Source organism: Camelus bactrianus, chromosome 24 (assembly GCF_048773025.1).
Source record: "Camelus bactrianus isolate YW-2024 breed Bactrian camel chromosome 24, ASM4877302v1, whole genome shotgun sequence".
In the NCBI taxonomy this organism is placed as follows: Eukaryota; Metazoa; Chordata; class Mammalia; order Artiodactyla; family Camelidae; genus Camelus; species Camelus bactrianus.
The window spans coordinates 13,681,849-13,970,206 of record NC_133562.1 but is presented as its reverse complement, the minus strand read 5'-3'; the positions used below and the strand labels follow the sequence as shown (position 1 = coordinate 13,970,206).

At 35.3% G+C, this 288,358-nt stretch overlaps 1 long non-coding RNA gene across 1 annotated transcript; it reads right to left on the bottom strand.

The window, feature by feature from the left end:
• Positions 1-49,858: 49,858 nt before the first annotated feature.
• LOC123614461 (uncharacterized) lies at positions 49,859-268,017 on the bottom strand. The gene is made up of 4 exons (XR_012502062.1): positions 267,873-268,017; positions 209,318-209,451; positions 130,943-131,056; positions 49,859-51,666 (listed from the first exon to the last, which is right to left on the bottom strand). It is a non-coding gene; the product is annotated as an uncharacterized LOC123614461 (long non-coding RNA).
• Positions 268,018-288,358: the final 20,341 nt, after the last annotated feature.

Here is a 288,358-nt window from a genome sequence, read left to right as displayed (position 1 = left end):
TTGAAAGATAGAAGTTTTAAAAATAGGAATTTTGTTTTTTCATCTCCCGCTAAATGTTAGTGAGCCATACATAGACTCTGAGTTGATGAGGAAAAGAAATTAGATTTAACTTTCTTTCTAGCTACAGAAGAGGCTATTATACCTGAAAACACATTCTAGTCTCATAATATAAGCATATCCTGCCTGTTAACATGAAATTGCCCCTACAACTTGTGAATCAACAACCCTGCCGTTGCTGGGTTAAGGACTTCAGAAGCCTGGCTTAAGTCATAGAGTCACTCGATTAACAGTGAATGGTTTTGTCTTAGTCATTGAGGATGGACAGCACCAGGCTCCAGGTAGAATCTTTCTGATTCCAAATCTCTCTTCTAATTGGAAGGGATGAGTGTTAACAATTAACTACAAAATAATATATGAAAGTTACTTGTTCTCAGGTCATGAGAATTTCTACTTTACACTTCTAAAAAGGTTTTCATTCATTTTCCATCATTATCATATTTGCTATTTACATAGAGTTTGCTATGTGTCAGCCACTGTTCTAAATGCTTTATATATGTTCATTCATTTGGTAGTTGTTTAAAATGATCCTATACTTAGAAATATATATTCTTTTGCAGCTAAGTAAATTTCCACCTATAAGTCACAACAGCTTAATTGTTATCTTTGCAGTTAACATATATTAACTGTGTATTAGTTATCTATTGCTGCAGAGCAGATTACTGCAAAACATAGCCACTTAAGGCAACACAGCTTTTAATCTCACACAGTTTCCAAGGGTCAAGCACCTAGGAGCGGTTTAGCTGTGTGATTCCAGCTCATGGTCTCTCATGAGGCTGTAGTCAAATGTCAACTGGAACTAGAGTTATCTTGGCTGAGGCTGGAGGTATCTGCCTCCAAGATCACTCACTCACATGGCCTCAGTTCCCCGCTCAGTGGACTTCTCCTTTGTACTGCCAATGACAGGGCAGCTGGCTTTCCCTACAGCAAGTGATGTGAGAGAGAAAGGGAGAGAATTGAGAGAGAGAGAGAGAATGATCAAGACAGAAGCCACAGTGACTTACACAACTTAATCTTGGGAGTGATGTATCATCACTTCTACCATATTCTATTAGTCACACATACCAGTGCTGGCAACAGTGTGTGAAGGGACTGCAGAGGGAAGCAAATACCGCTGGAAGATGGGGATCTTGAAGGGTTATCTTGGAAGCTGGCTACCACATCATAACTGGTAAAATGCCTGCTTATAACTGATAGAAGCTTTGCCTGAAAGTTAACGTGGTATTGCATTTCATAGAATGTACCTGCTCAGTATTGTTCTTAACTTTATTACCTATTGATGTTTCATCAGTGATTGTTAAATGCATCTTTTATAATAAATGGAAGTAAATATGTTTTCACATACTTTATAATAAATAGAATTATAAATATTTTCAAGAGTATATAGAAACAGCGGGAATAAAGCTTTTGGGAGACACACAGAGACACACACACATTAAATTTTGCTGTTTGTATCAGTCATCAAATGAGAACAATACAAGATGCTAGAGTGAAACAGGACTGCTGTAAATCTAGGGCACCACTTACACAACAGGGAATATAAGCTTCAGTTTTAATTAGACAGTTCTGGAAACTTGTGGTTGAGATCTGTTTTTCTCTCCTCACTGGTTTGTTTTTGCAACAATAATAAAAAGGACTATTTTAAATTGCTGACTTCCTATGTTATTGCTATTGGAGCAAGTGAGAAGATGAAAACAATAATATAGAAAAAGGCAGTGAGTGAAGGTGATACAGGAAGAGGGCAGGGCACAGCCATTCAAGGAATGCTACAGCAATTAACATCAAAATGGTGGAAGATTCAACCCCCAGGAGGCCTTGAGGCTCAAGATGCTGGGAGATTTGACTTCTAGCAGAATTTGAGCTTCATTATAAGCCCACTGTAATATATTAACATGGTGAATAACACGCCCACAGGCACCATGGCAGCCCCAAGGCTAGCCACAAAAGGTCAAAGAGTGGGAAATGGCCAACTTCCTGGGAATCCCAGCCCCTTCCCCAGACTAGTTAGACTGGTCCTTCTACTTATTAGCGTATGAAGCCACTGAGCCCATAAAAACTGGCAACTCAGTGCCTCGCGGCCGCCGCCCCCTCTTTCTCCCTCTTCGGAGACAGCCCACATTCTGTCTATGGAGTGTGCCCCTACTTTTAATCTGAGCACCCAACCCCCACACCTCATGGCCTTCCTCTTGCCTTTCAGTGTATCTCTCTGAATAAATCTACCTTCACTCAACTGTGGCTCGCTCTTGAATTCTTTCCTGCGGGAAGCCAAGGACCCACACTTGGCGGGGCACGTCCCAGGGGCTCAGCCGAAGCCTGGGACAAGGCCCTCCTCATGCCCCACATCCGCTTTTCTTGCATCAAAGGTAATACAATAAATGGATTAACAATTAGACTTGTTTCACTTAATTATGTCCATTATAATAAACTATTCTAGCCCCAAAGATTTTTTTTCATAGTTACAAAAAGGTTTTTTGAAATTCAGGTGACTAACAGCCATTACTTCCTGTGTTCATCATACTTCCAGTTGGCTTTGAATGATCCTAAATGATTTTTATCATTGGGCGGGGCTAATCTGGTCTTTTGTATAAAGGCGATTTTGTAGATTAATCTATTTCCAAGTATGAATACTAAGACCCTTATTACTTTAAAATGAATTTAATATTTCATCAGTAAAAGTGACTGCTATGGCATAAATTAACAAATTCTTCAGTCTATTCGACACACACCACTGATCGCCTCCTCCTTCATTAGCTGTATATTATCCCTTAGACTTCTTCTGCAAACACAAATTCAAGCAAGAATGAGAGACACCATGGGAAGTCAGATGTAGATTCACTCACCAGTCCCTTTCCACTGTTTCCTTGCTGGCTGGAAATAAATGAAGACCAGCTGAATGAGAGCATGCAGGAGCTATTTACTGTAGAGAGCTTCCTACAGCAGGGGAATCAGCCGCTGTCACCAGCGGTTTGTAGAAACTCAAAGGCAGGTAGGAAAGTAGGAGAGCTTTATAGTGGAAAAAAGGAAGGCTTCAAGCACGTTCCGATTAGACAGGAGAGAAAACAGAGCAGCTGGCAGTCAGTGACCAAGTCAGTCCTCACTGTTTCGAGCTGGCTGCCATAGAAGTTGTGGCTCAGAGCTCTATTGTCATATGTGGTCTACCACTGTTCCTTTGTCTGCTCAGTGTCTCACTGGAATCTTAGAGTTGGGGCAACAAAGACCCATTTATCCATCAGACACTTGGGCATAAGTTTAAGGCCCAAGAGGATTCAGGGGCCTCTGAAAATATCTTGGGCTAGAAGGGAAATGTGGGGTGCAAAACATAAACAGAGTCTAAACAAATAAAACAAGTGCTGTTTAATTAAGCATCCACAAGTTGTGATACTATGTCCTCTTTGTAATTTGAAAACAATTTGTGGATTAAATTTTTCTCAATTGGCAACAATTGCAGAGAAGTAGTAGTCAATTATAATTAAATGATGGGCTCATAGGCAAAGAATTTTAAAAGCAAATTTATAACACTCTTTGTAAAAACTTTTAAAGCAAATTGAATGTGGTTCATGGGGACGTCTGATGGGTTTGATATGTTGAGAGGTGAGGCCAGAGGGTACCCTGCCTGTAGGGAAACCCACCAGCACCATCTATTGGCAGCAGTGAGACATTGCAATGGGGGTTCAGTTAACAGTAAGCATAATGGTGAAGGTTTTCCATGTTGCCCGGACAGATTCACTTAACTCTAGTTGAACTGAAAATTCTACTATCATCAGACATCATTATAATTTAAATTGTGGAGGAGGAGCCTTCTGGGATGCTTCAGGTGCATCACAGAGGCAAAGACGTATCGTGCAGTTAATTAACCTCACAGAAAGATGAAAGAAAACTACCCAGCCGCACAAACCTGACTTATGTTTATTTTTGCATTTGTGCTTTTGTCCTCATTTGGTTTTCTTCTCCCCAGCCCACCTCCATATGCTGCTGGGACTCTGCTGTAATTATCCTACCCGCAGACGAAACGCGAAGTGAAATATAAAGCAAATAGAAACTTTCCCACTGCAATTTGGAGCTCTGCTTTAAGGAAAGTGGCTGCATTTAACGAGACCAGAACAAAGGAAAAAGGATACTGAGAATTTTTCATGCAAACCTATAGGTGTGGCCACAACTACTCCACGACTCAGAATTCTGAGCCTGTACTGAAACCCATAGTGATAAATTAAAAAAAAGAGAATTCTGTCCACCACAACTGCATGTAATAGTACTTAAAAAAATAATCCATCCCTCAACTCCTGCAGAACCAAGTAAATCAGAGATTCTGAGGGTATTTTTCACCCGTTCCCTCTGCCTGTACATAAGTGATTCAAATATGCCACCATATTGAAAGCTACTGAATTATACTGTATATCTGAGTTAATAATATAGCTGTGTCTATTTTCTATGTATGTTCTCATTTGAGGTAGTTTTGCTAATAAGTAATTCATTAGTGATCATTTTTTTGTGGAATAGTGAAGATAAACCATCCAGTTGGTTTTCAGATCTAAACAACCGCGGGCTGTAGAATTCAAGCATTATTAAGTGAAACTTCAGAAACTTTTTCTTTTTTTGTATTGGTACAGGAGACTCCCAGAAGTTGAATTTCATTGTTCTAACTGAAGGGGTCAGTTTGGCCAAATGGAGAAAATAGTTTCGTATTTTCAGTGGAGTGATTCAGTAGGTTTACTCTGCTTTAAAATAAGCCAGTAGAAGTTACTTAGCAAATAGATTAGAAGGTGGTAATTTACAGCTATGCAAAGATCCAATTTGGAAGCCAATAACCAGGAATTTCAGTTTTTCTTAAGTATTGATAACGAATAATCATGTATGTTTAATAGTGTACTTTTTACTTACTGCAGATCCAGAGAAACTTTAACAAAATTTATTGTCTAATAAACAGAGAATGATTGTATTAAGTTTTGGTTAAATACAGTCAGTGACTGTTATGAAGAAAGGAAGGTCACATCTTACAGAAAATTGTAAAGTAAAACCTTATGCTACCTCACCAGAGAAGATGTACAGAGGGCAAATAAGCATATGAAAAGGTATACCACCTACATGTCATCAGGGAATTGCAAATTAAAAAACAATGAGATATCACTACACATTTATTAGAATGGCAAAAATCTGGAACACTGGCAACATCAAATAATAGTGCGGATGTGAAGCAACAGGAACTCTCATTCATTGCCGATGAGAATGCGAAGTGGTACAGTCACATTGGAAGATAGTTTGGTGGTTTCTTATAAAACTAAACATGTTCTTTATCAGACAATCAAGCAATTGTAGATTGTACACCAACACTCCTTGGTGTTTACCCAAAAGTGTCGAAAATGTATATCCACATGAAAATCTGCACACAAATGTGTATAGCAACTTTATTCATAACTGCCCAAACTTGGATGCAAACAAGATGTCCTTCAGGAAGTGAATGGATAAATAAATCCATCCAGGCAATGGATTATTATTCAGTTCTAAAAGGAAATGAGCTACCAAACCATGAAAAGACATAGAGGAAATTTGAATGTATATTACTAATTGAAAGAAGCCAATCTGAAAATACTGTATACTGTATGATTCCAACTATATGACATTCTGGAAAAGGCAAAACTATGGAGATGATAAAAAATCAGTGGTTGCCAGGGGCAGAGAAGGGAAATGATGAATAGGAGGAGCACAAAGGATTTTTAGGGCAGTGAGATGATATCTATATGATATTATAATGACGGATATATGTTGTTATACATTTGTCCAAACCCACAGAATGTACAACACCAGGGGCAAACCCTAAGGTAAACTATGAACTTTGGGTAATGATGGTGTCTCAATGTAGGCTCCTCTTTGGTAACAAATGTATCATTATGATGAATAATGTTGATAATGGATAATGCATGTTTGGGAGCAGGGGGTATATGAGAAATCTCTGTACCTTTCTCTCACGTTTTTTTGTGATCCTAAAACTTCTCTAAGAAAATAAAATCTTAAAAAAACCCCAACCCATTGCTCACTGTGGAATAGGCCATAAGGCAGCTAATTCCTGCTAATTCTTTATGCTTTTGTTTGGTTTTATTTTGCTTTTTAGACCAGGAAAATTGATTCCAATTTTAATGTATCTAAAACCTCTCCAAATCATGGAACTAGTTTTAAAAATGAGCTTATTCCACTGTTGGCTGTAACTTTGTCAGCAGTAGTTAAAGGGAATAAAAAGGAGACCTTAAGATGAAGGTCTAAATTCCTTTTTAAAACAATTTCTTGTGGAATTCTACCTCCTAACTCTGACATTACAATCTACAACAACAAAAGATTGCATCTAATTTATGAAATTGCAATAATATATACTTGCTTTCATTTCTTAGAAAGTGAAATACATCTATACACTTTGGCCGAAACCGTGTAGAGCTAAAGCTGAACGGGGCTGTCTGCTTTCTAGGACAGGAAAGAAACTTACAGGAAAGATATTTTTCCCACTTAGAGAATGTATACATTTTTTTTTCGCTCTCTTTTTTTTTTTTTCATTTTGGCCTAAGGGGCCTTGGCATCATCAAGGTTTATATTTGATCAAGACATCTATTGTGAGAGTCTTTGTTCTAAGCTAGGGTCCTCTTTTTTTTTTTTTTTTAAAGGAAATGCCCAAAGAGTCTGTATCTCAAAGTCAAAAATAAAGTTACTAAACTATTTCAGGTTGTAAGTCGGCTTGGGCTGTGACCTAAAAATAAAACGATGACTATCATGACTTCTCTGACAGAAGGAAGATGGAAACTGAACTCAGAATGAAAACTTGGTGAGCATTAATGTCATAAAAAAAAAAACCATAAAGAACTGACTAGCCTGAAACACAGAAGGCAAGTGCTTTTTGCAATCTTAACAAAAGGTTGAGATGCAAAAAGTGTGTGCTCAATTGTTTGGGTTCAGGCACTAAAATCCAACTTCCACAGACAAGACCGGCTACAAAAGTTGCAGGATCCACTGCAAACTGAAAATGTGGGGCCTTTTATTGAATACATTATTAAATTTTCAAGACAGTGACAGGAGAGCATGGAACTTGAGTGCAAGGGTGTTCTATGCATGGGTCCCTCTGTGACGGCAGAGGGTGAGGTGGCAGGTTGATGAAGCCAGTTGTGCCCACAGAAGATGTAACCTGGAAGGACTATGCATGAACAGTTTTGGCTGAGCTGGAGAGCTTCTGTTGCTGAATGATATAAGCAATTAGGGAACAGATACCCAATTGTGCTGGCCTATGAATCTTTAGGATTTTTGCAGAATGAGCAACTATTGGTTAATCTCCTTGGATAGTAGATAACTGTTGAGAGTTTGGTGGGGTAGGACAGTGATATTTGCTTAGTAATGTTCAGGATGAAACTGATGTTAATGGGATTTGGAGATGAATTGAAAGAGATGAAAGACTGAGGACAGATAGAGTGAAAAAGAAAGGCTCCTTCAATAGTCCAGGAAGAAGGTGAAAAAGATTTGAACCAGTACCCAGACTGTCAGAGAAAACAAAAGTCATACACATGATGTGGAAAACTGAGACCATCATACATTGCTGCTGAGAGTGTAAAATGGTGCAGCTGCATTTCTGCAAATGTTAAATACTGAGTTACCGTGACCCAGTAATTCCATTCCCGGGGTGGCCCCAAGAGAAATGAAAACGTATGTCTACATGTACAAAATCTCATACGTGAATCTTCATAGCCATGCTATTCAAAATAGCCAGAAAATGGAAACAAGCCGAATGTTCAGCACTGTTGAATTGAAAAAAAAAATGCGGTATAGCCAAGCGATGGAATATTATTCAGCATGACAAGGCCATGATTCATTTGTATGAAATGTCCAGAATAGGTAAATTCATAGACAGAGAAAGTAAACTGGTGCTTTCTAGGGGCTGGGAGGAGTAGGGAATGGGGAGTGATTGCTAAGCTATGGCCTTTCTCTGCCTGGTGATCTAATTGTGAAATCAGATAATGGTGATGGTTGTACAATTCTGAATATACTAACCACCACTGAATTGGTTGCTTTAAAAGGGTGACTTCTATGACATGTGAATTATATCTCAATAAACTGTTATTAAAAAAACTAATATATAAGTCAAAGATGATCATATTTTACATTTAAAACATGTGCAATTTATTATATTTCTATTATGTCTTAATAAAACTGTTTTTAAAAAGTCCTTAAAAAATAATGCCTCTTTGGACATGCAAAGTGAAAAAAAGTAAGATTAAGTTTTGAAATACAAAATATTTTCAACTCTTTATAAACATTTGTATATGGATATTGAGGATTTGAAGTGATATAAAGCTGAGATTAATAATTAGAAGATGCTTTTTTTCCAATATAAATTTGTTCTGCTTGATAATGTGAAGTCCTGAGATAAAGAGGAATCAAAGCACTTGCTGGCTGAGTGAGTTGCAGTAGGTAACAGAGAATAAACCTGACCAGGCTGCTGTGAAAACAGAGAAGGTCACCATCAGCAGATGTAGGGGAAATTCTTTTAAAATTTTAGATTGTTGAGGGCAAGGAGCTTGTTTCCCTTGGTCAGTGCTGAAACTCCAGTATGTACTACAAGGTTGGTAAACTGTGGCCCGTGGGTCCAGTCCAGTCTGCCTCTGGTTTTCCTGTGGCTTATGAGCTAAGAATGGCTGACAAAAATCAAAACAAGAAAAGAATTTCATGGCATGTTAAAATGAGGTGAAATTAAAATTTCAGCATCCACGGGTGCTTTTGTCATAATACAACCATTCTCACATTGCACAGTCTCACCTTTGTGTGACAATGACAGACCTGAATAATCACAACAGAGACATACAGCCTGCAAAGCCTAACATTCACTGTCTGGATTATACGGGAAAAGTTTGTCGATCCCTGATCTAGAAGAAAGGCAGCAGCACGTGGTAGGTATTCAAAGATGATTTGTTGCATGAAGAAATAAAGGGAAAGGGAACTGGGCCCTGGGAGGGTAACACATGTTGATTGTGATGCAGTTAGTTAGAGGTTCCAGCAGATCATTTGTTGACAAATATCTCTCAGGCATTGGGAGAGGGAACATTGGAACAGGATGGAAGGGGATGGGATGGGGATATTGAGTTGGGGGTCATTCCCATACAATGAAAGCTATGATGTCACTAAAAAAATAATTTCAAGAAAAAAAGAGTACAGAAGTGGAGGACTGGAATGTGGGGAGCACACTGTTTAATGGAGTGGGAAGAGAGAAAGGAGTAGGTAAGAGGTAAAAATGGATCGGTTCGGTCAGGAGAAAATGTTTGACAAAAACAGTCACACACAAGCCCAGAGGAGGAAAGAGATATTTCAGGAGGGTCAGTTTTACTTAGTGCCGATGCTGCGATTATGAAGTTATTAGTGACCTGGAGAATAAAGTTGTTTTACAGAGAAGGAGGCAGCTATAGTGCTTGGATGAAAAACTCATCAAATGATTTTACTGAACATTATATTGGCTAAAGCATTGAGAGTTAAAACCCCTTTTTCAAATAGTTATTATGTAGGAAGTTATTATGTAGGAAATCACGCTGTGTTCAGTCTGTAGAGATGTTTTGATCACCCAAGCACAAAGACACACAGGAGAGCAATGCATCATTAAAAATAGTTAAATTAATTTCTTCATAACTTAGGCCAAGAAATCCAACATGAAACACTTGACCATTGGCTTTTTTTTTTTTCCTAGCTCAGGATGGCAGAAAAAAACGTATACGTCTTGTGCATTCTTGAAAAGAGAAAGATAAATACTTTAATTCAAACAACAGACATTTTCCCCCATTTAATCTTTGCTGCTATTTTATGATTTACAATAAATGGCTCAATAAAAATGAAATATGATTTTCGCCATCATGCTGTGGTTTTCTTCTGATCTTCAGTGAGCATTGGGTTGCATACAAGTCATTTAACTTTCCCCTAAGGTCTATTGGCAGTAGGTAGAGATCTTGATTGATAACTGTTTCTATGCGACACTAAACCTTCTTGTGCTTTGCTTATTTCTAGTAAATGAAAGCAAGTCCCTCTAGACCTTGAGGTGAAATTTAAATCAGTGTTTTACCTCATGCTGTATAATCTCTCCTTTCACCGATCCAATCCTGTTGCAGCAAAGGCTCTTTTTCTATCCCAGCCCAAGTGATCAGGCAAGTTTAATTGCTTAAAAGTAATGCAGTTGAATTTACACTTTTATTGGCTAATTTCCAGTTCTAGTAGCGGACGGTCAAACCTGGTAGCTGAAGCACTTGTTAGATGTAAGTTATATCTGTCACCTTCATCCAGGGGCTTATATGTGGTCTTGTAGTTTTGTTCTTTAAAGGACAAAACTCTTAACTGTGTCACCAAATAAAAAGTGTAAGGCTCTTTCATTTCTTTTGATTATATTCTGTCTTACATTTTTTGATTTCAGACCCATTAAGAGCAGTAGAACACAGTTCAAAAGATTGGGTTATAAAAACACTACACCTTTTTCATAGAACCATCTTGTTCAACATGATGTTTGAAAGATTATTATTTCAAAAATTATGTTTCAATAGAAATCAATAAGTGTGTCAAATACGGTAAACGTAGGAAAGAAAATAGCATTTATAAAAAGAATGTTTATAAACCAGAAGGTAATGAATGAATACATCGACTTACTAGTAATTGTTAGATAATCTGTTTTTAATATTAATAGTGTTGACTTTTCATTTTATCAGTTGCTCCCTCTTTTGAGCTCCACAGTGTTCCCACTGTTGGTCTGGTGTGATATTATTGTTTGATTTCTATAAAAGAATGTACTTGACTTGCTGGCTCCAAACTGAGACTTGACAGTTCAGTTTCTAAAAGCTTAAATGGCAGGAATCTGTAAAGCCACCTGTACAAAGGGAATTCGCTTTCTTTTGCCTTTTTCCTAGATCTGAACATTTATTTCTAGCCATAGAGTTGGTAGATGTTTTCTTCTTTTAATAACTACTGAGAAAAAGGGAAGTACAAGGTACTTGGAGTTAGACTTGCGGCTAGAACTTGGCCTTGAGAGTTTTGAAATCATAAGAAGGTGGGCTTGAGGCGAAGAGATACCCAAAACATTCTTATCTGAAAGCTACTTGCAGTTTTCTATCTCAGAAGCAGAGCTCTGAGCACAACTTTCTTGCTAGTGGTTTTTTATAATGGACAGACCAAAGCAATAGACTGTTTCCTTAAGCAAAGATACATTTAAAAAGTCTAAAAGCAGCGTGAATTAAAGGGTTAACTCAGGAGGCCTAGATTGTCCAAACTGCACATTCTGAAGGTCTTCCGACTGGCCCTTGTCTGGCTCCTGGGAGATGTACTCAGAGTCCTTGGAATAGACAGCCTAATAATAGTAGCTTCGTGTACCTGGCACCTTGAGCCAGCTTGTTTTTGCTAACAGTGTGATTTACCGTGAATGCCTGTTTTCCTTGCCTGGGATACAAGGCTGTGTTGTATCAGTTTGACCTCTGGGGATGCTGGAGATTGAATAGCCAAGGTCAGTTTTGCAGGTGCTACACGTCTCCGTGATTGAGCCCCAATAAAAAAAAAAAAACAAAAAACCCAGACTCAAGACTTGATGAGCTTCCCTGGATGGTAACATTTTGAATGTCTTGTCAGATACACTATTGGGAGAATTCAGCTGTCTGTGTGACTTGACTGAGAAAGGACAACTGGAATCTTGAGTCTGGCTTCTCCTGGACTCTATTGTATGTATCTTTTCCCTTTGCTGATTTTAATCTGCATCTTCTTGTGTAATACACTCTCACCTTGAGTAAAACAGCTTTCCTGAATTCTGTGAATCCTAGTATGTCATCAGACCTGAGGGCGGTCTCGTGGACCCCCGACACAAGCAGAAATTGAGATGTGTGAGAAGTTGTGACTCTGAATAGTTGTTACCCTGGGTAACAATGTATAATATTTTTGTGTTGTAAGCAAAATTGCATCTCTATGTTATGTTTCCTCTTGAGAAAAGTATCTTTTTCAAAATAGATTTTAATTATAGTGTGATTGCAAATTGTTGCTTGTTTTTTGGAGATACACACACATATATATTTTAAGATGCAGCTTGGAACAGCCTTGAACTGAGACTTGACAAACTGCAGGAAGGATATGAGTTATGTTCTTTATCTTATTTTTAGCGAGAAACCCCAGCTCTGTCTTTGTGAGGCTCTGGCAGGACTGTAGTGTTGATGAGGACATCTGCAGTCATTAAAGTTAAATAACCCAAATATTGAGAAATCTAAGAGGAAACAGTTGTCTTTTCTATTGATAATTCAGAAGGGTGAACTATGATAAAATCACCCCTCTGCTACTACACCTCTTGTACAGATACCAGTCTATTTCAATCATAAATTATTCTCCCAGGGCCATAGGTTGAAATCAGAGGTACACACACCCAGGTATCTGCTGAAGTTAAGTGTACATTCCAATTTCAACATGGTGGAAAAAGGCAAGTCCTATGACAGTAAATATGCCATGGATCCACTGATTTTCCTTTGTTAGGTCTGGACTCCGGAGAATCTGGATGTGCTTGGAACTGTCCTTGGTGCTGGGGAAAGATGGCGTACCTCTGCTGCAGAAAGCAAGGTGGGACAGGGCAGGAGGAGAACCCTGCCTGAGGTAGAGCAGCAAGTGTTTACGCAACCCATGCGGATGGTCAGCATTTTTCACCTCTGGGAAAATGTTTCTAAGAGCCAGCTGTGAGAGATTCTAAGGGTAATTTTCTTTGCTGGAATCCTCAAGGGCTTTGTAGAGTATTTAAAATGATAGAGTCCGCTTTTCTCGGTGCTGTGGGAAGTTGAAGAATGGAGCTGGGTATCTGCTGTTTGCCCCTCCAGATCTACTCTCCATTCTTCCCCTCTGTTCTTGCTCCAGGAAGCAGAGCTATGAACAGCAGCAATGCTTGCTTGCTGGCTTCCACTGGCTTGCACCCATGAAAGACATTATTAGGAGATCAGAGGCTGGGAAGAAATGAAGGCCAAGATGTTTATTACCCTGGCTCCTTCCCTGCTTGGATGCAACAGGTTGGCAGTGTCTCTCTGCCAAAGGTCCTGGCTCCTTTCAGAGCCTTTCAGAGCCTTTCAGAGCTGATTTTCTCCAGGTTCAGATAATGATTCCCTCCCATTGTTCCTTTATGCCCAAGGGTTGTAACAATGGGAGCTGTTACTAGTCTTGGTATGCACTTATTGCCTTAGGTCAGTTTCCCTTAACCCTGTGCATACTTTTGTAATAGTCAATTGTCCTCCTTGAATGTGCTATGTTCTGCCAGGTCCCTGCAAGTCTTAGTAATGACCTGTGTAAACTGGGTATTCTCCAGTAATTATGCAAATATAGACGGAAGAATCAATATAAAAGATATTGAAAATGAAAAAAAGTTAAAATGTAGTAACTTAATCAAAATACCTGGTAAGTTAATGGGACAAAAAGCAGTTAAAGATCTAGGTAAAATGATGGTGTCATATCATACTTTTTCAATCAAATGCAATACTAGCAAGATGTCATTGTGAATGCAAATAGAAAATCTCCTGTCCAAATTAGAGAGTCAATCTTTAATTGCTGATTTAATAAGATTATATTAATTAACAGTATATTAAGTACAGTTACTATATTAATAGATTAAATTAATAGTATTTATTAAGCTGTACATAGTAATACTGAGAAGAAGTTGAAAAGAAATGTTAAGACACAGATACTGACTTCTAGGAGTTATAATGTCATTATTAACATGACCAATAGATGAAGAAAGCAGCTGAATAATTATGTTGCCAGAACACAATCAAATGGATTGATAAAGTGCAATAAGATTTTAGAAATGGGAGACTACTATGTACTAGAAAGGATGGAAAAAGCAAAGCAAATGAACTTGGACTTCAGCTGAATATGGATAATTGAAATTGAGGGGAAGGGCACTCTAGGTAGGAGAAACAACCTAATACAGACTAGTGTATGATCTGGCTGAATGACAGGGATCTTATGGGGGAGGGGTAAAGGCATGGATTGTAAAGAGAAATAAGTTTAGAAATAATGCCTTAACTAAATGCATAAAACTGGAATACTTGAATAAGCAGTTTGGACTTCCATTTTTGAGTGGATGATCGAAGTGACAGAAAAGGTGTTTTAAGAAGATTGATTTGGTTATGGTGTAGTGTATAAAATCAATTTGAATAGAAAGATGCTAGAGGCTAACCAGTCAGACAGGAAACTGATACAGCAATTAAGCTGTGAGGTGGTGAGCACCAAATATGGTTGGTGTCAGTGGAATGAAGATGAAATCACAGATGTGACAGATACGGAGGAAGAAAAAGGGAAAGTGTTTTAGATGACACCTATTTGGATTTAAATTTTCTCTCTGATGCTTAACAGTTGTTTGAGTCTTTCAGTGATAAACAATGCTAAGCTTGAGTTTTCTCAACAGAATCACAGCAGCCACTTGAAAGATTGAGATAATCTAAAGTAAATTACTATCTCGCTCTGCTTTTATCATTGCTGCACCCTGAGTTCTTGAGGGAAGACCCTGACACATGGTAAGTTCTCAATCAATAATATTTGTTGAATAAATAAATGAGTGAATGGGTAGCAGATACAACGATTCTCATTGCGCTCATTAACTATTATAAATGAAAGACTGTGATAATTGATTAGAATACATGGATGGCATATATTCCCGAAGTCAAGAATAAGATTTGTAAAGTCATGTTCATCTATTTGTGATCTCTTTGGATGTGTTTAAGATTCAGGTCTGAACCCTCTGAAACAATCTGCAAAATTTGCATAAGGAAGGGAGCATATGGAAGCATCAGTCACTCTTTCTGATAATGATGAGCCCATTTTCCTATTGGCCTTCCATCCCCATATTTCTGTTAAGCTTCCCTTCAAGACACAATAAGAGGGTGTGTAATGTCGAGAATACATGCACTGAAAACAGAAGATTTTATTCTTGTCCCAACTCTAACACTTATTAGCTCTGTGACCCAAGACAAAATAGCTGAACATTGGTTTCATTAATTGATAAAACTAGGCCAATATTATCTATACCACAAGTGGTAAGTATGAAAAGTTGTGTTTTATAAAAAATAAAAATGCATAAATAAAAACTCATCATTATAACGAAACCGCAGATAATATAATTATTATTCTGAGTGGAAGAGGTAAATTACATCAAAAGGGTTATGTTTAAATGAGAATAAGGTCATAAAATTGGGTTATACAAAATCAAGTACTAACCTGAAGAATCAGAAGTGACTTAAATGGCAGTAATAAGGCAATATTTTGGTTTTTTCCCTAGAAGGGTTTTCAATCTTGAGATTTAATTGGAATTATTAATTTTCCTGGTTTTCCATATGATACAGTCTTTATCATAGGGGTGATATTAAGCTATTTAGAAATTATTCAGTACTCTTCTTGATACAAATGATTGCTAATGTTATAATGAGGTGTTTCATTATGAGACAAGTCCTCAGTGTAATAAGTAAGGATTTCCTGACAAAATAAACATTCAACATCAGCGCTCTCTGTCAGAAAGTCATGACTCAATGTGCCAAAGCTGTAAGTATGTCAAATTATCCTTTAATTAGATTACAAAATGCAGCTATTACATGTCAAATATCTATTGATCCCAGGAAGAAAATGGCTTGAGGTTTCTTAAGTATACAACACCAAAATTCATTTGCCATGCAATTAACTGCAAATTACTTCCTTGGGAAATTGATATTAGAAAGAATGTTTAGGGATGTAAAAGCATATAATTGACATTTAGTAAAAATCTTAGTGATGAATAGTCGAGAGTTTTTAAGACATTTGTTGCCAGTGTGTACACAGTTTAGTATTCTGCTCACTAATACATGGTTTTAATGTACATTTACTTAAGAATTTGTGTGTTGGATTGTAAACGTAAAATTGTTTGAGCTCTGGGAAGAAGAGAGTTCTTCTTCCAGCTATATAAGCCAGTATACAGCGTTTGAGCACCAACTGAAGTTGACTCATGATTCATGACTCTGGTCACATTGTACCCATCCCAGGGCCAAGTGAGGCAATCCTATGGGAGGAGGAGTAGGTGACAATGATTTGGGCAGGATCGGGGGTGGGGTAAGCACCAAAAGACAGGGGATATATACAGGCTGACAGTCTTCTGGATAACTTACCATCCTCTTGATGGGTTTTGGCCATTTGGTGTAAGAGCTAGACTTTACTGCAAAAGATGACTGGACCAGTTGCTGAACACAGAACTGCCTGCTAAGGAGAGATGGGGACAGCACTGGTTTCTTGGGAATGGCCAAGAGCAGCTTTAGGAAACAAAATGGAGGCAAGGACATGAAAGTTAACTAAACCTGCAAAGATGTGAGAGTAGGTGACAATACTCTGGAAATCACCAATGTGGCTACCCTTACTCCCAGGAAGCAGCACTAGAGGGACAGCAAGGCACAGAAGCAGGTCCCTGGGTTTACAGCGGGAGGCTGGGGCTGAAGATATTTCATCCCTGCATTTAGTATGAGACTCAGAAGTCACAGGACAGATACCCATTTTATTTGTATGGTTTTTCTCTAGGGCTCATAATTGATACTGAGAAATACTTATTATATGACACTTTGGGCTCCTTAGCAGCTATTTCCTAATTTGTTGTTGATTCTATCTTCTGAAAAACATCTCTAATACCATGTGAATTTACTAGCATGGTAGGTATTGGATTGCCCAGTAGACAAATTATCTAATTCTGGGTTGGAGGTGACAGTGACACTCCAAAAGAGAATCCTTCTTAATACTATAAGTGGTTGCTAATGAATTAATTAAACATTTACACTGTTACCTACAAATACATGTGGCACACTTCACAAAATCCATACAGTTGCATTAAGATAAAAGAGAGAGAAAATAAATATACTTTATACTACCTATGAACACAAACAAGGTCACCAAATTTCTTGGGAGGCTCTGTAAGCATGAATCCTGGAAACTCTGAGCATCAGTATTTAAATGCTCTCAAAGCCAAATACCCCAAGGAGATGAAGGACAGGATAAGTGATAAAAGAGAAACTAGGATGATGAATAAAAAATGAACAAGAAACAAAGGAGAGGATGGGAAGACAGAAAATATTCTTGGCAGTGGTTTGCATGTATTATCCTTGCAGAATCATTTCCCAGAGAAGATCTGGTCAATTTACTTACAAGGTTTAGGAAGTGACAGTGGAAGAAGAAGAAAAACAGTAATTAAACAAAAAACTCAGACGTATGTGCATTTCTTATTCTTGGAATACGTTTCAGATATTCATGCAACAAATAAGTAATGCAAATTCCTTTTTTTTTTAAGAAAATAAAGCAAGAAAAATAAGTACAAATTTAGGAAGAGAGGAACAGGAATGAGGAGAAAGAAGGAAGACGTCATTTAAAATAGTGTTACACGCTAACATTGAGAACCCCGTGTGGAGCTGGTTCAATTTCTGTTAACTGTTAATCAAGTGCACATACCTGGAGACCAGCAATGCTGAAAATTAAAAGCTTCAGAACTGCTGTGAGGGAGGTGATTCATGGCAATATTTTGCTTCCCTCTCTAGGCAAATCTCTATTTATCTCCTACAGAGTTAGATAGTTTGGGGTTGACTTCTGAGACACACTGTCTTTCCCAATAGATATCTAATCTTTCTGAGACTCCAGCGCACAGTTTTTTAAAAAGACGGCGTTTATGTTTGAGGGTGGGATTTATATTAGGCTTTGGATAGTTCTATGCGGTTTTGTGTTTTGTTTTGTTTTTTTAAGCAGAAACTTAAAAAAAAAAAAAAACTTTTGTAGTCTATAATTATATCAGTACAGTTCCTGACAAAAATCTGAAAATTCTAATTAAAAAAATCCGTGAGAAGAACAAATGGAATTTGAATTGGAATTTTTGTAATAGTCATTAAAATTATTTCCTAAACCTAAAGACAGCTATATAATAAGCCAGGGGATTTTGACATAAATCTAAAGTCATATGTTATAGGGTGACATGTGTCTAATCCTTACTAAACTTACAGTTTTAAATATGTATTTGGTGTAACTATTGTGATTTATTACTGACATCTGCTGGAAGCGGGCTCTGGAGTTGGACAGTTTAGTCCTGGCCCCGTATTCATCATTTTTATTCATTTGTCACTTTTCCTAGCCATGGAACTTAACTCTGCAGAATCTGTTTACTCACTTACAAAGTAGAATAATAGTACTCAACCTCATAAAGCTGTTTTGAGAATTAACATAAAACCTTCTGCACAGAGCTTGGCACTGAGTAAACATCTGATTAGCTATCTGATTATCTCCTTGGCATCTATATTTCCATCTATGTAAATGTGTGTATAACATATGACACCACTTAGAAAACGTTCACATTTACATTATTTTCCAAAAGGTGTTATTTGAAAATTAAAGGGGCAAAACAAAGGATAATTAATATTTATTCCAAATGTCTATTGTGTTATAAATAGCTTCACTTATGAAAATAAAACATTGTCTCATTTAGTTCTCAAAACAATCTTCTATCCTTCGTGTTGCTGTGCCTCTGAAATCAAGATGGGTCACCACCAGTTCTACTGGAACCACCCGTGAAAATGCAGCTGAGTTCCTACTCTTTCCAAGTCTGCTCAGGTGGCATGGTCTGATCTTGGAAGTACAGCCCCAGTAATTGCTGCCAGTGCCTCCATCACTATGCAAAGGATACAGGCTCCCTCAGGTTGGACTAACCCACCTTTCTTGAATCCTAGACAATGCTTGCTCTTTGGACATAACTTGTAAAACCAAGCAACCCTTCACAGTCCTTTGAAGTAGATGTGTTTGATTCAGTTATGCAGTGGAAGCAGTAAGCAAAGAGACAGTAAATCATTTCCCAAAAGGAAGGGTTGGAAAAACCTGATATTGGGATTTGAACCAACTTTTGCAGCCTGTTAGTCCACACTCTTTCCATTTCATCATCCTGCATCTCCTAGACAGAATTCAGAGGGATTTCGTGTATACAGAATAAATAGACTTACTATTAGAAATAGATGTGGTCAACATACATGCATTATTCCTATCTTAGTTACTCCTGTTGAGTACCTAATGTGATTAAACATCTGTTCTTTTGTTTTCATGGAGAAAATGAATGATATGATGAATATAAATAGAATGGTAAATTAATAATATAGGGGGAATATTTCCTGCATTTTTCTGTTTTCCTTTTGAAATGCAATGAATAGAAATTAAATTCAAAAATGATGCAAAATCATTGTTATATAATTGTACACGTTAAAGCTTAAAAGCATTTGGACTCAGTTTAAATACAAAAACAGTCATGTGGTTCAGGATTAAGGGGCTCAGAAAGTAATATCCTTGAGCTATCTATGAGAGACGCATTTCAAGCTATTCAGATGACAGTAATACTTCATTTGGACCAAGCACAAAAACAAGATTTAGATGTGGATCCAACACAGTGGATCTTTATAAGAGGATTTAGATGTTAAATTCAAAAGAACCGTAATTTAGTTATTCCTATGAAATCATGCTACTCATTGTCTTTTTTTGAGCTTGTCTTCCTTCTATCTACAGCTACTAACAGACGCTATTATAAGCACCCAAAGGAAAACCTGAAAATGTGCTGAATTTTGTATATACTGAAGCTTAAGCTTTAGACATGCTACACTTTTAAAAAATACTTACAGCATGTGGTGGAATTAAAATCTGTAGCTCAGGGGCACTGTAGAAGTTGCTAAGGAAACACTGTGGGATATGGTACAACACCTCTAAGAAGAGCTTTTAAAATAAAGGCAGTGTAGAAAATGTATGGTAGAAAATGGGTAAGATCAAGATTTTGTTTAGGTCAATTCATAGGCTCACTTTCGGGTCTAAGAATTAATCATGGAAACTTGGCTGTAAGATAAGCTTATTCTGGCTGCGAATGTTAAAAATCTAAAGAAAGGTTATGTACAAACTAAGGGACCGTAACAAAAACATGATGAATAGTTGAGACAATTAGATGGATAATACAGGCAATAGAATTGTGGGCTTTAGGCTTTATCTCAGAAGATCATTTTAAAAAATTGAAGTATAGTTGATTTACAATATTGTGTTAGTTTCTGGCATACAGCATAGTGATTCAGCTATACATATATTCTTTTTCGTATTCTTTTTTCTTTTTTTTCCAAAAAATCCAAAGCAAAGAAAAAATTATATGTGATACTACATATAAAATGTATATATTATGTCATATATAATATACATACATAATAAAAATATTACTTTTCATATTTTTTTGATTATAGATTCTTATAAGATATTGAATATAGTTTCCTGTGCTATACAAGAGGTCCTTGTTGTTTATCTATTTTGTATATGGTAGTTTGTATTTGCTAATCCCAAACTCCTAGTTTATTGCCCTCTTCCCCTTTGGTAACCATAAGTTTGTTTTCTGTGTCAGAGTATCATTTTAATGTTCGCCTTCGTACTCAAATGTAATATATCTAGATTGAGTTTTTCAAGTTCTCTCCCTCTCTCTTCCTCTCTCTCTCCCTCTCTCTTTCTCTTTCTCTCCCTCTCTCTTTCTCTCTCTCTCTCTTTCTCTCTCCCTGAATAAAGAGCATTTGTACAGCTCTGCTTTGGATGCAGTATTCAGAGTTCAGGCCCTAAGATGAAGCATTTTTATTGTGGTATTTATTATGAACTTACACTAAGTGCCAGAGTCAAATAATAACTTGATGTAGGATTACAGAATATGTTTAGTCACTTTAATTTAAATGAACATTGAAAGGAAGACCTGAGAAACTGCTTGCTGCTTTTATGTGTTCATCATGGCATTCTGCCACCTAGGATATGCATCACTTTTTATACAACACCTAATGCAAAACCATAAACAAACAACAGAGCCAAACAATGGCACATGGTGCCCAACCGTAAATACTGTTTATTGATAATGAAGCTTTATTGAGCTTCACTTGGATGAGCTTGTGGTTAATAACTGGAAGCAGAAGTTACACGTAATATTGAAAACATTTATTTTTAGTTTAAGTAGGTACTTAATTGATTTTTACCTGATCTTGCTGTCATTTTGAGAAAATCTGGAGTGAATAATAGAGAAATTGTGAAAAAGTGATGAAACGAAAATGTTGCCTTACATTTAAAGTTGTTTTCCTAGCATCACAATTTGGAAAGCACATATTTATCTTATTCTTAGAATTAAATTCGGAACAGAAGCCATTAAAGTGCCTCATCCTTGGTATTTTGTTTAAAAATTTTTTGATATTTGAATATAGATTGCTTCTATTAAAATGTTATTTTCATTTATATTCCTTCCTTGTAAAGGTAGTTTGTTATATTTGCACATCAATTTTGTAGCCAGATGTGTAGCATTCCTCAGACTTATGTCTTTGTTTCCTTGGTTTCAGAGCTCATCACTTAAAAAAATATCCTGAATATCTTATCCTTAGAATGAACTTAATTTTGCTTCTTTTTTTGTTTGATAGTATCTTGAAGCATTTAAAAAAAAATAGTATATTTTTACAGCTCTGTTCTTGTTTTTTCACACTTGACAAATAAATTTGGTATGAAATATGCAGATCCTAAACTTTTTCTCTTTATTTTTAAATTAAACTTTATATTTTGAGATTGTTATAGATTCACAAGCAGATGTGAAAATAAGACAGAAAGATCCCGTGTATGCTTTACCCAGGTTTCCCGCACAGTAACATCTTACGAAACTCTAGCATAACATCACAGCAAGGATGTTGACACTGATACAGTTAAGATAAGAATATTTACATCACTACAATGATCCTTCATGTTGCCCTTTTAGAGCCATTTCTACCTTCCTTCTGGCCCCCACACTGGGAGCCACTCATCTAATCTCCATTTCTATCATTTTGTCATTTCAAGAAGGTTGTATAAATGGAATTCTTCAGCATGTAAACTTTTGGGATTGGATTTTTTTCACTCCACATCAGACTTTTATTCAATATAGTAGTGTAACTTCTAGCTACTGAATAGGCAAGAAAAAGAAATACAAAGCAAACAGAGTGGAAAAGAAAAAATGAACTGTCCCATTGGTAGATGATGCAAACGAAAAACACTGCAAACCACATCAGTAAACAACGAATGCTGAAGCCATCAAGTCATCAGCGGCTGCTGCCACCCCCCAGTGAAGACAAGCCTGCAGCCCAGCCTCTGCAGCCACTCACAAAGGTGCACCCTGAGGGGACTCAGAATAAGAAAGGACAGGATACTGGCCCTAGATAGCTAGGTGCTTGTCAAAGGAATGAATTCAATGGGCCCAAAGGTTTGCTTCCTCTCATACATAGATAAGCGCTAAATTCTTTAACTTGAGATACCTGGTTTTCTTTAGTTAAGAAGTAATCTTTTAATGTTCCAACTACCTGGTCTTTGTTGTTAAAACTCCTATATATCCTTGCTCCTCCCCTTCGTCTTTGGAGCAGTCCCTCAGAGCCATCTGAGGGGCTGTCATCCCAGCTCGAGTCCTCCCGCCAAATAAAACATAACTCTCAACTTGTAGGCTGCGCATTTATTTCAGTCGACAATGATATGACTGTCTACCTTGAAAACCCCAAGGAGTCTGTAAAAGACTCCTAGAACTAATAAGTGAGTTAGCAAGGTGGGATGCAGACAAATCCATCACATTTCTATATACTAACAATGAACATGTGGAGACGAAAATTAAAAACACAATGCCATTTACAAGCACCCCAAGAAAATGAAATATTTAGGCATAAACTCAGCAGAACAAGTACAGGATTTGTATGCTGTTAATTACAAAATGCTGATGTAAAAAAGGTCAAAGAAGACCTAAATAAAGACATACGGATTCATAGATTGAAAGACTCAACATAGTAGAGATGTCAGTTCTCCCCAAATAGGTCTATCATGTACTTCCTACCCAAACACCAGCAAGGATTTTTGTAGACACTGAAAAACTTATTCTACAATTTATATGGAAATGCACAGGCCCTAGAATAGTTAAACAGTCTTTATAAAGAAGAATAAAATGGGAGAAGTCACTCTGTATGATAACAAAGCCTTACCTTACAGCTACAGTAATCAAAACTGTGATAGATAGAGAGCACCCAAAATAGACCCACACAAAAAGGCCTAACTGATTTTTGATAAAGGTGCAAAATCAATTCAAACTGATTGAGAGTTGTGGCTTAAGTTTTATTTGGGGCAAAATGAGGACTATGGCCCAGGATACAGCATCTCAGATAGCTCTGAGGAATTGCTCTGAAGAGGCAGGGGGAAAACTCAGTATTATGTATGATTTTAGTGAAGCAGGGTACATGCAGTTAAGCACACTTTTAGGCAGAGACCTGCTAGTCACGAGGAGCAGATGACACTGTTAATGATTTTAGTGCTTTTCTAGATATGAGGAGATGCAAGAGTTTGTGCTCATAAAATCTTCTCCTGAAAATAGCTAACTATCTGAAGGCCTGTTCTGCCAGTTTTTCCAGACCTTAGAGGTCCTTGAGAAAGACATTCTGGAGTTGTAAAACTAGCAAGAAGCTGGGAGAATATTTACATCTTAAAGAGGTGGAAGAATTTACACTTGCAAGCTTTCTAAGGTAAATGATCTAAGCAAAGGGAGGTCATTGGTCTAGATTCAGGAAGCAACCTGTCTATGAGTTAGTCAAACTGAGTGTTCTGTTAAGGCCATCTTGGTCAAGTGGGAGGATGAAGTGACATTTAAATTAATTATATAATTTTTTTCACAGCCATATCCTAGAATATTTAAAATGAGCATAAATTATACTTCTCACAGAAAATTATTACTATTTTATAAGTTAAATGATTATTTCTCAATAATTTCAGAAGATATCAGCTCTTCTGGAGTGTTCCACCGGCTAAAAGAGAGATGCAATGGTTGAATTCATGGAAAAGAGACATTTGATTTCCAACTAATAGATCAGAATTTTTTTCCAATTAAAAAAATTAAAATTAAAATTAACTTTTAATCAGAATGCTTTAATTAGAAACACTTATGAAAACACTGTAGTGAAGCATGTCTGAAATATATAAATAGTTAAATGCATTAAATGTATACAAACCTGACATTTATACGAACACACTTTTTTGTTTTGTTTTGTTTTAATCTTTGCTATTGCTTGGTCACAGCTGTTGATTATAGTTAGAAAACGAAGAATTGTATCAGATATTTTGGATGGTTAACTTTGAGAACAGACTCTGAGGACCTTGTGTTAAATTTATATAATTTGAATATCAATCTTATTGATGTTTACAATTTTACTTTAAAGTTAAAGGCTCTCTCTAGACAACGTGATTAAATGTATGTAATTATAAATTAACAAAGTGTTCTCACACGGTATAAGATACTATTTAAGTCAATTCAGCCCAGATTTCTTTCTAAATATCTTCCATAGTTTTTGTTTTCACTTTTTACAAGTTTCGTAGTACAGAGAAATAAAAGTGAATGAGAGGAACTCTGGCAGATGGGAGAAGTGGATGCACGCCTTGCCTGAAATGTGTCTCACTGCCTATATTTTCTCTGATTCTCATCATCTTGTTTTCATACTCCTTCTAATGACTTTTCTTCACAGTCCTAACCATCATGTCAATATATTACCTTAAAATTTTTTTTGATGCAGTGTCAATTCTGAAGAATCTCCTCAGAGGATCATTTATTGGCCAGGTAGAGTCATGGAGAAGTGGGACACCTGTTCAGTGGCGGTTTCAATGGAATTGACCCTTTTACACAAAACACAATAAAAGTGTCTAAGCGTTCCTGCTTTCGCATTGCCTTCCTCTCGATAATTCTTACTTCCTATTTCCAGGATACAAACTCTTTGACGGATATTTAAGAATCATGGCACACCATGCATCTTATTTTTAACTTTTCTTTGTTGTAGAACCTTGTAGGACTGGGGTTAAACGTTAATGGTTACATCTACTTTTCTCCCTCCGTTTTCTTCTAATTGAATTTTCTTTGCTTTCAATTTTCAGTAACTCTTGACACCTACTTTTAATCAATTTTGTGCTCTTTCCTCAGTCGCATTCTCGTCCTTGTCCTGATTGATCTATTATCATAGGCACAATAATTAACCTATTGCTGCTCTAATCAAGTGTTAGCATTTGCCATTATAACTTAATAATGCAATTAGCCCTATGACAATGCTAAAGTCGTTTGCCGTTTCAACATTCAGTTTTTGAATATGGCTCACTGTTTCTTATACCAACGGCTCACGTGCTAAGTGTTAGAATTTCCTTTTTTTCCACAAAAAGTTCTAAAAGCTTTGGGAAGAATTTTCCTATAGACTGCAAAATAAAACTGTTCTATGACAACATTTTGTTTGTATCAATATTCCCCTGAGTCTCTTTTCTTTTTTGCTCTGCCTTTAAAAAAACTCTGCTTATCCCCCTTACTGTCTCTGTTTTCCTCTGTAACTCTCCAGTAATTGGCCTATAATATAAAACTAAATTATTAAAGTATTGCATTTTTAATAAACATGCTCGTCCTATATTATTTATTTTAATTAGAGTATTTCTCTCCCTTTTTTTTTTCTTCAGAAACAAACTATAATTCAAATAGTATGAAAGGCCAAATTAGGCTGGGCTTTCTTTATGTGGCCAATGATTGATTTTTTTCTCCTGTGCATCAGGAGATCTAACCTCTAGTCCCTATAGTAATAAAGCTCTTTACTTCGCTCTTGGTTCATTATTGATGACTGGGGAAGCTCTGCTGGGTCTATTTGATGCCAAAAGGTGGTTAGAGATGCCAAGAAATGACAAATGTGGTTAGGAAGGGGGCACTTCAAAACACAGAGAGTTGTTAAAAATAACACAAACTTATGCATGGGCAGAATTATTGTAAATGGGTTGTTATTAAGTCTGACATCTTGGCAACATGAATGTGTGTTATGCGGATAAAGAAAGAAGACAACTTTGTGTTCTCAACTCATTTTAGGGAAATATTTGTCATGTGACTTCATAAACAATTTTCTGTGATAGCAATCAAATTGACTTGGACAGGCATCTCTAAGTGAATTAACATAATTAACATGATTTCATTAACACAACCAAAATATTTTCCTCCTGGAAAATTTGACAGCAGTACTTGGCCAACTGGCGAAGTGGAACCGTCCTCCCCCCAGTGCCAATTCCCGTTGGTGTTGGTCCTGTGTTTTCATAGGCAGAACTTTTCAAGATCTGGGTAATATGAGAGACTTCAGTTAGGTGAATGTGACAATTAATAATTTTTATTGAGTGCCCAATTGTTCAGAGACATAGACACGTTGGGGGATTGCAAAGAAAAAGAAGGAAACAAGTCATCTCTTTCTGCCTCTTAGGAGTTTTTAGTCACGGCAAAGAGAAGTTGTCCATCAGGTCTAGGCAGCAAAGAGAGCAGGAGTTAGACAAGGCACCAGTGCAAGTTGTTCAAAGAATGGAATTGCCACTTGGATAAATGTAGCAAGATCTGTATCTTTCTAGAAGCGCTATGACTCACCACTTCCGTCACATCCTAATCTGTTGTGGTTTGGAAATCCTGTCCCTAATTTAATTCAGCAAACATTTAAAAATATATGCTACCATGTATAACACCCTTTTGGGTCTCACTGCTGCCATAATGATAGAGTTTCATTTTTATTTTCAAAAATTAATATTCTCTCTCTTTTTGTGTGTGTTTCAGTCTGTCTCCTTCTCTCTATACACACACCAACACACACACACAGGTTTATGTATATACATGTTACAGATACACACAAGCACACACATACATTATGCAGATGTTGACAAGAACAATATTTATAATTACAAAAAGAAGATTAGGATAGCATAGAGGAAGGAGTAAGTACTTTCTGATAAAAGTATTAAATTTATATTGTGAATCTCTGTATTGATGTTATTGTTTAGGGAAAAAAACCTTATATAAATGTTAATTACAATGAGCAGATGTAACCATAAATTCACAAGCAATAAATGATCAGCAGAATAATGAATCAAAACGAATCTACTGAAAGCAGAACAACACATGAGCATTTAAGTGATGGATGGGAAGGATGGTGTGGGTTGTGGACAACAGGTAAATAAGAGAAAGTTAAGTGACAGATTAAACATAAGAGCTCCTTTCTTGCCAGCTTGGCACTGCGCAGTGCGAGCACTTTACGGTCCTCATCGACGTGATCCTTCAAACAACTCTATGACCTCGGAATCGTGTTCCTAGTTACAGACAAAGAAAGAGCTTCAGTGATTTGCTTGGCTAGGAACACTGATAAGATTACAGAGAAGCTTTAATGAATGAGAAGCCAGGGGACTACTTACAACATTGAGTGGGAAAAAAAAAATTATGTACGTAGACTCCTGGAGGAAAAGAGGAAAGCGACTGTTTGGTATTGCTAATAGGAGTAGATTAAACCTATATAGAGAGTACAACGCGAGTAATTAAGCAGAGACAGACCCAGTCTAGGAAGAAGGGTCACCGGGGACTAGAATGAAAAGAAGCTGGAAAAATGTGAACGTTCTCTCTCCTCCTCCTCTGTATTCCACGGAGATCAATTCTGGGCTCTCCATGGATGGTTTACATGCCGCTTCTTCACAGGATGGTGAAATAGCATTTTCGTATGCTAAGTGGTTGGCCTCATGACATGGCTGATGACCAAATTATTATGAAAAGGATTGGGAAGAATTAAAGGGCGATGCTGTGCTGGGAAGAGTGTAAATAAATAAAGGATCTTTCTTCTTCCCCCCAACTAGGAAAGCAGTATCAGAATTTGACAAGTGGACAAGCAGGGTGTTTCCTCTTCGTATGCTGCTGTCATTTCATCCAGGCTTAGCGCAGAAAATAGTTCACATGGTATTACTTTGAGCTTTTTTTGCGACTCATATGGGGCAAATCTGTGTCTCTAGGAGCTATTTTCAATGACACTAAGAGCAAAAAAGTAATAAATTGCCGAAATGTCAAAACTCTCAGCCTGATTTACTTGACGAAAAGTGCCAGGTTCCGCTCTTATGATGCATATCAGAAGAACTGTAAAGTTTCAAGGATTTTGTGTGATTTGGAAAAGTGGCTCAGCATTCAGAACTCTCAATTATTTATACAGGTCTGTTTGAAATAGTCAAACTCTTCAGTTTTTACTATTAGCCCAGAAATTTTAATGACAGCAGCCAGGATACTTTCCATGGTGTATATAAGCAAAAAAAAAAACCAAAAAAAACAAAAAAACAAAGGGTTTAGTATTTTTCTTACTTGGCCAAGATCAATTCTTTAAGTTATATCACTGTAATATAAAGCAAGTGTCAAAGCAAAGGATACCCTCATTTTCAGGAATTGGCAAGAGAAAAGAGTTTACAGCAATCTGAGCACATCTGGCTGCACTGTACATCTTCACTTAGATCATCTTCAAAGAGTACAACTTTCCTTGACACTCTAAGGCTCTTCATGAATTTGGAATTAGAATACAAATTACCTGAGTCCCCCATAGGCTTCGGGAATTCACAATTAGCAACGCAGTCTGTATGTGTACTCTGTGAGGTCTTCTGGTTTACTTAGGCGTGGATTTTTTAAAATATTTCTTCACATATTGGGAAGAGAGTCAAACAAATAGAGGATAAGCAAAATCACTCTTGTATTTGTTAACATCATTTCTGAGGGATCAATTGACAACATCAGGATTTTTATCTGTTGTGTTCACTGCTTCATCCTCAGCGTCTGTAACATTGCTTGGCACACAGAAGCGTTCGATACATACTTGTTGGATAAATGAATAAGTGAATGAATCTGTCAGTCATGTGTCCTTAGTAACGGCTTTTCAGGATGTAATCAAGCCAAATAATTAGTGAAGGATTAACTTCACCACAGACTTAGAGTATGGGCATATAGATAATAAATCTCTTAACGATGCAACAAAACAATGTCGAACCATATCTGTTGATAGAAAGAATATCATGGTCTTCCTAATTTTCTTTATTTGTTAATGTATTTATTTCAAACTTTATTCTTCAGAAAAATCTCTGAACATCAAAATATCTAAATTTTGAAGCCTTCCCAGAAGACAAAACTGGATCTAGTGGTGGGAAGACCCAAAAGGAAGATTTGGACTGAAAAATAAAGCTAGAGATCTTCACCAGGTAGGAAATAAGAGACGACCTAGGAGGGATTCTACGTTTGTGGGTGTTCCCAGTGATAATTCTAAGATTTCTTCCAGTGAGAACATTTTCTGACGTTATGATTCTTTTCCTGGTTTCCCTGATCACTCTTTTCTCTGAACTACAGATTTTTATCTACCCAAAACGTAACTTAGTCATTTGTTTCTTAATGGCCTCTCTTTACTGTAAGCCCCTTAAGGGCAGAAGTTATGTCATGTGGTTTTGTGATGTCCTCTTTAGAACCTGGCACAGTGTATGCTCTCAGTATCAAAGCAGTTGAACAGGACATGAGAGAATCTTCTTATTTGTAGCAACAGGCTGTAGGAACCTCACCCGTATTACCTAATTTAATCCTGACTACCACCATGTGAAGTGAGTAGTGGAACTAAAATCAGAATCTGGGCTCCTTGAATATATCTCTGCACAATCCACACAACTTAAATAATTATCTGCCAGCATTGTCTCGTCTGAAGCCTTGAGTACCCGCCCTGCCTGTCTGTGGTAAACCAGCCCTCCTGGAGTCTGTGGTCAGCCAAGTAGTACACAGAGCTTTTGATGCTTATCGTTCTCTCCAGGTGTTCTTAGGCACTGGTGGAGTAGTATCTTTTCTTACGTACTGGATGCTTGGCTGGAGGAAAAATCATAAATGGACCATATACACAAACTATACAAACTATGAATTTTGCCTCAAAATTGTTGAGGATGCCAAGAGTTGTCATGGCTAAATGTTTTCATCATTTTTTTTCCCCTTGAATTAAACACAGCTATGATCTAGCTCAGAGTAAATAAAGAAATATATTGTTTAAAATCCATCAGTCACTATCTCATTTTTTTTTTCCTGTTAATTGCCAGGCAACATAAAGCAATTTAAAACTTACTTACTAAGTACTTTCGAATATTTAATAAAAATATTTGGTGTTTTTTCTTTTCTTTTCAACCTATATCCATTTTTTATTGCTTGTAAAGTCTACAAGTTTCTAGTTCTGGCGATTACGGTAAAAATAAGCTCATGCAGAGAGTTAAGGCTAGTCACCTTTTACAGAAGAATAAAAGACTGACTTGTCTCTTGCCTAGTTTGGTGCTGGTCTAGACGCCTGTTTATCATTTTATCATTTTTCAATGTGACCCTGAGCTTCCACTAACAGTGTTTAGAAACTCTTGTCAGTCTTCATTTTGCAAATGGTCATTTATGTTATTATGCTAATAAGTTGAATAAGTTTATGACTGGCCTAGGAGTGGATTTGAGTAAGCTTCTGGGAAACCTCCACATATTCACAAAGTTAATGGCTTGACCTCCCAATTCTCCAGTGGAAAATAAGCTATAATGATTTTTCAAGCTCTTAGCTCCTCTGCATTAAAAAAAAATGAGTTCCCATTTACTTCAAATGACTTGCCTTTCTTTTAATCTAATTGTAAGTGAATAATCCCTTATTTACCTTCCAAAATGAATCACGTCTGTCTTTGTTGCAGACCCTTCTTCATGACAGAGAAGGAAAATTTCTTAGCCAATGTTCTGAACAAAGACCGCGAATGCTTTGGAATTTATGACAAGAGGAGGGTACTTCAAAGCAGCAGCTCATATATTTGAGCAAATATCCAAAGAAGAAATATGATAAATGCTTTTAATATTTATTTGCTGGATTTAGCAGAAGGTTGGTAAAATAGGAAGGAATGTATGTAATATATAAAGATTTGGCATGTGTCATTTTAAGAACTTAGAAAGGAACAGTTGAGTTTTAATTCCTGTAATGTCACTAAATTCTGACAACTTCTTCTTTAACTGAAACTTTACCTCTCACATTACATAGATAGCTCTGTTCCTAATGAGTAGCTTACTATTCACAGCTAATAATTGAATAGACTGGTGCCAGCCAAAAGGAAGGTGGACCCTCCCTATTTTTTTTCTGCAGTTGAAATCAATGCAAATGAGGGGAAGAAAACAGCAAAGGGACTTTAGAGTTACTGTAATATTGGTATAAAGTTGTATTTTTGCTATACAAACAGAAAGAATTATTTTTAATGCTAGAAGCTAATAGCGTAGGTTTAAAAATAAGTTAATCAAATAATTAGCAAATTTGGCAAATACTGATTTCAGTGTGACCAGTGATATTCTTTGAATTTATTTGCAAGGTAGTAATAAAACTTCTTATTATGGCTTTTTGGTTGCAAAAGCCAGTATATTTCTGGAACAATCACATTATAGGATATATTTTGATAGGATTTTAATCTTGAGTTTTTTCTCCTCTTGATCTAGGAATTTACAAAGCAACAAAGAGATTATTGTATAGGAAGAGTCAGTAAGTGTCAACGTGCCCTGATATCAGAGGGGAAAGGAAGGGCCAGGTTTTTGTTTCTTTTGAACCACAGTCTTTCCCTTTCATGGACTTTTTTAAGTTGTTCATTTATCATAGTGTTTTCTAATTAGCATCTTGATTAGTTTTGAGTTTTAGGAGACAGGCACTGGAGGGCTGGTTTTATAACACTTGCTTCCCTAGTATAAGGACTTATTCAGAACTGACTTTAACATTCTTAATCTTTAGGGTCCTGCTCCGAGCAGAAAGAGTTTGTGTACTTAACTTCTCTCCAGTTCTGTAACAGCTGAATAGGCAGTGGCATAGTTAAGCAAAGATCTTAGAAACTAAGCATTTGCCTTCTGTCTTGGATGATTTTTGCCTGACTCTATTTTACTTTAAGCGTATGATTAAAATCCAAAGGAGAACAAGGGGCAGTTGCTTTGAATGAAAAGCTGAATCCCTATGTGAAATGGCCTGTTCTTCCGGAATTCACTTTGGCAGGGAGCGAAGGGCAAAGGGATACAGTAGAGATGTCTACCTAGTGCCTGGTTAACAAAGCAGATGGTGCTTTTGTGAACTGAACGGCTGTAACTGTGCTGTCTCAGAAAGGTCGTTGTGTGTTGCTGCAAGATTCACTCACTGTAAGTCTGCAACACAAGCAACTGTGCTGAGAGGTGCTTGTTCAGATATCAGCTGTAAAAAAAAAAAAATAAGTAAATGAAATCCTCCAAGTCATAATTGATCTTGCTGGTAGCTTGAAAACGGTCTATTCTTTGGGAAACTTGAGGAATGTTCCCTTAAAATAACATTCTCATTTCTCATTCACAGCATCTTTGAAAAGCAGGTATCTTTAAAGTATTATTTACAATGAGGATAATTTGCTAGGTGTCAGGGTTCTAATAAGAGGGAAACTAAGAAAATATAGCAGTATGATTACTGGTTTTGAGAACTTTTTAATGAGGCTGTAATGCAGATTGTGAAAGATTAAAGAGAAATATAAATTACGAAAAACTTACGAATATTTCTACCTGATGATTAATTTATATACTTTTAATAGCAACCTATTATTCTGCCTTTATTTTTGCATTGATCAGTGGGTTGCTGCAGCCAATGGTTTTTAAAAATTGAATTGCAATGACTGAAATTTATGGAAGCAGTTCTATTCTGGAAGAAAAGCCACTTGTTTGCCATTGAAATGGCATTCGGGACATTTCTATACTTGGTACAATTTTGATTTCTGTAGTGGACACAGGAATACTAGCACTGAGATTTTGTCCTTTGGAATCAGTGACCTTGGGACTTGGGCAGGGTATTGCCATGAAACTGTTAGCCCTAATTGGAACTTCTTTCTTTAGAAAGTTTTAATCAGTGTAACAAATAGAATCACAGATAGGAAGGGATTTTAAGAGGTCATTTATTCCCTTTCATGTCTTCAGGCAGTGAAAAAAAATCACTCTTAATAATGTCAAAGTTTACTTATCTAACCAAAACTAAATAGAGGGTTGTATAATTCTCCAGTGAATTTTGGTTGACTTCATAGGCAAGGTAAGTAGTTTTTAAGGGGAAAAATTCCATTTCTGCCTGAAAGATCCATCTTAAATTAACTCCTAAATTTCTGTAATACTTTGACTATGTAGAGGTAACTCAAAAAGGATGGATAAGTGATTTGAAGTCCTTTGAGAAATGTAAAATATCAGTGATATGTAACCTTTTCTCAATTTTTTTTCCCCCAGAATTGAGCCTTCCTGTGTTCACACCTTTCTCACAAGTGGACATGGAGGGTTTATGGTAACAATGGTACCTGACATTGCATTCTCTCTCTCTCTCTGCTGCAAATCCTCCCTCCTTGTGAGTGCCTTCTGCTGCTCATTTTGGCTGCCACCTATTTTCAGAAGTCCTAGTACGATGCTTTTCAAATAAAGTCACCAAAAGTATCTTCGGCCAAGTTCTCTCTCCGAGCACTGGAGATACTTTGCCGGACACCATCATCAATAATGAACAGGATTTCTACAATTCCAGTGTTGCACGGTGGTGTGTGGCAGATCTGGACAGAAAACCTCACTCCTCCTATGTGATGTTTTTGTAGAGGTAGTTCTGCCCATCTTCCAATGTGCTACAGAGTTTTCATGTCATAGCTTTCTCGGTTTTGACGAAGCAGATCTCAGGACGGAAGTCGTATTTTCATAACTGTCCTATTGCCAATGGGTTAGGAGGCATGACTGGTTTAAGATCATGGTGCCTGGATTTATTTCACCTCAGGATGAGTTCTTCTAGGAGCCCCCCTGAAGACAGACTTCTGCAGAAACTAGGTCCCTGCTGTGTAGGCTTCCCCAGACTTCCACTTAGACTCCTGCTGTGACCTCCTCCACATTTACCTACATTGCTATTCATTACCTTTCTTCATGAATTTAGTAGCAAACTGACTTTTGCTTTATAATTTCTTTAATTGCTCAAGGCTTCAGTTATTTCACTTATCTGAATAGAGCACAGAAGAGTGACTACATTTGCTTCATCCAGCTTTTTATTTGCAAGGCACACAGACTTCAAGGGGTTGTGATTTTACGCACCCCTCTAGATCTCTTTCATTTTCCCTATATTGTAACATTCAGATGGAGGCAACTACAAGGTTTGAGACATGGTTTTCTAAATCATTCCGATTGTAACAAACTAAAGTGCATACTTTTTATTTTTTTCTGTAAAAACCATGAAGTTTGCAGCCTCTTTTGGAGCATTTCCATGTGGGGAGGATAGATAAAAGGATATACCTGGGAGAGCTTAGCGGGTCTAATGGAACTATATTGAAGCGGTGATGTTTCTTTCCATGTGCTTGGTTGCATTTTTAAAGTTTATTTGTCCTAAAAGCAGTTTATGCTATTTAAAAATAAATTTTGACTTTGCTGATGTCAAGGTAAGGAGAAAATGGGATTTACAGCATTTGCCTAAGCCCCCAATGAAATTCCCACATGGGAAAGCCAGCTGTGCTCAGTAGGACCCAACATCTCCAGACAGAAGGTGGCACTGTTGACTAGGAACAACACCCAGCCCCACACTTTTCTATCAAACTCATGATCAGGTCATTATCACAATCATTCTTCACTGAACAGGAAAAAAAAAATACAAAAAACAAAAAAACAAACACAGTCAACTGGAACTATTCTAACATTTGGCTTCAGTTGCTTCTCTGCTTAAAATCCACCTGAAGACTGCTTTCACCATGTTATTATTGCTATTTTATGTAAATCTTAGAAGCTGCATGAAAAAAATAAGTTCTGAAATACAGTATATGTTGTTTGCCTTTATGCAGCGAGGCTTAACACTGTCTGCAAGGACTGCAGTACATCCAGGGACCCGGGTGACTCACTGGCTACAAGAAAAAGCCAGACATTGAAAACCAATGTGATAGGGTTACATTTGAATATTAATATTTTGTGCACACGGATTATTGAAGGAATATTTTCTGGCTATAGGTTGTTGGCTGGATAAAGACCTCTGTGGCATGGTATTCAAGGAAGCTCAAGTGGCAGGAAAGGAGCCTGTCTTCCCCTGCACGTGCCAGATGTATTGTGGTCACATCCCAAGGCTCTGGGTGTGGTTCTGGGGAGGGACAGAGGTACCAGGTGCCAGCACACACTCATGTCCTTGTGAAAGACCCAGGGAATGGCAGGAAAGATGGAGGTCAGGTCACCTACAATCACCCGTAATATCATGGAAAGAGGTCAATATCACAAAGCAGTTTCAAAGTTTAAAAATAAAGACTAGAGTTAAAAGTAAAATCTAGGGAAACATAGATTGACAAAAAATGTAGGCAGCAAGATCCAAAGGACAGCAAGGCATGTTTTCCATACAGTCACAGAGAGAGTGAGGTCCAAATGCCTCCTATTAACATATTAGTTAACACCAATTTGGGAGAACTGTATTTAGCTTGAAAGATCTGTTTACGTCTTGTGATATATGGTGACATCCGTTGGAGGAAAGCTCAGACAAGAAGAGAATCTTAATTAGCAATAACTGTAAATTTGAATCTTCCCACTGAACTTGAGAATATAAATGTTCTCCTTTAAAAAAAAAATCCTCAGCATTTCTTCTTAGGTCCCCTTTCTTCAGGGGTTGTCAGTTTATGTGTGTCTCTGGTGGGAGTACCCTTCATAACGATCTGGGGCAAGAGGCAATCTAATATACTGGTTTGGAAACAGACTCTAAAACCAGGTTGTCTGTATTTTAAATCAGGTTTCACCATTTGGTGGTTTCTTTTCTGGGTCTCAATTTCTTATTTGGGGATAATGCGAGTACCTAACTCACGGGGCGGTATGAAAGGCAATCGGTTTCTGTAGGTAAAGCATGATGAAAATTATCTGGTTCATAGTAAGTGTGGCATAAGAGCTTGCTCTTTTCTTGTTCACTGAGAAAAGGCTGTGAAAGGATGCAAAGAACAGAAGCCTTAGTAGCGAGAACGCTCTCTTTCAGATGATACCCATTCCCCACACCACGTCATGGACGTTTTTTGAAATACACCCTGGGACTTCTGGTAGCACAGATGCTTTAAGCTTCACTGTGTAAATGTATAGACAGAAGTAATAAGAATGTCAACGATGGCAATAATTTGCCATTTGACAGCCAGAGACAATAAGCTTGTAAAACGTAGATTTAATTTGGTCCTTAAATGACTTTCCAAACAGAACTATTTTAAGGAAAAAAGAAAAAGATGTTTGGTGTAGTGGTCCTGAGCTTTTCATACACTTAAGTGGGCACACATATGTGATCTTAGACATTAAGACAGAAACAAAAACAAAAGCATGTGTTTGGAGATGCTCTGGATACTCAAGATCTTTTTCAGTGCATCGGCGAATCTGATACTCTTTCGTCACAATTCCCATCAAGCAATTGTCCTTTTTCCCAAGTGCCTCAAAATACCATCTCCAAAGAGGAGCCCCTTAGGTTTACATATTTTGCTTTTGTTTATTTACTTCTGACACCATTTTTGGGGGTGCATTAGTATTTGATGTAGGCTTAATTTTTCCCCCTGTAATGATTTAAAAGGTATGAGTCTTTCAAATACTTTCTGATTTTAGAAACTGTTACAGGATAGAGAAAAAGTGTTTATATTAGAGTACATCATTTTTTTAAACTTTTTTTAAATTGAGTTATAGTCATTTTACAATGTTGTGTCAAATTCCAGTGTAGAGTACAATTTTTCAGTTATACACAAACATACATATATTCATTGTAACCTTTTTTTTCCACTGTGAGCTACCACAAGGTCTTGTATATATTTCCCTGTGCTATACAGTATAATCTTGTTTATCTGTTCTACATATGCCTGTCAGTATCTATGAATTTTGAAATCCCATTCTGTCCCTTCCCACCTCCCACCCCCTTGGCAACCACAAGTTTGTATTCTATGTCTATGATTCTGTCTCTGTTTTGTATTTACGTTCTTTTTTTTGTTTGTTTTTTTAGATTCCACATATGAGCGATCTCACATGGTATTTTTCTTTCTCTTTCTGGCTTACTTCACTTAGAATGACATTCTTCAGGGACATCCATGTTGCTGCAAATGGCGTTATGTTGTCATTTTTTATGGCTGAATAGTATTCCAGTGTATAAATATACCACATCTTCTTTATGCAGCTCATACAACATAGTAAGAAAAAAACAAACAACCCAATCCAAAAATGGGCAGGAGACCTAAACAAGCAATTCTCCAAGGAAGACATACAAGTGATCAATAGGCACATGAAAAAATGCTCAATATCACTAATTATCAGAGAAATGCAAATCAAAACTACAATGAGGTATCACCTCACATCAGTCAGAATGGCCATCATTCAAAAATCCACAAATGACAAATGCTGGAGAGGCTGTGGAGAAAAGGGAACCCTCCTACACTGCTGGTGGGAATGCAGTTTGGTGCAGCCACTGTGCAAAACAGTATGGAGATTCCTCAAAAGACTAGGAATAGACATACTGTATGACCCAGGAATCCCACTCCTGGGCATATATCCAGAAGGAACCCTATCTCAAAAAGACACCTGCACCCCAATGTTCATAGCAGCACTATTTACAATAGCCAAGACATAGAAACAGCCTAAATATCCATCAACAGAGGACTGGATAAAGAAGATGTGGTATATTTATACAATGGAATACTATTCAGCCATAAAAACGACAACATAACACCATTTGCAGCAACATGGATGTTCCTGGAGAATGTTATTATAAGTGAAGTAAGACAGAAAGAGAAAAAAAAATACCATATGAGATCGCTTATATGTGGAATCTAAAAATAAAATAAAAAAATAAATAGAATACATCATTTAAATGAACACTGAGCCCTACAGAAAATAATATTTGTGTGTGATATCTGTGGATAATTTCAGACTTTTGATTTATATGACTCTTCTCAAATTTCCCAGATTGGGCAAATTGCCTTGCCTATGTGTTCCCATAATTCTCTATGCTTTTCTTATTTAGGAGAATAACATTGCAATTGATTAATTACTTCTCTAGCTTTTTCCACCAGCTCTGTGAGCAAAGATGGAATTTTTTTTCATTGCTGTGTCCATAAAATTTAGCAAGGTGTCTAGAGTAGATACTTAATAATAGCTAATATTTCTTGAATGAATGGATGAAATGAGTAGCGGCAGGTGATCACATGTATGTGTGTGTGTGAGTGACAGAGAGAGAGGAGAGAGAAAAGAGAAGGGAGAAACTGGAAGCAAAAGATTGTCGTCTGAGCTTTAAAGGGAAGGACAGGCATACAACCAGCTTGTCTGATTCCCCTCTGGAATTTTTTTGAGGGGACGTGGGTCCCAAACCCTGTGCTGTTTCTTTGGGTGCTTCAATGAATTTAAAGGTACTATGGGAATTTTAATTTTTTGAAGGAATTTTAATTTTTTTGCCAATACTTGACACTTTTTGAATGCTGGGAAAATTACTAGCTCAAGGTCATTCACATAGACTGGATATTAGATCGTATGATATTCCTTTCAATTACATAACATCTTAGAAAAGTTGGGTTTTTGGAGCATTTTTTGCCTTGAAAGGCAAGAACCAAATGAGTACTTGGGATGTTCACTCTGGTTCCAAAATGTCAGAAGGTGTGCAGTGCCCAGCAGGTGTACACATCTCATCAGTAAGAAACTGCAGTCATTTAAGAATAAAATAACATTACTACTTTTTTCTTTCAATTTATGTGTGTTATCTTTTCAAACATCTACTAAACTGTTAGGACATAAATACTTATTAAGTCATTTGCATATAACAACTTAATAAAAGGAACTGTTAGGTATTTCTTTTGGCTTGAAGGCACTGTTAAGAAATCAGTGAGACATTAAGGGCGCTGTGTTTGGGGACCTCTGTTTAAGGATGAAAAATGGAAAACTGGAGAAAGGACCTAGGAAGAGAAGATTCAGTATTCCGTTTTTTGAAGGCAGGATGAACAGTTTTGTTCCTGAACATTGGTCTACAATTGAAGGTCAGGACAGATAATTAAAGAGACCTTCAATTCAAGTCTAGGTGAACAATTTTAATTATACTATTGTTTAATAGATGTATTGCTACATGAGATTTGGTTTTATTTCCTCACAGATCATAAAGCCTTCCCAATTAAACATTTTTTTCATTACCCATGGATCAAATATTACAGAACCTAGAAAGATGACAGACAGATATAGAATAATTTCTAAACTTTCTCTTAGAAATGTAAGACAATACTTTCTTTTTATCCTTCTTTTTAATTATGCTGCAAATTCTAAAGAAATGATTGGCAATATTGTTTCACTAAATTTGACCTGTAGCTTTTTCAAGCTTTCTGTCAGTCAAATTAAAGAAATCAATGCAGAAGTATCATATGTCATGATGACTTTTGGCACCAGTCAGAACTGAGATTTTGTTTTGTTCTTACTTTACACAGCTAATTAACAATCTAACTGGAGAATAGATTTTTTCTTTACCTAATTTTCAGAAAAGATCATGATTCAAGATACTTTGGAAAAGAATATAATTCTGAATTTTAGATTCCTATTTTAACAAAAATGCTGTTTAGTAACCTCATTTTCTTCACAAAAGCATTTAGATATCTCTCTAAAACCACCAACAATGTATAGCAAGTGTCTTCAATATTTGCTGCTGTCACACACATAGAAAATATTTCCAAGGTCTGCATATTAATCTTGTGATTTTCTCTGTTTGAAAAGAAAAAGAATATGCATGACCTGGCAGTCAATATGAAGGCAGTATTTTCCCTTGATGAATATCTCATCTTTTTCCTTTAGCCTTGCAAAGTACTTTTGTCCTTTATTTGCCACTAATGCTTATGATAAAAAATTAAATTACTGTTCATCCTTTCAATATGTCTTCCTCAGAGGATCTCTGCTGAAGAACAAACATTTAAAAGAGGATGCGGAAGGTTTCATTTTATACACAGCCCTGCTATATTATTCACTGCAATGCATTTTTAATGATAGAGAAACAAAAGTAAAATATATGTTAATTTCTAAGGTGAGACAGCCAGTGATCGAGGGAAGGATAAATTCACAGAGGCTGGAGATGTGTGCGTGATAATAAAATAAGAAAGCATCTGTCTTTGAATCCCAGGTTTTTTTCTGCATATGAGAGGGAAATTTGCAAGGTTTTTTTTTTTTTTGAATAAAAATCTCAAGACCTAATCACCAGTAGCTAACGTGCCTCAGACTCTTCACATTTTCAGTTGAGGAAAAAGTCACCAGAGCAAGATTATTCAAAACAAAGCAATATAAACAAAACAAAACAAAAAAAGGAAGCCCTGACTGTCAACATGACTGTTAAGATTGTTACCATCCTCTATGAGGTCCCCAGCTCTCCTTTCTCCACTCCTTTTACATTCCTTAATGAACTTGCTACTCCTGTTGTTCATAAATACACCAACTATTTTTCCTAAATAGGTGAAAAGATGTACGTGAGCATTTTTTTTAACTTTTAAAACCTGATACTCTTTTACAAGAACAGCAAACGAATATGGTGCTCTGTTTTGTCTCTGAAATGTCAAAGCTAATGATTTTCTTAGCATTGTATTCTCTGAATTCAACAATTTATCTTCAATCCAAAAGAATTACAGCATCCTGTAAGGAATTGATTTACAAACTTCTCACAATGTGAGAGAGCAGATGAAACTTTAGGGACTGTGTTCTTCAAGCTCCCATAAGCTTCTCTGCTTCTGAGAAAGGATTGGGCAGTGTTGTTTGGTGTCAACAGGAGACAGTGAAAGCACATGAGTTTTAGAATATTTTCTCAAATTCTCCAAAGACATGTTCAATCTGTTGTCACCAGAAAACACGTGTTTTGAATTTAGGGAGGATGAATGTGTGGAGAAAAATAAGCTGTCATGTGGAGAATTGTCTATTCTTAGCTGTCTGCCAAATACTAAGTGGTAATTGAGTCAGTAGTTGAAAAGAAAAAAGGGGTATTTTCTATTTTCTTTTCTTGAGTACAGATGAACATAAAGGGGGGAATCGTACATTTAGGAAAAGTTGTATGAGCTATGGCCTGATTTCTCAAAGTCAGTTTTGAAACTTAATTTTATAACACCTGAACCGAAAACAATATGCTTTATTATATACTCTTAATCTCAATACAGAACATCTTACATAATTCACCTTTTTCATGCAATCACTCTAGGTTAGCTTTTCTCCTTTCTGTCTCTTTCATAAGCATTCATGTAAAACTGGAGATGCCAACTATTTAGGGCAAATGTAATTCTACTTTGGGCTCTAACAATATATTAAAAAATGCCTACTTTTAGAGTATCACCTCACTGATTTTATTCTAGGCATGTAGTGGTCTTAATTTTGTTTTACTCATTTCATAATGACTATCACCATAGCAACTAGGTGGATTTCGCCACAGTGAAAAAAAATTTATTATATGTACCTAGCTATCTAAAATGATTCGTGATAAAAGACCACACAGCAATATTGAATAAATGATAATGAAATTCAAATTATTAATCACAGTTCAAAGACTAACAAAGTCAACTACCTCAAAATATGTTGCTTTGTCTTACTCGTTTCTACATCTTTGTTTCCTTTTGGTCTATTGCCAAGGCACCTGAACTCTTCATTAGTTTAAATTACAGAAACCTGGGATTCTTGGAGTAAAATTTGTATTTTAAAAATATTGCTATTGTTATCTAAGTGTTCAAATTAAATCTGATAGGGAGGTGTGCTTTCTATAGAAGAGAAGTAGTCAGTGTGCCTTAATTATCACTGAACTGTATTGAATACTTGAAAACTGTTCAAGAATATATTGGATTTGGAGGCTACGTAAAAATTCTTCTAGGTTTCACCTCTGGGGCACCTAGTGGAGGCCAAAGCAAACAGGTGTACTTAAACATCCATCAGTGTGCAAAGAATTTAAAAAAATTGTAGTGTATCATGGCATGAGATATTGTATAAATAAATTATGAGTTTGGTCTAAATATATTAACATAATACCTGTAATGCATTATTAAGTGAAAAAATTAGCTGCAGAGGATGTCTATTATATAACCCCACTTAGAAACAAATAAAACAGATAAATATGTTTTTTGAACATAAAAACCATAGAGGAGTTCACAACAGATTGTTACCTAATAGGTGTGAAAAAAGAAGAAAAGAATATAGAGGCATATTTAACTTATGCTTTACGAATACTTAGATTCAATTTTTTTCATTAAACAAGCATGTGGTATTTTAAAGATAGCCAAAGGAAATTTTCATAAAGAAAAAAACCAAGTATATCATGGTCTCTGCCTGAGAATTTCTGAATCAAAATTTTTAGGATGAAAGCCTTAGAATTTGAACTTTTAAAATGCTCCTTACATGGTTCTAAGGTACACTTTAGTGTTATATTCAGTCCCTTAGAAAAAAAATTAATCATTAGAAAAATAATAAAAAATTTTAATTCATGTATCCAGGTTAAGATTTATCCATGTATATACAAACAACACAAATTAAATTTAACAACTAAATTAAAGAATTCACCATAGTATAATGTAGTCTTGTAAAGGAAAGTTGATTGGACATTGATTCAAAGGACAGGCTTGCAACATGGTTATCAATGAGGTTTGCTACTTCAAAACTGTCAACAGTTCCATTTCCTGAAGATGTTTAGAAGAATGTGTGCAGGCTATGAGAACCATTTTCAAATGATGCCTTAACTTATAAAATGTCTTCAGCTGTACAACATCATTGAAATAGGTGCACAGTCAGAGTAATTAATTAGAAGGTGCAGACTAATTTTTATATAAAAGTTCTGATATGAATACAGCTGAGCTGAGTTCTAATATAAGGAAGGCTACCATAGATGAGACAAAGAGTGGCAATAAAAGAGGAGGAATCATGGATGTGGATCTGGGGTCAGAATCTTGGTGTAAGATTGACCCCCAAGAAGTATGGGCAGCAGATGGAAACAGAGAAAGTGCCCCCAAAGCATGGCGCACTTTAGTACTTGTGACAGATACTGTTGGTGATCCAAGACAATTCAGTCTGTGGTACAGGTAATTTCTGGGAAGTGACAGGAGCCAGACTCCGGGAGATGGCACAGCTCTTCTCACTGCTCTCGAGGTTTGAGTTGGGAATAGCCAGACTGACTTACTTCAAGTTTGTTCTGCAGGTCCTGTTTCTGACCGCTTCTTTCTCTATGTTTTAGAAGCACAGGAATACACACACATATTTGTATGTCATGGATGAAGAGACGATCGTGTGATGAACATTTGCTGTTTCTGCTGCCCCACATCCTTCACTCTCCTGATAACAGTAAACTGATTTGGCTCCAGGGAGCTGTTCTCTCCTCCAGTTCTGCGCTGCTGAGCATCAAGTTGAGCTGACTTCACTCCTGGTGTGGGGAGTGACCTTGCATGACTTAGCTCCAGTGATTGGAGACTGTTGGTCCCCTAGTCACAGTGGTTGGTTCAGGAATGCATACCAATCCCTAACAAGTCAATCAGGCACACTGAGAGAGAGTTCAGGATTCTGTTTGAGGGACTAGAAGAAAGCAAATTTCATTTCACAGGACTTGACCCTGAGAGGATATGGTCTAAGGTAGTGGGCAGCAATGCTGCTACCATATTACCATAGATTGATGTTAACATAGAGCCAGAAGTTGGGGAATGACATGGTCCCAGATCTAGAGGTCAAGCCCCTGGATTGGCCTGAGCCAAAGCCCAGAATTTTTTGGGTTCTGTGACCAACAATAGCTCCCTATTGTTTAATTCAGTTTAGGTTTAGATTTTTGTCTTTTGCAACCCAAAGAGCCCTGGTTAGCCGTGCACTTAAAGATGGCTGCAGATTCTTCATTACTCTCCTTGTTTAGAGATTGAATCTGTGATCAACCTCCTTGAATCTCGGGGGGTTCTGTGGCTGCCAGGCCTCATAGAAAGTGGCAGAAGAGACACTGGATCAGCTTCCGGTTCCAGGTCTTATGAAACTGGTGCTTCCTCTGTCCTTTCCCTGAAACACAACCTTTGGGAGGTCTGAGACCCTAGAAGAAGGCCAGCAGCCCTGGGACTAACATGCTCAAGAGACCACGTGTAAGGGCTTTGGTGAAGAGTCCCAGCTGAGAGCAGCCTTCCAGCCAAGGTTCAGGGCACGTGACTGAAGCTGTCTTGGACTCTCCAGGCTAGTTCATCCATTTGCAATCTATTTTCTCAATTTGAGAAAATAACTTACAAAATACCACTGAGTGACCACTGAGTTGACACCCCATAGAGCCAAAGCATCACTTAGCTGAGCCCTGAGTAAATTCTTGACTCACAAACTTACTGGATTATACTAACATGGCTAGGTTCTGAAGTAGTTGCTATGCAGCAATATATAACCTGAAAACAGATAAAATTCTTTTTACTTATTAAATTTTGAACAGTTACCTAATTATTCACCTATTGCTAATTAGTTTTTTTAACTATTATATATAGCCGGTAGGTGTTGAAAATTAAGAAAAGCTTTTCTTTTCCAAGAGGACAGTGAGAGACAAGCTAAGCAGCTTCTCATTTGGGAGGTGAAAATGGGACTTCTGACCTTAAATGTGCGCTACATCAGAAAGTGTTTTTTCAGTATTACAATTTTAATCAAATTATCTAACTTGTTTGGTCCTGGAGTTTTAGGTGAATAAGGTAAAACCTGTCTATTTGACAGGCTAAATATAGATTTTATTATATGTCAAAAATTATAATTACCTGCACAAACTTTAAGGTATCATTACCACTCTATTTCTAAGTTTATATATATAAAGTGTACATCGTGAAGACATTAGTTTAAAAATCAACTCTTACCTTCACCACCACCACCTATATTTTCTTTTGTGGAACCATATAAAATGTTATTTACATTGGATGGAAGACATAGAATTACAACTAAGGAAAGACAAATTGCAAAGGAAAAATGAAACATTCAAATAAAGTTTGGCAAAGATGTGGGGATTCAAGTGAGTAAGATTCTTGTGGTTAAAAGTAACATGTAAGTATCTCTTTGGTGAGGAAGGGTGGGATGATGATTTTGTGGCTCAAAAAATATAATTCAAATTCTGGCACTCACTGGTTTTTGTATTTGGGACTCATATTTGTAGCTTCTACATCCTATACGGAAAATATCATTCTGTTTTGTTCGTAATATATTAATTGAGATTGAAAGTAACCCCTAAATGCACGAGTGGTATATGCAGAAAGTCTACGGTCTGACAAAATGAGTACCTTGCATGTTCAGAAGGTGTTCATTAAAAACAGGTATCATACCTCTATATTCATGCTGCATCCCTCCAGTGTTGTGAATAAATGAAAAAAGAGAGAGCTGTAGGCCATCTTTCACGAAGCTCCAAATTTACTTAAAAAGTCATGTAAAATGATGTGCTTTGAAAATTGTTTTAATGCAATTAAAATTTATTAAAAGTTAGAGCTGTCTAATTATCTTCTGACATTTTATAAATAAACAATGGTTTGTTTCTTTATTTTCAGATGAAGATAAACGCAAACATTACTGTTGTCTGGAAAGCATCACTGTCAAGACATTACGCTTCCTTTTGTTGTTACAATGCAGTATTTTTCCATAGTATTGTTTTTAACTGGTGATGAATGATTTCTTTGCCTTTCCTGCTTTGTAACTCAGAAGCCTAATTTTAATGATGTGATTTTTCACTTCAAAAACTTTTCACATTTCTAAAAAAACAAAAGAACAAAAACTTTCCAGGTTTCTGTAATGATTTAAACCTAGCAATATATCCTATCAATTTCTTCCTTGCTTTCCTGCAGTATTTCCCAACCTGCAGCAGAGCTGTGGGACACATTGCGGTTTTTCTCCAGTAGTTCTAGCTGATGCTGTAGTTCATAAAGTCGAAAAAAAATTTTGCAATCTTTACTTCCATGAACTAGCCCCTGACATGGGGAATTATACTGAGTCAGAACTTCCCAGCCACACCATCCCCACGTATGACGCACACACACTGTAGAGCCATTAAGGTTCATTGTGGTTCAAGCCACTAAGTTTTGGATATGAAACAATAAATAACCAGTAAACACACACAGATTGTTATAGTATATCTTAATATCTTTATTGCTTCATTTCATGAAGAAATTATTAAAAGTATTTACATATCTAGTAACCTAATAACTCATTGTAAAGATTGAAAGTCGTTCACAGGCCCATGTCGATCTATCTTTGTGTTCACCATCACCTTCTTGTTATCCTCAAACTAAATTGCTAAGCTTCCTTCTAAATACTACATTTTCAAGAAGGACATTTTCACAATAATATTGCTCAATGAGGTTAAGTGAGAAATTGAATGTTTTTCCTGTGTATTATCTGTTCTTTCTTTTGACAAATATTCATTGACACCTACTATGTTCCAGCCACTCTTCCAGAAGCTTAGTATACGTCCATCAACAAAAAAGACAAAAATCCCTGCTCCCGTGGAACTTACATTTCAGCATTAGTTATCAATTGTTAATTGCATGTATATGTCTTGGGGACCCACTACGTATACGTAGAAATATGTATACGGCGTAGGCTCTGCCTTTACTGCCTTACTGTTATGCATTTTTCACATGAATATTTTTCATGAATGCAACATTCCTCAAAAATGAACTTTTAAACAATTTCTATGTCAATTAAAATGCATATTACAATGACAAAACAAATTAAGATAGTAATTTGGTCTATCTCCCATCTCCTGGCTATTCAGACACATGCAGTAAGAATGTTTGAGTTCTTCAGATTATTCTGTCTGTCAGCCTGTCACATTTTAATGTCAATTCTCTGTTCATTAGGGACATTCTACCCAGGGGGCTCTTTATCTTTTTGCTTCATTTACTGAAGAGTGATAATGTCATATGGTGCAGAAGATTTTTTTGCATAACAGCTCCTTGGCGTACCAGTGCTCAATAAGAAGGAAGACAAGACAGCTATTTTTTTTATTACACTGAGGATGATGCTGTCTATTATTTTTATAGCATTAATATTAAAACTGTGTGTCCTGGGATTTATTTGTGATCTACCAAATTACATTTTAAACATACAATGATAAAAGCAGGTTTATAAATGTAAACCTAATCACTAATGAGGTCCACTTTACAATGGAAATGTAATCAGTTGTAGCTGTTAGTAATAACAGCCTTTCATAGACTAGATATTTTTATTCTTTTTTAAAAAAGCTTTTTACAGATCAATAGTCAAATGAGTTCAGATTCATCAGTTTATAGATAAGTAACCACAGTCCAGGGAATTTTAGTCAAAGTGAGCTACTGGCTATTGACAGAAAAGCAACAAAACCCCCAGCCTGTGGCTCTCAGCCCACAGTCTTTTTATCACACTGAGACTTCGTCTCATAATTATGTACAGAAAGAAGCAGAGAAATATTCATTTCACAAGTGTTTAATTTTTCATCTTGAAGAAAGCAACTTCAAATCTTAACGTCTTACATTCTTAATCATTTTTGTTAGGCTAATGTGAATTTATTTTTTATTTTACTTTTATTTTTAAAGGGGCTTAATGAGAAAACTATGTCATGGAAAGTTTATTTTTTATTTTTTATTTTTTTGGAAAGTTTTTAAAATAGAAAAAAGATCTATAAAATCACTGCCCTCCAAAACAACCGCATTTTTGGGGGTAGTTTTTACATTCTAGTTTTTAATGTAATCATAGTGATAGCAAACATGCAATTATATGTGTGTGTGTTTGTGTACGTTTACTTAATAACTCTGTCGGTTGCCCGATTTCTGGTATTAGAAACACCACTGCAAGCAGTATCTTGTGTACTGGACTTTATCTATGATTGTCTTTATTTCATTAGAATTAATTTCTGAGGGACATTAATAAGTTGAAAGCTATGGACATATATGCCCTTGGTATATATTTCTATGTTACTTCCCCAAAAAACATGGTACCAGTTTTCATGTTATTAGCAATGGAATCCCACTGAAGGCAAATTAATCTGCTTCCTGTCTTGCCCTTTGCTGTTTCTCCATCACCGAGTCTATGGTCTGCTACAAAACGCCATTGCTTAATGGATGCATAAATGTAAAAGCACCAATTTCTGTTCCAACCTAGTGTCCATGCCACTGCTTTGGACATTACTATTTAAATATAATTTTGTTTAATGAGCCATTTATATAAGCTTTAGTGTTTGTTTTTTTTTTTTTTGATAATCAATATGGATTCAAATTCTCCAGTCACTAGGTGAGTATTTACTCACTTAGTTTCCAAAACTTACTCATTAAATATTTGTACACTCTGTAAAAATGTAAGCTAGTCATACCCCAAGACCTCTGGGGTAAGAGAGAAGTTCACATATATTGGGAAATAATTAGAGCTTGTCAAGGAACAGAAAGGGTAGTGACTTCCATGTTTCATGTGGGAAGTTGTTGTCATCTTTAAATTTGTAAAAACTGTGATAACTCTAGAGTGTAAATGAGGACAATGACTATATAATTTGTGAACTGAAACATCTTTGAGGCTGGTCTTCATAATTATGCCAGGACAGCAGGCATAAAATGGGAATCTTCTGTAAAAATCAGAATGCAGCCAGTCCAGTCACTGGCATAATCATAACCTTATACTAAACCTCCTCTTAACCTCTAACCTCTAAACCTCTAGACCTGGAGATCTCTAACCTTTAAACCTCTGACCTCTAACCCTCTAAACCTGTAACCTCTAACTGTATAAACATCTAGACCTCTACTTGCCTCTAAATCTCCACTGACACAATTAGGAAAGGGCGTCACGCTGTTAGAAGAAAGGTGCTGGGAAGGGAAGTCCATTAGAACTGTGTTGTTGAGAGTACAGTCTTCCCTCACATCTGCGGGGCACTGGTTCCAGGACCCGGGGGATACCAAGTCCACAGATGTTCAAGTCCTTTATGTAGAACAATATGGTACAGTCGGCCCTCCTTGTCCAGGGACTTAGTCAACCACGATGGAAAATCCCCTCCACAGTTGGCTGAATCTGCGGATGAGGAACCTGCAGATACAGAGGGCTGACTGTGTTTCTGCATCGGTAGAGATCCAAGTCTGTAAAGGTGTTAGAGGAAATAAATTTCCTAATAGGCAACAAGGTGAGTGAAATTTTCCTGGGCTTGGAACCAAGGGATTGGGGTTATTAGGAAAAGTCAGGAATTAAAACTGCCCTGTGGGGATTAGAACCACTGTGGAATTGTCCAGGCAGGAGCTGGGAGGGAGATAAAATTTGTTCGTGGAGACTGGAACCACATGAAAACACAGCCACTGGCATAGACTGAAGCAGAGATGGGGGAAGGCCGGGGAGTGACTCTGCTCCTCCCTTCCTCCTGTACTCCAATCACCTGCCAGTGCCTCTCCGTTGAAATAGAGATCAGTCTCAAAGGAGCCTGGGGACTGTACTTTGCAGAGTCAGCTGAGTGATACCAAACAGAAAAGTGTAAGGGAGGAGAATGAATCTGAAGGCAACTAGGGAAATGGCCACCATATCCAGTATAATCATATTTAAAAAGAATAAAAAGCAGCGTACAAGCGAAAGTGGCCCATTAGTGGACTGTGATTTCAGGCCTAACGCACACCTACACATAGTGGGATTTTTCACATGAGCTACAGTCATCTGTTAGCTGTTACAGCGTCCCTGGGAACTTAGAACCCTGCAATGGGCACTGATCTGAAAGGCTCTGGCAGATGCAATGTCTCTAGTCAAGGACACAAGACACTGCAGCTCAGATTTCTATGTTTTGTTCATTTTGCTGAGACACAAATAGGAGAAAAGACAATAAAGAAATGGAGGTCACTGAAGTTAAAAATCTTGAAGAATATTATTAATTAGTATTTAGCATGCTTTTCTCTTTACATTCTAGAAGTAAATGAAATGGACATGTGTCATGTGAGAAGGAATGCGTTTTTATCTCACTCTCACAGTATCTATAGTTGAGATTTTTATTTCTTGCTTCTTGACTCTTCATCTCCACAGGCACAGCCATGGTCCATATATTATCCACACCACATCTAGACCAGGACAGCAGCCACTTCTGCTGATTGTAGAATCTTGTGCCTTAAACTGAGACTTTCTGAAGCAACAAGAATCAAGAATCCTTCAGGATAAATTGGACAGTCAAGCTCCTCTTCTGAGAAGGAAAATGACTACTGGCTATAGTCTAATTAGAATTCTAAATTACAGGCTTCAAAATTCTTAATCACTGGGATTCTGTCTGCCTAGTTGATCTCATTTTCTGTAACATTTAAAGTCAAACACTGCGCTCCACAAAAGCAAATATATTCACTCTCACCCACATAAGAATCAGCAGCCTCAACCTTCAGTCCTGGTCTCCTATCATTTCCCTGTCTACTGCTGGCTCATTGCTTTCCACAAATCATAACACTTTTCTCTCAGTTAAAACTTTTTTTTTTGTAACTCATCCCCACCACGACAACTTCTCAGACTTTAGGTAGAATGATCATGAGGTTTATTACACAAACTGGAACACTTTCAAGTGTAAAAAGGATGCTGTTAGTAATTTCAGCAGGAAAAGGCAAAATTCACAACTGTCTCTGGCAAACCAAGATAAATGTTCACCCTAACTATGGCCCTAATCATTCATAAAACTCTAAGCACCATAAACACATCTCAGTAAATACAGAATCAGATATCCTCTCCCTTCCTCCCCCCCATATTCTTCCATCTATTATTCACTATGACTTTAATTTTGCTCAAGATCCAAGGCAAGCATTATTTCGATATTTAAACATACGAGTTTTTCCAACTACCTCCTTTCTTCTGGGGACTACCTTTTAGTTTGTTCTTTGGTGACCATTGAATACTATTGTGAATATTACCTTTTGCTTATGCTTCTAACTACACTGTCCATTCATAACTGATAGGGTTTGAAGTAATGGTACAAAGTTACTTGTGGTAACTTTGAGTAAAGATGGGATGCCCTTTTTTCAAGCTGGGAGTTAGGGGACAGGAGGATAGGACTGACCAATAAGATTAAGGATCAGTCTGACTGACTAGGGAAAGCCCGTAAGATGTTGTGAATCTAGGTAAGCAAGTTGTTAAGATAGAAAGTTCAGCTAAAGGGAACGGGGAAAAAAGCCACAGACTGTTCCATATAAACCAGGATGCCCAAAGGACCCATATTCTAAGAGACCAGGCGTGAGCACCAGTGTCCTCAGCTGATGCACACTGATGCTGCGCTGACATGTGTTCTGTTTTTACTGTAGGATGATGCGTACGAGTAACTTCTAAACCACAACTCCTCATCCTGCGAAGAAGCTACCTGTGGCTTGTTGGTGCGTGCACCATCATGAGCTAGTTCTGCAATGGAAGGTTTCTAATTCTTTAACCAGCATTTAAATCAACGTAAACAATATCAAATAAGAAGGCAATCAGAATTATTTTTCCATATCTCTGTACTCAGAACAGGTGCTATATACAGTGAAATATCAACCACTAATGAAAAGTACAGAATTTATTCTAGAATCATAGAGATGGATGATTTAGGAGTTTAAAATGAGATCAACCTTAACAAGCAGTACCTAGGTTGTTCTTGCCCCTGTACGATGGGAAGCTAAGCCCTAGACCCTCTCTCTTGCTGAGAGAGCAGCACAGAGATGAGTGGAGCTATTCTCTGTTTCCCTGACGGCCCCCGAGACGTGACTCTGTTTACCGATGGGTCTTCCTCATCTATGGTCTGGAATAGAGGCGGCAGCCAAAACTGGCGAATATGACGATGCAGCTGGTCCCTGATCCACTTTGCAAGTTGTCTGGTGTGAGAAAGATCATTATTTTGAAATTATAATTTATTACTTTTCAACAGTACCAAGAAAAGAATAAGAAAAATACGTCTTTTACACTATGTTTGATATCACGTATCCGTAAGGAAAAGTCTTTTGGAGTCAGGGCCAGTGTGTGAATTTTTTGGGAAGTCTTCTTAAAAACTTCTTCAACACCTTCTTTTGGTATGACTGGTATGTGCAGTCTTGACTAGAGCCTAGAGGATAAAGATGATCTTTTTCGTATTATTTATTTATTTTTTTGGAGGGGGGAGGTAATTAAGTTTATTTTAACTTTTTTTAATGGAGGTACTGGGGGTTGAACCAGGATCTCATGCATGTTAAGTACACACCCCACCACTGTGCTATACCGTCCTCCAAAGATAATCTGATTTCTTTAAACTACCCACCTCCATGAATCTTCGAAATATTTGTGTATATTACGCATTAATGTGGTATGGTTCTTTTAATTTTGTACCTTAATTTTATAATTTAATTTTAATGTGTGTGGATTCACTCATTAAAAACATTTTAAGGAAAAATAAAATCTGGGTTATGCTTTCCTTCCCAAATACCCTGTTTCTTTAAAATAACCAACTGATGAGACAAAAATGAAGTTGACCAAATACAGAATTGAGGTGAAATTTTTCATGCAAAGGTATACAAAATACCTATAAAAATGGCTGAAATGGCTTTACTTTTAAAAAAGAAACCATGAATGAATATATCTGCCCCTTTAATATAGCTGGAGGCTGATAAACACAGCTGTCCATAATGCGAAGGCAGATTACATCACGTTACTCTAAATAAGCCCTCTAATGAGAAATCAGGATTAAGCTGAATCTGGAGGAGAAATTTGTATTTGCCTTGAGAATTGCAAGCTGATCTCCCCTGGGGAGAATGATAGAGCATTAAGAGATTTTAATTTGAAATGAGGTTATGGGATTGTAAATTGCTGACAGATATTTAGTAAATGATTTAGTGTTTGTGTTTACATTCTAGCTTAGGGAAGATTTTGACTTTTTCAGCAAACTGAAAAAAATGTCTTCAAAACACATTTAGCTAATCAAAATGAAGTGTCCAAAGAATGGGGAAGAATGAGCAATTACATTGATATATTTGCGTTATGCATTAAAATTCAACAATAAACTTTCATTCTCTGAGCAACCCTCAGTCTTTATTAAGTATATTAGTGCCATACAATTAATATAGTAGCATCAATTAAAGATCGAGTGATAATATCCTTGAGCAAATGTTATAACTCAAAATACCAGGCTTATTAAAAAAAATACTTGCATACCTCTCTACATTTCTAGAAGAATCTATAGTTATACAAAATCCAAGGAGATTTCTTTTTTTGGTGATTTATCACATACTTTTTCTGAAGACATTGAGGAAGTGAAGAATATGTATGGAAGATACTGTGTTTACTGTACACCTGCCAGGAATAAATAGCATAGCTTATGTCCAACTAGTTCTGTAAAAAGGTTGCCCTCTGGGGAAGATGGATGAGACTGAGACTGATAACACAGCTTACTTCCTTTTTCCTTTTGAAACTTTTATTTTCAATGTGACACCTACTATCATACGTAGTCCCTTTCTCTTCTTTGTGACAAACTCACACAGCTTGCAAAAAGTGATTCAGCCTTCATTAGAGAAATGCCACCCAAAGGGTCTTTTTCAAAAGCTTTGTATTTTCCAGCTGGAGACAAGACTGACTGCATCGTGGTTTCTATGGCCCTGCGATACCTAGCCCAAGATAGGCACTGCTGTCATTACAGACATGGCAGGAAAATGTGCTCTTTCTTACCGAGCTGCCTTGAGGTCCAGTGTCACTGGGGAAATATCATAGCCTGGTTTATGGGAAGCCATCCTATTTTATATGCAGGTACATCATACAGCACTTTATGCTTGGGAGGCTAGCAAGGAAGGAATGCAGTGCTTTCCACTCAGCCAAGAGTCTCCTTTTTATTTCTTTTATTGAAAAAAGTGGCTTGCCATTTACCTTTTTATGTCCATTTCTAACTGGAAATAATCCTTTTCCTCTCAAATTTCTAAATCTGACACCCTTTCGGGGTTTGTGTCCTTTCCCTTTGCTTCTTCACATACATTTCCTTCTGCCCTAAAACCTGTGCAATTAACTTCTGTCACCTTAAAAGCCTTCCTTACAGCACATCACTCCAGCTGTTGAAGCAGATGTAATTACATCCTACCCTACCTGTCCTGGGGCATGCTAGTTTCATACAATTTTCATATCATCCTGTTTCATTATTCAAGCAGAGTGAAATTTTAAGGACAGTGTGATTAGGCTGAAATTGGAACTATTCAAGGTTTGGCATTGTGTGAAAAGGCAGGCTCTTTCCTCCCCTACACCGAACTAAAAAGCTATTGTCAAAAAAAAAAAAAAAAAAAAGGTTCCATCAGCTTGGCGCACACACACTGGTCACACACTCAGGACCGTCACAGTTAAGACTATTCATGTAGCCATATTAAGATTCATTAGTATTTTTATGACTGAGTTGGGAGTTTAACCTGATGGAAATGGTGTTAATGATTAAGGGTTTTATAGATTTATATAGATTCTGTCCTGATTTTGGCAATGAGAACCAAGAAAGGCACACTGAAGCAATGTGAACAATACAGGCATTTATGCAAAGTATTTCAGTATGGTGCTTAAAGAACATTTAACATTACTTAAAAAATTATTGTTGATGGATATTTAGGTTGTTTCCATGTCTTGACAATTGTAAACTGTGTTGCTATGAACATTGGGGTGCATGTATTTTTTTAATTAAAATTCCCTCTAGATATATGCCCAGGAGTGGGAATGCTGGATCATATGTTAAGTCTATTTTCAGTTTTTTGAGGAATCTCCATATTGTTTTCTATAATGGCTGCACCAAACTACATTCCCATCAACTCCCATGTGTAGGAGGGTTCCCTTATCTCCACACCTTCTCCAGCATTTATCATCTGTGGATTTTTGAATGATGGTCATTCTGACTAGTGTGAGGTGATACCTCATTGCAGTTTTGATTTGCATTTCTCTGATAATTAGTGATATTGAGCATTTTTTCATGTGCCAATTGGCCATTGGAGAATTGCTTGTTTAGGTCTTCTGTCCATTTTTGGATTGGGTTTTTTTTTGTTATTAAGTTGTATGAGCTGTTTATATATTCTGGAAATTAAGCCCTTGTCAGTCTCATCTTTTGCAAATATTTTCTCCCATTCCATAGATTGTCTTTTTGTTTTGCTTATGGATAAACAAGTTGTGGTATATTTATACAATGGAATACTACTCAACCACAAAAAATAAAATAATGCCATTTGCAGTAACGTGGATGGACCTGGAGATTGTCATTCTAAGTGAAGTAAGCCACAAAGAGAAAGAAAAATATCATATGATATCATTTATATGGGGATCTAAAAAAAGACAAATGAACTTATTTATAAAACAGAAACAGACTCACAGACCTAGAAAACAAACTTACATTTACCAGGGTGGGAAGAGGATGGGAAGGGATAAATTGGGAGTTAGAGATTTGCAGACACTAACTACTATATATAAAATAGATAAATAAGTTTAAACTGTATAGTACAGGGAACTATATTCAATATCTTACAGTAACCCATAATGAAAAAGAATATGAAAACGAATATATGTATGTATATGTATGACCGAACTATTACATGGTACACCAGAATTTGACATGACACTATAACCTGACAACATTTCAATAAAAAAAACTGTTGTACAGAAAGAGAAAAAGGAAAAAAGGCTTAAATAGTTGTACTCTCTTTACGTATATCTAAACAAAAGCCTATAAAGCAGACATAAACATGGGAAATAAGTTCAATCCATTTTAAATTAATAACTATTTCCTTAGATTCTTAACACCCTGGCCCTGTAGTTCACTAAGATACATTGTGGTTTGATGTAACTAGTAAATTTTTAGTATTTGCTCTCCTCCCTTCAAACCTCCTTGCTATTCCCAATTCCTAGACTATTTTGTTGGTAGTGAGTGGTTTCAGGTTTTCGGTGGTCTCTTCTCCCAGAAGTAGATTTTGGTGTATGGTCAAAGGAGAAGCAAGAGAATTAAAAGTAAAGCCTTGTAAATTCCTCATATTTCCTGGTGGGCTTTGGCTGCAGGTCAGTCCAGGGGCCTGACCTCTGGATCTGGGACCTAGTCATTCCCCAGCTTCTGGCTCTGTGTTAACACCAATCTATGGCAAATGGAAATACAATTTTAAAAAACGTAGAGGATAAAATCTAGATGCTTGCATAATACACCAGATTCCTCTTAGTATAAGTATATACTAAATAATTTATTGAAAAATTATTTGAAGCCACCAATATCACTCAAAAAATTGTTACAAGAATACTGCTACCATGGCTGTTCCCTCTGAGGAGAGGCAGAATAGTTGGCGGAAATTAAACTCTGAAAGAGCATTTTGCCAAAAGAATTTCAATCCTTTCTGAAGTACAAGAGGAGGCAGTTATAGGTTTGTTTTCTTTTTTTAAACAGATGACTTGTTCTTTCTAATCTGTTCTTCACTTGCCTATCCAGTTTGTAGATGATGATCAATTTTTTATAGCTATCTTTTGTTGAGTGATCACTACATCCTGGCACCATTCTAAGCACTTAATTTATATTATTTAACTTAGCCACAAGCAACACTCTGAAGTATATTTTAGTAACCTCATTATATAGATGAGAAAACAGAGGCACCAAAAGTTTTAATAACTTGCAGGAGGTGACACAGCCAGAGTCTGTTGACTCCAACATTAATATTCTTAACTACTTCCTCCGTACTATACCCATTAGCCTCCCCACATTTCTCATGTTTGAATTTTTCCTGCTAAAGATAACCTCTTTGCTAACTCAAGTTTTGGGTTAACCCAACCAACTAATGTAAAACAATTTTTTTTAACTATGACATTTTTTTTTCCTGCATGCTGTCTAATCTCCAACATCTGGTGCTTTTTCACATGCCCCACCATCAACATTTCTTCTGCTAATTTTCTTAGTTACTATTTAGTTCTTGATTCCTTTGTAATCTGACTTTCAACCTCACCATTTTATACTGAGATGTTGTGCCTCATAAAAATTAATTTGCTTTGAGATAACAAGAAGAGTCATTAATCTCAGGATAAAAATGATGATCCTATCTTATTTTCTAATAGTACCAAGCAAATTCCATGTCAGTGAAAACCACAGCCATGTAAAGTCACCAGTTAACTACCAGAGTGGAGTCCATTTCTCTTTTTATTCAGTGTACTCAACCTCCTTTCTAGAATCTACCCTACTGGCTACTTTCATATTTTATTCTTTCATAATCTTGTTCTCTCTGGAATGTCATTGCCCCCTCTTCCTCTATTCCAAACCAATTTAGTTTTTATTAATCCCAATTTTTTTTTTCTCAAATTCTTCCTAGAAAAAGTTATTCTTTGTGCCTCTAACACCACAATTTTCCTGAAATCATTCATTTTGTATCTTCATCTACACTGGGTTTCTCCCACTGGAAAGGGAGCCTCAAATTGTCAGAAATCATTTCAAGCCTAGTATAATGGATAGTACATATGAGTTCTCAGTAAATATTTAATAGATTGAATCAAGGTTTTATTATAGTATTTAGTCAACAATGAGGAACTTGACCAATAAAGATATTTGCTAGGAAAACAATGAGGGTAGCTGTAATCAGTTTAGGTGTACTTTTGTCTGTCTACCTCAGGGGCATGAAAATGATACAGGAGATAATCAAATAGTAATTTATTTTTATTTCCCATCATTAAAAAAAAATCTATGTGTGTCTTCAATAAAATCAAAGCAATTCAAAATAATATTTTTCTTAGAGTGAAATTCTTCACATGCAGTGTTTTATACCATTTTGAAAAAAAGGCTATTTGGAGCCATTTAGAATCAGGATAAAATTACGTAAAAATGTAAATGATAAAACTTGAAGGATTTTCTTTCCACCACATGTGTAACATCTTCTGTGAAGATGTTATTGATTTTTTTGTGAAATGAAAACAATAACATTAAATGCAGAACACTCTAAATTCGTGGTTTAAGAGGGTTTGGAGAACTGGAGATGTGGTTCCTCTATAGGAGCCTTGAAGTGAGTGTTGATGTTTCAATTAGTGCCAATTCACAGCCCACGAGACCTGTGGAGAGCGACCATCTGGTGGCCAACTACACACGGAAAAGCGATGAATATCTCGTGGATATAACTAACTTCCTGACAGATAATTTCTCTGTGAATAAATTCTCAGAGCAATTCAAGTGTATATTTACTTCAGATTTTTATTGGAATAGATGAGACAGGTGAACAAATATCCATTAAGGAGTTACCGCCTTTTGTGGAACGTACGATGACAAGGAGGAAACACCAGGTTCTCAATCATTCACGGAAGAATTGTGCAGCATGGGTTTAAGAGAGCCAATGGCACATTTGGACAGAATAAATGTCTGCTGTTCTCTTAGATTAATATTCCAAAAATTGAATTTAAAGCCCCAGATCACGTGGATTTATTTTAAAGTTCAGCTATAAAACTTCCCAAAGTTATAACCCAGCCAACCAGGAAGGCTCTCAGCTAGGAATTTTGCAGCTCATGCTACTGGAGGATGAATATGGAAATATGGTATTAGACAGCTTGCTGTCAGTTCCTAAAAATCATTACACCCACGGAAATTCTATTTGGCCCACCAAATTTGCACTCTGCCACCTCGTATTTCCTAGCAGCGTATCTGCTTTGCTGTTTCACATCATGAGGCTAAAGCAAGCACTTGCAAAAAAATAGAGTCCATCTTCCTTAAAAAAAACAAGATTTCTTCCAAAATTGAGTTATAGGGAAAAGAAGTGAGAGAATGACTATATTTAATTAAGTTTTCTCAGATTAAACCCTGAATGTTATTAAGCTCACTGAGTACCAGCACTTGGATTAGTGTTTATTTTCTTTCTTTTCTTGAGTTACCCTTCAGACTAGGCTAGTGACATAATGATTATTTACTGGGTGCTTATTAAGTGACTGATAGATCTTCTGCCAAATCATTACATGAATTTATCATTTAACGTTAAAAATCTGCCTCCACCGTGGTTACCATCACCAGTTTTTGATACAGAAACTTGTCCAATGTCACCAGCTGGGAAGCAGTGGAGCCAAGTTTCAAACTCAGTTCTATCTCCTCTGCCTGTGCTCATAGACAGTATGACATTTATCTTAAATGTTTATATATGCAAACTCTTGTTCTTTACTGCATCTCCCCAGAGATATTGCATCATATCTGAGGCCTCCTCCAAACATTTAATTTATTATGGTAAATACAGTGTCACAATTCAATCAGTGATATTTGAGATTTTTGAATATATGAAAAGATAGAGAAAAAGATAAGGTTTATTTTAGGAAAAAATATACTCTTAAAAATGCTTTATTGAGGTATGAATTTTTTAACTGAAGTAGAGACAGTTACAATGTATCAATTTCTGGTGTACAGCACAATGTGCCAGTCATGCATATACATACATTCATTTCATATTCTTTTTCATTAAAGGTTATTACAAGATACTGAATATAGTTCCCTGTGCTATACAAAAGAAATTAGTTTTTTAAATCTATTTTTATATATAGTGGCTAACATTTGCAATATTGAGGTATGAGTGACACACAAAAAAATGTATGTAATGTGTAAATTTGATGAGTCTGGAGATGAGTATACATCTCTCAAACTATCACCAATCTATGCCATAACATATCTGTCTCCTCCAAAAGTTTCCTCTCACCCTCTTTATTATATTACTATTACTATTAATTTTGTGATAATAAAACTTAAGATATACTCTCTTAGCAAATTTAAGTATATAGTACATTATTATTAATTCTAGACTATGTGGTACAGTAGCTCTTTAGGACTTAATCATCTTGTATAACTGAAATTTGGTACTTTTTGATTAATACTTCCCTCTTTTTCCCCTTCTCCCAGTCCCTTACAACCACTATTATACTCTCTGCTTCTATGAGTTTGGCCTGTTAGATTTCTCACAAAAGTAAAGCCTTGCAAATTCCTTATAAACAAAAAGTAAATTCCTCATAAATAAAAAGTCTTGATTGTGGTGATGGTTTAACAAGTATATACTTACTGTCAGATTCATCAGGTTGTTTACATTAAAAATGTACAGATTTTAGTACATCAATTATAGCTTAATTGCTGGTTTAAGAAAATAATATAAAGGCAGAAAAAATGCTTCTGCTCAGCAAAGGAAACAACCAACAAAATCAAAAGCAACCTACAGAATGGGAGAAAATATTTGCAAACTATATATCTGATGAAGGGTTAATATCTGAAATATATAAGGGACTCTTGCAGCTCAATAGCAAGAAAACAAATAACCCAATTAGCAAATGAGCAAAGGATCTTACTAAACATCTCCCCAAAGAAGACATAAAAGTGGCCGATGAGTATGTGAAAATGTATTCAGCATAACTAATGATCAATCAAATTAGTTCAGCATAACTAATGCCAATCAAAGCCAAAATGAAATAGCCCTCGACACCTCACACCTGTAAGGATGGCTATTACAAAACAAAAACAAAAGTGAAGACAAAACAGAAGAAAAGTGTTGGTGAGGATGCGGAAAAAAGGGAACCATTGAACATTGTCAGTAGGGGTATAAATTGATGCAGCCACTATGGAAAACAGTATGGAGGTTCCTCAAAAAATTGAAAATAGACTTACCATATGATCCAGCAACCCCATGCTGAATATATATCCAAAAGAATTGATATTGGAATCTTGAAGGAATATCTGCACTCCCTTGTCCACTGAAGCATTATTCACAATAGCCAAGACATGGAAGCAATCTAAATATTCACTGACGAATGAATAAAGAAAATGTGGTATATGCACACAATGGAAGCCTTAAGAAAGGAAATTCTGCCATTCGCGACAACATGGATGAATCTGGAGGCTGAATATACCTTTAAATTGAATAATCTGTCTCATTTATTATGTTTATACCTCAATATCTTAATAGCCTAAACATTACATTTCTTTTGAGCTATTCAATGTCTTGTTATGATATAAAATTGATTGCTACTCTGAAATCTTAAATGCTGTAAGGAAAGAAACTTTGACAGCTACATTATAAAAATGTGTTCATCTGAACTGAGCTGAACTTATTTACAGCCTTACTGTATCTGCGGTCATGAAGGATGATTATATATGTACCAGGCTAATTTTAAGGCTTTTATAAGTACGAAACAGTACTCTTTTCTGAAAGAATCCATGTAAGTTTTCTAGGAATATATCTACTTCTGTAAACCTCATCAAAGATTTTTCGACACAACAATGTGCTAATACAAACATTTAATATCTTTATTTTCAAGTACAAAAAACTTGTCACTTTAAAAAATCTCCCTGTGCTCCCACCATTGGTGAGGAGAGCAATGCGTATAAAGAGTAAATCTTGAGCTGGGGAGACATCACCAGTCTGGTGAATTGTTGGTTAAGTTTTTCAATATTCTCTTTAAACACATACATATACAGATAGAGATGATTAGACAGATAGACAGACAGACAGACAGATGGCTGTAGATTTTTTCTGCCACTTTACTTTCACTTTCTATTAAAGAAATCAATAAACTATTCTAAACAACGGAGTTATTTCACCTAGCTCAGAAGAGTATCACAGAATTTAAAGACTTCCATACTATTTCCCTAATACTCAAAATCAGTTTTCATTTTTGTAGTTTTTTGTTTCCTGAAAACAATTCTTTCTATAATTGTAGATAATGATCACAGTCTCTTGAGCTCATATTTTATATTCACTTCTTCCATTTTAATAATATTCTTTAATGTTATCTGAGCTTAAGATTTATTAAGGATTTTGTAGAATTTTCAAAACATGGTTAACTATTTACATAGTTCTTAAAAGGAGACATGCAGCGGGAAAACTGTCTGTGTAAAGAAGTAATTGGAAACACCACACAATATATAGTAAAAATGCAATTACTTTTAAAATGGAATCTGTGAACTAGGTCACTGAAAATTTGTACAGATTATTTTGGTTTTCTTTTGGCCTCTAACTTAGTAACAACACTATTTTCAAATAAAAGGGAGTGAAACTATTGTCTGTGAGTTAAAGAATTTAAAGAAAACATGGCATTATAAGAAAAGCTAATGATCTTCATATGCTTAGATTAAAAAACATATGAAATGACAAATTAAATATATTTACTCATTGCAGCACCTAGATAAAAATGCAAATGTGATATGTAAAACTGTAAAGAGTACTTAATTAAATAATGACTCAGTGTCTGGAGAAAAAGGGACTATGCAATACTTTTTTTTGCCTTCTTGATGAAAATGCAAATTACACCATTAATAGTTTATAAATGAACTTGGCTAAGAGACAGCTAATGCATATCCTGTTCTAAATTAAATAAAAGCAATAAGTGTTCCATTACATTCATTGAGGTAAACTCCGAAATCACTTCATATTTATGAAATATGAGTTTTAAATGTTTATCTTATTGTTTTTCTCCCCTGGAACCATTCTTTATACTGCTATGAATTTTGTCAAAAAATTGTTGGAATATCATTTTCTTTTATTATTCTACTCAATTTCCCCCTCTCCTCTGTCTCCGCCTGCACATATACATATGCACATATACCCCAAATATTTATATCAGAAGAGGGAGAATAGAAGACACAGTAAAATCACATCAACTTATTAGCTTTCGGATCAGCCCCAGACTTCAGTCACAATATTCTTGCCACTTGGAATTATTGATCATAGTCAGACTAAGGGCTTGGTATGGTATCTTTCACTTTAATAGTTATAGAATTTGTTTGCAGCTGGTCCCTCTACTCAAAGACTTTATGATATGGTGAAGAAATGGAATGAATATAAGCAAATGTATTATGTGATCAACTGTGAATGATCAGTATATTTTCAAATTGTGTGGCTTATGGAATTTTGTTTACATCCAGATCATCTTCTCTCGGTACTCAGAATTCTCCTCAGTATCTCATACTTCCCTGCCCAAGGAATGCAAATAAAATTTAATTCTAGTGAGAAAAAAAAATTTAATTACAAAAGCAAATCCTCCAAAAAAAATTAATCCCTCAAACAAATAAGAACTGCCCTGAACACTCTTTTTGATTATCAGTGTCCTGCTTCTCTTCATTAGAGCTAATAGTTGAGTTTTCTGTAAATAAATTATTTGAATAGGGATACATATAGCAAACAAAGAATATAAATTACCGAAATGAATAAATAATTATTCAAATATTCAACTATACTTTGAAATTCACATTGGTTAGGGCAGTGAGATGTGAGGGTAACAAGTAGGATGCACAGGAGGGGAGAATTTTCAGGAGGAAATAAAATTATTTCTGTATTTAATCTTTTTAACTTTCATTTTCATTATGAAGGACTGCCATGCCACAAGAAGATGATGTATTTTTATCAAATCATTATTGAGTAAAGAATTTGTGTGGGGGATGGAATAATGTTGATAGAACAGAACAAGATGAGCCAAAGCAAAGCATAACAACAACTCCCATGTGTGTAAAAATTTGCAAGTGGTGAAGAACTCTACATTTCATTATTTCACCTGACGTGTAAACTTTTTTGATTACTAAGGTAGATGATATCATTAATCAAAATTTTAAATATGAGGAAACTCAGAAAATATGAACCATCATAACCAAGATACCCAATTTGAAATTTACAGAACTGGGTCAAATGGAACAAAATAGAATGGTAGAGAATTTCATGCTTATGAGGCAACTCCCCCTGAAAATGTAGGTGGAGAGTTTAAAATTAGTGAAGTGAGAGTACTGTCTCCTAGGGAGTGCATACTTTAGAGAACTTTGACTGTGTTAAGGAAAGCTTGTGTGGCAGGCTGTTCCTCAGCTACTCTGCCTAACAAAATGTCACTGATGACCTTACAAAATGTACAAAGTTTCCTTCTAAGATGGTCATAGCAATTCCTGCCATGTTCCTCCAACCAAGAGGTAGAGCCAGCATCTCCATCCCTTAAATACAGGCTAGCCTTGGGAATTCAGTACCAAGCGTTTATTAGGCTTTTAAAATAAGACTTGCTGATGGAAGAAAAAGAGTTATAGATAGTATTCTGTTATCTCTTTTTTTCAAGACATTGGGAGCAACACTGCATAATTGCTCTCAAAAATAACACACTGGATGGCTCATACAAGAAACATTCATTATCGCAGTTCTGGAGGTTGGGAAGTCCAGGATCAAGGCTCCAGCACAGACAGTATCTGGTGAGGACCCACTTCCTCATTCACAGATGGTCCTATGTTCTCACACGATGGAAAGGGTGAGGGAGCTTCGGGGGACACTTTTAAGTGGGTCTTAATATCATCCATGAAGTCTCCATACTCATGATCCAATCACCCCAAAGGTCCCATATAATACTGTTACCTTCGAGGTTAGGTTTCAAGATTTGAATTATGAGAGACACAAACATTCAGTCTAAAGCAGACTTTTCATTTATTTTAGTCATCGCTGGACTTGCCTTTCTCTCCATCTGAACCACTATAAAATACCTAAATGTCTATGCAATAAATGTTTATTATATAAAGAGATTGCTCTTGTGACCTAAGCAGCTAGCTTATTATCAATATTTATTCTTCCATATCTCCTTACTAACAGAGTTTTGAATTTGTCGGCTATGTAAGGGAACAGTTAAAAAAACGACATTTCCTAGCATCTTTTGTAAATGTGTGGCACAGTTTTTGCCACTGAGATCTGAGGGAAAGTATAGTTGAAGGGAGTCAGGTTCCCACTCCTTTCCTGAGCACGTGGTGGGGAAGGAATTTCATATACTCTAAGCAGGCTAACAGGGAACCAAAACCAACAAAGAGTGATGGTTTCAGAATGTCTGTGAACTGAAGGGTCTACACCAAATTGTGCAGAAACAAAATGCTTTCTTTTACATCAGGGCAATAGATAGCCACCTGGGATCAAAGGACCAAGCAGAGTCTAAAACAGCATGTGGATCCAGAAAAATGCAGCTTTTGCAAGACAGAACACCAAACGCCTCTGTGAGACAGCATCTCAGGCACAAAGGATCAGCCCTGGGCAAAGTTGCTCTTTAGAAGCTTCTCTGCCAAGTGACAGGATAGCTTTGGTTGATGCTGAGTAGAAAGAAATTAACCAGAACTGCGGTTTTAAAAAGTACTTGATATGTGTATGTATGACCGAACTAATGCTGTACACCAGAAGCTGACGCAACGTTGTAAATGGACTACACTTCAATAAAAAAAGAGAAAAAGACTCATGAAAAAGTACTTAATCCTTAATGCAGTATGTTAACAATTTGGATCAAATCTGGCACTTCTTTGTTATGGGCCAAACAAGGGTTTAAATCAAATATTTCTTAACTATTTGAAGAAAATACTATCTACAGATATAGAAAACATACAGTGGATCTTAAATGTTGACCCTCCTAGTTACTAGTTTTATCAGTAAATCCTTTAAGACAGGCTGTGTTCCTGGAGGATTGAGATCTCGCAGGTGACCATGTATTTTGAATGGAATAATAGGTTTTGTTTTCGTATTTACTTATTTATTTTTTTAACTTGTGGAACCAACTCAGATTTAATGCATTTTATTGATTTTCTGTCACCCAGTTTTTAATATATGTGTGCCTGGTTGGTACAAAGGCATAAAGATAGCTCAGCTACTTCTGACTGTTCTTTTCAAGAATATTGTATCAATCCAGATTCCTAGGCTTTGGTTTTACACCTTCAGATTACGAGTATGTAAAGGACACCACAGACAGCACATGGAAGCCTCATGGGAAGACTTGTTTCCATGAGAAGAAACTTCCAGAAGATTTACTGCTTGTGTGATACATTGATTGAATGTTCTACTCACAGAAAGAGTCACTTTATAGAGACAGATAACATTAGAGCTAAATTTTAAGCTCATTTTAGGTCATGGCATTTATTTTTGTGTGTGTCTTTTACATGATTACAGAAAAAAAAAAGAGTAAAAAAGGACAGTTTGAAGTTTAGGAAGTTTAACCTGAGATAACCATTATTCTTTATGGAAAAAATGAGATTTAAAAAAATTATGAGAACTTGAAAGTTTTTCTATACATAGGGTATCTTCTGTCTTATGAATGTCCATAACGTATAATAAAATTTTTATTACATTCATTTTATATAAACATGGGGAATGATTATCTTTATATGGAGTCTGACATTAGGTATAAAGTTTAAGCTTATGTATTTGAATGCTGCATGGAGTTTCAGAATACATTCTGAAAATCAAACTATTCTGTATAAACTGTAAAATCTACCTTTTCAAGAAAAATGCTTGTATTTTCATGCTTGTATTTTTGCAGCCTTTAAAAATTATTGATCTTATGATAAATGTTAGTCTTTTATGCTTAACACATTCTAAGTGTAACACAGATGTCAGCTGAGGTCACCCTGCCCCTTAAGAAATGTGTATATATAAACACATACATATATATGTGATGTATATGCATATATACACACATGCAATTCTAGTAACCCACCTTTGTCTGCATATGATTTTCTTACAATATACAGACAAAGGGAGGAGGGTTGAGTGCGGTATACCCTTGATACAGATATTGTCTTCAGATAATTACAAAAATAGAACTGACTCAAAACTGACATTTTTTTAAATCACCGTATACCAACAGTTCTAGATAATGCCAATAATAGAATTATCCTCCCTGAAAATATCTTTGATCTAAGTCATAAACAATTGCTATAGTTACTGCTGAACTTGAATTAAACATGCACACATGTGTGTATGTGTGTATATGTGCATGTGTGTGTGCCGGTGTGTGTTTCAAATTAGCACAATTTATTACTTATCTTCTAAGGATCCACAGCCTCATCTCCTTTGTTCCCTCTGCCCTCTATCTAACCAGATATGGAACATCAACCAAATTTTATGATGTTCTAACCTACAAAAAAAAAATCCCATTAGAAACATTCGTGTGCGGCCTTTTCTACTGAGGTGTTGGTCCTTTCATACAGAAGAGTTAGCGTCTTGAAATCTCAATTCTATTTGCTCTAACACACAAGTAAGTTTAATTCTCTACTCCTTCTATTCTCCTTTGCTATAAAAAAAAAAGACTCTTTAATGCACTCTGTTTGACAACAGATATATTATCTATTTCAGGTTCTATCACTGAGCAGCACAGAAGAAACTGAATCAGTTTTGACATTTGCAAAATAGAGATGTATTTCCAACTCATATGAGCTATACCATTGCCCTGAGAGGGTGAAAGTAGCTACTGTCAATTTTGGTTACAAATAATATGTCCACTCCACTATATAGACATTTTTTTAAAGATTTCATATTCATAAAAGTAGATTTCAGGACACTTTGTCTTTGAGAATAAAGTTGGCATTGAGAAAAATAATTTTTCTCTAATTTCTAATCTCATTTCCTGTAAAAAGGCAGCTCATTTCAGAATTCCTTATAACTGATGCTGAGGAACCTTGCATGGACTTTTCATGACTGTCATGGTCAAGTGTACAGATCACGTTTTGTTTTAAGAGTTTTATAGCCTCCCAATACAGGCAATTCAATAGGGAAAACAGTAACAAAAATGACACTAATTAAACATTCCATGCTTTGCACTAAATACTGTAAACGCATCCTTCCCACTGAGGTTGGCCTTTCCAAGTTTCCTCAGTAAATTGAACTGCCATCCTTTGACTCGTTCAGGCCCCCAAACATTTGACCCTTCTATGTCTGTCAGTCCTACGCACACTCCTTCAGTGCATCCTGTCAACTCTAAGCTGCTATCACCTCTCAACGCAGCAACCTCGTGGTGGGTTTTCTGCTTCCATTTCCTCCCCACAATCCATTTTCTATACAGCAGACAGAATGAACTTTTGAAAATGCCAATTAGATCATGATCACGTTACTGACCTGTCTTAACCTTCCGGTGGCTTCAGAGCTGCACAAAATTCCATTTTCTTCAGCTGCATTGACCTGAGCCCCCCTCCACTGCCTGTCTGTCCCACCATCTCTATCACTTCTCCGTTCCTCCACTGTAGCCAGTAGCCAGGCCTTGTTCCATTTTTCATGAATTCATGTCAGGGGCTTGGCATTTACTCTTTCTTCTTGTCAAGATGGCTCTGTCCCTAGTGCTTCACACTGCGGGCTCTTTCCTGTCAAATGTCACCTCCTTAAGGCCACCCGCTCAGGAACACTTCCAGAAGTCTTATGGTTGCTTTTACTACATTCTGTCTCTTTAGTGTCAAAAATCACGTCTCAGGTGGCATCAGGTCTCCTGAGTATATGTTCTGGGGCAATTTGTCATTTGTATACAGTGCCATGTTGTGTGACTGGGTGGAGGCACTTGTTTGAAACACACACATATATAACCCATGATAGTGGAGGATTTCTCCCCGGGCCTCTGCACCATATAAGGGAGAAAATCTGTCACATACATATTTTATAGAGACGTTTTGTTAGGCAAAAGTCTAGAAATTCAAGATAACTCTCCTGAAGGAGTTCACATAATAAATACTAGAATATGCATACTTAAACACATATAAAAATACAAAATCATGGGTGGATAGCTTGGTTGATTGTTAATGAGTTAATACCCCCGTGCACGGGCACCGATATTAACAAACAGCTTTTCTGGCCCCTGAGAAGTCGCCCTCATTTCCACGTCCAGGTAATTCTACCTGCCCTCACCTCTACCAGGGGTAACCATGATCCTGACTTCGAAGAAATTAGGTTAATTTTTCCTGGTTTTGAACTTTTTATAAACAGAACCATACTGTATGTACTCATTTGTATGGCTCTTTTTTTTTTTTTTTTTTTGGTTTGTCTTTATGTTTTTAAAGATTTGTCCATGTTGCTGTGTATAGCTGCAGATTTTTCAGGGGCTTCTCTATAGTGCTCTGCTAATTGAATACAACAAATGTATTCCAATTGGATCGTTTTCGAGTTCAGGGGCTCTAAAGAGTACAAGGCTGTGGACAGTCTCAAACATGTCACTTGGTGACCATGTGTGTATGTCTAGGAAAAGAATTGCTTGGCCACAGAGTGTGCATTTGTTCACTGTAAGTCAGTACTGATAAATGGCTTTTCAAAGTGACTGTACCTAATTTTACTCCCAAAGGAATTGGAGCCCTCTTGCAAAAGAGGGACTCATTAACTAGGTCTTCTCTCCTCCAACACGTAGGTCAGGGGGAATCCTGCATTACAATTCACAAAGCAAAGCTACCATAAAAATACCTAGAAATGACCAGCAAAAAGTGGGAAAGTTGATTCTTCTTTATGTGTAACAGCCTAGAAGTGTTACCATGACTTTACAAATTTATCACAGAGTTTAATGATTTTTGTAGACTCTCTGAATTAGGAAATGTTAATTTATGATCTCCCAAACTCTTCCATTTCAACATTTTAAAGACCACATTAGCATATATTTGTTGTACCTTTTGCAATTTCCAAAAGGCACAAACAAACCTGGCGGAGTATCAGTAGTTCATTACTAAAGTTTATGCAATAATTTGAGTGACATTCTGGACAGCAGTATCCAAGTACTCTTATACATATCTCATGAATTTTTACTGCTGTTGTTACTTAAAGCTGGTTATGTCTTTTAATTCACAATAATTTTATTAGCTTTGTACTGCTTTTACACTAATTACTCATGTAATGGACCCAAAAGTTTTAATTTTGGAATATGAGCTCCCTACTTCCAAAAAACAAAAACAAAATTTAAAAAACCCCATACACAACAAGGGAAGGGATCATGTAAGTAAGACTAGGCAGAATGAAGGGGGGAAAAATTACATTTTAAATGAAATCAGTGTGGACAATCACTTCAGACAATGCAGTGCAGATAAATGTACCACCTTCTCCATAATTGATATGTTTTTGGTATGGCTTTGGACAAGGCTCATTCAACAAACACATGATAGGTATTTGCTATAGTCAAGGCATCACAGGTAATAACAAACTGAGAAAAACAGAGCTTGTTTCCAAATTTAGAAGTTTGGACAGGTGCCTGTTGTTCTAATTCATTTTGCTAGAACCAAGAAAGGCTGAACTTAACAGCAGAAAATTTACTGAAATTTTTCAGGTTCTCAAAATTAGAATGTAAAAAGCTCATTTTATTCAAATTAAAATTTTCTCTTTTTTTTTGGTCATTATTTTGATGACAGAAATAATTATATTTTAGGACATTTGGATTTCCTACAGAAGATAATACTGGATCAAAAAGACAGGCAACATCCTTGTTAAAAATAAGCATCATCAAAACCAAAACAGAAGTCTAAGGATTTCTCAGTCTGTGCGTGGTTACTTAAAGGTAATGTGTGATTCAACTGGGATGTTACTTGAAAGTCTCCAGCCAATAGCACAGAGGAGCACATGCTTGTAAATCAACAATTAGAAACAAATTGTAAGGGGGAGTTTGGTGGGGGGACATCGTGTCAGAAAGGAAACAAGATAAATCTGAAGAGTTAAATCTAAAGGAAAATAAAGATTCAGGAAAATCTTGGTTTCCAAAAGTTAAAGATTTTTTTTTTTAACATTTTGTTAAAACCGTCTCTGATTTGCCTTCACTACCCCTCCTCAGCTTGTCCATCCTGGCAATTTTCAGGTCCAGTTCCTGGTCCATGACCTAAGATACCTCATGAGACTTTCTATGAAGATGGGGGATGAACTTTGGCTAGAGTAAGTATGGCTGTTACATGGAAACCCTAAATTTGATGCTTTTTCTTCCAACTAGAAAAATGAGAAGGAATTAAGAGTAATGGAAAGTTAAAGAAATAAAATTTTGTTTAATGGCGAATGAAGGTACAACTTTCTCAGTTACCCCCGAGTTGCCCACAGAAACTTGAATTACTGATGCTACCACTCATACAGGTGAGACTCATACAGATGAGAATTCTGACAGATGGAAAAACTTCCTCTCCTCCATTCTCTCATGGTCCTTTTGCTTTTTAGTGTCTCTGGAGATGCTGCTACCTGTCTGTCTAGTCTCCACAAGCAAGGAAGTTTTACCAGACTATCATTGTTCATTCTTGACTATTTGCCATGGGACTAGTAACCTGAAGATTACATTTTCAAGTATTTCTGGGGTTTCTAGCAAGACTAAACTCCAAGTGTGTTTGAGATCCATTCTCGCTGTTGAGTACTTGCTGGGCACTGTACTAAGCAAATGTAATACATTATTCCATCTAATCCTCAAAGCAATTTCGGAGTTGTTTTCTTTTTATCTCCATTGTATAGATTAGAAAACTGAGGTTTAAAGGGATGGATAATTTATCTGATTGAGGTTATACAATTTATGGTACTGTAATTCAAACTCAGGACTCTCTGTCATCTGCTAACTGCTCTGTTGTATTATTACGTGTGTTTGGGAAATCTTTCCAAGTAACATTTCTTTTCTTCCCTTTCTACTTCTTTCACTGTTTTCCTTATGGATTTCTTTCCTACACTTGTGTTCCACCATGGTGTTTAACCAGGTAAAGGTAATTTTATTGTCAAACTGTTTTACTTTCATCATACAGGACAATGACTGTTGAAAGAAAAGAGAATTTTCATATGATTTAAAACTGATTTTATTTATATTCTTATCATAAGAAAAGTTAAGAAGTTGTCTCAGAGTATATGACTTTGGGAAATAAATAAATAGAACAAACTTCATTATTTAAACTTATTTTTGTAATAAAACCATAGCACAGTGGAATAAACTGGATGCACAGAAATGGTTTTGTTTTGTTTTCCACTCATTTCTATTTGGGAAAACCTGAGATCCAAGGATTTAAAGCTCCTTCAAGCTCAAGGCACAAACAATCCATTGCAGAACGAGGTCTCAAATCTTTTGATTCCAACTTCAGAGATTAAAGCCAATTTAGTTAGACATCTAAAAATGTTCTCCTCCTTTGTTCACTAGAGTCTGTCCTTCTGATCCTGTCCTACATAGGGAGAAAATGTGGAAATGTCTTAATAATGAAGTAAACATTTGTGACTTGAAGGTTCAAAACTGTCATTGAGATCATTCTTTAACTATTTCATTCAGCACAAAACTTGCTTCATAAGTTTAAAGGATGAAATAATAGGTTAAATGTACACACATTAATGAAGGCTCTTTGAATGACACTAAAACATACGCGCTATTTGAATATCTCAGCATAACGAGCATGCTAGAATTCTACCAAACTTAACAATAAATCTTTCCTCTTCTTCTAAATTCTTAACATGAATTAGAATGATTGTTTCTGTCTCTGCTGTTTTAGAAAAATGCTGTAGTTGTTGTTTCGGTTGAGTGCTCTAGTTCTAAAAGAACAATTTACATTTCTAACTCAAATTTACAAAATGATGTATAAAATGACATATAGGAAGAAAAGAATTTCAGTTTTGACATCTTTCTTTAATCACAGGCTGTTAAATGAACCTATTTATAAGAATGTTTAATCAACTGAGTTTCTTGAGGTTTAAAAAAATGCCACATCCTTGGGAGATACCCAGTTAGAACAAAAGAAAAATTTCTGCCTACTCTTTTGGTTGGACCCATATCAATACTTTAAAAGCTTTTTGCTGCTTTGAAACACAGGATTGGTTGCCTGACAGTGATTTATGTGCTAATATCCCCAGCATATTGCCTCTTTTTCATAATCATAAACCTGTTCAAGTTTGGATATTAGAGGTAAACATGCCAATATAAAACATACTGACCCTAAAAGAGGTGTTCCCATCACCTGCGAGCACATCATAGATAATAGCAAATGAGCAGAAGTGAAAAATGGAAGGGAAAACAAAATCTTTTAGCCCATGAAGGACTTCTTTGGGCGGAAACATTTTAAATTTATCTTCTTGGGCTAAGTGGATTAAATGCATGGGTACTTGAAGTATATTAGTAATTGGGTGCTTCACACAGGCCAAGTAACTTGGCACCCTTTGCAACAAATAAAATTTTGACAATTCTTAAAGGAGAGGTTGAGACCAAGGCAGAGAGGGAGGACCCAGGGAGGCAGAATTAGCTGTTTCGTGTATTATAGCCAGGAAGTTACTTCTGTCTCAGCAATTGCATGCCCCTTTCCAGGAAGCTCTTGAATATAAAAGGACCCACCTTTCTTGAAAAACCATTTAGTCACCACATGTTGTTATTCAAGAATGGCCCATGGGATTCTCATTAACCACCACCCTGACCTTATATGATTTATCAACATCTTCCTGCCAACCCTATCCAAGATCCTGCTCAAGATGAGTTTTGGTAAGTGCAGTGTCATCTGTCTTACTGCACTCCAGAGCCTGGGTCAGCTTCCGATTGGCCCTGCTGTAACTTGGCTCACGATGGTGACTCATACTGCCACAGAATCTTCTCACTTCCACCTCCCCTTGACTCCACTGGAAAGTGTGAATGGGTACATTAGGTGAGCCATTTTCAATACATTTGAAGGCAAAGCCTTAGAGTACGATACTAAAAATGACAATTTGGCATCAATATACGTTCTTTTTTTTAAAGAGTAGAGAACCACTACCTTATATATTTTTTAAACTATGTACTTCCAATACAACTTCTCGATCAATTGCTCTAATATCAATGGTTTAAATGCTATTAACATTAGATATCAACTTTATTTGACCATTTACAGGAATTTTATGAAAATCCCCTAATCATGTAAAACATAAACAGAAATAGATTTAAATTTTTTTTCTCCAATAGGAAAATCCATAAAAGTTTTCATAGGAACTTCCAATTCAATGTAACCTAAAGAGAACTTTCTTCCCCTCAAACTCTTGCTAAAAACAAAACAAAACAAACTAATTTTCCATTTTATATCCCTTATTTTGTTAAGATCATCCTTCCATTAACCAAATCCAGAAACAGGAACTTCACCCTAGGTTTATCCTTTTGGTTAACTTCCAGAGTCAAAAACTTAACACCTTCTCACTGTCTTAAACATCGTTCTTCTTGGTCCACTCCTCCCTCATTCCTCTCACTTGGATAATTATATTACTCACTTTAATTATCTTTCTTCTTCTGTTTATCCATCTCTAGACCATCCTCAATACCACCCCCAGGATGATCTTCCGAACACAGAGAGGTGACTGGTCATCTACAAATGGGAATGCAATTTTAAAAACTTAGAGAATATAATCTAGACTCCTCCATAACATACCAGATTCTTCTTAGTTTAAACTTTACAGAAATGCTCTGTCTCACCTGGCTCAACATGCCATTTTTCCTTTCTCTGTGACTTAGTGTTGCCAGACCGCATCAGACTCACACCTTTACACCTGACATTCCTTTAGTCTGTCACGCCTGCTGCTGACAGTCACCCAAGTGCCTCTTTCTCCTGTCAGTCTTGACTTCTTCTTGCGTTTGATATGTAACATTATTACAACACATTACATCCTAATTTTTGGTCAGCATGTCTATCTCCATTCTATTTGGTCCTAGAAGGTAGAAACTTGTTCCCTCACCCTCATATTTGTATCCTGAGTAATGTATATAGTTCTTGAACAGAGTAGATGCATAGCACATATTTGGTAGAATAAACAAATTTGCCAAATAATCTCTCCTAAAAATGTGAGGCTAGAAAAACATTTTATAGCTTTCCCAAAATTTGATTAAGATTAAATAATTCCTCATTCAAAACCGCATCATGAACCCTAGCTCTTAAAACACTTTGGTCTTGGTGAGAGACAAACTGCATAGACGCTGACATCACCAAGCTGTCTGCCAATGTTGATAACCAGTAATAAGGGAATTGCTTCCCACTGGTTGTCAGACAAATATCAAATGAATCCTGTCTCTTAGAATGCAGAAATCCTAAATTCAGATGTTTATACTTCTGTGACACCCAAGTTGTAATAGAGATGTACGCTTTATTTTCCTAAGGCGTTAAGTGAGTGATAAGATACTCATCTCTATTTTCCCCTGTGGGGAACAGGACAAGCTATGTGTCAATTTCATAAACATAGACTTTGGCTGCAGTGGGTGAATGGAGAACTTACTGATTACATAACGTAGAGTTTGGTGGTTACTAAGGATGCAGAAGCAAGCAATACTGTATGCATCCTTATGTTAGTTTTGCCAACAAATACGAAACTTGAATTTCTTTTATTTGAAATATCAAATTTTACAAACATAAATAATACAAACATAAAGTGACAATGTCAATCTACCTTGACTTGAAAATTCCTCACTTGACTAATTGCTGCTTTTTCCAGTTGTTATTTTTAAGCTGTTATTTTTCAGTTCCTGATAAGCTGAATCTATGCATATATAGGAGAAATACTGAAATAATTTATTCTTGGGTCTTCCCTGATCCAGAAAATACTTTGAAAAAATTTCTTACATACGTCTCAATGTAAGAACTAATGCTAAAGTTACTTTCAAAAAGCTTAAAGATATCCCATGTCACATATATGTGCATAAATTGTATTTATATGTGTATACACATAAACGTAATTACAACCAAGATTAAAATACTATGATGGGTGCTTGGGAAGTAGTACAGATACAATTAAACTGGCTAATAAATTTTTACAAAAGCTTTCAGAGTTTAAGCATAAGTGCTGGTTTAAGTGTAGTGGTGTGAGAAAATGATTCTCCCAAACCAGTCTCATTTAGTTTCTGTGTTTAGAGATCCCCCTTCCTTGTCTGGGCACTGCATCTCCAACTACACTCAACATCACACATCTCCAGCCAAGCGTTTTGAGTCGACAAATTAAAAGGAAACATATATACTTCCTATCCAATAGTTCTTTGGAGTGACATGAGGTATGATGGAGTGAGTCTGATGGAAGGATAAGAAAGTCTGGCAAGTGGGAGGCAATCCGTGGACAGCGTACCATGTTCTCAAAACAGACAGAAGTAAGACTTCCCTGTTCCTTGCTTCTTCTATCTTGGAGAAAAAGGGTGAAAGGGGAGGAGAAGGAGAATCAGGAGAGGGGACAGGCAGCTCCTCGTCCCTTTCCACCTGAAGTGTTCTTTCCCCCCGTAGGCCCAAGAAAAGGGAGGGAAGAAGCTTTGAGTTTTATTGAAGTTTTGACTATTACTTTGCGGGAACACAGCAGTTACTGGAATGGATCTCTTGGGTGATTGGAGAGACTAATGTGACTGGAGGCCTTTATAAAAGCAGACAATGACAGAAAAATATGTGGTCTCTGCTTGAGACTTCATCCAGAAAAGGAGACAATTAAGCTTAACTGGAAGGGTTTGCAGGGACAGTGGAAGAAAAAAATACGTTTGCTTCAGTGTTACATCTGTGAGCCCTACTTTTGTCTGGTAGCCGCTTTGTATACCGCTGCAACTAGGAAGAAGGGAGTTTTGTTTTTACCCTCGTTTATACAAATTCATCGCATGTGGAGCAAACTAGACTTAATTTACATATAAGAATAATTCTAAGCATTAGTTTTAAATAGCAACAGTTTGCTATTATACATAAGATATACTAATAAGGTACTTTTTATTCTTCTAAATCTTCAGTGAGGTAAATTTTAAGACAGGTACATTTTGAAATCTGTGTTTCAGTTTATATTTACAATGCATTTTTAAATGCAACATTTTGTCTCTGTCTAAGATGTTTATGTGTGTGGAATATGGGAATTTGGGAGTAATTTCCATTAAAATTGTATTATATTCATCTATAATTTACACAGCTGTTATGAAGCTCAAATAAGATGTTAATGCACATTATAAGCATTTGACAACTTTAAAAAAGTTAGACTTTATAAATACTATTATTATTACATAAGTACTAACAATTACTCTATATTCATGACACAAAATACTTTTAATTTTTTTGTTTTGTGCATTAGGATATTGATATAAAGTTGTAAAAGCATCAATATTGTAGTGTATTATCCCAGTTTTGAATTTTAAAACTCACTTGACTCTGGCTTTTGTACTTGGATAAGTATAGGGATTGAAATTTGACCACATCATACAAGACCAGTATTCTTACTATACTGCTTGGTATTTTATATTTGAACACTTTACAATAATTTTAAATGGCCTATTAAAAAAGCAGTAATACATATTTCAGTATATGACAAACCAATAGCACATATAGTAAGATATAGTGGGTGTATTATATGAATAAAAGTGCAAAAAGTCAGTCTTGATGAAAATCATCTTTTCCCTTTCCCAGAACTAGCCAGTTTTAAATGATGGGACATATATTCATAAACAGTTTATTTTGTACAATATAATCATTCTTAACCCACTATTCTGTGGTCTACCCTCTATTTTATTTTATGTTTACTGTGCATTTATTACAATCTGCTCTTTGTGTCATTTCATTTCAATATACCTCATTCTTTTTAATCCCTGCATAATACTCCATTTTACAGATTTATAATAACTTATTAGATCTCTCTCCAACTTCTTGATATTAACATTGTTTTTAATATTTAGAGAAATTTTCAGATATTTATATCTTTGTATCTTTTAGTTTTAAATCTGCTGGGTATATCCCAAAAGTGAGCTTGCTGATATGTTGATTTGCAATAAGAATACTTCCAAGTTGCTTTTTAAAAATAGACATGTCCCATTAATAATAGGTGATAATATTCATCCTGCCCTGGCTTCACTAACATAAGATTTTGCAAAATATTTTATCCTATATCATTTTGGCAGTTTAGAAATGGGACATTTTTGTTGTTTTGTAGTATATTTCTTTTTGGTGAATGAGCCTGAAAATTGATTTTTAAATTTATTTCCATTTTGTTTTTACTTTTTGTGAAATTCTTGTTCATATAATTTGCCTTCTTTTTAAGTGAGATATTGGTTTTTATCTCATTTATTAGTAAAAGCAGTTTAATATTTAGATTAGTCTTGTGACTCTGGCTTTCCTTTTATGTAGTCAGAGGTTCTCAACATTGTAAAGCTATAAGTAACTCCTATATTAGGTTAGTTAGTTTTTTTTTTCTTTTTTACTGGAATACGTTCATATTCAAAATATCTTTTTTTATTACATGAAATGATGAGACTAGAAGAACAGAGAGAATCCTACTAGGTAATTAAAACAGAATGCTGCAATGTGAAAATTGACAGAGCAAGTGATTAGGATACAAAGTCCAAGAGTAGACTATATTTATGTCATAATTTGTGATAAATAAATATCACTGAAGAGAAAGAACAGGTAAATACCCAAATGTACAGGAGAAGTGGAATATTAATAAAGGGAATAATGCAAAATTGGGGAGAGAGCTAAGGAAAAAATGTGGAGCCTATGGCTGGGTGTGGTCCATAGTCCACAGCAGAACATTTGATGGAAGACCCTTCTCCAGTGACTAAACTGCAAAGCTATACATACAGCTAGTGACTTCGGCCCACCACTGAACAGTAGAAAATACATCTCTGTTTTTCACTTTTAGTTTCAATATCTTCCCCAGTACTTTCGGGTCCCAATTACTAAACTGGGCTAGTAATTCTTAAGCTGGTCAGCTGATGGCAGTAGATACAACCCAACTGGCAGCATGTGTCTGCTGCTAGATATTTCTTTTAGACAGTACGGTACAAAGCCATCCACACATCATAGGGATCACACTGTCGGACAGTACTAATTTGTTTTATCTCTGTTAGTAAAATCTTGACTGATAATAAATTAGTTTCTCAGTGTTGAGTGCAATGAGTGAGACCTTGTCTCGGGTTTACTTGGAATTTCCAAAGTTGTCAATACAGACACATACCTATAACTTCTGACACTGACCATGAAAACATGGTAACCACAATCAAACAGAAAAATGTACAAGGTATATCAATATACAGTGACTAAGTTGTCTAGCAAAGGATTGGATTTGTATATTTTAAAACGTAAATTCTACAAACGCATTTTGTCCTTGCAACTGAAACAATGTCATCATCTGGCCAAAGAAATAGATGAGCTTATATCAGTCAATTAATTAGTGCTTAAAAAGTACTAGCAGTGTTCTCAGGACTATGTTAGAAGCCAAAGGAGATTTAAAAGCAGATTTCAAACAAGGAGTTTGTTTACAACAAACTGAAAGTTAGTGGGAGAGAAGAGATTATATATCTGAGAGGCATCATGATTTTGGTGCGAAGAGGGTGGACTTGAGTCCAAATGCCTGGGTTTGAATCCTGGCTCTGCCACTCCTACACGGTGTAATGTTTAATATGTTATTTAATTTCTCTGTGCCCCAGTAGTCGCATCTGTAAAAGGGAATCATAATAGTATCTACCTTAATAAGCTCATTGTTTCATTGTTTGGGTATGAAATGTTTTAAATTTTGTAACAAGCACCTAGCCCATTGTAGCCTAAATTAGTAAATAAATAAATATGAAATAATTAGAAAATAATGAGTGCTAAGTGGTGAGATACGGGCAGTGTACATTACTAGCAATAACACAAACAGTAACGGTAATATTAACCACCATCTATTTAAGGCTGATTTTGTATGTTGCACTGTACTAAAGACTGTATAAGCATTACCTGATTAACTTCTCGTGAGAATTCAGTGAGAGAGGTATCTTTATCTTACATTTAAGAAAATAAGCCTTAGAGAGTTAAAGTAATTTAACTGGAAGGCTAAGATTTAAACTATGGTTTTCCTTATTTTGGGACGCAAGTAATCCTTTATTCCCCCCTTCCTCCCTTCCGTTCTCCCTCCATTGCTCTCTCCCTTCTTTCCTTCCTCCTTTACTTCTTTCTTTTCTTAATATACACTTGTTGAGTGCCAGCTTAATGCCACAGGTATAATTCAAGGCACTGGAGACATCACAAAGACAGGTAAATTTAATAAGGCTGAAACTGAAGACTAGATTATAGTTCCCCAAAAGACAACATAAGGAAATAACTGAAAGCTCACAAAAAGAGAGACATATTTCTGTGAACACAATTTCAAGCTATGATTCAGGTGTGCCAAATGGTAACTTTGTTTTATTAGAAGTGTTCCCATTCAACTTTTTTGGGAGAAAATACACTCTTCCTTAGTCAGTCCATATAAACTCAGTCAATTTGAAATGAGAAAAAAGAGTTTAGCATTCTTGCTCAATCCTGCATCTTCCCAGGGACATTTTCCTTCCACATACTGTACATATCATCACATCCGAAAGAGTGGGAAACTCCCAGCAGTGCTGTTGGAGGCTTTCCCATTGGCTTGTGCTGAGAGACCTCCCATCCGACTCATTCTCCAATCCCAACAAGGCATTTCTTTCCAGGTCCACCAGCAATGACCGTCATATCCTTGACACTCTCCACCAAGGAGCATGGAGGAGGCTTGTGGGTTGGTTGCTACTCATGTCCAATCAGAGCAAGTAGGAACCCTCTTGACATTGCCTAAGGCACTTCCTACCATGCAAGACACGTCTCCCCTGAGCATCTGTGGGACCAATCCACCCCTCAGGTGCACATACACTCTGGAGCTAATGCTAGGTGGGGCAAGACTCAAGCCCCTTCAATGCCTCTCACATCCTGCCTCTTTTCCCTTCTCTCTAATCCACAAAAATCTTTACCACGTTTGGGTGCCTGGGGATATCACAAACTGATCCATCACTTATTCATCTCTGCCTATATTAATACCAAGAACTTGGCTCTTGCTATAATGATCTAGCCTCTTGCAACTTAAAGAGCTAAAGAATTTGCCAAAGGCTTGATTTTTTACTTTGGTACAAAAGCTGAACACTGATTGTTTCTATCTTCATTTCAGTCACAATGATCACAATTAAGAGAGGGCACTATGCCCAAGCTTGAACTTTTTCTGCTTCTCTTTTTCTCTTTTTCCTTTACTCTTTTTTTTTTTTTTAACCTCTCTCCTATATAGCATCCTCACTCAAAGATCTTTGTTTTGATCACAGGGAGAACTTAGGCAGTACTTAGATGCCGTCTAAAATCTTTCACTACAAAAAGGCTCCTAGTATAAAGAATTGATAAACTTTAATAGGATTCGTAGTCACTTTCAAGATTGACAAATCTTGGGGACATACTTACAGTGAATTCCTTGTGGGTTTTGCCTGCTATTTCTCACATTTCTTATCCTAATTCTGTAAAACATGTCCTGCAGAGTTTGCTTGCTTAGTCACTGAGTGGAAAAGAGAGGTCGGTCACAGAATGAGACATAGTGTTCCGACCTCTAGGCCTGAAAAAATAGAGGAGAAAAGGATCAAAGCTTTTTTTATGAAGAAAATTTCCATTATCTCACGTTTTTCCTGTCCCTTTGCATCATATTGCTTCCATGTTCTCTGGAATTGGGCACCAGTAAATTAAATATTTTCACCCAATTTACAATCTTGCCATCTGAAGATGCTCTTAGCAATAATGTTTTTTCTTGCGTATACAAATGTACTAAAAAAGATAAATGTAAAGTGTATAAAAAAGGTTTCTTTAATGAACTGAATCACTGCCAACTTGTCCAGAGTCTATAGAAATGCACCTTTCCTTTGCTGCATTTAATGACTGATTTTCTAGGTTAATTTAACAGTAAGAAGTAAACTGCGAGAAAGATTAGTATAGGATCACATTTGAATTCAAATGTTAGAATTAGATTTGAGTCTCTCACCCCCCATCAATTACTTTACCCAGATCCTGCTGTGCTGCTTCAGCTCTAAATTCTCCATTTACTTCAGAATCCTACAGAGCTCAAACTAAGTATTAAAATTCTTGTTCAGTCATTAAGAATCTCACTGTAGTGGAAAACATAAGAGGTTAAGGCTTGGGTTGCCCTTTCTTACAGCTGATGGTAGTCTAATGGTGGAGTAGTCAGCTCACTGCAGTTTGTTATTTCAAAGCTATTAATGCTACCCACACCTATAATGAAAAAGCCAAGAATTTTTTACTTATTTGAGGTTATATGTAAGTGCCTTGGGAAGAGTAACTGATTAGTGTGTTCATCAGAAACAGAATATCTATAATTTTCTTAAATATCCTCTCTTCAAACTGTCAAAATGCTGCCAGAACACATAGGAACAGAATGTAGTATTAATTTTAGAGCAACTTCATAAAGGAATGGTGATTTAGCCATGACTCTTTGCAGAATTATCACTGAAATATTCTATAAATGTAATAGGGCAGAATAACTTAAAATATATAATTTCTGAAAATGCAATTACCCACAGGAAAAGGTGCACAGGAGACCATCTGTATATGTTGCTGCTTCTAGGATATGGTAGCAAGTCCACAGATCTATGGGGCGTAGCTTCTTATTTGTCTATGTGGCTTTATTTTAGCAACCCTATTGTTTAACTCACTTAACCCAAAAAATTTAGAGGCAAAGCCTTATAACACATCATGGTCAGAGTATATACATGCAAAAATGCTCTTTGAAAAGTATAATTTCGAAATTTCTAATGGGAAAGAAACCATAGATTTTCTATTACTTTATTCATTATTTCTTTTAACATGTTTATTGAGCCCCTAATTTGTTCCACTGATTCTGAATAAGATGACATGGTGTAATTTTGATGTATGCAGACTAATTTGGTAATGGAATGATCAATGAAAAGTTTGTAGGTAAGGTGAAACTTGACTTTTGTAATTTTCCCAACTTCCTTGAACTTCCCTGCCTTTATCTGGAGACACGGAAAGAGACAGAGAGCATTCTACCAGAGCTGTAGAAATCGATACTATTTTTTCTTTGGAAAATAATGAACCCTGACCTAAGGGAGCCTGCTCTGTTTTATCTTGAAATCTTTTATTGCCTTTTCTATAGATTCCAGAAAGTTCTGCAGACTGACTACTTTGGAATTCAGGGAAATAGTTAACTTATACATATCATTTCCCAATCAATTCTGTGAAACTCTGCACTATTATACTTTGCTTATTGCAGGCATATATTTTGAATCAAAAGTAAAAGTAAAGAAAGATTTTCATAATTGGCAGTGAAAATCTAAATAAATACAGCGAGAAGACTTTCCAGGAGAAGCTCCCCAGAGGAGATGAATGTCAAGTTTGTCATTAACAGATGAGGAGGATTTACACACAGGGAGAAGAAAAGGGAGGCTGCAGAATGGCCTGTGAATCAGCACGGCAGTAGCAACGTCTAACTCCTCACATGTGCTCCTCTGGACCTCATACCTACTTCTGGAAGAGCAGCTATCTTATTTTATTCATGTTTATTTTACATGTTTGTTTTCCTCTTCCAGTTTAGAGGGAGAGAAGCCCACAAGGAAGAAATCATGCTCTACTTATCTTCAAAAACAAATATGTAAATGAATACGTGAACAGATGATTGCATGAGTGTGATTAATTTGCTAAAGAGAGAAGAAAGATCTGTCTTGACAAGCATTTATGGTGATGACTTCTTTGAAACAAAATTGGCTTAGGTGAGAGTTGCAGATTTAAGCCAAATCGGAGATAGATTTTGTTCAGCAGGGTGCTTAGTAAGGACAGCCCTTGGGACTAATACTTGTGAAAGGGAGGGAGTGAAGCAGAAGTGGGCAGAAGGAGAAGTCAAGGATGCTACTCCAATCATGGTCTCAGCCAGCCCTCTGGGGAGCTCTGGAGCCAGAATGGCTTTTTATAGCTATAGGCTGAGCTGATCAGGACTTTCTGTGCATGCACTGATGAGTCCTGGGTTGTAGAGTACCCTGGGAAGGGGCATGGCTTTGTGAAAACTGGCGCTTTGCCTCTGAAGGCTCTGGCAAAGCTGTCTACTGTCATCATTCCTTGCAGCTGCGGCAGCTAGTCCTTTACTGATGGAGATCTGGGTGGTGCATTGCACTGTCCACTGCAGTGGGATGGGACTAGATCACTTGCAAGACTTTTGCAAGCCAGAAAGAATGGTTTAGAGTAAATAAAATTGTATATGGTGAACATGTTTCCTTTTCTTTTTAAAGCCAATAATACCATGAAGTTCATTCTGTTAGTAGCACACAGGCTGCATAGGACTGGGTGGAGAGATCGAAGACAGGGGAGCAGTTTAGGAAGCTGTTTGAGTGATTCTATCATGAGGCAACGAGACGCTGACAAACCAATGCCACAGGATGATCATGGATTGAACCTGGTGCCTGAATGGACTGAGGAATTACAGAGGCTGCTCCAGCAACTTCTGAGTCTCTTTGTGCCAGATAGTCTGTCTATATTTTGCATTTAATATACTCAATAAAATAGGCATAATTATAATTTTATTCCAAAGCAGAATAAACAGATACTGTGAGATGTCTGAGGAATTGGCCAAACCCTTCCTTTCTGGCAAAGGAGGAACATCAATTCTGTCTAACTCTAAAGACTGTACATTTCTGCACTTTGTCACATATGTTTTCTGTCAAGGTGGTAAGACATAGCATACACTTCATCTTTAAGTGTAGGTTGGTTACAGAATGATACGGAAACACTACTGTGAAAGGCAGTGAAAGGGGAATAAGCTGATTTGAAATAGTGTGGAACAAGGATTTCTAAAAAGAAACAAAAGTTTTTCAGATTATAGAGTAAGACTGATAAGAGCACCCAACTTACCCACCTACTATGTGCTGGCACTGTGCTTTAAAGAGCGCATGCTTTAGTCTTCATGAGAACCCTGTAGGGCAGACATCATTATAATCTTCATTTTACAGATGAGAAAGCTGGTTTTTAGAGAATTCAAATAAACTATTTAAGGTCAAATAACTAGTTAATGATGAAGCTAGATCTTTAAGCCAAGATTTCTTGACTTCAAAGCCCATGATCTTTATTAACAACCATCATACTGTCTTGTTAAAAACTGCCACCTCATCAGTGGGGATCTTTTTATTGTTACTTCATTTAAACCAAATGCTAATCTACAGCCTCACCTCTTGAATATTCATCAATAACTTTGATAATCTCAAAATGTGCCTCCGAAATGTGTAGGGGAAGCCTCCCTTGCTTGTTTTTAACTGCTGGTGGTTTGCCGGAAGTCCTAGGTGTTCCTTGGCTTGTAGTTGCCTCACTCCAACCTTCTGTCTTCACATGTGTCTTCTTCTTCAAATGGCCATCTTCTTGTGCAGACACCAGTGATACTGCATTGGAGACCCACTCTACTCCAGCATGACTTCATCTTACCTTATTACAACCGCAACAACCCTATGTCCAAACAAGATTACATTCCGAGGTACTGGGGAGGAGGAATGCAACGTCTATTTTTTGAAGGCACACAATGCAACTCCTAAGGCTTGCATGCATGAAATCAACCTGTGTGGCCAAAATTACTTTATGTTTCTTGCCATGTGTATAAGAAATGTAGATAAAACTTTGCTAGGCATATTCCAAGTGTAACATTCTCTTTAACTATTTGATCTATCTGAACAGATTAGATTTTGATAGACAGCAAATTAGTCCTGGTGGGCTAGAAACTAATACTGTTGCTTCTCTTTGTATGAAATTCCAGCTGATATTATTGTGGGGAGCTAACAACTTTACTGATACTACTTACGATTTTGTTATTCCCAGTGGGTTGCATTTTGTTTTTGCTCATTTAGATACATTCCCTCTGGAACACAGAGTCGAAACTCGTAGGGTAGGCTTGGGGAATTTGTTCCTCTAATGTGCTTTATTCTAATTATATTTTTTATTACCCATATTGTAAATGAGATAGACTGAAGAGTTTGTCAGGCTAATTCTTTTCTTTCAGCTTTTGTAATTTGGATTACTCTCCTTCCACATGCATCTCATTGTAAGAATGTGTTAGATAGAGATATCAAAGAATCTTAATATTTGATTTGCTCCTAGAAATATGAAAGACAAGGTCTAATGCTTATTAAATTGGACTGAGGGCAGACAGCCATCAAGTCAGATGCTATGATCCACAGTTTGTATTTAGATGCCATTAAACCATGTGCAAATTATGCGATTACTTCATATATCTGTAACATGGAAATAATACCTCTTAATTGCCAAATGTAATTATCTGCTTCTAGGTCTTAACCCTATTTACCTTTTTGTACATTTTATGACTTCTTCCTTCTTTAAATTATTTTTTTCTTTTGGTATCCACCACACATGTATTTTACTTCATACATTAATGCTCCTTCTTATTCTTAGCCTTCTCTTCTATCTTCTTTTCTCCAATTTTTCACCATGCTTTTGTATTTATTCCAAAATACTATCCCTTTTATCCTTGTCATGTGGTATGTACTGCAAAGTTGCTACACATCTATATACTAGTGTTGCTCACTCCTATTTCCCTGGCTTTGCTATCACCAAGTCTTCAACCTTAGTTGCCTCCTGGATATACCCCAGATGTTTACAGGTATTTTTGAGTATAAGATACAACAAATTCATTATCTTTTCTACAAAAGTGGTTTGGTAGTAAACTAGATCTCATTTCGTCCTCAACTGACACCTTTTTAAAATAGTTTTGCAATTCCTCCCTTAAAACACAGTGTTCTTCTCCACTTTTAGATTCTGGGCTTGGATAATGGGATGACTTGCTTTGACAAATGGAATATTAAAAGCAAGGGCTTTTGTAGCAGGTAGGGACTGAAATGTGCCTGTGCAGTTGACATGTTCTTTTGTACCTCTGCTATTGCCACAAGAGTACCATGCCTTGGCTAGCCTGCAGGTTCAAGGAGGTCATGTGAATCATGCAGCAGAGCTCCTTGGCCAATCCACAGTCCTATGTTTGAAATAGAACTACTCAGGTGAGCCCAATCAAACTCAGTGGGTCCACTGATGTGTGTGTGAACCCAACCAACAAAAGTAGAGGCACTCCAGTCAATATGAAAGATGTGTGAGAAGTAAATTCTTCTTTTGGTATGTCATTGATTTTGTGGTTGTTATATCAAAAGTTATCCAATACCAAATTAGTACTTGAAGTGGAGTGCTGATAAAACAAAAAACTAAAATATGGGGCATTGATTTTAGGCTTGAGTGACAAGTGACAAGGAAGCTGATATAGGAGGCTTAGAAAATGTTAACCCATATGATACAGTCATAAAATATTTTTAAAAACTGTCACTGGAAGGCTGACATTGGATTTAATTAATTTGTGGATTCCAGGCAGAGTGTAGAATGAGTGATCTAGCTTCATTTAGATGGATTTAATAAGGTAATAAAAGAGAGATGAGCTCAGAAAGTAACTATCTAGTTAGTAAACAGAATGAAGAGAAAACAGAGAGCTTCCCAAATGTGCTGGTGTGTAAATCCCTTTCTTCTGCCTCTCTAATCCTGCCAGACAGTTAAATATTATCAAATTAAGATACAGCTTTGGGGCAAAGATAAAATCAAGTGTCTTTAAGATGTAGCTTAGGGGTGTAGACCAAATTAAGGAATAGCCCCCCTGTGCTTTCCTCTTGTGCTTTAAGATGTTTGAAAGAATTAAGGTGACGCCTAGAATATCCTCACAGGGAGGAAAGGCCTCAGGAGAGCCTGGTCCCACAGATTCCTGCTGTGCCAATGGTACTCAAAGCACCCAAAGGTCTGTGGCTTTTATAAAATTTAATTTATGGTAATAGAGTATATAATGAAACCCCCAAAATTTGTTACTTTTGTAAATGAAGTTGACTATAATCAAGCACATGAAACCCTCAGGGATTTGGATTTGGGGGAACATGGCTAAAACACCACCACCAAGGCTAAAAGGGATTGAGGCTGTTTAATACCCAAAATAACTTCTGGTCCCCAATTTTGCAGGCAGAAATTGGGCTACGAAAGCTACTTAGCTGTCACAGAGTGCATCTTTTCTAACAACCTCTTTAGAACTGGATAATGATGATGAAAAAAGTTTTGAGATTAAAGTGCTGGGGAGGTACGGACTGAGAGCCACGCCCGGGAAGCAGAACTAGGACCTGACCCAGGACCATCTGTTACCTCCGGATTAGGGGCCATGGCCCAACTTGCATGGCAGGACTGTTGCGTTACCGTGGAAAAGAGATTTCTGTGTGCTTCCCTTTCTTCCCCTTTTCAAATGTGAGTGCTTACGGGAGATCTCTTGTCCACATACTGTAATTGACTTGTTTATCACTCTCTTTCTCTCCCTCTTTGTTTACATTCATAGGTCTCTAGATCAAGAGGATACATATCTAGACTTGATATAAATCACCAGGTCCCAGACTTTGAGCCTGATACTATGATTAGGTAAGACTTTTGAGGGGTTTTGGACGGAGTCGGGGTGAGCCTTATTTTGCTTAAGGGAGAAATTTGTGTTATGGCCAGAAGGGACTCTCTGGCTTGGAATTATATTCAGCATGAATCCTAAGGAAAGTTAGACCACCTTACTGAGCCCCCACGATGCTAAGCACTATGACATGCATTGTCTCCAGTTACATTCTCTGTTGCAGATGCAGATGCAAAGAGAATGTTTATTTTTTATTTTAAATGCCTGTTATTGCTTATTTAGAACAACAAATGGATTTGTGAAACTTATCTTATTATTTCAGAGTGTTTCCATTGTTTTGGAAAATTTCTGATGATTTTGTTCTATCCACACCAACCTTAACGATAGAATCAGTTGCATGAATCATATTTTAATTATATTTAAAAATGTATTCAGAAGGTTTTAAAAATTATTAAAACAAACATGTTTGAACTTAGCTCTGCTTATAGAGGGATGGAGATAAACACTAAATTGCTCTTTCTTAACTAGAAATTCTTGACTAGGCATACCTTACTGGAGACTTGAAGATTTTATTTTTATAACTGTGTTTGACAGGACCAAAGTGATATAAATTCAAGAATAATCAACATGAAGTAATGATCCAAATTTGAAGTCATTCTTTTCTGCTCTTGAAATATCAAACTAAAAATGTGCTGGAAGACAGATGGGAGAGGAGTTTCCTCCATGTCTCTCCTGCAGTCTCCGTGTTCCAGGGTAGCAACTGTGGTCCCCAAGTCTCCTGCCTCATAACTGTCAGATATTCTATTTCCCTGAATACCTCAGAGCTGTGCGGCACAGAACCTGAAGGGAAGCTCAGTCCCATCTCTCAGTCTCGAGCTTGCCTGGGAGGTCTTGTTCTGACCTCTCAGGAAGGCCATGCATCTTAAAAGGTGAATTTCTGTGCTACCACTTAGTGGCAAGAAAGCTCCCTCCCTGTCTGGCTCCATGAAAAATTTGCCTCTATGGATTTATTACCTCCTGCTTTCAAAATTGGTCCAGGGCACAAAACATAAAATCATAAAATTCCGTTTCAACCTAGATGGAAATTTCTGGCATGTAATCAGATGTATAATAGCAAATATTAAAAACCGAACAAAGTGGAAATCTTACAAGATGAGATACATATGAGGTTTATATGTGAGCACTATTTCTATGCTAATCGACCTCAGTAACTGTTTGTTAAATGACTACATTTTTCTCCTTTCCTTATTTCCTTTCTGAAGCTTGGACAGTTTAGCTGGTACAATTTATTATCCAAAACTCTGAATTTTTCACAGATATTAACTTGGAGGTTTTGAAATTGAGACCAGGTGGTTGAATCCAGGGCCTTACATTTGGGATACTGGATTCCCCTAGGGGAGCAGTCTGTCAAAAAAAAAAAAAAAAAAAGCCTTTCTGTGACGCACAGATAAGTCCAGATTCTCGTGCCAAGACTTGAGGGCAGTGAGGCTCTCTGCATGAACTAATCTAAAGTTTTAACTGTGTTGAGCAGAAAATGGTGAAAAAGTAAATGCACAGTTTTCATGTCGTTATTACTGAGAGGAAGGCATTACTGTTTGGAGATTCCTTCTGGTTTCATTCTGCTCTAGGAATACAAGATCAGGACTATTTCTTCACCAGCTTAAGGTAAAGCAGTGTGGAAATACTGTTCTGGTAAGCAGGGTCTTCCTATGGGAGAAGTTTTCTAAGGTAACAGGATTTATTTATCCTTCAGTCACCAAAGTTACACTGGACAAAATTTGTCTCCACTATCTGCTTTTGCACATATGCTGTTAAACCTCCTCAAATCCGTGTTTTGGGACCATTTACTTCCCTTTTCTAATATCTCCAGATTTTTCAACTCATTTTGCCTCTATTTACAAAAAATTATTTTTTGACCACAGTATTGTGGAATATTTGTTTTCTGAAAACTGGAGTAGGCACTGTATTGTGGCTTTAGGGTTTTGCATCATCGCTCAGACCCTTAGTGGCTCTGACTGAATTCCCAAGCACAGTTGATACACACGTTCTCAGGGCACCCATGTCCCCAGTCTGTTGCTCCAGCCCAAAAGAGAGTCTGTCCACCATAATGAGTTTGATGTCACAACAGCTAGATTTTGACGCCATCCAATCAGCCAGTTACCTCATGAAATGACAGTCCTACAGTCACTACACACTCCTAGAGCATCTAACAGTAGAAAAAATAAATAAGTTTTGATCATACATTATTATTGTGAAAGTATCACTTTGGCGACTCATATTAAGTACTTATCTTCTATTTTCATTCCATAGCTTAAAAATTTTAAAAATTAAGTTTTCTATAATGCCATCTGCAGCAACATGGATGGGCCTAGAGATTATTATATTAAGTGAAGTTAAGTCAGTCAGAGAAAGAAAAATATCATATGATATCATTTTACATGGAATCTAAAAACAATGATACAAGTGAACTTATTTATAGACCAGAAGTAGACTCACAGGCGTAGAAAAAGAAACAAAGGATACCAAAGGGGAAGTAAGGGAGAGATAAATTAGGAGTTGGGGATTAACAGATACACATTACTTATATTAAATAGATAAACAACAGGGTCCTACTGTATAGCACAGGGAACTACATTCGATATCTTGTAATAAACCATAATGGAACAGAATATGAAAAAGAATCTATCTATCTATGTATATGAGTATGTATCACTGAATCACTTTGCTGTGCACTTGAAACTAACACAACATTCTAAATCAACTATATTTCAATTAAAAAAGTTTCCCATTCCTGTGCACTACATTAAATTCCTCAGCATTTTATGTAGAATTACAACCCTGCTCTTGAAACAACCTCATTTTTCTACAGAAAGCCTGTGCTCTGAGCTTATTTATTTATGATTTCACATCTCGTCAGAATTGCTGCGTCTCCTGATATTTATGATGCTTCCTCCTGCTCCTTCTTCATCAATACGAGGTCTTACTTCCTCCGTGAAGAAATCATGAAGCTGTCCTAAGTGACTGAAGCTCTTCCTGATCTCACCTATTCAGGTTTCAATGTGTGATGTGTGGGATACATTCTTTTTCTATGTGTATGTCATGAATCCTGGAAGACTGAGATTAATTTTTTTACTTTTGTTCAATGAAAAATGCCTCCCCCAAATTAATCTCTATGTATGCATAATCAAGTGTCTTACTGATTTGGGGATTTTTTTTTTTTTTTAAGAAAAGACTCATGTAAATCAATCTCTCAATTAGTTGCACTGACGATTTCTGATAAAATAATTAGCTAGCACTTCTTGGCCCAGCATAATTCTCCTAAGTAGCTTACTGGTTAGTCTCTCAGCTTGTGTCCTCCTTTGTCACCATGTGTGTTGGCATTATTAACAAAAATTCAAATTATTGTTGTGAGCAAAGTGAGGAAATAGATTCTACACTCAGGACCTTAAGGTAATCTGAAGTCAATGAGCAGAAGAAATAACTTGATTTGCTCAGAGTTTGAGTTTTCCTAAAATTGGTTTCTTGGCAAAGAAATCTTAATAGTGGAAATAATGGCAGTTAAGAAAATAACTCATCAATTTTGTTCTCTCCTCTGAAAGACAGATAGCTCTTTATGGAAAATTATCTTTCCTTACTTGAAGTGATGGTTATAGTGTGACACAAATATATCTGTTCATTTTCTGAAATGCTCCCAAATGGAATCTCTTTTCATGAACTAATTCTACCAAATTAGAATTTAGATTCACAAAGCTGTTGTGTCCCACAATTTTTTCTAAGTTTAAATTTTGGGCTGTTGCTTAAGCTTCTATTTTTCAAAGACAATGGAAAAGAAAGATGCATTTATAGTAAATTATTATTTTTTGAATTTGTTCTATTAATTCTGAAAAGAAGAAATCTGAAAGTCAAAATTAAACAGTCATTTCAGAGTGAAACAGAATTAAAAAGTCATTGTTCTGAGTTCTGTCTTTAGAAGAAAGAATGCTTTTCTGAGAAGCCTACATACAAGAAGTATTCTCTGCTCTTTAAATAAGAACTGATTAGAAAATGGTTTGACTAGGAACACAGATGGGGAGGTGCAGATGTAGCTGGTGTTCCCTGAGCTAACACAGCTGACATTCTTATCCTGAAAACCCACCTTCCTAAGCATGTAGGCCATGAAGATCTACATTCTGAGAAAGAAATGATGGCCCATGCTACAAACAATTTAACTGTTACGTTTTACAAATATCCATATCAAAAACAGTCTACACCTATGTACTTGGATCATTCAGTATGATCTTATGATCAAAAATGCATTATGTATATTAAAACATTCCTCAGAAAAATTTACTGGCATGCTATCAATCCAATGAGAAAAGAGAACAGAATGAATCTAAGTACAAAATGCATAAATAACTCAAAAACCCAGTAATATTTTATAACAAAGTAAACATTCAACTATTTATTTCACATCTTCCATACTAGAATGTGGGCATACTAGAATGTCTGACCCTTTCATTATTATAGTCCCAGCACTAAATCAGTGTCTGGCTTACAATAGCCACTCAAGAATATTTGTTCAATGAATAAATGAATATTGACCTATTGTGGAGGTAACCAGACATATTGTGCCTCATAAAAGATGGTACAAGTCCATTACATACTAGGTTTCTATGAATTATAGTGAGTATATTATGTAGAATCAAAATAGTTCACTCATATGATAATATTTAAATAGGTTTTACGTATAGTATTAGAAAACGAGTTTAACCTAAATCTGCAAACTAGGTTCTATACAATGATTACAAGATTATTTTATTTATTTCTCCCTTTTCTTCTTTTTCCACCTAAATTTATTAATTTGGACTTTGAGGAACATCCAAACTAATTTAAAATTTATTCACTGTACTTTTACCAAGTTTACCAAGTTGATCTGAGTGAAAGAAAACACTTTTCTTTAAATTAACCTTAAACCATCTACTGTATTGTCTTAGCTTCAAGCTAAGAAACTCTCAGCTTAAGGAAACATGCCCATAAAATCATATTTTTGACGTAGTAGTTATTGCTGTTCTAATGTAAAATAAAGTAAAAAGAAATAGATTCTTTCACGTATCACATAAGATCAATTCAACGTACATAGATACCACTCTGGAAGACTCTCCTTTACCTTACTTCATGTATCCTGAAATAATTCATACAGAGCTCACAGTAGCTGCCATTTGCCTACACTATTATTTATAATAAAGCTAAGAGGTAATCATCATTTGACCCATTTCACACAGAGGGGAGGATAAGTAGCTTGCTAAATACTATAGAGCCAATTAGTGAAGGACTAGGATTCAGTCCTGGGTCTGGTTGCTTTCAAAGCTCAGACTCAGACGCTATCCACTGATTCACTGATTTTCCCTTGATTTCAAGTCATGGATTCAATTCTCGATAAATACCACTGATATCCACTTTGCAAGAAAGTACTAGCATAATAGTTCTTTTGATAAGAAAGTATTAATCTTAATGCCTTGGAAATGGAGATTAACCATAAATACTGATTTCTTGGCACAGTCTTCCACTCAGTTATGTCCTCTCAAAAAGACTACATTTCCTAAGGGAAAATAAACAACCCGCGTAATACAAAGACATCAAGAAAACTTAGGTTGAATAAATAATAATCTTGGGTCAACAACCTGCCCGTTTTAATAATTTTTTTCTTATTGAGTAAATGAAATGTATATATAATTGTATAATTCAAAATGTGAGAGGTCAGTATTCATAGATATGCTGTTTAAGACATTACTAAATTTAGAATATTGACAGGAATGGTTGCTTTGATTAAAGAATGAAAGCATCTTTGGTATATAGTTGGTTCATGCTTCTGTTGCTAAATACAAACTTACCACTAGGACAGTTCATTAAGAGAAGCCACAAGAAAGGCAGAACAGCCAGTTGACAGCTAGAGCCCTGAACCTGCAGTCTGTGCTTTCAAACCTTTGCTTTGCCTCTGCCAGCGTCATGACTGTGGGTGAGTTACTCTGACTTCTCTGTGTCCTGGTTTTCTCCTCTGTAAAAATGGCCATTATAGTTCCTGACTCATACAGTTGTCAAAAGTATTAAAACAATTTCAAGCTACGCTTGACGTTTGGTAAACACTCAACAAATGTTTACCATCCTTATTCTTTTTCCTTAAGTTGTTGCTTTTTACTTAAGAAATTTCACTAGGTACTAGAATAACCTTAAAATTTAACTGTAACGGTGATTAAGAAGCAATTTTTAAACAGAGGATTGTAATCCATTTGTTCTATGCGCATTTATTGAGTTTTCCTCCTCTATTGCTTTTCTATTATTCCAATAAGAAATACCTTAACATAAACTTGATATGTATATGTACATGTATACCTATGTATAAAGGCACTTGGTCATTTTCATATTGTTCCTGGAAAAATGCCCTTTTCAGCCAATTGTTCAGAGTTAATTAGTAGAATGATAAATTATGTTTGCTGAAATCTTTAAGAACAAAAGCTTAATTTCTGTTTTAAAGCAACAAAGGAATATCAGTGTGAAAGCAAAGATTTTTAATTTAGGTAAAGTGTGGTTGAATTGGTTGCTATTTAAGATTATTTTGCTATTTTACTGCCTAAATCAGTATAGCTTTAAATAAAGTATATTTAAATGGGAGAAAAATAACAGTACTGAAAAAGGCTTGGAACACCACATGGTCATTACTCCTACTTTTAAAATTTTCAGAAAGCTAATCTTAAGTTGAGGGTCTGATTTTTACACATTTTTTTGTTGAGTAGATTGTCTCACTGGCCTGCCAAAATCCGTGAACTAACTCAAGAAAACATCTAAATTTTAGGAACAATACTATCTATCTAGCACTCATTATAGTAAAGATGATATAATTTCTGTTCATCTTAAGCAGCATTATGATGAGTGCTGAGGAAATAAAATTGAACACAAAATCTTCCCCCAGCGCAGAAAATCTTTCCACAAAGATTTTCAAGTCAAGAAAGGAAACAGTTTTTTTATTAAACCAGAATGTGATGCACATCACAGGCTATCTGCTAAGAGATAGTAAATACGGAAAGAAATCTCACACAGCCAAGCAGATACAACCCACCACATACACGTTCTCAAGATAAACAATAACTACTCCTCTGACAAGAGGACTTGACAGCATCATGTATTGTACATAGTTCATCCTAAATTCACTTGGCAATTGGAATGACTATCTGTGTCCATTAACTGATTTTGTGCAAAGGAAAAACAAACCTCTTGTATCTATGGCAGGAAGTAAGTTTGCAGCTTGGAGCAAGGTACTCAAGGAAGCTATACTCTTACCCTTCCACAGAAATGGGCAGATGAAGATGCTCTTTTGATGTTTACTTTTTAATGAGATGGTTCCCAGGTCCTTAAAAAAGACATTCCTGGGTCCTTCAGCTGGCACAAGTCTCATTTAGCTTTTAAAAGAATTTACATATTTTTCAAAGAGACAATGTAAGAACTTAAAAGTTTTCTTAATTAGATGCTGCAAGAAAATGGAGGAAGGGGAATCTTTCCCCTTATTTTAACAGGGAGAATTAACCTTTTATTTTTAGTTTGTATTTGCCTTACATAAGTGTAGCCCAAATTAATAGTAGCAGAGTAGCGAAGAAGGGTTAATACCAGAAGTTTCTGATTTTGCTTCTGAACTGTCAGTCCCAAACTTCATTAGACTCCTTCTCCACTTGATCATATTTTACTTATTCTTTGGTGAGCTCTGATGTTATTTCAGCAGCCAAGCTTCCACATATAACCTCCATGCCTGACTGTACATATTTACTGTAACAGCTGGTGTGTAATAATCCTTCATAATCGAAGCTTGGTTATTGGAGCAGAAGAAAGTCAGGATAAGTTGTCACGTGTATTATACAATGGAGGGACTGCAGAAGATGAAACTGGAGATTGCAGTTATGGGGCACCTTGCCATGCACCAACTTGCTAGCTAATTATAATATCTACTTCCATGGGTTACTGTGAAGACTAAGTGAAATTATGTGATTGGTGCAGTATAAACCATAGTACAAAAGTAAGTCTGAATGGGGCTTGAGGAATGCTGTGTTATATACGCTTTCAAAATCCTTCCAAGAGTTGGATTTTATGCTTTGCTGACTTAGGATTTAGGATAATATTGCAGGATTTATTTCCTTTAGTTCCACAGTTCTTTTTATTCATGTCATTTTAAGTATTTACGCTTCAGTTTTATTTGTTGGGTTTCTTATATTTTTACTGTGTGTGGGCTAACCTTTGTATGTGGAATCAGATTAATTGCTATCAATTGCTGTGTCTAAGATTTATTTAAACTTGGAAATGGGCCTAAATGGACATCTACTATAAAAAACAAGTTGCAAGCATGACATCTCCTTGGTGACAAAATACATTTGATTTAGAATTACCAAAGGTATCATTCTTTAGAGGTTTTCCTTTTTATTAGAACAGCAATCCAGAAAATTGATTTTACCTGGCAGAGATATAAAATGGTAAGTTGTTATTTGGAGATGCAATGTTAATTGTTTCTTAAAACAATTTTTCTCCATGAAACTTGAAAATATTGTGGAAAATACTAATTTCATTTCTAAATTTGGAGGATGCTAAACATTACTTTTCTAATACAGAAAAGGAGGACTTCCCACATTCTACAGAACGTATTCTCCTGAGCATTAGGGCACATGCTTAGATACACCAAGCAAATTAGAACACCTGCCCTGGAGATGCCAGGTGTATTGGGGAGACAGATTACCACAGCATATTTTCAAGATGTGTTGATGGAATGAAGCTATTTTTTGAAAACCACAAATTCTATTTTGTCCATTTTTTTTTATAAAAATCAGGCACAAATAAAAATTCTGGAAGTGTAACCACTTATCATGTATATTTATATGCAGAATATTTTGACCCCAAATCAGTATGATTAAATATTAAAAAGCTATTTGCCTAGCAAAATACCCACCCCAACCTCCCTCATTCCCACGCTGAAATCTTCCATCAGGAGATCTTACTGCTAAGATTAAGAAGACAGTTCCCTAACAACAGTTATATTTGGATCCTTTGTCTCGAAATGTGGATAGTACTTTAGCAGTTGAATACCATTTTTCACATTTATAAAAACTCTGAAGAAAAATTCCAAGGAAAGAACACGACTATGTAAAGCTATTATTCCCAAGATCCTGAAACCCAGCCAGAGCTAACTTACCGCTCCCTTGACCTGTGATTCTTTTCCTGTGAATTCTGGCTCTTCCTCACTCATGCATAATTAAGTTACATTTCTTAGGTCCTCAGGATTCTGCAAACGCTTTCAAGCAAGTCAACTTAACTTTTCCTGAGTCCTTCCTGTCATGTGGCTAAAGGTCAGTTTTGTTTCCCTTTAGTGAAGAATTAAATCACAGATTTGAGGGGAGGGTATAGCTCAGTGGTAGAGCGTGTGCTTAGCATGCATGAGGTCCTAGGTTCAATCCCCAGTACCTCCAATGAAAAGAAAAAGAAAAGGCTGCATTATAGATGTAAATCATAGATTCCAGATCATTCACATTTTAAAACAGGTCATGATAGTCTAGTGGCTTCACTAAACCTTTGTGTTTTATCTGTTTTTGTAAAAAAGGTGGTTAAGTAAGCTTTTAGTGTTCTGGGATAAGTAATTCTGAGGTACTATTTTCAGATCATAACATAGTTATTCAGCATAGATACATTGCTATAGGGTCAAATTCTAAGAAACTTCTAGGCAATAAGATACACAGAAAGAAAACTAAGACTTTTCAGTGAAAGAATGAAATCCATCATCACAATGCCATAAGCTTCTGAGTGTTAAAAGAATCATACTCAGAATGAGGGGACGATGCTCTTATAGAAAAAAAATCAGATCTTCTGTTTTCTTTGAAATGGAAAGTTAAGACCATTAATTAGTGATTGGTTAAAAATCACCTAATGAAAAGGACAGTTCCCAACTTGTCAATTTGTATTCCAAGGACACTCAAACACTGTATTATTGTATTATTAATGGGCTTAAATGCCTAGACAAATCAAGAAAGGTTGTTTTAATCTGTGGTACTGCTGGTAAAGTGTATAGATTTGATAAGTGGTAATTGAACAATATCTATTTCTGTTTTTTTCTTCAAAATATTACTATCCAATCAAGGCATTAAAGTATCAAATAAATGAATAACCTACACATCTTTGTCTTGATTGATTTGACCTAGATAAAAATTATAAGAAAGTTTTAGAAAGATGATTGAGGTTAAAAGGTAGCCTAATCCCATATGTCTCCCACTGGGTATCAGAAAATAAGAGGAAACATATAGAAACAGGAAGATAATAATTGCCAAGGAGAAATGATGCTGTGGAAAACGGAACTTAGAACTCTGAATATTTTACCCATTTCTTATGAGAAAATTTATGATGAGCATCCATTCCAGTTAAAGGAACTTGGAGAAATGGAAATTTGATATTACAAGAGGACAGTGGAGAGCACCAGTTCCTCAACCATCTTCTTGCCTTCCTATCTGTTCAATTACCCATCGTGTCAAAGAGGCAAGCACAAAAGCTGGAACCAGGGAAAAGAATTTGTCCCAAGGAAAATGAAATGGATAAGACATGACCAGTAGCAGTAGTTTTGGGTAGAGGAAAGCAAGGATAGATTAAGAAGAACGTTTCATCTAGCAGTCCTGTGTTGAAAAGGAGGTAGAGAGAGGGAGAACTGAATAAATTAAAAATACAATTCTGTAAAGACAGCACATCTGGGTCCAAATACCTTCCTTGCAGCCTTGGTAAAGTAGAGAGAATGTAAAGAAAAGACATATAGAAGGAATCTCTCTTGGAAGCAGTCCAGGGGGAGTGAGGGCAGAGGTGACGGCTAGTCATGTGAAGAGCTACCTGTGTAAAGTTCATTCTAGTAATTTGCACTTTATAAACCATTTTTTGATAAATAATTCTCACAAATAGACAGGGCCTTCAGAGAATGTAAAAGTTCCTGAGTACATTTGTTAGAATTCCTGCCATTTCTGGATCATATTATATAGCACAGTGTACCATGTGACATATAGCAAGAAGTTCGGAATCTAAAGAGAGCGTTAAATTAATGAAGTTGCGCAGACAAGGGACATTCTCATTACGTTTCATTATGTTTTGAAATAAGTTTTTGGGTCTTACTTTTTTCTCATACTCCTTTTTAAGGAAGATTAACTGTATTTAGTTAAAACATTTGTAATATACCCGTTGCTTCAAAGCTGTTTACTAACTTAGATGGAAAGGTATTTAAATTTTCATATTCTGAACATCCTTATATAGCTCAAAACATTTTTGATGGGTTTAAACTTTTATTTTCATTATCTTTTTTCAATATTGTAGGTTGACATAATTTCAAACAATTCCTCAATTTAGCCTCAGGTGGGAGAAATATTATAAGCTGCAACTGATTTAAAAAATCTGAGTAGGATGTATACTCTCTAAAGCAAAAGAAAAGAACATGATAAAAAAAAAAAAAGGAAACTTAACCATATTAACCTATTCCTTGCATAAGCTTTTACATGAACTTCAGGAAAATTTTCTAAAAACTTATTAAAATTGCTCATGAAAATTCACTTTGCAGGTATAATCAATTCTGGAGATTTTGACTACAAAAGACTTCCTAGAGGGATTTAACTTTCAGCCCTAGCCTTCATGATAACACAGCTGACGTGGATATACATATCTTTATGACTCACTCACTGATGAACGTAATTTTCTTCCAATAAAATAAGGGGTGTTTAGAACTTTTCATAGCAACCAGATTCCACAAGTGCTGCCTAATTTAACATAGCATTCAAAGTCAGAGACCGTGACTGTCTTTGCAAATAAGAACTAACATTTAGAAGAACACATTGTAATGAAAGCAAACTTTAGAACTTGAATACAGAAATTACATGTGGAAACTCCAACTTTTTCCCCATAAAAAAGAGATGGAAGTGACCTGTGACTGCCAACCTCTTTTTATTTATTTATTTTTTAATAAATTGCACGTTCAACTTAAATTTTTAGTTTATTTAGTCAAGCTCAATATATGGATGCTTAAATCAAGTTTATATCTAAATTTCACAAAGATTATGCTTCTGTTACCCTTACATCTAATTAAAGGAAAGCTTGTCAGAGCATAGGGACAGACACTGGTCCAAAGAATCTAGTGGTGACAAATAAAGATGAGTGGTACTTTCGTGATGGACTGCTTACGCTAGTTTTATCTTTGTGTGGGTCATTATTTCTTTTATTTTAAATTTAACAGCAAGTAGAAATCTATGCATCTTTTTTTATTTTTTTGCTAAGATTTTTGATGACAAGAATATTCTATTAAAATCTTTAACTGCCACTAGGGGCACAGATGATTAATAATTATATTCCCTGGTAGAAGCCAAAGATTTATATTTTACACTTTTATAATTTTATTGGCTTTTATAGCTTTAAAATATTGTTCCCCTGTTGACAATACACTTCTAATCGTGAGTTGCCAGTAGATGCTGTTAAGTCTTCTGTCTTTTTAAACTTATGTTTTTATTAGCTTTTGCACAATTACAGAAAATCCACTTGCAATAATTTAGGCAGTATATATTAATGCCTAAGAGAACAAAGGGGAGATCCCATAATAAAATCCCAAAATAAAATAAAATAGAGTGGTATAATCATCATATTTACAGTAATAGAGAAATGTTCTTTTCATGAATGGCTGGTTAATCATTTATGAATAAAAACAGGGACTACAATGAGTGTATTTTGAAAATCCATCATGCTTATATTTTCATACAATCATAATTCAAGTTAAAGTTTTTAAATTATGTATCATCTCAGCTGTGCTATCTTAAAAGTCACAATTGTGTTTAACTATCATAACTTAGTTATATTAGGATAAATGTACATGAGCTATGCAATATTACCTATTTACATTAAAAAGTCTAGTGACAGAAAAAATGATTATACTTTTTTCTTTTGCTTCATAACATGTAACAGTCTGAATTACTTAGCTTAATCTCTCACTATGGATAAAATAACATTGTTACAGGAGTTTATTATTTAGAGATGTAAAGACGAAAAGATGACTTCTAACAATTTACATTAGTAGACTTCTAGTCCTAAAAAGTTAGAATACATTAAAAAGGAAAATCTTGATAAATCTCCTCTACAGTCAGAAAAAAATGGAAAAATCCAACTATAACTTGTAGTTGGCTCTCTGTATCCATGATTCCACGTCCGTGGATTCAACCAACCACGGATCAGGTAGAACTGTAGTATTTACCGTTGAAAAAAGTCTGTGTGTAAGTGAACTCACAGAGTTTAAACCCGTGTTGTTCAAGGGTCAACTGTAGTTAATGAATTCTTTGTAGATTGGAAGTTTTGAGAATACTTTTCCTGTAAAGTTTTTATGAACATTTTGTATCTTAGTTTTTAGGTTCATAAACTTTGAGGAGTGCTATGTCCTTTTAATGAATTGACCTCTTTATCATTATGAAATGATTCTCTTTCTCCTTGGCAGTACTCTTTGCTTTGTAGTCTGATTTGTTTGATATTAATATAACGATTCCTATTTTCTTTAGATTAATATTAGCATGATATATTCTATCCTTTGATTTTTAATCCATGCTTGTCTTTACATTTAAAGTGCATTTCCCATAAGCAGCACATAGTAGACTATTGCTCTTGTTGCTCAATCTGACAATCTCTATGGTTGAAGTGGATTTTTAGGCAATTTATGTTTAACGTAATTATTGATGTTTGATTTTAAATATTTCTTCTTGCTATGTTTTTCTATTTTCCTCAGTTGTTCTTTATTGCCATTTCCCTCTTCTCTTGCTTTCTTTTTGATTAAATGCTTTTTATGACTCTATTTAACTCCTTTGTTGTCTTATCAGTTATAAATCTTTGCTTTATTATTTTTATGTTTGATTAGGGTTTAGAGTATATATCTTTAAGTCATCACAGTATACCTTTAAATGATATTATAGCACCTCATGTATGAGAACTTTTCAACAGTGCACTGCGTTGTTTCTCCCATCCCAGTCTCTATGGTATTATCACTCATTTTACATTAAATATGTAGTATGTAATACACTTCATAAAAATTGACACTATTTTTGTTTAAACAGTAAATTACATTTTTAGAAGATTAAAATAATAAGCAATAATTAAATATTTCTCATGTTGTTGCCATTTCCAGTATCCTCATTTCTTTAATTCACATTTCCAAGTGGAATCATTTCATTCTGCCTGAAGAGATTAATTTTAACATCTGTGACAGTTAGGAGTTGGTTTTGGTTGATCGACTTGCTCCTTATTATGGGACATAGTCTCCTGTCTTGTCACTGAATTTCAGGCATTGTTCGTTTTAACTTGTTGGTCCTGAATATTCTGTATTTCTATAGATATTCTTGAGTTTCATTGTAGGATACAGCTGGGTACTGGGAACAATTTTATCCTTTAAGGTCTTGCTTTTATGATTTGATACGCGGGACCAAGTCAAGATTTACTTGTATGGCTATCTCCTACTATGGCGACAAGATTCTTCAAGTACTCTAGCCAATGATTTATGAGGTCTTCCAGTCTAGCTAGTGAGATCAGTTATTATTCTCCACCATATGTAAGCTCAGCGCTGTTTCTTTTAATCTTTTTGGATTGCCATTGTCTCTGAGGTATTCTTCATGTGTGTATACTGATAAGTGCTCGGCCGAACACTTGGGAAGGACCCTTTCCATATCTCTGAGCAGGACTCTCCTTGTTGGCACTCAGTCCTGCCGGCTCTAGCCTTTTTGGCCAGCCTGAGCTCTCAAGTTCAACTCAGGTATTCTGCTGGGCTCCCCCTGCCTGCCCTATGGCCAGGAAATACATTCAAGTCAGTAAGCTGGGGCAAACATAGGGCTGTCATTTTTCGTTTTGTTTCTCAGGAATCACTTTTGATTATTGGCTGATGTCTAGTGCCCTTAAAATAATTGTTTTATATACTTTGTGTTTTACTTACTTATTAATTTATTTAGGTTGTCCAAGGCAAGAGGGTAAATATGGTCCCTTTTAATCCACCTTGCTTGGAAACATTACTCAGCATTCTCTCCCTATCCGGTCTCTAAATAAGTGGCATAATATTGCAATGTGATATGTATGATTCTTGAGTATTTTGTGATTTTTGTGACCTCTAAAACTACTTGAACTTCTCAGTTCTTGTGTATATATGTGTGTGTGTAGTTTCCTTTAACTCCAGTTATGTTTCTTTAATTTATAATATATAATATATAGATACAGATATAGATAGATAATGGTTGATATAAAAGCATACTATTTTTTCTTAGTCAGAAAAATTTGCATTTCATCTATTATTTTTCAAATTTATCAAAATATATTTTCTTATTTTTAAAATTTCTCCTTTATCAATGGCTATGTCTTTCTTTTTCTAATAGTATTGGTTCTTCATCTTTGCCTAGATTCCCAAAAAACAGAGCCTGAGACAATGACTAAGTACTTTAATTACTTGCGATCATGGAGAATTGGTTGTTCAATCTTTTGTTTACCACGGTAAATGTGCCTCTGGAACACTCACCTGAGAGATTGTGGTGTTCCTTTCATTCATTGTAATTCCCAAATACAGCCAAACACCACACACAAACACAAGTTTATTACTATTGTCAGCCAACAGATTGTCTACTCTGATTTATAGTTTTCTCTTTATTTTTGTCTCCAAGAATTTTGATTGCATTAAGGGAGTTTGCTTTGCACTTAAAAATAAGTTTTCTTAAGTATTAAGTAGCATAACTGTCTTATGCAGAAGGGTTTCCCTGCTACGTTGTTAGAAAATGAAGAAAAGCACATATTTAAAGTTGTGGGTTTTTTGTATTTTCTGCCTGTGAAATAAATGATTGTGGATTGGACCCTGGACCTTGGAAGTGACACAATGTGAAACTGATGAATTTGAGTTAAGTTTTGTAGATTACTTAACAATGGTGTTAATTTTCTGGTTTCAGTAATCACATACATAGAAAGATGTTAACTTTACAGAAAGCTGAGTGAAAGTTCATGGGAAGTCTTTCAAAATAAAAAGGTAAGTCCTTAAAAAGTGAAAAAAAAAACCCTTAAGTTTTAGATTTCTCTATGTTTTTAAATTATGGCAAATAAAATATTTTAAAAAGCAAAATGTTGAAATACCTTATAATCTTTTGAAGAATAAAAGCCAAACTGCTCAGTCGACCCATCCAGATCTTGGGTTATCTGGTCCCTCCACATTTTGACAGACTCATCTGCCATCAGTCAGTCTAGGCACATGTTAACCTCTGGCTAAAACAAATTGTTTGCAATTTTCCCAATGCTAGATGCTTTCTCTTATCTCTAAGCTTTATAACGTGTTTTACTTCTGTTCAAAGGCTTATTTTCTCCTTTTCCCCCCATAGTTAACTTGAAAGACTCTTTAAGTCTCCGTGCAATGATTCCCTCCTTTCTATTAGAGTTACCTAAATTATCTCTGTTCTCACAATACCTGTGATTTCATCTACCCTAGCACTTACAGTGGATTAGAATTTTTTATTTACTTCTCCAGTCCCTTCACCAGCCTATGAATGATTTAAAGATAGAGACAGAGTCTTCTGTTATAATATTCTGATGCTCAATAGTACCTGGAATATAGTAATGACACAATAATGGTTTATATTATGAATGGTTGGGTCGTATGTAATATGAGCCAATAACAGAGAGTAAAATTGCTTTTATTCCCTTATTTTTATAAAAGAGAATGATATATATTATTAAGATGTCACTGAAGATGCAACTAAAGATCAATTTAATATATTTCTAGGTTTCTCTTCTCTCTAATACAATTCTGAAGTCATGTGATCCCACCTACAGAAAAATAACTTGTTCCAAACAATTATTAATTGATGGTTGGAGGTTTTAAAAGTTTGAAAATCAGGTGAAAGTGTATCCTTAACCTTACTACTGTATTAGCTCAATTGTATTATCTGACAATATGTGCTGACCATAGTTTCTCATTTGTTCCTTCTCCTTGTCCTCATATATTTAGGTTGTTGACTGATAATTTGCTTAGTACTTTGGGGGCATGCTTTGCTCTCTTAGTTCTTTGGGGATTCTATAGTACGGCCTAGAGGATAAGCATACGTTCTATGAGCCAGAATGCCTGGCTTAATGTTCCAGCTTAGTCACTTACTGTGTGACCATGAGCCAGTAAATTAACTTCTCTATGCTTCAGTTTTCTTGTTTATACAATGGGAATAATAACAGTAAATATCTCATGGGATTATTGTGAGGATTATATTTAATTAAACAAGACACACTTTAGTTACAGTTCCTGGCACATCATCATCATCATAATTATTATTATTCTTCCCATTTGTCTTTAATGCAAGTGTGCTATTCACCATTTCTCTTCAATAAAGACTTGTTATTTTCATTGCTATAAAAAAACTGCAATTAGCAAAATCAAGCAAAATATCTATCTGGATTATTGTTGGTATGTAAAAGTTACGGGAAATGGAGGTCTTAACCATCTAAAGGGCTCTTAAGTGGAAAGGATGAAATTATTCTGTTTTTCAGAGAGAATATGCTAAAATGTACGGAAACTACAGGAAGGTTTATTTTGAATTCCTAATAAATACAGGTGACAAAAATGTAAACCCAACACTGAAATGTTCCTTTCTGGATGTGCAAGAGATGACTGTTTAAACTACATGGCTTCTGAGATGTCTTTTGATCCTAAAAATCTACATGATTTTAAGCAATATGGCAGGGAAGACTATCTTTATCCCTACAGTATATGCTACAGGCCCTCAATTCTGTTCATTAAGTGAGGAAAAAAATCTGCTTATCTTATGGTGAACATTTAGAGTAGAAATCTGGGAAGTATTGATGCATATAATGATAAAGTTTATGCTCATATCCACAACACTGCCTTTTACAACCAATAGTCTGTTACCCATAAATGTATCCTTAAGAGATCCATTACCCATACATTTATGTTATCCATAACTGTATCCTTAAAGGATGCATTAGAAAGTGGTGTATTACTTCAGAACAACCACTTAAAAAGTTCTTTAATTTATTTTGGTATATAAACCTTCATATCTCTAAAGAGAATTGTAAGTTTGTGGAGGGTACAAGAAAGAGGATAGCTGGATCTGTAAAGAAATGTTCCTTGTCAGTTGACATGCTTATTTTGAAAACATCAGTGAGTATCCACTATTAGTCAAGATATTTATTTGCTGGTGCACCATGTTAACTATAAAATTGGCTTTCACTTTGGGTAAATATACACTTAAATTTTGGAAAGACTGTCACTTTAGTAAGTAATAGACTGAGAAACATCTACATTTCTTTTCTTAGAGGACTTGTGAATAGTTTAACCATAGGCCAGTTTACGCAAGAATAAAAATTATACTCTGTTCTGCACTCCTTCTGGACAAGTAGTATATCTGAAACAGAGCTACTGTGATCTAAAATCTCGAAGTGTTTATCGCACTGATTAAAAATCTCTATCTAGCACATATGTTTTTGAAGAGGGCCATCAAAGAACTGGACCTGAAACGATAGTTACCTGGAAGCGTGACCTTGGGTGAGCTGCTTTAACCACTAGGAACCGGTTTTTTAATCATTAAATTGACCATATAAACAACGGCCCACAACACATTAATGTGAAACCTGTGGATCCAGCTACTTTTAAATTCAAATTTAGAAAAATCACATAGGGCATCGTATCACATATTATTTAATACTAAATGGAGTCTGGATAGCATCCCACAAAGAGATATACTCATGTATTTGCAGTGATTCATGAATATTTAGCTAAGTGGAGAAAGTAAGGTCTATAAACATCCTGACAAAAGTTCAGATTAGTTTTGCCTTTAAATGAGTTTTGGCAGCAAACTTTGAAAAAATGTTTTAAAAAACTTTAGTCTTCAGAGATTTCTGAATTTTGAAATAGCAAATGAAACACCATATACCTATACTTGTATAGAGCAAAAGGCAGTTCTGAAGATCAAATGAGATAACTTTTAGAGAGAACTTTTAAAATTATAAAGCAATATAAAAATGCAAGGCATTATTATTAGCTATGCATCTGAGTTTATGACTATTTTCCAGGCTTCCACTGGATATGAAGGAATGATCTTTTATTATGTCGGGTTTGAACTTAGAGAAGAAGAGAGTAAATGTTTTCCCCTAGAAGTGTGTGATGCTCATACTACTTAGATTTCATTGAAATCAACACGGATATGAGTATTTTCCAGGCATTCCCATTCTCTTTCTTACCAAAATAATGTTTACACATTTCTGCCATTATAACCTTATTTTAAATTATATCTCAGAGATAGCAAAAGCTAAGAATTTATTCATTCATTTATTCATTTAGCAATTGCCAGTTTTGAATAATTATGTGTGGAGTAAACAGTGGGAAGTAATATTAGTCCAAGAACCAGACAGAAGAGCTGTTTGACAAGAAAGATTGGAGATACGTAAGAAATTCCAGTTAAAATGATAATTGGGCACAAAATGAAACTAATTAAAAAGTTCATCTACAGAACTTGGATATTCATGTGCATATAAAAGCAACAAACTAGGAATGTATAGGGAACACCTTCTGCACTTGGCCAAGAAGCCATAATTGGAATTTCATTGAGATGTCATCTGCAACTATGGCCAGGAAAAGCTGTGAGTGCTTGTCTGGACCTTCTCTGGGTGGGATCGGGCAGGATTCTGCTCCCCAGAGAACTCTAGAATGCTGGTCACACTTCAGGCCATTCTTTGGTAAACCATATGTGAATGACCTCAAGGGTGAGTGTAAGAACCACTATACTGATCATTACTTTCTTCTACCAGTATTTGAGAAATACATTACTCAACGCTACAATAATGCAATAAACATTAAATATGGGAATTTATCAATTAATATGTTTGATTTATTTAAATCAGAAACGTTCAGAAAGATACCAATACTCTACCTTCTTGGACAAAAGTGGATGAAACTTTTTTCTCCACAAAGTGAGAATGTGAAGTTATGGGAAAGCATAATGATAAAAGCAACACATATGTTAACATACATGTTCTAGTTGTACTCATCTCTTAAATCAACCAAATTTTAAACATAGAAACTCAATATGCCTGGGTCTTACTTTCCTCACGTATGAACGGTAGGGAGAGATGTGATAAACTTGATCCTGCTACCCGCTCAAAAAAAATTTTTTAAAGCTCAGCATATTTTGTGCTTTTTAATCTCACTTTTGCCATGTACCATGCTTCAATAATCCACCTAAATGTAGAAATGGCAGTGATTGTTCCATCAGGTTGATGAGTGTTTTCTTTTCAGGTTTGTTCTTGAATGAAAACCCACTTTCCTCTGCTCCTCTGCAATCCCCAAGTTCTCTGCGCTTTGTTAATGCAAAACTAACAGTGCTACCCATGCACTTAAGTGATGAATGCACTTTAACACAACTGGATATTTTACACTAAATATATGTTCTCAAATACTAATCATATCATCATCTCTAACTTTTCAAACCCTTTTCTAGCCTTTTATGAAAACCAAAATAATTATGAATCTTCTAGAAGTGACACATTGTAAGTTTCAGAGCAAAGAGAAATTATTAAATGGAGCATGAGTAATGTAAGTAAATAAATAGAAAGACATGATATGTAGGACATTAGTAAAATAAAATTTATCTTGCAACTGGGCTTTGAAAATGGATAATGTGACTGAGAACTGGAGTTAAAACACTGTGCTTCTAAAAAAATATGATTCTGCAAAGTGTCATACTGTTCATCTTTATCCCCTTCCAATGTAGTTGATCCTTCTAACTTACAAAGAAAATGTCTCACCACAACTGTGTCTCAGTTGGCTAAAACCAGATATTAAAAAGTTGCTCAATCTGACTTGAAGGATACAGCAGGAAGGACAGTTGTGTTATTTCTGAGCTTTCTATTGTGTTTCATTGATCTGTGTATCTAAGTGATCTATGTCATATTTATGTCACTACCATACTGTTTGAAATCAGGGACTGGATACCTCTAGCCTTATTTTTCATTCTGAAGATTGCTTTGACTATTTAGGGTCTTTGGGGTTCTATGCAAATTTTAGAATTGTTTCTTCTGTTTCTGTGAAAATGACATTGAAATTTTGAGGGGAATCACATTGAATCTGTAGATCACTTTGGGACATTTTAACAATATTAATTCTTTGAATCCATGCACACAGAGTATCTTTACATTTATTTGTGTCATTTTCAACTTCTTTAATCAAAGTCTTATCGTTTTCTGTGTATAGGTCTCTCATCTCCTTGGTTAAATTTATTTCTAAGTATTTTAATGTTTTCAATGCTATAGTATATGAATATTTTTCTTAATTTCTTCTGATAGTTTGTTGTTGGTATGTAGAAATACAACAATTTTTTTATATTGATTTTTGTATCCTGCAACTTTACTGAAATTGTTTATTAGTTCTAACAGTATTTTGGTGGCGTCTTTAGGGTTTTCTATATATAAAATCCTATCATCTGTAAATATAGTCAATTTTACTTCTTCCTTTCAGATTTGGATGCTCTTTATTTCTTTTTCTTACCTAATTGCTCTGGCTAGGACTTGCAGTATGAGGCTGAATAAAACTGGTAGAGTGGGCTTTCCTGTCTCATTCCTGATCTCCTTCTTTGACTTTTGATCAACTAATTTTCCCTTTCTGTGTCTCTCTGTATTTGCCTCTCTGTCTCTCTCTTTTTCTCCTCTTTCCTCTCTCTTGTGTTACTGAGGAAAAAACCCCCACAACTTTTGAACCTGGTTTTTCTACTAAGGAATTAGCATTCAACTGCAAGAGTAGTATCTGGAAGAAGAAGAAAGTGAGGGAAAAGGTAAGAAAAGAAGGCAATATTTTGATATGGTGTCTTTTCTTCATGTCTGTTGACCTTCTTTCCCCTTTATATTTTCCTCCCTCTCTTGGCTTTCTCACTCCTCAGGCATAAAGTGATGAAATAATGGGAAGCTTCACCTATGGCACTGCGAAGATATTATTCAAAGGGAAGAGGAATAAAATATTTAGTGCTTTGACACACTCTGTGACCTGCTTCTTTTTATTGCTATAGTTCACAGGATGCTAAAAGGATTTTATTAATGTGGTTGGGGCTAAACACAGACTTGCTGTATAGTGTTTTTAATTTGTACCATCGTACTTCATAAAGTTCATCTATTATCTGAATTCTAATTATTTTTCTGCTAAATTTTTTCTTACTTATTTTGTATCACATGCTGCTGATCATTATCTTGATAGTAATCAAATAAATATCTATGCCTTATATATGAGTTGATGGTACTTCACACCAATGTCCTTGTTTTCTATATTCCAGTTTCAGATAAATTTTCTAAAGAAATGCTTGTCAAATTTCCAGGGAGACTGTGTTAAGTGATCAGGCAGCCGTCTCTTTTAAATCATGGATTATTTGTAAATTTCTTTCCATTGTTCAACTGTAGATATATATATGGCAATTTAACAGTAATTTAATAAATGTCCTTGGTTTTTACCAAGAAAAATTACATCACTGAATTGAACTGTCTGGTGAATATCATATTCATACAAATTATGGCAATAAAATATTTTACTATTATAAATTATAGCTTAATTTCCATTTTGCAAAATTGTACTACTGTGATCAAGATAGACAATGAACTATTTCTTAAATTATTACAAATAATTTTTCAAATATAAGATGCATTTATTACATGCATTATTGTGAATACTGCAAGACTTTAAAATAATACTTATTAAAAACAGTAATTATATTTATGTCATTGATTCACAATCTCGCCGTAGATAATATTTCATGCCTTGATATAAAACTTGTTATGAAATTTCTGGGGAAAAATTACCCAATGTGATCAATCTGCACTAATTTGAAACTTGAGGTGAATCAGTATGAGAGAAGGGGGGGAAGCAAAAACATTCTCATAACTGGTGCAGTGCCAACTGTACATTTTCCCTGAGAGCAGAATGAATCATCCGTGTGTCTCAGGATTGCAATGTATCTGTATTTGCATGTTTCTGGCACTTCACAGCACTAGGCTTAGAAATCTGCTACTAGGCAGCTACTACCACAAACAAGACATCAACTACTAAGCAGCTCTTGGGCATTGAAATCATAATGTGTATTCCAATCTTAATATTTTGATTTATTCTTATTACATGAAAAGATTTATAGACAAATAGATCTAAAACTCAGATGTTTAAACTATATTGTTAAAGGAAGTGACAAGGAAGTGGTTAAAGAGGATAGATTAATAGAGCATAGAACTGAGATGAGGGATGTGGGGTAATTATAGAACTAATGAGCTAGTTAATCATTCTGAGAACAAACCATTGCTTCCATTTGCAACATCTGGGGGGAGGTTTGAATAGATGACTTCTAAGTTCTCAAAGGATCTAGGATTCTATGACTCAGCAATTTAACATAATTTATGATTTAGGTACCTGATTAATTAGAACATTTGAGAAGCATATTATGTTTTTTAGGCCATTACAATAATGCTTTCAGTCAACCAAGCAAGAGGAAAGAATTAATATCCAAAGTTCCTAACATTATTGTGACATTCTGGATCCATGAACAGATGAGGATGGTAAAGTGTCAAAAACCAAGCAACATACACTGTTCTCTAATGAATTATTTTTCTGATTCATGCCTAAAATGGTATCCTAAAATTATCAATGTATTCACTGAACCAGTCAATTCACTGTATGATGTAAATTTTTGAATTAAAAATAAACAGCAGCAAAAACGAATGGACCGATTAATTGATTAGACTGAATTATCTTGTTTTTTATTACACCATGAAGACCTAGCCTATTGAGGTGCCAATTCAACTCAAGAGAGACTATTTATTAACTTTGGTCAGTTGGGTATAATTAAATCCGCTCTAACTCCCTGGAATTGTATGTCTAAGTGGCAGCCCAGTGATCTAAAGAGGTAGTGTGGATCTTGACCTCACTAGTCACTACTCTCAACATTAGAGGGTAACTTTATTCTGAGAGGTACCTAATCCACTGGAGTATATATTATGAGACTATGTATCTGAAATAGAGGAATATAATTTAGGTAATGGAAAAAAGAAGCACAAAATTTTTTCATGCTGTATACATTTAAAATCCCTTCCATTTGTTTTTTTTATAATACACAGTATATATATATGATGTATATATGTATATATACAAACTTTTTTTACATGGGGAGTCCCAGCTCATCCTCATTTGGACATTGAATTCACCTTCTACTGTGACAAATACAAATACAAAATGCCAGTTACTCCTATGAACCATAAATTGAGTGTGGTACATCCCTACCAAGGCCATTACCTGTGAAAAGTTATAAGGCTAGTGTAGGCCTTGAAGTTTCATATCAATGTGAAAGGATCTGCAATTTTTTCAGTGAATTCAAAGTGCATTTCACTAAAGTACCATACAAATAATTTCAAGAGGTTTTCAATCAAGTTACACAATTTCTGGTCTTCTCTTCAAAAGCATTAAGTAATGAAAACTTGATTGATCCAACCACAGTACTGTCGAAATGGATGGATAATCCTGAAAACAGCGTCAATAGCATTCTTTTAGTTCTTGGCCACAAAAATTTGAAAACATATTTTTAGACTTATAAAAACTTTTATGTTAATTTTATACTCTTTATGTTAGCTTTCCAATTGCCTTAAGTCAGATTGGGGGTGACTGATACAAAAAACTAGTTTACATATCAAAAGAAAGGTTAACTTTCTACACAATGTGAGAGTTTGCTTTTAGGAGGAAGGTAAGCAATGATAACAATGATAGGCTGCAAAAAGCCAGCAATGATCATCACTGAAGGGACATTTCCCTTGGCAGAAACTTCAGACTAATGTCATAATGTTGTGTTCGCTGCTTAGATCTGGTAGTTTATGTTTTCTAATTCAAATGATCTCTGAAGCAATGACCTCTTGAGAAATAACGTATATTCTAGATTTTCTGTATATGAGTTTATCTTAATTTTTTAAGTCATTCCAGATTATGAGCCCATCTAATACTCAGGAAGTACTGCTGAATGAATACTGCTAGAGGCTTTATATATAAAATCTCATTGACATGAGACCATGATGGAATTTATTTGACTTTGCTGATCTCCATATAAGAGACATTGATGTGGGAATTTTGTTTGTGTGGCTGTGTATGTGCATGTGTGTAATTCATTTTGTATCAGTCTTATGTAGTAATGCTGAGTTAGCTCACTACGATGTTAGCTAAAATGATAAAGACTTTGGAATCTACCAAAGACAACTTGGCAAGTTTTTTTGCTAAGGCAGGATCCTGAATGATTTGGTGAGTGGGATGGGTTTCTAAAATCTGGTGTCATTTTTGGACATATTATGATTATGTGAATGACAGTCGGTAAGATTAGAAGATTTATTTTAGTCATTCAGTATTTTTATAGATTATATTCTATTTAAAGTTATTATAAAACATTGGCTATATTCCTTGTACTGTACAATATATCCTTTTAGCTTATTTATTTTCTACATAGTAGTTTGTAGCTCTTAATTCCCTACTCCTATCTTGCCCCTTTCATCTTCCCTCTCCCCACTGGTAACCACTAGTTTGTTCTCTGTATCTGAGTCTGTTTCTGTTTTGTTTTCCTTTGTTTTATTTTTTAGATTCCACATATAAGTGCTAACATACAGTATTTTTCTTTCTCTGTCTGGCTTATTTCACTAAGCATAATACACTCCAGGCCCATCCACATAGTTGCAAATGGCAAAATGTCATTCTTTTCTATGGCTGAGTACTATTCTATTGCTAGCTTATGTATGTATGTATGTATACATGTATCTTCGTTTTGCTTTTGTCACTCTGCTACACTTAAGGACAGGACATTTATTTTCATGAAATGTGACAGTGAAGACCCTCAGGATAATAGAGGATATGCTTATTTATCTTTTCAGGTTTGGAATCATCTGTTTCCACAATAATTGCCTCATCAATCCCACCCAAATCTGTGGCTAGCTATGCTGAAATGCATCATTGGAAAATTATTATTATAGAGGATTAAAAACTTTCTAGTTCATTCTGTAAGGGAAGAAGACATGGAAATGGTCAAAGACACAGATTGATTATGATTTATGGTTTACAAGAGTGACAGTAAATGAAAGTTAACCAAATAAACAGAGTATTTTTTGGAGAAAATCTTGGGGAAAATTATATGGTTTTGTAAGGCAAAGGTATAGTTAGATTTCATGCCACAGATGGATCTGTATTCTACTTTGATGTATTCTTAAAAGTTAATTGGATAAAGGGGCAGACTGATTTGCAATTTTAGTGCAATGAGTAACAGCAAAGATTTTTGTATCATTTTACTAATAATACTAATATTTTAATAAAAGTCTACTTTGCTATAAAAGAAAGAAAAATGGATTTTCGAGTAAACAACGATGAATATGCATATAAAACTCATTCTGGATATATTGTTTAGCTGTGGACCTTGGGTAAATGCTTAACTTTTCTGGCAATAATTGTAAGTAATAATTATATATAATAAATATAAAACTGAAATGATAACAAGGCACTTACGAGGCACTGTCTGATTTATGAAGGGATCTGAATGAACACTGATATCTCTTGCTTTATCCTCCCTGTCCAATTTCCAGGCCACTCTGCATTTGCCCTGTGTCCACACAACTCCACTCCTTTGCCCTTTACCTCCTGTACTTTCCCTTTCCTTTCTTTGCTTAACTCTTATCATCCTTCAGGATTCAATTCAGAAATCATTTCTCTTGAGAAGATTTCCTGATCTCCTTCTGCTCTCTTAGCACCCGATGCTTTGTCCTGGTGGAAGCCTGTTCAGTGTTCTAATTGTTTATTCACCTTGTATCCCGTCTGCTAGACAAGGGGCTCACCGAAACTAGGCACTCTATCATATTCATTTATATCTCAGAGCCTAGCACAGTGCCTGACACTTAGCAAGTTCTAACCAATATTCACTCTTTTCTTGAACAAATCTGTATTGCACACCATCCCATTGTGTCAGGCACTGTGTAAGCTGCTGGGGCACAAGAGTGGGCAGTGGAGATGCAACACTCCCCTCCTAGAAATGTTAGGTTAGTGGGAGAGACAGACACGCAATAAACAAATAATCAGATAGACACAGCTTTGCAAACAGTTCTGAATGCTCTGAGTTGGGTCAGTTCAAAGAACTGGAAGAAGACCAATACAAGACAGGTAGGAACATGGCAAGTCATGAGGCTGGAAGGCCTTTAGACCCTGACAGCCAATCTGAGGTCTTTGGATTTTATTGTGAGTACAATGGTCAGGCATTGAAGGGCTCATGCAAGTGAGTGGCACAAACATTTTTATGTTTTGAAAGCCTTTCTCTGACTTCTGTGTGGACAATGAGTTGCAGGGACCTAATACTGAATCTAGAGATTCATTGCAACCATACAGGTGAGAGATGATGGTGGCTTAGATTAGAGACACTGTGGAAGCTGAAATCAGATGGACAAATTTAACACATACTGTAAGTAAATGTAAATATATATATTTTTAAAAATTCATGCTGTTACTGAGCTATCAGGCTAAGGCACAGTGTGTAAGACCTGATTAAATTTCAACTTTTCATCATGTTTTTCATTTGATTGCATGCTTCACTTCATTTAATAAAACTCATTATCAACATCAAATATTTCAATACAGTAGGCAGAAAATAGCAGAAACATTTTCATTTTCATAAGTAGCATATGCAACAATTGCATTTTTTTTTGGCTAAAGAATCCAAATGAGGCAAAATGTAAAAATGCAAGGCAAATAGTATTACAAAAAAGAGACCATTCAATTCTTTGAGCTAATGATACTCATAAATATTTAGCGAGTACTTACTATAAATGTGCTGGGCTCCTATAAAGTAGGGTCCCTTCTTATATTTGTTTTTTAGATGTGAAAAGTAAGGTTTGGGCCTGTTGTTTATTAATAAAGACAAAAACAGTATTCACAGTTTAAAGCCCCAAATTTTCATAATTTGGATATCTAGAAAATGTTATTTTTTTCTCATTCACATTGTGATGTGCTTTGCAGGAAGAGCCAGTGCACTTACACTGAGAAATTTCACATTTGTAACTTGATTAAAATGCATTATGGGTTAATTTTGGGGTAACTAAGGCTGATACGAATTTTAAAAATTATGATGAATGAATTTTGCATGGAAATATCATTTCAGGAAAACAGCATCACTAAATAAAAACAATTTTCTGCTCTAATATGCACACAGAGTCCATAAACCTTTTATGTAAATCTGAGGACAAAATTTTATCCATAAATCTCTTAGAACAAAACAGGCAAATAAAACTCCGTAACACTCTCATCTTTTCTTCTCTTGTAAATCACAAATGGAGTTTTTTTTTTTTTTTTTAATCCATTTGGACAACAGCCACTGTACCTATTTAATCTGACCTCTTGGCAAATAGCAGTAAGCATACATCCCTGAATAGCAGCTAATTTTTCACTGTTTGCCATCCCATGTGCTGTCAAACATCTACTGTCTGAACAATGCACTCTAATACTGAGCCATGTCACACTGACCTCGGGAAGCAGCTTTGCTAATGAGTGACAGGAGACCAATGAACCGTGGAAAGTCTCTCTTGATAAAGTCATAAAATGAGTTTTACAAGAAGTCAGTTCTTATGCCCCTTTTTATACAGACATCAGGAGCCACAGTACCCTTATCCCACCCACACAGGTCCAGGACAACAGGATCCTAAATAGTTCCTGATTGGGCTCTGAACCTGGAACGTGCTCAAAACGTTGCCAGCTGCCAGCTTGAGTGTCTCATATTGTCAAGACCAAATGCACTGAATAAATTGGACAAGAAGGTGACCATTCTAGTCCGTGCTGATATCCTCATTTTGTGGCTCTCACTCAAAATCATTCACTTCACATTATATTGACAGGGAGCTTTTGATTCACAACAATCTTGCAGTTTTATCAGTTGTCAACTTGATAAAAATAATAACTGCTTCAGTATTATAAGGTTCAGACTTCTAGCTCTGCATAAGGCAACACATGTCTCACACCAGCCTTCAAGTATCATCAAAAATATTGTTCAACTGAATACTCCTGAACACTATCATGTCCATTTCCTAACAAAGTAATCATCACACCATCACTTGTACAAGGACTAATACTTGATCTTTTAGAAAACTATTGAACTATTAAAGCCATCATTAAATTTAGAGTTTTCATAGAAACTAGGCTTTAACTTGCAAATATATGGTACTCTTCTGTGATTTTTCAAATAGCCAAGAAAGTACTGAAAACTTAATTTTAATAATTTAGAACTTATCATATGCACTGCAAAGTTAAAATTATTTAAAGTGACTGAATGATCAGTTGGTCTGATCCAGCATTTTGAGCATTTAGGAAATGCTAAAGGTTAAAATCGGATAGTCAAAGGAAAGGTAATTATATATGCTAATGTTGCTTCTGTCTCACTGCAAAAATATTTTCTACTTTGCTATAAGGTCATTTACCAGACAAATATAAATCTTTCAGGCCAATATGTAATAATAGCTGAAAGTCACAAAGAACTAATAGATTCATATAATTTTTCTCACTTTAATCCTTTTTGTGAGGGAGATATTACTTATTGTCCCCATTTTCCAAAGGAGAGAGGAAACATACAAATAGCTTTAAACTCTTCAGAAGTCCTCAAGTGCTTATTAAATAAAGGTTAAAACCATTATTAAGGACATAAGCTGTTTACAGTCAGGTTCCCGAAGACTTCCCTGGCTTGATTTCTGCCACCCTTCTCCCCACACTGCCACTTTCTCTAGTGAAATAAATGAATACCTGAATTAAAATGAAATAGTAACTCCTCATTCTAGATGTCAAGATGAAATCATGATCTTTACACCTTCATTCATCGTGCTTCCAAAGCCTGAAATACATGGGACCTAATGCCTGTTAAAAACAGACATTCCAATATTTCAAGACATAGTTCGAAGGTCACTTGCTGTCTGAAGTGGACTTGCCTCCTGCGTGAGTTGTCTCCTTTCCCTCCCTCTTTGCCTTCTTTTCCTGTGTACTGTGCAACATTTTAGTGGCCTTATTTGTTTAAATGTTGTTTTTATTTTCCTGGAACATTTATCATTTGAGGGCAGGGACAACGTCTTTATAGTTTTTGTATCCTCAACACCAGGCAAAATGTTAGGCCATAGTTTATAGTGCATTAAATGCTGTTACATTACAACAGCAAATGCTATAGGGTACAAAGTACACCATGCAACATTGGCTCAAAAGGGTGGTTGACAAAGAAACAGGGGCTCCCAGTTTAAGAAGGTCCTAGGTAACTAATTTCTGTGACAGTATTTATTAGAATGTGTAGGGAAGAAGAACTTGGTTTTCAAGTCAAAGCAAAAATTAAAAATGTAAACAAGTGAAAAACTACAAAAAATTCTTTTGACAAAGTTTGCTTTAATTACGTGAACTCTATGATGTATTGGTTTCCTGGAGTTTATTTTTAAGCTCAGTTTTGTATTTTTTCTAATTTCTTTTAAAGGTCTTTACTTGGAAACACCGCCTTTTACTGAACCCAAGATGCGTTCCATCCAACGCTAGGAATTATTTTACTCAAATGTTTCTGGACTCAAGACCCCAAGCTCTTATTTTCACTTATTCCTACTTTACCTTCTGATCTTTTCACTGATGGAAATTGTCCCTCTAATCCACTGGGATTTTCATTAATTTTAATGTGTCCATTCTGTGAGTTATTGCCTTTTATTGCCAAAATATCCTTTTCTTTATTGCCTTTTCTTTTAGAAAGAAGGCTGTGTGTGTGTGTGTGTGTGTGTGTGTTTGCAAGATTAACTCCTGATACTTACGGCCTGCATCTTTATTCTACATAAAAAAATATTCATTAATCAGGATGTCAAAAGATGCTATTTTCCTAGCACAGTAAGTGTTTTTCCACTGTCTGACTTCTGAAATATAGTGGCTCCATTGCTGAGTGACCGGAAACCTATATGGTGGTATGATATTAATCACTGTGAGAGGTAAAGCCTACAAAATCGAAAGTTGAAGATAAGCCTGTTTGGGGGGCAATTTACTACTCAGACTTTGTATGCATGCTGAGAGTAATTTTTATTGCACACTGTGACAATAACACATTAATATATGGGACAAAAAGGAACTCGGACTCGGTATTCTAGACAGAAATTTACAACTAGCCATAGAATTAGCACCTTATGGCAGGAAAATTTTAATGCAAGATTCAAGTTGGAATTGGAGCCTTCTAATTCTATCAGGTTCTTTCTGCCTGCTATTAAATTTTTTTGTTTGTTTTGTTTTTGTTTTTGCTTTTGCTTTTGTTTTGTTTCGTTTTTGCTTAAAATTTCTCTAGCTGACGTTAAGTCTCCATGAGATTAACAGAAAATGAATCCCGAATAAGCAAAAGTTTCAATGAAGGAATAGATTTAGGACTTAGGTTTTTAAAGAAAACAAAATTTCTTCACCTAATAAACCTTGAGTGGTATCTTTTAAAAATAATAATTCAAATGCATGATTTATACAAAACCTCTAGTGTATCAGTCATGGCCCTAGAAGGGAACCGTATCCAACTCAGATGGTTCAAGAGACTTTAATCAGAGGGGCTACTTATAGAAGTGTGGACAGTATTAAGGGAAAGAGAAAGAACACTGAGCACCAGAGACCAGAGACTACCAACAGCAGTGGGAAGTGACTAACACCTTCAGGTCTGAAGGGACAAGGGTGGGATAGTGCTACAGTGCAAGATGGAGCCAAGAGTCAAGGATGAGGGTGACCTGGAGGAGCCACAGCCTCGGGCGGGGAGGACATATGGTGCAACCATGGCCTGAGCAGAGGCAGCAGGGAAGAACCAGCACAGCCTCTTTCCCTTTCTGCCCTCCAATCTCCCCCCGGGTCTTCGCACTGAGCATCCCGAGAGAAAGCAAGAGAATGAGAAGCAGCTCCGGGGAGCAGGCCAGGCATGGTGGTGGGGCAGAGCAGTATCAGCACTGCCTAGCGTCATTTTAACATTTCAGACTGCAAACATTCTCTCTTTGTTCTGATACTTAATTCTTTCCAGGGATGATCTCTGAAATAATTTTTGAATGAAAACATGTTTTGTGCTGTGGAATCTGGAGCGATATTCCTTAGGGAATTTTATTTGCATGTTTCATAAATGAGACAACATTCTTCCCACTGAATCCAATGACTCCCTTCAGTGACAGTGCTTACCTCAGCTTCCTGCACTAGCCACCTCTCCGCTCCAGCACAGCTGTCATAGCTGAATTCCATGTCTTTTCCCTTATGTCCCTATTTCTGGTAAGAATATCATCCAGGCCTAAATGTAAACTCCTGTGAAAGCATGTTCTTTTCTAATTGGTTTTCGGCTTAACTGCAACACCCAGCCCAATATCTGATATATGGAAAGATTATTATAAAGAACTATTCAATAAGTAAATGGATTCATGATTTCATGAATTTCCATGTTAATTTTGACTGCTCTTCCTTTCTTGTCCCTCATATCTACTTGTTTTAGATTTTGTCAATGATCTTTCAAATTTATCATTCGTATTCCCACTATCTCAATCATAACTTATACCTTTATTAAATTTCTTTTCTGATATTGCAAAATCTTCTGTAACTACTTATTTCCATTCTTTTCTAATCTTAGAAATTCTACCCAAAGCATCAGGGTTAATTTGCCAAAACTAGGTCAAAATTCAAATTCTGTAATTATTCAAAACAGAAAACCAGAAAGCTGGAAAAAAGTGTGTAAATTTTTAATTAAAGTTAAATGATAGACTCACAGGTTTTTACCATTTTTCTTGTTTGTCAGAATTTTCTACACCTTATACAATTGTTTTGTATTAATTAGTAATAAATAATAAAATTAATAAAACAGCCTTGTTCCTTGGTTGGTTTTTATATAGAACTATCGATATATTGGTCATTCAATGGATTATGAGAGACCAGAAAAAAACATGTCATAGATGAGTGTTGGAAATAATATACTTTATTGGGAATTGAGTAAAAGCTAGTTTATAATAATTCAATTAATATGTTTCAATTATCTCCTTTGATGATAAATCTGTTGATTAAAGCTTTTGAAGCAAAGTCCTAGTTTTCTCTTTTTGATTCAACATCTACTAGAACATAGATCAATCATAGTGTCTGCTATGTTCTAGGAATTGTTTTACATACTAAGAATACAGCCAAGTTCCCTGACTTCATGGGCCTTTATTTAGTGAGGGAAAACACACTAAACACCAAGTTATTAAATAAGACCACTTCAGAGGGTAATAAAGAAAAAAACAAACTGACTAAGGTGATAATGTATGTGGGGGCAGGAGGGAATGCTGCTTTAGACTCAGTGGTCAGGGAAAGCTTTTCTGAGAAGCCGGTCACGTAAAAGTGGGGCATGGCAATCTAAGGAAAATGTTAAGGTGAACAGTTTATAATTCATCTCCTTAGTACAGTAAAAATGGAAGGGATGTTTATGCTGAGGGAAAAACTAGGGCAAAGACCCTGGGATGGCAACAAGCTAAAGAAACAGAATTCATGGAACAGTACATAGAAACAGAGAAGGAGAATGAGAGAGGGAGAGAGAGATGAAAAAAAGAGAAAGAAAGAGATGCAAGAAGTTGAAGCTTGAGAGAAAGACAGGGAACTAACTGGTCATATGGGGGCTTCTAGGCCATGATTAAAAAAAAATATATACATATATGTGTGTGTATATATATATATATATATATATATATGTATATATATATATATTCATTCTAAGTCTGATGAGAATCCTTTAGAGGATTTCAAGCAGAGGAGTAGTGAAATCATACTCATGTTGTAAGACATCACTGGCTGCAAAAATAACAGAAAGTCAAGAGAAGTTGAGCATTCAGGGTGGAAGCTACAGAGTTCATCTAGGGAAATGACACAGTGGCCCGTGCACACAGCTCAGGACAGAGCTCAGGACCACTGGTTGGTTTCAACATTGGAGTCAATGTATTGAAATCAATGTATTGAAGTTTATTAGAGGTGTCACTTTCTAAAGAACTGTTACTGGTACAGGGCCAAAAAGCATAGTTATTCTGCTTTATTTATTGAGATGCTTGGGGATGAGGAAAAAGAAGGAAGAAAGATGAAAATGTCCAGTGAAAATGCCTTACAAAATTTATCTGGGGGAATTTTATGCTTTCATTACCTCTGGCCCTGTTCCCAGCACTTATTTATTTATGTGACGCTAAAATATATGAACCAAAAAAAATTATATTATCAACTCAAAGTTTTCTTAAATGATGTCAAACATCTACTACTAAATATTAAATATATAAATAGAAAGATACAATATTTCTATTAAATATATTGATATCCATTTAATGAAATCTGAAAGTTTAATATAAAATAATAAACTATTCATTGAATACCTTTTAAAACTTTTTTCAGGAAGTTTTGGTATTATGGAGAGAGAACAAATGACTTTATTTTAAATGGCATTAAATATAGTTAAAATATATCAAATTGTCAAGTTTTTAATTCTCTAAAGTATTGATTTTGTGAGCTTTGTTTTATAAACTCCTATATCTTATTTATAGGCTATAAAATATTTTCAAAAGAACTAAGGTGAACACCCTCCTAAGGCTTGTTTTTTCCCCGTTTAAAAGAAAATCACTTCGTTCTATTTTTCATTTTTCTTCCTTTGACTGACCTTGACTCGTCATTTCTGAGAATTAATGGAACTCAGTCACCTGAACTTTTCTCAATTCACATTTCACATTTCTCTACTTCGGATTTCTTGACAAACACAGAAGTTACATGATTTATTTGAAAGGGAAAAAATGATCTCACATGTGGCATACATAACTACATGTTGAAAAACAAAAAAAGCCTAGAAAAGAATAAAGTATATAATAGGTCACACTGATCAGTGACAGTGAAGAATTACCGTAGGGATTTCTGCCCCATGCAAGTCCTTGCAGGGCTTCAGAATCAAGGTTCTTATTCATGAAGGAAGAGGAGGCTACTTTGGTGTGATTTAAGGCTGTCAAAGTCTCTCCGCACCCTGAATCCCCGCTTCCTGTTAGAATCATGGAGCTGGAAATAGGCTTTAGAGAACAAAACCAGCTTCCTTAATTTTCCAGTTAGCAACCTGAGGCCCAACGTGGTGTGTGGAGGAGTTTACATTGGGTGAGCTGCTGGCACAGGTTTAAAGCCAGGCATATGTCCCCAGATGCCTTCCTCTGACCATTCTTTTCAGAGCTCATTATAGTATCTCTTCCCCCCAGTTCCCACAAAGGAATTTTGATTAAATATTTTCACTGATTTACTAGTCACATTGTGAGTTGTATCTCAACTCAAAATATAGGATATGACAAATCTGAAGATTCTACATAATTTCTTGTGATAGGAAACCAAATATATTAACCCATTATTAAAGAGGACCAAAAGATTTTGACTATCTACAACAGTGATGCAACAATTCATCTTTTTATCATCTTATACAACAAATAATCTGGAGGAGGCAGGCAGTTCCACGGTTGGTAAAATAATTGAATAATATTAGCACCCTAGATTGGCATCTCAGCCATTCCCTTGAGTTTTTTTAACCTCATGATCACAACATAGCTGCCAGAGTTCCAGGGTTTGCATCTATATATTATGATATAAAATAGAGAAGACAAATATGGGCAAAATGAGGCTTTCTTTTGCCAAAGAGAAAGAAGACTCTTCTTACATATGATTGCCCAGAACTGTATCATATATGCTCATTCATTCCTTCCTGTAGGGCTGGCTGGAAACTGTCTTTCAAAAGGAAAGATTGCTTTAAATTTATCATAGTGAGCATGTTGTCATCTGGACCCAAATCGGGATTCTCTTAACAAGAAAGTGGGTGGGGTGGGAAAGAATGATTCTAAGTTAGGCAATTAACCATATTTGCCACACAATATAAGTGAACCTTAAAATGTAAAAGAAGAGGATAATGGGTTCATGGGCATTCAATTTTCCCTGTTTTTGTGTATGTTTAAAATTTTCCACATAAAAAGCCTAAATTTTTTTAAATCAGTAAATCTTTGAAAGTTGATTTAACATATACTCAAAAGTCAAAAAAAAGTTTCACTTTACTTAAAAAAAAATGAAATAATATAGGAGAGCAAAGAAAGAATAAAATAAAATAAAATGGGTTCCTTCTCAAGACTAAGGTGCCCTTGAAAGGCACAGTCACAGGAAACATGAAGAGCATCCTACCTGTCCAGGGCCGTCTCCCAAAGCATTCATCATACAGTCCCGTCTCTGTCATCAGAAGCACAAATTAAGAAGGAAGGGCAAGAGAGGGAAGGAACCTACACAGTGATGATGATCAGGTTCAGGAAAAGATTATCACTAAGTGACAGTCTTCTTTTTTTTTTTTCCCATACCAGACCTCAAGAACACTGGCTAGCATGTTGAATGAAAAGAACTAAGTAAAGAAGCTGGCCAGTGAAGCAACTTTATCATCACAGAGATGCACTAAATCATACAATTATATGTCCGGCATACTAACAGTCTGAAAATGGAAACATGTATCAGTAAAAACAAAACAAAACAGGAATACAACAACATTTTTCTAATGGCTGCATTTAGGTGGTATGACTATGGTGTTTTTCCCCTATATTTATCTATTTGCCAATTTTCTTTAATGATATGTATTGATTTTATAATAAAAAGAAAAGAAAAGCGAGAGGATGTTTCATGGATCAAAGAACTAAGAGGGGCATTTTTTTCTCGATGCAAGGCTGTACAGAGCAGAGACCTAGTAGTGTTCCTTTGATGAAAAGTATTTAAAGGAACACATAACACTGGCAAAGTCATCAAAAATAGAAATCAAAGCAAGAATAAAATCAAAGCACAGTTATAGTTCCAAATAGTGCCCATACTTAATAGCTACCTCATAGCATAATTTTCAGTTTTTGTGTTAGACATTTTTAGACTTACCTAAGAATTCTATTTGTGAGAACTCTTTATAACATAAATTATACCTATATGGAAAGTGTAAATTCACCCTATGTACTATATTAAATAACAGTGATTATGAGTTTCTGAAACAAAAGCGTCATCTTCCTTTATATGGTAACATTATACTTATATACTTACACGTAAAATATGGTTTATTTAAAAATACATGTTCACATTCCTTATCTTCCACTGCTTATGTATCTGCATATATGTGCATGGTAGCTGTAAATGAAGCTCAGTAATAATAGTCAATATATTTATAGTCTTTTGATTGCCACACTGTCTCTGATAGTAGACTATCTAAAAGTGTACTTCTTAAAAATGATACATAAACAGTATAGGAAAAGAAATCTCAGAAGCATACTATTCTTTACCAGGAGTTCATTATAAAGTAGGAAGATGCTCATTGTAAACTATAAAAGCATGTGATCTATGCAAACATAGGAATGTATTCCTCAAGTACTGTACCACGAATAAATACCAGAAAGTTAACACATACAGTCAGGAGCACAACTTATAAAAGCTGCTAAAAAATAACTGATGACTAAGATACGTATACAGCCAAGGCATGAACTGAATCATATTGAGACCTAATGTTGAATGAGAACTACCAAATTCGTCTTTATTAGTTTTTACACTTTTTTAAAAAAATTGAATATTCAAGATATCCAGTCAAAGTTTAGCCCACACTTTAGAAGCTCACGTGTGTTTTTAAATAAATGTGATTATCTCCATTAAAACCACTTCAGGATAATGATTTTAAATGTGATTTTTTTTTTTCTAGGCTGAATTCGTTTTATCACCCAGTGTATTGCCTTAATAATGTAATAATGAGCTCCATCTATGCTGCAATCAACAAGGCAGTGTGGCGTGCTCTTTTTAATCAAAGATGTCCTAAATGAGAGAAAATTAGATAGCGAGTAAGAATATGGATTGTTTTCATTATAAAGCTGGCATCGGCACTAATTAGATTGTGTATACGCAGCTACATATCAAAGCACAGGAATACATGTCATAAAATTCAACAGCAACTGGCTGACCTTCGGTCTCTTTTTCAGCAGTCCAGCTATGGCCTTTGTCGATTATTCTCCTGAACTTGCAGCAAGACACCGATTGCCAAATAAGTGCATGTAATGAACACGGCTGGCGGGACGCCGTAAAACTGTTTCACCAGCCAGAGATGACAGCCTCTTAAAGGCACTGAGAGCTTTAATGGAAACAGTTCTGTTTACTTGCAGGAAGCAAGGCTTCTTGCTTGAAAAGACTAATCAATTCTTTCGGCTGATAGAGAATTTAATTGAAGACAACATCCAGAGGAGAAAATACTGTTCGGCTAGCTGCTTCTCTTGCCATCCTGTCATATTAATTGGGATTGTCCTAATATTTTCATTGTTGAATTCACTTGACAGAATCACTAAATTACATTAAAGTTGTTTAAGCATGAATTCGGTGAAAGGCAATCTTTTTAAATTTGAGCAATATGTAGAAAGCATGAAACTGATATATTAGAAGGATAACTTCACAATTCTTTAACAATGCAATATAGCATCTACTTCCATCTACCAGTGAGGTGTGACCCTCACCTCACGCAGACATCCATAATATGGGTAATTTGTTTTGAAGCAAACATCTACTCTGAAGCTGATGTGGAATGTTTACTAACCATTTTCTACTATGTTTTCTTTTCTCCTGTGAGGAGAGGTGTGGTAGTTTTACTTCTTTTGGACATGCCCAATTGTATAATTAACAGCAACAGATTAGTAATGAACACTGTTTCCAGAACGCAAAGAAAAAAACAATATTGAGGGAAAAAAGCCTCTATAACCTGCACACTACACCATTCCATCACTCTGTTAGGCACTGGTTCTGGAACTGTAAACTGTCCCAGTGGGGCTGCCATTCGCTGAAACTCTACCTAAGGACAACCGGACAATGTCCTTCAATTGACTAACATCCAGGTGTGTTGTGCTCTGTGGCTTACTTTCCACCTACACACTCAAAAGAGAAACTTGGGAGTCACAGAAAAGTCTCCTTGTGCTTTTAACATCAAGTCCTATATCATTTATCTCCGACAGAGTTTTGAAACATCCTTGCATTATTTTGTTTGACTTCCGAGCCGTGTTGTGTCACATAGAGGCTGCGCCACCAGCCTTCACAATGCTGTTCCTCGCTTCTTCATACTGCCACTAAGTGATCTACTTAACATTTACACCTGCATTTTAGCACCGTTTTGAAACTCAACGACTAAACCCCATATAGTGTCTATGAGTATAATCTAGGCTCTCCAGCATGGCTTACAGTGACCTCCATCATCTGATGCCCACTTACCACTACCTCCTGCCTTCATCCTATAGCTCCCTTACCAAGCACTTCGCTCAGCACCTGAACATACACCAGCATCTGGCTTGACTTCTTGCTTCCTCCATATTCTCCAGCCTCTTGAAAATGCCAATGTTCCTGCTGCCCAGCGGCCTGAACTCCACTGTGGAAAAACCAGATGCCTCTGCCACTGTGGTTCCCCAAAGATCTCATCTCTCCATGTCACAGAGCTCACAATTCCAAGATTGGTGGAACGCTAAGTGACGTGGATGATCTGGGGCTAAGAGAAGCCTGGGAAATGTCATTTTATCTTTTCAGCCTTTACACTACATGCAGTCAAATTAGAAGACAGAGGGTGTTGTATGAGCTACCTTATAATATCTGCCGCATCTTCAAATGTTTAACTGAAAGAATTAGCTTTTTTTTTTTTTTGAGCCAATAGAAATCAATCTATTAACAGTTTACCACTGTTTTCTTTGGAACCTTGGGTGTTAGGAATAATAACTGCAGTTTACTTTAGTTTTTTTGCATCTCACATTGTTGGCTTCACGGGAACCTAAACCTCGTCCTTACCCACTTTCTTATCCCTTATCTATCACCACTGCATCCACAGGATGAGGAAATGATGATGACGACAGGTGCAGTGCAAGGAAGCAACTGGATCCCAAATGGGCATCATGTCTTTTTGGGCTCCAGTGCTTTAGGAGTCTTGCTAGATGAGTGTCACTCCCTCTCAGCCCCTTCTCATGCCCTGGGGCGTGATTTCAGCTCCTCTGTGAAACTGAGGGAAGTCAACTTTTGGGATTCAGCACTTGGGAGATCCATTCGCTCCTCCCTCAAATCCTGTGGTTAAATGGCACCCTGGCTGTGTGTGCTCTTGAGTGGATTCTTGGCTCCTTAAGCTTGGATAGTTGGAGGAGTTGAGGACGGCAGTAAAACTTAGAAAGGAACACTGCCTCCTCTCCAAATTTCTGATTTTCAGGATACTTTCCCAGCACTCATTTTTTTTCCCTCAGTATTACATAGATAAGTGACAGAAGTCTTGCAAGAAAGGGAGGTCACTGAGACTTTCTGTTAGTTTAGGATAACGTTCTACATGGCCTCGGGTGTGCGTGGGAGGAAAACCACAAGACAATAAAGACTGCTGTGGTCAGGATTGGCTTTCTACACATAGATTTTTTTTCCTTTGTAAAAGATGATTAAAACCATTGTAGGTGGTTGGACAAGGATGTGACTCTTGGTGGTCAGGATTCTGCTCCTTTGGTCAAATGGTACTACTAATTGCTATTAACATGATTCATATATATATATATATATATATATATATATATATATATATATATATATATATATATATATATATATATATATATATATATATATATATATATATATATATATATATATACATGATTTCTTAGCCCAGGTGTCTTTTGAAATGCATGAAGGTGGGGAAAATGTGACAAACTAGCCAAAAGAAAATAGCTTCAATTTGTCAGTAGGCTCTAGAAAGTGTATCTGCACCGGTCATTTATACACAGGGAACTCTTAGGAAGTTGAGGGGTTATAACAGAATTACTCTTGAAATGTGCCTTTCTATAAATCACACTCAAGTGCTTGTGGACTCAAATAGCAGTTATTGCCTGTGGACTTCATTTGGTAATTAATCATACAAAATCTTCTGATGCATTTTGTTGTTGTGGTGAATTTTTACTTAAATATCTTATTGATGTTTAAGTTTTCACCTGTTTCTCCCACTTATCTTTCTTACCAGATTGTGATTCTCTCAGAACAGGGACAGAGGCTTTATTTTATTTTATTTTTTTTGGTATCCCCATACTGCCTGGCCCAATTCTTTGGAATTGGGTAAGAACTCAATAAGTATTTACCAATGAGTCTCTAATACAGTGTATATTGCTTCCATGCTATTAGATTGAATCATAATGTGGCAGAAAATCTTATATTTCCCAGGGTGCCTCTAAGACTCTAGTCCTGATTTCATCTTTCTCTTCAGCTTCTTTAATTTCCCAGCAAGATAACAAGTGCCTTGAGATTTTTATGTGCTTCGAAACATTGAAATATTATAAACCAAACTGTTAACTACTGGCTATTTCTGATTGGAGTGTTCATGGGTAGCTTTAATTGTTTTATGATTTTCTACATTTCCCAAAATTAATACATATCAATTCTAAAATTATAAAACATATTTTGTATTAATTTTTAAATAAATAAATGATCATTATGGCTGTTCTAGTTGTTTTACAAAAGGATCAATCAACTTAGTCTCATCCTTAATATGCATTAGATTCATTGTTTTACGTATCTTTACACTTGTCTTTTCTATAGTCTTTTTTATTGAAGTGTAGTCTTTTTGATTATGCTCCTTGTAGGGTGGAAACAGAATTGGGCATTGTTATGTAACAGACCACTTGGCCTCTCTTAGCAAACCAATCAGATTTGGCTCATTTTTTACCTCACTGAAAATATTTACCAAATTCTTATTTTGGTAAGGATTATATATGAATGCAAATTAACTGTATAAAATCCCATGATCTAAATAGTTGTAGTATTGTTCTATGTATATAAAAATACAAATATGACTGATTTAATAATTTTTATTCATTCTAGTCCCATAAAAATAAAATCGTTTCTAGAATAGTAAGGGGAACATGATCTTCACAAACTTCCTTCCATAAGTCTTTGTACAAGTTGTACAAGAAATTAATTTTTAATGTTCCCTGAATTAGGAACAGTGAAAGATGTGCAGAAGATGGCATCTCTAGCCTTGAGGAGCTTATAATCTTTTACAGACAAGATACATCCGTGAAATATTTGGAGGAATGTGTCATGCATGTATGTAGCATAAGTTTACATTGCCAGGATAGACTATACAGGGTAAGAACATTTAAGAAGAGAAATCACAGAAGAGAGAGAAAAGCCAGGAACAGAGATTTCTTTAAAAAGACAGGACCAATTTATCGCTTAAGGCTTAACTGGTTAGAGAGGGGGCAGGCAGACCAAAATCCAGGCCGGCAAATACGCCATTATTTCACCAAATTCTATTGATTCTTTTCTAGTACTCTCCCTTCTCTCTTCATTTTTTTTTTTTCCACTTTAATGATGACTTACCTCTAACTTTATTAAAAAGATTCTGAATCATTTCTATCAATAGAAAAATGCTTACAATATTTTCTTTCCATCTCAACATATTTTTTAAAAATTTACATAATCTTTCTGTAATCTTAGTGGTCTTAAAAGAGCCGTTTCCCTTTCCCAGTGTTAACATCTAAAAGGCACTTCAAATCCCCATTTCCCAGTGTTTTATTCTTCAGAAATGCAACCTTCTCTCCATGTCTCTAGCTGTTCATCATCTCTTCTTTCCCTGAGTTTCTCTAGTACTTGTGTTCTTCTCTATGATAACACTAGTGACATTTCTCCATGTGTTTACACACACACACACACACACACACACACACACACATATATCTTACTTTCTCTGCTAGAATGTTGGTTCCTTTAGGATCAGTGCTATATTTAATTTGTCCTTTTAATCTCAATAATTTTGCATATGATATCTACTAAGTAAATATTTTGTTAAGTAAATGAAAAGCTGTGCACTTGCTTTTGTTGTTTGTGGAATGCTTTGTTTCTTGGCAATTTACACAACTTTCCATCTATAGCTTTTTCTCTTACACGTGGGGAAACTGAGAGGTAGAACAGTTGTGTAATTCATTTAAGAAGCAGCAGCTAGTAAGTGACCATACCAGAATTCAAGTTCATATTTGCCCCATTAATCTATAGCCATTTAAAGTGATCTTGAGAAAAAAAGAACAACGCTCGAGACATTATACTTCCTGATTTCAAGATATACAACTAAGCTACAGTAATTAAAGCAGTATGATGTTGGCATAAGGACAGACATAATAGACCAATAGAATAGAACAGACAGGCCAGAAATAAACTCACATGTAGACAGTCGGGTGATCTTCAACAAGGGTGCAGACTGATTTAAACCACTGTGATCAAGTCTTTCTTCTTCTCCAGATCTTTGTTACAACCTTCTTTGTTCACTGATTCTGCCTGAAAAAAATTTTTTCCTAACATTTAGACACACACTAAATGTCTCTCTAAAGAGAATGGTGATGGCTAGGAAGGCGTGAGTGATTAAGCTGGAAAGGTTTCTCTTTGTCTAGTTAGGCAAGGAAATAGTCTGTGGTTATGTCAGTATGTTATATAACATCACTCTAGGAAAAGCAAGGATAATGGTGAAACACCCAAGAAGTGTTTTAAACTGTGAACATGGAAAAATGGAGCTAGCAAGAAAGAAGGAACCACACTGACATTTGCTGAGCTCTGCAGATATGCTGGTGTGTTTGAGACCAAAACTCAGTTAACAAGGGATGCCAGCTGGCCAGGGCATCAATTCCTAAGAAGCACCAAGTACCACTGAAAGAAATAAAAAGTGATACCAAGTTGTACATCACATGTAACTCCTTACTATTGATATGTATTTTTTTCTTCCTGCAGTTCATAGTGCCCTTAAGAATAACTTTAAAAGAGAAACAAAAAATGTTTCTGATTGCCTGTATATTTTACTATATAGTTGTTGAGCCAATACTTAAAAGTCTGAAGGAGCTCTAAATTACCTCCCTGCCTGAAGTTCTCACATCCCTCTTCAGCCCTCTTTGAAAATTTTTTTTTTTAGTCCTGAAATAAATGGATTAATTTTGGTTCAGGCAGCTGGGGAACAAGGACAGAAATCAACAGCAAGGTTTTGGGTTACAGTGGATATAGACAAAACATACAGAACAAATGAATAAAAGAATAAAGACATGAAATTAGTCTTTGAAACTAAAATTAAGACATGATTTTAAAGATTAAGTCTTTGGCAAGATTTACTGGAATTGAGGATCTTGGAATTTTTAAATAAAAAGGAATGATAGATGTTGAAGAGCCTGTTTGTTTTTTCTTTTAAGGGAAATGAGGATGAGGAAGTTCAAGGCCATTCAGTGCTTGATATCTTGGTAAGAACTCCTCAACTTTTTAACAATCTTTGAGTCTAATTTATAGTTAGATCAACATACTAAAAGCAGGTAGGAAACTGAATATTTGAGTAGCTCTTGCTGTTGAGATTTCCCTAAAGGTGATCAGGCCACGACCAGGCACACAGCTGTTAGGATCTGTGTGCCTTTTCTCTTGGGTTGGTATGTTCCCCAGAGAAAATTCTTTTAATTACGTGGCTGGATATTAAAAATCTGCTTTGTTGCGGAGCAAGACAGTGGGGTTGGGGTCTCAGGATTTCATACTCACATTTTACTCGATCTCTTTACATTTCGCAGAGCCCCACCCTCTCCCCAGACTCCCTCACCACCACTCCCAGCTCTGACATTTCGACAGAGGAAAACTGCTTTTTGCCAAATAGGAAAGAAGTAATTTTGTAGTTGAAGGGACTCAAGAAGAGAATCTTGGGTAAAACTGCTCCTTTTTATGGTGTGAAATCTTGGTTTCTTTTGTTCCACTCTTCAAAGATTCCCTCATGTCTCCGTGCCCAGACTTTCTTTGGTTTCATGCAGGGAACCAAATCCCCTCGGATTGGTCCCCCTCCTCCTCCAGTCTCCTCTGACCTACTAGTCAGTTGCCACTTCTGCCTGTCTGCTTTTCAATGTCCAAAATACTGAAGACATCTCCCATCTCCCGTTACCTTTCCCCCTTTTTGTGTCCCTTTAGGTTTATACCATTATTTTTAACTTTCCCTGTCACTTTTTATTAACAGACATGACTTCTGAAAGGGATGAAAGGGGCATATGCTTTTCTATGCTGTATTTAATTTATTAAAACCCTGAGTTCATAACTTTAAACTTCAAAATAGACATAAAAATGCATGTAATTATGGTGTAACCTCTATTACTGTAGCTAAATGAAGTCAGACTGAAAATGCTTTTAAATATTTCTTGAAAATAGCACATGACTATTAATATGCAATAATTATTAATTTGAAAGTGCAGAAGACTAAATATTACTTTAAATCATGTGCTTCTGTGAGTCATAGGAGCTATAAACTTGGGTAACTATTCCATGTATCCTTAAAAAAATATATATTTAAGATGGAGTAATTCTAGGAAAACAAATGTTAAAAAAGCTTACCTGTTAAACAAGGTAAGATTTTTCTCACTGTTAGTTTGGTTCACATGTTGTTTTTTCCTTACAAATTTGGAAGTAGTGACTATTCTAACCTACTATTATCTCTGTAAATAATGTTTTCTCAGAATCTAAGTTAATGAGGTAAGTCTCAGTGATCTACTCATTAAAGTTCTAAAAATAGGTTAAGTGATAAATGTGGTGTCAGAATTTCCAGGCAAGGAGAAAACCTGTATCTAACAGTGATCAATGCCCAATTCCAGCAGCATGACACTGCATATTCATTTAATGAACCCTTTATCTGTTAATGACTACTCTTCCCTAGATTAAGATGATTCTACTTTCTGTGAAAAACCTGTAACAATATTGGACTTTAATAAATGATTATTTGGCATTTGCTGAATTTTGGGGGTGATCTGACATGGACTACATTTTCCAAAGCTCTTCAGACTTCCATTATCATTTCAGTGATAAAGGGAATAACTTTCTCAGTAAAATTTTACTATGAAGGAATGTTTTAACCATTCTTTTGAAAAAATTCAGTGCAGTAAAATTGGTGCCAGTGAATTTTGCCCTTCATTGCTACCTGTTATAAATTCCATGCACATATTAAAAATGTATGCTCCAAGACCTACCTCTTCTGAATTCCACTGAATTCTACCTCCACTGAATGTCCACTGAACAGCTAGGTGTTGTGAAGTTAGTATTACAATCAGGCAGTCCAGGGTTGTGCACCTACCATGTATTAGGTGTAAAGACCTTGGGAGAGACAATCACTCCACATATTCGTCTGTAAAGTGGGGGCACTGCCACTCACTGCCAAAAGGATGGAATCTGCCTGTAAATCTGGTTAAGCTGTGCGTGTGAAGCACAGTGCCTAGTGCCAGGCGTGCAGTGGGTGATCAATTCGTGTTGGTTTTCCTCCCATGGCCAACAAGAAATATAAAAGATACACAAAGATCCTAACAATAAGAACCTGAATAACAAAAGGTTTAACTGATCTGAATAATAAATTAACATAATTCAGTGTGTGATGAATTCAGTTCTTGATTCCACTTTTCTGTTGGAGATTAGGCATTTTTTTCTGAATTTATTTGAATAAATTGTTCTCACCAGTTTGCAGAGAGGATGGGGATGTGTCAGAATCAGCTAGGTAACTTTTCCAACCTTTATTCTCTCTTCTAGACTCTTAGCCCGAGAGATTCTGATATATCAGCTTCTCCTGTCAAAAATTCACTGTTTCAGGCCCATGAAGCCCAATTCTTAAAAAGACTTCTCGAAATCACTTCTCAGGAATGTGAGTTTCTATAGAACTAAACTTGTTTTTAATTAAGCCTGAGTAACTGACCAAAGTCCTTTCCCCTAATTTCATGATTTATGAGAGTATGTAGCTTCCCAGTCTAATTATGGAGGTATCCACTGGTATATCCCAGAGCCATAGAAACAGCAAATTCTAGGCAGAAGTATCAAGGCAGAAGAAAACCTAAACTATTTCTTTAAATTTGACATGGCAATAAATTAAAAAATTGTGTCTGTTTATAATGTTCAGACAGTTTCACAGTGTTAAAATAAATCCACTCCACGTTATTAAGTTTGCAAATCATGGGATTTCTAAGTTAAAGATGACTTACGTTTATCAATGCTGCTGCTGCTACTGCTACTACTATTACTACTACCACCGCTGGCAGTAATCACTGGAAAATATTTATGGAGTCATTACTATATGTTAACGACTGTGTTAAATGTTACCTGCATAATTTCCTCTAATCCTTCCAACCATATGTGAAAGTTCCTCTTTAGAATAATCTAATACAGCAGTTATGGTCCCAACTCATTGAACTATAAAGAATATATCTAATTCTTACTCCATATAAAAATCTTTTAAATAGTTGAGAGCAATTTTATGTTGCATTTTCCAAATCAATTATTTTTACTCTTTCTGAAATGATGAGACTGTGATCCCCTTTCCACTTTGGTAGCTGCCCTCTTAGTGCCTCCAGTTTCTCTCTTTTCTCCTTCTAGATGCTACCTGGAAGTGAACAGAACTCTCCTGTATACAGTAGCCAAGAATTATCACCTCCCTTGTGTTGGATTTAGCTTTACTCTTCAATCTAAAGGCACATTAGCTCTTTTGGCCTCTGCACCACTCATCTATCAGGGGTTGTGTTACCCATATTTATTGTCCTTCTACATCTCATTCTCTGCAGAAAATTATTAATGAAACATGTATGAATATGTATTTATAATATCTGTATCACAAATTTATATAGTTAATTATCATTTTGTAGACTTGAAATGAGTGCTATGTAAATTTTTTAAAATATAAAATGCTACTTAATATTTCCTTTGCAGAATGTAGACAGAGATAGAAACTTGGATACGTACTCATGCCATCATTGAAGTTTTCCTTTTCTTTTTGTATATATATATTTTATTGAAGTATAGTCAATACTTCAATATTTACGATGTTGCATCAATTTCTCGTGCACAGTATAATGCTTCAGTCATACATAAACATACGTATACTTGTTTTCATATTCTTTTTCACCATAAGTCACTACAAGATATTGAATATAGTTCCCTGTGCTATACAGTATGAACTTGTTGTTCATTTAATTATATATATTAGTTCGACTGATGTTTTCTTGACTTCATTCAACTCTTAGCGATTTAGGAACTGAATGAAATATAACTAAAAACATATCCAAATAAATAATAAGCAAAGGCATGGAAAAAGAAAAACTTGACCTCTATTTAATTTCTCTAATGTGAGTAAAATGAAAGTACCATTCTAATAAAAATTTTATACATTAAAAAAATTCAGTGTTTCCAAGTATACACACACACACATGTACACATAAAAAATTCTTAATTTAAAAAAATGATTGTTAAGATTCTTGTAGGAAGTCTATGCATATAGGTGATAGATTGTGGTGGTAACAGTCCAATTTCGTGGCTATATAGAAGTCAGAGGATGTAGAAACTATTTAAAAATAATGTTTCAAAAGCTTTAGTGACATTCTTCATTTTTATCTTTTATCATTTTCCAGATTATTATAAAAGGAGAAAAACAAACATGAGTTTCCTTTTGTAGACATAGCTAAATAACTACAAAGAAAGTATTCTATAAAAGTCTTATTTTTTGGCTTATAAAATTATATTCTTTGGGCTGAATTGGACATTTAGTCTTGGTCTTCGACCCCTTCCATTGCTGGGGGAAAAAAAGAAAGAATTTCTAAAAACAAAAGAAGCCTTTGCTATTTTTTTCCCTCTATTTACTGGAAGTATTTTATTGGTTGAATGAAAATGTATTTATGTCTTAGGTGATGCTTTTTTCTCTAAGAGATTTGTTTCTCTCAGAGGGTCTCTGCTTTTATATTTTTCCTTTAAAACTACAAATGAACTTCAAAATATGGTCTTTTCAGCATATTTCTATTTTGTATAATGTTAAATTTTCTCCATGATTTTTTAGTTTTTCCTTGGTCTATTTAAAAGAATGCTATCTTATGAATTCTCCTTTATATATAGATGATATTTTGAACAGTACAATTGTCAAACATATTTCTATATGCAAACTCAAATGCAAACTGGTGGAAAAATATCCCAAAGTTGCTCCAAACCCATCATTTTTCTTTCTTATATCTTCCCCTTTGTCTTTTTTTTAAATTGAAGTATTATCAGTTTACAATGTGTCAATTTCTGGTGTACAGCATACTGTTTCACTCATACATATACATACATATGTTCATTTTCATATTCTTTTTCATTATAGTTTACCACAACTATATTGAATATAGTTCCCTGTGCTATGCGGAAGAAACTTATTTATTTTATATTTAGTAGTTAATATTTGCAAATCTCAAATTCCCAATTTATCCTTTCCCACCCACTTTCCTCCTGGTAACCATGTTTGTTTACCATGTCTGTGAGTCATGAGTCATGAGTTTCTATTTTGTAAATAAATTTATTGGTGTCTTATTTTTCCTTTTTTTTAGATTTCACATGTGACATCATATGGTATTTTTCTTTCTTTTTCTGCCTTACTTCGCTTAGAATGACCATCTCCATGTCCATCTATGTTGCTGCAAATAGCAGTTTTATTATTTTTTATGGCTAAGTAGTATTCCATTGTATAAATATACCACAGCTTCTTTATCCAGTCATCTGTCAATGGACATTTAGGTTGTTTCCATGTATAGTGCTGCTATGAACATTGGGGCGCATGTATCTTTTCAAATTAGAGTTCCCTCCAGATATATGCCTAGGAGTGGGATTGCTGGATCATATGATAAGTCTATTTTTAGTTTTTTGAGGAATCTCCATACTGTTTTCCATAACAGCTACACCAAACTCCATTCTTACCAACAGTGTAGGAGGGTTCCCTTTTCTCCATATCTTCTCCAGCATTTATCATTTGTGGACTTTTTAATCATGGCCATTCTGACTGGTGTAAGGTGATACCTCACTGTAATTTTGATTTGCATTTCTCTGATAATTAGTGATATTAAGTATTTTTTCATATGCCTATTGATCATTTGTATGTTGTCATTGGAGAACTGCTTGTTTAGGTCTTCTGCCCATTTTTGGATTGGGTAATTTGTTTTTTTTTTATTAAGTTGTATGAGCTCTTTATATATTCTGGAAATTAAGCCTTTGTCAGTCGTATCATTTGCAAATATTTTCTCCCATTCTGTAGGTTGTTGTTTTGTTCTGCTTATGGTTTCCTTTGCTTGCAAAAGCTTATAAATTTAACTAGGTCCCATTTGTTTATTTTGCTTTTATTTCTATTGCCTGGGTAGACTGCCCTAGGAGAACATTTCTAAGATTTATGCCAGAAAATGTTTTGCCTATGATTTCTTCTACGAGTTTTATAGTATCTTGTCTTATATTTAAATCTTTAAGCCATTTTGAGTTTATTTGTGTGTATGATGTGAGGGAGTGTTCTAACTTTATTGATTTACATGCTTCCCCTTTGTCTTGATTTTCTGACCCTATCATTTGTATTTAGCTCTTAGAGTGTTTCTCCAGTTTCTATGGGTAAGATTAGAATCAATTCTTTAGAGATTAGTAACTTCTTAAATATCTTTAGTCAGTTGTGTCAATGGTATTTACTGGAGATAAGAGACCAAATGCAGTAACTTAGAAGTTAATACAGAAAGAGGTGAGAGACAGGTGTGTCCAAGGGCAGAATGCTGAAGGCCTAGCATTGGCACACATTATTTTCCTGTACTCTGTCATGTTACCTTTGCCCCAGTCTTTCCATCATAAGTTATTTCATTTTACTTGCCCCTACTGACCAGCCACGTAAAAAGAGATTTGTTAGAAGAAATAGAAAAGTAAAAAAAAAAAAAAAAAAAAAGGATGTTTTTAATTTAGTGCTCTTTGTCTCACCTCACTTGTCAGAGTTATCAGGGTCACAATTATGGTAGATTCTGAAAGTATTTAAAAACTTAATATGGGTACTCTTTTTTCATTCACTAATTTATATATTTAACTCAGTACATATTTACTGAACATAACACCTTTGTGCCAGGAATTGTATAAAGTATTGGGAAGACAGATAAATAAAATTTATCTTTACCCTTTAGCAATTTGTGTTATGGTAGTGGGGATAAAGGTAGAAACAAAATGCAGTGACAGGTATGTATAAAGTACTTAATGAGATAGTAAAGATAAGTATGGACCCACCATTGGAAAACTAGGGATAATTTCTTGGGAGTGAGAATGCCTATGTTGACTCTTTTGTGTTAACTGGTAGTTAGACAAAGAGAATAGACCAGGTATTTCAAGTCTGGAAAGTAACATATACCTAGGACTAAAATATGAAACTGTTTGGTATATTTCAGAAACATTGAGTCTCATAATAGTATTGCATCATAAAATGTCAGCCAGAGAACGATGGATCATGAGACCAGACAGGTCATGAAATGGAGAAATTTAGAATGCATCCATAGAAATACATTTTATGGAGGGAGGAGAATTTGATAATTTGGCACTTAAGATAGTCAACTTTTTCTGTGATGTGGAGGATGAATTTTAGAGAAAGTGGAATGTAGAAAAAGAGAACATTTAAGGGGCTTCACTAATAATCTAGTGTGAGTCTTGTGAGACTGAATTGTGCCATTTTTATCTTTCTTTAACCTAAATTTATTGAACACTTTCTTTATATCAGGCAATATCCTAAATCCTGAGAATGGAAAGCTAAGTGGAATCAGACACATTTCCTATTCTCACGAAATTTACAGGATAACAAAGGAGACAGATTTTAACAAAATAGTTACATAGATCAGGAATTGCAAACAATAGGTCTCAGGTCAAGTCTAGCCTTCAGCTTTGTTATGGGACTGAATTATATCCCCCTCAAAAGATGTAAGTCTTAATCCCCAGTACCCAGAATGTGACCTGATTTGGAAATAGGGTCTTTACAGAGGTAATCATGTTAAAATTAAGTAATCAGGGTGGACCTTAATCCAATATGACTGGTGTCCTTATAAAAAGGGGAAATTTGGACACACATACATGCAAAGAGGAAGGTGATGTGAAAACACCCAGGTAAGAAAGGCCATGTGTCTAGAGCAGCACATTCACAGCCCAAGCAATCTGAGGGTGGGAGACACAGAAGCCAGAAGCAGCAATGAAGTCATCCTCTTTGGAAGTGCCAGAGAAAGTACAGCCCTATTTACACATTGATTTAAAAATTCTAGCCTCCAGAAATGGGAGATGATAAATTTCCATTATATTTAGGACAATTTTTCGCACTCTGTTACGGCATCCCTAGGAAACTAATAACAATGTTTTTGTAAATGTAGTTGTGCTAGAAAACAGCCCCATCAATTTTTTTTTAATTTACTCAACAGCAGAGTTAAGTACTTGTGACAATAACTATAGGGTTGAGAAAATCTAAAATACGAACTAAATGGCCCTTTACAGAAAATGTTCACTGATCACTGCCATGAATGAATGTAAAATATCAACTGAAACACTAGAGAGAAATATGCTTATAAAAGTGTACAAAAAGGGACAGGAGAATGGGGTGCAGTAGTCCACTCCCTTTATCCATGGTTTTGCTTCCATAGTTTCAGTTATCTGCAGTTAACCATGGTCTAAAAATACTACATGAAAAAATTCCAGAAGTCAACTATTCATAAGTTTTAAACGGTGCCCCATTCCGAGTTGTCTGATGAAAACTTGCTCCACTCAGACATGAATCATCCCTTTGTCTGGTGAGTCCTGCCCATTAGTCACTCAGTAGCCGCCTTGGTTATCAGATTGACTGTTGCAGTATCGTAGTGCTTGTGTTCCAATGACCCTTATTTTACTTAATGATGAACTCAAAGCTCAAGAACAGTGATGCCAGCAATTTGGATATGCCAAAGAGAAGCCAGAAAGTGCTTCCTTTTAAATCAAAGGGTGAAAGTTCTTGGCTTAATAAGGAAAGAAAAATAGTCCTATGCCGAGGTTGCTAAGATCTAAGATAAGAACAAATCTGCTAACTGTGAAATCATTAAAAAGGAAAAATAAATTTGTGGTAGTTTTGCTCCTGCACCTCAAACTGCAAAAACTATGGCCATAGAGCTTAAGTGCTTAGTTAAGATGGAAAAAGCATTAAATTTGTCGATGGAAGACAGGAACAGAAAACATGTTCTACTTGGTGGTCAGAAAACATTGTGATACAAAGACTTCATCAAGGGATCCCCTGAAATGAGCAACATCAAGCCATTTACTTGATGGGATAGTTACACACATTCAGGAATAGGAATTGGTTTGGAGTGAAAAGTATAAAAATTCCTGGAGAAGCTGTGGCAGGCAAAGAAGTTGCTGCCTCATTTCCTGCAGAGTTGAAGTTGATTAAGGACAGAGACCAGTCACATAATTTTTATCACAGTATATTTTTATAATTGTTCTATTTTATGATTAGCTATTATTGTTAATCTCTTACTGTGCCTAATTTATAAATATAACTTTACCATAGGTATGTATGTATGTATAGGAAAGAAAATAGTATACATAGAGTTCAGTACTATCTGTGGTTTCAGGCATCCACTGAGGGACTTGGAATGTATCCTTTGTTGATAAGGGGAGACATTGTGTTGAGACAGAAAAGATCTCTGAAAGAGCCAAAGATTATTGAGCATTTACTAGGTGAAGGTGGTGGAGGATAGAGTCTAAGCATAGGGAACAACACATGTGTCTTAGCCAGAATTATCCCAAAGGAGAGTCTTTGAAGCAAATGTTTGCATGCAAATATTTTATTTAAGAAGTGATCCCAGAGAGCACCAGCAAGGGACTGGGGAGTGGAACAAAGAAGGAGGAAAATGCAAAGGTATACAATATGCTGTCCATTCCACAGAAGGCAACTAGTACGAAACCTTCTGAAATGCATCGCAGAATGTTCTCTATGAGTATCCAAACATGGCACCAGAGAAGGTCTTGGACAGGAAGTTAGAGATAACTGGCCAAGGCCAAGGCCAGTGCTAGGTGCTATCAGACACACCTGTGGGAAGCAGACCAAGGCATGTGCTGACCTGGTCACTGAAGTGGATCCTACAAGGAGTGAAGTGGTGCACAAGTGGTACTTGCCACAATGTGTCCAGTGTGAAGCATCTACAGATCTGCAGCTGGAGGGAATATGGGACAAATGGGATATGGTGAAAATGGTTGGTGAGGCCACAGTATAGAAAGTAAGGTGGAGAGCAATATCAAATGAAGCAAAGTAAGGCTGAAGAATTAGGTAAATGCCAGACAACATAGGGTTTTTTTTTGTTCATCATATTAAGAATTTTGTTTATTATCTAAGTCCAATGTCGAGCCATTGAAAGAGTGAGAAAACTGACTAGAATTGGATTTTGGAGAGTCATCAGTAGGTTTAAAGACCACTGGCTCTAGGTAACTTTGGCCGTAGGCTTCCGCTGTGGGGAAAGGATTGGAAAAGTGAAAGAGTGAACGAAAGGGAACCTTTCAGGAAGCTATCAAAGCTGGTTGACAGAGGGTAGTAGCTTGGTCTACAGTGGCAGGGATGGAGATAGAGAAAAACAGACATATTCAAAAGATATTTAGTGCTTAGTAGGGAAAATTATAGTACTTGATAATAGATTAGATTTTTTGGAAGTTGTAGCAAAGGACGTGTCAAGAATTGTAAACAAACATCCATCTTGTGGAAACTGATGAATGCTGGTGCCAGTCATTGACAAGGAAACCATAGGAAGGACCAGATTTAATATAGAATCTTGAGATACCTTTAAGACATCTAAATCACTATGTCAGCTAGGCTGGTGAACATATAAATCTGGTGCTCAGAAGAATAGAATGGGTTGGAAAGAGAAACTGGGAAGTTATCTGCATAAAGAAAATGATTACAACTATGGCTGGGGCTGAAACTGACCGGAGAAATTATAGAATGAGAAAAGAAGAAGGGTTGGAGCAATTCATGAGAAATGCTGTTCTTGATGACCAGACAGAGAAGGGTAAGTTTGCAGAATAAATCACAAAGAGGCAGATAGGAAAAGAGTGATGAGAGAACACAAATCCAAGCAACATTCATGTGATAAAGACAGTAGATCTGAAAACTGACTAGAATTAGGGGTGAGCTCAAGAGAGAAAACAAGAATGACTCTCCATTTTCTAGTTTGTATGAGTGTGTGGATGATGGCTGAGCCAGAAAGAAGATGAGGTGAATTTTCAAAATTTAGAATTTGAGGTGGCTGGGAGGTATTTAAATGCACATACCTAAACATGCTATTACTAAGATTAGCTTTTGCATATATAATACTTGCAATGTGCGAGGTATTAGTCAAAGCACTTTATGTATATTAATGCCTTAAATACCAAAACAGGTACTACTATTGTCTCCATTTTACACATGAGGAAACAGAAGCTCAGAGATGTTCAGTAGTCTGCCCAGAATCACACAGCTACTAAGTTGTGGAGCCAGAATTTAAACACACAAAATCTGGCTGAAGAACATTCTCTCTTAATCGTTGTGTTAATTGCTTTTACTATGTACATCACAAGATAGAGTAGAAATATAATCTGAATATATAAATGTAGCAGTATCCACTATAGGTTGGCATTAAAACCATAAGAGAAAAAGAGGAAGCATGAATAAAATAAAAAGAGTAGTTGATAAAAAGAACCTTGGAAGAAAAAGCAATTTATAAAGATGGAAGCATGTATTTTAAAAAAAGAAGAGACAGAATAGGAATTACTGAAGGAGTACAAGGAAAACCAGAAGTATAGAGACTAACAGAAGCCAAGGATATAAAGAATATTTAGAAGGCAGTGACAAAGTAGCAAATGCAGTTAGCAGTGTCTAGCAAAACTAGGATAAATATATTATATATTTAAGGGTTGTGGGAATCAGGACATCTCTGGTGACGTCAGAAGTGCTGCTTTGTTAACGTGGTAGTGATAAAAGCTGAATTACTGGATTTAGTTGAGTGAAAGTGAGATGAGAGGGTGAAAACAGTAAACGTACTTTCTTCTTTTAGACATTTGCATGAGGAGGCAAAGAGATTTTTCAGAGTATAAAGTGGGCACATAATTGAGAGAGAGAGATTTCTCGAAAGATAAAATAGAGATTTGGAGATGTTTACAGATTACAAAGGGAACAGCTAGAAAGGGTACAGGACTGATGGAACAAAGCACTGGAAAAAGGCAAAAGATGGAAGGTCTTGATGCGAAAGGCACTAGTGAGTAAACCATGTTACTATGGAGCAAATCACATTATTCTCTTACATTTTCAAGTGGGATCAGGGGTAAGGATGCTGACAGTATAGATTTTCTAACTTTTAAAGGAAAGAATATTAGCGAGATTATAATTTTTATGTTGTCTACTAATTGCAAAGTTGGTAGAGACTGAAATAACTTTAGAGGAGAAGTGAATTTCTGGAATACTTGAAATAAATAAAAAAGCAAGATAAATAAGAATAAGTAAAATGACTGAATGGCCAGCTAAAACTGTAAGTGAAACACATTGCAATTTTACTGGTGCTAATCTATATATCAGTTTAATTCTAAACTATGTACTAGCATTCAATACCTTGGGGATAGGTAGTGAAAAAATGAGACTGTATTGTTGATTCAAAGGACCCCAAAGTGAAATTTTGCTGCTTAGGTGCAAAAATAAATGAATCAGTAAATAATTAACTTATTAAATAAAGTTATAAGAAAGTGCAAAGTATACAGAAATCTGTGACATTTCTATATATTAATAACAAACTATCAGAAAGAGAAATTAAGCAAACAATTCCATTTACAACTGTATTTAAAAAAAAACTCTAGGAATAAATTTAACCAAGGAGGTGAAAGATCTCTACACTGAAAAGTGTAAGACACTAGGGGAGAAGGGTATATCTCAAGTGGTAGAGCGCATGCTGAGCATGTATGAGGTCCTGGGTTCAATCCCCAGTACCTCCTCCAAGAATAAATAAATAAGGTAATTACCTCTCCCCACCAAATAAAACCCAAAGAAAACAAAACTGTAAGACACTGATAAACTGAAGAAGACACAAAAAAAAATGGAGACATTCTGTACTTGTGGATTGGAAGGATTAATATTGTTAAAAATGTCCGTACTACCCAAAGTGGGCATTTTTAACAATACTACATTTTTAACATACTACTTTGAGTAGTATGGACAATCCCTCTCAAAATCTCAATGGCATTTTTCACAGAACTAGAACTAATAATTCTAAAATCTGTATGGAACTAAAAAGATCCTGAATAGCTAAAATAATCTTCAGAAAGAAAAAGTGGAGGTGTCATACTCCCTGGTTTCAAATTATACTATAAATCTATAATAATCAAAACAGTATGGTACTGACTCAAAATCAGACACACAGATCAATGGAACAGAATTGAGAGCCCAGAGATAAACCCATACATGTATGGACAATTAATCTACGACAAAGGAGCAAATAACACACAACGGAGAAAGCCTCTTCAATTCGTGTTGGGAAAACTGAACAGCCACACGCAAAATAATTAAACAAGACCACTGTCTTACACCATACACAAAAATTAACTCAAAATGGATTAAAGACTTGAATGTAAGTTCTGAAACCATAGAATTCCTATAGAAAATGTGGGCAGTAACCTCACTGACATCACGGTGATGTTTTTGTTGATCTGACTCCAAAGGCAAGGGCAACAAAAGCAAAAACAAACTAAAAACTCTTCACATTGAAGGAAACCATTATCAAAATGAAAAGGAAAACTACTGAATGGGAGAAGACATTTGCAAATGATATATTCAATAAGGGGTTAATATCCAAGATGTATGAAGAACTCATACAATTCAATAAGAAACCAAACACTCAATTAAAAATGGGCAGAGAATCTGAATAGACATTTTTCCAAAGAAGACATACAGAGGGCCAACAGCCACATGGAAAGATGCTCAACATCACTAATTATTAAGAAAATGCAAATCAAAATCACAATGAGATACCACCCCAAACCCATCAGAATGACTAACAGACAGGACAAGAAACAACAAATGTTAGAGAGGATATAGAGAAAAGGGAAACTTTGTACACTGTGGTGGGACTATAAATTGATGCAGTCACTATGGAAAAAAGTACAGAGATTCCTAAAAAAATAAGAAGAAAACTGTATTATATTCCACTCTGGAATTCCACTTCTGGGTATTTATCTGAAGAACACAAAAACATCAATTTGGAAAGATACATGCACTGCTATATCCACTGCAGCATTATTTACAATAGCCAAGACATGGAAACAACCTGAGTGTCCATTGATAAATGACTGGATAAAGAAAATGTGGTGTATATATACAATGGAATGCCACTCAACAGTAAAAAGAATAAAATCCTGTTATTTGCGAAAACATGGATGGAATTTGAGGGTTTTATGCTAAGTGAAATAAGTCAGACAGAGAAAGACAAATAGCATACAATTTCATTCATATGTGGAATCTAAAACAACACAAATGAACAAATATAGCAAAACAAACACAGATACAGAGAGCAGATCGGTTATTAACAGACGGGAAGGGGGTTGAGGGATGAGCAAATGGGTGAAAGGGGTCAATTGTATGATGATGGATGGTAACTAGACTTGTGGTGGTGATAACATCATAGTGTATGTAGATGTTGAACTATAATGCTGTACACCTGGAACATGTAATAAAAAAGAAAAAGAAAATACAAGGTATTGTTAAGAGTTTAGTTCAGGTGCTCAATCACAGATTCTAATAGAGAGAAGACAGAATAAGATCTAAATGGCTATATTGGACCTGGATAAAAACTAGGCAACCCAGAGCCTGGAAACTTCTGAATTGATAAATAGATTTGTTGGGAATAATAAAGTTGTGCAACTGGAGGTATGGTGAAAGAATAGCGTATTGGAGTTGAAGATTTCTGTAGTGCTTTAGTTCTAGTAATTGAAAGAAAAAAGGCAGAGTCATGAGTAATGAGGGGAGAATGGAGGTGGCTAAAGGCTGGAGATGACTCATTACATGAAAAAGATCCAGGCTTTGAATTATGGTGTTTGGAAGCTACTGTTTCACAGAGTGGATCAGCAGTGAGAATGAGTAATGGTTCTGGGTGTCCAAAGAGGATGGTTTGACTTGTGTCAGAATTTTTTCAAAACTTTGAAAGGTGTACAGAAAGGAAAAAGGAAAAGAAGCTACATGGTATAATGTGTTTACATATTTCAAGGCATAACAAGAGGCAGGATAAATGAAGGAAAAGATGCAAACGAACAACTTTTTCATTATACGAAATAACAGCTCTTCTTCTTTGAGAATTATTTTTTGAAACAAAGCCAAGTACATTTTCTACTGTATCTTTAGGTGGAGTTAAACCTCCTCATAACAGGAAAATACAAAAAGCCCCAAACTTCAACCCAAATAACTGATACTCTAGAATGCCAAAGCAGAATATATTTAATATATTTATTTTTATAATTGTCTAAAATGGGTGATCACAATTTAAAAAAAATTTTTTTCACAAGACACACCTGAGCTCTGGACCTATCCCTACAGCACACCAATAAACTGACCTGGCACAAAGTTTTCTGAGAAATGTCCCATAATAACTAAGAAAATTTCCTGTAATCTCTATGGGAGATGACAGAAAAACCCCATTTGTTGTTGTTGTTGTTGTTATTATTATTATTATTATTATTATTATTATTATTATTATTATTATTTGTGGTTCTCTAATGAAGAAAGACAAAACAAGCATGGAATTAAAGTCTTAGTACAAGGATTAAAATTATATTAAAAATTCAAAGAAAAGAACTGGGCAACCTACATGGTAGAAAAATAATTTCTTTCAAAATCTTTAAAATACTCTAGCTTTTTATTAGTCCCAAATTAATTTAGCTTACACAGCATGAGCAAATCACTTTACATTAGTTGTGGTTATTAATTGATGCTGATTTTTTATGTTTTAATTTATAAATATTTTATAAGTAAAACAAGATAAGAGAAATATACTAGCATTAATTTTGCTCTTCAAAAATCTGATTTTTCTTTCTTTTCTTTCTTGGTAAGGTCTTATTTCCATTCTTTGCAATACATCTTCAATTCTGTTAAAAAAAAAAAAAGTCACTACCCTTGAATGGCTGGTGAATGGCTTGAGCTGTGTAGCATATAATCAGACACTGCTGATTTTATGGTTTTATTTTACAGAGAAATATTTTTAAGAGAATATATAATGAGTCTCCCTTTTAAATCAGTTTCTCCACACAAATGCAGAGTTCTATTCAAAATAGAAACTGTGTGTGTATGTCTGAAAGTGTGGTGTGTTTGAAGAGACCAGACATAACAAGAAATCAGGAAGCTAATTATAAATCATTCATTAAAAGCCTATCAATCAGAAGAGGTAATTCTTCTGCCAGGGGGGATTTCTAATTTTTCCACAAGTGGCCCACTTATAATAAAGACTAAATAAACAAACATTCTGAATAGATACATAAATTATTAAACATATTTTCAACAAGAAAAATGAGTAAGGGATGCTAATATGCTTATAAATCGCCACAGTCCCCTGGTGCCACACGTAAGTAATCACATAGCTCAGGGGGCATTGTGTCTCTACAAAATTGGAACCAGAGCTAGTAATTTTTCTCTAAATTCTCCCCAACTTTAAAAATAAGAATAATTAAGCAATGTAAAGAATTCTAGAATCTAAGAAGCTATGAATAACAGATTTTAAGGGGAGATGAATAAGGAAGTTATGAAGAAAGGGAAATATGACATAAAATAAGTCCAAAGGAATTGAGGCTGCAGTCATTCAAGCTAAAAGGGCTAAAACTAGCCCAATAGTATTTATCTAACATTCTTTTAACTGTATCACAATTCAAACCATTATTTTTAAAGCATAATAATTACCCCTTAAAATGTTTAAAATGTTACCTCTAACAGGTAAACCCTGAAACTCCATGGCTAAACACAAGAGCATTTTCACCCTCACACACAGCCCAAGGCATTTACGGACCCAAGATGTTTAAAACTCTGTTAACTTCAGTGCATTTGTTACATTCCCAGTCACCCTCTAAATTGAGACAAGAATAAGAGAGAGAAAGAGCATGGAGTCCTGCGGGCTAAGACTAAAAGGAGCGTTTATCACATCCACCCATATGTAACTGGCCAAAGCTCAGACACATGATCACAGCTCACTGCAGGAGAAAGTGGGAAATGTAATCACATCCTCGGAAGGAAAGAGAAATGTGTTTGGTACCTAGCTAGCCAGCATCTGCCATCTACATACGTGTAGGAAGAATTTTTAAAAGTGTGAGAGTTGTTAGGCCTTTTTAATTTAAAAGGTCTCTTCTCAAACTTCAGTGAACATACAAATCATTTGGAGATCTTGGTAAACGCAGATTATGGTTCAGTGGGTCTGAAGTGAGGCCTGAGAGTCTAATTTCTAATAGGTTCCCAGGTGATGCTGCTACTGCTGGTTCACAGATCTCAGGAGCAAAACAACCATCATTATGTGAAAACAAACCCCTAACTAACAGACAAAAACACAGACTCAGAGAGATGAAGTTTAAGCCCTGTAGCCATCTTGCTGTTTTTCTTGAATACATATTCCCTCTCTGTGCCCTGATTCAGCTAAGTAAATTGACTTTAATAACATATAGGCCCTCCAAAGCACACAGAAATCTGGAGATTTATGAGATAATATCTGCAAAATGCTGTGGCCTCCTTGGGGAAGAGGTATTAGAAATATACTAGATATTATATGGTTATTAGCTTGTCATTGGCTGGAAGGAAAGAATGTCCTATTGGGGAATGATGTCGCATGTTTCTCCATGTTGTTGAAAACCTGTGCAAAGAAGAGGAGCCCTTTGTCCTTTTTCCTGAAAAATGGATCATTTTTGCTATTATTGTTTCCATTATTCGATTTTGACATTTTCTACTGAGGCATAAAACAATCCAACCATAGTAAACATAGAATCATACCAAGAGTCACAGAAATGTGATGATTTGTTTAGCTTCATAACATACCTACTAATAGAATAGGACTTAAGAATTTTACACACACACACACACACACACACACACACCCCTACTGCTTGCTGCAGAAGCATGGGTGTTATGTACGCAATAGGATATAAGCATTCACAGAACCACAGAAGATTACAGATCCTGCAAACTTTGTGAAGATTTCCCCTGCTAGTTACATTTACTCTTTGTCTTTCTCTGTCTCAGAACGAATAAATATATCCCTTTTCATCTTCTCTCTATAGCTGAAAACATGAAGCCAAGGTTGTCAGGATTAGCTGATTCTTTGATTTATTCATTTATACTGGTTTTTACCCTTCCCCAAACCCCAAATTCCTAGGTAGACTCAGAATTAGCTGGAGAGAAAAATGAAGGGGAAGAAAAGGAAAAACATAGGAAACTGCAGCCTTCTTTTATCCCTCCAGTTTACAGCGTGCTTTCCTATGCCAGCGTGGAGGTTGTTTCGTGGCACTTTCAAAAATACAAATTAAGAATTGCAATTATTGTATCTTATGGGAGGAAAAAAAAAACAGTAAAATATAGGTGGAAGTCAAAGACCTAGGGTATATATTTTATCATCAATTTGTTAGTCTTTTCTAAAAAGTTAAAATGCTAAGTGGAAGAAATGTCCAATATGGGATTTTGAATAATAATAATAATATCAATCATCTAGTACTTTTTGTCCTGAAAACTCATGAAATAGTTAAAGTACAAATCTGCAACACTGGCAACATACAGAACTCATTTTAAAATACAATTTTAATATTTTGAGTGAATAGCTGATTTTGTTGGTAGCATTATCTGAATTATTCAAGCAAATGGAAATTTTCTGAATATTTACAAAATTGTCTCCATCTCTTGGGAGCTAGACACTTGACCACAGTTTATTACCGTAACAATACTAGTAATACAGTATGCTTAGTAAATCTGATTTCAGCCATAACACAACTCTGAAAGGTGGGCTAGATCTAATTAAATTGTTCCAACTTCATTGATGAGAAAGAAAGATTATTTAGATGAAGTCCCTCTATATCAACTGCAGTACTGTTACTGGCAGAGAAAAACGAACTTGGTTTTCTGATTCTGAATGCAAAATTACTCTTTAAAATTAGACTGATTAGATCACATTAGATTTAATTTCCGATTCCCTTTTGTTAATTAGGTGAGTGTTTTTTCAATTATATGAAGAAATATAGGTGCAGGATTTTTAAAACAATCAGAGACTACAGGAAGGTAATTGGTAAAAAGTTAAAATCTCTCCTGTTCAAACTTTCCTGCCAACCAAAACTTTATTCTACTCCTGAGAGATATGTACTGTTAACAATTTTTTTTTTTTGCATGGACCTCCAAGAATTCTCTGTGCATATACAAGTATATATGTGGGTAAGTATCCTTAATTTGCTATCTAACTATAAACCCATTGTAGACATAATACGATTTGTGTAGGTTATACAATTCAGTGTGTCGTGTTAAAGACTAAAGTCCTGCTAATTATTTTGAATTGAAGACTTTATTTGGGTTATTTTTTAAAAGTTTAATTTTATAATTTTCATTGCTATGAAAAAGCTACATTATTATAGTTATTCTTAGATCATATACACAAGCTCACATATACATATCCCCTTGTCTGTGTGGAAACAATGCTCATTTCAGCTTTTAAAACCATGAAAACCATTGAGGTAGGTGAATTCCCTTAATCACACTTCTCTTGTTATGACTTGTTGCTGAAAGGTAGCAGATGCTGGGCTCATTGTCCAAATTACACCGGTAGCTGTATGTAGTGCTGTTTAGAGTATAGTCACAATGAATTCAAATCCCATTCAAATACATCCTAAAAATGTCGGTTTGACCCCTAATTAGTTGGTGCATGTCCATGAGCCACCCAGCAAGGCTGCAGGGGCCGAAGCATCGCATTATTCTTTCTTAGTGAATCTTTTCCCTCCCTTCTCAGCAGACAGATGAGTCTCTTATCAGAAGGAGCAGATGGCAGTGTGAGTCTGTTTGAAATTGCAGGCATGCACTTGGAGAACAGTTCCTAGAATTTTTTTGTTAGAGTGTATTACAAAGCAGAACAATTGGTGTTAGAAGCCTAGGGAAAAACTTCTGAATTTTGACTCAGAAATGTTTTCTGGGTTTGGCTTTAATAGTAATGTAATGTTGGGATTGAAAGTGAGACAGCTCATTGGCCATCGGTATTCTGAGATGTGGACCACTGATAACCATTTCCGATTTCAGAATTTCTGAACTTTATACCAGAGGCCCCAGAATAACATTAATGAATTATTTTAACAGTTTACAAGTGCTTTCATATTCTGGATCTCATTTAATCCTCAGGGCAAATCGAGTTTTTCTAAGTCTTCTTTTACAAATAAAGAAACTTTGGATCAAAGAGGCAAAATGATTTATTCTAGGACACGTGATTCACAAACAGCAAATCCACAAATAAAGTTTACTGGTCAAGGTGAACATAATAAGTGACATTCAAGAGGAGAGTGGGTAATTATTACGTGTCAATCATTATGGTGGATGCTTGTCTGCTTAATGCCTTGTCAGAAAATTGCTCTAAGGAAGGAGTTATCTCCATTGCACAGATGAGGTAACTGTGCATAACTTGCTCACAGCTGCCCTTCTAGGAATAGGTGAACGTGTTTCAAGTCTACATTTGGTTAACTCTGATTTTCATGCCCCTGCAGAGCTTCCAGAAGGAACACAGCCCTGATAATATCATGATTTAATCCCAGTGAGACACGACTCGGACTTCTACAGAACTGTAGATGATACATTTTTGTTGTTTAAGCCACTAATTTTTATGGTAATTTGCTACAGCCGCAATAGGAAACTAATATAGGAGTGTTGTGGGTATTAAATAAATGAGATTAGATAGTTAGGTATATCAGTATACAGCTTGGAATATAGTAGGGACTCCATAAATAATAGTTATTATTTTAACAGTATTTTATTTTCTTTAGCTACTACAATGTTTCAATCAGTTGTATGTTGGAGGATATACTGCACCTTATTTTGTGTGTCTTAGAAAGCAGCCCCAAAACTCACATAGTTTCTTTTTTGTATGCACATGTGTTTTGTACAGAGACTCATGTATATAGTTCATATGTTTGAAAACAAATCCGCCACCAATTTATTTTTTGTTTCATTTAATTGTACATTAGGAAAATGTAGTTAATTTTTTAACTGTTAAAGGGAAGAAAGACAAAATAAAATAAAACACAGAAAAACAAAAACAGTAAAAAATTCTACCAGGGATATGCAAAGAAAACTGTTTTTGTTTAATAAGCTAGAAATCACACTAGGATTTAGTTCTATTACTATTTTTATATTAGCATTACCTATCATTTGATTTATTTACATTTTATTAGTTTTGTTAGGAGTGGATTTTTAACTGAGGAAGTTTGTTCCTAGGATTAAAGACAGAGGTTTAAAAGTGCTGTGGGTTAGTACTAGCTTTCCAGGTTGGTATCACAAAATCTGCTTCCAGTGTTCCTTCACTACTTATGAATTATAAATCCAAAGTAAAAGTTGCTACACAACTAGTATGTGCCAGTGTCAATTTAGCTGCTATGGCTAAAACATTAATAGAGACAGAAATTTCCATCCTTCTAGTGGGAAGACAGATAATCAGGTAGCTAAAGAAAATGTTTACTCGTCTTAAGGTAATGTGGAATTGAATGCATTTAAAATCCATCAGGTTAATTTTATAGAATCAAAGAGTTGAGATTTAGTCCGCTCTAGTGAAACAATGGCTTACCTCTCTGGCATTATATAGAACTAAAGCATTTTACATAAATAAAAATTCTTTCTGTAAAAGTCATTGTTTGTATATTCTACATTTAAAGATTTTTGATGTAAAACTTTAAATTAGACATTAATTTTTTTGTGGACTTTGGAACAGAGTATAATAAGCATAATTTCACATTTGGTGATTATTCTGGTTTATTTTTATTACGAAGATGAACTTGGAAGCTATTTAGCTGACATGGCTGATGAGCTTTACAAAACTGGCCCCAGGCAGCTATTCCTTTTAAACTCATATATTTAATCAAGAAACTTTTTTCTTCCTCCTTCTTGGTTATTCTATGGCACCTAATCAGTATACCTGATTTTTGAAGTTCCTTTGCTGCTATATTTTAGTAAACTTATTTCTAGCCTTGGATTCGAGATAACCATACCTAGTAAATTTTGGTTTAAAATAAAGAGATGTAGGCCTCAAGTAAAAACTTTCCAAAAAGCATTTTCCAAAAAGTAAAGGCAATAGTCCATACACTTTGGTTCACAGATGTTTGTGTTATCAGAAAATTTGGTGGCTTCTGGGTTTCTGGTTTTATCTACTATTGCTGAGGTCACCATGGAAATGAGATAGTCATGTATGGATGAACTTTGATTGATTTCTCAGACACAATTCTGCTTAAACATAGTTGCAGCCAGAAAACTTGCATTAACTCTATTCATTTTTACTAGATATGTGACTCCTAGTATCTCTAGATCCAAAATCTGAAATATAATTTTATTAAAGAAACTCCTTAACCAGTTTCCAGGATTGCCATGCTTTCTTTCCTCAATTTTTGTAGCTGAAGGGTTTTCCAGTCAGAATCTACTCTAGGCCTTGAGAATAAATAAACTTTATTTTATTCAAACATCTATTGCTGTGAACATCCAAGGAAGCCAGCCTTATGTAATTCTTGCTTTTGCTCTTGTTTCAGTCTGAAAGTCCCCACTGAAATTTGCACTCTTTGGAAGTTAAGGTCTGTGGACTTCACCACATTCACGCATCTACTGAGCACTTACTCTGTGCCAGATAGTACTAAGCTAGGCACTAGGGACGCAAAGATACTTTCTAAACAAGAATACATGAATAAATTTAGAAGCCTCATTTTTAGAATTGATGTTATTTTAGAGAATATGCTTTAAGTGTCAGAGCTTAAATTTTTCATTGTTACAGAAAATTTAACTTATTTTTTCTATTGGTAAAAAGCAAGTCTATTTTCTCCAAAACTTATCAATATTGTACAATTTAAAAATTTGATATAGAGATGTTTATAATAGTATGTTGTAGCTCTTGTCCCTTTGTTTTATCTTTAATTTCTGTCCCTCCTCCCCCTGGTTGTTGTTTGTTCATTTGATGTTTGCTTTTTGATGATCAACTTTTTCATTCTTTTGTCTAGGTTATGTGTCTTTGCGAAGAATCAGTTTTGTTTTTGATAAACTACTTTTATTGTCCTTTCTACTAATTCCTGTCCTTTTAAAATTACTTCTTTCTACCGTTCTTAGAATGACTTTCTTGCTTTTCACTATTCTTGCTCATTTATTTTTAGTCTTTCTTATTTCCTTATAAATACAATATACAAAATCTCCTCTAAGTACTGCCTTAACCATATCCCCCACACTTCCACATTTAGTGCTTTCTTTGTCATTAAATGCTAAATATTTGATAATTTCCTTAGGAAATACTCTTTAGGTTAAAGTCACACAGTTATTATTTCTTATTTTCAGACACCAACTTTATGAAATTAATTTTTACCATGATTTTTAATTGTATTGTACTTTTGCTGGAGACCATAAATAATCTATACTTTGTGGCCTTGCGGAAACATTCTCTCTTGGTCTAGTACATAGTTTATTTTTGTGGATGTTCCATGTGGGCTCAAAATGTTTGTTTTTTTGTGTAAGAAGTTGTTGAAAAGACACAAAAGTAATTGTCCTGTATTCAGATGAACTGTGAACTCATCACTATTTAGATCACTAACAAATCTAAACGTTTTCACTTATTAGTGTTAGCAAAGGACATAATCAGTTTATCAAAAATTCAGAGTGATTTGAGGCTGTTACTATGCTTTGTGTAGATTAGATATACTATTAATTATTAATAGAACAGAAATCTATGATCCATATAAATGGATTACCAATTAAGTGTAAAGAAGAGTTGCTTTTTATTTACCCTATTTGTGGCACCGATGGGGATAAGGACTAAATTTCAGGTTGATGAGGGAATAGAAATGTAAAATATTGAGTAGAAATTCTGCTATCAGAGTAAAACCAGTAATCTTGAATGAGAAGGAATGAAGCAACATATACTTTTTTTGTTGTTGCAATTTGGAATCTTCTATTTATCATTTAATTTAAAATACATCCTCATCACTAAGTTTTAAAAGTCTGTTAAAAAGAAAAAATTAAAAAATTGTGAATTCTCTGTGACTCAGGAATTTACATCCATGTATGTCTGTATTAGCTATGAAAATGCACGTGTGTGTACATATATACGTATGTACGTGTGTATTAGCTATGTTTATCCCCACTTACTCCTCAGTTTGAAGATTTGTTTGTTTGTTGTTTGCCTTGGTGAGCTTAATGATGCCATATCATCTTTCCTCATTATAAAACAGAAAAAAAAGAGGAAGAACTTTTTTTTCTCCCACTGTTTTGTAATGAGAAAAGATGATATGGGAAAGATGCATTTCTCTGATAAAGTAGAAATATATATTTAAAAAGCATTTGTAACTGAAGCATTTTGCAGGAGCACCGCATACAGGTTGCAGGGTGAGATTTATGGACAATGTCCGTGATAATGGCAAAGTGGGGTCCGTAATACGTCTTTTCAGGGGAACATGGGAAGACTTCAATTAGAGCAAGTTAAAGAATGTCACCTGTGTTGGAAACTGCCTCAGCTCAGCTACAAATACATGGCAATCTATACTCATTAGATGGAATTCTATCCTGTAACTGGTTTAGGACGCGCAACAGCAGCTCACCCTCTGATGTGTAGCGGGAATAATAGTGTAGACTGAATTCTCAGAGTAGATCATATTATCACACTGAATCAGGACAATGGTCTCTCTAGGGCTGGAGGAATTGTGATCACAAATCACTGAGGTAGCTAAGCTACTAAAATAGCATCAATATAATACAAAGTAACCTGAAAAACCAGTGTATAACATTACTCTTTGGAGAAAGTAGTTGCTAAAATTTACATCTAAGCCCTCTGACATTGTACAATCAATAACAGAAGATTTCCTCCAAAATTTTGTTGATCATCATCAGCCTCAGAAATCTAATCGAGTAGCCTGCCAGTGATTTAAGCTGGAAGGCTCTGTTTTCCATGGCTTTTGCACAGAGGATTGAATTTATGGACTCTTCATGCAGCAGTGGCTATTACATGCAAGGTGCCAATGACTACTTGATTATCTCAGAAGGACCTCAAAGCTAGTTGGGCATGAAATAGAGGACCTCTTCAAATGAAAGGGATCAGAATATTCAACACAGTTTATAAAGTGTGACAATTCTATTATGTAAGTTTGAACAGCAGCCACTGTTGGAAAAAAATCCACGAGAATATCCAAGAGAAAAATAGCTTGGCAGGGCTAGTGACTGTGAAAAAATATAGGCTTCATTACTAGGGGGAGAGCTATGTTTGGAGATTTTCTATCTTGAAAACTTGAATTATTCACCATAGAATAGAAACTAGTCTCCAGTTATGTGAAACTATCATAGCGTAGATAATCCTTGTAATAGCTGGCTCAAGATTTAACACAAAATTTTTCTCCATTATTGGGTTCTGAAATTATTGATAATATCTAGGCAATTCCAAATAGACACTATGATAACCTTTATTTTCTATGATAAATAGGAACCATGTATCGCAGTGTGCAGGAACAAAGAACATGTTGGTAATCCATCCTACCCTGAGGAGGAGGAAATTTTTTTTTAATATACTTTTAATCTTAAATTAGTATTAAATTTGCAGAATTATTTGGAAAACTGTGCAAGAGTTCCCATTTACCTCACGCTCAGTTTCTCCTATTATGAACACACTGTATTAGAATGGTACATCTGTCACCATTAATGAACACTAAATTGTTACATTATTATTAGCTAACGTTCATACTTTATCCAGATTTCCTTAGTTATTTCCTAATGTCCTTTTTCTGTCCCAGATTCCCAACCAGGACACCTAATTACATCAATTTGTCATGTCCTCTCAGGTTTCTCCTGGGTTGTAACAGTTTCTCAGACTTTTCTTCTTTTTGGTGACCTTGAGAATTTTGCAGGGTGCTGGTCAGATATCCTTCAGCTGGGATTTGCCTGGTATTTTCTCATAATTAGACTAGGGAACTATAGTTAAGGAGGAAGACCATAGAGGCAAAGCGCCATTTTCCTCACATCACATCAAGGGTACATACTATCAATATGACTTATCATTGTTGCTCTAACCCTTCGCCACACAATTTAAGTTAGTGATTGTCAGTTTTATCCAGCATAAACTTTTCTTTTATTTTCTTATCTATACTATATTCTTTGAAAGAAAGGCATCGTGCATAGCCCACGTTTAAGGAATGGGCGTTATGCCCTACCTCCTTAAAAGCAGAGCATTTACATCAATTATTTGGAATTCTTTTGCATTGGAGATTTGTCTCTTTTCTTCCTTTTTATTTATTTAGTCCATCATTTATTTATAACTTATGGACTCATAGGTATCTATTTTGTATTTTGTATTATAATTCTATACCATTTTACTTATTTTGTTGCTGAAATCATTTCAGCTTTGGCCACAGACGGCTCTTTCAACTGGCTTTTGCAATTCTTTGGCTTATTTCCACCTTGGCTTTATTTTGAATTTTATTTGTTTTTAATATTTACTTTCTGGCACTACAAGATTTTGGTGCTAGTTGTGCTCACTGAAACTGGGATATCACTGTTTCTATGACCTCTCAGATGACAGAGCAAGAAGATATTACCTATGCACATATTTAGTTACATACAAATATGTCTGTATGTAACCATATGTACCTATTTTAAGGTAATTCAGTTTGCGTAGGATGACACTCTGGGAATAAATATATTTTTAATCTATCAGATGATTATATTTTATAGAGACAGCATTGGGGGTAGCACTGATATAGATGACCTCTGAGATCCTTTGGTCCAGAGACTTAGCAAATCTCTGATTTTCCAGTAATATGATCTGTCTGGATCAGTCAGTGTTTCATTCCAAACACAATGTACAATTGTACATTGACACGCACAATAACCACAGCTTTAAACATTACTTGGTGGCTGAACAGTCAGATTAAAGAGAGTTTGTTTTATGTTTGCTATAGACTCTTTTATCCTGGCATCATATAAACCCAATTTTAGACAACAGACCTTGTAGCCATTTGAGAAAACAAAACTGAAGTAGGCCAATGTGAAACTGTTATTCCAGAATTCAAAGTTCAAGTCCACTGTGGGTGATATGAAATGTTTCCCATATTGGTGAATTACATACTCTTTGTTGACCTACTTTGAGATAGAAAGATTCAGCTCTTAAGAAGCAGAAAAATACTGTTCCTCCACCTTCTAAGTAGGATTGTACCCAAAGCGAAATAACAGTGTGGGTTGTTCTCAGAGATCCTCAGGTAAGATTTCACAGAACACTAGTAATACGTTCAGGTATTGAGTGAAGGCCCACGGTCAGGAAACAGTGAAGTCTAACGAGTGAAAGTATTAAACTTAAAACCAAGACACTTGGATCCTAGGTCTGACTCTGTAAAAGGCTTTTTGATACCAGGGAAGTCATAGCACTTCTATGTGCTTTGGTTTCTCCATCCATAAAACAGGGGTACTTCTTCTTCTTCATTAGAATGCTGAACAGATGCATGAAGAAATCCATAAAAGAACATGTCAGATGCTGTAGTAAAAAAAGTCCCCTACACTATACCAAATACTAACTTGATATTGCTCTTCTATTTGATCCAAATATCTTTGTAATTTAAGTAAACTGCGTCCTGGACAGTGTTCAGGGGAATTAGAAAACTAGTTTGTCACAGCTTATTTGAAATGAAGTTCTTCCCAACGTTTTGGCCCAGTGTTTTTCTTTCTAATGCCAATCACCTTTGTGTAGTCTTATCATATATATATATATTTATATATATATATATATATATGTATTTTTTTTCCTGCATCTTAACTCAAGTTGTGAGTCCCCTAAGATGGATCTAGAGTACTCCCCAAGGGCAAACAGAGCCCGCTACTGCTGATTCACCTTGGTTAAAAGAATGACTTAATTTTAAGTTTTATCAACTTTGGCTCTTCCAGCTCTGAAATCCTGTGATTCTAATGATGTATGTGAAAATTCTAAATGGATTTAGTTTCTTCATTATAAAGATCTCTGACCCAATCACATACTAAACAAAGGTAGGCTGGAGAAAATTATATTAAGAACCTTTATTTGGGGTTTTGATTATGAGCTATTTAGTTGGATGGCTTTCTCTGTTAGCTCCTCTGAAGGGCTTCATTTAATGGAGAATGAGGTATATGGGGAGTGCTTCTGGGCTCCAAAAATAAGTTTCTTAATTTTTTTTTAGCTACACGTTTGTAAAGATTCTCTGAAGGGAGCTCTTGACCTAGAACATTAGAATGCTTTTCTCTGTAGGTGAAGACGGTGACATACAGATGGAACTCATTACCTGCAGTGCCACACACAGCTCAAGAGGAAGTTCAGTGAAGGGCAGGAAACATAGTTTCAACTTTACCACTGTTTTTTTTTTCACGAATCACCTAGGCATCCAGACCGCCTAGGGGTGGTGGTGTGTGCAAAAGTGGGCTCAGCAGACTTGAACCTAAAGATAGGATTGGACTATAGTTTTTATATATAAAAAAAGCAAACTATAAAAATACATTGGACAATCACACTATAAATTGTAGATTCACAAATATTCCTGGCTTTTTTGTATCTCCTGAGCTAAAGGAACTTTTATAACTACAGATATCTGACCAATCCTCTAAAAAGAAGAAAATTTTCATTAAAACACACTAAAAATAGGATTTGGCAGATATGAACATCTGAACACTAATACAATATAGGGGAAGAATTTCAGTGTTCCATATCTGAAAAGAAACTAAAGATTTTTCTTTTACGGTGAACAACAGATTTATTTTTAGAGAGACACTGTAAAACAAACTATAGCCTGGGCTTTCATTTAGTACTTTTGAAAATGTTAAACTAGTGTCAGATACTTTTTATATGACACTCCATACCTTCTGCAGGTCCTATCAACCTACTCAAAATGCACCCAGGTTTTTCAGCTATAGTTATCTCTGATACATCTTCTACCAACACCCACTCCTCACTGGAGAGAGTTTTCCATAATAGATGGAAACAGACTCACTTAACCCATTTTCTCTGAGACGAATCAGAATGTGAAACTCTAATCAAAAGGGAAAGAAGAGAGTTTCTAATCCTTTGGAAACCTCAATCCAGTGTTTAGCAAGACTTGGGTCACAATTGAGTCTTTCGTTCTAAGTCACGAAGGGCAGCAGCGGGAGGAAGTGGAGGCGCTTTGCTCACGGACTCTTTCTTTGGGGTTTGATATGCCACAGAGCTACTTAGAGCCAGGCGGAGGAGCGACATGCATTTAGGTCACAGCTTGCCGCCACCACTTACCACCTTTCTAACTGCAGAAGGGCTACTTGATCACTCAGAGTATTAACCCAGAGGGTTGGCATCAGGGCTGACAAAATCAGCTTATGTGTACACCTTGTAGAAAGCAGACAGTCAGTGTAGTAACTACCATGGTATTATAGTGTTCATAAATAATATAGATGGTCCAAAGTGTCTGTAACAGAGTTCTAAATAAATACTCAATGCCTAAAGCCACATTGTCAAATAACTAAACCCCTGGTTTTGATCTTTGACCCTTTTGCACCTAATAGCTGGGTCCTGCTGATAGCTGAACGTCCATCCTCAACCTGTCAATCTAGGCTTGCCTTCTTGTTTCCCAGCCTCAGGTGATGGAGGTGCACCATGGAAGGAAACATTTCAAGTCCCTGAAACACATCCTGAGATAAGAATATTTTTTAAACACTATAAAGTGTAATCATTCTAAAATGTATCCCTTATGTCCCTGTAGGGTAAACGGACAGATTTTCTGGTGAGTTGAAGCTGTGCCCTTAGAGTACGCCACCCAGCCAACTGGCATCCATTCATTACTCTCGCCCTGATAGCTAATGCAGCCACAATATCCAGTTGATTCCTCCTATCAAATTTCTCTTAAACTTACTCATTTCCCTTCCCATCTGCCACCATAGCAGTCCATGCTGCCATCTCCTCTCACTATTGTGGAACAATGCAATGCCTCCTAGCAGGTCTCTCTGTTTTCACTCTAGCTACCTCCCTTCACTCTCTCCAAACTACTCAGAGAGGATTCCACTTGCTTTCAGGATAAATAACAAAGTTCGTGGATGGCCTGGGTATCCGGCATGTTCTATTTTCTGTCTTCTGACCCCATTTCACACCATCCTTCCTTCCTGGCACTCTGGTCCCTCTGCGTTTATCTCAGTCTTTTCTGCAATGTCTTCAGAAGAGATGTTTCTTCTTCTGAAATGACCATTTTTCTCCTCCTTCATTATCATCAGAGTTAATTTCAGCTCATCCTTTAGAATTTAGCTTAATGACATTTCCTCAAGGAAGCTCTCCCTGACTTTCTAGACCCCCCCCCCCCCAGATTAGTCAGGTCTACAGTACATGAGGCATTCTCAGTGTATCTGGCTTTATCATAGCACCTACCACTGTGATCATTTAATGATCAATTTTGCAATTACTTATTTATTAATGATCTCTGCTGCTCAAATTTAGCTTCAACAGGCCAGGGACAAGTCAACTTTGCTTTCAGTACCTATGTTTGTAAAGTCGTTATGACAGTAGCCTCCACCAGTGGAATAAATGGATGATGCAGGAGAAGTACTTAGCATGGTGACTTGCACACAGTAGGCTCTTACTAAAGCAATATTACCATAACTGCTGTGTTGTGTGCTGGGTCTGAGGGAGGCAGGAGGGACTGTATGACTGAGATAATAGTGCCTCGTCTTTAATTGACTAGTGATGCCTTGTCAAGAGGTGGTCTTAGAAGGGAAGGCTGCCTTACCAGACCCAAAGTGGGCTTAATTTTAGCACAGATTAGGAGTTCTTCCATAGGAAAGAACAAACAAGGTAGGTGATTGTTTTATTTATATAATCTAAAGTATTGACGCAAAGCAATTTTAAAAGCTCAAGCTGAGTTTTGAGTGTCAAAACTGAGTCAACCTGAACCTGTGCTCGACTTTTCTATTGAAAAGGATGATCACCAAGAGGCAATTGGTTAAATGTGCCAAAGTCCTACGCTAAAACATTTATTCTAAAATTAGCTCAGGTGCTCCAAGAGTTTTACTCATTTCCTGAAGAAGCTTCCTAGTTGACATTTCCTCTGTTGATGGTAAACAGCCTACGGAGAAAGCTTTTTGCTTCATATCAAATACTGGTCAGGAAGAAGGTAATGAGCAAAATGCAAAAGGACAAATCACTAAAGAGATGCTGTTCTCACTCTCTGGCCTTAAAGAAAGGCAAATTTTGTCTGATTAAGAAGAATCAGAGAACTGTAGTTTTTCTACTAAACTTTCTCTTTTGACTAGGACATTGAGAAATGTAAAAAAGTCACCAAAAGCAGAAAAAAAAGCTGTAAATATTTTTAAGATTCTAAAAATGTACCTAAACATCCTCAGTCTATTATTTTTAAATGTAGACAAAGGCAGTAGAAAATCTGCATGTCTTTAACATGAATTATGTGCCTGGTCCTGTAATAGGTGCTTTCTTTATATTTTTCTTCTTTGTTGAATTTTAATCTTTAAACTACACTGAAAGAAACATGTTATTGTTTCCAATTTACTGTTTAAAAAAAAAGTAATTTGCCAAGTCTAATAATAGATGAATCTGGCATTTGGAAACCAGTTCGCCCAGCTTCAAAATCTGTGCTCTGAAATGTATTTTCTCCCAAAGGTAATAAAAATCTTGTAAAGTTTCTTCCAATTCTAAAATTCTAAAAATATATTTAAATCATTGCATTAACAGTCTTCCTTCTAGCAAAATTTTAACATGGTTAAATGCAGCTCTGCACATATTCCTTGCCTGCACCTGAAAAACTAAAAGTGGACTGAAAAAAGCCATAAAAATGCTGACCAGACTTACTTTAAATTCATGATTACAAACCTCACAGGGACTTTGGTCCTGCCAGGCAATCCTTCTCTGTGTTTCCCCGGTAGATTCACTCTGTCATTCAAATCTTTCTCATCTGCTTCTCTTTCCCCAACCTCGACAACCTTTTCTCCCTCCTCATTCTCAGTTACTAACCATGCTTTTCATTAATGGAGAAATTGGAAAACCACCAGATGCTCCCATTTATATATATGCCAATTCAACTGTATCTGAACATATATATTTTGTCTTTCCTCGTGTTACAATAGATAGGCTGACTGTCACAATCTAATGATAGCACCTCAATTTATGCACTGGATTCCAACATTTCATTAATTTACAGACTTTTCAGACTTTTCTCCTTGAATAGTTTCTTCTCTCAATCATTATCAGTTTTTTCATATCTCCTGGAAAATTCTAAGCAGTGTGTGTATATGTATATATGCTTACAGATGCACACATGCATATATATATATATATATAATATATATATATATATATATATATATATATATATATATATATATATATATATGCATGCATGTGTGTGTGTGTGTGTGTGTGTGTATAAAATCAGTTATTATTCACACTAGTTATATTCTCTAAGTTCACTGGGAATACTGAATTAGTGAATATGGAACTATTGCTCCTAGCAGAAAAACAGGGTTATGTTCCTGAGAGCCTCAGGTCACAACATTTTTTTGACATGTGTTTCTGTTTAAAGGCACCATATTTAATATATGTTTCTTAAATATAATTAATTGCATGGTCTTTGAATAAATTAAGGCCAGGAACTTTGGAAGTTATTTGCATTATGTAGGTTTGTTTGCCAATGTCCTTATAAAACAAGCCAGTCTCATTAGTGTTGAAACCTACTCATCCATATAATTTTTCTCCTATATAACATTTAGCAGTTATTTTTTAAAATTTCCCACAGCCTTTTGATCTGTGGAATCTGCCTTGCCTTCAAGTTTAACATTTCCCTGCCAGATCCTTTTTTTGAAATGTGTGAGCCAGCCAGAACTAGCTGAGATGGGTTTAACACTTCCCTGAACCTGGACAGTGTGGCTGTAAATTTCTTTGACTTTCAGCCTTACAACAATACAGCTTTGTTTTTGTTTTTTTTAATCTGTCATCATCTCATGAATCTACAAATTTAGCCACTTTTCCATATTTACCGTAGTTTCATCACACACTTTCTAGAGAAGCCTCACATACAGTTCGTAGAATTTCTTCTTCCTTTTTCTATTTGTGCCACATTGTTGATTCATCAACAGTGAATTCAAAGTCAATGGCATTATAACTCATGCCCAAATGAAGCTTACCTAACACACTTACTTCTCCATAAGTACACTGAACCTTCTTATGCTTAGGAGCACTAGATAGTGGCATTTCTCTATTGCACTTGGAGGGTGTTTTAAACAGTGAAATCACTAAAGAAAACCACAAAAATGAAAACCATGTGACTGAGTAGACTATGAAAAAAAAAACTTGTTTACAGTTTGAGAGCTGAAACAAGAAAGCAGAACATGGCTTTGTTTGACCTCAGTGGGGAATGTGCACATCACATCACTCAGATTTTTCACCAGTTGTTGATTTTGGAGTTATTTATAAATTTTAGCAGGTAGATGACTTTGCAAATTCAGAATCTGGGAATAATGGTTATTGACTACATACACACACCCACCCACCCACACATACACACACATGTATACACTGTGTGTATACATGCAGCACTTGCATTTTGTAATGAAGACCACAAACATACTACATATGTATAAATGCTGTAATTGAAAATTAACAAAACCAAAAAGTTTGCCCCTGATTCACCTGCAATTTACTGCCCTACATCTCCGCTCCTCTTGAAATCTTATACAGTCTCACTAGCTCCAATAACTTCTATCCTATTCTTTTTTTCAAGTATAACATCAAAACTCCACTGTCAATCTATACGTTAAATCCTATAGTCAATACTTGATCCTCATCTTACTCAACCAGGCTGCATCATTTGATATATTTGGCCACCACCCTCTTCTTAAAACTCTCTCTTCACTCAGTGTCTGGACACCATTCTCAGTTGGTTCTCCTTTTCTGAGGTCTCCTCTAGAGCAGGGATTTTCAAATTTATGAATACATACTCATTGGGATCTACAAAGACTTTTCAAGGATTACAGTGGCAAATACTTAATCACTGTATCCATTTTAATTTTGCCTGAGACTGTCATGCTGGTTCTACTTTGTTTTGGTTCATAGTCACTTTTTTCACAATTCACCAAAGAATGATATACCTTCACCTTTCCTGAAACTCACTACGATGCACTGCTCTAAACACACAAAGTTGCCACATAGATGTTAATGCGGGTGCTGAGCAAATGAAAGGCTATAATGACCGAGTGACTCATAGTTTTACAAATCAGGCTTGCCAGATCTTTCAAATATTTATTTTAGAAAAAATTGAAGGAGAACCTACTGATTTGTCTGGTAGGACCTTATGAGAACCACAACCCATGTACTACCATACACAGTTTGGACGCTAAGGATTAAAATTGCCTAGTCCATCCCCACCTCCCACCCCCAACATACACACAACTTACCGTCTACATTAACTTGACTTTATCATTTCAATGTTATAACAATGTTATAAAAATGTATGACTTTATTATTCCAGGAGAGACTATTACAGAAGCAAAAAACTTAAATGTTTATCACGGGAACTTCCAAAGGACTAATAAACTCTTCGATAGAAAGCATCAACAGGCACGTGACCCTGTTCCACAAAATCCTAGCCTTCTGGTTCTAGTGGTTATAAACTGCTATATCATGATTCTTACCCAATTCTAATCCAACCCTTCTACCTTCCTCCTACCCTTTACTGAAGCTCATGCTTAACACAAACTTGAAATTCTAAATAATACCTGACCATATTTTTTGACATTACTGCCAGACACTACCAAAGTTATGACTGGGTGGTGGTCTCTCTTAGCACATTAAGCCTAAATTCAGCTTTGTCTTATCAACAGGTTGTGTTGGTAATATTTGGAGATCTGGCATTCTACAGTTAAAATCAATCTTTGACTGTAGATTCCTATGTGTCTTCAGCATAAAACCTAAGCATTTAAAATCAAATGACTCTGTTGATTCCTATCTATGTATTTATGTGAACAAGACTTTTTGAAGCTTTTATACCCCTACACACATACACACATATACATAATTAAAAATACTAATAGAACTAATGCTAAATCCTACCTTATTATTAACTTTATAATAAAATTTCACGTTTCTGTTTTTATATTTACTGTACTACTAATAATTGTACTAATAATTCAATCAGAAAATAATTTCCACATGAGAATCTATGGAAATTTTTGTCTATACCTACTAACTTCTAAGTTCTTTGAGTAGAGGCACCATATATTATGTTTCTGTTTTATTTCTGAGTAGCTGAATGAAAAAGTGAATACAAAAACAGACTGGTTTGTTTCTTAGTTTTCAGGTCATAATTTATTAACTTTAGCAATACTGTTAAGCTTTTGAAAAAATTCATTCATTTGTTCTTTAATTTATTTAAAAAATTAATGAACAATTATGTGTCAAGTACTATATACTATGTGCTAAAAATAAGTAATCAATAAAATGAACTTGATCTATGTTTTCATGTATTTACAGTATAGGAGAGAAGATTGATATTAAACTAATAAACAGGTAAAAATAGACACAAATAAAATATGTAAATGTAGCTCCACGAGGACAGGCTAAGTTTCTGTCTTGTTCAACAGTGTATTTACTTACAATAGGTCTTGGCACCTAAAAAGCATCTGATAAATTCTATCTAATTAATTTAAGCAAAATTGTGAGAAAATTATATAATGACTATAATTAACTTGTGACTGTAATTTAAAATTGTGGACAAGGAAGGGATGCTATGACTAGAATAAACCAAATCAGAGATGGACTCTAACCCTATTACACCAATTCTATATATAGCAACAGACCACTGTAAGAGAGGAAAAATAATTTTCCCTCTACCCTTCTAAGTTCTGGGCTGAAAGCACCCTGTAATAAAAAACAGATTTACAGGAGAAAAATAAACAGAAGTTTAATAACATTTATTCCTCCTGTATACATGGAAGATAACCAGGAAAACTGAGTAACTCCAGAAACAGCCCAAGCTATCACATTGAATACCATCTCTAGAGACTGAGTCATCCTCCTCTTTCTGAACAGGGAGAGACCTTTACAATGGAGATTTCTCTTATAAATGTAAATTTTTCTTACAGAAGGATAATGTTTACTGGTTTTCAGAGCTTTTCCTGTGTGCGGTTCCTTAAAAATAACCAGCTCAAGATAATCCTTCTGCCAAAGAGACATATTTTGGGGTAGCAAATTCTTCTCCGATTCACAGTTGCTTAGAGTACAAATCTTTAAGGCATTATTTCCCTTAAGTTGCACTTCTCTCTTTTCATTAAAACTTTGAAGGCTCTAAAACTAATGCTTATTTGTATATATAATGCTTAATTTGTCTAAACTATGTTATTTAAGTATTTTTGACTATCTTTTTTTCCCCTTGAAAAGCAGGAGTAAAAATATCCAGTAATGTAAGTGCTTGAAACATAATGAATTCAGTAAATGTTTCTTTACTGACCCTATCACTCCATTTAAATGTACATTGCTGAAACTTGCTAAATATCACTTTGCTTAAAAGAAGACATTTCAATCTTGTATGTTGAGAGAAATTATTTACTTTTGTAATACTATCTTTCAGATAATGATAATAATATTTTAAGAATAATTCTTTAATGGCAAGGCTATGTAAAATTAAACACTTTTAAACTATTTATTACGTACCAAATATTTTCTCTCTCTTTTTATTCTACTGTAAGAATATTTGGTCGCCACACAAATGGCTGTGTGGTAACCATTGTATCCCTTCCCTGTTACAATAATAACTTGCCCAGTTAACATAATATTAAAGAATCAACTTTATTCATACATACGTTTTCTTCCTCAGAAACGTCTATTTTTAATTTTAATAAAATTCCAGTCAACCTATGTAGTCATATTTTAAGATGATCATCACTGTCCAAATACTGCTTCTCATGTATGTTTGTTTATAGCAATTAGTCTGATTTACTTAAATGCAGGGTAAGATTTTAAAAAATGCAAATAAAGCCTCGAGGGAATAGAATCAAAATTAGTGTTCCTGATTGAGACTGGCCTTTTCAGGGACAGCTTTACGCAAATTGAAAAGTGTAGAGAATTTTAACCTCTGTCATACCCTTTCGGTATCTGCTCTTCTTCCCAAAGATTCCGTATGATTTCTTGTTTTCACCATCCTTTGCAACCAAATGAAGGCTCATGGCTACTGTCACTACTCCCGCAAACAAATAAACTCATGTGTTTTTCTCAACATAAGAATTAAGCAAATTGAAGCATGAATAAACTCTAGTTGATTCTGGTAGTAGAACTCCATCCAAGTTAGTACACATGGATGGTTTTTGATTTGTTTTGTTTTGCTTTAATAATCAGGTGTACTTAGGTATAATTTACATACAATAAAATGTATAATTTGAAGTTAATAATTCAATGAATGCTGACAACAAAGAGAATGTATAGAAAGTGCCTGATCTATTGCACATCATACAACAGAATCCTAGTAAGCAGTAGCTACTCAACATCTCAAAGTCAGTCTGGTTCATATTTCTAACTGCTATACTACAAGGGTCATAAAAACTATGATTCTTTTTTGCTTCATATTCTCCCTCTAAGGCTTACTCCAATCTGTGGAAGAGATGGAAGGAAAATGTGTTAATGGATCAATAAATGAAAATCCCTTCTATGTTCCTATCCTCTAGCTGAAAAATTTCCCCTTCCTTTGTTTTTCCAGGTTTTAAGGCTTATGACTATTCATGAGACTCCAGCTCCCATTCCACACCTTTCTGTCTGCCTGTGTCCTGGTGGTGCTGTTCTAGAACACATTCCTCCACACCACCCACATGTCATGCTGCTTCCACTACTTTACCTTAAGTGAAATCTAACTTCTCCCATGATACTCATTCCTTGAAACATTTCTTATTGATGTGGATACTTCTGAGCTGAATGATTGAAGGCCTAGGTGAACACTAGCGCTGGGTCCCAATCCATCAGACACCAATCTGCTGGCCCAGATAGATTGTATTTACCGTATTTCTTCCTGGGAAGTGTAACATATGTATTTGCAAGACAGTCTTTGATAAGCCAATTGGGCTAGGGGGTGAGATCTCTGGAGGGACATGCCAGAGCAATGATTTCAAGACTCAGATGCAATACTCACTTTTTATAACACATATTATTATAAAATGTTAGCTTTATAAGACATTCTCAATTTACTATCCTGAAATAAAGTTCATGGATAACATAACTTAGCTAAACACAAACTTCCAAATATGTATATATAATTCATCTAAAGTATAAAGGCAAATTTAAAAAGTAACTGATAATAAAACTTTGCATTTCAATGTAAATTGCTTGGACATAACAAAACATGAAGACATAATGAAATTGCCTGATACTGGAACTCAATTATAATTAGTAAGTCTTAGTGTAAGAAAAGTAAAAATAATTTGAGACCATCTATATAAATAGCACAGAAAAATACAGAATAAAAATCAATGTTAGGAAAAGAAAAGATAGACCATGTTTTGGGTTTCTTTTGATTTCGCTTTTGTGTTTGATGAGAGAAATAAGCAAATGACATTAATAGCCATAGGAATAATATGCCACAACAAATTTCAGAATGTGGAGGCAATGAAGAAGAAAGCATTCTCACAAATAAGCTGGTCCTTAGATGTAATGTCAAGTTATTGTCAAATATTTCTCTGTGTTATGACATAGAATGGAGTAGTCACAAGTACCACAGAAAACAAAGCATAGAAATACAAAATTTGTATTGTTAAGAAATAGGCTTACAAAGGGATTCAAATGTGGAGGCTTAAGTACAATGGATTCTACCTATGACACAGTCTAGAGCTGAGCAGCCCAGGGCAGATCATATTGCTTGGCCAATGACAACATGTGGCTTTCAAGGTAGCAGTAGTGTCACCCATTTCCTCGCCACCAGCAAGTGGGAAGGGACATCCAGGATACGGGGCTCCATCGCTAAGGAGATGATTCAAAATTGCAGACATTAACTCCTAATTATGCCACTGAACAAAACTTAGACACAGAAGAGAGTGAGAATGTGACCACGTGACCAGCTAAAGTGCAGGAGAACCTATTATTCAAAGGAAGAAGAAGTGATCTTTGAAATCCCACCCTCTGTTGAGGGAAACATTCAGTTTCTGTAATGTAAAAAGACCTTAGAGATCATATACAAGTAGAAGAAATGCTGGACATTAAAAAAAAAGGCAATACTACAAATGCTATAGAGATAGAGAGTAGATTCCATCATTATAGACTAGAAAATAGCGAATGCTTCTAACGAACAAATAATTTTAATGTATAATTTTCAATAATTAGTGACTCAACAGTAAGTGACTATGAAATATATTTTAAATCACCTTTACTAAAGAAGTTCAGTAAGATCTCTGCATTTCATTTGTCTCTGCTACTTGAATGGATTTTGTTTTTCCATTGTTAAAAAAAAAAATCCTAAAATTTCTTCTTTTTTTTTTTTTGCAATTGGTTTTGTTGCCTTCCAGTAACTGTATGACTCCATTCAGACACCTGTTTTAATCAAAATATGTAGTTGGAAATGCTCTAATAATAAATTCAGTTTCTTTCCAAGGAGTGAGTTATGTAAATTTTAATGGGGTCCAAAACCTATCATAATTAGATGTATTAAATCATGCTTTGGCTTTAAAATCATCTTTTAATTAATTCTTCCTGAATTACTGGCTAGCATTTCAAATGGATTAATCATCCAATCTAGTATTGCATGTTCGTACAGATTTTTAAATTTAAGCATTATATCTTTTTAAGTAGAATGCAAATGAGAGCGATGTAGTTCCATTTCTGTATGCCTCAGCTTATCCTTATTTAACTTTGCAAAGATAGAAACTGAAAGTTCTTGGCAAGCACGGATTTTTTAAATAGTATATGGTTGTTAATAAATTTACTAATATCCCCTTTATCACATAAAAAGAACCTCATTTACCTTTTTAAATACATATTGAAGATATGTCATATCATTTCATAACATTTTAATTTTGGTATTAAATTTTTATTTGATTAACTAAAAGAATTCTACAACAGAAACAGTGAACAAAATTCTTTTAGGATAATTTTAGGATCAGTTGTTTATTTCTTCTTTATTGTCTTTTCACGGTTTATGACATTTATCATTCAGTGGGTTACATTAATTATATGAGTATAATTAATAACAACTTTTTTTGGTTTATTTATGAAGCCTTTAACTTAAATTCTTGGTAGCTAAGTGTGATGGATAAATATTGAAATATATGCTGAAATACTTGATTCAACTTTTAAAATGAGACTTTAAACCCATGTTACTAACTTACTAAACTAATTTCATAAGCGATGATATTGGAGAGAGGAAATTTTTTCATGTAAACTAATAAATAAAGTTTATACATATCATCATTTCCTTTATACTTGTTAGTGTGTCAGTTCAGTTTCTCCAAGAGGTAGACACCAAAACAGGATTAGGCATTTAAAAATTCATTGGAGCAAATGCCTGTGAGGAGTAAAGGGAAGGAAACAGAAGACAAGGAGTGTCTTTAGAATGTAACAAAAGTCTGACACCTATGAAAGGAGAGGGGTGAAATGGAGGACTGGGAAAAAAGAACCTTGGACTACAGAGCAGTTTTAAGAAAATTCTGAACAGGTAGATGTGAGATCTTCAAGCTAAAGCCACCCATTAGGAGTCACCGACTGCCCTGTTAGAACAGACTTGTGCTGATAGCTCCACTGCATTCAACACAGGAACAGCCCAAAGGAAGCCTGGCCTCAATACGAATACAATGGTAGATCCTGAGGGTAGATGCATCCAGCTGACATTAGTGAATGTCTCCCCCGGCAGCAGATCTGAGCATCACATTTCCACAGCTGCCAAGTTAGTAATTCCGAAAATTACATTTCCTCTGTGACTTTTAAATTAGTGATTAACCATACATCTCCAAGCAGTAGAACTTTATTTTTATGCAGGATACTTTCATTCCCTTCTAAAGAAAAGATGTTTATCTGCTGTTCATTACAGAGACCTATTTTTTTCACTATCTCATAGATTCTTCTTCAATCAGTTTCACTGCTTAATTCAATAGAAGAAAATAATTTGATTTGGAATTTTCTCCTTCCTTGAATTAATGACCTGCTGAAGCTGATAAATTTAATTTTTTCTAATATTTTGTAGCTTTTGATTTTTTTTTTATTGTTTTGCTATCCTTTGAGAAATGAGTGCTTTATTATTCACATTACAGTATTTATAAGCACTCCAGGGACAGTAGTGTAGTTCTCAGACATTATTTTTAATCCTGAAAGTATAATTTTGTCAAATACAATGGTATATATTTCTTTGTAAACTGTACACTTGATCTTGACTGTTCCACAGTTTAACTAGAAAAAGAAAAAAAATATTGGCTGAGTAATTCATAACTGTGGATTTGTGGGCAAAGCAATAAAATTCAACTTCAAATTTAACTAAATATTGCCAACATTTTGCTTTTACTTGGCATTTTGAAATGAGGACTAATGAAACACAAACTCACACATATACACATATGTGTATACAATCACCTTGTGTATATAAGTTTATATATTATCATGAATACAACCACCACAGACTTACATTGATAGTTATGTTTAAATGGTGAATCAAACAAGACCATTGGTAATTTTTCTAAATGTTATACAACTCTTGGTAATGTTTTAAAGAGAACAGTGTTAAAAATTTCCCCAAATTTCCAGTTATATGACTGTAGAATTTATTGTCTTTTAAAATCATGCAAAAATAAGTTTAGAAAGTCATAAGTATTTTTTTGACCTGTAAAGATTCATGAGACATTTAAAATCTATGGGACAGAGGTAGTTTCTCACTGCGTAAAAAAAAAACAACTATCTCTTATGTTGCAAAATGTCTCCCATTCATGGCTCCTTCAACCAATTGCAGCAACGCCCTTCAGCCATTGTGACAGTCAAAAGGATCCTCACTTTTGTCAAAAATGCCTCAGGAAATGCCTTCTGAGATAAGAGTCCTGGGAACAACAGGACTTTTACTGTGTAAAAGAATGTGAGCTGAAGCATTTCCTCCTCCACTCATCCCCAGACTACTCAACTGCTTTTCTAAAATAATGATGAATAAGTACTTTAAGTGTATTTGTTTGAAGGGCCATCAATTCATTGTCCTGTCAGAATACGGAACATTTTTTGGGCTCTGATTTGTTCTCTATCACTGGGGAGAAAAAAAAAAAAAAAAAAGAGTGAAGGGAATTGCTCAGTATACACCCAGGACCCCAGAATTTCAAGTCCAGATAGGCCTGTAAGAAAGTTTGTTAGAGGAGGCGGATATCAATACGAGCAGAGAAAAAGCAGGGGGGTGGGAGGGGACACGCCTCGTGGAAGAATACCATACTTCTTGTGAATGACAGGAGTCCTCGAAGGAAAGAGAAGCAGGAAACTCCAAACTGATAAGAAACCACACATTTTGGGATGACAAGTGTCCAAGAGGCAGAGAAAGACAGGTGGGAAAAGGCAGGAATCACCAGCATCCAAATGTAACATTTTGTTCATTATGCTCTCTTTACAATAAAATTAGCCTGGCATATAAGAAGTACCCATCATGCACCGACGCCATGACACTTCTGATCAAGACCAAATGAGGACAAAAATCCCACCTCCTTTCGGGAAGGTAGAGCTGGGATGAAAATCAGGAAACACGACCCAAGACCTCAATGAATACTCTGACCAAACATTTTTACACTCTGTATAACCAGCTTGCCAAAGAAACTCAGGGCAGCTATTCATCTGAGCCTGCCCGCTCTCCCTACTGAGAGTGTGTCTTTCACTTAATAAATCCTAGCTTTGCTTTTTTGACCTCTGTGTCCAGTCTCTGAATTCTTTCCATGACTAGACAAGAACCTAATCTCCAGTAACAAGTTGTTCCTATGAGGAAAATTCAGCAATTTTTGCTACCCTGATTTCTTGTGGTTTATAGCATAAGGGTTTTAAAGCTACAACAGTCTTGTCAGGTCTCCCCTGTAGGACTGCGCTGGGAACAACAGGGTTGGGTACTGGACTTCTTGTGTTTTATCAGCCTTGCCAGATAAGGATTATTATTTCCTGTCATAATTTTCAACATTTATTCCTAAAACCAAATTACAGCCAAGTACAAACAGAATCATGAAAGGATGTTAATAAGAAACAAGAGGAAATAAGGAATTTTATTTTCTATTTGTTTTTTACTCAAAGACCAGATTCCAGTTCAGTTCCTTGCCCTGAGCAGGAAACACTAATTTTCCTAGCTACAGTTCAATCTTTTTTTTTTTTTTTTTTAACATTTTTTATTGATTTATAATCATTTTACAATGTTGTGTCAAATTCCAGTGTAGAGCACAATTTTTCAGTTATACATGAACATACATATATTCATTGTCACATTTTTCTCTCTGTGAGCTACCATAAGATCTTGTGTATAGTTCCCTGTGCTATACAGTATAATCTTGTTTATCTATTCTACAATTTTGAAATCCGGTCTATCCCTTCCCACCCTCCGCCCCCTTGGCAACCACAAGTTTGTATTCTATGTCTGAGTCGATTTCTGTTTTGTATTTATGCTTTTGTTTTTGTTTTTTAGATTCCACATATGAGCGATCTCATATGGCATTTTTCTTTCTCTTTCTGGCTTACTTCACTTAGAATGACATTCTCCAGGAGCATCCATGTTGCTGCAGATGGCATTATGTTGTCGGTTTTTATGGCTGAGTAGTATTCCATTGTATAAATATACCACATCTTCTTCATCCAGTCATCTGTTGATGGACATTTAGGCTGTTTCCATGTCTTGGCTATGGTAAATAGTTAGAGCTTAATCTTGTTGTGAGGCCTAGATTATCTATCTGGTATGGTTCTGAGAAGCCTCGCCCCCACATCATCGCTCATTTAACATTACTGTTTACTAGTCCTTATCTTATTTCAGATCCTTCCTTCAGATTGTTTTCTATCAAAGTTCTTCCCTGGTCACTGAAATATTAATCACCCTGTCACTGAAAGAGTCATCCTTCTTAAGATTATCAGTTTAGATATGATGCTGATAAATGTTATTATTAGGTCTATGGGTACAATACATCACTAAGTTTTCTGTGAAAATGAATGCAAAAATTATTTTCCCCCTCTGCATTTATAGGGTTTAGAGCAAAAATCTCAATAGACACACATCTGGGTTGGAATCCTGTCTCCAGTAGATTCTGACTTTAATATTTGCTGGATGAGTAATCTGAAATCAGCTCTCTGACCTCTTTATGACTTCATGTGCCTGACTGGTAAAATGAGGAAAGTAAGTGTCATGCCATGAGGTTGTCTGAGTGATGAAATCGAATGATGTTTACAGCAATAGCTTAGTGCTTGGCCTATAGTTAGAGTTCAACAATATTAATTACAATAAAAGTATTATAATTACAATATTTTTCTTTATACTTTGTATAGCAGTTAGTATGACTAGTAAGTGATCCAACAGTATTTTAAAGGTTTTAAAGCAGAGTTGAATTCTCTTTCACTTGGCAGTTTAGGATGGTGATCTGCTTCAAGTGGTAGTCATTTGGATATAGGCTGATGGCAGCTCTCCTAACTTCAAAACATGGCTTTTAAGTTCTCTCTGCTCATCACCATGCAAGCTTCACAAAGAGGGGAAGGAATGGAGCGAAGCATGATACCATTCTTACATGCACTGAGGAGAAATAGGACAAACACTTTTTGATCATGTTCTACTGGTGAGCGCTTGGTCATGTGGCTCACTGATCTGCAAATGTGGCTGACTGGGCAATCATGTCACAGCTACAGTTACTACGGGCAAAGGAGAAAATAGATTTTAGTATACTGACTTTTTTAAAGTCAATAATGCAAGTCTTTTCTCCATATTTCAAGAGTCTAGGGATTCTCTCTACCATCAAGGGGTAAAAATATGGGAAGTGGGTTTTTATTTGAGCTTCCAGAATACTGTTTCTTAATTTAGAGTCACTATGCAACTGCAGCTCAACCTCCTGGAGAACTTGTTAAAATCATAGATTCCAGGCCTCTAGATGACCCACTGAATCAACATCTCAAGTACCTGGCCTAGGGATTTAAGATTTATCAAGTAAAGTGGATGCACTCAATTTGAGAACGACTGCCATAAAATCTAAGATGGTACTTCATTTTAAAGTCACATGTGACCAAATTTCAGTTCTTCAAGGACTATTAATGTTTGTTCTTTAACATGATAGTAGTAAAACTTTAAAGCAGAAACAAAAACTCATGATGATTCTCTTTCCATGGTGCATTTTTTAATCTTTCAAATGACATTGCTGTGCTTCAGATGAAACACAGTGATGAATGTTTCAGTAGATTTTATCACGTGGCATCTTACCTTCTATGACCACTGCAAACCAAAATTACAATATTGTGAATAATATTATGGTTAAGACCTATGACAAGTTGACTGTTATTAAGGGAAACTGATTTTTTTCTAGTAATCATATTTTTTTCAATAATCAAAATTTATTTTATGACCTTGATTTAAATGTCTACTAAATATCTTATTTCTAACAATTCAACTTTACAGGGTTTTATAGTTTAAATAAAACTCTAAATAATTAAATATTTTGCATAATTTATTCCATTCATTAGGAGTATTGCTTTATAACCTAAGTCTTCAAATACAGTCTTTAAATTTTTTCAGTTGCTGTTAAATGCTATTGTGAAAAATAGTAACCATTTTCATAATGTAGTTTTATGTATTCATTAATACCCTAAATAATTTTATTTTGTTATATTTGGTTTCATGCTTTCAAAAATGGTACTTCTGATTTTAAAGTATTTTCTTAGCATTCATGATTCCTCTGGAAAAAGCTCCCATGTTATATTGAGCTAGCAAAAGATTAGGCTTTCCCATTTTTTTTTAACATAAAGATCAAGCTTTCTCAAAACTTGGTGTGACCTTCTTCACTTTTGATGTTTTTTCTATGCCTAAGGCCAGTGAGCTTCATATCTCAGTTTTCACAGCACACTCAGATCTGTGAGAATTAGCAAGGGATTAAAGTGATATTTTCCCCCTGTGCTCTTGCTTTTGGCTACTGTGCTCTTTCTTTTACTGCATAATGTTTTCAGGAGATTTTTAAAATTTTCACTATTCTTTATTATGTCCTCCATTTTTCTAATATTCTTGTCAGATTTTCTTGACATCACTTTGGCCAACAATGCCATCAATATTGGCTTTACTTCCCTGTAAATGTATTTGGATGATTTTGAAGAACAGATACAATGTGAAGCTATAAAACCAAAATCATGTTCATTTGTCACACAAAAAAATTTGAACTAAGAATGAATTTCTCACCTCCCATTAAGGAAACAAATGGATTGTAGTTTAGTCAATACTGAGTTTGATTACTAGGTTCTGGATTTGTTAGAAAGTAATCAATGTTTTGACATGTTTCCAGCTTAAGTGAATTTCCCCAGTCATTACAGGGGCAAGGCACACTCACATGCTTAGAAGTGTTTGTCTCTGCTCAAATTAGAAAAGTCAAACTTTCACATTCTAAATAGACTATAATAGGTAATCCTAAATTCTTGATTACAATATTTTTGTTTCTTTTACAACCACATTTATGATTAAATCAGAACAGTCCTGAGAGAACTCATTTTAAATCTCAAAAGATCTTATTTTAAAGGTGTTAAGAATGCTTTTATGAAGTACAAAATGTGAGACTTTGCTTATTTGCTTCAGTATAAATAAAAGGAAATAATTAATTGGTTGTAAATAAACAATTAGTCACCAAAATGCCTTTGCATTCTTGAGTTTAGAGATTATAGATAAAGTAAAACATTAACCAAGGGGTAGACTTATGATCAGTGTGATGGAGAAGAGAAAAAATGTGTATACTGTTGAGCCTTTGCTGAAATTTCATTGGATTGTAACTTTTATATAAAAATTGCTGCCCACTCTGATATCAACTCTTGATAGCATGTTGATTCTAAGACCAAACCTACTTTACAAATCTAAAAGGAATTATCATCCAGAATTTCATTATTTTAAGCAAATGTGGGAAAAGAATTAGCCTCGGCACTAAGTCTCTTGTGTACATATCTCATTTAATTACATTGCTTTCATAGTCCTCCTTTATAAATGAGGAGAATGACTCAAGAGGTAAAATCATCTGTCCAAGACAAAAATAGTAAACAAATAAACCAGAAAAGGCAAGCACATATCCAATCTGAAATACTGGGCTGAAGTATAGACCTGCTAAATTTATATTCCAGGGACACTTAGGGTTTATCTCACATTAAACCCAGGTGGGACTGGAAAGTCTTACTTACACAGATGATAGGAATGATGGGAATGAATATTTCAGGGGTAACATACTCTTATGCTGGTAATTACAGTGGCTAGTGTTGTTTATAGCTCATCTTTGGCCAGAGGTTAGCCCATTGGCACAGATCAGAATTTCCATACACCTTCAGGAGCAGTTGGATTGGGTCCCAAGGCTGAGAGGCTCCTTGAGAAGTCTAGGTTGAACTTCCCGAAAGACCTGACAAGATCTTTACAGTAGTCTGTGACATATTCCTTGTGATTCAAGGCCAAAAAAAGTGTCTATCTGACTGTATGTTGTACATACCCTGGTCTTTGGGGGGGGAAAAAAAAGATATTGTAGTCTTCACTTGTCCTCAGTGAAGTTTTGTTTTTTGTCTTTTTTCCCCTAATGACGTCTTACCACCAACCAGAAACTCTCTTGTGGTAACTGCTAAAACACCAAAGGCAACACTCTTCCCACTTACGGCTTCTCACTTAGGCATGCTTCTGTGAGGGTATGCAAGTGTTAATTCACTTACTCAGGCCCTTAGGCACAAGCCAGTTTCTACCTGAGACTTCCCTTTCTATGATGACAGAGAATATACTGACTGAAGTAAACTCTCAATTAAAAAGTGAATCATGTGTGCAACTCATAAATAATTTTACAATGCAGGCATGTTATTTTTACCCTATCATTAAAAGATCATAATTATCAGCATCAACTACAAATATACTGAATTCTCTTTCAGGCAGAACAATTCCATGTTCTCACTTAAAAATAAAATATACAGTCTCTCTTTTGAGTACCTACAATCAGTTTGGAGAGACAGAGTATATACATAAAATAAATTATACTCTAAAAATAATACTTGTGAGCCTAAAGTATTTTATAGACAAAAAGAAAGAAATTTAGGGATATTTAATACTTTCCTAACGCAAAATATTACCAATAATAAACTCAGGTGACCTTGGATTGAGCAAGCAAGATGTTAAGTTTCCCAAAAAAGTATAAACATGATGGTGTTTAATGAATTATCAAACAGTGATAGATGTTACCACAAATTCTCTTTAACCTTAACACATGTGTTGAACAGTAGACAAAAGCAATTAATTTTGAAAAACATATATTCAGTTTTATCCCTTTAAAATTTCAACTTTGACAGTTCTAAAGATAACAGTTCCCTTGGATCTAATGAACATTATCTCCATATGTTTTAGGCACTTATTTGCTAGCAAAATCTCATTAGGCAGTGTGAAAAAATTAGCCCCTTATAAAAATTACACATCTAAGAGGACTGACAGCTTTTTTTGGATAGTGCCAGCATTTGTCAGAAACAGAGGAACAGACAGACCCATGAGTCACAAAACATAGCATGTTCTGCATTACAATAGTGCCAACTTAGTTAGGCATTTCTGTCAGTTTGGAAAGTCTAGGATCTTAGTATCACAGACTTTATTTCTAGGGCTTCATTTTTTAAATTTGGGAATATTTTAGTGACTTGGTAGAGTGCTGTAAAATGACTTCAGTTGAACGGGCTTGATAGCAATCTGACAAAATCTCGTTATTAAAGTAACGTTAATTTTGAGATTTTTGAAAAATGAAAAGCTTACAGTAATTTAACATGCAAAATAACCAACCCGTCCTGGTTTGTAAACTAGGTCTAGTTTATTCTATATTATTTCACAGTCACGTATAGTGTTTACCTCTATAGGCACTTTTACAATCTGTGTTTGTCTTATATGTTCAATTAGACTTTTAAAACTGAGGAATTAAAATGTTAACTTTTGTCCTAAGTTATTAACTTATAATACAACCAGAAGATAATCAGAACAACACTCATTGAAACAAGTGGGGACTAAATTTTCTCCCCCAACCAGGAGTCTTGAGGTAGGGGCTGCACAACCAGCCGCACAGCTGCACAACGTGCGCAGCAAGCCAGCTTCCTGCACATTTCCCCCTGCACTGACGGCTGTATTCTTCTGTACGCATGTTTATTTCCTCATGTGTGCACATTGTGGCTATAGTTCCAGACATTACGTCCACCTTCAAGGCAGGACGAAGGACAAGCAGGGCTGTGCTGGTACATCTGTCTCCTTTATCAGAATTTACAGCAAACTCCTCAGTGTGTTCCACTGGTCAGGACTGAATGAACCATATGCCAACTGCTAGCTTCTAAAGAGGGTTGGAAACTGGGGACTAACAGGGTCTATTGGTTAAGACCAACACAGTTGATCACTGGAAAATATTATTTTATTAGCAGGAACGACAGAAAAAGAAACTGTGTCTGTCAAATACATACCTACTGTTTAAAAAAAAGGAATGGAAATAAAATCTATACATTAAAGATTAAAAATGGGAAATTCCTGTTCTTTGCCTTCAATTCAAATCCAGAATGAAGCTTTATTGCTTCTTTTTAAAAAATTCAATTTTCTTAATTTTAAAAAATAAAATTTTTTTCAGTTTCCTTCTATCCATTAAAATTACATAGATATTGTAACTATAATTATATTATATATCAATCAAAAATAAAAAAAATATATATTTGCTCTTTACTTTCTTGATGGCCCCATGGGCTACTGCTACTCTTTGTACCTGATGACTCTGAGATAGAGCTTCTCCAGGCCTCAGTGAGCAGGAGGGACAGTCATACACATGGAACAATTCTTGCCTACACCTGTTTTGGGGTTGCAGTTCCTCTGATCTGTTTCCAGTATCATTTAAAACTACTCTCTAAAAACCGAAATTCCCCCAAATTTCTAATCAGCTGAAGGAACTCTTTCTTTGTTTCCAGGGCTGTCATATATTAATTTCTTAAAGTATTGTTCCCATCACTTCAATGGCATATGGGGGTGGATGAGTGATAAACTGGTACATTTATCATTGGAAATAGAATATTCCTTCTGTAATTCTCAATATTTCCTTATTCAGTTAAACTTTCCAAACTTATTGAGTATGCATCAAGATCAAACACAGTGTTGGTTGTTACAGCACAGAAGCAGATGACTAATCCACTGCCTTTGATAGCAGAGGAAATTTCAGTCTAAAAAAGGATCAAGGAAGGAATGAGTCTCATGCACTGTTTACCGCATTACTAGAGCAACTATTTATAGAATACTAAGGGTAGAGAGGGAAATCTAATAAGGTAGCCAAAAGCCTCAATCTAAGAAATAGATGTAATAACGAGAGGTAGAATGTCCCCAAGAGATGCAAAGCATATATTCCAGGTGTGTAAAACAGGGCAGATAACATAGTCAACAATCCCTGAGAATTAGACAGGAAAATGATGGCTTCCAACTACAAAGTCAAATATGCATAATTACTTAGTGAGTTGTAACAAATTTTCTGTGAATGGAAAAGTCATTGAGAAAGAGCAGGAGGGAGATGAGACTGAACATTTTAATTGGGAAGTACAGGTGAATTTTGGGTTGCAGTAGGCCATAGTAAATAGTGATTGAACAGAAACAAGAGTAGAAACTTCAAAATATAAAAGCAGAAGACTAGGATGATTACAACTGGTGCAGAGTCAGTTATCAAGTCTGCAGAAAGAAAGATGGTCCAAGATTATTCTCCTAGATGGCCAAGTGCCATTAATTGTATACTATGGAAACACAAATCAGTTTTTACACATTTCAAGCATAATCTTCAATATGCAAATACAATTTAGTAACAGAAATAGTAGCATTGATCTCAGGGAAATTATCTTAACTGCTTCCAAAAAGTTCTAAAATTCATGCATTAAAATAATTTGCCTAAAGCTTTACATCATGTCAGCAACAGATCCAAGGTGAAAATTTACCACTAGTTCTAGACAAAGTTGTGAAAAATACACATGTGTGTTTTGTGTATAAATGTCTGTGTGTGTATGTACGTAATTTGTATTGCTTTTTCCTGCATTTGATTTTATGTATTTTAATTGATGTATATAATATCGGAAAATATGATTATGCTAATTATGAATATATGCAGACAAAATAGAAGCAATGGCAAAATGAAATGGCAAAATGCTGAAAATACATTTCATCACCTGAGATGCAGTTTTAATTGATCCCTTAGGGAGAGTATGATAAGCAGTTATTTACCTGGCTGAAATGAATACTGTGGTAAATCACAATTTCCACTATTTCCTCCATAGCTAACATTTCCTTTGTGTTCATTAACGGTTCCCAATTTCATTTACTTACTAGATTTGGTCACTGCAAGCAATAATTTCTAAGCAGATAAATACTGAATTGAAATTGCTCAATTACCAAAGTTTTATTTTTGTGATATTTATAAATGTTTGACTATGACTGAAAGTAAAATGACTTCTGGATTTTCCACAAGTGAGGAGCTTTAGTGGGTTATTGCTGTACTGAAATACTGTGTGGTGTCATGTGGAAAACACTGGCACGTCTATCAGGACAGCAGCAGAAAACAGCAATCCTGGGGTAGTGATACTGATCGGACCAAACTCGCTCACTACTCAGCCCCAGCTCACAGCTCTGGCTGTGAGATTTAAAGTGATGAAGCTGTTAAATGTTTTGAGTTATTCAGAGAAAAGTAAGTATAATTTATTGAATTAGTCCTATATATCACAATTAATAGAAATATTTAGTCACCTTGAATTTAGTATTTCTAGACATTCATTTATCAGTGGAATTTAAGAAAAGATATGGAAACTTCTTTACATAGAAATCTCTTTAGTTATTCTTACATATTACACAAGGAAGTCCAAATCATTGCTATTGTATTCTTTCAAAAGAGTGTGCATCTAAGCAAACAACTGACAATGTCAGGAATTCAGGCACTTAGAGAAAAGAATAAAAAATCCTCATTAGCAGTAACAGTTCCTAATCTCTTCAGTAACAGTTATTACAAAAATTCAATTCAATACCTGATTGAAAAGAGGAAAAAAACATGTTCACACGTCAAGAAAAAAAAGTTGGGGATCTTTTTCAGAATCAATATGTACAAAATATCTGAATAATATTGATATATGGATTTTTATGAACACCAAAAATGTGCGCCAGTTATAAAAAATACCCATCATTTGCCAAAAAATTAGACTGCTTGATAAGTATGTGCTATAGGAGTCCAAAGATGGACAGAATGAGGAGAAAAGAGAAGTTCGTTGATGTAAACTACAAGCAGGCTGGGCAAAGGACATCTCATGAGAGAATCAAAGGCCAATAAAAAGTGTTTCGTTGTTATCTAGTGCAGAAATCCAGTTACGGTATCATGAATTTGGGTGACTCTGGGACAAATAATATACTCCAGAATAAAAATGTGAGGTCTGATAGACTGAAGTAAATCTTTGCTTAGACTTTTAATTAGGAATAAATTAGGGATATTCCCAAATCTAGATTGTTCAAGGAAATGAGCAGGTTGGATATACAAGAACAAATAGTGGTCCGTAGTCAGTATGTTTTCACAAAATTCATAAAGTAAATGTAGATTAATCACCAGGACCAGATGGTATCTACCTGAGGGTTTTAAGGACCTCTAGGATGAAACTGAGAAACAGTTGGCCATCTGCAACCAATCATTACAAAGAAACACTATGCCAGAAGACTTTTTGCAAATTTAACTTTTTTTTTTTTTAGAAGAAACTGTAGGTGATGAGTTTATTTCAGCAAGAGACAAAAATAGTGCATCTAAAATAAAGAACAGTCATTATGGACTTTCAAAATGTCTATTCTTTTTATTTAAAAAGACTCAAAACTCAATTATCTTTAAAATCACTCTCCATGAATTTTATATTCAATTATCTAAAATTTATCTTTGTTTGAAAATTGAAATAATACTAAATATAGGTATGTGTGCATTATATGTATGTATATCTACCTATCTATAAATACAAATATATATAAATATATATTGGACCCTCAGGCATGCCTGGTAACTCTATATACTTTCCTTATTGGTGTACTTTCTAAATCTTCAAAACCCCTTACTCTGCCCAATCCAAGCTAATGTAATTGCTTCTTATTTTACAGAACAAAGAGAAGCAATGAAAAAAGAATTTATATATTTTCATTAAGTATTTACGAATATATGTAATGTTATAACAAAAATATATGAAGTTATACATAAATTATATAAAAGTAATGTCAAGTTATAATAAAATAATCAACAATAATTTACAAATAAAAGATAATTTACAAATAAACTGTACAGCACAAGTGAAAATGAAGATGGAGAAATAGTTACCAGTTTGCTTGTTGACAAATGATATTTTCTTCTTACCATTATCTCTCTCTTTTCAAACTCAGTAGAAGCCAAGAATAATTGTGTGGTATTTTTCGGCTACACACTATTAGAAACTAACACGACTCAATCTCCTGTGTCTCTTTTATCAAAAATGTCACCAAAACTATACTGCCTCGTGGATAAAGGTGAAAAAGACCATTTTGTTAAGCAGTTCATGTGGCTGTTTCAAGTCTTGGTTACGGGAGAGTTCAAAGGCAAAATAGAATCAACGCAAGGGCAGGGAGCCGGATTTTAGTTTACTTTCCATCTAGTGCTATGATTCTGGGGGGCTTATACGTATTATTTTAATGAGTTGATGTGGAGATGACAATTTCTTGATACTGAGGTCTATGAATCTGGAGGAAGGCTCAGATCTTAATGGTTACTAGGTCAGGGAGTCAAATGAATGGAGGCTAGGGGTCCAACATCTAGGAAGAGCCAGATTTGAGGCTTAAGGTTCATTCCAAATGCAATAACTATTTACCAAATAGCAGTCAGTAGTCCATAAGCCAATCATTAAGACAAACAAATGCTATGCTAAAGGCAAAAGGTGAAGAGTCAAGAACAAGGACTTATTTTTTAAATGGTACAGAAGTGAGTGAAACTTATATGACGAGCATAAACGTAAGAGGGAATCTGGAAACTGTTTTCCATTGCAAGTATTCTTTATTAATATTTACCTTTATCAGTTGTTTGAACCCTAATTCTCCTTGCACATATACTTAGTTTCTGCTTTTGTGAATCTGACAGGCCATTCAGTATGAAGCTTCTATTGGAGGGTTACTGTTGTTGTTTTTAACTAAATCTCATTTCTGATTAATATTCTTTGTACCAAGGGACCAGGGAATTGAGGGACAGACTGTACTGGCCTTCAACCAGGCATATTCAGTTAGATGATTATAATTCACTTGAAACAATGTTGACTACATAACTACATGATTCCAGGCCTTGTGACAGGCACCAGAGATGGAAAGTTAACATGTATTCTTCAGTAATATATGTGTTACACAGATGAGAATCTTTAAGAACTATATTCAAGACAATGTATAAAAAACACAGAGCATTTCAAAGGCACAAGTTATTTTAAAAGCACAAAAGAACAGCACTAGATCATGGGAATTCAGGGAAGGTCTTTCTAGGAGAGATGGTACTTGAATTGAATCCTAAAGAGTGAGTTGGATATAGCCAAGGGGACAATTAGGAGAAGGTAGTTGGCAGATGGAAGATCACAAAGGCATGAAGTATAAACTCTGTCACCTTGGTAGGAAATCATAAGCAATTCAGTATTGCTAGTGAAAGAAAACACAGATAGGGAACTATGGCAGGTGAAGCTGGGAGGCAGGCAATAAACAGAAAATGAAGGGCCTTAAATGTCATGTTACCAGCTTTGGGCTTTATCTTGAAGGTCCTATTTGCATTCAAATTTCAAAAATTAGGAGGCAATGTGAAAAATAATGTGATGATAAGGGCAAAACAACAAGTGAGAAGTTCACTGTTATCATCTAAACAAAATATGATAGGACTTGAACTAGGATAATGCCAAATTGGTGGAATGAATATATTCATAGTTCTTGCTATTCTGGCTCAAGATCTGAGATAGGAGTTACTGACAGAGGAGAGGTTGAAGTGAGATTTTGAGTTTATCTAAGTGTATACTGACTGTGAGTTGCCTCTAGATCATCCAAAGGATATATTCACTAGGCACTTAGATACCAGATCTAATGGTGAAAAGATTAGGATTGGGTGGGCCGACTCATCAACATGCCAAATCCATGAACCCAGGATAAATTTGGAGATCTGATCAAGAGCCTGGGTGCAGACTGAACATACTCTATTTTGGGACGGTTTAAGTGAAACTGAGCAGACATAAAGGAGTAAAGTAAGTAAAAAAATTAAAGTAAAAGCTGGGACTGTTTTAAAACATAATGTATTAATGGAAATTTTGAGGTATACATTAAGACCATCAGATCAGGAGATGATTATTACTGAAAAGATAGTTTGTTACTCAAAGTTCCCAAGAGGAGGAAACACTCCTTCTATGTGGGATCAGAAGAATCTGTCACAAGATAGGACAAGAGGGGAAAATGTCAAGAGATTTTGTTGTGGTTTTGTGTGAAGGAATAGGCGAGGAAGGGTAAGCAGGCTTAGGACTGGCTAGTTTGAATAATTTCGGTGGACTCTCAGGCATAGGGGCTATCTCTTGTTGTCTGGAACCTAGCCCTGGATGATTGGGGGAGGTGAATAGTGACCCAGAGAGTGAGAGCCTAATAAAGGGGTGTAGACTCTGGATTGGTTGGTTTGTGTGTGAAGGGCAGGATCCCAGGAGGACGACTCTTCCCAAAGAGGGAGGGTCATGAAGGAGGCAGAAGCCAAGGCAGGGTGACTTAGGCATATTATCAGGTTGTCTGGAACAAGGAGTTTTGGGCATATGAATACAGAGTAGATGTTAAAGCATGAGTTTACAGAAGCTAGAAACATGGTTAAGACAAGGATCCAAGGCATGAAGGAGACGGGGGCTAGTTTTTAGAGAGGACTCTGACATACAAGAAGATTCACCAATCAAAGAAACAGGCTAATGTAAACAATATTGTTGAAGGCCTGCTGTACACCAGGCACTGAGCTGAATGCCAAAGAGTAACCTGCAAATGATGTAGAATGTAGCCAAACACAAGAAGCATGTAGGACATGGTGGTTACTCCAGGCTTTTCTTCCTGGCCTCTAGGAAAGACATTTGCAGAAGAATTCCCTATACTTCCCTCCATAACCACAGAAATACTTACCATACTTCTTTGCCTAGAAGGGAACACAATTAATTAGAAACATGATGAAGCTGTTAACAAAGGGTGATACAATAAGAAATGTTTCAGGGAGCTTCAAAAAAGAAAAATTGATAGCCTTTGGATAAGTTTGTTTATTCAGATATTTAAATGATGTTCATCATTGCAGCATCTGGGTGTTTCACATCTCAGAAAAGCATCATTACTGAAAAAGAGGTAATTTCAACAGCAGAAAGCAAAATAATTGAGCTAAATTGTTGCCTGCAGGACTGAATGACCCCAAAACACCACAAACTTTGAATAATCACAAAGAAGAATAAAAGAGGAAGGTAAAAAAAAAATTAACAAAATAGGGAAACACTGAATTTAATGTTCCTAACTGGTTACCAGTTTATAGTTCTGACAGGTTATTTCTCAAGATTATTCTTGAATACTTGCAGGAAGTTTGAGCTGATCAACTGGATTAAACAAGAAATAAGAATGTCTGAGTTTATTTGAATTGGGCTATTATCCTGTTATATATAAAGGTTCCTTGTATCCAGATTATAAGCATAAGGTTTTCTTTAAATGAAGTTTCTTACTTTTAGAATCCATCTTTTAAGACACTGCCATACCAACTGGCCAATGAATACAACTCCATTAATGGAATCAAATTTATTAAACTTTCCTTAAAGAACATAGATTAGAGGTTGTAACCAGATAACCTAATCCTATACCTGTATTTTCCTTGGTTGGTCAGTATTAATTTTTTTCTTTAATTGAAAGCCTTTAGTTTTCCAGTTGCTAGAAACAGCTTTCTCTTTGTCTTAAAATAACACATTTTACATATTTAAATATTGCTGCCTCCACTTCTCCCCTTCCTGTGCCCCTATCACTCCTCCCTCTACACAGTCTAACTTACACTGCAATAGTAAACTTCTAGAATTCTTCATAACCATCCCCCAACACACACAAACACACACACACACACACAAAACTTCCACATCTTTTCTTTCTGAGCACCTTCTCTTGGCTAATAAGAATCTTTTTTTTTTCATTAAAGTACAGTTGATTTACAATACTATGTTAGTTTCAGGTGCACAGCAAAGTGATTTTACATATATATATATATTTATATAATATATATAAATATATATATATTTCTTTTTCAGATGCTTTTATATTACAAATTATTACAAGATATTGAATATAGTTCCCTGTACTATACACTTGGTTCTTGTTATTTATCTATTTTATATATAGTATGGTGTAAATATTAATCCCAAACTCCTAATTTATTCCTTACCCCTGCCCCTGTCACTGTTTTTCTCTTTGGGAACCATAGTTTGTTTTCTATGTCTGTGAGACCATTTTTGTTTTGTAAATAAGTTTGTTTGTATGTTTTTTTAGATTCCACATATATAAGTGGTATCATATGATATTTGTCTTTCTCTGTCTGACTTACTTCACTTAGTATGATAATCTCTAGGTCCATCCATGTTGCTGCAAATGGCATTATTTCATTCTTTTTTATGGCTAGGTAGTATTCCGTCTTCTAGGAGTTTTATAGTATCTGGCTTTACAATTAGGTTATTAATGCATTTGAGTTTATTTTTGTATATGGTGTTAGAGAATGTTCTGATTTTGTTATTTTACATGTAGGTGTCCAGTTTTCCCAGCACCATTTACTGAAGAAATTGTCTTCTCCATTGTATATTCTTGCCTCCTTTGTCATAGATTGACCATAAGTGCACAGGTTTATTTCAGGGCTTTCTATCCCGTTTCATCGATCTGTGTGTCTGTTTTTGTGCTGGTACCATACTGTTTTGATCACTGTAGATTTGTAGTACAGTCTGAAGTCAGGGAGTGTGATTCCTCCAGCTTTGGTCTTCTTTCTCAAGATTGTTTTGGCTATTCATGGTCTTTTGTGTTTCGATACAAATTTTAATATTTTTTTTTGCTCTAGTTCTGTGAAAAACTCCATCAGTGATTTCACTGGGGTTGCACTGCATCTGTAGATTGCCTTGGGTAGTATATGGCCATTTTAACAATATTGACTCTTTCAATCCAAGAACACGGTTATGTTTCCATCCGTTTATGTCATCTTTGGCTTCTTTCATCAGCGTCTTAGTAGTTTTGAAGTACAGATCTTTTGCCTCCTTAGGTAGGTTTATTCCTAGATATCTTATTCTTTTTGATGTGACAGTAAATGGAATTGTTTCCTTAATTTCTTTTTCTGATATCTCAGTGTTAGTGTATAGAAATGCAACAGATTTCTGTATATTCATTTTGTATCCTTCAACTTTACCAAATTCATTGATGAGCTCTAGTAGTTTTCTGGTAGCTTCTTTAGGATTTTCTATGTATCTGCAAACAGTGACAGCTTTACTTCTTTTCCAAGTTGGATTCCTTTTCTTTCTTTTCCTTCTCTGATTGCTATGGCTAGGACTTTTATTAAAATTATGTTGAAATAAAAGCAGCAAGTGTGGGTATCATTGTCTTGTCCCTGTCTTCAAGGAAATGCTTTCACCTTTTCACCATTGAGTATGATATTAGCTGTGGATTTGTCATATATGGATTTATGTTCCCTTTATGCCCACTTTCTGGAGAGTTTTTATCATAAATGGATGTTGAATTTTATCAAAAGCTTTTTCTGCATCTATTGAAATTATCATATGATTTTTATTCTTCAATTTGTTAATGTGATGTATCACACTGGTTTGTGGATATTGAAAAATTCTTACATCCCTGGGATAAATCCCATTTGAACATAGTGTATGATTCTTTTAATGTATTGTTGAATTTGGTTTGTTAGGGTTTTGTTGAGGAGTTTTGCTTCTTTGTTCATCAGTAATATTGTCCTGTAATTTTCTTTTTTTATGATATCTTTCTCTGGTTTTGGTATCAGGGTGATGGTGGCCTCATAGAATGTGTTTGCAGGTGTTCTCTCTGCAATTTTTTGGAATAGCTTCAGAATTATATAAGTGTTAATTCTCCTCTAAATGTTTGGTAGAATTCACCTGGGAAGCTCTCTGGTCCTGGACTTTTGTTTGTTGAGAGTTTTTAAATTACTGATTCAATTTCAGTACTGATAAATGGTTTGTTCATATTTTCTATTTCTTCTTAGTTCATCCTTAGGAGATAGTACTTTTTTAAGCACTTGTTCATTTCTTCTATGTTGTCCATTTTATTGAGGTATAGTTGCTCAAGGTTAATACCAATACTACTTTGATTATAAAATCAAGTTTAAGATACAGTTCTTCATGATTCCTTTCCAGCAATTTTGACTGTTGCTACCTTCATATTGTACTTATTTGTGCTATGTCATTTGCTTTTTATTTTTTGATTATATTTTATTTCTTCTCATTGTCTCTGTAGTGACAAACCACAGAGAGAAACTTTTTTTCCAAAAAAAAAAAACAAAACCCGTTTAAACCTCAAGGCTAGGACTCACACTTTTTATACTTTTTAATATGGCAAAGTACAACAAAGGGACAATATCACATTCTCAAATATTTTCTAAATTATGAATTAATGTAGTTTTTACATAGAAGATTTTTATTTTTATAGATAAATATGATTCTAATAAGCTCCTGAATAAATGTTAGTGTTAAGAGCTTCTGTGAACTATTCTCTACAGATCTTATTCTCTGAATCTATGATATAGACCCTAATTGCAGTCGTGTGAAACGGTAAATTGTTTTATTTTCACTTACTTATGTCCATACTTATATTTTGCTTCAGATTTTTACTTATAGCTGCATATGCATGGAGATATGTGGTAAAATGGCATCTAATCTTAACTGATTGAAGAAGTAACTATTACCCAGTTATGAAATTAGGAATACTCATTTGGAGATCAAAATGCCTCAGAGAAGAAAAATCACTCAGATGACTTCTAAGAAGCAAAAATTTGGTGTGTGTTTCAGAAAATATAAAATAACCAAGTCGAGAAAAAATACATCAAGATGACCTCAAGCAGTTGTAGTACCTTCATTTTCAGATGATTCTCTAATTTCAGGAAACATTATGATCATATATAGCCTATTTTCTTCACCAACAAGTTCATTACTTATGACTTATATTTGGAGAACATTCAAAAGCACAAGGACAGTGTAGTGCACTTACATTAACTCAGCCTTGGAAAGTTTCTTTTTCCTTTTTTTTTTTTTTATGTGGCAGATTAAAAATGTTATGTGCCATCAAAGCAAATTGATCTCCCTTCCTTTTTTATAGGATGCAAGGCACATTTCTGAGAGTGAAAATAGAACAAACTTTCCTCACTTGTCTTTCATAATCTCTGCTTGGAGCCATATAATGCCTGCTGTTTTTTCATAACTGTGGATTTGTAGATTCAAAAGTTTAAAATGGTTTATTCTTTTATCAAAAAATCAATCATACAATTTATTTTCTCCCAGCAGGTTGCAATTAGATCTCATTCACTACCACACAGCTGAAGTAGTCAATACTTAGGTGTGTTAGAAACAATTTTCAACAAACATGAACAATACCAACTCATCATTAAAACAGTGAGACAAAACGAATTAAACAAATACTCTGAAAAAAGAAGCTAAAAAATATATTAATCTTTTCAATTCTTAAAAAGGTAAATTCTAAAAATATTTAAGGCAGACTCCTCTCAGCTATGTTGTAAGAAACACTGGTATTTTGAATCAGTGATAGAGAAAAAAATGAAACGGCATCACACAGTGTACCATTAATCACTGTGCTCTAATCTGTAAAACTTTGTTGGCTCATGTAAACTGTTGCACATAAAAAGATAAGTGATGAGGTGGTTTTGATGAAAAAAGAGATTGAGAATCACAACAATAAGGTATACTTTAAATATTTGCAACATAAGCTTTGGCTTTACTTATAAACTCATCCAAACTATAATCTCAAGAGTTTTAAGACTATTTCACTTTTTTTCTCATTAAAAAGCAAAAACAACAGCAGCAGCAACAAAACACTGAACTAATGTTCACTAAATTTCAACTCTCTTGGTGGTACTTAGTGTTTTCTTGGCAGTGGAATTATGAATATTTCTTCTTTTTGCTTCTCTGTATTTGCCAGACTTTATCATATTTATTCTTTTTATTTTTTATTTTTTTTTTTTGGCAGGCACAATCAGGTTTATTTACTTATTTATTTTTTAATGGAGGTACCTGTGACTGAACCCAGGACCCTGTGCATGCCAAGTGCTGCACTCTATCACTGAGCTATAGCTTCCTGTGTCATATTTAGTCTTATCTATTTTAATGAAAGAAAGTATTGTAAACAAAGCTAAAGCCCCTGTGTCCCTCATCTCAAACTTAATACCGTTGTACCTTCACTCTACTACAAACAATGATTAGTACACATTGCATATTTTCCAGTACATCTCTTGATTGTAAGTGTGAGAGAGCGAGCGAGCAACATATAATAGTATTTTATGGTAGCTTCATTTAAATATTGGCCATTATACTGCAATTTCTTTTTTTCCACTATTGTTTTGCTCTTTATTATCAGTATATGCCAATATGGTTAATTCTTTTTCTTCTATATATAGTATTCCACTATAGTGTATATAACACATTTTATGTATCTGTTAGTCTATTGATAGACATATAAAATTGTTTCCAATTATTTCTTATTACAAAAAGATCTAAAATGGTAATCCTCATATGTATATTTTTGTGCACCTGTGCATCATTTAAAAAACAGTTTATAAATAGAATACAATGACTCATGTGAAAGGGATATAATTATAATCTTTTTTTGCCAAATTTACTCTCAAATTATTGTTCCCATAAGTACCTATGACAGTTTTCCCAAGACCTTTTTTCAGTATGTGATATTATCAAATTTTTAACTTTTCCCAATTTGAGTCAGAAATATTTTCTTTATAAGCTGGTATTTCTCATATTGTTGTAAATGTTTCCATATTTTCTAATACTTTTATTGGACTCTTGGGTTCCTCTTTAGTGAATTGCTTATCATTGAATTTTACAATTTTTTTTTTCTTCTGGGATGTTTGTGTTCTATCCCACTGAATTCAGAAATACTATTGGATAATAATCATTTATCTGTTACCAAAGTGGGATATATTGTTTCCTAGTCAGCTCTAGCTTATCTTTTGACTTTATTTATGGCAATGTTGGTCATGGAGAAGTTCATAGTTTTGATATAGTCAAATTCATCAACTTTTAAGATATGCATAAGTATTGGATTTAAAAATTCTTTCACTATCATATATGGAATACTTTCTTCTATAACCTTCTTGTAATATTTTAAAATTTCAGTGCCCCTATTTTTTCCTCCATCTGGAAATATTTCATATAATGTAAGATAAAAGCCAAATTTTTTTCTCCCTTTATGCAAAGACTATTATTGTAATGTCATTTACTTAACAGTTCTACTTTAGCCTGCCGATATCTCCACTACCAAGAGACCATGTTCTCCTGAGTATTTCTAGGTTCTCTGTTCTGTTCCATTTGTGTATTATCCATTTCTAATCCTGAATCACACTTATAGTAAGTTGTAATATTTGGCAAGAAGAAACCTCAGTTATTATTTTAATTTTTCCCACAGAACCATCTTGGATATTTTTGTTGCATTCTCATGAAATTTAGGATCAGTTTTTTTAAGGTGCACAAACAAAAAAATTTTTTTGAGATTTCATTGTAATTACATTGCACTGATCAATGTATTTGGGACAGAATTAATTTATTTATAAAGTTTTCCATTCCGGAACTTATTATACACTTTCATTTATTCAGAGCTTCTTTTGTGTTTTTCAATAGTTTATAATCTCTTAATTCACAAAGAACTTGCATATATCTACCAGCAACTTCCCTGCTTAATATTTTAGTTTATGTGGATATTGTGAATGAAGCATTTTTTTTACTACTGTTTTTTTTGTTTTTATAGATTGTGATCTTGAATAAAACAAATTTGCTGAGTGTTCTTGTTGGTTCTAATGATTTACAGATTGTCTTAAGTTTCCCTGTAGACAATCAGAGTTTGCAAATAGCTATGATTTTGTCTTCCTTTAAAATAGTTTATCTCATATTTCTGTTTCTCTATCTTATTTAACTGGCTAGCCACCAGAATTTTCAGTTCAATATGAAATAACTGGGAAACAGAGGTCATACTTATCTTTGTTCAGTTTCTTCTTGAAATTTTTTAAAAGTTTGACATCTATATGATGATTAAAGTAAGATTTTGGTACATAAACTTCACGAGGTTAAGGGAATCCCCTTGCATTTGTTGTTTGCTGAGATTTAAAAGATGAACTGATTATTAATTCTATCAAACATTTTGATGAACCTCTTACGATATTATTTTTAATAATCAATTGCTAAGAGAGAACTTGTATTTATAGTATTTTCTAATGCAAAAATATCCTTGCTCTCCTTCAATAAACCTAGCAATATACTAGCTTATTAATAAAGATGATTTTATTCAGCATTTCAGCTCGTACATTCAAATGTAACATTGCTCTCCAATTATCTTTTCTTGTACTGTTTACCACTTTTTATGAAGTCAATAAAAGCCATAAAATACTTCACATGGTTTTTCTTACATTTGTATGCCCAAGAAAAACTTTTTAACAATATGGACAGTCTCTGTTCTTCAAAAATTAGTAAATCTGCAAATTGCATGGCCTAGATATATTTTAAACCAGTAATAAAATATTGCTATTCAATTGCTCCAATGTTGTTCAAGTTTCTTTTTCTTTTTAATGTTATATTGGTAATTGATGTTTTTCCAAAAATATTATATTTTTATCTGATTCAAAACCATTGACACATATATATCAATGACTTTAAAAATCTCTATCTGCTACTATGTTCTCTCTTTGCTAAACTCTTTTTTATCTGCAGTTACATTTCATATTCTTTAAGATATTTTTAGTTTCTGTTTGAATATTGAAATAATGGAAATAAAGCAAATAATGTTATCCTAACTAACCCCCTAACTGAACTAACTAAAAGGCTATTTAAATGCTTTTATATATATAAAATAGATGAGTTATTAAAATTTCGTTGTGGAAATAAACAAAATCTTTCTTATTCCTAAATTAGGTTACTTCCTGCAAAAGATTACTCCCTACATTATATGTTGTGTAGACAATTTTTCAGTATTTTATTTTAAATATGACATGTTTTGCTAGAAAGGTCAGACACACTGGTCTATTCCTATAAATAAGATTCTAATGAGATTTAAGAAGATCTACTTTTGTCTGTATTTAAGGTTATATTTAACTGCCTCATTTCAGAACTATCTCTGACCAAAATCTTTGCTCAAGATGTTGATCTTTCATATTGCTTTTGAATAAACAGTCTACTGACAGAAAAACTGCAAATTGATTTGATCATTTCTTATTTTATGACATTTGTTGTGCATTCTCTTTTGTTTTCTTGACCTATCTAATCAAATATTGATTGATGAAAATTGGTTAGTCAAAAGAATGCACATTTTTATGACTTTTGCTATGCGTGGTTATTTTGCCTTCAGAAATAATATAAGAAATTATATTCTTATCAGCACAAAATAAATTCTAGTTTTAATTAGAATATGTATTTGCAACTGATACTATCTTTTTCTAAACATTTTTTATTGAGTTATAGTCATTTTAGAATGTTGTGTCAAATTCCAGTGTAGAGCACAATTTTTCAGTTATACATGAACATACACATATTCATTGTCACATTTATTTTGCGCTGTGAGCTACCACAAGATCTTGTGTATATTTCCCTGTGCTATACAGTATAATCTGGTTTATCTGATCTTATCTTTTTTTAAAGGTGGTCAAATGCACTTGTATTTCATGCTGGCTTACTCTCAGGTGTGGTGCCCTTTGGGGTAGCTTTAGTGTTACCTGGTCCATTTTTTATTTTAATAATATATTTTAACAATACTAATTCTTCTAATTCATGAAACTGGGATATCTTTCTATTTGTTTTGTCTGCTCATTTAATCAACATTTTATAATTTTAAGTACAGGTCTTTCACCTCTTTGGTTAAATTTATTCCCCAGTATTTTATTCTTTTTTGATGCTATTTTAAAGGGGATTTTCTTTATTACCTCTTTAGATAGTTTGTTGTCCGTATACAGGAAACACAACTGATTGTCTGTTGATTCTTGTTCTGCAGTTTTACTGAATTCATTTGTTAGTTCTGATAGCTTTATAATGGAGTCAGACTCATCTATGGAATTTTTTTTTTCATTTTTGTTACTTGTGAGTATGGCCCAGGTGCTGATCCCAGGGACACTGGTGTCTAACAATCCCTATAAAGGTATCTTCATTACCCCGGCTACTTTGCTCATACTAATACAGACAACCTTGATTTCCCTGCTGGAGATTGCACAAGACCATCCTATTTCTCAGAATCATAATTCTCTTCTCTATATCATACCGTTTTAATCAGCCCTGGTCCCAGGGACTGCAGATCTCTCTTAGGGTTGTTATCCGATTGTTAGTATTTATCAAACCTAAGACGATCTGAAAGGATCAGTTGTGGTCTTTTTCTAGTGTGAGGGGTTGATGGAGTAGCCGGATCATCTATTCACTTACAGTGATCCATTAAAATTTTGGCACCTACTTCATCTATCACCTTCTTTTTCAGGCAATTTTTAATGAATCATCTGGACATTTCCACCCAGTTTAATTGCCTGAAGGTTTTCTTTATACCTTTTATTTTTGTTTCCTTTTTTCCTGAATAACTGTCATCTTTTCCCCTTCATTTAACCTCATTTGTGCCTCCTTTATGTCATTGTGCTCACAGCACCAACTGCCGTAATAAAAGTGGGATCACTGAAAGGGCCTGTAAACCTTCACTGAGCACACTCACACAGGCTTTTAATAAAGGTGACAGTACAGCAGGTAAACAAAGAGAGGCCCAACAACCCCCAGGCACAGCTCCCAGAGTCCTTTCTCAGTTGCACAGGAGGCTCTCTCTTCAGATTGTTAACCAACAAGACACGTACAAAGATAACTCACAAGCCAAGGTGCAAATTTACTGAGGGTCTTTTGTGCCTCACTAGTCATAAAATCAGGCTAGGGAACAGCGTTAAACCAGGGGCAAAAAATTTAGTCTGTATGTTTTCAGTAAATAATACAGAGAAATTATTACAGAGTGACTTCAAGGGGGTATTGAAGTTTATATGGCATATTTTAAATCACCGGCTAGAACATATTATCCCTGCTTTTGCCAAGAGTTAGTAGCAGGCTTCTGGATAAACACAGTTCTCTGTCAGAGACCAACTACAAGTTAACCCTATCCTTATACAGATTGTTTACAATTTCAGTTATCTCTTTATTTCATTTAAAAATACTTACAGTGGAATACAAAACATGGCTTACATGATTGATTTAGGAAAGATTTTCAGACTTGCTTTAAGACCTAGAGATTGCTTTACTTTCTCATAAACGTTTCTTGTATGCTTGAGAAGGGTATGAATTCTGTAAATTGCTAGGATTAATGTACAGATACCCATGTCTTTTAAACCAATTTGTCAATTAAGTCTATCAAATCTATTAAAATCCTACAATTTTGCCCGTATGTGTCCACTTTACCTATCAATTAGTGAAATGGGGATGTTAAAGGGATTTTATCATGCTGGATTTGTCCATCTATACATGTAACCCTGCCAGTTTTTTTCCTTATATATTTGAGAATAGATTAGTATGCTCAACCAGGTTACAGTGTTTTATATAATCGTGGTGAATTTAAGGGTTTTTTTCTTATACCCTTACTATTATCCCCTAAAGTATATTTTATAAGAACTTACCAACAGTGCATTTTTAGGTTGATTTTGTCCTGATGTATTTGTTCTCATATTTTATTTTCAACTTTTTTTAATCATTGTATAATGTTTATTTTTTTTAATTATATTGCTATTCCTTTTAAGAGTCAATGTTAGAATATCTGTCTTTTAACTGGCAACTTAGGTTACTTTATATTTACTGTGATCACTTATTTATTTGAACTCTTTCCCCTACATTATTTTCTATTTTCAATTTATTCTGACATTTCTCTTTTAACTTTCCTTTAACTTTTCTTTTACTGAATTCTTTTTGATGGGTAAATGTTTTTCTTTTATAGTTTGGAAGTTATATATTCAGTGCTTATTCTTTTTTTATGCAAGCTTAAAAAAAATAAAGTTAGCCAAAATTTCTACCTTTCTCAAATGGCTGGAAATCTGACCACACCCTCTTATTTTAAATGCTGGTTTAGGGAGCTCCTCCCAAAGAGGTGTGTGTGCCACTGGCTGGATCTCTCCTCTCAGTGGTTATATAATCCAACTCTATTCCCATTTAATTTTCAGTGAATATGTCATGAGCTCCCACCTGTGTAAACCTGAAACTAAAATGGTCACATTAATGACCTGACTGTTCTCTGTAATACAGCCAGCTTTTGAAGACAAGTCATTGTACCTTTATCTGCTGAATACTGTGATGTGCAGCCTCATATCACTGTGTTTGCGCATTCATCTCACATAAGAATGTACCTTCCTTTCCTCCTCTGTCAGCTCCTTTATAGTCCCTGAGATAATGTATAAGTTCCAATGCAATGGAAGTTCTTTTCAAATTTCTCCACTTTCAGACATTGCTGTCTATAACAGATAATAATGTATTTTTTTAAAGTAGAAATAAATTCTTTATGTCAAGATGCTAATATTACCTTCTAGGCAGTAATCATATTGCCTTTGTTTCACTGATGTGTTTACTCCTGGAGCCTCCCGAAGTATGATACACAGAGTGATGGGATTGCAACGGTGTTTTAACACTAAAATGTATTCAATTTCAGGAAAGAAAGAAAAATAAAAACCTATAGGCAGCAACTCATTTTTTAATAATCAGAATGTATGGAGTAAATGTGAAGGTATGTTCTCTTCAACCAATAAACACGCTATGCTAACAGCTATAATGGAAGGTTAAAATCCTAGTTTTGAAACGAAAGCTTCACAATGATCATATTTATCAGTAATGTATTCAGAATCATTTTGATTTGTCAAAGATCAGTTTTATTTTGCTCTGTTTTCTTTTACTTAATAGACAATATTTTTCACATGAATACTTTTTTTCAGGAAAAATCAGAATTGAATTTTCAACTTAATTGTAATTCAAAGGCTAAATTATTCTTTTTTAAAATTAATGCATTACTATAATTTATTTTGGGACACATTCTATTTATTTTTTCCTTCAAGAATTACTTAGTTTTTGCTCAATGACCTGAAAATCTGAAATCTGACAAACACCCTCCCTAACGGGGGCTTTTAAATCAGAGCTGCTTCTTTTTTTTCCAGTATTTATGAGATTTGATGTCTCTTCCATTGTAGGAGGGTATCAATATGCTATTTTCTGTACGTTACACTCTCTCAGCATCTAATTTTTGTATTTATTTCTAATGTGTATGTGGTGTATCAACTGTACCACTGAAGAGTCTCACCAGTAAGAATCATCTTATCTTTTGAAATATAGGTTTACTAAGGAAAGAGTCAGTTGATTTTACTATTCCCAACTGGGAATTTATGACCTCATTTTTGCTTCTATAATCTAAAATCTGATTAATCATATATGGGCATGTTTTACTTAAGATGTTGAAGACTAATATCTCAACTAATTATGACCAATTATGAGTAAAATCAAGATAAGATTTTCTTTCAAAAAAGTAGTTGTGTTATTGTCTATAGCATTATAATCAAGGAAATATAAAATTCTGCCTTTGTCTTCAGTAAGCTTACAATTTTGCCTGGAAGATAAAGGCTAAATACATGACAAGTTAAATAATAATAGAAAGACTGAAAAAATAAAAACAAAAACCAGTCGACAGTAGTTAATGTCATCTGATTAGTCAACAAAGGAGTGATACAGACATAAATTGGCACGAATTCAAAAGAAGGAAAAATTTTAAACAAAATCCTTTAAGATGATTGCACCCTGAAACTACAAGTTATTTGCACGTCTGGGTACTCTGAGGATAATGAAAGCCAATTTAGTCTAGCTAAAAGATGATACTAGCTTTTGTCTCTTAACTTGCAATGAAACAACTTAGTTTGAAGTGTAGAACTCATCAATAATTGATATGAATATTCCAGCCTTTCAACTTGTGTAACTGAATTACTTTTGGTTCATTAACATTACCCGAAAGTCATTTATTTTAATATGCATTTGGATGACAGTATTTGAATTGTAAATACTTCCACTCATTTTTTTCCTTCTCTTTTTTAGCTTATGTGTAAATCAATTTACTGGAAAGATAAGAAAGTTTCTTCTGTGCTGGATTTTTATCACACAGCCATGAGAGAAGGCGGCTCAAGGCATAGCCACTTTATATGAATGCTTTAAAAATATTACATCAGTAGTATCTCCTAAAGAGTATAAGGAATTAGTTAAACTCCAATACATTGTATATGTGCAAACATATTTAAGCAAGATGGTCATAAGTGCAATACCTGAGATTCAATCCAAAATTGGAGATAACTGAGACAATTCCTCCTATATCACAATGCATAGAATGGAGTTACTATTTTGTTTCAAAAAAATGCATGATAGAAAGTGTTATATGTGGAAACCAAGGTCTACAAGGGTTAACTAACTTGTCCACAGTATGGGGAGCCAGTGGATTGTAAACTCAACTCTGCAGGTCTCCAAATTGTATAGTCTCCTCATTATACCCTTGTAGTATGTTGGTATCTCTAGGAAGCAGATTCTTAGATGGAATTTAGTTGCAGGATGTTTATTGAGGAGTGTCCTTGGAATCAACCATTGTGGAAGGAATGGGAAGGAAGCAGGACTGGACAGATAACTTGCAATGCAAACCCAACAATAATTTTGGCCAAGATCATGGGGCGATCTGGAGCTAAAACTGACTGTCAAAATTGTTCTTCACTAGGAAGAAATGGATGCGCCTTTATAATCACATTTATTGGATCTGGGTCACTCAGTGAGGGTGTGATAAGACAGAGGATTTGGTGTTTATAGTGGTGGGGTGATGAAGAAAGCTGTTCTCTGCAACTGAAATTATTCCTGAAGTTAGTGACGGTTGGAGGCTATCTCTGTCAGCACTTCGTTCATCTAGGGCAACAGATCCTTTCTTAAAAGAGAATCTAGATAAGGTATTCCATGTCCGCTATAATTCACACCTTGTGCTACCCAGCTTCGCTTCTTTATCGGGCTCATCACAGGTCCTTGTTGCTGGCAGGTTGGACCTTTGCCCACCATAGTAGCTACATCAAGTAAGATCTCATGGCTGTGGACTCAATAATAGTCTCCATCTCTGTCACTGTGATCACTCTGTTCATACTTCATTGTTCCAGCAATATGGTGGCCAATGACAGAGGCTAGGTAACTTTGAATGATTGAGCCATTCTGTCTATGTGGTTGTTTAGTGATTTTTCCATGAAAAATGATTTCTGGTAGGCATTAACATGTGGTACAGAAATTTTCACATTCTCCTCCCCCCATTTCCACATGTCCCTCTACTTTTTTCTACCCCAAGACCTTCTTGTCTGTTCTCCCAATTTGTCTCCTGCCAGACTTCTGACCAGACCATTCCTCACTGCCAATAAGCCAGGCCACTTCTCTTTCCACACAAAATGGAAAACAACTGCACCTCCTAAACTCTACTGTTAGAGAGAATTTTTCTTCACAGCTTAATTTTAAGGTCAACCATGTGTGAGGCTGTAGTGCAGCTAGTGTCCACTTGTTGCTTAAATTCATAAACCAAACCAAATGTGTTGAGAAGCTGGAGCTGGTGTATTGAATTAAGAATATGCAGAGTGTGACTTGACAAATGAGGGGGCACCAGCCACCCACACAGGGTTGGCAGGATCTTCCTCAGCATCTTAGCTCCTCCTTTGGGGAAATAAAACCATGGGGTTGTTTTGATTGAAGGTGCAGTTTTCATACACCCACATAAAGGAACGAGAGTCACAAGATTTATCACATACAGACCTCAGAAGCACGAAGTAGGGGACACAGTAAACCAGCATAAGGGCAATCCTTGGTCTCAGTCCCAAGTGAGTAGATTTCACCCAGGGAAGCTCCTGAGGAAGTTGCTAAGCAACACTGGGTGTGTTCTCTAACCCATTTCTTCTTTAGGGCCTATTTAAAGCTGGCAATCTTTCACATCATGCACTGTACTGATGGGTGCAATACTCCCAAGAGTATCATATACTAACTCTGGAACCCAAAGAAGCATAATAGGGGGATACACGTCTTTCATTATGGCATGAGGTACAAGAAATGAAAAAGTACTGATAATTCTTTTTGTCCTACCAAATATAATTTATGCAACTAGGATTTATGAGTGAGAATATTTTTCCTTTTTTCTTTGAGAGTAGCTTTCACCCCAAATCTGCACAATGACTATTCTTTCAGCCAATTATTTCCAAATGTTATATTTGCCGCTTGATCTTTAGTAGAAAGAGCAATGAACGAAAAATCAGGACTCAGGATTTGAGTTTTCTTTTACTTTGAACTAGGGCAATAGTCACTCAGCTCCTCTGTGACTCGTTTTTTTTCTAAACATGGATAATGCAAATTAGTAACACCTACTGACCTATCTCATAATATTCTTGAAGAACTTAATTATTTCTTAATGTGTTAGAATATATATAACAATTATTACTACAGACTTATTTCATACAGCAAGAGGACCTGTTTAAATCTGTCAGGAACATAGGAAAAAGGAGCCATTTCACCTTAGCAGTGAAATTGTAGGTTTCCACTAGCAAATTAGTCAGAAGGAAGAAGAGTTAGGGAAACCCTGTAATTTATTGCTCAAACTGGGAAATTTGGGTAATAAAAGGGCTATTAATAATAACCCCAGGACAACAGATATAACTGGGCATTATACCAGGCAAACTGAGTTACGTGGTCACTCTAGACCTGGAACACTAGTCTTGAAGCGGCATTTACCTAGACTGTATAGCATTTTTACTGATTACGTGTCTGTTTTTTGTGACTGAGAAGAAGTGGACTGACAGAGATTTTCAGGCACATAGGGACTCCCAAAGAAAGGAAAACTGTTCAGAGTTAGATATGTAAAATTAATTATAGAAAAATAGATTACAAAACTGAGAAAAGATTTGAAAATTTGTGTATCTGGAGACTCCAAAGGAGAAAAAATATTTTAAAGCATTTAATTTTCATATTCTAGCAAAACTGAAAAGTCATGAAAAAAAAAGTGTGGTTTATTTTGCAGTCATTTGAAAAATTATACTTAAAATGGAGATAGGTGAGGATTATATTATATTCCAGATTGCTTTATGCACCAAACATTATATTAATACATATATTTTAAAAGTTAGATTATAGGGAGAAAATACTCTAAAATTCTTCAAAAGATGATATACTTTATCAATGAGTACATAAAGGAGGACACTACATTATAATAATGGAAAGGAAGATGATTTTACATTATGAGTATCTTATTTAATCAATATGAACTGAAATAAGTGTTGCTTTCAAATTTTACAGAATAACTTAGAAAAATTATGTGACCAGTTAAAGCCAAACAACTAGTAAGTGACCAAATTAGGAATCAACTTAATTCTTGACACAAAATAGTCAATTACTGTGAAAAATAAACCATCAAACTGTGATCAATATTTGAATTGATAAATTATCCAAAATCATACAATGGGCTCCTGTATAGAATCAAAAATGAATAAAATACTACAGTACTCCAAAATACAATTAAATTGTCCAAAAGTAATATTGAACAGAAGAAGCCAGAGATGAACAATACAGTATAAACACATTTATATAAAGCTCAAAAATAGGCATCACTAAACTATAATGATTAATAATTCTTAATTAGGTATTAAGTGTGTAAGGGAAAAAATAACTGATTATCATAAAATTCAGAGTAATAAACTTTCCTATGAAGGCGGATTTAGCATGTTAAGTAGTATGTATTGGGCTTCTGAGGTGGTAGAAATGTTCTTTATTTTTATGTGGGTTATATTCATATACAAGTGTTTATTTGTTGAGAAATTATTAAACCATATTTTATGTTTTATATACTTCTCTGCATGTGTGTTATATCACAATGCGAAGTTTTATAGTTAGTAAGAGGAACTAATGGATATTTTTATGCCAATAAATGTTGAAAATTATTTGGAGAATTATATTTGTAGAAATATGAAATATATCAGAATTGACTGTAAAAGAAATAGAAAACCCAAAAGAATCATAACCATTAAAGAAAGCACATCTAAATTTTAGTGCTCCCTAAATGGTTTTAGAGAGTTCTACTAAGTATTAAATAAACAGATAAGCTCAATTTATACAACCATTTTTAGAGTAGAGAAAATCAGAAAGCACTTCCAAAGTATTTTATGAGAATAATAAAACCTTCATATCAAAATCAAAATCAAATAAGAACTAATAAAAAAATGAAAATTACAGACCTATACCACTTCTGAACATAAATATCTTAAACAAAGTGCTAGCAAATACAGAAAATTATAAAAAAGATAGTATACCATGATACAGTTGTGTTTATTCCATGATTCTATTTATAGAATATTCATGAAATGGCAAAATTATAGAAATGCAGAACATATTAGTGGTTGCCAGAGGTTAGAGACTGTGGTACATGAGTCGGATGTGGCTATGAAACGGTGACACAAGAATCCTTATGGTGATGTAACTGTTCTTATCTCGACTTTATCAATGTCCTTATCCTGGTTATGATATCACACTATAGTTTTGTAGGAGACCTCACTGGAGGTAACCAGGTAAAGAGTACATAGAAACTCTGTACTACTTCATACAACTGCAGGTAAATTAATAATCATCTCAATAAAAATAACTGAAAGAAGTATATTTACAATTGTTAAAAATAATAACTCTACCAGTTGAGCTTGTAGTCCACCTCAACTCTTCCTCCTCACCCATTCTGTCATCCTCCTACCTGTCTATCCATGCAAATCGCTGAATTTATTGCTTCCTTTTGAGGGGCAGGAGATAATGAGGTAAACATGACTATGCTTTTAAAAAAGAAAAACATAACTGCTTCTGTCTGATTATTCAAATTAGTTTATTCTTTTGCCTGTTCATTAAACTTAGTTTTAATATAATAAGACATAGCATAGACTTAGAATCTGAGTGATCATTGTGATGTAGATGTTTATCATAATTTTCTATTTCAAATACTTAGAATCTTGTAGACTTCTGGTTTTAAAGCATGGCAATTGATACTGATTTAAATAGAGGTATCTTTCCAAAAAATTTTGTATATACTTTCCATGCAACTATATATTTTTTAAAAGTTTTTCATTGCATAGTCTAGTAATTCATACTGATTTTTATTAGGAACATTTGTTACTGTTTTGAGTATATTTTTTCATTAATTAGCTTTTTTCTTTCCTCCTTTATAAAAGATACCAATATAATTTTAGTATACAGTTATTCATAAATGAATATAGTTCTGAATTCTGCTGAGAAACCCTCCATTGTGTTTTCACTGTATTCTTGAGTACATTTAATCCTAGCTTCTTGGAGGAAAATCAGACTGGGGTTCCAGTCACCAGAGGCAGTCCTAAAATTGTGAAGAAACAATAAAATTGGCATTTCTGATTCTCATCGACATCGTGCAGCTGTGTAGATAAATAAATCATATGGGGTAAATGTTTCCGTTCCATCTAATTGGACTGTACTCTTATAGACTAGCCATGCTATGCAAAAATAGTTATTGCTCTCTTATATCTTCATTTTCATCATCATCATCATCATCATCATCATCATCATCATCATCATATCTTATTCAGATGAGTTGATTAGAAAAACTCTAATGAGTTATAGGACTTGATATCATGCAAATGCACTTTTTCGCTAGCTGATGAGTTTATTCTCATCTTTCGCTTAAGAATACAAACTCATAACAAGGGTGAATCAAGCCTATGCATATGTAATGATGTAGAAATAGTTCCATTCTGTGTATGTGTGTATGTGTGTCTGCAGTTCTCTTGTCTATTTTTCTACAACTCTCTTTTCAATAAAAGTTGCTGTAAGTTTTTCTACTCTTAGACCAAAAAAAAAAAAAAAAAAAACCATATCCCTTCATTATTAAAAAAGCTGGACATTATTTGGATTTTGGTTTATAATGACCTTTGAAAAGGATTTTGGAGAAATAATTTAAGATCATCATCAAATTCTGTAAAAGCTTCCATTTGAAATGTTAAAGCATTAATATGACATTAACATAAATGGGCTGTGGTGCCTCTCATACCTTGATGTATTTAAAATAATCAAATATCCTTTGACTACAAAGATCTACTTATTAAAATCATTAATATTACATATAGTGCATATAGGTAAAATTTGCACCAAAGCACTTCACAACTGAGATGGTGGAGAGTCTGAATTAAATATATGGAGGAAGTTATCTTAAATAATAATCATTTCAGAGTAGTAACCTCTCTAAAAATGATGGCTTAGAGCTTCCACATTTGGTATTCAGCAAGTAGTTAGCCTGTCAAAACTGCCAATGCTGACTGATAAATGTTCAAAAGACTCTACTGGAATATTGACAAACCCTCAACTTGTGTGTATTATGGAGATAAGAGGACTAAATTTATATTTACCCTAGCTCATAGCCCAGCCCTGAACTTTATAAAACAGAAAAGCTTTGTTAATAATTTTTCAGGATGATGAACACTCTGAATAAGAATACACACACACACACACAAACACACATCACTCCATCATTTTTATCACAAAAGCATATGACTTTGTATCAATCAGGGTTCTACCACAGAAACAGAAGTTGTAGGATATTTATATTAAGAGATTTATTGCAAGGAATAGACTTATGAGATTGCAAGGGCTGGCAAAGCAAGTCTGTAATTTATAGGGCAGGCCTCTGGGAAAGGCAAGCTGGAATTCTTGGGGACAGGGAAATGGAAGCTACTATCCATAGGTAAAATTTCCTCTTAAGGAAAGCCTCAGTTTTGCCCTTACAGCCTGTCAACTGATTGGATCAGGCTCACCCAGTTTATCTAGGATAATCTCCCTTACTTAAAGTCAGTTGATTATTTAATCATACCTACAAAATCTCTACATCAGTATTTAGGTATTAGAACATAAAACTAACAATCAGGTGCACAGTTTAATGTTGTGGGTGTTTTGCTGCCTTTGACACTGTTATGATGTCGAATATTTAAGGTAATCACATCATAAATACAGTCCTTATGCTGGCTAATGTGGGTGAAATGCTAAATGTGTCAGTATACTGGCCATTCAAAAATTTATGACAGTGTCCAATAAACACTGCATCCTCTGAACCAAAAGTATTGTCAAAGCTCTTGAAGTTTTTCAGAGCATCTTCTCGCTGTACAATGAGAATCTCTAGAATCATTTACAATATTATTTGCACACTTTTCATAAACCAGGAAATAGTTCAGGTGGTGACATCTTTTCACATTGTCTCTCCTGATCTGCAAATTTCACCACCATGCTTTGCATACTGCTGTGCTATGATGTGTTTAAAGCATTAAACATAATAATTAATTAATCATTAACTAGCAGATTAAACAGTTTATATCACTTGTCTTACAGAGTGAGATTTTTATGCATTCTTAGAATGACATAAAGGTCTCTGTTGATTTCCTCATTTATCCTATGAACATTCATTGGACAAGGAGAAATTAAAAATTTCAATGAGAGAATAATTAAAGTAATGAGATCATGGTTAGATAGAGAAGGAGATGTAGGTTAAAGTGGACTTACTGACTTAGGAAACAGGTGATAAGATGAGAGAAAAGTAATTTATAATAATATTCAAGAGTGTAATATGGAATCAGATATACTTCACTTTGAATTACACATGTGTCACTGAGTAACTGGCTTTGAACAAATAATATAATATATTTGTGGCTCTTTTTCTTCATCTGTAAATGGGCTTAATAACTCCCAATCATTTCTTTAATAAATGTTTAATAGAGCAAAACATGTGAATCAGGTACTACACTCTTCATTGCACACACAATATTGAATGAGATGGATACCCTCCGTTTCCCTACAGGTCCTGTATTCTAACCTGCAGGGCTAGCACCTAAGGAGATGCTGTCTGTAAAGCACTTAGTACCATGCCGGACTCACAGAAAATAACCAATGAATAGAAATTTTTACTATTACTATAATTATTTTTGGTAGCGGGGCATCATATATGTAATAACCACGGTTTTCCAGAGAGACACAGCCAATAGGGGATTTATTAATCCACTGGAGATTATTAAATTAATACAGAGATTTATTAAAGCCATTTACTTACATGGTCATGGAGGCTGATCTGCCATTTGCAAACTGGAGATCCAGGAAGTCTGGTGATACAGTTGGAAGGCTTGAAAGCCAGAGCCAATGGTGTAGATTCCACTCTGAGCCTGAAGGGCCTGAGAACCAGGAGACCTAAGGGCAGGGAAAAAATGGATATTTTAGTTCAACAGTCAGACAGAGAGTGAATTCAACTTTCTTCCGCCTTTTTGTTCTAATCGGACTCTCAGTGGATTGTATGATGCCCACCTACACTGCAGACGGCTATCTGCTTTATTCAGTCCACCAATTCAAATGCTAATCTCTTCCAGAAACATTTTCACAGACACATTCAGAAATAACGTTTAACCAGATACCTGGGCATCCCCTGGTCTAGTCAAGTTGACACATAAAATTAACCACCACAAATATGTATGAAATTACTGCAGGAGATAGCTGGAAATCTGTGGTCAGAGTGGAATACAGAAAATAGTGATGAAGACTTGAAATGTTGTGGGAGGTATCATTTGATTACAATATTTCAAAGACTATGAGACTAAAATATTAGAAATGGCATATATTGGATATTAAATTATCAATTAATAGTGGAAAAAATGGAGTCAGAGGGAGATCTTGGGAAAATATCTGGTTAAAGGCAATGGTAAATATAATAGAAAATAAACACCACAGACTGACACAAATAATCACACACTGGAACAAGAACAAACCAATAGTATTCTTAGTAATACTACAGAAATTCTAGGCTCTGAAAAAGGACAAGAGAAAATCAAGTTAAATATCGGAAAGTGGGAGCAATTTATCATTCTTATATTCATTGAACAAGCATTTTGTAAAGATATGCCATGTCTTCAGCAGTACATAAAGATTTTCCTAGGAAGTGATATTCATGGAATTAAAAATGAATTAAACTTATCCGTGGGAAGAGGAGGACAAAGGGTGTTCTAACAAAGAAAAAAAGAGACAGAGAGAAAATAGAGTGTATAAGCGTATAAAAGTATTTGCAATCTAGATGGAGGGGAGTGATTGATGGCATATGTAAGGATGAAGCTGGAAAGAGACATGGGGTAATATCAATAAGGATCTTGCAAATTCATTTTTTCTCAAATTGGGAAAACAGAAAGCCTTTCCAAAGAGTATATAGGCATTGGCAATTATTGATAAATCAATATTCAGATCTTTTACTTTCAAGGTCATTTTACAAAACTGATCTATTTGAGAAGAAGGCTGATACAATAAGCCCTACATAAGTGTTAGTGATCATTGAGTGCTATTGTTAACCAGAGACGGGCAAGGCTCACTGATGTTTTTCCCGATTTATTTTTATTAAGCATGCAGTTTTTCACTAAAAAAAAAAAAATAGATGATAGATAGATAGATAGATAGAGATAGAGATATTTTCAAGAGCTAGTTGAGGACTTGGATCCATCCCAGTGTGCATAGTTGTGAGTCAGAATAAAGATTTCACAACTGTTTGGTTAATATAGACCTTACTAGATTACCAGAAAGGCACCCTAAAGGAATAAATGTGCTTTAATTGTCTTTATCTGGCCCTACACACAGCTGAATTCGCAAATAAGTCTGGCTGTAGATTTTGGCTGAGGAATTCAACCACTGATTGAATATGGCTAAAACTAGAAGGACGTATGATTTTGAGTCACTCTAGTCACACTGCCATACCGACAGGCTCCAAGGAAACAGCTCTGCTCATGTTTCTACACGTTCCTCTGACTTGGTTGATTGTTTCTCTGACTTGACTGGTTAACATGGAACTTCATCCGTTGTTGTGCAAATTTGCTTTTCACAAAAGCAACGAATGAAATATGCTGAACCAATACTCACTGCAGCATTAGGATCTATTGTTTGCTTCCTCTTAAAAAAATCAGCCAAATTACCCATTTAAATTATGACTGCTTTTCCATTGAGGACTTGTGACTTTGCTAAAGTAACATTTAATAGGCAGAACCCCCAAGATGGTGAAGGGTAGGTTCAACAAAAGACCACAGGGAAACTGAAATAGAACTGAAATAGAGCAGATTATTACTCCCAGGTCCTAGAGGAGATACACAGCCTGCCTTGAGGGGTCACATAGGGTGGTCAAGGTAGGGGACAGACAGAGAGTGAGTAGCAGTACCTGGGCGCATGCCTTTATTCAAGCCCACAGGTTAAGGGCTCTGGGGTTTCCAGGTTAAGCTGAGATTGGTCAATTCAAACCAAGAAAAGTGGGGTTTTGGTCGTCTCCAAGGGAGTCTTATCTAAGTGGCACAAGGAGAAGGAACGGGGGGCAGAAGACGCTGTCACCACAATGGGCACTGGGGGACTCCTATCAGGAACTTACATTTAGTTGTGACTCTGTGGGTTGTTTCCAGAACATGCATTCGTGGGAGAGGCCAGTGTCAGTTCAAGGTCCCTGCAGGCCACTAGCCACACAAAATGGATACTGAGGCAGCAGTATTATGGAGTAGGTTAACTGAACTCTCAACAGGACTATAGTAAGTTTTGCTATTTTCTGTACTTGTGTTTTTAAAATCGCTCATTAAGGGCACAGATGTCTAGCTCTTGACTCAAACTCATGCAGTGTGGGAAGCAGATTCATTAACAGAGACATGGTGACTGGGAACCATAATAGATATCCCTCGGCAGGGAAAAATGGAGGTGGAAGGAAGATTCTCTCCACAACAAAAATTACCCTTATAAAAACCCTGCTTCTACCTGTCCTTGGTCCAAGACAGTAATTTTAGACTAGAAAACGATGCCTATCCAGTTATTGCTGGATGGGTGTATCAGTGTTAAAAGCTAAGGTATCACTTTGTCCTCCACACTGTGTGCCCTGAGTGAGTTAAGGGAGAGATTTCTTATAGGGGTCAGGGCCTCCTTGAGATCTTGGCTCAACTTCATTCTTTTGCTACAATATCCAGCCAAGTTCTTGTGTTTTACTATTATTTTGGAATTCAGGATAAAAGAACACATCGTAGACCTACAAGGAAATATTTGTGTCCCTTTGGTTTGTCACAGACAGTGTAGTCCTGACCATTTTACACTAACGGGTGTAACAGTCCCCCACTTTAAAATGAGTTTATTTACAATTGGGAATATAGTAAGATTTTTTAAAAAACATTTATGGAATGAATAAGTGATATATAAATGTCTCACTTTGTCATTTTGTCTCATTTGTCAATCACACATAAAAATGATTTTCAACTTATGTCACTACACTTTACTCTGTTTCACTCAGTTGCTCTAGTTGAACAGTTCTTGATAATTTTATACATTAGATGAGCTTGTGATGCTTTTAAAAATTTTAGACTGACCCTGGATATTCTAATATAAGGCTTTAGAGTAGAACCTAGGCTTTTTGTGCTTTAAAAAAATCTCCCCCAGGTTTTTCTGATATATAAACTTTGTCAGGAACTTTGCTAATGTAAGATAATTTGATTTTAATCAAACAAATGACATTAGTGTCCCAGAATGCATTGGCTTTTCTTAAACAAATTATGAAATGCTCACATTTCTGCCCATCAGTTTCCCTCCGTCTAGAAAGCCCTGATATGCTAATTAACTCATAATCATTTTTCATGAAATTAAATTTTTTTCTTATCATCCCTCTCACCCCCATCAGCAGGCAGAGTCAAGCACTTACTGTAATGGAAAGATCAGAAGCTTATTAAACATAGTGATTTGAACTCACATATTAGCATCTGTTCTTTCTCAAAATCTCACTGAGAGAACTATCAAGATATTTTTATAGGTATAAATCCACCAGAACAAAGACAAGGGAAAGAAGTAAACATTAGGAAGAAGACAATGCAATTTTGAATGCTGGAATGTAGACTGATGAGTGACAGCTGACTTAGAAGAAAGGGCAAAGCTGACCCCCAGGAGTTTTTAAGGAAGGTGGGTACAGGAGCCTCAGAGGAAGCCTATGGTTCTTCAGGACCCTGGGTAGCTCAAGACTGGGAAGCAGCGAGAACTTTTACACTTGATTTGGGGTGAGCGAGGGGCAGGAAACAAGTGCACTGGTTAAGAATTTGTATTAGAAAGTTATTAGGCACCTAGAACCTCTCTCCAACTCCCTTCAGCCAGGTAACTACAGCTCTTTCTCCCTGGTGGCTGGGGGTTTAATGTCTGGAAAGTTTTAACTAAAGTGTCTTTGAACATGACAATGCTGGCCATTGAAACAAAAACAAATAAATTAAATAAAATCCACATATTAAAAGGTGAAACAACAGTTTTCAGCCTGAAAACAGCTAGGCTGATACTGCCTACCAGAGCTTGGAGGATTCTCTGCAGATTCTGACAGCTACTGAAAAAGACTAACAAGACTGCATACTGGGTAACCATCTCTCATAGCCAATCAACCACTCCAAATTACAGCTGAAGTGCATTTAACACGTATTTACTGAATTCCTTCTATGTGCACAGCACTGTTCAACGTGCTGGGAGTAAATGAATATCTATACTGAGATGATAGATAGATGATAGATAGATAGATAGATAGATAGATAGATAGATAGATAGTGTATAGGTGTAATGTATATTCAAAAATCCCTGCCCTCATGGAGAGAATAATAAAAAGTAATAAAGTTCTCTTCTCTTACCTAATCATCTCACTCATTAAACTGTGGTCAGCTAACTTGTCAGTTTGCAAGTAGGATGAAATATCAGAGCTTTGACAGTTCTTGACTCCTGGCAGATGTTACCTTTCCTGCTATACCAAGACTAAACCAACAGAGCCTAGACTTATACAGACAGAGGGAACACATTTAATTAAAACTCCTTAGAGTTTATTGATATAGTTGTCAGAATCATCACTCCAAATGTATCCCTTTCTAATAGCTCTGAATCTATATAAACTGGCTATTAGAGTAGCAGCCATACTGGTAGCTTTTTCAGAGCACAAACTATACAATTTTGAAATTATACTAACCTCACAAAAAGTTATCACCTGCGGGTCTAGATTTTACTCTATAAGTCCAGCTGCACCTGGGTGATTGAGTCCCTCCTAAGACCAGTGAATATAAATATCAGTTCACTGTCTTAGTTTTATGCTCGAATATGCATTTTTTGCTTGAATAAGACAGGGGCATATAATTATGTATTTATAAATACATAATTATGTGTTATATATTTATAATATATAAATAAAAATAAATATATTATATATATGACACCCAGTTATAGATGGTGCTCTAGAATATGATAGTACATCAGGGCTCAGAGTTAATCCCTGCTTTGGCATGTTGAGTAGGAGTGACTGTAGTCAGTTAAGGCTTAGTGAGGAAAGGAATGTATGCAAATATTCCATCCCTGCAAAAACTGATACTTCATTCATGAGCTAATCGAGCAGGTAATGAGGTGTCAACAAAAAAACTGATATCCACAGGATAATATTTTTTCATCTGCTCATTGAAAGCCTCCTTTGCAACTTAGACTTGTGTTAAAAAATTACATGGAACAAAAAACATCACACTATAGGTCCATTCTGAGAGATCTGTCCATGTAATTCTTTCCCAGAACTCCTTGCCTTCAGTCTCCTATATTGTTCTTTTCAAGTCCCTGAACCTCTACCAAATGATTAGTCACCACTCATGAATAAAATTATATCTCCTTCCAGCCATCTCCACCAGAAATATCCTTTCTGGGAAGAGAGATGCTTCTTCCAGGAAAAATGAACGACTGAACATATCTCCTTAAGTTCTCTCCCTTTGAAAACTTTGCTTTTCCACTTTTATTTCAAGGTCATGTATTAGTGGGGCTGTCATGCTACAGGTCTCCAGTCAGCGTATCATTTGTTATCCAGGCTCGCAATTTTCCTCTTCAGTCAGTCAGTCAGAGGAGAATCCCCATGAGAAGAAAGGTGGAGACTGGGACTGGAGTGACAGTGGGGCAAGAGCAGTAACACTAGGGGTAACTGCGCCACATGCTCATGGAACTTTCCTCGCCTTAGTCTCCTACTGGAACCAAGTCCTCCACGTATCACTTCTACTTGATGACCGTGGGATGCTGGTCATTCTTGAATTAAGGCCAGTAGTTCCAATAACACCCCAGTGATTACTGGCAGCTTAGGTCACTTGGTCACCTGGTATTCGGTCACTTAGTTTCTACTAGGGACGAAGAGTAAAACCAAAGCCTGTTCCTTGAAAGGAGGGTAGTACTGAGGAGTAAATTTCTCCAAATCTTAAGGAAATTCTCTGTGAACCACTTATCTTGGGGTTAGCTTTTTTTTTCCTTAGAGGGCCAGATAGTAAATATTTTGGGTACATGGCCCATTCAGTCTCAGTCACAACAGCTCAATTTGGCCATTGCAGCACAAAAGAAAGTCGTCAAAGACAGTAAGTAAGTGAATGAGCATGGCTGTGTTCCAATACGATTATAAAATCAGGCAGATGTCCTGCAGGCTGTAAATTTATTGAGCTCTGCTCTTACTGGGGCTTGTCACTAATTCTACAGAGCATTCCAGTCTTCAACAAAAAACTTGAGTAAGTTTGGATTACTTGTTTACAGGGCCTTCTGGTTTACAGGGCCAAGTACCGAGCTGGTAGGTAGCATTGTGCTTGGAACAATGGAGAGCCTTCCCTTGTTTTGGACTTTATTCAAAACTGGCCATCATTGAGGTCATTTAACAAATGGGTCAAACCCAAATGTTTTTTCCCAAACCCAAAGGGTGCTCTATAAAGCAGTGTGCATCTTTCTTAGTTCTAGTGAGTATATTGTACTTTAGAGTGGATTTTCCAAGTGTCCTGGAACACCAGAAACACTGAAATGACACAGAGCTGGCAGATCCATTTGTTCACGGGATTTTCCCTATAACTCATGGCATATATGTATTATAAGCTATCCACACTGCTGTCACTTCTTGCTTACTGGATTCTATTAATATGATGTTATTGATGTAGCAGACCAAGGGTTAGTAAGATTCTTTTTTTTTTTTTTTGGTCTAAGAGTAGAAAAATTTCTACAGCAATTTTTTTTCTCTAAAGCATCAGAGAATAAATATCTTAGGGTTTGGGGGCCACATTTAGTTCCTGTCACATATTCATGTGCCTCTGTGTGTGTGTGTGTGTGTGTGTGTGTGTGTGTGTACAACCTTTTACAAGTGTAATAACCATATTTAGCCCACAGGCCTTACAAAAGTTTGGCTGAATTTGGCTAATGGACTATAGTTGTCAATCACTTTGGTAGCCCAATTTCATTTACTTTGAGAGTCTGGAAAAATCAAGGCTATGTAAAATTGAATTATGGCACAGATCCCAAAAACTGATTCAGCTCTAAAGCATAAGAACAAAGATATAATGGTATCTGTGTTGACTGAAAGCAAATTGCCTCTGTTGTTCTTTACCTTGTGTAGTAGAAACAAATATAACAGAGACAAAGGCCTTTACTGATTTCCAACCGCAGAGACAACAGAAAGAATAGACACTGTCGTGGTTATTTTTGTTTACATTCCCAATAAATACTGTCATTGTCCAAGATACATCTGTCTCTGCACAAACCAAACAGGTGAGTTAAATAGGGAAGTGACAGGAATCATCCCCTTGGTATCTTTCAAATCTTTGATGCTAGCCTCACACTCTGCAATCCCCCACGTATACAGCATTACTTTTCATCTATTATTTTGGAAGGAAACCAAAATTATAGGGCCTCCTAATGGAGAGTTTCTGTCCCAGAATTAATGTAGGAATTCTGATCATTGTTGAGTATATATTCGTTTATCCCCAGACACACATAAGACCACATTATCCTTGTGGTCTACAGTGGTACTGCTAATCCTCCAAAGTTAGCATTAAGTCAGAATCAGTATTCAATCCTCCTCAAATAGTATGGATATTTTACTTTACTCAGTGCACAGTAAATCTGAAAAATATCTACAAGGGAAAGTTAAAAAAAGAAATTTAAAATACTTAAAGAACATTTTTATGACATTATCAGAGTTTCCTTACTCTCAAGTATACCCAGAGTACTTCAAAGCACTTGGATTTTGGGATTTGACACGGGTTTAGGAACTGGGGTACCAGACCATGATTATTGCAATGGCTCAAATCAGATGTCTGATTGGCGCACATGAAATATTTCCAGTCCACGAATTAAACAGGAACTTTCTGAGTAGCCATTAAATTTATCGCTAAGGACATCACGATCAACAATCACCAGTGAAGATTCATCTAGTTCAGACCATTCTGGTCTGAGTAGAGTATATGTACCTTTATCCCATAAATTAGAGCTGCTTCTTGATTGCTTCTAGCATCACTACTGAAAATAAATATCCATTTCATTAGCAGTACCTCTCACTGCCCCTTGGCCTGTAGAAATTAGCCATTACAACACTTAACAAAGATTCTGTTTCCGCTCTCACCAACATATTTCTGAAAGTCGGGGTGAAGAGACTTTCTTGTGGACTTTACCATTGGACCTAGATCGGGATGAGTGTACAGGTGTATTTACCTACCACATTACATCTGAAATTATTTTTTCCCTCCCTGCTATAGCTCACAAAAATACATTCCCACACAACTGTTTTCCAGATTTATGTTGACACAGTTTAGCAAAACCTTTTAATATTTTTGATTTGTAATCCTCTTTTGTAACTTAACTTTGTAACTGATCTCCTGAAACACACTGGGATCTGGCTAACGTTCTGTGTTGGAAACCAAATAGTGCTATACAAGGAGTGACGAATGAGGAGAAATTATTTTGTTCAACACGGTGACTGTCTCATGGGAATATATCATGGACTCTTCAAGCAAGGCAGGAATGGCCTCTTCAGGCTGAAGAGAAGGTTGCTGACTCTCATGAATGGAAGCATCAAAAGGATTGCTACTTAGGATCCTAACAGTATGCAGCTGAGCTGAGAATAAAATATCTGTGGCCATAATTATGTTTACACTGCATATTTATTTAACCAAAATTATGAAATACATTTTCTAGAAGAAGGAAGGAGGAATGTAAGGAAAGCAAATCTCCATCTTCTCTGGTAGGAATTTAACAACAATATCTAAACTGAAATGTAAAAAATACATACAGCATAATAATATTATAAGCATGCTATTTAGAAATAACAAGAAAATACAAGAGGAAAGAGCTAAAAGAGGTGAAACTGGTAGTGTCTGGGGAATAGGAAACCAGGGGGAGGCAGATGACCATTGGTTTTGGTTGTAAGTATTGTGATACTATTTGACTATTTAAAACTAGGTATGTGTTATATTAATTCAAGTTAAAAAAATATATATACACATATGTGTGCATATATATGTAAATATATTAGTTTTCTAGGAATGCTTAATAAAATACCATTGACTGGGTGGCTTAAACAATAGAAATGCATTTTCTCATAGCTCTGGAGGCTCGTAGTCTAAGATCAAGGTGTTGGCGGATTCAGTTTCTCCTGAGGTTTCCCTCCTTGGCCTGAAGATGGTGCTTTCTACTTAGACCCTTACATGTGGCCTTTCCCCTGGTGTCTGTATGTCCAAATTTCCTCTTCTTATAAGGACACCAGTCAGACTAGATTAGGCACTACCCTAAAGGCCTCATTTAAATTTAACTACACCCTTTAAAGGCCTGTCTCCAAAGACAGTGTGTCTTGAGGCACTGGAATCTCATTTCTACAGTGGGCTTCAACATACGAATTTTGGGGAGATATAATTCGGTCTGTAACATAATACATACTATATTACCACACAATTATAATATATACCTATTTTCTTCAACTTACAATGGGGTTACATCCTAATAAACCCATTGTAAGTTGAAAATATCACAAGTCAAAAATCCACTTGATACACCTACCCTATCAAACATCATAGCTTCGCCTAGCCTACCTTAAATGTGCTAAGAACATTTACATTTTCCTACACTTAGGCAAAAGCATCTAAGGCAAAGCCTATCTTATAATAAAGTGTTGAATATCTCATGTAATTTACTGAGAACTGTACTGAAAGTGAAAAACAGATGGCTCTAAGTATATAAATATGTATATAAATATTTGTGCACTATATATCTATAATATATACTTATATATTATACAAATATATATATCTCCTCTCTCTTCCTCTCTTTCTCTCTTAGGGAGAGAGGAGAGAGAGAGAGAGGCTTTAAATTATGGCAGACTTTATTGGCAATCCCAATTTTGCCATGGTTTTTAGGAAAGTTATTTCTAATTTTCAAATATTTGTTTCTTGCTAATAAAACAGGATTCAATGGGTTAAATAATATGCTTTTTATAAAGTTCCTAGTCACCTAGCAAGCTTTCTGGGCACTCCCTGGATCTTGTACATTCCTGATAATACCCATAATAATTATATTAATGCATGAAATATGCATTTATTCATGCTGTCATCCATTCGACAATTAATGCATATTAGCTATATTTCAGGCACTTTTCTGAGAATGAGTAAACGAATATGAGGTATTTCTAAGACTTCAAGAATTTACATTTAGTTAAGGAAACAAAGATGTAAACAAAAAGTGAAACAGAAGTCTGTGCTTGCTATGACAGAAACCTCCATGACACACTCAGGAAGAGAAAAAACAAGGAAGGTCAATTCTACCTTTTAGGAGGAATGGAAGAGAAGGTAGATTTAACAAAGATTTCAAAACAGGGATGATGGTTAACTAAGAACTTCACTGTTATATGAGAGTTCACTATAGAAAAAAAATGCATTTTAGGTAGTGCAAACAGAAAAGCAAAACAACTGAGAATAAAATGAACGGTCCATTCAGAAAAATGAAGAGAATAAATGTAGTTGAAACAGAAGGCACAGAAGGACTGTCGAGAGATTACACTGTATCAAATATATTTTCTTGGCATTATTTTATTTAGTACTGATAGTATCACTATAAGTAAGTACTCTTACTTCTTTTCAGGATATGAATGAGAAAAATAAGTTTATAAACGTTAAATTCACTGCTCTGTTTCACCTTTATAACAAAGGACAGACTCCAGGACTGAATGCAAGCACCTTTCTCTTTGTCCTTATGGTCAATTAATACTTGTTGTATAAGCTCTGAATAAAGGAATGGCTGACTAATGGATACCTTGTCAATGTGCTGAAACCATGGCTACCTGTGAGGAAAGAAACTTTTTTTAAAGTAAAAATAAACAGAGATGCAAAGGTTTAATCAACAATTTGAAAGTAAGATTTGGTCTGTTTCAGGCTAGAATATACCCAATTCCACTGTTCTAAAAATAGCTTTGAGATAAAAGATTAAATCTGATTTGACATAGTTTTTTTTTCCCCCTTATTTAGGTTAAGACTACTGTGCATGCTAACCAATTGAATATTTGTTAGAACTTACTGGCCACCTTCTCAATGTATTATGAAGCCAGGATGATATATATGAAACATCCTTCATATGTAAGATAATTCATTTTTTTCTGGAAACATTTATTGACATGGATAGCTATCAAAATATTTAAAGGTTTCATGCACAGAAGCAGCCAATCACACTAGACCCATAAAACTGGTTTCATTCATTAAAGGCCATTTACTATGTTAAAAACGTGTGCTGTTGACATTTAAAGTCACTATTATTCTTTAAATGCTATACCTATCCTACAGCTACAGGAACACCCATTTGATGGTTGTCTCTGTCTGAGCTAAATAGAATGTCTGACCATCATGAATCTTTCCCTCTTCCTGAGACAAATAGACACAACACATGCTTGTTGTATCTTTGCATTCCCTGAGGCTCAGAACACCTCCACATCAGGGCTACTAGAATTTCTCCCAGAAGGCACCATTCAATTTCAGCGGTGCAAGGGGAGTGGGAGGGAGGGTTCCACTGGGAAAGTAATAATGTAGATTATAGGTTACACAAATTTTTTTAACCGAAGTGTTAAAAATATCACCTTCAATATGAAAGTAATTTTTTGTTTTTTGATGGTTGTTATTTCCCAATCTTTTTGCAAATGCAAAAGACTGCAATTTCACCATTTAAAACTGATTTGACAGGAAAAAGAAAAAAAAACTCAGACAAAAGAAGATAACAGCATGTGTGTTAAGGTCTAAAAGTTTGGAAATTAACTACTAGAATCTCTTTCTTCAATCTCAATTATATTTTTAACTCCATTGTCATTCTAGAGTAGCTTTGAAGAAGTTCTATGAGTTTTAGGCTTCAGATTAATAACATTTCAGATAATTAGCAGAAGAATAGAGTAGCTTAATAGCTTTGGAGGCATGAGGCCTATAGAAAGGAAAAAAACCTTCAGTTGAAATTGCCTTGGGGTCACATTAGTATTTAATCAACATGTGAGGGTTAATGGTAATACCGTGAGGCTGACTGGTTCCACAGGCAGAGATTCTTCTTTAGAAGTACACATTTCAATAGCAGATAATGTGCTTTAAAAGTTTGATAGCAATTTCCAGGAGTTTCCATTATTTTGAAATTAGAGACATAGATTATAACATAGTGAAAATTAGTCCTACTTTAATGAACCTAGAGTAACAGTCCATTAAATTCAGAATCCTGGGCTCTGTAATTGATAATTTAAAAAACTTTAACCATCTAGAGGTATAATACCATAAATTTTGATTTCACTCAAAAAATAGAAAATAAAACAATGCTCCTGTTTAAAGCAGCAAAGCAACTGTCCCTAAGGAGTGGGAATTGGATTCATTCTCTCATTCTTACATCAGTACTTTTACTCCTTCAGAAATGACAGAGGCAGGCAGGCTGATACGGAAATAACACACTCCCTTCCTGCTCTGCAAGCAACCCAGAGACAATGCAGAAACTTTAAAGACCTTTCCTGGTGCCAATCAATTGGGAGTTATATACTCTCTTTTGTCCCTCCTTCCTTACATGTGCATTTTGGCCCAGGATTATACCAAGGAGGAACATCACTATAACTTTGCAATTACATTCCAAAGCACTTACCAACACCTGATGCATTATATATTTACTTATTCTCTGTTTATTGTTTGTCTTCCTCACTAGAATGTAAGCATAAGCGGGACGAACGTTTTACTTTTCATTGTTTGTTTGTTTGTTTCTTTGTTTTGTATTTTTTTATCCCTAGTACCTTGAACAGTTCTTGGCACCTGGTAGGTATCCAATACATTTTTATAGAATGAATAAATGAATGGATTTAGATACCTGTTTAGTCCCAGGATCTCTTAACAAAAGTCATGATCACCTACTGTGTCAGTCCTTCCTGGCATAATAGTAAATATTCTCTTGTCTGATCCCGGGGTCTGGAAATGTCTTGTCTGGACAAGGAGCAATTTCTTAGTGTTCTATACACAGCATCCTAAGTTTGATCAGAACACCACGTAATAGCTGAGGAAAGTAGGAGCCAGCACTTTATATGACTTAACATTCTAAATGAAATAACATGCAAAAATGCCGGCTACAGACTTCCTTTCTTGTCTCTCTTCAGTTATAGCACTTTGTACATATATCTCTTACGACATTTGAAAGGTTCTAGTTTGACTGTGAACTCATTGTAGTAAAAGATTCTACCTTTCTTCGGGATAGGAACTGAATCATTTTCATGTTTTTATCTTAATGCTCTGCTTTGAATATATACGCTGTAGGTATTTTTGTGTAAAAATGTAAGAGATGGGTATTTTAACATGTCACAATTACGATTAGCCTTTGCTAGAATTACTTTAACAGATTAGAGGACAGTGTCTAAAGTTCTGAGAACCAGATGTATGGACAAATATGTTTTGATGAAAGGAGAGCAAGGAGTAAAATGAATATGGTTTTCCTATAATGAAACTCTAAGGAGAGTTTAAAGCCACAGACGTCTTGAAGAGGGACAGAAGAGACGCAGGGGAAAGGATGGTGAAGAATAAGATACACGGTAGTAAAGGTTACCAGCACCCTCGTTTTTGTTTTGCTAGTGAAGCAATTAGCCCCTCTCCTCCTCTAACCCTCACCACATTTTTGTCAGGGTGGCTCAGTGCCAAAGTGTCAGTCTTTGTCATGGATAGAGATCCCCAGAAGCAGACCCTGAGATGTCAGTTGACAGGTGGGAGATTTACTAAGAAAGTGCTTCGTGGGAAACTGGCAAGGGAACAGGGAAAGCAGAGCAGGGAAGGTTATGAAACGGAAAATCTAAATGAGATACCATCTCAGGCAAAGTTTTGCAAAAAGTGATTTCATCCTGATCTTGCAAGAGTTTTCTGAAAAGAAGGTTATGCCTCGGTGCTGCTCTGACCTGAGGTGAGGAAGATATAAACTCCCAGGTGCTTCTTGATCTCTGGACAAGCCAGACAAAGGAGGCTCTGGTTGCCTAAGGACAGTGCTCCGAAAAAGAGTTGCTGAGTTTTGGAAATAAAAACACAAACTTTGGCCATCTCCTGCCCCTACACTCACCCTCATATACACATCCAAGGCTCTCCGGACAGAGCAGCAGCATTCTGCAAAACACCAGCGAAGGTGAGTAAGAGCTGGGATATCACTACCACTTACTGCAGTCCGCTGTGAAAACACAGAAGCCTTAGGTGTTCACCTTTTGCTCCTCCTTCTGAGTACTCTGAGAGTTTGAAGGTGTGGCATCCATGACCAGAAGCACTAAAGAGAAGACAAAGCACTCCCGGGAGGAATGCTTCAGAAATTGAAGTAGAGGATGTCTTTCGACTGAGAGGATTCAGATGACCACTATTTCACTTAGCGCTGAAATCTGGCACTTTTAGAAATCAGTTCTCCTGGAATGCTGGGCCTGGATGGATCTTTAATTTAGGCTTCAGAACCTTAAGATTCTATTCAACATGTGACCCCTTCAGTGCATAAACAGGCCCTGGTGCTTGGTCTGAAATATCAATGCAACTTCCACAGTCACTTAATTTACTTTAAGGGCATCTGCCCATTTCATTCACCCAATTCCTGTATTTTTTACTCCATTATTTACAAGAAAGGATATACTGTGAACAGAAGTGGGAGCAAACTGTGTTACTGGTTTCAGCAGCAGAATGACCCCTTGTGAGTTAACACCGGCAGGAATGCTTCAGAGACACCGAAGATGTTTGCGGCAGTACTGCAGGCTTTTTCTCTGTGCTTTAATTCTGAAGCAGAACATTAGCTTTGACATTTCTCAGCTGATAGGTATTTTTTCTAGATATTCTTTAGGGACTTCAAAGTAGGCTAAAAGGCTTTTTGAAGGATGGGGAAATGAAGCTTTTATATTTGTTATTTCCATTGCAGCTATTATTGAGAAAATTAGCTCTGTGCCAAGAAAACAGAACAAACAACACAAGATTACTTTTCTGGATCTTAAACCATGTTTTTGCCAATGTGTTGTGCTCTGCACATGTCCCCTCCCTAAATGATTCATTTTTTTTTTAAATGGCACTACCCAAAACTAACCAGAAGAATAAGTTAATAACATTAGAGTTCATGAAAATAGGTAATGTTAAAGACCAGCTTTCATCTAGGGAAGCAAAACTCTAAATGGCACAGCTGTTTATAACTCTCGAAATCTGGATCTCTTCATGGCAACAAGTTGACAAGGTCCTTAAAAAACCAGTGGTGTGTAGTGTGAAAACCTAACATGTACAATACTCTTGGTACAGTTAAGTCTCAGCCTCAGCAGAGTGAATCTTAACACCTGAAAATGTGAGAGTTAAGATCATACATGAAACAAACAAACACCCCAAAATGTATGTGCTATAGCTGTTGGATCAAAATCCCATATAAAGCATAAAATTGGTTCATACATAAACCAATACTTGTCAAATCAGTTAAGAGTGAATGGTTTCTTCCTTTATGCTTATGACTTTGGGATACAGTTTCAACACTTAAGTTACTTCTGTCTTTTTTTCTTATTAAACTGTTTGCAAAATCACACTTGTCAGACATTACCTTCACAGGAAAGAGCCCATGGCACAAGTCACATGGTATAAAGTTTGAAGAACTCATCTCACGCCCTCTCCAGGAGAGGAATATTTAGGCGTGAGGATTTTTTAATTCTTACACTATTGAGATGAGTTTACATTTTTAATTGTCATTATCTTCTTGATATATTGATTCTTTCATCTTTATGACATGTCTCTCTTTGTTTCTAGAAAAACAAGTCTATGTTGTGTGATACCTGCAGCGCCAATTCAGTTATTTTATGGAGACAATGTGTAGGGTAGACATTTTTCTATCTTTTCAGCCTATTTGTGTGTCTGAATATAAAATGTATCTTTATAGACAGCATGTAGAAAGTCATGCTTTGTATCCAGTCTAACAATATCTGCCTTTTAACTGAAGTGACTAGTCCATTCACATTTAATGTAATTATTGATATGGTTGTATTTCCACCTGCAATTTTGGTGTTTATTTTTTATATTTCTCCTGTTTTATTGCTGTTGTTGTTCTCTGTTTTTTCCATTACTGCCTCATTTGCTGCTAAACAAATACTTCTAAATGCACCATGTTAATTCCTCTGTTGATTTTTTTAAACTGTATTTTTGAGTATTATTTACTGAATGGATGTTCTACAGATTATAGTGTCCACATTAGATTTTTATGTTTTTTTGTTCTATAAATTCCTTGTACAAATACTACTAAGCAAATATTTTTGAGCACCATTTTAGTTTCTCTTGATTTACAGTATTTTTGAGTTATTTAATAACAGATAAATAAAAATCACTAAAAAGATCAAATAGAAATTGTAGATTTTAAAAGTGCAGTAGCCAAAGAGAAAGAGAGAGAAAGAGAGAGGAAATTCACTAGAAGTACTGAATAACAGATATAAAACAGCAGGGGGAAAAAAATCAGTGAGTGTGAAATGTGATTAATACCAAATGTTATCTAATCTGAAGAAAAATAAACATTAAACATAGTAAGGCACATGTAATGGGAGTCTCATAAAGAAAGGGGAAAAATGTTTGAAGAAATAATAGTTGACAATTTTACAAGTTTGTTGAAAAACTTAAGCCATAGGTACAAGAATCTCAACAAACCTGAAGCAGTATAGATTCAAAGAGAATCACACCTAGGCTCATTTTTGGGGATGTTGCTTCAGAATATGAGTTTTGCATTTCTTTTCTTAAATTTACTCCTAAGTAAATTACCTTTATTGGTGATATTCTAAATGGAATTATTTTCTTAATTTTATCTATATATTGTTCATTACTAGTGTATAACAATGCAATTCTTCATTTGTTATTGTGGATTCAGTTTAATTTCTGAGGTCCTTTTCTCACTCCATTATAACTTTGCTCCCATTCACTTCTTTTGCTCTTTTATTTTGTACTGTCATTAAATTCCAGCATAAAAAATTTTTACTGTGCAAAATGAATAGGTAAAGTTATTTCACTTAGAAATAGTACAAGTAAAGATATGAAGTTATTTCACTTATCTACTGAAAGCATTTTTAAATAATTATGAAATAAATTACATGTATACATGTAATTGTAGAGTAGCAATAATGGTTGTATTCAGAACCAACATCTAAAATGATTTAGCTTCTATTCATGGGGGACAAGACCACTAAGGAGAGACTTAAGGATGAATAGTTAACAGTCTCATTTTTCTCTATATTCAGTTGAGCACACGTAAAACATTATAGTTAATTTTGTGCACTTCACTTTTAGAGTAGTAAGATTAATTAGTGATTATTAAAAAAGGATGGTAACAATATAAATCATGCCATCTAAGAAAGTGTTCTAGGAACTAACATGGAACTATTATGGAAAAGATAATGAGTTCAATCATTTGAAAGAATGGCACTGTGGAAGAAGATCTGGATCTCCTTTCATATCCCTAAGGAGACAGAAGAAGAAATAATGGAGGAAGTTACAGGGCTCAAATTTCAGCTTGAGAAAAGGGAGAGTATTTTTAACATATAAAGATAGTAGGTGAGGTAATTGGTTTCTATTACTAGTGGTATTTAAGCAAAGACTAATTAAATACACTAATTAAAATTTGCAGAATAATTAAGGAATCAAAGGAAAAGCTAAGCAACCTGACTTTGAAAAAAGCTAGAACTACAACAGGTAGTGGAGCCCAGGTAGCATTCCATTCAAGGCTGCTTTCCTATTTGCAGAACTCTGCTCAAGATTCAAAAGTCTTTGAAGACTTTCTTTGGCATTCAATTTATATAACCATATATTTCTCATATGTGAAAAAAAAATCTATGAACAGTCAGTATACTTTTGCAAGGCTAAACTAAGTCTTGAAGGCATGTGCAATTTATTCTTGCAATTTTTCCATTCAAAAAGATATCTTTGGATTTCCTAGTTGAATTGGTTCCATAAATATAATTGCCATTAAAAAAGGTCCTAGGTAGTACTGCTTCAGGCAGTTACACTTAGACAATGTGTTGTCATGCAAAGCTCAATATCTAATCTGCTTCTGTTCTAGATCTCATTCAGTCGGATGTCCGTTTAGGACCAGTCTTGTAATTTCATTTTAGTGGGGTGATGAGAAGCAAAGTTCTACTTGGCATTGAAAGGTAATCAAGAGAGAGTCTGTTAGTCACACTCTGTGTAGAATTTTGATCATCTAGAAGGGTGTTCTGTCTCTACAAACAAAGGAAAGAACAGACCTATTTCACTTGAAAATTTGTTACAAAGACAGGTATCATGTTAACTGTTCTTAACACACACATATCAAAACAAACAAAAACCCAACAACAAAGAGACAGGAAGAAAAGTCTGGGAGGTTCTGGATCTGTCCATGACCTTGACTGAGGTGACAGCATCACAAGTGTTTGCATGTGTTCAAACTCATTAAACTGCACACATTAAAATATTTATAGTTCTTTGTATATCAATTATACAACAATTAAGCTATTAAGAAAACCAGACCTATTATCTTCTTTTTTTGTCATTATGCATAGAACCCAAGCTGACCATTTACATTAAATTTATGTTATTTTGGTCTCAATTATAAGGAATATTTCTTCAGCCCTCCACTTGATTTAATCTGTGAAAGTAGCATCTTAGTTGAAATTTGAAACATCAGTGACTTGGAATGTACTAAGAAACATAAATCTATTTTTGGATGCCTTTTTTCTTGTAAAACATAAAAAAGGAACTTGGCAGTTCAGGCCTTGATTAAATACAGCTCAGATTCAATAAGGAAAGAAAAGCTTTACTTTATGAAATTCTTCTATAAAGGTATTTCCTTTCTTAGATTACTAAGGAAGTTTGATTTTATTTTTCAGTCATGTAGTTAGGATGTAATTTGATTCCTTTGGGAACTATTGGGATCCTCTTGGAAAGTTATATAATATGTTAAGAAATTTTACTTTCCTTAGAAACTGAAGATGAAGCAAAAGAGTTGATCAATGGATTATAATTTATTGCTTGACTAAATTTTCATAGGTAAATTTTCCCTTTCGTTTCTATTTTTTTTGTATGTTTCAAAGTACCAAATATTTATATAAGCACACATATTCACAGTTACACAAAACTTAGCATATAATTATTCCCATGTACTTAATTTTTAAAAGAATTTATGGATTCACTTTTGTATAGGAACATAAGTAGATATCATGCATGTCAGTATGCCCGTGGCACATAACAAACTGATAAAAGAATATTGTCATCTGCAGCTTAACTGAAAATGGGCCTGAAGACTGCAGTCCCAAGGCCAGAGCCAAAAATCCAATGGGATAGCATTTCAGATCAGTGACACACGTCTCCACAGAACACCAGCTTTATCAGACTAACCCTTTTTGTTGTTAGTTGATTTTTTTCAGATCTTGGATGAGGAGGGCAATTCTTTCAAGGCAATTCCCTCCCCATCACATCTAGAGCGTTTTAACCTAAATATGTTCCCATAAGCTGCTACCCTCCACCTATCACGGCACTTGTCATGCCTACTTATGAATGCTTGTCTATTTTTATGCATCATCTTATTTTGTAACCTCTGTTAGGGCAGGGACTACGTCCATACTGGTTGTTATTTTATCTAAGCACCACCATATCTGGTAACTTGAAGAAACAGAATATATATGTATTGAATATATGACTATTTGAGTAAATTCATTATTTATTTACTATTTCTTTCTGAGAAGAAGAGACTCAATCATGCCTTATATATCTTTGTACTCCTTGCTATCCATAGAATGAATTCTCCATGATGGGATCAGGATGACAAACCTCTCACCCTTTTATAATCCTATGAAATGACAGAATAAGCCCATATCACAATAAAACAAGAATGAAAGCCAAGCCATTCATGGATTCAACCAACCTCAGATCATCAGTACTGCAGTATTTACTTTTGTAAAAAAAAAAGTCTGCATTTAAGGACACCTGTGCAGTTCAAACCTGTGTTAAGGGTCAATTGTAATCTACTACACACACAAAAGAGAAGTAAGTTTGGTCATAACAAACTATTATTTTGCTTTTTATTATATCAGCTAAACCAATATCCTGATACCTATTTGTCCCTTTCATGTAAAAGGAGAGATTGTCTAAAGAATATGCCTCTGCTAACTAATGGGCTGAATGACCTGTCAAGGCTTTGAAAAGAATAAAATTTGCAGGATTGGTGATAAGTAACGGTAACGGACAAGAGGTAACGGAACAATCTTTTGGGCATAGGCATCGATGACAAAGATAATTGTGTTTACTCTAAATGATCATCAGAGAAGATGCACTTCAGAGGAGGCTTTAAATAAAAGGAGGGAGACTAGGAGGCTTCAGATGGATGTCAGTGACTCCTTGCCAAACATCTTTCTGCGTGCCTGATAGATCCATATATGAAGTAGCCATGGAGGTGGGCATAAAGGCCACGTATGATTTCTGTGGCCTAGAATTATCCTCACTAAGGCTGATCTGGCTACTGCTAGACCTCAGAAGCTAATGTTGAGCACCTGAGAATGTATTATTTCCCAAAAGAATAGCCATCCACCTGGTAGCAGGTTAATTATATTGCCCCCTTTCACCATATCTACCAGCTCTATCCCCATATGGGGATGGATATATATTCAAATATGCCTTCCTGCCTGTAACACTTCTGCCAGTGACACTATTCAGGGACTTACAGATATTCATTTCCATAACATGTCACATAGCATCACCACCAGTCAAAGTGTATGCCATTCATTTGTATGGCAAAGGAGTAAAGCAATGAGCTGGCATCCATAAAATTTACTTAACACACACATGATTCAAATGCAGCTGGCTTTATAGAACGGCGGAATAGCCTTCTGGAAGTTTAGCCACAGCACTGACTAGCAGACGAGTTTCTTTAAGGTCATGACATTCTCCATTCATCATGTAATACATGCCACACACCAGAAGCCACTCTGATGCTGCCATCACTATAGCTAGAGTACTCAGAACAGGGAAACGAGTGGGTTGGGGTGGGGGTGCTCTTTTCTTACGATTACAGAAAATAAACCACTGGAGGGATTTGTGCTTTCTGTCTCCATGACTTTGAGTTTAGTAGCTCTGAATGTCCCAAGGTCCAAGGTAGAAATGCTTCTTCTAGGGAATACAGTTATTCTCCTTTAAATAAAAAAGCCTAAAATTGATCTCTGTGCTCCTCATATCAAGCAGAGAAAAAAATCAGTATCCTGATGAAGAGACTGATCTTCATTATCAAGGAAAACGTGGATGGCTGCTACACAAAAAGAAAGACAACATCTAGAACCAGAGGATTCACTGGTTTTAGTAACTTTTTGTACCCCCTTATGCAGTAGTGGTCAATGGAACACTCAGCCGTGTCTAATGAAGTTGGGGCCAAAAGGATTCATATCTCAGAAATAAGGTTTGGGTTACCCCACTTGGTTAAGAATCTTATCCATTCCAGGTAATTGCAGAGGGTAAAAGGAACATTAAATGGGTGCTGAAAGATAGAAGTTGCAGCAATGGGACTGGACTGTTAAAGGCAGCTTTTATATTGTTTCTTTCCTTCCCCTTATATTAAGGGATGGTAGTGGTTACAGATGTACACTTTGGGTGAGAATATATCTGTAGTGCTATCATCCCTTAGTTAAATAAGAGCTTATGATATTTTGCAGGAATACACAAAATTTTTCACCAAGAAAAAGAACAAGAGTAGATACTGAGAAGCAAAAGGAGTGGACTGTGCTGTCTTTTTGTTTGCATCTCCAGATCTCCTCCTCACCCTTTCCCACCTTATTCTGTTTCCTGGGAAGTTAACTTTATAGAATGCATCAATGAGCTCCTTTCCCTTAGGGTTGGATTTAATCAGTGGGAAACACTTGCAGAAGATACGACAGAAAGAGGAGACTGAGATTAGGGTACACTATACATTGGCTCCTGTTGTCTGTTAAACACTATAGCTCCTCCTGGGAGCCCCCTCTTACAACTACAGTTACGTATTCCAGTTCTAGCAACTGCTCAAGCCTCTTACCTCTTCAGATATACGACCATTAACAGCTCTAGCTAGCCCTGAGTTGCTTCACCCAAACTTTTTGGTCTTCTTAATTGCCCACACTTTTATTAATACTTCCTCAGATACATTTTTAAACACAATCTGTTTGAGTGTGACATCTGTTTCCTGTGGCGAGACTGAATGACACAAACAGAGAGTGGCACAATATTAAATGTTATATATTATTTTCTTCTTCTACCTCTTAAATCTAAAATATTAAAAATTCCAGGTAAAATAGATGTCATTGTCTTAGAAAATGTCACCGACATCATATTTCCCTATGGCAATTCAGTCCTAGTTTTGATGAAAGGATAATATGAGAATAAATGGATCTTCTTTGTCTTTTTGTCTTTTTGTTCATGCTTTAGAAAAAGGACCTTTAGAAGCAGTGCACTGGAATATAAATGCAAACTGCCTTTAAACATTTTTGACAAGCTTAGTGTACTCAAAGCCTCTACTGCTGTGTAAAAACAAGTTTGTTAAGCAATTTCTATTTGATAGTTGCTGATAATTATAGTTGCCTCCATATAGTCTGGGTTTTCATCAAGTTGTATAGTTTTATTATAGTTGTGAAGAATTTTAAACAATGTACTCAAGTGATGAAATTTTACATGGCTAAGAAATGCATATGACATGGCAAAATAAAAGTGAATAATCTAAGTTTAATCTCAGATTTGGATCACCCTTCTAGTTATTCTCAATAAAAATGACTAAATGATAAAGAAACACAACCAATAAATATATCCAAATAATACTTAACTGGCAAAGAATTCTGCATGTCATATTAATTTGTGCCAATGTTTTAATCATTTCAACATGGTAACAATATAATTTTATAATTTTGTAAAATTACTTCTGAGTTTATTGCATTGTTTTATTTGTTCTTACATCTTTAGTACTGTTAATAAACACTTTTTAACTTGGAGTCTAGATCTACATAACACATTGCACAATATGGTTTCAAGTACTGAAGAGTTTGTCCACAAGTACAGTAAAACCATTTTTACTTTACATGTAGAACTTCAGCATGGTTTTATGCATACATATTTATTTGTATTTTAAAATATCAATTGGTAAGCAGATATGGGATATATTCTAAAGTATAATATGAAAGTGATAATTACATTTATATAAGAATCAACATAATTAACAATGATCATTAAAACTGTTCATTTTAGAAGCTTTTGGAGATAGGGTAGTTAGGTGGTATTTAAGGGTGTTCTGGCATATGCAAGTGGCAATTATGAGTGGATTTATCTCTAGAAAATAGAAAAATAGAGCTAAAAGAATCTTTCAAAGTATTTATGAAAGGAGATTAAGATGAGATATTCAGGTTCAATCAATTAATCAAACCTAGGAAACAGTCAACATATTGCTTTTAGAGAAAGTAATTGTTATTATAAAGTTTTCTTATGTAAAAGTAATTCAAATTTCATGTGAAATGTCCTGCCCCCACCCCGAATAGCTAGATTAGATTGTATCAACTCCCTCCTCTCCCCACAACTAATAGCCCACCTACTTCTTTTGGACATCCAAAACTCCTGAAGTCGCAGAAGGTAGTAAGACAGCCTACCTTCTGGAAGTCTATTTTCCTTCTGATTCCAAATTCTCTTTCTGCTGAATTGGGTCAATTTTGGGATCATCTTATGAGCTGTTCCTATTACTAGCGTTGCCATATTTAGTAAATAGAAATACACCGTTTTAAGCTAAATTTGGATTTCAGATAAAAATGAGTATTATTATTTCTTTTTTAGTATAAATCTGCTTCATGCAATATTTGGGGCACACCTATACATAAAACTCATTTGTTGTTTACTTTGTTATTTATTTGATACATTTGACTGGGTTTCTGTATTTTATCTGACAACCCTACCTACTGTATGTTAGTCTCTGATGGAATTCAGCTTCTTTTCATTAGTTCCTCACTCTCTTCCCTCCCCACTGCAATAAGATTTTTTTTTTTCACGAAATAGCTTTTGGTGAAGTTTTGGGAGAGCTACAGAAAAAAATGTATGAAAATAGGAGATGCTGTAAAACACAATTTATTTTTCCTCCTCACATAAAAGTAAAGCTCACTGCTTTCTGTCACCAATGTATGCATTTTAAATTGGTATTGATTGACTCTGATTACAAGGAAACAGAGAAAGATTCTTAAGTATAAATTTGAGTACATCTAAAATATCTATATTTTGTTTCCTCATATACAACATTAAAAATTGATTATTTATATGAATATGTAGGTAGATCTATCCATCAAACTTAAAGCTGCATTAAAGATTTTTGGGACATCTTATAAATGGTATCAATTTTAAGAAATAAGTATTTTCCTTGCCATTAAGCAAAGGAGCAGAATAGATGAGATATGGAAACAAAGAGTGACAGGTTTAGAAAATATTAATCTGAGAAAGGCTAAAATTACCTCGAGGTCTGATTTTTTCTTTTTTTTCCCTATCTCTAGTCTTCCTGCCTCTATGGACCAGGGGAATAAGCCTAGAGTTTGTAATTGGGGGACTGACTCAGCATTTTATTCGTTTTTTAAATTTTTAACTTTTCTGAGCCCTAACAGATTTTTAGAGCCTGATATTTTCTTCATGAATTTGCTCATGTAAAGCTCTGTCACTGAGGTCATCTCTTACCATCCTACTCATATAGCAAAGCAAATGTATACTTTATTTTCCTCCATAGCACATATCATTTCTTACATCATAGGATCATTCATATATTAACTTTTTATTTTTATCGCCTATTTCTTCACACCAGGAGGTAACCACCACAATGACTGAGATTTGACCTATCTGCTTCTTTGCTACATCCCCAGCACTTCACACAGTTCCTAGCACATAAAAGGACACAATATATATTTGTTGACTGAAAGGTGAGTTTTACCTAAAGTCCATCTATCATAAAAGAGGATAAACCAAATTCCAGAAGGCTTCTGTGAAGCTTTAAAGGTGTACTGCATGTAAAGAATTAGGAGAGTGCCTGGCTCATGGCATGCAAGGAATGAAGGATTATAGTTTTATTGTCACTAACACAGTACACACTCCCTGACATGTAGTAGTAAATCAGTGGATTTTAATACTCTTTCCTTTCCTTACCAATTTCTTTGATTTATCTCCTATGTTGAAGTTCTAATTTCTCTCACTTACCCTGAACAGAATCACGGAAATGCAAGAAAATACAGAGAACAATGAAAACCTTAAATATACAAAATTCGAATAATAACGCATGTTGTTTGAATTACATAATTATATTATAGTTATATATAATTAATGACAATGCTTGGCACCAAAGCACAGAAGGCTGGAGAAGTGTCTATAATGTCACATTATTTTAAAATTTTAGCATTTCTGGATTTGATTATGTCTCAAGTCCACCCCTCCTACCCATCTTGCAATCAATAAAGTGCTAAATTGGATAACTATAATTCTATGTCCCGAAAAAAATTATAAAAATGAAAGCAAAATGAAATGATTTTAAGCTATATATATTACTAGTATCTGGCACAAGTAGGATGATACTTAAAAATACTAAAAGGAATTCTCAGGCAGAATGAATATGATCTGAGAACAGAGAAATTTAATGAATACGATCTGAGAACAGAGAAATTTAAAAAGATTGAGGAGCAAAAAAGATAAATTTGCCAAAATAGAAACAGGAGAAAAATAAAATCATAACTCTCTTATATTTACTAAAGATATTAAATTTGTATTTTAAAACATTATTATAAAACATCACCAGATCCATACAGTTTAATGGTGATTTAGTGAAACATTTAAGATACAAATAACACCAATATTTTAAAAAGTTATTCTAGAAAATGGAAAAACAGGTAATACTTCCTACTCCATTTCATGAGGCCAGCATAATTTTGAAACCAAAATCTAATGAGGATATTGAAAGATAAAATTAGAAACCAAACTCTCTCATGAACATAAATGTAAAATCCTAAATCAATTATAAGCAAATAGAATCTATTAATGTATAAAACTTGAGTATACACCATAATTTCCTTGCACTTTTTACAGAAAAGAAAATTTTGGGTTAGCAGTCAAAACTCTACCAACATATTTAACCACAGTAGCAGAGATATTGAAGAAAAAATATGAGCATTTCAACAGACATAAGATAACATTTATAAAACGTCGTATCATTTATATTTTAAAAAATAAACTTAGCATACAAGAATTATAAGGAACTTTCTTAACCTCATTACTAATCAACCAAAAATACAATTTGTAATAAAATTTTGAAGAATTTCCATTAAAGACTGGACAAAAAAACCCCAGAGATGTCTGCTCTCACCACTGTCATTCCACATTCCATTGGAGGTTGTATTCAGAGTAGTACAACCAGAGAAAAATGTACGGTACACGAATTGAAAAGGAAAAAGTAAAATTGCCATTATTCACATAAGACATGATGTTCTTAGAAAATACAGAATAATAAACAAGCTGTAAAAATTTATCAGTAAATTTGGCAAAGTATTTAGATATAAGGATAGCACAGAAAAAAAAGGGCAAGAAAATCAAATACAAAATTACCATTTAAACTAGTACTAAAAATCACAGGTACTTAAGGAATATATTCAAAGAAAGATGTGCAAAACCTCTTCAGAGGAATCTATATATTTTTATTAGAGAAATTTTAAGAGCCCTGAATAAGTGAAAGCATGAACCACAACAATAGTTGTAAAGATGTCAGTTTTCCTAAATTGATCAGTAATTCAACAGTGTCAAGCTTAATTTAATATCCAGAAAATAGAAGAACTACATATCAGTACATAGCAAACAACCAAACAGGAAAATAAGTGAAAGACTGGGACAGGAACTTTACAGAAGAGTACACACATTCAAAGAGTCAATAAATGTAAGAAAAGACATTGAATGTCATCAAAAGTAAGAGGTGCAAAGTAAAAACTAAGTTTATTATCACATTTCTATTAAACTGAATAACATCTAAAAAATGGTTTCATCAATAGTTGGTAAGAGCTACCATATGCTGCTGGCATTAGTACACATTGGTATAATCATGTTGGAAATTTAACTATTATCTTAAAGACTAAGCATATACATGTATTATGACTCAATAATGTATCCCTAGGTATATACCTACATATTGAATTGTGCGTATTTGTTCACAAAAAGCATTCAGAAGAATATTCAAAGCAATACTATTTGAAAGGACCCCAAAATGGAAACAAACCTAATGCCTAGCAATAGTATAATGGATAAAGACATTGTGTATTAATTTAATGGAATATTAGAAATCAGTGGAAGTGAATAAACTAGTGCATGGATTAATCTCAAACTATAGTTTGAGATTATATAATTTTATATAATTATAAACTATGTAATTCCATTTATATGAAGTTGAATACTAGCAAAACTAAGAGATGTTAAAAGGATGGTGTGTTTTGAGGGGAGACAGTGACTAAACAGGATAATGGAGAGCATGTGATAATGTTCTATTTCTTGCTCTGACTGTTGATCACATAATTCTGCTCAGTCATGAAAACTAAGTGATTGGTACAGTTATCATTCCTGCACTTGTGTGTATGTATATATAATTATTATGTAGAATATTATATATATTATGCTTTAATAAAAACTTTACTTAAGAAATGATAGAACTAATGTCTTCAGTGTCTGTCTTACTTTTTTTAATATCCAAATAATACTCCAAAGTCCTCATCTAATGAATTCATAGTTATTGCCAACTTTTCCTAATGTTCCCTTATTCCAATATTGAAAGTTCACAAGCTTACTTAGACAGTTCCTCAAATTAGTATTTCTTCCAAAAGAAGAAACTCATTATAATCATTGTTTTGCCCTTAAATCATACCCAGAATGCAGTGATATCTCTTTTTCCAGATCCTGATCTTCAGTGAAAAAATTTTGCTGTGATTGTTTCTCCATTAATACATTTTGAAAAAGAACGTTGCTACTCTTCTGAATTTCTTAGCACCAGTGTATCACAGGATCTGAGACGGTTGCAAACTGCTAGCACTGTGGAAGAACACCATCATAACTATTTGTAAAAAGGAACAGACTTTCTTGTTACATCTGCTAGCCTATAATAAATAGGAGGTATTCTCACAGGTACCTTGCCATCCAATTCAGCAGTTTATTTTCCCCCATTTAAGACAGACAGAAGTATACCTACCCCAGGGGAGTTGCTATGGTCTCTTTTCTAGGAAATAGCCTTTTTCTTTGTTCACAGATATGAGAGTGTGTCCAGTTGTTTTGTGAGATTTTTAGCAACTCTGAGAAAATTTTACAAATGAGTGAGTGAAATTTCTGCCATTTCCCCTCAAAATAAACCATCACATTCCCCTCACCTACATGGTCCAAAATCAAACTCAAATTCAGGTTTTATCTTACAAAGGAAAACCCAGAGAGATATGAAAAAACTGTGAAATGTGACTATGAATTCCAATAATCATTTCGTCTTTCCCATAGGAAGTGAAAGGAATTAGAGAAAATTAGATTTTACTGAGCTAATGAGGCACACAGGAAAAGGTTTAGTTTTGCTTCTACTTTTTCACTGAAGCCAGCAATGTGAGACTGCAGCTAATTTTGCATTCACTTTCATCTGTTTAAGTAATAAATCAGATAAATGTAAAAGTAACTGAAAATCCTGAAAGTCAAAGGGGATGGGGGAAATGATCTAGCATTTACTGGGCACCTATTTTTAATACATCCATTTTTATCCTTAGAATAATCTTATAAAATAAAATATTGTAATTTTACAGATGAGTAAACTAGGTTTGGTAGGCTTAAATACCATCCCCAGGTTCACAAATCCAGTACATTACAGAGACAGGGGTCAAGGTCCATATTCTTTTCACACTAACTATGTTGCTACTGCCCAATGGTAGAATTAGCCCACTGTAACAAATGGTCATTCAGTCTTCATTGTTATGTGTATTATACCTCTTTGTGGTCTTTACCACCATGTGTACTTAAACTTTAATTTATAGTAGAAATTATTTTAATTTGAGCCAAACCTTATTCCATTTGTGATCACAGGGCAGCTTTCTTTCTGGAAAATATGTAGAATATTTTCAATTTATATCATGGGTTTCAGATTTTCTAAAGAGTAGAAAATACATTTTAAAAAATCAATTTGTGCCTACACCACTGCAATGCAATTTAAAAAGATGTCTATGATAAGGTTCATGTTTTTCCAGGTGAATTGCTGAGCAGGAACAAGAAACACTCTGAAATGAAATCTGGTAACAAACCATAATACTACGAAGCAAATAACTATTTTACACAATGCAGTCCATAACTTAGGGGATACACAATGTAAGCAGCAGTTAAGATGATGAATTTTGAAGTCAAGATGACCTATGGAATGCTACTAAATTTCATAAACTCTACTACACTGTTGATTGTGGAAACTAACATTACTTTATAATGAAGTAAAAAGTGCTAGCATATATATTTAAGACACCTTTGATTGTATGATGCATCCTAACTTCAGAAGTGTTAACTTTGGTGAGAAAAAGAAGAATGAACATAGAATTGAGGACATGAGGAAGCTACATCACATAAACTATAAACATCGTGGCTTAAACAAGATAAAAATTTATTCCTCAGTTACTAATGTAAGTAATGAATGTTCCTTATTGTGGCTGCCTCCTTCGAGAACTAATTCAGCGGGGATCCAGATTCTTTTCATCTTGGGTCTGGTCCGTCTTTAACATATGACTTCAAGGGGCCTGGTGCTTACCTGAATCAAAATGGTGGGAGAGGAATGAATTTGAGGGATTGTGTATGAACCAGGGTTGGGAATAAGATTTATCACTACTCATATTTCATTGTTGGAAATCAGTAACAATGCCACAGTGCAAGGTGGGCAATTTCATCAAGCCATGTACCCACCAAGAAAAGGAATCAGGTTTGGTGCAGAGTCAGGCTCTACCGTGACCTACCAAGGTTAGCATGCTCACCAGTGTCCACGATTCTCTCCACTAAGGAACATACGCAAGACTATTTCCCAGCCCTAGTATGGTTGGAGGGATCACTGACTAGACATATCGAGGGCAGTTGCCCTAAGGAAACACCCAGATCTACTTTGCACTCTGTGTGTTCAAGATTTTAGCATTGATTGTATTAATCCTCTGAGATCTGGCAATTTTCACTCGTTTATTACTGAAGCATAATTTAAGTCCAATGTGATTCATAAACTCAGAAAAATATGAATCCAAGGGCATGTCCATGAATTCCATAAGCTTTCTAGTGAGAAAAGATGTTGTACTTCAAAATTTAAAATGACACTAAATTAAAATGCAAAAACTGACATTGAAATTAACATTGCAAAAAGTAAGGACTTCTTGAGTTTCACTAAATATCCTTCACTTATCTTTCGAGTGGTGACCTTAAAAACAGTTACACATTTTGGTTTTTACTTTCAAGGGCTACTTGCCAACCATTTCATGCTTTCCAAGTAGAATTTCATTTTGTGGGTGCCCTTTAATTACTTAAGGTCCCTTTTTATCATTTCTGCACTAATTGGTGTTAAAACACTTGACAATTTATTGTGATTTAAGTTTCATTAGCCTGCTCTCTTTCCCCACGAGATGATTAACAGAGATGTTAAATAAGATTACAACCTAATAACAATGCCCTCTCTACCCTGACTTCATCTCTCCTCAACTCGGTAACAATACGTTTTCTTGATGGAAGCAAAACACGGTTTCAGTCTGTGTCTTGTGAAGAATTAGACTGCTTATCTTTGATAATTTGAAGATTCGTAATCTCCTCTCAGGCTACAATATGTATAAATTGAGAGGAAAATTGTTATTCACTTATTAGATATAAATTTATGTTAGTGTTTGTGTAAAATCAAATAGTAAAATTTCTGAACCATTCAGCTTTTAAAATATGAAACTTATTTCCAAAAAAAGGAATTTTACACACACACACCCACACCCCTTAGGTTATAGATATTTTAAAAACTAATTTATAATTTTCAGTTTATATTTTTCAATTTCTTGAAGACATCTTAAATTGGTTTTACTCGAAAAGGTGGGCTTCAATTAACCTCACCTCAGGCTGACAATTCTTACATCATTTTAAAAATAGCTTTATTGAGATAAAATTCATATATGAAAAAAGCCACCCTGTTAAAATGTACAGTTTAGTGGGGCTTTCCCCCCACATATTCACTGTTGTTTAACCACTATCTACTATCTTTAGCTGTACCCCATACATTTTAATACGATGTGGTTGCAACATTTTTTATATTACTTGACTATCCTATTAGTTATAACTTATATATTTACTTCTTAATTATCTTATACAGACATTGTTTTCTTGACATGATTGTAAGTTCATTATTGGCTGGACATATATGCTCATAAGGGATACTTACTTGGAAGTTTTGAGTGTAGCAACAAGGTAAAAGAGATGTGAAACTTCAAGTGAGTAAGTCAGATCATATTAAGCTGATTTTATAAAAGAAATACCCCGAATTCCTTTATACAACTCATTGTCTCACACCCATCTAAGAGAGGTGGAGTCCTTTATCTAGGGCCATGTGCCTCAGAGATCGCACTGGGTTGAAGACAGCCCCCCAGAATTCACATCTATCCAGAACCTCAGAATGTGATCTTATTTGTAAATAGGGTGTTTGCTGATATAATCAAGTTAAGATGAGATCACACTGGATTAGCATGTGCCCCCAAATCTAACATATAATGATATCCTTATAAAAAGAAGAAAATTTGGACACAGAGACAGAAAGAAGACATAGGCAGAGATTGGTGTGATGCTCTACCAGCCAAGGAGCATCAGAGATTGCCGGCAACCACCATACACTAGAAGGGGCAAGAATTTTTCCCCAAAGCCTTTAGAGGGAGCATGACTTTGTGGAAACACTGAGTTCAGGCTTCTAGCTTGTAGAACTATGAGGGAATACATTTTTGTTGTTTTAAGCCCCCTAATTTGTGGTACTTTGCTATAGCAGCTCTAGGAAACTGATACAGGGACACAACATTTTGAAACAGCATTCTCAAAATTTTCCAAGTTCCTCTCTAGTATCTATGTCCAGTGTCTATGGACAGCAGGATGGGTGATACTGCATCAAGTATAATGATAAAATCAGATTAAATACATAATATTGGAGACCTTTAGAGGCAAGAAGATCTATATTGTTTGGATAAAAACATTTTCCAAAGAGCCAGAGTACTGTGTGAAACTACAGTGTTGCTACATTTTTCTTTGGAAAGAAGATATAAAATTAACCAGAAATGATGAGTTTGACAAAAAAGAACATGAAAAGATAATGTCTGGATTTGAGGACTTGAGGAGGAAGAGATGGTGCCTGAATAGTACATATAGTATTCACATGATCTGCTTGGACAATTAACAAAAATGTAAGTTCTCTCTTTGCTTATTATTCTAAATCTTTATTGATAAATCATTATATAGCACATGGACCTATGAATTTTGTAACATTTATAATAAAATGATTTTATAGACAGAATCCCTACAAAATTCATTGACTCACACAGCCTAGGAATGGCCCAGACACACTCATATTAAATATTAGAAACTAGAAGGAAAGAAAATTTGTAAAGAGGGTTATTTGAAGAAATGTGTTTTCTATGACACCTATCCAACTTTCCAACAGAAAACAAGACCACCTTCTCTTCAAGATAAGATGTTGGGTTTCCATAGGATAAATAAAAGAGCTTAATACATATCCTCTGGATTTGGGGGGGCATACTTGTGTCTGATATATGCCTGAGAAGTCTGAAAGCAAGAGGCCGTTTCAGTTGGCTTGATGAAACAAGCAGGAAAGAGATAGAAATAAAAGAGGGGAAGAGAGAGAGAGAGATTGAAAGAGATACATGACTTTGTTGAGAAGTAACTGAACTCCTACTGAATGTAGAATAAAGATTGTATTAGAGTTTTCTGGGGCCCTAAGACAATCTCCAGGAGAGAGGAAAAAGCTGCATGGGAATCATTAGGTATTTCATGTCTTAACAGAGGAGAAGCTAGGGGTTGACCATTGATCATCTGATTCCTAGAGGCAATCGCAAACAAGTAAACATCAAAAAACCACATCCACTCTGTTTAAGGGAATAATAGTAAAAGATCAATAGCACTGCTGGTTTTTCTGAAGACCACAGTAATAAATGCCCCGTGGGAGAGTATGGATTTAAATTTTGATCAGCCACAGGGATCACAAATGGGATTAGAAAATAACACTCAATAAAGAACTTTCTGCTACACTTACTACTGTTCCCTCCTCCTGCTTTTCCCAGGAAGGTGAAAATGGCATCTAGTGGTAAAGATGGAAATGAGTAACAAAAAAGACAATCAACAATCTCTTCAGGCACACCGAGCCGCACCTTGGTTAAAAAAAAAGCCATCTTCATAGTATTAATTATTGGCTGAATTGAGACAGTTTGTAACTTACAAGTATTTTTTTTAAACTGAGAGTGATCACTGATGTTGAGGGGCTGCCTGAGTGTCATTCTGAGACAAATGACAGACTACTCTTTATAAATCTTCTACTCTTTATAGAAGATTTAAAGAGTATGTGTGGGGAAAATTAATTCCCTGTGGTTACCTTCCATGAGTTTTGTTAATTAAGGATATCAGTCAAAATATATTTTAACTAATATAGCAGAGGTTGTGTTTTGATAATACATAGCATGATACAGGCCATGGTATATAGCACTAAATGGAAGGAGGGAATCAAAATTCTCTTTAAAGATTTATAACACATTTTCTTTCTTTCTGGCTTAGATTTCACAACCCAATACTTCAAGCTCTCCTTGAAGATTTCTAAACAAACTTGACCTGATATCTTTTCATCTCACCTGCCCTGCAAGCATCTATCTAGTGTTCGGTAAATCTCTATCTGTACATAGACCTCGGAGGCTGCTGGAGAAAAATCACACACCGAAGCCAACTGGTGACACTACACATTCATGGTCACCTGTTTGATCGGTGTCTTACAGTGATTTCGAATTGTGTTTCACTAGGCAATGTTCCTTGTCATTTCCTAGAGGAGATATTTTATCTTCTGCACTTCCCTCTCTTTCTTCCAGAATCTCTTTTTATTCTCAATAGATGATCTAGTCCTCCATTTCACAAACAAAATAAAATATATTGAGAAGTAAAGTCCAATTCTGGTTTCCAAAACACCAGCAATCCTATCTGCATCTACACACACTTGTTCCTTTCATTAAAATGGAAGTTCCCTCACCAATGTTAGGACCACGTTTGCTCCTATATTTATAAGTGGTATCTTGACCTGGATTTTTAAGATGTGACATTATTAATTAATCCATATTCCTTTAGAATACCCCTTTTATCAGGAAACTTTTCTATTTTCATGTGAGTTTGTTCAAATTCCCAAAACCAACAGCAAACAGAAAAAGGAAAAAGCAAGCTCTTTCATATTAAAAAAAAAAAATACAACAAACACACATACACATCCGAAAGAATACATAAATAAATAAAAACAGAAACAGACTCTCATATATAGCTGGTGTGATTGTGAATTATTCAACTTCCATTGGGAGACATTTTTAGCAATACCTGTCAAATTTACAAAAGCATATATCCTTTTCCCTGTAATCCTAAATCTGGGAATGATCATATGAAGATACCTGCACATACATACATGTAAGTTTATGTAATATTGTCAGTGGTGAAAAAAAAAAATGAGTCAGATAAACTCACTGCTTAAAGCCTGCAATGGTCCTGCAGTTCACTCAAAGAATTATTCAAGTATTGCCAGTGGTTCCTCTTTGATTTTTCCTTCAATGTCTACCATTCTCCCTTCACCTACTATGTATGCTCCAGGCAGAGTGACTTTCTTGCTATTCTTCCAACAGGGAAGGCATGTGCTGCAATATGGCCATTCCCTTTGATTGGAACACTGTTCCCATATTACCTGTCCCTTCCATCTAGAATATAAATTCCATGAAGGTTTTAATCTTTATCTGGTATCAATGATAACTTTCTGAAATAATCCTGGTACATACTAAGCACTCAATAAATGTTTGTTGAATTAATGAATAATCCCAGATAATCCATTAAAGCTGAGGTTTAGATAAAATATAGTAAATCCCTAAAATATAATACTACACACTGCAAAAAAATTCAAACAATGACTATGTTTTTTATGTTCTGAGGAATATCTTTTAAGACATATTAAATGAAGAAAAGAAAAGGATACAGAGAGTGGTATTGTATGTTACATTTATATAAATTGTGGAAAAAGAAAAAATTGATTTATAGTTGTTTGCATTTTCATTAAAAATCTGAGAAACACATCAAGATATTAAATATTTTAATAATTGTTCTCATTTCCATTGTTTGAACTTGTTCACATGGCCATATCTAACTGCCAGGGGAGCTGAAAAATGCAGGCTAGCTGAACAGCCTTGAGTCCAAGTTATCATTATGATGGAAATAGAGGAGAAAGACATTTTATGGACAGCAAGAAGTTTCCTCTACGGTCTTTAAAAAAATACCATTAAGTCTACAAATCCACAAAAACCACAGAGTATAAATATTCTGATTTCTCCCAGAATTTCTAAAAACTCCAGGTTTTGTTTGTTTTTGTTTTGTTTTTTGTCCTATACTTGAATGGCAACCGCTCTTTAAACACTTAAGTAATGCCAAGTGCTAAAATTCCCCCTTGTACAGTGTCTTCTTTTGAATTATTCATAGAAATCTGCAATGGCGCTGCTGTTAATATCTCCAAAATGCCTGTCCAGCCTTTATATAATCCTTTACAAATCCACCAACGTGCTTTTCCACAGCTTTTAAATTTCACAGGCTTCAAATAACTTGGGTCTATTTTAATAAGAGCCAAATATTCCTTCTTGCCACTTCTTTGCATGACTCCTAGGAATCTTGTGTATAACCTAGGGTATATGTTTCTGGTGTCTCATTTTCTTCTGTTGTTTTTCCAGTCTCTTCCAGCCCTAATTTAAATCTGGATGCTTCTTGAACAAACTTCCTTGCCTGCACGCCTCTCAAGTAACACAGGGTCAGGAAATGAAAGAGATGATCTCTTTGCTCCCCACTGTCACTTTCAAGTCATTTCTCCTTACTTCTCTTTCTAAGAAACTTAGATCCTTTGACATCTGACAAAATCCCCATCAACAACCTACATCCTGATCCCACAACTTTATTCATTGAAGATCTTAGCTCCTGCCCCACTGTTCTTCTCTGTGACTCTTTCCCATACGTGGGTGTTCCTTTTGACATCTTGACATTTCAGTGTTTTGATAAGTCTATCAACTGGAGTCTCTACAGGAAACATTATCACCCCTTATGGTTTATAGAAAGACATTTTAATGAAAGGATAACTTACCTAAGGGAAGATAGTTATAGGAAAAATGGTGAAATAACATGAAAAATCAAATAAAAATAAAAGGAAAACAGAAAAAGAAAACAGAAAGCAAGCACACAAGAATATAATAACTAAGAAAGAATGAAAGATGCAAGAAAGAGAGATTATGTAGACAAGGATTCAGATCTCAGCCCTGCCATGTATAGCTATGGACTGTGATTATATTATGAGCAAGGCTCCATGATTACAATCCTGGTCATGGCTTGATCAATCCAGCTTTTCCTTCCCGAACGTGATACCTCCCAAACTTTCCTGCTAAGGGACTCTTCATGTGCGTCTCTGTGGAAGGGCAGAAAGGGGGTGTGGCAAGTGAGCAACTGGGTAATAAAGACTGTTGAATGAGTGAATAAATGAATGAATGAATAATGAATAAGCCAATTGACTTACTTGATGGTTTGAGTCTGTAGTTCATAGAGCTGTTTCAAAGACAGGAATTTTTGAAGAAAATTTTCATTCATCTCTCAGTGCCATGCTGGCCATCAGTGTCCCGAACTAAGATATACATATATTCACCCAAATACTCTGAACGACCCAGATGTCACAGGTATCACTAATCTGTATTTATAAAATATGGTTGTATCTCTATTTAATCACTGAACTAAGATAGATCAAGAACTTTTAATCCTTTTTGCTAGAAACTACATATCAAAGGACACTAAAAAAATGACTAGTCTTTCAACTCGTCTCCACCTAGTACTCTATAGAAGATCAGGGTATCATTTGTATAGACCTCATTATAATTTAAAACAGTTAATTTTCTGTTTACCTATTTAAAGTTTTAAATATTTAAAATTTTACTTACTTAAAGTTTTCCTCCCCTTACTAAGTTATAAACTCCCCATGGGGAAGAAGACTCTTGCTTATTACTGAATTTCCATGGTCTAGCATTACGTGTTTCCCTTTAAACCTCATGAATAGGTTGTTTCTATCACACATGACCTGAGATAAAAATAATAAAATTCATTAATAACCTGTATTCACTATGTCTATCTATCTATCTAGCTAGCTAGCTATATATCTATATATCATATCATACATATGTATGTAAAGAATAATATTACCAAAAATGCATTGATCGAGCACTACTTTCCTCTACATATAGGAAAAGACTATTTTGAGAAACTACAAATAGGAAGGTTGTATGTTCTTTACTTGAAAAAAATACTTTAGAATAGCCTTTTAAAAACAAAACATTTACTTGTCTTTAGATTGGATAATATAGAAGCATTGGATGCATTTCTGACTTTAATCTTTGAGTTATTATTGCCAGAGTTTGAGCTCTTATACAACGTATCACTCCATCAAATATGGAATAAAGGAATCCTGTGCTTTTACCTTCAGGGCTTGAGGAGAGGAAGTTTAGTCACTGAAATATATGATTTTTATTAAAATAAAGGATAAACAAGTTCTATGTGTTTTCCTTAGAAAAAAAAAAAAACACATGCTTTTTAATAGAAAAACACAATCACCTAATAGCACCATGCAAATCAGAACTGCTGATCATCTGGCATCCAACATACCTGCATTCTGTATTCCATTACTTACGATAGAATGTAATGATATTTGCCTACTTATTTATTAATGACAAGCTCCAGGGAATAATACCATGTCTTTTTTTTTTTTTGGCTAAGCACTTCAAATTGTTGTGGCTGATAAAATATGACATCCTCAGGTGCTGTAATGAAGTCCATTCATGACTCTATCTCTGAAGAATTGGCCCCTAATATTCCATAATCCATGAAGGACTCCCATACAGCATTATGGAGCTCTTAGGTCCAGAATATCAATAAAAGCTGAAAAGGGGAATGTATGTTTGCTTTATGTCTCAGATTGCTGATATGTCCCATCAGATACATTTTTCAGTTCTCTCTTCATGGTACTACATAACATTTTACCTTCAGTGCAGCTTGCAATTTTCATGTCCAACTTCTTAAAAATTTTACTAACCTAGAGATTTAAGGAGGGAAATAAAACAGGCTAGTAAAAATTGGCCTTGTGGTCGATGTCCATTTCTTAGTGATATGATTTAGACAAAGAAGTATCTACGATGTCAGAATCGAGCAGAAACTGTAAACTACCCACAAAAAATACAAAACACTATAAAAATGAATCTCTGTATCCCAGCACTACTAAATAAGCCTTTTGCATAGATGTAAATGTCTATTTATGTCTAACATCTTATGAGTTTTTCTGATATCTATCTCAAAAGTTATGGAAAAATGAGGTATCAATATTGTGGTGGTGGTGCAGTTAACTTTCTAAAATCTGCCAGACAGATTTCCTACATAAAGAATTTAAGATGCATTTGAGAGAGGAGTTTGGTTGTGGCTTTGCTGGAACCTGATTTGGTGAAAAGGATATGGCAACTTCTTTTTAAGATCATTGAGGCAGTAATACAGTGAAGCAACTCAATACCGGTATTAAGTTGGTGGTTTGAACTCGGCCACCAAGCTTCCTTCCAGTTCTGATAGTACATAGATCTGTCCAAATATTACACATAATCCATGGCATTTTATGAAATGCACTAATATCAGAGGCCAAAGCTAATGCCATTTGAGAGTTGAATGGGGAACATATCAGTAGCTTGGTCTTCAAGCTTGTAAATACTTGGAACTCTCAGCAAACTTTTAATAAAAGTTCTAAATCACTAATGGCTTGAATGTATATAGTAATTTTATAGTCTTTTTATTCTCTCTCCTCTTCGATAGGTGCTTATGGGAGTTTTGCTGATTAGCTAGTAAACTCTCAGCCTGAGGAAAAGCCTAAAAAAGAAAATGTTAAGTCAGGAAGGATTTTTTTTTTTTAATATGAGGCAAAATGTTCTTACTTAGAGGAATGGAAAGCTATTGAATATCGTACCTTGAAAGCGGTTTTACTAAATGTTTATTTTCAGTCAATAGACAGCCTGTTGAAACACCTATGTAACACATCCAAAATCAATTTAACAGGTAGCTATATTATTCTTGTGGATAACATACATCCTACTACTTTTGAATAGAGTTATCAAGAAATCTTGGTTAAATTATTACTAACAAAATGTTTACATTTTTGCCTTTTATCGTATACATATATGTAAATCACTTGGTGCATATTTAGTAGACAAAATAATTTAAAAGAATACAAAGTTTCTCATTTCAAAGTAAACTTTATACAGAAAAATTTTTAAGTAAAAATATAAGTTGGAGCATTGATTTGTATACCAAAATGACTGACATTTACTCTGGGTCTGAATCTGGGAACATCTTATAATTGGAGAATTGTGCTGGACATTTTTGAAGTTAAGACTTTAACAAGAACTTCACTTCTTTCTCTTCTTACTGGGATAAGACTGTTCATACAATCGTAGCACCTGAGCATTCCAACACCTACTGCTGTATACCAATCACCTCAGAATTTAGTGACACAGAGCCACAATCCTTTTATCATGCTCAGAGGTCCGATGCGTCAGGAGTTTGGATATGTACCATAGGGCAGGCATGTCTCTGCCTCACAAGGCCTGGAGCCTCAACTTGGAAGCCTCAGCTACTGAGGAGTGACTCAAAGGGCCAGAACCAGAATCACCAGGAGGCCCTTTTACTGGCATGTCTGGCACCTGGGTGAGTGATTCTAAGAGCTCAGATAGGTCTGCTGACCTGAACTCTGACCTGAGTCATCTCCACATGGTTTGGCTTCCTCAAAGTTTGGTGGCCTGATGATAACTGAAATTCTTACATCTTGTCCCTGGACTCCAAGAGCAAGTGTTCCATGGAACAAGGCAGAAGACACATGACTTTCTGACCAAGCCTTGAAAATCTCAGTCATTTCTACCATATTCTCTTGGTCAAAGAAATTACAAACCCACTCAGACACAATGGGAGGAAGCCCCACCTTGCAATAAGACAATTGTCAAAAAAATTTGTAGCCTTATTTTAAAAGCAACACCCTCTGCTATCTAGGAAATTACGCTTTTAGTTAGTCCCATAGTCTATTTATGATTACCAATAAATATTCATATATTTTTCTTTAACTGAAGCTAAACATATATATACATTTAGAGTTAACAGAAAGTTTTAAAAGCAAAATCTTTTATTACTGATTTCATTACTAATTTAACTGAATTGAGCAGCACATCACAGGAAGAAATTTATTTTCATTACTAGGTCTGATAGGTGGAACACTCTGGAATTGTTTAAGAAGCCTATTAGTATCTTGCTAGTGCCTTAACTTTTAGATAGTTTTTTAGACTGATAATTCATCTTTCAGTTCTAGCTTTTCAAAATTTAGTAATCACAAGAAGAATTTTTTAGACAACAAAATCTCTCAGATAAGCCAATTCATAATTTTCAATGGTAACAGAGATGGTTAAGATCTCCACAGGTAAATATGTTTTATTTACATATTTATTTACATATTTATCTTTTGAAAATTAATATTTTTTCAAAGTCCAGGATGATAACCGAAGTCTCATATCATATAACTTATTTTTTAGTGTTGCATATCGATTGTATAGGTCATATGCATTCATTAGAAATAATGAATGGAACAGGACCAAAAAAAAGGCAAAGTGGGCAGTAAAGTAATAGTAATGATTTTGGGTGGGAGGATGAGATGCACTGAAAAAAAATTCACTATATCAAGACATCATGAGTGAAGGAAAGAGAAACTTTTTCATTACCTTAGCAGATGATTTCTGTGACCAGAAGTAGAGGAGTACTGCGCACCTATAGAAGTGAAAAACAACACTGAACTGAGTCCTTTTATACTGAAATTCTGCAAGAGTGAATGTCAGAATCTGTCTTCTGCTGCATCTTGGTGAAGGGGAATGAGATTACATTCCAAATGCATGCTCATGACTCTCCTGGGCTAAAAAGCAACAGGTAGCAAATAAAGTTAAGTTTTCATCCTTATGATTAGGGAAGATGCAATTAGTGCTATGATTTTCGTAAAATCTCTTATTATTCAGAGCAATTATAGGAAATACCCTAACTCCTTTCATAGTTTGTTACATCAAGCTATAATGACTATAAAATCCTTTCAAATGCTTCATATCCATTTTGGAATGTAAATACTGAGAGCAAGTAATGGTATTAAGTATAATACATCTACCTCTATTTCTTCAATTAAGTTCCCAGTATTTAATTCTCTATAGTATAACCCCAAGATTGACACTGTGACAAATATATAATTTTCTATACAATGAATTCTACATGATTTAAGTATCCTGCCAACTAAGAATATCTAGAATCTATGTTAGACACAGCAATGTGTTGCCCGAATCCTGCTGTGTAGGACTCCATGGCCAGCTGCCAGGATGAGAGTCTTCACCTGCCAGTCCAATCTGAGAGGTCATGTCCTTTCCAAGACATCTTAGCCAATGTCTGATGGAGGCAGGGTATCCTGGCATTCTACGGCATTGTATTTGGAACAACCCTGGGGGTCATTTAGCACCAGCTCTCTTGTGTGTTCAATCAAGGCTGCAGCCAGACCTACATGGCAGCTAAACTTGTCCTTCTGCCCACTCTTGCTTCCCTCCTCTTCCTTTCACAGGAGTTGATTTATACCAAGGTCATTCCCTAACAAACAGCTTGCATTCTAAACTCCACCCCCAGAGCCTATTTCTAGAAAAAACAACCTTCAATAGATTCTAAAAAGTTAAGGTAAATCAAACCTGAATATAAATGATCAGAATACACTTGAACTTGTAAGATATGCAAAAACAGTCTACTAAAAAAGGAGTAACTTATTGTCTCTGTGAAAAAGTTTCTCCTTCAATTGATTATGTCATTTTGAATTAAAATAACCCACTTGCTGATAATGGAAAGTGTCAGTGTCAATGTCAGTACACATTTCAAAAGCATGCTTTGAATAGTGTATTGAGTAGAGGCTTGATAAATGCACACTGACTTGCAGTGGTAAGTAAAACTGTTAGAAGTGCTGTAAAATATAGAATAGTTTTCCTTTATGCAAGGTGAAACATAAGCTTTAACAGCAACAAAAACACACTTAAAAACTTTCTTTAGTGTAAACAAACTTCAATTCTCATAAAGACAGCTACTGACTTACAGATTCTTCTCAATGACTTAAAAATGAAAAAGGGCACACTAATCTGAAACCTATAATGGAATTACCGACCAAGATGAACAAAAAGGCAGCCATTTCTCGTTGTGAAGCAGAAAAATGTCAGCTTTATCATTCACTTTCTTTCCATGTTTCTTCTTTAGTTCAGGATTTTATTTGTTTTTGAGTGTATGTGGTTTTGAGGTACGTTTTTCATTTCTCCAGTCTTTATTTTTATACTGACATACTTCATAAATCATTTCTTTGTGGATAACTTTGTGCTTTATTGCTTTATTCATTTTTTTCTTCTTTATTAAAATGTAAACACATTCTGGAACACATGAAGATATTTACCATCAGTATATAATTCTTGAAAATTGGAAATACTTACTGGAAGTCATTAAATTAAAAAATGAAAGTTTGTTTTCCTTCTTTTAGTAAATGATTACTATATGCATTTTAGCCTATAAAATATGATTGTGGCATAACTTGAAGAGTATTCTTATTCTATTATTGAAACAAGGGCTGTTTTATTTTAATATAATAACAATTTTAGTTTATGTTCTCCTTTATTAAAATATGTACTTTTATTTAAAACCTTGTATTATTTGCATACTATTTTATATTGTACCTACGTATATAATGCATTTTATCTTAATGTAATAGAAATTGATTTTATTGAAAATACTCCTTTAATTACATATAAAAGAGAAAAGACAATTAAAAATGTTACATCAAATAGTACATGCATACAGCAAAAAATTTTTTGAAAGACGGTGTCTATTCACCCTAACTAGATTTCAAGTTGGACCACTGTAGCAACTCCTGCAAAAACAACAAAGAACAAATTCACTACTGGTATGTACAATACAAGGATACAACAGGAAATCCAACCATAGCTATAAAGGAAAATCTCCTACTATGTGAGTGGACAGGCCCAATTTCATTATGTTATAAATGCACCACTTATCGTAAGTGAATATTCTTTTCATCATTCATCAGGCAACTGCTGAGCAATTTCTAACAATTAGATACTCTGCTAGCAAAAATTTCTGCTTTCCAAAGAGTCAGAGCCCAGGGGTGAGAAATTACAGATGCTTAATTTCAAAATTGGAATGTTTCTAAATTTTAATGGATCATTGTAGTAATTCGTGGTCCGATAAGCAACAAAAGTACAAATAAAGTGTTTAAAGTAAAAATTGAAGTCACACTTTAATCAAAGATAAAATTGTATAAACATTTTTTTCTTTGCCAAGCTGTTGACTTCTTTACGCATACTACTGCTTCTGTTTTCCAAACATATTTGGTAATAACATCACATTGCTCATTTTGGGAGCTGTCTTTCCAGTGTTCCATGTGACTCTGGGTGATGTGCTCCTCTATCCAAGCAACTATCATTCATCTGTGGACTGAGCTCTTGGACCCAGCAGGCTAATGAGAGTCTTTTCTGGGGACTAAAGTATTACTTTCCCACCTAAATGAAACATTAACTTTTCATGCTTGTATCTAACATCATTCATTTGTGCATTATATCCCATCCCTTCTGGCATATTCTAGAACTTTGACTCAGATATGACATCCCCATTTGAAACTCTGCCCTCTCATTGTGATGCTTTATTGGGTCATTCCCATCAGCACCCAAAGAAGCTGTTATACAGCCTATTAATACACGACAACAGCCTCTACCACTGCCTCTATTCACTACCACTGTGAATATTGCTCTATTTTCTTACTTTCTTTTTAAAAATTACACTCCACAGGAAAGCTATCTGTAAGAACTGTATCCAGTTTCTCTTATCCTTTTCTCTCCTTCATTTAATCCAATCAGAATTTCAGGCCCCTCCAGCCACACCCCAGCAAAAGTGCTGTTGTTAAGACATCAATTACCTCTCTGTTCTTGAATTCAATGAGTAACTCTCAGTCCTCAGACTTTCTTACCAACAGCACTTGACACAGTTGATCACTCCCTCCTCACCGGCACACTTTCCTCACATGGCTTCAGACACCATGCTTGTTTGCTTTTCCTCTTACCCCATTGGCTGCTTCTGCTGTTTCATTTGATGGTTTCTTCCTTCCTCAAGCACTTAAAGAAAGTAGGTATGACTCAGAGCTAAGTCCTCGATATTCTTTTGTTTTTCATCTACAGTATTCTCCAATGATAACATATAGCCCCACATACAAATATCATTTATATTCTAAGTACTCTCAGCTTCATATCCATCTGCCAACCTCAGACATACATATCAAAGAAGACAATTAAGATGATACAAACAAACTTTATTTAACATTTCATGAAGCAGGTGGTCTCCACTCTCAAGAGTTTAAAGAACTGCAAAGTTAGGGGAAAGGGCTGCAAGCTTAATTCAAAGAAGAAAGCAAGGAAACAAGGAAGAAGTAGGCAGCTTAAATTGCTTGGCTGGGGTTGCTTATCTGATCTTATTTAGAAAGATTAAGGAACAGGAAATACATATAGTGCCCAGAGTTGGCTTGGAGTTTGGGGGTTGGCTGACTGGATATACTACACTTACGGTCAAGTGTAGCATTTACAGGAACACAAAAGTTATCTAAGTTTTGGTTTCCTGAGGTACCCTGGGCAGGAACAGCTCCATCTCAGGCCTAGAAATTTATTTCAACAATATACATAATCTCTCCAGGGTTCACTTTTCACTTTTCTATGTCCTTTTCTTCCTATATTTAGTTGCTAATAATTAGTCAGGAGATTCTGTTGGATCTGCCCTTGAGTTCATGCAGAATACAGTTATTTATCTCCACTAATACCAACTGTCTATCATCTCTCTCAGTCTCTGCTGCCAAGCCCCCATCATCTCTTCCAAGATTCCTTGATCTTACTCCTAAATTACTAGTTTCCTAACAGATCTCTTTGCTTCTTTTCTTTCCACCCACAGTCTATTCTCACCATTGCAGATCTTCCTTGATACTCTTATTAAAAACTGCAACTAAGTTGCTCCAGCTCTCTATCCCCATTTCCTGCCTTAATTTTCTCCATAACACTCTCATGTTCTGAAACATTATATTTTAACTTATTTATTTGGTTATCTTTATATTCTTCCTAAAATCATGACAATGGCAATTTTTGTCTGCATCCTGTATTGCATTCCAGAGTTCAAACAGTGCCTAGCTAATAATAGTTGGTTAATATATACCTGTTGAATGAGTGATGGTAATGCCATACAGTGAATGAAATGTAAAATATGTTGTCTACAAAGGTATATGCAGCAAGAAATCAAACAACATGTCCCAAGAATTCTTTAATCTTTGAAGTGTGCGACACCACAGAAGATGAGGATGTGAAAAGAAAAAATGTTGAAAAGTATGTAAAAAGAAGAAAAGTTATTGAAAGCTTGCTTTAGGATCAGTTAATGGCTCTGGCTGGTCCCCACTCCTACTGGGAAGAGCAATTCAATGACTACTTCCCCACCCCATCAGATTAAAAGAGGTTCATTCTCTGAGAAATGCTCCTGGTGTCGGCAAGGTTGAGGGCATGAGTGAGGCTATGAGTTGAGAGTAGAGGAATTTAAATGAAAATCTATACACTAAATATAGACACCTCCCAGCTTTCCTCCTCCTCTTAGTTTCCAAAATCCTGGCAACTAAGCTTAAATGTGCCCAGAAAGCAAATAAGAGACTTCTCTGGAGAAATAGTGGCCAGAGAGAAAAGATATATATATCAAAAGGCCCAGAAAAAGTCCACTCCCTAGTCAACAAAACCCAACTACACATACAGAGACAAGTATGTTAAAGCCTCCCCTTATGTATCAGTGGACAATCAGGACAGCTGAGGAAAGCAGAGATACTGAGAGACCAAAAGAAACAGAAATAGGAACACCGGGAGTGAGGCAAGCAGGATAGGGCAGGGGAAGAAAGTGAAGCAAAAAGACCAGCTTCAGCCTGACTCCAGAGCAGCTCTGGAACAAGAGCTGTAGTTGTCTTTGAGACAAGGGTTTGGATCTCCGTATCAGCTGATCATTAAGTGGAGACTTAAACTCTGGGGGCAAGGCTACTTCCATTAGCTCAAGGCCAATTTTACACACCACAGCTAAAACTGTGCACAGGTCCAGTGAGAAGAATCTGGGCAGGGCAACAGGTAACAGGTGTGTTTTCCTTTGTTTTGTTTTGATAAACATTTTAGTATATTTGCGATTTTTAGTTACATGGTTAAAATGGTTAAATAAATATTTTTTAACACACTATGGGAGCACAGAGTAAGAAATCTGTGAATTTTAGATGGTTAGGGAAAACTTCATCAAACAGTTATTTGAACTAGGACCAGCAAGCTGTGTCAGTGTAATAATTCCCCTACATACATAATATAGTTATGAGTACAAAATAAAATCCCATATAATAAAGTGTATGATAAATGATAATAGCTCTGCTTTGCTGTAACAAAGATAACCTGGAATGGTATCAGAAAAAAAAAATCCTGTTCTTCATAGAATTATGTTTTATAGTTTAATCAAGGTAATTGCCTTCTGAATTTTTAGATTTCTAAAGAATTGCAAGCCAAAGATGTTGGGGTTATTGCTTTTAAAAAAATTTGTTGAAGTCTTTTATCTGTACTGGGACAAAGAAAGATGTCTCAACAATGAAAGTTGACAGAGAAACTTCAAATTGCTAAGAAAAAAAAATTTGTATTGACGTTAAAGAATATTTTATTTTTAAATTTTAGTATCTTTTAAAGACTAGCTCAGAATGGGTCTCTTCTTTTAATGTAACATGAGCTATAATATTTCTGATAAAATAAGAGCACTTAAATACAATTAGGAGAAGTAACATTTTTAAAAGTTGCTGGCATCATTTTTTTTTTTTACCTTAAAAAAATAGACAATAGAAACATGGCTTTCTTGAGAAGATATTTCGATGACTAATTTACTCCCTTTATCTGGAGTAGGAATTGTCTTTAGTTTGGATTTTCCAGCATTTAAATTGTTTTTCTCATGACTTGCCTTCTAAAATCACTTCAGTTCTTACCGATCAACATAGTCAATGGCGGTGCTCTTATATCACAGTTTTCCCTTGAAATCAAAGTATTCTTTTTAGAAATGCCCTAATAATTTGTAGTTTATTAAAAATTGTCAGAACTGTGAATATTTTGTAAACATTTGATAGGAAAAAAAGAACATATCACAAAATGCACATTTTTCATTTTTCCTGACAACTATTGTTCAATTTTAATGACTTATGGTTGCATTTTAAAACACATTGCTAAATGAGCTGTTACATTTATGTTTTTAAAAACATAAACTCTCCATGATCTCTGATCTTGTTACTGTTACTAAAATCACAGACAGTAAGATTTTTTTAAGACTCATTATTTTCAGATAAATATAAAGATATTTAGCAGAAACTATTGTCTGGACTACATGAGAAAATGGAAAAGAAACTGAGCCACTGTCTGGGAAAACTGATCTGTCTGGGCCCATACAAATCAAGGGGATAACTTTCTGTAAATTAGGAATAGCAGAATATTTGCCTTAATCTTCCACACTGAGATGGTACAGTTTATATTACTAATGCTTTGAATGGCAAATGAGCATACTAAAAAATAAAATTTTTCTACCCATAAAACTGGTAATATGGAATGGACTGTAAAAGGATGTTTTAGATACATACATTTGCTTTTAGTAAAATAAAAGGGGTATTATCAGCAGCTACTGAAGAGAGGATTAAAATCTGAAGAGACACGTAGCACAGTTAAACTGATATTGTGGCCACCCACGAGGAGATTGTGTTTTGCCCAGTGGCTGTTTTTTAATGTCATTTCATGGTAGAGGTGAAGTATGAGCCTCTGTGCTTCAAATTCTGGGAACTGCAACAGAGAAAATGTACAAAGTTTTGATCACCAAAGTGCTACAACACTGATGAAAATGAATTAAAATTTTCTTCCTTTGGCCCAATGTATGAAAATGATAGGATTTTTTTATGTGTTTTTTATGTGTTTTTGTTTATGTAAGTTCTGAATGGGGGAAAAAGAATTCATAAGCAGCAGCTTTTCTCTCACATTAATTTGAAGATCAAATTTAGATTACTTAGGTCGTGTAGCAACCACACGACAAAATACATTCATGAATTTTTTATTTCACAATTGTTATTACCCTTGAGTGCTCCACAGACAGAGAAGCAAGACTTCTTTGGAGTGACATACCCTGAACCCAAGCCCTACAGGACTTTAATGAATTAATGCCCTGCTGTAGGTATGTACACTAGCTAAAATTACAGAAGATATAGGTAAGCAATCCTCAATGACTGAGAACCAATATACACTACAAACACAGGACTATATGCCAAGGAATGTCAGATAATAGAACTCTCTGTGATAATGAGTATAAAATTAAAAACATGAGAAAATAATAACACATTATGAAGCCAGATGTGTGATTTTGAAAAATAACAAAATAGATGTTTTAGAAATAAAAATGGCATTATTGAAATGAAAACTCAGTGGGAAGAAGGATTAAACAGCAGATCTGAGACAACTGCAGAGAAAATTGATGAACCGGGAAATAGAATGTTTACCAAAAGTCTATCCAGAAAAATAAAGACTTGAGAGAAAATATTCAAAGAGATTATAAATAAGGATTTTTCAGATTCCTAAAGTCCACAAATAGTAAAAAACCTACAACCCAGGCTAGTAGATACTGCAACTCTAGAACCACAAAGTTGCTCTCAAATATAGGAAAATTGAACTGACTGGAGAGTCTGAAACAGGAACAAGAAAGAAGTTCTATTTGTAAAAACTGTGTCCTAGACTCTATTAACTGTGTTGTATCTCTTTAAGTCTATTGTTCACTGAACTCTTCATGATTTGAAACATTGACAATGTGAGAGTTTAAAAATATATATATAGCATAATTTTATTTACTTTAGTTTTGTTGTCATTTTTACTTAAATCAACTTTAGCTAAGAAAATTAGCTATCTATATTGATGTCATTATCGTAGAAGGTGATTAAAACTTGCCTGATTCAAAAGCAGATTAGAGTTTTTATCTATCAATTTGAACAGAGTTCACCAAGCTTTTGCGAAAATCACAAGAAGGAAGGTGAGGAGATTGGAATATCTTTCTATATATCATCTTTACTGGGTGTTAAAATGTAATTTTCCTGAACTCTGCCTCAATGTTCTTTAAAAAAGAAAAAAATAGAAGTAAAAGACAAAAAAGGAAGTTGTAAGGCTATTCTATAGATAGGTGGAATGTGGTTGCATTACACATATATTGTATTACATATTGGGAGTGGTTGCATTAAACACTCAAAAAAATTCTCAGAGTATGGTCCCAGACTAGCACCAACAGCATCACCTGGAAACTTGTAACACGCAAATTCCTAGACCAACAGGCTCAAAAATTCTGAAGGTATCCCAGCAACTTCTTTTACAATGAAAACACTCCATGTTGTTCTGCTACATGTTAAAGTTTGAAAACCAGTAGACTATACAGTTAGGTAAAAGAAAACCAAAACAATGGAAGTCACTCACTCAACTCTGCTTCTGCCACTGCACCTCACACTCTGTTGTAATTTACTTGGTAAGAGATCCATCTTCCCTAATTGATTATATTTATGTCAGCCGCTATGTCTTACTTACTTCTGTGAATCTGTCATATACCGAAATATATCCATCAATAACAGATGCAATCAAACTAAACATTTTTAGACGAACTCCAGAAAAGAAAATAAACACTGAAAACTGAATAAAAAATTTTAATGAGGATACACAGTAGCTACTGTCATATTTTTCTTCTCAGTACTCTCATATTAATGGGAAAATAACAAAGCTTATCCTCGATTATTTGAGGTGTATGTCAACACCAACAGTCTGACTGTAATACTTTATAAAATAAAATCTGCCATTATCTAGCCATTCATATCATATGGTGAAGATGTTCTGATTTTTAAATTGCTTTTGTTATGTTAAAGAAAAAATATTTCTGCAGTATCTCAATCCAACTCTAAATGGTAGTGATGCACTTTAACCACATTGATTATGAAAAACGCTGTTCCATTTTCCTGAGAAAATTTGAATTCATACAGAAAAAGTATTCACAGAGAAAAAGCAGAGGTGGCAGCTGTTTATTGTTTCACTGTTATTGTTCTGTTTTGCTTCTGAGCTCATATTAAAGAGAGAGATGGTTACAGCACTCTAAATAATAAAATGTTTCTGGCCTCAAAACCTTCATTTTTTCCCCCAGGATTATTAAAGGAAAACAAAAAGATATTCGCTGTTTCAAGGTATCTGTTGAATATACAGTTTAATAAACCTTGATTATACCATTTCATATATACCTTTGGATAATTGTCAGTGCTCTTTGAAATAAAATTTAACTATTGGAAATTTTCAGCATTAATAGCCACGTACGAAGGAAATTAGGCATCTCCATATCCAGAGAAATAACATGACATTGATCCGAAAGGATTATAGGGGTTTTGTGTTTGGTATCTTATAACCTATAATAAAAGGTAATGTATTTCCCACATCATTTTATCAGTAAAGTGTCAGATATAAAATATCAAAACAAATGCCTCTGATTTCAATCATGACATTCAAATTGGCTGACGTGCAATATAATGATTAAGTTTGGGAACCTCAGGTATAAGATGAAAACAAATTATTAACATTTACCAAAGGTAATTAAAAATAATTTACTCCTGCCATGTGTGATTTCTTATGTTCTCTTCAAAAATTTACTTAATTACGCAAAATGTATTTGTTCTTTGAAGAAATGGAATAGACTGCTAAGCACACAAATTAAAATGCAAAATAAATCTGTAATCCCATGTCTTGCTATATAATCTTCCAAGTTTTGTCTATATATATATGTTTCTTAAGAAAATATAACATATATAGACCGCCTACATCACCAATTATTTAGAAAAACATGGCAGTAACATTACTCCATATGTTACAAATACACACATCTTTATCATTATTTTTAAAGGCTGGATAGTGTTTCATGGAAATATATCATAATTTGCTCAATAAATCTCAGACTGATAATTTGAATATTATCAGTCTAAGATTTTAGACTAAGATCAAACTAAGAATACACTGATATTTGAAAACATAGACCTATACAAATTTATTTCCTTATGATACATTCTTAGAAATGTTTGTACTTCTTAAATAAATTTTTCTTTATTGAGTATTTTTTAGAGCAGTTTTAGGTTCACAGCAAAATTGATTTTCTATATACCCTCAATCACCACACCTCCTGTTACCAACATCCCCCATGAAAGTGGTACACTTACTACAACTGGTGAAACTACACTGACACAAGGTAACCGCTAAAAGTCCGTAATTTACATTAGGGTTCGCTCTTGGTGTACAATGTATGGATTTGAACGAATGTATAATATCCATCGCTATGGTATCATATAGAGCATTTTCACTGTCCCCAAAATCCTCTGTGCTCTGCCTCTTCATCCCTACTCCTCACCCTCAACTCCCGGCAACTACTGATCTTTCAGTAATTAGTATGAGATTTCCCAAGAGTAAAACAGTGCTTCTTAATTTGTTCAATATAACTGTGTGAGATAGGATATTGTGATACTTAAGAAGAGGGAACACATTATATATATACAAAATTTGGACTATTTTATGACTGTCTGCTTTTCCATGATTAAACAATCTTATTTCATTGATCTATAAATCAAGAATTATTCTGAATCCTATTCTGCCAAGGATGAGTGGAGTTTCGAGGGATGAGAGAATGAGGGCTGAATAGATGAGAATTACATACGGAAACTGTTTTTTGTAGATGACAAGGAAAATTTCATCTTTGTTATGGAGTATAATACTGGATGTCATAATCTGGAGAGTATCTTGAGGTCAAATGTAGGAAAGCCATAATAATCCATGATTCTAGGGGGACAATTTACTAACTACCCAAAATGAAGAAGGTAAACATGTCAAGACATTCCACAGAGAAAAGCAAAATTAGCTTACTAAAGGATTCTGGTAATATTCCAGACCTGTGGAAAAGCCAGCAATAGCTTTTATATATATTCCATGAAAAGTTTATGATGCTTAAACAAGAATATTTAGAAGAGCTGCCATGAAATAAAGCTTGGGATATATATTTCCAATGTTTCCAAACGTTTTAAAATGTTTATTTTTGTTAGGTACCTTAGCATCACCTTATCACCTGGTTCAATACTGACCAACTGACAATTTATAAAAGGCAAATGACAACAATGAAATGACATAAACAGTCATGCAAGTTACTTAAGGATTAAGGTTCTGACAAACTTCCGTTCAAATATGAACCATAATTAGTTGGATGTGTGATCTTGAATAATATATTTCTTGTAAGACTCACTTTTTTCATTTGTACATAAGAATGATGGTAACTATTATACATAATGTAATTCTCCATGATGATTACAAGAGATAATGTGTCAAGGAAGAGGTTCTAAGGAAAATACCAGCATTTGAAGGAGGGATTCATAGAAGAGAACACCTTCCCTTGGTATCCTTTGGAAAGATGTACATGGTCTAGGGCATGGCTGGCCACACAGTGAGTCTAGAATTCTGGAGAAGGACTCCAGCAGAGAAAAGCCTCTCCTCTGTTGTTTTGTTTTGTTTTGCTTATAATGAAGAGAGCATGGGAGTGGACCTGTGGGACTTGGTGGCAAACAGACAGCTATAACAACAAAAATCTTGGAAACTGTTCAGGGAAGATTAGGAGAGCTGGCTGCAGCCCCTGGAGACTGAAGAACTGGTATCTTTCTCTCTCAGAGTTGAGGTCAAACGTAGCCTTTGCTCCTGGAAAGGAAAGCCTCATTTTTCCAACCAGCTCTTCACCAGGCAACCCAGCAAGTGCTATGGAAGTCATTTAGTGGACAGTGCTCTTTGTTTACAAAGTATGCAGTGCACTGTTTGTACTTTGATAAGGACTTAAGGGCTGATACCATTTTAACTATTGTTATGCATAAGTCTTTGAAAGCAGTAGTTGATGTGAGGCTCCCATATGAAGCAAAATGAGATAAATCTCTACTAGGGGCTCATTTCTGTGTTTGTGGCTCATTCACAGATGGCTGAAGTAGCTACAAATCTGATCATTAACTTAATTATAACAATTCTATTTGCCATTAGGAGAATAAAAGGGTGGTTTATAGATTGGAATATTAATTGTGCTAAACCTAACTGGCTTGAAAAATATAACACTCCTTTACGAGCTCAACAAATCTCTCAGAGATTCAAATTACTACTATTCCATCTATTATTATCATTATTATTATTATTCACATACATTAGAATGTCAATACTTAAAATTAAATCTTCAAGTAAAAATAAAAGTGTGGAACCAGTGTCAATAGCACGTAATGCACCAAAACTAATAAAACATTCAGATATTGGAAACCTAATAAATATTTACCATTAACATAAATATGTAGTATCTTTTCATGGAGAAGTATTAAACTATTTCACATCAGTGCAATGACATGAATCAACACTTTACAGAAAAATGACTTGACATTAGTATTTGTTTCTGAAGAATAATATCATTCTACTTTCCATATTTTTTTACTCTCCTGACTCTGAATAAAGCATGGATGGGAGAAATTAATGAAAATGACTCTAATCAATTGAGTGACCTGTGAGGAAACTGAAAGTACTGTCAATCTATGGTTATTATCAATGCAAAATATTCTTATTTATTTTTTTGAATATATTGTAAAGGTATACAGTGAAGTGTCTCCCACTCTGTCTGTAACCCAAACACTTAACACTTGCCTCCCCAAAGCAATGACTATTATCAGGTGTCTCTGAATATAATTTAAGGGATATTCTATACAAACACAGGTAAATTAATAGATGAATTTTCTTTTTAAAAATAAAAACTGTATAATAATATACATGCTATTTTTGCATAACTTTTTATTGGTAATAATGATTTTTTCCTTAACAGTTACAAACATATTTTTATTCTTTTTTGAGAAGATGAATTACTTTTAAATATGAGTCAATTTTATCTATTGCACATATTTCATTATCTCTACAGATCAGTTCCTGGAAGAGGACATGTTAATCAAATAACTTGAAAATTTGCTATGTTTAGAAAAACTGCAATTATGCTCCCACCAGGAATATATTATTGCTATGTTTCCATATAGTTATCAATACAGTATTTTGTCAAACTTTAAAAAATCTGATAAAATTTTAGTATAATTTTAAATTTCATATATCTATTTACCTTTAATTTTAAATGAGTTTGGCATCGTGCATATATTTAAAAGAAATATACATTTCCTTTTTGTTGAAATGCAAGTTCAAATAATTTACCCACATTTCCCTATTGGATCATTGGTCTTTTCAGTATTTATATTTTAGGAAAGTAAGGCTTTTGAAAAATGAATGGCTTTTTTTTTTTCAGTTAATCACTTAAATTTTAATTGCTTATATTGATTATTGCATTTATAACTTACTAATGTATGACTGTATAAGCTCTTTATTTAATGGCTTCTGAGCTTTGTGTCTCAATTAGATATTACAGACATAAAATAATCTCTCATTATTTGTTCCAATTCTTGTACAATGTCTTTTATTTTCCTCTTTGGGAGGAGAATGATTCTTGTTGAAGTACTATATTTTGGCAGTTGTCAAGCTATTGCCTCTTTACTTTAAAGTCATTATTCTGTACTCTGATTAGTGATGCTGTGGTAGAGATGCAAACTCCACTTCTGCTTTGCCTGCTCCCAGGGAGCTCTGCCAATAGGACTGCTAGAGTGAGACTGCAGATCTGACGGAGGAAGAGACGTGCTCCTTCCTGTTTGCTTCCCTGTGTGTTCTATTCCTGTCCATTTCTCCACACAGTAGTTCTCTTGGTGCTGGTTAGAGACACCACCACCAACCACGGGGCATTTCCAGCTCTAGTGTTTAGACCATAGTTCCACAGGCCTTGGCTTCAAGTACAGAAATATCAGCAAGAGCTGAGCAATACTTTCTTCCCAAAGGTCTTGAGTTTTTGTACCTTGAGATCGTTCCTTCAATCCTCCATGATTTAAAAATGTCCGTGCCTTCCCTTTGTCTTTTACTCATAGAAGGGGAGAGTGCTCCTTCTGGTTGCCATTGCTGTGATTCTGTGGAGTGATTCTTCCTTTTGCATTTTTAGGTCATCAGTAAGTAAACAATTTGTATTAGTAAAGTATTCCTGTTAAATTAATTGATGAACTGTCTCCTGACTAGACTCTGATAAAAACACGCATTGAAAAAAATGCAAAGATATAAAAAGAGGGCAAAAGAACATTCACAAAGTGAACACACCTGTGTAAAAAGCACCTAGAACAAGCATTTCTAGCAATTAAGATGCACCTCTCATGTCTCATTCCAGTGTCTAAATTTTCCACAAGGATAACCACTCTTCAGATTCCAAACATCATGGTTGCATTTTCTCTGTTCTTAAACTTTACAGAATCCTGCAATGTGTACTCTTTTTTAGTAACTTCTTTTACTGAGTACTGCTTTTGACAGTGACCCATGTTACTGATGACAGTTGTTGTTTACTTATCCTCATTAATATATATTATTCCTTTATCTGAATATATTACAATTTATCCATGGATGGAATTTGGGGTGATTTTTTTGAATAGTTCTATGAAGAGTCTTGCCCATGAATTTTGGTAACTATATGCACAAATATTTTAGGGGTATATATCCATATAGAAGTAGATTTACTTCAGTGTGTTCTTTATCATAAATTAGGAGACTGTCTCTGTTCTATTGCCCTGGTCTTTGTGATATTCCCTACACTAAAACTGCACTGTCTTAATGAATTCAGTGTTATAATACATCTTTTTATCTGATACAGTCTATCCTCTAACTTTGATCTCCTTTGAAAAATCTGCCTTTGCTTTCCTTGGTCTTTTTATAGTCACACATACATTTCAGAATCACTTTAAAGAATTCCCTCTCCCACCCCCGCAAATCTGGTTATTTGATCGACATCACTGTGAATTTATAGATTAATCCTATGAGACCTAACATATTTTAATAGCAAGTCTTTCAATTTATGAATACTGAGAGTTATTAGTATTTATTCATGACTGTGAAGAATTAATGTCCTAAAAATATCCCCATCATATAATCTATAAATTCAATACAATTCTTACCAAATTCTAGTAGGATTTTTTTTCAGGTTGATAGGTAAGTTTTTAAAAATTGGAGTAAAATTCCCCAAATTGCAAAGAAAAACAAACTAAAAACCTGAAAAGTAAATAATCTACTAATGACTATTTCAGGCATAAAATTAATGATACAAATGTCAACAAGTATTGCAAAGCCAGTCTGATATGGATGTAGAAAGAGACAAATAAATGAATATATAGACCAGAGAGCCCTGAAACAGATGCCTACCTTATGGATACAATATTCAAAAATAAAAGGTGTTGGACAAATCTCTGGGAAATGGGCTTTAACTATTAACTGAATTATTTGTCAGATTTTAACTGTTTATCTGCAAAGAAATATGTATTTATATATATAAATGGTTCCCAACTACACATTATAATAAATAACAACTTAAAATTAATTAAAAACCTGGAATATGGGGCTAAACTACATGAAACTAAGAAGAAAATGCAGAAATATTTTTATGACTTTAATATAAAAACATTTCTTACATAATAGAATAAAAGCATAAATCACTAAGGCAAAGGATTAAACAAACAAATACATTTGATTAGACCAAAATTAGTCTGGTACACCAGATATACCCTAAGACAGTGTAAAGTTAAAAGATAAGCAGCAAAATAAATGAACACAATCACATTACAGGATTAAAAAAAAAAAAGATTTCAAGAAAAAAATCCTATAAATTAATAATAAGAAACCAAAAAACTTTATAAAATATTGGCAGAAAAAATAAAAAGCAAATCACAGGTGAGTAAATCCAAGTGCCCTATTAACCTATGAAACATGCTCAACTCGGCAGGAAACAGAAAATAAAATTAAGAAAACAATCAATACATTACATATTCATTACTTTGACCAGTATTAGTAACTCTTATCAAGAGATAAATTAAATTAGCTAAATTCAATCCTTTCCTTAAAGGGTGAAGAAGGAAAGGCCTGCCTTTTCCGTTGACTGGATGTGCTATAAAGCTTTACCTGTCACACTTAGAGTATAATTTGAATGATGGGCTTTCCAACCTGTTTCGTTATCACGTAGCCATTTATTCATAACATTCGGTAGTAAAAAGCGTAAGACTGGGCAATGGCGACACAACAGTCCGTGACTTTTTTGAGCTAACAGCTATTTCTCTAACTGGACGGAAGGTGAGAAGGATGTGTCTTCAGAATCAAGTACGTGAGAAGAGAGTACAGAACAAACAGGAGAAATTTAGGAAATGCTTCAGAGCCATTAAATGAGAAAAAATACAACTTCTCAGGAAGACAAGGTAACAAACAGTACTTTATGATAAGAGGACTTAAACTTTGTTCATAGATAGGAAGGTTCAGCACTGTAAAGCTGTCAGTTCCTCCCAGAGTTATTTAAAGCGTTTATAATCAAATTCTAAATGTTCTTATTGGAATTAAGGGGATAAAAAAGTCCATTTGAAAGTGTAAATTTATGAAAGTAGCCCAAATTTTAGAACAGATATGTCAAAAGCCTGAGTGAGTGACCAGATACCAATATACAGTCTAAAACGACAGCAATTAAAAGAGAGGTGCTCTCTTTTAAAAAAATGACAAACCTGTTAAGCAAAACAGAATGTAAAATCCAATAACAGAACGCTATAAAACGACAACTGAAATAAATACGGAGTTTCACTGGCAAAGCCCATTAACAATTCTTGGAAAATAGGATGTGGGTAATAAAATAGAGACTAACCTTTTGTTCCCCCTTTGTGCCCAGGCTAGCTTCACCTGCTCACAGGACGCGGCGGGCAGAAGCCTCACACAGCGCACCTCAGGAAAGCGGCACTTGAGGGCTCCTCCTGTGGACCCGCGGCGCCGACGCCGAGACCCAACATGGCGGCAGGGGCCGTGCGCAGAGAGGCGGCGCCCGGCCCTGCGCGAGGAACAGCGAGCCTCGCAGCCCCGCCCACCCAAGGGAGCCCCGCCCCTTCTCCCTTCCTGTCAAGGAGGGCCCTATAAAGCAGCCCCGCCCACAGCCTTTCTGGGCGAGCTTGTGCTCTGGAGCGGGGTCTCGCCGCTCTCCACTCTGAGATCAAAGAGTAAAAGTTCTCCTTTACTTCTGAACTGACAGGAGGACCCTTGTTGCGGCTCACCTCAAAAGGCTCAGTAACAGGAGGATTTATCCAATAAATAATGTTATTACTGGCTAAATATTTGGGGGGAAAATGTTACTAATGGGGTGAGTTTTCACCTGTGTGATAAGGTGTTGATGTTCTCTGCCTCCAAAAATTATCTGTTGCAAATCTATTGAAAAATAGAATATTTGGGGGGGGGGAACCCTGGTAGTACAATAGGTAGTATAATACATATTTTGGTCTTTTCTCAGGTTCCAAGTACAGAGCTTCTAAAAACCCTAAGTGATAGGAGTGTCTTTTGTTATGCGTAATGAGCTCCTTTTGTACATACCTGCACTTTCCTACTTATGGTGGGGCCTCAGGGTATGTCTGGTCATCAGAAAAATCAGGTGTTCCTAGGGTTGGAGCTTTGAGCCCCACCCCGACTTCTGCAGAGGGAATGGAGGCTAGAGATTAAGCTCTATCAGAATTTTTGAACAGGGAAGTTTGATGAGCTTGCTGTTTGGTGAACATGACCACCTGCCAGGACAGAGGCATACCCCAAATCCACAGGGACAGAAGCTCCTGTGCTCGGAATTTTGGCAGATGTCACTCTGTGTACCTCTTCATCTGGCTATTTATCTGTTTCCCTTTTAAATATTTTTAATAATAAATTGGTAAATATAACTAAATGCTTTTCTAAGTTTTGTGAGCTGTTTTAGCAAATTATCAAATCTGAGGCTCAGGGAGTGGGAACCCTCATTTACAGCTGGTGGTCCAGACTTGCAACTGACATCTGAAGGACAGGAGGAAGCCTCGTGGGACTGTGGGGTCCGTGCTAACTCCAGATGGTTAGTGAGAGAACTGAACTGGATGGATAGACATCTAGTTGGTGTTTGGAGAATGAAAGAACTGGTTGGTGGTGGTAGAAAATACCCTAGATTTAAAAAATATAAAAACAATACACAAAAATATGCTTAACCCTATCAATTCAGTGTGATTCAAAATACAGTTTATAACAGTGAGATGAACTGCAAAATAAATGGTAAATATATATATACAACTTTTTACTTAATATAAAAATGGCATTTTCATCAGTGTTAGCCATAAGGATCTGGTTTTTAATAGGAAGGAGTGGGCATTCAGTCAGTATTTAAGTTTGTGTGTAAATATTAATAATGTGGAAAATGTCTTCAAATAATGTTTCTCTTCTGTCTTCTCATAATTAGGGAATGTCATCTATAATCCTATAACTACCTTGGTCATTGCATTAAAAAAACAAATAAATAACACAAGGACCACAATCCAAGTAATATATTTACTCTATCTTGTTTATTTATTCAACCAACACTTGGTGGAAACAGGCACTTCCTGCCCTCCTAGGCTTTCCATGCCCTAAGAGGGAGGAGACAGATGATAAACGAGGGAAGCTAGGGGTGTGGGAGGTCATTGAAATAGGGTGATCAAGCCTCACCAGGACAAGGACGTGAGAACGAAGACAACTGGTGAGCAGTCAGCCACATTACTGTCTGAGAGGAGAGTGTTCCAGACGGAGAACACCTCAGTGCGGGGCCCTGAAGAGAGCAGGCCTGTGCGCTCTGGAACTGCAAGAAATGCAGTCTGTCTGGAACAGGGGGGATGAGTAGGGGAAATGAGGTTGGAGATTATTTTAGAGCCTTGGGGTCACTGGAAGACTATTGGCCCTTATTTTGTGTGAAATGAGGGACCATCAGCATTACATAATCTGCTAAAATTGAGAAGGATCATTTGATGGCTTTGTTTTGAAAAGGTAGAAGCAGGAATTCTATTAGGAGGCAAGTGCAACAAACTGAGAAATATGGCATTTTGGATTAAAGATTTTAGCAGCAGAGGTGGATAAGAAGTAAGATTTGGAATAAATTTGAAGATAGATCTAAAACGATTTGTTGACACACTGAATGTAAGCTATAGAAAAAGACAACAATCACAGATGATTCCAAAAACACTCATAATAACATACATGCAAATTTAAATTATAGTGGTATACCATCTCTCACTTGCCAGGTAAGAAACACAGTATATGTGGATCGATAGACTGTTACACGACTCGTAGGAATATAAAGTGGTTCAGCACCTTTGGAGAGGAATTTGGAAACATCTAAGAAAAGTATGTATGTGTAACTGACAAACTCACTTCTACGAGTTTTCTCATGAAGATACGTCATCCATAACACCAAAATACATATGCACAAGTTCACCTATTTTGGCATTATTTTTAACTGCAAACCATTTAAAATAAACTGAATCCCATACAGAGTACATTGGCATATTAAGAAGCTGTACAAAAAGAGAGTTATGTGTTTGAAGTATTGATTATTTCTGATTTGGGGGATATATTGCTAAGTTTAAAAAATGTAGTATGATTTTTTATGTCAGAAGAAGAAATACATATGTATGTATGCTTGTTTATACATATAGATTCTCCATTTTTGCAAATGAAACACAGAAAGGTGTCAGGCTGCAGCCTACAGGCCTGCAAGCCTTGTCCTTTCTTGCTCAGTCTCAAGACTGAAGAAAGATCCTGGATTCAGAAAAAGAGACACCAAATGGTTTAATGGATAGAGGGATCTGAAGCAAGGTCCTGGAGCTACACCCCACCCTGAGACACCCCACTGTGTGCAGAAGTGCAGGCCGGACTTGACAGCAGTCTTCCCTGGGGGGTGGAGAGAGGAGGTGGAGGGAGGTTACTAGTTATAAGGGCAGTTGATGTCAGGTTGACTCATCAGTTACCAGGGAAACTGGCAGAGAAGCATGCCCCTCACTGCCCCTTTGATAAACTCTCATGGTGGAGATGTTCCGATCTAAAGCGGGGGCGAGTATATAGGAAGGTTAGTCACGCGAGTAGGTGTAAGTGAAGCAGGCATCGGTCGAGCCCAACAGATGTACAGAGAGCAAGAGAACGGTCATCCTGGGTGGCGTGACCATACAAAATGTCATAAGAAACTCACGAGACTGGTTACCAACAGAGGCTGATTTGTAAATAAGGAGAAAGGAGTGGGGAATGAATGAGATGTCTTTGCATGTGCCTTTTGCATAGTTTTGATTTTGGAACTTGTCAACGTGCGTATTCATAAATGAAACGAAGTCAACAAAAATGGAGGAAAAAAAGTAAAACTGGATATAAATAGCCAAAAACCCTGAATGTATTTGCAATGAACATCATATAGAAGAAAAAATATATAAGTAATTTTGAACACAGCACTTTAACTATATTCCCTCAGTCAAAAGGTGAAAAAAAAACTTCAAAAATACTGAACACTAATTAGTAAGTTTGCTGTTCATAGCGATATGGGTGTAATAGTTCTGAAACTGCACTACGTGTTTTATAGGACTGAGCAAATGAAGAAATGCATTCATGTTGGGAGCCAGAGTTTTCACTGTAGAATGAACATGTTGATATGGCATGCGGGAAGGCATGAAATATTCAGTAGAATGGAATTGAAAATAGAGTTATTAGTAAGAAGTTATGATTTACATGTACGTGTGTTAAATTTACACATACACGAGCACACTTACCATGCAGACCTTGGCGTGCAAATAGCTGTCCTCAATAAAAGTGCTGATGGATCCAGGGAGGAATGTCTGATCCTAAGGTTGGGGTAAAGAGCATAAAAGTGACTGCAATTTCTTGGGGTGTCAGAAAGTAGAGAATTAAGAAAAAAAATGAAAGCATGACATAAGGCCATAAAGCCCATTTGAAGGAGCGTCTTCCACTTGTCAAATCTGAGACAAGTTAAGCACCAAAATAAATACTGACAGTAATGAAAACCCAAGGGGAAAATAAGAATCCATGAGCTCAAACTCATAAATAAAGTGCATAAACAAATGAATTAGCCAAAAAATAAGAACGGTGGAAAAACTTTCTCACAGTGGCACATAAATTACTAACCATAAAAAGAATCAAATAGTGGTAAAAACATCTTTTGAAAATATTATAGCTGTCATTAATATAGATGAGAATCATCAATACATGCTAAAAATACTGGGTGAATATTTGGTGAAGAATAAAATATTTAGTACATCTTAAGTCATTTTCTCCCAGGATGCAAACAGAAGGTGGTAACTTTCTGATTGAGAAACGTGGCAGATCCCAACTCCACAAGTGCAAAATTAACATCAGCAGTACTGAGGACAAATTGTCATGATGTGTCTCCTAATGTGATACTCTAAGAACATAACACCACTCATGCCGTGTTTTTGCCAAAAAGGCATAACCTGAATGTAATCACGAACAAACATCACACAAGTCCAGTCTACAAAAGAAGGGAGTCTGTATCTTCAAAAACAGAAATGTCATGGAAGACAGTTTCCAGATTAAAGGAGACTGAGGAGATGACAGCTCAACGCAGTGGGTGTTTTTCGTTTGGATTTTGGTTTGAAAAAGAAAACACATAGAGGTAGTTATTGGACAATCAGCAAAATTTAATACGGACTATTCATTAGGTAATAAAATGTTTTTATTTTAAATTTCATGTATTTGATAATCATACTGAGGGTATATAAGTGAATGTCCTTATTCTTGAGATAACATATTTTGGTTACTCTCAAATAGTTCAGCAACAATAATAGGACTAGTAAAAATAATAAAGATAAATAGAGGAAAAAAATGTGGCAAAATGCTAACAATTAGGGCATCTAGGTGAAGGGTAAAAGGGGGTAGTTCTTACTACACTTAGAACTTTTCTGTAAATTTGAAATTACTCCAAAATCAAAAATTAAAATTAAAACTAAATCCTACGGACTTTGTCAGCAGACAGATCTTTAGAAACTTGTTGGAACTTAATCAGATCTTCCAGCAATGTTTACACGTTGCTGCTGTCGCAGTTTGTGCTTCAACTTACTGAATTATTGGTTAACTATTGCCGTGTAATTGGGTTGTTATCGATATGTAACAAGACACACCATCTGGGTAACTTCAGCATTTTTGTTTCTATCTGCAGCACTAATGATATTTTGCCTTATATTTGGGGCAATTGTGTAGGACATTTTCCCCTAAAGTGGGGCCAAGAGTGACAACTGAAAACAACTATTATTATATTATCTCCCCTAAAATGATTTACCACCTATCGGGGAATACTAACATATGAACAATAATGTTTAATATAATTTGTGAAAATTTAGGAAGGAATTATATAGAGCATACTCTGAGGGCACCAAAGAAAGGTGTCTAACGTCATAAAGTTGGAGACAGGTTAGGGGAGGAGGGGCAAAAGCAGGAAAGGCTTCAAGGAGGAGGTGATCCCAGAGCAAATCTGAAGGAGGTGGATAAATTAAGTAAGTGAAAGTGTGGGCTCCCCTCAGACATACGTGTAAAGACTGAAAGCAACAGTGTGGTACATTTGAGAAACTCAAGTGAAAACATAAACTATGGAAGGAGGGGAGGTGACGGCTAGTGATAGCAGCTGAGGCTGGTGATGCAAGAGCTCCCATTTCAGCATCAAATGTTTCAATGGCCTTTAAATTACGCACATGGATCATATATTAGATTACATGATCTCACTAACACTTAGAAAAAGGAACACCGTTTGTATCAGTCTATATACTGCACAGCAATTTTTCTACCTAAGAGAATGGAATTAAATTGTTTATAGTTTACCTCCTTGCTAGATCTTAAGCTCAGTGATAGGGCCAGATCACATCTAGTCCATGCTGTTTAGATTTGCCCCCAGGTTTAAAATTCTTGTGCACCATTCCTATTTGCATGCCATTCCTTTCTTATGCCTTCCATTTCCTTTTTTTCTGAATTGTCTTCTCCACAGTTTCTTCAACAAGGATCTGTTAGTGGTGAAGTCTATGCATTATTGTGGGTCACAACAAGAACTTTATTTTAGCTTCATTCTTCATTAGAAGTTCAGTTGGTTGTCATAGCCTACTTTTATTTTCTATTATGATAATAGAATATTGTCGTCTTTTACTTTTATACTTTATATTTAGAACTACTCTCTCCTAACACCTCAACAATATCCCATTGACATCTGGCTGTTAGTTTCACTGCTGAGAAATTTGTGGATAGATATTATTTTCCCCGTGAACAGATAACGCAATTGAGGCTCAGAAAAGTTAAGTATTACGGAGCTAACAACTAAATGCTTCTTTTAAAGTTTGGCTCTAGCATATGAATACAGCTTCTCTGCTTGCAGATTCTGCTGCTTCTCCTTATTTGACATATTAAAGAAGGAAAAGGTTTAGACCAATGAATGGCTACTATCATTCTATATCATGATACTATATCATGATAGGGGCCCTATCAAAGTCTTAGGAAATATTTCCAGTTCTTCCTGTTCCCGCTGGGAGTAACAGAGGTAGTCCAGTGGGTTGGTTACAGCACAGGCTTTGAAATCATTTGATTGTAGTTGACTTCTAGTTCCAATTCAACACATATGCCTCTTGCAAAATATCTTTGCGCCTTGGTTTCTGTATCTGTGAAATAGAATAATGTCATCTACCTTATACACCTCTAAGAATTAAATACATTGTGAGTAAAAACTATTAGCACTATGTCTGGCACATACCGCTTAAATGTTAGAAACCATTATGTTGAATACAACTTTTAATCTCCCTGCTCTTGGTTGGACTACCTGAACACTGAATTGGCTGCCCCAGAGCTTTCTTATGTCTGTTTATGCATAGCCTTAAAATAAAAATCTGTAAGACATATATCAGGGCAACATAGATGAGCAAAAATTAATTCAATGTGTTAAATATAAAATGAAAAATCTATTTTTGACGTTTATAGATGAACACACTGCATAATAATTTATAATTTCTACATTATTTACAAGGATAAATTGAATCTAATTTGCTTATATTGCTTTCGCCTCAATAAATTCCAAGAATTAATCCCTGAGTTAAAAGCATCCAAGAAGCAATCATGCGGCAAGGACTATGGGATCATGAGTGTCCATATATTTTTCTTGTTAAATAAACGGAAACATCAGAGATGGCCACAATTCACAGTGAAGATTTGTGAAAGCAGGGCTAATTCTTTAGGTCAAAATACGTGGGTCTCAGGGACAATTATCTACCACATCCATCATTTTTGCCGCTCCCCAAACACAGGCCTATAAAGCATAACAAATGTCCCTTGTGTCAGGTCTTATTCACCATCTTTTAAGTTTTAAAAGTATTTGTTTTGTTCTGCTCTTTTTAGCTGTACATCAAGAAGAACAAAGTAGAAATACATGCAAAATGGAAAACCTCTGACTGCCTTGACAACTTTTGCCTTCAGAAAAGATGCTTAGATGTTTCCATTTACTAATAATATTATATCTTAATGGCAAGTTCTAATGACTTCTGGAAATATTAAAAAAAAAAAACAACCTAAAGTTATTTGTTTTCTACTGCATACATAATTTTAACTTTACAAAACAGACCAATACTTGAAAAATTGCGTAATTATATTCACTTTCACATACTGTCTACATCTCAGTTCAGTAAGACTTGCCAAATGGTAATAAATTAATGCTCTTGCAAATCTAATGTGTTTAAGCAACCACTTAAACAGAGAAAACAAATGCAGGATTATATTGTTTTGTTTTTACTTAGTGATTTGCCTGTCATCATAAGCAAATTTAATCTGCATTATTAGCAACTGTCAACAGCATACTTTGAGCATAAGGCATATACAGCAGGTGGTTTAAAAAATGGCTGAAAGCAAAAATGCAAAACAAATGATTGCTAGGAAATGCTAATCTATTTTTGCATAAATTTAAGATAAATTAAAATGCGTGCAAAGCTCCCACTGAAGGTTAACACTGGAGAGAAAAGAAAATAAATGAACCAATTTTTGTTATTAGACCATTTGTCTAAAAGCTGAAGTGCTAAATATTTTACTATATACTAATTGATTTGAATCAAGGAGTGTGTTTTACTTATATTTATAAAATATGAGAAAATAAAATTTGGAGTGTAAGTAACATCTTTATACTAACATATTTGAAAGTTGTTGCTTTGGATGCAACATAATATTATCTTATGGCATATTTGATTATTTTAAAATAGCACCAATGTGAACAAAACAGAAATCAAAGAAGATATAAATAGGAAATACATGTAATGAGATTATTTTTATCCTGATGTAATTATATCTTGAGTCAGTTTCAGATTGTCTTTCTGATTTGGAGGGAAACCAGGTAAAACACGCTCTCCAAGGCATCCTGCGCCTAGTAAGATCATGACATATTATTATCTGGGAAGTAAATGACAATTTAAAAGAGAACTAACTTTATGCTTCTCCACCCACTGTTTTCTTCTCCACAGGCAGGGGAAGTACACGGGGATATCTTCCGAGCTTTCTACAGAAATCACAGACACCATCATTTGAAGCCAGATACCTAAAGGTGCTCAGATGACAGAAGCAACTGCATCAATAAGAAAGAATGTCACTCCAGAGAACCATTTACCCACCTGCCAAACCAGACATAGGAATCTCAAAGGTGCTTTGTTATTTTAATCTTCTTAAAAATTAAAAGGTATGATAAAACAGTTGAGACCAGGGACTTGGAAAAGATTAACTTTAATGTCTTTTAGTGTGAATAGGGGTAAGATTGTAAAAATTCAAGTGAAATGCATATAATCATCAATTAAAGTTTAAATACCCACCGAATACAGACCCAAGTACTGAGAACTCCTTGAGAGAATTGGTTACACAACACAGAATTTCTCCAATTACAGTTTTATGCTGAGTGCGTATTTCTCAGTTTTTATACAAAGTATATAAATTCATTCCAAAAGAGGGCCCAACCAAAGTTAAAGGCATTGACATTAACACAAGTTATCGGTGTCTTTGGATAAATTCTATGAAAATAGTTTTTTCCAGGTAAGGTGGAACTTAAAATCGGAACTGATTTGATCCAGTGGCAAGGAATGCTGATTCCAACAAAAAGCATCCCTGCAGCGGTCTTTCAACAACACTAGACCAAGGATGGGAGATACTTTAAAATCTTATACTGTCTTTACTTCTGCCTGCTCACTTATTCCCTCTATAAATGGCAACTTCTTCCTCCAAATCTCTCTACTGCCAAACAAAACTTCCCCCCGTCCCAGTTTACGTATGTGCTTTCTCTCCCCTCAACTTCTCCTTAAAGCACCATTCTCAGTTCTCTCACCAAACACAAACTTACTATTTTGCACTACAAATCACTACATAAGCTTCCATTATGTGTGCTCCTTCCTATCGCTTGCCCTAATTTTCCATCACAAAATCTCACGATTCAAAGGAAATATATAAAAATCGCTGTTTTTATGGGTGATATTGGCCTGCGAGCACCGTGGTGAGAAAAGCTGTGATGACACAAATTAGTATGCACACCTTCCTGGGGTTTATTGTCTAATGGAAGATATAAAAAAGGCAACCCCAAATTAGAGGGCAGCCTTATATTTGGAGACAAAGGATTGGGATAAGCACAAAAGGTAAACTTTACAAAAAAAAAAAAAAAAGGAAAAAGAGAAAAGAGCTTTTCTAGCCCAGGACATATGGTATACTGCTCAGTAAGCAAACCAGGACACAGGAGAAGGGAGGAGAGGTGGGGGAGTAAAGACAGGATGGGCGAGGAGGGGGGACGGTACGGAAGGTTATCCAGTGTCAACAGTGCGCAAAGTCAATACTAATCCCCATAAAGATTTTTATCTGGACAACCACTGCTACGGTACAGAAGTTATTGTGTGTGTGTGTGTGTTTTAACTGGGGCCCTACACACGCTTGATGCTCTGAGTAGCAGAGCTAGTGGTTTGTTTGTTTTTTCCCTTCAGTTTTGAAATGCTACAGCACTTTTTAAAGTGAACACAATATAAAGTAGCTTCTGTTCAAGGGCTATGCTAGAAAAAAATATCAAGAAAGGCAAATATTTGAATATTAGCCTTGTACTCAACATCAACCAAATTGTAAGATTTTTTTTTCCCCCATAATTGCACAGAATGACCTAGTGAGTCAGGAGCCCTGAGAGCAGGAAGTCAGCAAGATACAGAACATGGAGTGGATCCAAATCCAGACTGAAGGTGCAGATTAGACTGAAAACTGAAGACTGGGTGTATGCGAGGTTTTTCATGAGAAATTTTACTGGATGGAAGTCTAAGGGATAAATACATGGTAAGTATCCAAAGATAATGTGGAAAAATAATAAGATGGTTCTTCAGTTGGGAGGAACAGCAGGAGAGAAAGAATTGCAGCTGAGGTACAGCAAGGCAGCTTTAGGAACTGGATGGTGACTGAATGGCTAGAGACGGAGTAGAGGGAAGGAAAGGGAAGTTGTTAAGCATCGTTTTGTCATTATACTAAGAGCAATGTTCAGTTCGGTTTTAATGCTTTTTACTGATTTATTTTTACTGATTTCTCTTTAAGTTAAATTTTTTCTTCTCTTGTGTTTATCCCATACAATACATATTTTTTCTAATATTGATTACTGTTTTGTTTTAGGATGCCCTTTCTCTTTTAAACTTTCATATCTCTTTTGAAATTCTCCTTCACCCAATATCCTATTAGTTCCGGCAGATTCTTTAACATACTTACAGTAGCTCCTTCTCCATCTAATAGCTAATTTCAACATCCAGGTAGTCTGGGTACCACAGCGTATTGATGGATTTTTCTGTTGACCCCAGGTCATATGCTTTCTGTTTCTTTGCATGCCTAGTAGGTTTTCAGTTGTATAATGGACATTGTGAATGATATATTGTGGGGACCCTGGATTTTTTTTATCTTTCTCGAAAGAGCTTTGTTCTTTGTCCTAACAAATAGATAAATTACTGGATTATCGCTCCCAGCTTTTAAATACTTAACTTTTAGGCTTTTGTTTTTTTAAGCTTCTTGCTGGGACTTTCTCTTTACTTCTAAGGTTTGGTTCTTCGTTATTTTGATTCACAAGTGTCTTCGGCAGATATTTCTCGTCTTTTGTTTGTAACTGTATTTGGCAGGAGAGTTAGTCCCTCTATCAGCCCCTCACCATCAGTAATTCTTTGTTCATAGATCTTTCCTGATATTTATGAATATATTTTTATAACAATTGGATTATAATATAGCATAAGTGTTCTTAACATGAGCTAAATAACTCTCTGATGAATGTCTGTAAAAGCGCTTTCTGGAGAGACAAGCATCCTCTGAACCTCACAGAAAATTGTGTTTATTTTCAAATATGCATTTTTCCGTGTTAAATCCATAGTCTCATTAGTGTCTCCAAATGGTACATTAGAGAAACATATTTAAACGTTGATTTACGTTGATACACTGTTTTCCCTTCTAGGAATTCATTCTATGAAAAGTAATAAAAATGTACTCAAAAATATATGCACAAAGCTATTCATTGCAACATTGTTTAAAATGACAAGACAGCAAGTAAATAAATAAAATGAATGTCAAAAATATTTGATTTCTCCATAAAAATGATATACATTACTATATTTCTAAAGATAATATAGACTATATTTATTGATGTAGGAAAATTTTTTCCACAATTCAATATATTCTCATCTGAAAGCAGCAATTGTGAAGTACACTAGATTATAAAGAGACCTCAATTATATAAGTGATATATATTTGTAAGACTTAAATCAGTATGTATCTTGAATTGTAGGATTTGGGGCTTTTAGTATTTTCTTACTGTCTAGTTTTATTTTTCCTACAGTGAATATAGATTCTCATGACAAAATTAGAGGAAAAAATAACTATATTTTCTGGGGGTCTACTCATTCCACGCTAGGAGCACAATGAGCAGCATGGAGCTGCTGGAAATGTCAGTCAGGCTGAAGCAGCCTCATCCAGCTCGTGAGGATACAGGCCGGTCTTACTGTTCATGTTCTTTTTCTGTTACTTTACCATTGTTTATTAGACATGTCAATCTTCCCATCTCCAATTTTATGGCCATTTTTACAGATCTGGATCTTAAGTTTATCACTATGGAAACTTCACTCTTAATTTCCTTATATAATGAATGTTTCCATCATTTATATTTATACATGTAGGAAAAAAATCTTGGTTGAAAGCCTCATTTTTAACAGATTCTTTTTTCATGCCATTTCCTTGTGAAATGCTAACTAATCAGATCAAAATGACCATAAAAACATATCTCTGAAAAATCCAAATAACTTTCCTGATGGAAATGATTAGTACAGGTTTATTCATGGATTTCTAATTTACCAGTGACTAATAATATCTAAGTGATAAAAAGCTTTATTTGAGGAATGAAAATCAGCTATAGACATGCCACTTTTGTTCTAATTTAAGCTTCTCATATCCTACTCTGAAGAGCTTTAATTATGATGCTTAGATATTGCAACTTTCATATCATTCGAGTTTCCTAATAATTGAGCTTGGAGTTACTTTAAAACTCTTTTTCTGTAACATAAACTATTAATATACTTACTGGAAGTTGTGACTGAACCAAACACTGCAGGAAAACAGAAACCATTCTATGTGTTTAAAAAGACGATCACGAGTGTTCGTGTTTGTTTTGTTTTGTTTTGTTTTTGAGGGGGTAATTAGGTCTGTGTGGATTATTTTTTGTTTGAATGTTTGTTTTTTAACGGAGGTACTGGGGAGTGAACCCAGGACCACTGAGCTAACTACCCTCCCCTATCCTATTTCTTCGTTTTTTGTTTTTGTTTTTTGCTTGTTTTTTGGGGGAGGGATTTGGTTTATTTATTTATTTTTTAAATGGAGGTACTGGGGAATTGAACCCAGAACTTCATACACACTAAGCATCACTTTACCACTGAGCTATATACCCTCCCCCCATGATTGTTCTTGGATCTTCTGATACAGAAATAGCTGAGCATAAGACCCTCACTCCCACGTGAAGGGGCTGCAACTTTGGTCAATACTGAGAGCACTTCTCCCCATTATAGAGCATGGCCCACATGTCTGAAGACGATGAAATCTTCACTTCCAAGTAGGAGTAATTCTGGGACCATTTTCTTTGTCAGGGCCATTGCCTTCCACTTTGGATGGATGGAGGAGGGAGGGTTAACTTCTTGTGAAAAATACTAAAATTTAATAACACAACATGAGCTGTCAGATTATTTTAAAATCCTGAAAACCTGTTTTTATGGTTTTTGATTTGACTCTGAGCTTTTTCTTTTAATTACAATAATCTATTAAGTGAGATCAACTAAATTCTAAATCAATTTGAGTTATGACAAACTGGTACCACACCTAGGAAAGTCTCACAGAAATACCACAGCAATCAAATTGATAACCTGCTTCATGAAATGTCATAGAAATATTTCTTTGTTCAATACATAATTTTAAATTAAACAGATTTATGTTAGCTGCAGCAACACAGATTTGCTAGTCTGTCATTGTAAAATGTATACAGTTCCAAAAATTCAACAAAACTGTCATAGTTCAACGGTGTGATTGGGTTTGTTTATTTATTTTTGGAGGAGGTACTGGGGGTTGAACCCAGGGCCTTGTGCATGCTAAGCATGTGCTCTACCACTTGAGCTATGCCCTCCCCCAACAGTGCGGAAAAGGACAAGTTAGTTTCCCTCCCCGCCCCCACACTTTCTTGTCACTATGCTTCTAACCACAGCGCCATACATGGGGCAGAGCTTGTGACTGGGAATGGGTTATCTGAGCATTCAAAGCACATTATGTTTTTGGGGTATGTTTTGTAGGAGCTCAACAAATTAGCTGAGTGAATGTTTCAACCTGATCTGTGGGATGGTGCCTTGCATAAAAGGAAGCAGATTTTTCTTGGCCTCATCCTCTAATGTACCTCATCTCATTTGTCCATTAGTTGTGACTCTTTATATTGACAGAAATTCAATGCAAAGATAAACTCTGCTTTACTGTAAAGCTGTAGTATTCTATTATTGCTCGTAATTCTTTCTTTTTTCTACTTATTTGGATATTTGCTGAAGCAATTTATATTGGAACTGGCTGGAGGATTAACAATTCTGATTCTGTATCATGAGGAGTTATGTCCTCAAGGCTAGTCAGTGGTGATGACTGGCCATGTTGTGCAGTTGTCAGGAAGCTACAAAAGAGGACAAGAGTGAAGAGAAATACACAGTCCCACATCTGACGATCCAAGAAAATATCTGTGGAATTTACAACAATGCAGCAAAGATGACTCAGCTCTGTTATCTTAGCAAATTCTACTCGACCAGGCTTTCTAGATTTAGTAGCACCTCTCCCTCACTCTCCCATAGCACCTTCTCCATCAAACAGACACAATCATATTACACATTCACATGTCCTCCTGAAAAATATCAAATAGAAATAGACAACTGGAGGGGAAGTGAGGGTTGAGACCGACATGTTTGGACTACTTCTCTCATTGCTGTCAGCTTCCGAGCTGGTATCACTGGCCTGGACATAGAGATGCGAATATATCATATAATGTAGCTGCAAGTCAAGTAACAGATGGCACGATTTAATGAATGTGAAGAAGTCACAGTCAGGAAATACGAGATTGTTTTTCCTTAATATATTAATTTGGCTAAACAGGTAAGAGAGTACTCTTCAATCAATTATTCATTTCTTCTAGCAAATTTCTTTACATACTGAGCTAGATTTACTATTTAATAAAACCAGCATTAAATATATTTACAACTTGTTTATATGTGAAAGAGTTTGACATTAGACTGATGCTGATAGTTTGATTTTTAAGTATAAAACACGTAACACATAATTGGTCGATATAAATTGTGAAATTGCTTTTTTTAAAAATGCCTGTTTCAGCTGATGATCCCATCAGTTCCAGTAGGGATCTGACTTTATGCTTACGACATAGGAAGGTATTCTATGTCAAAAAAGGTAAAGAAAATGGCTTATTTAAGAATGAAGTCAGTTTTTAATCAATGTATCTTGGAAGACATACTCTAGTGAACTCTGTCTAATGATATGAGAGGAAAATCAAAGATCAGTCTCTAAGACATAGCTGTGACTAGACACAGTTCCTATTAACAAAGAAACTGTGTGTTCACTGTGTTTAAAACCACACAAGCTACGCTACAGCTTGGGGAGACACTCTGCTCCACGAGGTGCTGCTGGGCACAGAGGCTGAGCCTGGAAGAAAACGAAATCCACCACGGTTGGTATGTGAGGAATCTTTTATACTTAAACATTTGAAAAGTCCATTTTAGACTTCTGTGGAGTTTTAGATATTCTAAATTTACATTTTAAAAAGGCCTCATATAAAAATGTCCCTGTCTGTTGAATTCACAAATTTACCCACTGACTCCAAACTTTTAGTGTGTGTTGCTCTTAACATTTATGAATTCTTTAAGTTAAAGTAACCCACACCTGCTTGTGTTTTAAGAAACATTTACTCTAAAACCATAACCAGCTTGAATTTGAGCATTATCAAACATACTTTCCTATTGGAATAATTTGTTTAACTGAAACTGTGAATATTTAAGTTCCCTAAAATATTCTGCAAAGGGTCATTTTCCTACTTCTTCCTGACAACCCCTATATCCCACATACATGTATATCAGAATGTCAAAAGGAAGGAAGGGAGGAAGGAAGGAAGGAAAGAAGGAAGGAAGGAGGGAGGCAGGGAGGGAAGGAGAGAGGAAGGAATAAAAAAAAAAGAAAAAGAAAAAAAGAAAGGGAGTAAGAAAGGAAAGGAAAGAAAGGAAAGGAAAGAAAGAGAAAAAAAGAAACTGCTCTGTAAGGAAGACTGAGTGATGGTGAGATTTTTTCTTTGTTGATTCAGTTTGGATAAAAATAGCTTATTGCAAAATGTACTTTTATAAAGAACTTTTATATTCATCATTGAATACAATAAATGCTTTTGGGAAGAAGCATTCAACCACGTACATCTATAAAACGCTAAATCTCTCATGAATCTGAAAAAAAAAAAATCACTCCGTAGATGACAGAATAATGAAGCCAAGTGGGGTCAAGTGCTTTGGCCAAGGTTTCCCAGCCAGTGAGTGTCAAGGAGTGGGTCTTAGGTCTTCTGTCTACCAGGCTTGGGTTTCCACACTGTAACATGCCACCTTGCACAAGTCAAGAATAATATCAAAGAGAAGAGCTTGACATGGCTCTTACAGTTCATCCTGCTTGCTAATTTTACTCATCACTTTGATATTGTTGAACACGTGCACTCTCCCTGCTTTTATCTAATTGTAATCAAGACCTCTTCAGATTTTCTTCAGGAACTTATTAGAATAATAGATCAACAAAGGAATTTATGCTCTTGGATTTTATATAAGCTAACCTTTCATGATTCTCTAATAAAAATTAAAGTAGTTGTGTTATTTAATTATGAAATATATAACCTCATTTCAGCTTTCCTATCAGGCATGTATTGAAGCTGACACTTCAATTGAGTTTACCCAAGGGTTCATAAGCTTAGAGAGTTAAACACAAGCAACTATCAAAGCGCACGCATCATCACAGACTCCCCATACCTAATTACTACAAGTGAAAAGTTTCCTCCTGAGAGAGACCACTTTCATTCCAAATCTGACAGGTAGAAATTAGTTGCCTAATGGAATGGAATAGTTCTGCAAATTGAAGGATTAAATGTGCTTTTTAAATTTAAGCTCCCTCTAAATTAGATTTTAATTTGGATCCAAATGTGAAGAGGTTCATGGCATAAAGCAGCTTAATTTGGCCCGGAGCCAATTATTTTATATTGCCCTTCTCCAGATTCACTGTGTCTCTTTTATAGCCACCAGCCATTATGGGGCAGGAAAACTGTCATGCCTTAATCAGGGGGAGTTTTCCTGAGAGCACTATGTCACTCCGGAACATTGCTCAATGATTTGCTTTTCTCTTTAAGTCATTTCACTGTCACAAGGACATCAAAGGTTGAACCAAAAAATGAGTTTGCGTGTGTATGTGTATTTTTTTTTAAAATATTGCTACAAAGAAGAGTAATGAAAAAAGTATTAGCCCATCAGGAGTGGAGTACAATAAAGAGACACAATTTATACAGTCCTGGTTCAATGGTAGTGTGATTCCTTTCTCAAGTGATAAAACAGCAACTGCAAAGAGATCAGTAAGGAGACTCTTACAATAGGTGATACACCAGTAGGTCAAAGCGACTGAGGGGAAGCTCTGCAGAATATCTATTATTTCATTCAATAAATATGAATATACAGGAGTGTGTCTAATGATACTCGAAAGGTAGCTGTGGATATTGTCAGAATGTATATGGATTGAGAACTTCAGTTTATTACTCCAAATGCATATATATATACACACACACACACACACACATATATAGACATATATATACACACACACACTATATATACAAATATAGGCTGATTACATTTAAGGACATGTCACATTTAACTCCAATAGGAACAAGCTTTTTCTAATGTTTTTAAACTTTCAGAATGAAAAATGCAGATTACCATGAAGCAACCCAAATGGTTTTTAAACACCTCTTAATATGAATATAATAATAATGATATGCTATCATAAGGCCAATATTGGTATATGGCGTCCAGGTGATGAAAGGATGGGAGGGAAGGAAGGCTTGGGTTAGGCTATGAGGAAACAGGTACAGGCATTGCACAGGGAATGACCACACAATAAATGCCTTCTGGGAAAGAGGGCTGAAAATAGATCATTTAACACTCAAGCTGGAAAATACTCTTCATTTCTCACCAGAAGTCAGGTCAGCCTATTGCCTGTCTATTACTAATGGCCAAAAACTGTGTTGCTCCTGGATAACAGATCATGTCCAGAACATTCTTTAGGAGGAAGACTCTCTTCAATGCTTGGCATTAACACTGACATGCTAAGGAGGTGAGTAATAGAGATAGGAAAGAATACTAACTCCAACAAAAGGGGTCTGCTCAAGTTAGAATTTCAATAAAAATCAGACACGAGTCTCACTTTTCCCCTGAGAGCTTTTACTGGTAAGGGAAAATGTGTATGTGTGTGTGTTTCACAAAGTGAGAAGATAATTAAGAAGTTAAGCAATTAATTAAGGCCCAGTGCTAACACAGGAAGGAGGTTTAACAGAAATCCTCACCATGTGAAGCTAGGACCCCCAAAGGTCTGGACTCAGGATTAAGTGTGAACCTGCTGTCCACCTGCCACCAAGTATCTTGACTGTAACTGTCACAGGGAAGGGCTTTCTGTCAATTCCGTTCTTTGTTTTCTTGTTTTGTTTTGAGCCATGGTTCTCTTTGGCATTAAGTGGGCCAGATATATAACAGTAAAGGTAAAAACAAAGTCCCTAAGAAGTTATGGCCACAGGTCAGCCACCAGCGCTCCAGCAGACATCTGAGCCTGGATAAGCTAGGTGGCTTAAAACCACACTTGGTTAAGGTGGCTCTTACCAGATTTGTGCACAACTGCATGGAAGAATCAAACACAAATACTCTCTCAATGAAGATCTTTTAACCTCGGCCCAGAGAATTCCTACAAATAAATTTTAAGTGTGGTGACCAACACCAGCACTCAGTCATAAATACCGCTGAGTCCAGCAGAGGTGGGAAGTACCATAGGTATAAACTTGTCTTCCATCATTTCTGGAAGCAGAAATTCACTGATATAAGTTCAAAACAGACAGGAGAGAAATTATAAGGTTATAAGATAATAAAAGTATTTGAGAGATAAAAGCTGATTCCAAAATTGATGAGCGATACTATTTAAAGAAACGGAACTACTTACTAAAACAAGTAAAAATAAACTTTAGAGAGAGGTAGTGAAGCGGAAGAAAACAAGAATAATTTTTTTAAGGAGAAAAAAGACAAAGGGCTAAATCCAGAACATGCAAAGAATTTCTAAAGCTCAATAACAAATAAACTAATACATACTGGAAAAAGAAAAAAGAAAAATGGTCAAAAGACTTGCATAAACATGCCAGTAAAGGGAAATCTAAAGGGCCAATCACACTGGAAAAATTAAAGTCTTAATGAAAAACTATAAAACAGACAAAATCTAAAAGTTTACATTATCTACTGTTGACAAGGAATCGTACAAAAGGAATTTGCAGGAGTCAGTATAAAACAAATGCTTTCTATGATGGCATCTGTATTTGGAAGCAAATGTTCATGATCACACTTTGATGGTTATGTTGAAGCGTAGCTAAGGAAGTACACAAGTCATTCTATAAACACCACGAGATTGTACGAGAAAAGACAAGGTTCTGAGATGGTATTTGGTGTACCTAAGTGTGTGGTGTTAGCCAGTTACTAAAGAACATTGTGCCCAGCTCTCCCATTTTTGAAGACGGTGATTTGGATGACTGTATGTCAAGATAACCGTGAAGCTGCTCTATGCATTTGTTTTTTCCTCTTACTTTATCTTCTTTCTTCCTGAGCACAATCTTTAGATACACTTTAAAACTGATGCACTTGGAAATAAACCCCAATCTCTAAAATTTCTAGGCTATTTTACTATCATAAATTTGCTTTGCTTACCTGTCAATGCAGATATCTGTTATGCTTCCTTCATAACACATCTCCTTCTCTGATAATCTGTTTAACAGCATAAATTTGGATGAAGTCCAAAAGTGTCCTTGAGGAAGCAAAAATCAAGATCTTTTTAGATAAGACTTTTAAACAAGCAAAGTCCAGACTGGAGATAATCCAGTATCTCAGATGACCTGCCTTTACAAACTTTACAAAAAATGACATGCCTTTATGAACTAAAGAGCTGAATCAGTGTTACCTTTATAACTCTGAAGGCATTCTTTCAAGTAGTAATCTAATACTCCAAATAACCTGCAACTTTGATAACTTCAGAACTCATGACCGAGGAAAAGGAAAAATCACTCTTTCAAAATAGAGTATTTCAAATGAAAGACAGCATCTGATGTGAATCAATAGATAACAACAATTAATAATTATCTCACATTATGAGGTCGAGACACTGAAATTTGCCCTAGGATGTTTGTTTAAAAGATATTTAAAAATAAAGAGATGAAAGAAAAAAATAGGAATAATAAGAATAAATGAAAAGAAGTAGTATCTAAAGAGTGGTGATTTAAAAATCCTAAAACTCACTGAAAAGAAATATTGATTGGCTACTCTCACAAAAAGAATTCTAAAATTACTCTTAAGGACAAGTATGCTCAGCCATGAGGAACTTTGAGGAACAGGTGAGGGGGGGAGCAGCGCTGGTGCTAAGGTTGCTGTAGTTAATGGTCTGTCCATCCTATGTGCACAGGCAGACTTT